The sequence below is a fragment of the Dromiciops gliroides genome, chromosome X (genome assembly GCF_019393635.1).
Source record: "Dromiciops gliroides isolate mDroGli1 chromosome X, mDroGli1.pri, whole genome shotgun sequence".
NCBI classification, from domain to species: Eukaryota; Metazoa; Chordata; class Mammalia; order Microbiotheria; family Microbiotheriidae; genus Dromiciops; species Dromiciops gliroides.
The window spans coordinates 23,406,000-23,656,767 of record NC_057867.1 but is presented as its reverse complement, the minus strand read 5'-3'; the positions used below and the strand labels follow the sequence as shown (position 1 = coordinate 23,656,767).

At 41.9% G+C, this 250,768-nt stretch overlaps 2 protein-coding genes and 1 non-coding gene across 5 annotated transcripts; 2 read left to right on the top strand and 1 right to left on the bottom strand.

Moving 5' to 3' along the window:
* Positions 1 to 73,235: 73,235 nt before the first annotated feature.
* DNAAF6 (dynein axonemal assembly factor 6) lies at positions 73,236 to 160,452 on the bottom strand. Its single transcript, XM_043974740.1, has 7 exons — positions 160,283 to 160,452; positions 136,779 to 136,887; positions 125,270 to 125,342; positions 121,256 to 121,361; positions 110,143 to 110,239; positions 85,887 to 85,972; positions 73,236 to 74,233 (listed from the first exon to the last, which is right to left on the bottom strand). The coding sequence occupies exons 2-7, from the start codon at positions 136,872 to 136,874 to the stop codon at positions 74,104 to 74,106; spliced, it is 588 nt and encodes a 195-aa protein (XP_043830675.1). The 5' UTR covers positions 136,875 to 136,887; positions 160,283 to 160,452; the 3' UTR covers positions 73,236 to 74,103.
* On the top strand, positions 150,953 to 151,057 carry LOC122734237. Its single transcript, XR_006354039.1, has one exon. It is a non-coding gene; the product is annotated as a U6 spliceosomal RNA (small nuclear RNA).
* Positions 159,158 to 227,387, top strand: NUP62 (nucleoporin 62). 3 transcript variants are annotated; one of them, XM_043974738.1, is made up of 14 exons: positions 159,158 to 159,172; positions 159,786 to 159,944; positions 176,480 to 176,774; positions 177,803 to 178,182; positions 179,831 to 179,941; positions 185,442 to 185,540; positions 186,702 to 186,803; positions 194,463 to 194,577; positions 201,073 to 201,217; positions 201,400 to 201,449; positions 201,575 to 201,709; positions 203,379 to 203,490; positions 211,943 to 212,009; positions 226,967 to 227,387. In XM_043974738.1, exons 2-14 carry the CDS (start codon positions 159,824 to 159,826, stop codon positions 227,056 to 227,058), a joined length of 1,824 nt encoding a protein of 607 aa, XP_043830673.1. In that variant the 5' UTR covers positions 159,158 to 159,172; positions 159,786 to 159,823; the 3' UTR covers positions 227,059 to 227,387. The 3 variants fall into 3 exon arrangements, with proteins under 3 accessions (XP_043830673.1, XP_043830672.1, XP_043830674.1); XM_043974737.1 differs by lacking the exon at positions 159,158 to 159,172 and having other exon boundaries at positions 159,559 to 159,944; XM_043974739.1 differs by lacking the exons at positions 159,158 to 159,172; positions 159,786 to 159,944 and adding an exon at positions 160,708 to 160,732.
* Positions 227,388 to 250,768: the final 23,381 nt, after the last annotated feature.

Sequence of the window (250,768 nt, the reverse complement as noted above, 5' to 3'; positions counted from 1 at the left end):
AGGAATGTGGGGAATATTGGGTATATGACCATATTTTCCTATTGAAATATTCCCAAAATAATAATGTCAGGGGGAACATTATATAACAAATGAAGTTGTCTTTATGAAAAAATAATTAATGTCTTATTTATTTCTTCTGTGTATGTGCATGGTGAACTCTAAAATTTATTTCCTTTTTTGTCCAATAACGGGTAGAAAAAGGTTTGCTGAAAATCAAATGGGACCAAAAAAGGTTGGGAATGCTAACACACCAGAAGCCTCATCTCTTCTGATTTCTGCAGTGAGATGGAGATGCCACCCCTCCCCCAATACAGAACCCGGGCTTAAGTGAATCAGGGAATGCTAATCCCTTTCCCAACAGCATGGAGGAAGGGAAAGGAAAGGAGGGGGGGTCAAACAGGATGACCTCTGAGGTGCCTTACAATTCTAACATTCCCTTGAGCAGAGGCAGGCTCCCAGAGACTCTCACAGATCTATTTCTAAGCCTTTTCACCTCTATGAATGTGATGGGCACCTCTGGTCAAACCCAACTCCTCTTTAAATGATAGTACAATGCTAAAATATCTCCACACTGGGTAACACACTGACCCATGAGCATATCAACAAATCAGGTGGTTCCGTGGAAAGAGCAGGAGTCTGGTTCTGCATTCAGAAGGCCTGGGTTCGAATCTTCCCTCTGATACTTAGAATGGGTATGACTTCTGACGAGTCAGATCTTCCTGATTCTAAGTCCAACACTCTCTCCACTAGTTCCAGCTCTTGGTTTCTTCCTCTGTGTTATCTTGGGCAAGTCACCTTAACACCCTCGACCTCAGTTTTTTTCTCTGTAAAATGAAGTGGTGGGGAGTTGGACTCTCTGAGGTCCCTTCCATCTTTTTTGTTTGTTTGGTTGGTTTTTTGCGGGGCAATGGGGGTTAAGTGACTTGCCCAGGGTCACACAGCTAGTAAGTGTTAAGTGTCTGAGGCCAGATTTGAACTCAGGTACTCCTGAATCCAGGGTCGGTGCTTTAACCACTGTGCCATCTAGCTGCCCCAGTCCCTTCCATCTTTAGAGCTATGAAGCAACTTGGTATAGTAGAAGATGCTAGATGTGAGGTTAGGAAGATGTGAGTTTGAATCTTACCTCAGACATATCACATACCCATTTTGTACCTCAGTTTCTTCATCTGTAAAATACACATAAATCATAGCACCTCCTCCACAGGGTTGTAGTGCAGTCTCGAATGAGATGGAATATGCAAAGAAAGAACTTTGCAAGCATTTTATATAAGCAACTATGTGGAGGACAGATTGAAGAGGGGAGAGGCTGAGTCAGGCAAGTGTTGGAGTAGTCCAGGAGAGAAGTGACAAGGCCCTAAACTAAGGTAGTGGCCCCATGAGTGAAGAGAAAGGGACAACTAATTGGGGGGAGGGGGATCAAGGATGACTCAGAGATTACAAACCCCAATGGGAGATTAGTGGCATCTTAACTGGGGGAGGGATGAGGGGGAAATGATGAGTTCCATCTTCACCATGTTGAATTCAACCTGTGATTTCATTGTCGTGGGGAGTTTACCAACGGATTGCTGGTTTTGCAGCTAAGTCTTCAAGAGTTGCTTGGGTCAGGGGACAGCTAGGTGGCGCAGTAGATAGAGCACCAGCCCTGGAGTCAGGAGGACCTGAGTCCAAATCCAGCCTCAGACACTTGATACTTACTAGCTGTGTGACCCTGGGCAAGTCACTTAACCCCAATTGCCTCACCAAAAAAATAAATAAATAAAAGAGTTGCTTGGGTCACTAAGAAGTTGTCTCACAGTCAATATGCTTGAGAGGCAGGGCTAGACCCCAGATCCCATTGACTCCTAAGACAGATCGTAGAGAGCTAGATAGTAGTGAGTAGACTAACCACTACTTCCTCTGGATAAGAGCTCAACACGCTGACGGGAGCTATCCAGCAGGCAACTAGAGAGGGTCCAGAGCTGTTTGCAGATTTCACTAGAGAATCAGGATACATCTACTTAGCTAAAAGTAAAATCAGCTCTATTGGCCTTTTGGCATGCTTTTGTTGCATGCTGGGAGATTACTCAGTTAAAATGGAAAATATATCCTTTGTTATCTGGGATGGCTCTCTGGGAGTAGGGAGGAGGAAGGAAAATGTAGGCGATATCAAAACAAAGGTTAGCAACATCAATTTATTTTTTTAAATAGGAAAAGTAATTTTCCTTAAAGGGGCAATGCATTAAGAGGAAGGTGGGATGGAAAATTGGGAGGCAGAACAAAATTATGGTCTTTGACTGTAATGGAATATTATTGTGTGTTAAGAAGTGGAAAAAAAAATGGTTTCAGATAAGACATCTACAGACCAATATAGAGTACAATGAGCAGAACCAGGAGAACAATTTATACTATAGCATCGACATTGTAAAAAATAACAATTTTGAAGGACTCAAGATCTCTGATCAAAGCAATGACCAACCACGATTGCAGAGGAATGATGCTGACTCATGCTACCCCCTCTTGACGGAGAGATGATAGATATAAGATGCAAAATGAGACACATAATTTGGGAAAATTTGGTTTTTTCAATTATGCTTATTTAATAAAAGGCTTTTGTGGTTTTTTTTTCTTTTTCAGGGGGGAGGGGATGTTGTTGTTCAATTGTTTTTTTCAGTCATGTCCAACTGTTTGTGAGCCTATTTGGAATTTTCTTGGCAAGGATACTGGACTGGTTTGCCATTTCCTTCTCCAGCTCATTTTACAGATGAGAAAACTGAGGCAAACAGGGTGAAATGACTCACCTGGGGTACCCAGCTAGTAAGTGTCTGAGGACGGATTTGAACTCAGGTCTTCCTGATTACAGGCTCAGCACTTTATCCCCTGCAGCACCCCATAGTTACCATTCTAGCATCCCTACAATCAAGATTTATTTAACAAAGAACAAAAGAGAAGAAATCTAGCCCTTTTGTCATTGTGATGACCAGATTTCACTTTGAAGAAACCGAGGCAAACAAGGTTAAGTGACTTGCCCAAGGTCACACAGCTAGTAGGCGTCTGAGGACAAATTTGAACTCAGAAAGATGAATCATCCTGACTCCCATCACTCTATCCACTGAAGTGCCACGTAGCTGCCTAAATCCCACCTCAGATATTTATGACCTGTGTGAACATGAGCACCCTGGCCCTGGTTTTTCCATTTTCTAGGACATTTGCTTATCATTCTCTTGTATAAGAGTTCTAAGTCTTCTTTGTGTCCCAGAAACCTTGGACAGCCTGAGGAAGCCAATGGATTGCTTCTCAGAATCAAATTTGTAAGCATAAAACAAAAACATAGGATTTCAAAGGAGATCTATTATATTAAAATACAGTTCTCAAAATATTTTTAAAACAAGGTCACAGACCCCAAATTAAGTGAACTACTTACTCTAGGGGGGATGTCTCAACCACATACCAAAACTGAGGGGAGTCCTGGACTAGGAGAATGGTGGCTGTCATTCAAACATTGTGTAATGTTGGATAACTTAGAACAAAAAGTGGCTACTATCCAGAATCTATGTAGGAGAATTGCATCTTGGAATATAATTTATCATGTGCAGAGGCTGCTTATGTTAACTTAATCCCTCCAAGCTCTCTATGCCCTGTCCCAGAATGTATCAATAAATCAATAAACATTTAATCAGTGAATGCCATGTGCTAGTTAATGTACTGGATTGGGAATATGCTCCCAATAACCAAGCCATAAAGAGCAACTTTTGCACCTGGGGTATTTACTACAACTGATTCCTTCCACCTCCAGGATTCTATAAAACAGGCCCCAGAGAAGGGGTCACAGGTGGGGAATGCTCACAAAGGTGCCCCTGGCCTGGAGATCAATTGTAGAAGGTCATGAGGACGGAGCCTACTTTCCAGCTTTTCCCCAGTCTCTAAGTCAGCCCAGATGCCTACTGTGGTCAAATAGACCATTCTCTTAGCCCCATATCTCACTTAGCCAAAGTTAAGGCCAAGCCTCCAGCCCTGCCCAAAAGACCAAGACAGAATTCAGTTATCTCTGAAAATATGAGCTGCTTTGGTGAGTAGTGAAACCTTCATCAACAGAAGTATTCAGGCATAGGATGGCCACTTCTCAAAGATGTTGTTGTTGAGTCATTTTTCAGTCATGTCCAACTCTTTGTGACCTCATTTGGGTGGGTTGGGTTTTTTTTTTTTTGCAAAGATACTGGAATGGCTTGCCATTTCCTTCACCAGCTCATTTTACAGATGAGGAAACTGAGGCAAACAGGGTGAAGTGACTTGCCCAGGGTCACACAGCTAATAAAGGTCTGAGGCTGGATTTGAACTCAGGAAGATGAGTCTTCCTGACTTCAGGCCCATCACTATATCCATTGCAGCGCCACCTAGGTGCCCACTTCTCAGAGATACAATACAGTGAGAGGTTGGATTAAGTGACCTCTAAGGTTCCTACCTCTCTGATAACATTTTCTCAAGATTTCTCATTCACTCCCATCATTCCTTTACTTGTGTTTACTTATGCCTAATATATACTTATATGAGTGAATGAATGAAAAAAGTATCAATTGCTTACAACATACTAAGTACTATATTAAATACTGGAGATTCAGATAGAAGAGGGGTTCAGTCCTTGCTCTCAAGGAACTCACATTCTAATTAGGGGGGAAGCGACACAAAGGATCCCCCAAGCATAATGCACGATTCTTGAAGGTAAATTCCGACTATTTTTCATTTTTGTTTTTCTATTACCAAGGCCTAGCACAATACCTATCCAAGGAAGCACGTGACAAATGTTTGCTGAATTGAATTATATGCCTTAACCCAGTGGTTTCCATCTTGTGGGCTGTAAAACTCCCAGAGGGATCCCTGAGTCTATATTCAAATCCATAAAGAAGCAAACATACCTTCTATAGACTGGGAAAATGATATGTCTCCCACGCCTATGTATTACTGATTTTCAAATTGTATGCAGAGACTGTTGTGCTTAACAAAATCTAAGTCAACTTAAAGGTGTTACTGAATTCCTAAGGGTTTTTTGCCATCATATATTTTCTCCACCAGCAGATATTAATTGAAAAGAACATGTCTGGGGACTCCAAGTTCCCATAATATTTGAGGACAAGAGTCTCACTCACTGGGAAAATTTCAGCAGACTCCATATTTCTTTCTTTAAACAAATTATACATAAAACAGTTTTATTTACACAATAAAGGACACAGAAAGGACTCTCATCCAAGTCAGCAGAGAAACAAGGGAATACCCCAACTCTGGAGGGCTAGCTTTCACATAGGGATCTGTCTAGTTCCTCTGACTTATGGGCAGGGGTGTGCTGAAGCCAGCCCGTGCCAGCTCATAAGAGCTGATTATTAAATTTTCAGTGTGGATAGTTGTACCTTAGAAACTGACAAATGCTACAAATGAGGACTTGATTTGTTGTTTTGTAGGGTGTCTGAAATTAAGAACGTGATGGGGAAAATGTCCAGTTTGCAGATTAAACTGAAAAGTCTATTATACAGATACCTTTTTTTGGAGAGCTAGTTGTTAAACATTATCAGCATACCCCTGCTTACAGTAATACCTGGGTGGGGTCACAGCATGGGTAAAATCCAAGGTTCACCCCTCCAAGTAGGTGTTCAGTACCTCTTTGCCCTTTCCCTGGAGATTTTCATTCATTAGGGGTTCCACTGCTACATTTCCCCCCAGTCTCTGCCTGATCCTATTCCATGGTGAGGGAACCCAACATAGATTATGATTACATGAAGGATACTCCCAGTATGGGAAATTTTACAAGGTTAGCAGAGTCTTGTAAGGGAGGCTAGCAAAAATGGCAGAGATGAGCAAAGAATAGGCACTATGGCAGGTGTGGGAACAGCCTCTCTATGAAGTGAAAGGTAATCTATACAGCCTGGACATCCGTGTTCCAGAGCTTCAGCATCCCTGGGCCAAATGTTCTTAAAGATTGAATAACAGTAATTACAGAGAGCAAGAACATGACAGAACTTGTGGAAAGTCTTTGGAGAATAACTGGCCAGGACATATGGGCCTAATTCATGAAGTCTTTTCTGCATTCATGATTGGTTGTTGAGGCAGTTTGACCTTGACACATATTTGAGAGCCTTATCAGCCACAGATGTGGACACCTGCTGTTTGGGGCAGGGGACTCATGGTGGACTGATTTTTTTTTGCAGGGCAATGGGGGTTAAGTGACTTGCCCAGGGTCACACAGCTAGTAAGTGTCAAGTGTCTGAGGCCGGATTTGAACTCAGGTACTCCTGAATCCAGGGCCGGTGCTTTATCCACTGCACCACCTAGCCACCCCTGGACTGATTTTTATAATTAACTTTTTTTTTTCGAGGCAATGAGGATTAAGTGACTTGCCCAGGGTCACACAGCTAGTAACTGTCAAGTGTCTGAATCCGGATTTGAACTCAGGTCCTCCTGACTCCAGGGCCGGTGCTCTATCCACTGTGCCACCTAGCTGCCCCGATTTTTATAATTAACTTAATGATGATATACAGTCAGTGACATCGTCATCTCACATCACTTGCTCATCTTTCTCCAATTTCTCCTCTATCATGCCTGTCTTACATGAAGAGATGCCCCTTCTCCCCACCAAAGCAAACCGTTCTATATACACAAGTGCTCCTGTTTCATCCTGTCTCCTCCAGTAGATTGCCTGCTCTGACATTTGCATTCTCTCACTTTCCCTGAATACTGACTGCTTCCATGTTGTCTACAAATATGCCCAGGTCTCCCCTATCTTAAAAATAATTTGGGGGGCAGCTAGGTGGGGCAGTGGATAAAGCACTGGCCTTGGATTCAGGAGGACCTGAGTTCAAATCTGAGCTCAGACACTTGACACTTACTAGCTGTGGTACCCTGGGCAAGTCACTTAACCCTCATTGCCCTGCCCCCCCCCAACAAAAAAACAAAAAACAAAATAATTTGATCTATCCCCACTAACTACCATCTTATGTCTCTCCTCCCTTTCCTGGCTTAACTCCTTGAGAAGGCCATGAATACTAGGTGCCTTGACTTCCTCGCCTCTCCTCCTCTCCTAAACCTCTGGTGATCTGAGTAGACCACATGATGGATTTGGTATTTGATCCAAGCTTTGAGGGGGAAAATCCCTGGTATTCTAAGAGGTGGAGGTGAGGAAGATTTGTATCCCAGGAAGAACGAGAAAAAGCCAGTGCCAAGGCATAGAAATCAGAGATGAAATGTAGTGTGTCGGTTGGAACTCATTGAATGTGGGAGTAATGTTTGACAGGGCTGGAAAGGTGGGATGGGATCATCTTATGAAGGGCCTAAAAATGATAGAGTTATATGATCCTGGATGTAATAGGGAGCCACTGTAGTTTACTGAGTAGGGGGTAATAGGGACAGGACTATACTTTATTTGTTCTTAGAACTATACTTTAGAAAAATTATTTTGGCAGCTGAGTGGAGTATGGATTAGGATGGAGATCAAATTGAGACAAGGGAACCAACTTACAATAGTGAACAGTCAGGGAAGAAGTTGAATTAAGGTAGTGGTTATGACAACCCAGAGGAGACATACTAGAGATGTTGTAAAGAAACAACGAGACTTGGCAACAGGTGGTTTCTGTGTGGTGAATGCTAATGAGGAGCTGAGGATGAAACCTAGGTGCTCTGAGTGACTGGGAACATGGTGGTTTCCTTGACTGTAACAGGAAAGTTGAGAAGAAGGAAGAATTTAAGGGGAAAGATATCGAGTTCAGTTTTGGATGTGTTGACTTTGAGATGCTTATAGGACATCTCGTTCCACATGTCCAAGATATGGTTGGTGATGTGAAACTGGAGCTCAGTAGGTTAATGCTGGTTATATAGACTTAGGACTCGATAGCATAGAGGTTTTTTTTTTTGGGGGGGGGGGTGTTTTTTGTTTTTGTTTTTTGGTGAGGCAATTGGGGTTAAGTGACTTGCCTAGGGTCACACAGCTAGTAAGTGTAAAGTGTCTGAGGCTGGATTTGAACTCAGGTCCTCCTGACTCCAGGGCCAGTGCTTTATCCACTGTACCACCTAGCTGCCCTGATAGCATAGAGTTTTGTGAAAATTAAACCCATGGGATCTGAGAAATTCACCAAAAGAGAAAGAAGAGAAAGAGGGCCAAGGATCGAGCCTTGAGGGATACCAACTATGGGTGTGACATGGATGAAGATCCAGAAAAGAGGATAAAGAATGAGTGATCTGGGGCAGCTAGGTGGCTCAGTGGATAAAGCACCAGCCCTGGATTCAGGAGGACCTGAGTTCAAATTCGGCATCAGACGCTTGACACTTATTAGCTGTGTGACCCTGGGCAAGTCACTTAACCCCCATTGCCCCGAAAAGAAAAAGAAAAAAAAGGAATGAGTGATCAGACAGGTAGGAGAGTGAGGAGAAAGTATTATTTCCTGAGAGGGGAAGGTTTTAAGGAGGAGAGAGTGCTCAGCATTGTCAAAGGGGGAAGAGAGGTAGAGGAGAATGAGGCTTGAGAACAAGTGATTAGATTGGACAATTAAGAAATCACTGATAACTTTGAAGAGGACTGCTTCAGATCAAAGATAAGACCAAAAGTCAACCTCCAGGGGCTTTAGTTGAGAGACAGAAATGCTTTCTCTAGTTTAGCTGGGAATGGGGAGAGAGATAAAGGATTTTGCCTTGAGGATTTGGTAGGACCCAGCGAAATTTCTTTTAAGTAGGGGGGAGATGGGCCTATTTGTAGATATCAGAAAAAGAACTAACAAAAAGGTGAGGTTGAAGATTAGAGAAGGAGAGAGTTGGGGTGATAGAGAGAAATCGGCTGGATAAGACTCGAGGGGGTGAGATCAAGGACATGAGTAGGAGGGTTAGCTGTGGCAATGAAGAGGGTCATGTCTTCATCACAGAATGAAATAGAAAGAGGCAGCCTGATTGCCTTAGGTACTGAGAATGACCTTGACAGAAGCTACTTTTGTCTTAGATTGGGAGGATTTTTTAAACTTTGGTTAAAGTTAGAAGATAAGAAAGAAAACTGTTGAACTTTTGACATGCATGTCCATGACATTAAAGGGAGGTGGGAAATGGGCAAGCTATGCTTCAAAGAAAATGATTAACCCTTCATGCTATCATAAAAGGTTGTAATAAGTCATCTTTACAACCACAGTGTGTGTGTGTGGGGGGGTGCACTTGCAGTTGCTGCTGCCCCACCACCATCCCACCACCACCACCATCACCACCATCACCATCACTACCATCATCTTGCCACCACCACCATCACCACCATCACCATCACTACCATCATCCTGCCACCACCACCATCAAAATCATGATCATCATGGCCGGATCCATTATTTGGCCTCACTTCTAGAGGTAGAAATTCATCTATCAACCACACTTCAAACTGTGAGCAGTCAAAAGAAAGCATTGATTGGCTAATGAAAAAAACAACAGGCCAGCAAGGACAGATTTATTCATATGATATCATTTGAGCCTCATTTTATCACTGTGACATAAGTGGTCTTGTTACTATCTTCATTTTCTAGATGGAGAAACTGAGACCAAGAGTGGCTAAGTGACTCGCCCAGGGTCATATGGCTAAGCAGTTGACTGAAATCGGATTCCAATGCAGTTTTTTCCAGACTTCAAATGTAGCCATGTTGTTGGTGCAGTGGACAGAGAATTGAATTTGGAGGGAGTGGACCTGAATTTAAATCCAAGTACACTCAGTTATTAGCTGTGTGACCTTGGATAAGTTACTCAATTCTTTCTGCTGTACAATGAAGGGGTTTAAAACATTTTAAAAAATGTATTGGGGTGCGGCTAGGTGTCACAATGGATAGAGCACCAGCCCTGGAGTCAGGAGTACCTGAGTTCAAATCCGGCCTCATACACTTAACACTTACTAGCTGTGTGACCCTGGGCAAGTCACTTAACCCCAATTGCCTCACTAAAAAAAATGTATTTGTCTGTGAGCTCTAGGGTTTTGCACAAATGATAAGGAATCAGTAAGGGGGGCAGAAGGTAGCACCCGTCACCCCAAACCCACCCCTTTCACCTCTGGCTCTTTTACAGAAAGAAGTTTAACTAGGAGAGATTTGAGACCTCTCCCCCAAACCCCATCCCCCTAAAATGTGAATTTTTAAACCCTTTTACAGATTTTGGTCAATTAAAAACTAAACCAATTACAAAGGGGAAAAATCTGGACTGGACTAAATAAATCTCATACAACTCTCAAGCACAATAAGCAGGGCAATGAAGGAATTAAAAAAAGAGAGAAGGGGGCAGCTAGATGGCGCAGTGGATAGAGCACCGGCCCTGGAGTCAGGAGTACCTGAGTTCAAATCCGGCCTCAGACACTTAACACTTACTAGCTGTGTGACCCTGGGCAAGTCACTTAACCCCAATTGCCTCACTTAAAAAAAAAAAAAGAGAAGATACCCGAGGAATTCTAGGACTGTCCCTAAACAACATCCTAAAATCACATGGATAAGGTCAAGGAAATGAAAGGGTGGGATGGAGGACCAACAGCAAAAGTCTTGGAACAAAGAGAAAGGAAAATATAAGAGCCTTGAAAAGTTCCTCATTCTCAGAACTCCTGAATCCCTGTACTGCAAGAGTATAAGTGCACTTGGAAGACTGAGTGATGTGGGCATCCCTAGTCTTGGTTAAAGGATTTCTACCTCCCTTCCATACATTTCTCAGGTGGCCTCTAAGGACTCATCCATCTATAGATCTTTGATCCTATGTGTTTCTTTGGACAAGTCACTTCCCCTCCCTGTTTTCTCCTCTATAAAATAAGCGGTTAGACTAAGTCATCTATGAGGACCTTTCTAGCTCTAGATCTCTGAACTTAGGAACTCAAAGACTAGAAAAGCTTTCAGAAGGACAGTTGGATGCTGCCATGTCACACCATCCAGTCCAAAGCTTCTTAAACTGAATGTGCGGGTTGCAAAAAAAATTGGCAATGGTAAAAGGCTTCTGAATGTGTAAAGACCGAAAATATAGACACCTATATACCCAGGGTCATGTAAAATTTTCTCAGGTGAAAAGGGGTCTCGAGTGGAAAAAGTTTAAGAAGCCCTGAGCTGGTCAACCATCTACCGTGGCAATGTCTAGGGCTGGCCCTGCTCTTAGGAATCAGGTTAAAGAGCTCTGCCAAAAACCACCCCCTCCCAATTTCTCTAATCGCTTCCTTCTATTCCACTTCCCATTTCCTTTCACTGTCATTCACCTAGTGACCAAAAACAAACAAACAAACAAACAACAACCTAAAGAAAAACCCAAAAGGTTTTTCAAGGCAAAGCTGTTTGTTGGGATTTTTTGTGGCTCATTGAGCTACCCAATTTCTCCAGAAAGTTAGGGGCTAGGAATTTGTGGTACCAAACCATCACTGATTTGTGTGATCAGGAGTGTGTTGTTTAACCTCCTTTGACCCCAGTGTTCTTGTCTCTTAAATATGGGTATAATCAGCAGTCTCGTGGCAAGGAGAGGAAGCTAGAGACTGATTAATAAGAGTGAAGAAGCACTTCGCAGACATTCCCAAAATGCTTCCATTCTTTGCCTCAAAAACCATGGCTCTGAGACAGAGACAGGAAGCATTAGTTAAGGTGCTTCAGGCAAAAAGCAATTCTCTGGCACTGCAAGAAGCGCCTAATTAGAGAAGGCTTAATTATAGTGTTTTTCCCTTACATGCCTTTCTTTGTCATTAAAACTAAAAGACATTTAGCACCCAGGGCACCCTCCCCAACTTAGACATGCATTCCCCAAACCTCAGGTTCAAGGTGCTCTGCGAATTTGAATGCTCTTAAAAATTGTTGAGCCCCCACAGATGTGTTTACTTTTATTAGTCAGCCAGAGGACACAATTAATTCAAATTGAAGGCATTTAATGACATTACACGGCAAGGAAAATAACAATACGGTTTGCCCATAAACCCGAGGCACACCCCTTTCCCCCAATATACATCCCATCATTGGGAAGAGTGCATACTGGTAGAGAATAGGAATGGAGAGGCTCAGCTATAGGTAAGATGGGTGACCAGGTCACGTGTGTAGAGGATACCACATAAGAAACCTATGTGGCCAAGGTATGCATATAGAGGAGCACACATACAAAGAACACACATGGCCAATGGATGGACATGGAGGACCATATATGGTCAGGATGGGTATCTAGAAGGACATACGCACAACGGAACACATGTAGCCATTGTCCACATCCATGGAGGCATGTGCAGGGAGCATGTGGCCAGGGTCAGCATGCATGGTGGAACAAATAGAGAGATCTCAGGTGGCATGCAGTGGGGCACCCATATAGGAAGCACATGTGACCAGGGTACTCATGCAGAGGGGCAAGAATAGAAGTATATGTGGCTGGGATATGCAGGCAGAGTGAGCTCGTGTGATCAAGGTATACATGGAATAAGGGAAAAAGAACACCACACGTCTGGCCAGTGTTCCCATATGTGGCTAGAGCATAGTTTCAGAAGATCACACATGGGTAACTCATGTGACTGGGGGGGGCATACAGAAAAGTGTATGTGTGGAGAACATGTGGCCAAGGTACAGGAGCAGAAGAGTGCACACATGTAGGAAGCATGTGTGGCCTCTACATATGGGTGTCATAGGCAGAGGGTCACATATGTATGGAGCACATGTAGCTAAGTAATACAGGCAGAGGGGCATATATAAGTGTGACACACATTTAGCTACATTACACATGGAGGGGGTCAGAGACATAGGGAGCACATGGAGCTGTGTTCCATGTGCAGAGGATCACGCACATAGAGAGCACATGTGGCTGAGTTACACATGCAGGGAGCATACACATATGGAACACGTGTGGTCAGGCTATACATGGTGTAACGATTGGAATGACGCCACCTGCTGGAGACTTACTATAGAAGAGTTCCGCCCATGAAGCGAAGGTCTTTGAGGGCAAGACCAGGAGTCTTTTCTTTGGCATCAGGAAGTGACGTTGGCTAGTGGGAGGAAGAAGGAAGAGACTGGCACTCAGTCTGGGGCTCTTTCCTGAGGACTCCGGTGGAGAAGGGGGCTAGAAATGTGCTCTCCCTTTAATAGATAAGAATCTAGGCCTTTCTCTCTCTCTTTACCAAATTCTTATTCTCCTTAATAAATTCTTAAAAGCCTAACTCTTGCTAAGATTTGTAACTTATTGGTGACTACTCATTAGAGATTTTAGACAGTCTAGCTAGAATTTTAGCCCTTAACAATGGAGAGGGGTACACATATAGGGAGCACATGCAGCTAAGTTACACATGCAGGGAGTGTACGCATATGGAACACATGTGGCCAGGTTACCGTGGAGAGGGGTACACATATAGGGAGCACATTTGGCTAAGTTACACACGGATCAGGTCACACTCATAGGGAGCACATGTAGCTAGTTTACACATAGAGAGGGTCACACATATATGAAGCACATGTAGCATGGGTGTTCATACAGTGGGCACATTCATAGGGAGCACTCATGGCCAAGGTAGACATGCAGAGGGACACCCATATAGGAAGAACATGTGACCATGGTACCCATTCAGAGGGGGGCCACACACAGGAACTACAAGTAGTTGACACCCCTATGTAGAAAAACACATATGGTGAAAACTCATGTTGCCAACGTGCTCATTGTGAACCAGTGAAAACCATTTGGACTGGTATGATCTCTGACCCTGAAGAACATTTGCTAAGGATAACACTGGAGAGACCATGCCCCCAGCCTCTCATTGGGTTGGACAGCCAGTTAGAGGGAAGTTCCCTGTGTCCCTGCCCCTCATTCTTCACTTCTTATTGGACAGTTTCAAAAATGTCTTCATTTCATTGGTCAGGAGCCAGTGCTGTCTGCTATGGATTCCAGGGAAGTTTCCACTTGGTGCCATCAACATCCATGTTGATAACTCTATATGAGGTTGAACCTGAGAAACTGCCTTTCTCCTTCAGTCTTTCCCAACATCAGGGTCTTTTCCAGTGAGTCTCCTCTCCTCATTTTGTGGCCAAATTATTTAAACTTCAGCTTCAGTATTTGACCTAGTGAATAGCCTGAATTAATTTCTTTCAGGATTGACTGATTTGATCTCCTTGCTGTCCAAAGGACTCTCCAAAGTCTTCTCCAGCACCACAATTGGAAAGCATTGATTCTTTAACTTTTCCTTATAGCCCAACTACTTGAAAAAACATACCTTTGACTATATACACCTTTGTCAAGCTAGGTGTCTTTGCTTTTTAGTGTGCTGTCCAGAGTTTCCATAGTTTTCCTTCCAAGGAGAAGCATCTTTTGCTGTTGTTGTTTGCTGAGGCAATTGGAGTTAAGTGACTTGCCCAGGGTCATACAGCTAGTAAGTGTCAAGTGTCTGAGTCCAGATTTGAACTCAGGTCCTCCTGACTCCAGGGTTGGTGCTCTATCCACTGCACCACCTAGCTGCCCCCGAGAAGCATATTTTAATTTCATACCTTCAGTCACCATCTGCAGTGATCTTTGAGCTCAAGATTATAAAATCTGACACTGCTTCCATTTCTTCTCCCTCTATTTGCCAAGAAGGAATGAGACCAGTTGCCATGATCTTAGTTTTTTTTTTTTATGTTAAACTTAAACCAGCTTTTACCCTCTTTTCTTTCACCCTCATCAAGAGGCTTCTTCTTTTTTATTTTTATTTTATTTTATTGTGGTGCAATGAGGGTTAAGTGACTTGCCCAGGGTCACACAGCTAGTAAGTGTCAAGTGTTTGAGGTCAGATTTGAACTCAAGTCCTCCTGAATCCAGGGTTGATACTTTATCCACTGTACCACCTAGCTGTTCCACATCAAGAGGCTTCTTAATTCCTCTTCCCTTTCTGCCATCAGAGTGGTATCATCTACATATCTGATATTGTTGATATTTCTCCCAGCAACCTTAATTTTGGCTTTTGAGTCATCCAGCCTGGCATTTCACATCATGTACTCTGCATATAAGTTAAAATAATAAGGTGACAATGTACAGTCATGTCATATTCCTTTCCCAATCTTAAACCAATCAGTTGTTCCATGTTCAGTTCTAACTGTTGCTTCTTGGTCTGAGTACAGATTCCTCAGGAGACAAGTCAGATAATCTAGTACTCCCATCTCTTTGAGGACTTGCCACATTTTGTTGGGATCCACCCACTTAAAGGCTTTAGTATGGTCAATAAAGCAGAAGTAGATGTTTTTTCTGGAACCCCCTTGCTTTCTCCACAATCCAGTGAGTGTTGTCAATTTGGTCTCTAGTTCCTCTGTCTTTATGAAAACCAGCCTGTTCTGTTAATTCTTGGTTCACATATTGCTGAACCCTAGCTTGCAGAATCTTAAGCATAACCTTGCTTGTGTATGAAATAAGTGCAATTATTTGGCAATGTGAACATTCCTTGGCATTGCCCTTCTTTAGGATTGGGACATAAGCTGATCTTTTCCAATCCAGTGGCCACTGTTGAGTTTTCCAAATTTGTTGGCATACTGAGCACAGCACTTTAACAGCACCATATTTTAGGATTTAAAATAGCTCAGCTGGGGCAGCTAGATGGCGCAGTGGATAGAGCACTGGCCCTGGATTCAGGAGTACCTGAGTTCAAATCCGGTCTCAGACACTTAACACTTACTAGCTGTGTGACCCTGGGCAAGTCACTTACCCCAATTGCCTTACTAAAAAAAAAATAGCTCAGCTGGAATTCCATCACTTCCAGTAGCTTTCTTGTTTTCAATGCTTCCTAAGGCCCACTTGACTTCATTCTCCAGGATGTCTGGCTCTAAATCAGTAACTACACCATTGTGGCTATCGTTGATCTGTCTTGTATAGTTCTTCTGTATATGCTTGCCACCTTGTCTTCTTCTTCTTTTTTTGGGGGGGTGGGGTGGGGTTAAGTGACTTGCCCAGGGTCACACAGCTAGTAAGTGTCAAGTGTCTGAGGCTGGATTTGAACTCAGGTCTTCCTGAATCCAGGACTGGTACTTTATCCACTACACCACCTAGCTTCCCCCCTTGCCACCTCTTCTAAGACTCTTCTTCTATTGAGTCACTACCATTTTTTTCTTTTATCATACCCATTTTTACAGGAAAAAACCCTTGGTATCTCTAATTTCTCTTGAAGAGATTTCTTTTCTTTCCCATTCCATTGTTTTCATCTATTTCTTTACATTCCTCATGTAAAAAAACATTCTTCTCTCTCCTTGCTATTCTCTGGAATTCTGCATTCAGTTGAGGACATCTTTCTCTTTCCTTTAAAATCTCTGTAAAGCCTCATCAGATGGCCATCTCACTTTCTTGCTCATCTTTTCCTTTGGGGTGTTTTTGTTGTTGTTGTTGCTGCTGCCTCCTGTATAGTGTCATGAACCTCTGTCCATAGTTCTTCAGGCACTCTATCTACCAGATGTAATCCTTAATTCATCGTTCACACTTCATATTCATAAGGGATATTACTTAGGCATCCAACACACTCCAAGAGAAGAGCAAAGGACAACTACAAGTAACTCCAGTACTAATGAAGCAGCTGGACCAAAGCCAAAAGGAAGCTCAGCTGTGGACGCATCTGGCAACAAAATGAAAGTCGGATGCTGCAAAGATCAATATTGCACAGGAACCTGGAATGTAAAATCTATGAGCTAAGATAAGCTGGATGTGGTCAAACAGGAGATGGAAAGATTAAACATCGACATATTGGGAGTTAGTGAAATTAAATGGATGGGAATGGGTGAATTTAATTCAGGTGATCATCACATATACATAAGGGCAAGAATTCCTTAGAATGGAGTAGCCCTCATAGTCAATAAAAGGGCGAGAAAAGCAGTAGTGGGGAATAATCTCAAAAATGACAGAATGACATCTGTTCGAATCCAAGGCAACCTTTCAACATAACAGTAATACAAATCAGAGTTCCAAACTCTGATGATGAAAGGGCCAGAGTTGATCAGATATAGATAGAATATAGATAGAAGACCTACAACAGCTTCTAGAAATGACACCAAACAATGGTCACATTCATCATAGGGGATTGTAATGCTAAAGCAGGAGATCAAAAGATAATTGGAATATCAGACAGGTTTGGCCTTTGAGCACAAAATAAAGCAGGGCAGAGGTTTTTTTGTGGGTTTTTTTGTTTGTTTGTTTGTTTTTGGTGAAGCAATTGGGGTTAAGTGGCTTGCCCAGGGTCACCCAGCTAGTAAGACTAATAGAGTTTTGTCCAGATAATTTTCTAGTCATAAAAAGCACTCTTTTTCAACAACTCAAAAGATGACTACACATGGGCATCACCAGATAGTCAATATTGAAATCAGATTGATTCTATCCTTTGCAGCCAAAGGTGGGGAAGCCATATACTGTCAGTTCAAATAAGACCTTGAGCTGATTGTAGCACAGATCATGAGCTTCCTACTGCAAAATTTAGACTTAAATTGGAGAAAGTCACACCACAATTATGCAGAAGGATAATAATAATAACAAAATAACTAATGGGAAGTATATGTGGCTAGGATTCACATTGAGAAGGACACACACACGTGGAGCACATATGGCTAGACTTTGCCTACAGAGCTGTCCATACATAAAGGCCACAGTCAACCTACAAAGGGTCACAAATAGGGAGCACTTCAGTCTGGGATTTGACAGAAATAGGATGTATATGTGGTCAGGGTGCATAGTGAAAAGGGCACGAATACTGGCATACCTTGTTTTATTACTCTTTGCTTTATTTTGCTTCACAGATATTGTGTTTTTTGGGGGGGGGTTGTTTTTTACAAATTGAAGGACTGTGGCAACTCTGCATGTGTAAGTCAGAACCATTTTTCCAACAACATGAGCTCACATAGTGTCTCTGTGTCACATTTCCAGGATTCTTGCAATATTTCAAACTTTTTCATTATTATTATATCTTTTATGGTGATCTGCAATCACTGATTTTTGAAAATGTTACTATTGTAATCGTTTTGGGGTGCCACAAACTGCACCCATGTAAGACAGCAAACTTAATCAATAAATGTTATGTGTGTTCTGAGTGCTCCACTGACCAGCCATTCCCCATCTCTTTCTCTCTCCTCAGGCTGCCTTATTCCCTGAGATACAACAATATTAAAGAATATTACTTAAACTTAGTCAATAAAGTAGCAGCAGGATTTGAGAGGACTGACTCCAATTTTGAAAAAAGTTCTCACTGTGGGTAAAACACCATCAAACAGCATCTTTTGTGAAAGGAAGAGCCAATCAATATGGCAAACTCCATTGTCTTATTTTATGAAATTGCCATGGCTGCCCCAACCTAGCAGCCACCACCCTGATCAATCAGCAGACATCAACATTGAAGCAAGACTCCCCACCAGCAAAAAGATTATGACTTCTTTCCCCAATTGAGAAATGGTCAAAGGATATGAACAGGAAGTTTTCAGATGAAGAAATCAAAGCTATAAAAAGCCATAAGAGAAAATCACTATTGCTTAGAGAAATGCAAATTAAAACAACTCTGAGGTACCACCTCACACCTATCAGATTGGCTAATATGACAAAAAAGGAAAATAATAAATGTTGGAGAAGCTGTGGAAAAATTGGAACACAAATGCGTTGTTGGTGGAGCTATGAACTAATCCAACCATTCTGGAGAGCAATTTTAGAACTATGCCCAAAGGACTATGGGACTGTGCATACCCTCTGACCCAATAAGACCACTACTAGATCTGTATCCCAAAGAGATCTAGAAAAGGGAAAAGGACCCACATGTTCAAAAATATTAATAGCAGCTCTCTTTGTGGGGGCAAAGAATTGGAAATGGAGGGAATGCCCATCAATTGGGAAATGGCTGAACAAGTTGTGGTATATGAATGTAATGGAATACTATTGTGCTGTAAGAAATGATGAGCAGGCAGATCTCAGAAAAACCCAGAAGGACTTAAATGGACCGATGCTGAGTGAAGTGAGCAGAACCAGGAGAACATTGTACAATGATCAACTGTGATACACTTAGCTCTTCTCAGCAATACAATAATCCAAGACAATTCCAAAGGACTCATGATGGAAAATGTTCTCCACATCCAGAAAAAAAGAACTGTGGAATCCGGATGCAAATTGGACCGTACTGTTTCTACTTTTTGTTTTCTCTTTTGAGGTTTTCACTTGTGTTCTGATTCTTCTCTCATAACATGACTAATGCAGAAATATGTTTAATGTTATTGTACATATATAACCTATATTAGATTGCTTTCTGTCTTGGGGAGGGGGAGGGAGAAAAATTTGGAACTAAAAATCTTATGGAGGGGCAGCTAGGTGGTGCAGTGGACAGAGCACCGGCCCTGGAGTCGAGGACCTGAGTTCAAATCCGGCCTCAGACACTTAACACTTACTAGCTGTGTGACCCTGGGCAAGCCACTTAACCCCAATTGTCTCACCAAAAAAAATCTTATGGAAACAAATGTTGAAAACTATCTTTACATGTAACTGGAAAATAATAAAATACTTTTATGATAATAAAAAGATTACAACTTGCTGAAGGCTCTGATGATGGTTAGCACTTTTTAGCCATAAAGTATGTTTAATTAAGGTATAGACATTGTTTTTTTAGACATTATACTATTGCATACTTAATAGACCACATTTTTGGTTTTTTAATATTTTTGTTTTTTTAATAGACTACATTTTATATGCACTAGGAAACAAAAAGAAAAATTCACGTGACTCACTTTGTCGCAATATTCGCTTTATTACAGTGGTCCGCAACCAAACCCGCAAAATCTCCAAGGTATGCCTATATAAAATGCACATGTGAACACAGTTTGTCCACAGAGGCTCACCCGTAGGCCACATGTGTCCAGAATGCACTCCAAAAGAGCCTACAGATAGGAATCATTTCTGTCCAGAGTTCACATATCATTAGCACATGTGACCAGGATTGTATACAGAGGTTTGTACATAGTGTTTTTTGGTTTTGTTTTTGTTTTTGTGAGGTAATTGGGGTTAAGTGACTTGCCCAGGGTCACACAGCTGGTAAGTGTTAAGTGTCTGAGGCTGGATTTGAACTCAGGTCCTCCTGAATCCAGGGCCATTGCTTTATCCACTGTGCCACCTAGCTGCCCCCTGGTTTGTACATAGTGTAAAGAGCTAAAATTCTAGCTATACTGTCTAAAATATCTAATGAGTGGTTGACAATAAATTAGGAGCTTTAGCAAGAGTATTTAAGTATTTATTAAAGAGCATTGGGATCTAATGATCAGAGAGAAAGGTAAAAATCTAACTATTTCTAAGAGACCCCATCGTCCAACCTGCCATGAACCAAAAAGACCAAACGCTTCCTCCTTCCTCACAGAAGCCTCCTGTGAAACTAGGAACATCCCCCATCCATACACGCACACACAGCTCCAAGCTAATTGGCTGGTAGCTTTGATAGACAGTACCCACGAGCAAATGTCACTTCCTGATGCCAAGGAAAAACCATGGCGGAGCTTTCCTACAGTAACTCTCCAGCAGGTGGCGTCACTCCAATCGTTACAGTAGAGAGTATACATGCCCAGAGTATGCATGGGTGGAGCACATAAATAGGAAGTAGATATGTTCAGGGTACACACTAAGATGGGAACGCACATGGCCAGGGTTTGCCTTCTGAGGGGTCACACATGTGGACAATCTATGTGCTTGTGGTACTCAGGATTAATTAAGTCAAGTCATAAATTAATTACATGCCTCCCATGTTCTAGGTCCTATACTAAGCACTGAGGGAGGGGGTACAAAGGAAGACAAAAGACAACCCCTTCCCTCAAAGAGCTGAAAGTCTAATGGGGGAGACAACATGCAAACAACTATGCATAAACAAGTTAGAGACAAGAGAAATAGGAAATAAGGAACTGAGGGAAGGCACTAGTATCAAGGGGGATTGGGAAAGGCTTCCTGTAGGAGATGGGATTTTAGCTAGTACTTGAAGGAAGCTGGTAAGTGGAGATGAGAAGGAAGCATTCGAGGTGTGGGGGACCCAACCAGAGAACATGTCCAGTTAGGAAATGCAGTGCTTTGTGGGAGTAACAGCTGGGAGAATGGGGCCACTGCATCACAGAGCAGAGACTGGAAAGGTAGGAGGAGGCCAGGTTATGAAAAAGCAAACAAAGGATTTTATATTTGATTCTGGAGATACTGGAGTTTATTGAATGAGGAGGGGGGTGACATAGTATCTGCATTTCGGGAAGATTAATTTCACAGCTGAGCAGAGGATGGACTGGAGTGGGGGGAAACAAGGCTGGCAGAGCTACCAGCAGCTACTGCAATAGGCCAGAGGTGAGGCGATGAGGGCCTGTGCCAGGGTAGGGGCAGTGTCAGAGGAGAAGAGGGGGCATATTTGAGAGATGGTATAAAGGTTTTAGCAACAGATTGCATTTAGTGGAGGGTGTGTGTGTGAGAGAGAGAAACGGAGACAGAGACAGAGAGACAGAAACAAAGACAGAGACAGAGAAAAAGACTGAAAGAGACAGAGACAAAGACAGACAGAGACAGGGAGAAAGACAGAGAGAGAGACAGGGAGAAGGACAGAGAGACAGACACAGAAGTTGATGGTGACATCTAGGATGTGAGCGTGGATGACCGGGATAATGGTCAATTGACAATTTTTATTATTTTATTGGGGGTGGGAGGCAATGAGGGTTAAGTGACTTGCCCAGGGTCATACAGCTAGTAAGTGTCAAGTGTCTGAGGCCGGATTTGAACTCAGGTCCTCCTGAATCCAGGGCCAATGCTTTATCCACTGTGTGCCATTGACAATTAATAAGGGAATAAGGAATAAGGGGAGTTTTAAGGGAAAGGTAATGAATTCGGTTTTGTAGTTTAAGTTGTCTAATAGGCTGTGAAGATGCAAGACTGGAAGCCAGCAGAGAGGTTGAGGCAGAATAGGTAGATGTCAGAATCATCAACATAGAGAGGGTAGTTGAAAGGCCAGGAGCTAATGAGATCACCAAGTCAAGTAAAAGAGGGGTGAAGAGACCAGGACCAAGGACAGAGCTCTGTGGGACACTCACAGTTAGCAGGTGTGACCTGGATGAAGATCTAGCAAAGGAGGCTGACAAGGGGCTATTAAATAGGCAGCAGGAGAACCAGGAGAAAAGGCTGCCCAAAAACCTAGAGAGATGAGAGTATCAAGGAGAAGAGTGTGATCAACCATGTCAGAAGCTCACAGAGAGGTCATGAAGGATAGAGGATGAGAAAAAGCCATTAGATTTGGCAACTAAGAGATCCCTAGTGACTTTGGAGAGAGCAGTTTTTGTTGAAGGATGAGATCAGAAGCCAGACTGCAGAGAATTAAGAAGAGAGTAAGAAGAAAGGAAGTAGAGGCTGAGGTTACTTTACTCTGATTTTCTGTGACTCTATATTGCCTTTTTTATTTTACTTCCCAATCACCCTCCCCACCTCCATCCCCAACAAAATCTTCCCTTATAAGAAAGAAAAACATTAAGTAAAACCAACTGGCAAAGTAGCTACATCTGACATCATATGCAACATTAGGAGCCCATAGGCTCCTCTCTCCTGCAAAGAAACATATATATATATATATATGTGTGTGTGTGTGTGTGTGTGTGTGTGTGTATGTATATGTGTGTATATATATAGTATATATATATAGTATATATATATAGTATATATATATATATATATATATAGAGAGAGAGAGAGAGAGAGAGAGAGAGAGCAAGCCCACTAGCCATGGTATGTAAGAAGAACCTAACACATAAGGGAGCACATGTGGCTGGTTGTTCATGCAGAGGTGCACATGTAAGGATTAAATGTGGTTGGCATGTACATAGAGAGGGGTATGTGTAGGAATCACATGTGAATAGTGGATATACATAGAAGGGCATTTATGAAAAGAACACATGCAGCCCAGATATGTGTGCAGTGGGGTACACACTTGGGGAACACATGTGGACTGGGTATGCATGCAGAAGGTCATATAAGGGTATGCTAGAGTCAGCTATTATCAGCTCAGGAGAGTTGATTGTTAAATTTTTGGTGTGAGTATCTGTTCTCAGAAATCAGGAAATGCTATAAATTCATGCTTGACTTATTGTAGCTTTAGTTTCTGGACCTAAGAAAGTGATGGGAAAATGTGAAGAGAGTAGATTAAACTGAAAAGGCATGTCAGCATATATTTTTGAGAACCAGTTGTTAAATGTTTACAACATGTCATGTAGAGAGCACACATGACCAGAGTATTCATGAAGAAAGACACACACATGGGGAGCACATGTGGCCAGGATGCATATCCAGAGAGGCACATGTGCAGAGAGTACATGTGGACAGGGTGCAGATGCTGAGGGGCATCTGTAAAGGAATGACATGAACCTGGGTTACACATGTATATAGAGCAGCCAAAATGGCACACAAAGGAACATATATGACCAGGGTGTGCCTGTAGAGGGACACAGGAAGCACATATATATATATATATATATATATATATATATATATATATATATATATATATATATATAAGAGCCCAAATAGAAGACTCTTGTGACTGGTGTTCACATGAGAGAGACACACATAGGGACTACATGTGGCCAAAGTACACATGCAGACAAGGTGCTTGTGCAGAGAGGCAAAAATGGGGAACACTTATCGTCATGGTGCAAATATGGAAGAGAAAAGATTGGGAACCCCCATTGCAAGGGTATGTAGGCAGAGTGCCACAGATCTAGGGGGTACAAGTGGCCAGTGTGGACACACATATGGGAAGCACATATTGCAGAGGGGCATATATGCAGAGAGCACACATGACTAGGGTACAGATGTTGAGGGGTACTTATAGAGGAGCAGCTAGGTGGCATTGCAATGGATAGAGCACTGGGCCTGGTGTCAAGAAGATGAGTCTTCTTGAGTTCAAATCTGACCTCAGACATGTATTAGATATGTCACCTAGGCACCCTGTTTGCCTCAGTTTCCTCATCTGAAAAATTAACTAGAGAAGGAAATGGCAAACCACTTCAGTATTTCTGCCAAGAAAACTCCACATGGGGTCACGAATGACTGAACAACAAGAAACACAGAGAGGAAGCTCATGTGACCAATATGTGCCTGAAGAGATGCACAAATGTAGCATGACTGTGTGGCCAAGATATGTGAACAGAGGGAAGCACACATAGGGAGCATGCATAACTGGGATGTATCTCCATGGAAGTAAACAGAGGTAGTGTATGGTGAGGGTATGTATGTATGGGTGGACAAATATAGACTGGGGCATGCATTCAGAGGGGCACACAGAGACGAAGCACATGTGCATTCAGAGGGGCATAAATACAGGGTCCCAGTCACCACTCTAGAGACTTTTCCCTAGCAAAAGGAGTCTGTTTGTTTGTTTTGGTTTGCTTATTTTTTATTTTTTTTGGTGAGGCAGTTGGGGGTTAGTGACTTTCCCAGGGCCACACAACTAGTAAGTGTCAAGCATCTGAGTCCGGATTTGAACTCAGGTCCTCCTGAATCCAGGGCTGGTGCTTTATCCACTGCAGCACCACCTAGCTGCCCCAGATTGACATTCTTTGTCCCTAACACCAAGTTCTTCAGAATGTAGAGCAGAGCTGTTCCCCAGGTAGTTACTGCCTTCAAGGCTGAAACTTATTTAATCACTTGGATTTCCTGTTGAAGGAGCAAAGCTGTCAGGAGTCTCTGTCTTAGGGCTAGAAAGTCCATGTAACTTGCTGTTTAATTTCCAACTGCCAAACCACTTCTAGTCAGCATCCCTTTCCATACTACTCTTCCTGTAAAATGCCAAGGGTTCTCAGGGCCCAAGGTCTAAGAGGTTTCTCAATTCCAAAGCTCTTTAGCTCTTCAGTGTAGATGAAGAGAAAGGGGAAAAGACATAGCAGCAAAATGAAGCCCAGGTTCAAGGTCATTCTTTTCCTCTCCCCCCCCACCCCCACCCCAAGCCACATTCTGACTTGTATTATGTATATGTGGCTGGCAACAGATCTACCCTTACATTAGGAAATCAGATCTTGGTTTCAGAAGCTTTCATCTCCTCCCATAAATGTAATTCCCCACCTGCAGTCATCATTTATTTCCAACTGAGTTTGTCTGCGGAGCTCAGCAATGTTCCCTTGGTCTGGAATAAGCCCACTTGCCCAAAGAGCATTGCTGACAGCATCTGGCACTTGTCCCCAGGCTGGGTTGTCTTTCAGGACACTGGACTCATATGCTCAGCCAGGATGCCACCTTTTGCAGGGAAAATTGGTGCCAAGTTCCCTTTTCCAACAAGGCCTCATCAGCTCTAAGAGCTTTGGCAAAAGTCTGTGGCCATTGCATTGAGGACAAAAGCCTCATTCATTCAACTAACATCTATTGCAGTTCAAACTCTGTTTCTGTTGTTCACTACCTCTGTGACCTTGGGCAAGTCCCTTACTCTCCATGGGCCTCAGTTTCCCTCTCTTTAAAATTAAGAGGTTGGACTAGCTCACCTCTGAGACCCCTTCAAGCTCTAGTTCCTATGCCCTGATTAGGTATCTACTGAATAAATGCAAGGATGAGAGGCAGCTTACCATAGTCAGTCCTGAGACTTCTGGGAAAATCTAGGTTCAAGGCCCATCTCTGATACATATTGGCTGTGTGACTCTGGACAAGTCACAACTTCTCAGTGCTCCAGACAACTCCCTAAGACTATAGCAATTGTTCACTGTCATTGGGAGAGGGAGTTTCCTTACTGGGCATTCCTTACACCAATGAAATAAAAAATGGTGGGGATGGAGAATCCCTACCTTCCTCCCACACAGGGTCATTGTCAGGAGCAGAGGATATCATTTTTGTGAATGTCTTCTGTAAACACTCATAAGGTTTTATCATCCATATTATTATTAAGTGTTAAGCTACAGGCTTAATTAACACTTAATGTCTACAAGCTCTTCACCTTTCTGGAGGGTTCTTACCCAGCCTTGGAGAACAGGAACATGCTTTAACATCAGTCTTCCAGAGTTATTCATGCACCCTCCCCTCTGCCACCCTCATGCACCCTCCACTCTGAGATGGTACAAAATTGTGTATTAGGGAGTTGATGTTTGGTGTTCCTCCCCAATTCTTCTATCACGTTTCTCCCCATCCTGGACTTCTGGGCCCCTGGGCTTGCCTTCTCCCTTCAAACTTATGTTGGTGCCTTGCACCTTTCTCTGGACTCCTTCACCCCACAATGAAAACAATCCATACTCCCAACTTGGATCTAAGTCAGAGGAGTTGCTTATTTTCATAGGTAGAAGGCATTACCATAATAGGAGTTCCCCTTTACTGAAGAAATCATGGGTTCAAACCCCCTTCTTGACCAAAAAATATATTGCATCCCAAGCCTTGCTCTCAGTTCCCATCCTTTGGAAATCAGTCTTGTAAACCATTCACACTGAAGTGTTTGTTAAAACCACAGAAAGACTTATAGTCCATACGACTTAACAGTTGCCTAAGGCCCAGGAAGGGGTTAAATGATTTAACCAGGGCTGCTCAGAGAGAATGTGTAAGAGTGGCAGTCCTACACAGGTCTTTTGGACTAACCCTCTCTCCACTATACCACTCCTGTCTCACTAAAGAGTTAATGAAGAATAATCACAGCTTAATATTGTCCTTCCTCCCAGGGGCTAGCATTTTAGTTGAGACTAAAGTCTTAACCAACATTGAGATTCCCAGGGCCCCTCAAATTTCACTACTGAGTCTGCCACTCAGTCCACTCATGTCCACATCCCTCTAAAAATCAGGAGGTGCATTTATCATGATGTAATGTGAGCTGACAGACCACCTTCTGCCCTAGTACCTGTGCCCCATCTACACTGCCTCTTTTATTTATTTATTTTTGGGGGCAGGGTAATGTGGGTTAAATGACTTGCCCAGGGTCACACAGCTAGTAAGCGTCAAGTGTCTGAGGCTGTATTTGAATTCGGGACCTCCTGAATCCAGGGCCAGTGCTTTATCCACTGTACCACCTAGCTGCCCCCCCACACACACACCTTTTTCATACTGTCTCTTTTAAAGCAAGCTTCATTTTCTGATCCCACTCCATGCCCCTCTCTCCAATCCCAAGGATCACTCTTTGTTCTCTCATCCAGCAATAGATACTTGAGAGAGCCTGGAAGCAAGGGAAGACAGTTGCCCTGGAAGGCTAGCAAGGGGCTATAGATCTTTCTAGTATCTCTGTTGTTGTTCAGTTGTGTCTGACTGTGACATCATTTAAGGTTTTCTTGGCAAAGATACTGGAATGGTTTGCCATTTCCTTCTCCAGCTCATTTTTCAGATGAGGAAATTGAGACAAACAGGGTGAAATGACTTGCCCAGGGTCACCCAGCTAGTAAGTGTCTAAGGGCAGATTTGAACTCAGGTCTTCCTGATTCCAGGCTCAGCACTCTATTCCCTGCAGCACCCCCTAGAGACCATTCTAGCTTCTCTACAATCAAGATTCATCTAACAAAGAATAAAAGAGCAGAAATCTGGCACTTTTGTCATTGTAATGGCCAAACTTCACTTTGAAGAAAACAGGAGAAAATATACCTCAGACTCTCTTCTTTGCTGAGGTGGAGGATTATGGGTATGGAACATTGCACACACTGTCAGATGCAGTTATTGTGTTGATTGGTTTTACTGAATTGATTTTTCTCTCTTTTAAAATCTTTGTTGGAAAGAATGACTTGTTGGGGGAGGGGAGTTATAAATTCAGAAATTAATGTGTTTTAACAACAAAAGGTATCAATTAAAGTAAAGAATAAAGGGGGGGGGAAACCCTTACCTATTCTGTATCACATTTCCTTGATGTTGTTGTTGTTGAATCTTTTTCACTCATGTCTGACTCTTTTTGACCCCATTTGGTGTTTTCTTGGCAGAGCTACTGGAGTGGTTTACCATTGTCTTCCCCAACTCATTTTTTTTTGTGGGGCAGTGGGGGTTAAGTGACTTGCCCAGGGTCACACAGCTAGTAAGTGTCAAGTGTCTGAGGCTGGATTTGAACCCAGGTACTCCTGAATCCAGGGCCAGTGCTTAATCCACTATGCCACCTAGCCGCCCCCCTTCCCTAACTCATTTTACGGATGAGGAAAGTGAGGCAAAGAGGGTGAAGCAACTTGCCCAGGGTCACACAACTACTAATATCTGAGACTGGATTTGAACTCAGGGAGAAGAGTCTCTGTGAATCCAGGATGGGTACTTTATCTACTGCATTACTACCTAGCTGCCTCAACCCCTACTCCTCAACAGTAAAGAACAGCACATCTGCTTTTCAGAACAGGGTGTACCATGGTACAGTGGAAAGAACATTGAGCCTTGATTCAGAGGACCAGCATTCAAACCCCCGCTCTGAAGCTTAATACCTGTATGACCTTGGGCTAGTTATTTTTGTGGCTTGCTTGAATCTACTATCAGGGTCATTGAACAGGGCTATTTCTGTCATATTTTCTAGGGAACATTGAATGATTTTATGTTTGGATGGGACACATGGTATTTTCTTCTCTGGAAGCAAATGATTTTGCATAATCAACAAGCATATGTTTTATATTATGTATTTTTATATTCTCTACATTTTCAGTTAATCATAAACTAGTCCCATGATATAGTGAGTAGAGTAAAATAATAGATATAAAATGAATATTGCAGCATTTTTAAAAAGCTTCGGGTCTTCCCTCCGCCTCAGTGCCCTCAATTGTAAAATGAGGGAAATGCATTAGAGGGACTCTGAGGTGTCATCTAACTCTAGATCTATGAGCTAATGTGAATCTTTGGGCAAGTGACCTACCTTCCCTGTGCAGTCTATAAAATGAAGGGATTGGACCTACCTAGAAGTTCACCATGACACATTACCTCTCAAGAAAACCACTCAGTTATATAGTTACAGAAAATCCTACAATAATAATTTATGTTAAAAACCAACAATAGGGGGCAGCTAGGTGGTGCAGTGGATAAAGCGCTGGTCCCAGATTCAGGAGTACCTGAGTTCAAATCTGGCCTCAGACACTTGACACTTACTATCTGTGTGACCCTGGGCAAGTCACTTAACCCTCATTTCCCTGCAAAACAAAACAAAACACACAATAATAATAACTAAAACCCAGGAATGAAAGTTTTCTTAACATGAAAAAAAACTATGAAAAATAATTTGTAACTATTCATACCCTTTGATCCAGCAATAACACTACTGGGCCTGTATCCCAAAGATATCATAGAAAAGGAAAAAGGACCCAAATGTACAAAAATAGTTATAGCACCTTTTTTTTGTGGTGACAACAAATTGGAAATTGAGGGGATGCCCATCGATTGGGGAATGGCTGAACAAGTTGTGGTATATGAATGTAATGGAAAACTATTGTTCTATAAGAAATGATGAGCAGCCAGATTTCAGAAAAACCTGGAAAGACTTAACATGAAGTGATACAAAGTGAAGTGAGCAGAACAGGAGAACATTGCACACAGTAACAGCAATATTGTATGATGATCAACTATGAATGACTTAACTTTCCTCAGCAATACAATGATCCAAGACAATTCCAAAAGACTCATGATGAAAAATGCTATCCACATCCAGAGAAAGAATTTATGGAGTGTGAATGCACATCGAAGCATACTATATAGTTCATAGTTTTTCCCTTTTGTTCTGTTTCTTCTTTCACAATATGACTAATATGGAAATATGTTTTACATAATTGCACATATATAATCTATATCAAATTGCTTATTATCTTAGAGAAAAGGGAGGGAGAAAATTTGGAACTCATAATGTTATTTTAAAAGAATCTTTAAAATCAGATGATTACATGTGTTTGGAAAAAATACTATTTAAAAGAAAAAACACACATACATATATATATATATATATATATATACACATACATATCTATGTGTATGTGTATATATATAAATGGAGAAAGCTTTCCCATCATGATTAAAGTGAGGATGCATACTGTCCCCATCATTTGATATGGTTCTAGAAATATTAGCTATAGCTATTATGTAAGAAAAAAATCACAAGGATAAATATTTGTTAGAGAAGATAAAAATATATCTCTATTTCCAAATGACATAATAGTTTCCTTAGAAAACTGAAGAGGTTTTTAAAAATCAGGATAATAAATAGCTTCAAAAAAAATAACAAGATACAAAACAAGTCCACAAGGTCATCAGCATTGTATGTGTGTGTATACACACACACATATATATATGTATATATGTGTGTGTGTGTGTGTATGTATGTATGTATGTATGTATTACTAACAAAGCCCAGGGAAAAATAGAAAAAATGCTATTTAAAACAACCACAAAATTCATTTAAATAGCAGGGAATTATCCTATTAAACAAATACAACTACAAAATGATGGCTATGGAGGAAAAGGAAAATCTCAATAATTAGAGACATAGTCAACGGTTAGGCCAAGTAATGATGATAATTAAAATCTATTATAATATAATATACAATATATGGTATAATAGATAATAATGACAATAGTAATATGATAATTACTAGCCAAATTAATCTATAAATTTGACACTGTGCCAACTATAATACAAATGGGAGACTCTAGAATTAGACAAAATAAGAACAAAATTCACATAGAAGATCAAATGGCTAAGATTATCAAGGGAAGTAATGAAGAAAGAAGTGGGAAAGAAAGGGGGATGACAGTCAAAGCCTGACCTGTAGGGCAACTAGGTGGCACAATGGTACAATGTACAGAGCACCAGACCTGGAGGCAGGAAGACCTGAGGTCTGAGCAAGTCACTTCACCTGTCTGCCTCAGTTTTCTCATTTGTAAAATGGGGATAATAATAGCACCTACATCCCAGGGTTGCTGTGAGGATCAAATGAGATAATATTTGTATAGTCCTTAGCATGGTGCCAGGCACATAGCAGGTGCTTTATAAATGTTAATTATCATTACTATTGTTTTACAAAATAGGTAGGAATTACTCTGGTATTAGGGTAAAAGTAACAAAATTGTTGGGAGGATTAGATTATCCAAGACCTAGAAGTGAATCCATACTAGTCTAGTTCTTGATAACCTTAAGAACAAACTATTAAGTGTAGGAGGCGAGGAAAGTGTCTATGTGCCCTGCATTGTCCTAAGCACTTATGAATATTATCTCTCTTTTTTCCTTTACCCTCACAATAACCCTGGAAGGTAGGTGCTATTATTATGCCCATTTTACAAATGAGGAAACTGAGGCAGGTGGCAGTGAAGTGACTTGCCCAGATAGTAAGTATCTGAGGCCAAATTTCAATTCAAGTCTTCCTGATTACAGACCTAGGGCTCTATCTAATGTGCCACTTAGCTTCCTAAAGAACTCGAGATTTTTGAGAGAGGGCAGCTAGGTAGCACAGTAGATAAAGCACTGGCCCTGGATTCAAGAGGACCTGAGTTCAAATCTGACCTCAGACACTTGACACTTAGTAGCTGTGTGACCCTGGGCAAGTCACTTAGCCCTCATTGCCCTGCAAAAAAAATAAATAAATTCTTAAAAAAAGATTTTTAAGAAAGTTGGAAAATGAGTTCACAGCAATTCATACCATATTTAAAAAATCAGTTTGTTGTTGTTTAATCATTTTCAGTCATGTCCCACTCTTCATGACACCCTTTTGGGGTTTTCTTGGCAGACATACTGGAGTAGTTTGCCATTTCTTTCTCCAGCTCATTTTATAGATGAAGAAATTGAGGCAGGGTGAAATAACTTGTCCAGGGTTACACAGCTAGTAAGTATCTGAGGCAGGAATTAAATTTATATCTTCCTGACTCCAGACCCAGCACTCTATCCACTGTGCCACCTAGTTGTCCCCCAAAATCAATTACAAATATATAAATATTAACAAATGACATCATTAAAAATAGAAGAGAATGAAGGATTGTGTCCTTTACAATTGTAGACGTGGGAAATTTCTTTCTTTTAATTTAGATTTTTTTTAGTTATTCTGAACTCAACAAACACAAACATTTCTATATGCAAAGAAGGGGGCGAAAGGGGATTATCTATGAAGCCACAAATGTCAGTACATACAGTTCCATTTGTTTTTCTAGGGAAACACTTCATTCAGCACATTCATTCCAAAGCAGTCTCGCTCATTTGTATTCCCTTCTGAACCTCCTTATCTCTTCTGTACATGGTTTTTTTCTGTGTGTGAGCATTTTCTTTAAATGCTTCATTGATTCTCTTTTTTTCTCTTCATTTGTTTGCATCACTATCACTACTCTTCTACCGACTCTTCCCCTTCCCCATCAAAAAAGAAACAAACTCCCTTGTAACAAGTTAGCATAGTCAAGCAAAAAATATACATTCATTGGGCATGTCCAAAAATGGATGTCTCATTCTTCATCCCTAGTCCATCACCTCTCTGCCAGGAGATGGGATGCAAGTTTCATCATAGGTCATTACACTGATCAACTTTCTTCTGTCTTTCCAGTTATTTTCCTTTACAATGTTATTTTTATTGTTAAATCGTCTGCCTGGTTCTGCTAAATTCATTCTATATCAGTTCATACAGGTCCTTGTAGGTTCCTCTAAATCCTTCCCTTTCATAACTTCTTATGGATCAATTATATTCTATTACATACATATACATTCATTAGATTGTAAACACCTTGAGGACAGGGACAGTCTTTTGCCTCTTTTTGTATCCCCAGTGCTTAGCACAGTGCCTGGCACAGAGTAGCACTTAATAAATCTTTATTGATTGATATACCATAATTTGTTCAGACACTTCTCAATTGGGCACCCCCTTTTGTTTCCAGTTTTTTGCTACAACAAAAAAGTACTACCACAAATGTGGGTTCTTTCCTTCTTTGGCGATATATGCCTAGTAGTATCATAGTTTCATGACTTTTGGGGTACTATTGCAAATTGCTTTTTGTGAGGCAAAAATTATACCCTAAAATAATTAAATTAGAATGGAAGGCAATAGCTTGCACAACTATGACTAGAAGGAGAATTATTAAAGAAAGGGATAGAGGTGATTAAAAAATTAAATGGGGGGCAGCTAGATGGTGCAGTGGTTAAAGCACTGGCCCTGGATTCAGGAGTACCTGAGTTCAAATCCGGCCTCAGACACTTAACACTTACTAGCTGTGTGACCCTGGGCAAGTCATTTAACCCCCATTACCCTGCAAAAAAAAAAATTAAATGGACAATTTCAGTCACATACAATTTTAAAAGTTTTGTGTGACTAAAATCAATGCAGTTAGAATAAAGAGAAGCTTTTGATGAGAAAATAAATCTTTATACCAAATATCTCTGACAAAGATGAAATATCTGAGATATATAAGAAATTTATAAGAATATATAAGAACATGTAACAATTGGAGTGACACCACCTGCTGGAGAATTACTGTAGGAAAGCTCCACCACGAAGAGAAGGCCTCTGAGGGCAAGCCATGTGGTTTAGAAGGTCAGTTCCTTGGCATCAGGAAGTGACATTTGCTTGTGGGTACTGTCTATCAAAGCTATCAGCCAATTAGCTTGGAGCTGTGTGTGCATGTGGATAGGATGTTACGGGTTTCACAGGAGGCTTGTGGGATGAGGACCTCAGGGGGGAGTGGAGCAGGAGACACTGGCTCCCCGAGATAGATAGCTGAATCTAGGCCTCTTTCTCTCTTCACCAAATTTTTATTCTCCTTAATAAATGCTTAAAAGTCTAAACTCTTGCTAAAGTTTATAATTTATTGGTGACCACTCATTAGATAATTTTAGACAGTATAGCTAGATAGCAACTTTACAAACAGGAACCACTCCCTACAGTGGTCAAAAGATATGAACAGGGGCAGCTAGGTGGCGCAGTGGATAAAGCACCGGCCCTGGATTCAGGAGGACCTGAGTTCAAATCTGGCCTCAGACACTTGACACTTACTAGCTGTGTGACCCTGGGCAAGTCACTTAATCCCCATTGCCTCACCAAAAAAAAAAAAAAAGATATGAACAGTTTTTACTTTTTGTGTGTGTGTGTGTGTGAGATAATTGGGGTTAAGTGACTTGCCCAGGGTCACACAGCTAGTAAGTGTTAAGTGTCTGAGGCTGGATTTGAACTCAGGTCCTTCTGAATCCAGAGCCGGTGCTCTATCCACTGTGCTACCTAGCTGCCCCTATGAACAGTTTTTGAAAGGAGAAATGCCAACTATCAACAACCACATGAAAAGATGCTCAAGCTCACTCATTTTAAGAGAAATGCAAATTAAGGTGATTCTGAGGTTTCCTCTTATATCCATCAGATAAATATTGGATGGATTATAGAAAGACTGGCACATAGTTGGTGGAACTGAATTGTTCCAACTATTCTGGGAAATGTAATAGAAAAGCCACTAAACTGTACAGACCCTTTGACCCAGTAATATCACTATTAAGGGTGTATGGGGGGGACTAGTACCTCTGATGTGAGAGCTGCTAAGCCCTTTTCAGTTCCACTCTTCCACCTCTGGTGTCCACCTCTCACACAACTCTCACCTGTGGCTCCAAGAAGCTTTAGCATGCATGGCAGCCACACCCTAGTAAAACCATCTTGGCGGATGGGCTTTTTTTTTTTTTTTAGTGAGGCAATTGGGGTTAAGTGACTTGCCCAGGGTCACACAGCTAGTAAGTGTTAAGTGTCTGAGGCTGGATTTGAACTCAGGTACTCCTGAATCCAGGGCTGGTGCTCTATCCACTGCGCCACCTAGCTGCCCCCGGCGGATGGGCTTTTAAACCAGGTAGAGGACAACCGACAGGCCTTAAACCCATTGGTGAGTTACGAGGATGTCTACCCCAAGCATGTAAAAACTTCCCCTGGCAGAATTGGTAAATGAGAACAATTTGTTCCAGTGGCCATGAACACAGCTGAAGCAGGCATTGTAGAGTGCTTAGAGCTTGATCAGACATCAAAGACACCAAGGTCATCCATTACATCCTGAACCATCACCAGTCATCTTGACTTTTGCCTGACTTCAATGACTCTGAAAGAGGCTGACAACTTTGTGCAACTCTGTCTCACTAAAATACAGTTCACTCAAAAGTCAAGACATCACCCTATGATGTCATTGGTCCTCTTCAAAAACAAAGGACAAACAACAACAATCACGGTTAGGCATATTCACCAAGGTCAAGGGCAGAGTGAAACGGAGGTGAGTCATTGGCAAGTGACAGTAATGTAAGAAAGAAAAAAGCATCACTGAAACACTTGTCTAAATAAACAAACAAGAATTCTCAATCGACCTCAATATAGAAGGAATTATAAAAGGCAAAATATATGATTCAAATTATTATTTTAAAAACCTTTCCCCCAAATAAAACAATACAATCAGAATAAGAAGAAAAGCTATGTCTGGGGGAATTTTAAAAAATATTAAATATAGGGGCAGCTAGGTGGCGCAGTGGATAAGAGTACCGGCCCTGGAGTCAGGAGTACCCGAGTTCAAATCCGGCCTCAGACACTTAACACTTACTAGCTGTGTCACCCTGGGCAAATCACTTAACCCCAATTGCCTCACTAAAAAAAAATATTAAATATCTCTGATAAAAGTCTGACAAAAAATCTGTAGGGAAATGACCTAAATCTATAATAGTAAGGACCATTCTCTAGGAAGTGCTCAAAGGATATGAATATACATTTTAAAATAAGAAACACAAACTATCAAAAACCATCTAAAAGTTTAAAAATGGATAATAATCAGAAAAAATTAAATTAAAGCAATACTGCAATATAACTTACACTCACCACATTGGCAAAGATTGGGAAATGATGAAAAAATTCAATGTTAGTGAAACTGGGGGAAAACAGGTATGCTAAGTCATTGCTGGAGTAAAAGTACTCTGTCTTGGAAAGCAATGTGCAAGCATGCAATGAGTTATAGAATGTTGAAAGAAGGAAGGAAGGAAGGAAGGAAGGAAGGAAGGAAGGAAGAAAGAAAGAAAGAAAGAAAGAAAGAAAGAAAGAAAGAAAGAAAGAAAGAAAGAAAGAAAGAAAGAAAGAAAGAAAGAAAGAACCCCACCACAGATTGCTATTGTGGTGATAGAGAAGATCAGAGTCCAAATGCAGAAGAAGACAAAACAGCTTCTGGTAAAGCTTGAAAGAAAAATGTAAAATGGTTACAAGCCCCCCCCCCCCAAAAAAAAGTTCTTGGAAGAGCTTAAAAAGGACTTTAAAAATCAAATAGGAGTGGTTGAGGGAAAAATTGGGAAAAAATAAGAGTAATGCAAAAAATTTATGAAAAGAAATTCAACCAGTTGGAAAAAGAGATCCCAAAACTTACTGAAGAAAATAACTCCTTAAAAATTAGAATTGGGCAAGAAGAAGCTAATAACTTCTTAGATGTCAAGAAATAATAAAACAAAATCAAAAGGATGAAAAAATGGAAGAGAACATGAAACATCTCATTAGAAAAACAACTAATCTGGAAAACAGATCGAGGAGAGACAATATGAGAATTGTTGGACTACCTGAAAGTTATGATTTTAAAAAGTCTAGACACTACATTTCAAGAAATTATTAAGGAAAATTGTCCTGAAGTTCTAGAACTAGAGAGAAAAATAGAAATGAAAAAAATTCACTGATTACCACCATAAAGAGGCCCTAAAATGAAAACTCACAGAACATTATAGCTAAGTTTCAAAGCTCCCAGGTCAAGGAGGTAAAAAATCAACTAGAAAGAAACAATTTAAATATTATGGAGCTACAGGAGCAGCTAGGTGGCACAGTGGATAAAGCACCAGCCCTGGATTCAGGAGGATCTGAGTTCAAATCTGACCTCAGACACTTGACACTTACTAGCTCTGTGACCCTGGGCAAAGTCATATAACCCTCATTGCTCCGCAAAAAATAAAAAAATAAATATTATGGATCTAGAGTCAGGAAAACACAACATTTAACAGTTTCTACATGAAGAGACCAAAGGGCATGGAATATAATATTCCAAAGAGCAAAGAGCTGGGTATGCAACCAAGTATCACCTACCCAGAAAAGCTAAGTATAATCCTGCAAGAGGAAAAAAACCTGATCTTTAATTACCTAAAGGACTTTCAGGTATTCTTGAGGAATAAACCAGAATTGAACAGAAAATTTGACCTACCAGAATCAGGAGAAAGATAAACATGAACAGTTAATTATAAGGGATTTAATGAGGTTTAACTCTTCACTTCTTATATGGGAAAATGATATTTGTAACTCCTAAGAATGTTATTGTTACTGGTGCAGTTTGAAAGAGTATACATAGATAAAAGGCGTGGGGTTGATTTGATTATGATGGGATGATCCTAAAAAGTAAAATTGGTTAGGGAGAGGTAAAATGGAGCAATATATCTCACACAACAAAGGTGTGAAAGGAAGAACTGTTACAGTGGAAGGGAGGATAGGATAGAGGGTGGTTAGCTGTGGGAATTCTCATTGGAACTGTGTTAAAGAGAGAATAATGAGAATAATATATGCATTTGGTAAAGTATAAAAGTCTTCTTAACTTAAAGAGAAATAGGAGTGCAAGGGATAGGATAAGGGAGGGATTCAGAAATACACACACGTGTTTGTGTGTGTGTGTGATAGTTTTTTTTCTTCTCCAGAGATCTAGTTGTTAAATATTTACCAACACATCCCTGAAGTTTGGCATGATTGAGGAAGATGTTCCAAGGTGAGAAGGTCCAAGTGTTGAGGGAATTTCCAAGGTAAAAACACAATGTGTCCTGTCTTATTTAACAGGGAATTGATGGTGAGGGCCAGTGCTAAAAGGTCAACTTTGTAATGAATACAATCACCCCTGACTTTTTCCCCTTACATTTTGCTGTCATGTGATCTATCAATTACCTGTCTGAGGTCAGCATAGTGTATTATTTGGACACCAAATGGCATTTCAGCTACCAATGAGAAGCCCCCAACTACTCACCACACCTGTCTCCCAGACTACTGGTACCACTCATGGTACCCTTACATGGGCATGGTAGGGAAGTCTGGAGAGTTAGAAACATAGCCAGGGAGGGGAATGAGGCATGGCCCCAGGGTCAATGGAACTCTAGTCATATGATCTGTAATATATTCTGAATTCCCCCCAATATAAAATCTCTTCAACTCATTTAGTCTCTATCCCCAAGGGCGGGATTTACCACCCCCCCCAATCCTGACCCCAGAGAACGACAATAACAACAACAAAAAACCTCAGAAGGAAACACAGAAAAGCAATACAGTTTTGAAAGTGGCATCTAGTATTTATTATATAATTAAAAAAAAAGGAATCAGTGTGGAATGGAGATTCATGGATTCACACTGAATCCTCTCTTTGTTTTGTGCTGAGTACATGGAATTTTTTTTTGTCTTTTTGTATTTAAGTTCAAACTGCATTAAAAAAACAACTTTAAAAAATCATGACACCCCCCCCCCCATCCCCAAACTCCCAAGATACAACAACTCACTGGTTTTTTTTTCAGGGCAATGAGGGTTAAGTGACTTGTCCAGGGTCACACAGCTAATGAGTATCAAGTGTCTAAGGTTGGATTTGAACTCAGGTCCTCCTGAATCCAGGGCTGTGCCACCAAGCTGCCCCCAACAATTCACTATTAATAGCCATGCAACTTATTAACAAAATCAAAAAGCATAGAAAATTCAAGCAAACAGTAAAACAAGACTTTCATAACTCAGATTGCAATATCACTACAGTTTGGGTTGATTTCTCGTCAATCCTTCTTTCATCAAGGTGGGCATGGGGAGAGTGAGGTAAGGGTAGACAGAAAAGGATTGAGTGGTTTCGAAGCAGGGGGCAAAAGAAACTAGGGCCTGAAATTGAACCTGCTCTCACCTCCATGTGATATCAGGCAGTGTTCTCAGCTGTGTCCCAGATGGCTGTCATCACTCCATAATCTGGCCTGAAGCATGCATTTGCCCTTTACCTGCTTGGCCTCCACTGCCTCCAAGCGGTTGCACCTCTAACTCCTAAAGGTAGGAATAGCTTCACAAAGAGATCATAATTCTCAAAGGTCTTTGATGCAGAGGAAAACCAATATTCAGTGGAAAGAGAGCAGGTATTATTATAAAAGAAGGAGCCAGACAGCTAGGGGGTGCAGAGGATAAAGCACCAGCCCTGGATTCAGGAGGGTTTGAGTTCAAATCCAACCTCAGACACTTGACACTAGCTGTGTGACCCTGGGCAAGTCACTTAACCCTCATTGCCCCACCAAAAAAACCCAACAAAACAAAAATAAATAAATAAAAGAAGGAGCCAATAGACCCTGAGGGAAGAATTCTGGGCTCCAGGGCTAATGTAGAATCAGAGAATCAGAGATCTCCCTCTCCATGGAAGCTATTCCAAACCTTCTCTTCTGTTCCCAAGCTTCCACACCTTCCCTTGTCCCTCTCTCTCAGCTGGGACATCCCCTCCTAGTTGGCTGAAAAAATCAAGGCCAATACAGATGAGAGCACTCCCCATGTCCACCATGCTCTTCTCCTTCCCCCTAGTCTCTGAGGTGGCTCTTCTCCTGGCCAATGTCAGTTCCTCTACATGTGCCCTTGATTCCATCCCCTCCCAACTTCTCCAACAGATTGCAACCTCAATTATCTCTCCCCACTCTAATCTTCAATCTCTCCTCATCTACTGGTTCCTTCCCCATTGCCTTTACACCATGTCCAAGTGTTCCCCACCCCTAAAAAATGTCACTAGCCTCTACCACCCCCTCAAGCTATCCTCTTATATCCCTCCCTCTCCTCTCACTCCATAACTCTTTGCTATCTGGGTTCCTTCTCAATACTCAACTGGCACTGCTTTCTCAAATGTTATCAATGATGTTTTGGGGGTTTTATGTATGTTTACTTATAAATAATGTTATAATTTTATATAGATTTGCAAATATATGATTATGTATCTCTAAAGTATATGCATATAAATTGTATGGTTCTAAGTTCAGTTTGTTTCGATAATGTTTTTTTTTTCTTTTCTTTCCCAGTGATCGCTTTAACTGCCAGATCTGATGGTCTTTTCTCAGTCCTCATCCTTCTTGACCTACCTGCTGCATTTTACACTGTTGATCACCCTCTTCTCCTGGATATTCTCTCCTCTCTGTGTTTTTTTTTCTTTCTTTTTTTTTTTCAGTGAGGCAATTGGGGTTAAGTGACTTGCCCAGGGTCACACAGCTAGTAAGTGTTAAGTGTCTGAGGCCGGATTTTGAACTCAGGTACTCCTGACTCCAGGGCCGGTGCTCTATCCACTGCGCCACCTAGCTGCCCCTCCTCTCTGTGTTTTTGATGACACTGCTCTCTACTGATTCATTTCCTACCCGTCTAAGCACTCCTTCTCTGGCTTCTTTGCTGGCTCATTATTCATGGCAGGTCCTCTAACCATGGGGGTCCCCCCAAGGCTCCATCCCATTATCCCTCTCTACTTTCTCTCTTGGTAACCTCAGGTACCACCATCTTTCCAATGTCTCAGGTTCATCATCTCAGCACCGTCCTAGACTCCTCACTCGTTTTCACCCCATATATTGAACCAGTTGCAAATTCTTGCTGTTTCTACCTCTGTAACCTCTCTCATATCCAACCTCTTCTTTCCATTCACACAACTACCTTAATTCAAGCCTTTATCACCTCCTGCTTAGATTATTGCAACAGCGTCCTAATTGGTCTCCCCACTTCAAATCTCTCACCGCTCCAATCCATCCTACGCACTGTTCCAAAGTAATTTTCCTTAAGTACAGATCTGACCATGTGACTCCCCTACTCAACCAACTCCAGTGGCTTCCCGTTGGGCCTAGGAAAAAGATAAAATCCTCTGTTTACTTTTAAAAATCCTACTGGACCTGGCCCCAATCATTTTTTAAATCTCATTGGACATATTCCCCTTCCCGCATTCATTCTGTGTCCAGCCAAAATGACCTATCTCTTACTCGTACTGGATACTCCATTTCCTTCCTTTGTACCTTTGTGGGGGCCACCATCCCCCATACCTAGAAGGAACTTCACAGAGTCCCTCTCTTTGTCTAAGATGCAGCCCAGGCACCATCTTCTGCATGAAGCCTCTAGTGTCTTCCAACCTAACTACCTTGTATTTAAGGACTTTGTATATTTTTGTGTTTATTTATTTTCTATTTAAGATGTATCTATTTTTTTTTGGTAAGGCAATTGGGATTAAGTGACTTGCCCAGGGTCACACAGCTAGTAAGTGTTTAGTGTCTGAGGCCGGATTTGAACTCAGGTACTCCTGAATCCAGGGCCGGTGCTTTATCCACTGCGCCACCTAGCTGCCCCAAGATGTATCTATTTTGTGAGAAGGGATCGTCTTATTCTTTGCACTTGTATTCCCAGTGCCTGGTAAATAGTAGGCACTTAATAAGAACGTGTTTGATTAATCAAAGTAGGCAAATTTAGGATTGATTTGGGTGCAAAACTTCCTAACAGTGAGAGCTGCACCAACATCAAATGGCTGCCCTGGGAGATAGTGGACTTCCCTCCATGGGAAGTCTCCAAGCAGAGGTATGATGACTACTGTCAGAGATGTCATAGTAGGGTTCCTTTTTAGGTGTGGGTTGGCCTAGATGTCCTTCTGACTCTAAAGTGCCATGATTCTGTTAAGTATTAGAGTACCCCTAAAGGACTGTTGATACAAAGACAAAACGAAAAGAGTCCCTGCTAACACACCACTGAGGGTCACTACATTTAAACAGATAAATCGATACAACATAATTTGAGGATGGTGACAATACTATATTAGTCACAGCCAATAAGTATTTATTGAGTACCTATTATGTGCCAGGCATTGTGCTAAGCTCCAGGGCTACAAAAAGAGGAAAAAGACAGTCCTGTCCTCAAGGAGTTTATAGTCTAATAGAGGAGACAACATGGAAATAACTTTGTACAGACAAGCCATGAATGGGACATATTGGGGGCGGTAATCAATCGAGGAGAGGCACTAGAATGAAAGGGGATTGGGAAAGGCTTTCCTAAGAGGCATATCTGAATTGAGCCTTGAAGGAAGCTTATGATTTGGAGGTGGAGGCAAAGAAGGGTGTACATTTCAGACCTGTCTTGTGCCAATTTCAAGAAGAAGTAGGTCAATTTGGCTGGAATATAGGGTGTACAAAGGGGAGCAGTGTGAAATAAGTCTGGAATGGTGAGCCAGAGCCAGACTGGGAAAAGCATTCAATGCCAAATTGAGGCAGTTGTATTTTGTCCTAGAGGCATTCGGGAGCCACTGAACATTCTTGAATGGAAGCACATCATCAGATCCATTTTAGGAAGATTATTTGGGCAGATGGTTTGGAAAGGAGAGGAACTGGAATCAGCAAGTCCAATTAGGATGCTACTGCCATAGTCCAGGAGACAGGTGGATTCAAGAGTTCCTAGGAGATTTCTTCACCTCTGTTGCAAGGCAGGGTCGTTTAATGGAAAGAGCACTAAGAGAAGATCGGGGTTCAAATCCTGGCTTCCTCATAAACTAGCTGTGTGACCTTGGGCAATCCACTGAATCTACTCAGGATGGAGTACCCTTATTGAGTACCTGTGCTACTTCTCTTCCAGTTATAAGGATCAAAAGAGATCATACATGTATACATAGACCAGCACTTTTGTGTCGGCCATAAGACTTAAGGAGGCCCAGTGATTTTGTTGCTGGCAGGTCTTCATAACAGTCAGAAATAGAGAATACAGGGGTGGCTGATGGCCCTGTTGGCTTCAACTAGCCCTTTTGATCTATTTGCCTGCCAATCAGGGAGTGTCGTGGGAGTTGAGGGGAGCCCCATTGGCTCCAGGTCCTATACAACTCCTCTGTGGTTTTCTCAAGATTTTGAGGGGATATGGACAATGAGGGATGTAACAGTTCAAAAGAATTGGCTAACCCCAAATTAGATAGCACTGGGATTGATTTTAGGTTGGCATCAGGAAAAGGGTAGTCAAATGAACCTAATTTTAGCCTAAGGCTCCTCTTGGTTTTTACTGAGGTATAGTAGTAAGCCTCTGCTGGATAAGGGGGGGACAGAGTTCTTTTAGTGTACAGCCTAGGGCTTTGTGCCCTCACACCTAGTCAGGCAACCAATAAAATCCAATAGAAGTTCCCTGCATCCTCTCAAAACATTTTGGGGACTCTTCAACAAACTGCATGGGTGATGTTTGGGGGCTGAGGTCATTGGCCTCCCTTTAAGCTCTCATGATGTTCTCTGATTGGCAAGCCCATAAATCCCAAGGCAAAAACAAAAGAGCTAGGTTGAAGGCAGCTGGGCTATTGACTTCCTCTTTGTTCTAGGTTCCTACCTTTTTATGCATACCTGCCAGCAACAAAATCATTGGTCTTTTTTTTTACCATTATAGCTGGCATAAACATGCTGATCTCTCTACATTTTAAGTATAGCAGTTGGTTCAAAGGCTTAATTGCGGTGAAGATTAGGCCCAAATTTCATAATCATTAACAGTAGAACAACATTTTTTATTTCCTCCTGCTCCAACAATTATTTCATTTTGATTCTCAGTCAAAGTGCTTGGATCAGAGGAATTGCATTAGCCTGTGCATGAGGGAATGGGGGATGGTCGAGGTGGGCATGTTGGGAGCACAGCCCTGTTTTTAGCAACAACTGCAGACCCAGTAATGGAGAGGTGGTACCTAGGAATGAAGGTGGGGTAAGAATGCAAAAGCTGGAGCTGAGAAAGAAAGGAAAAGACAGCTCAAATTCCCCATGTATGTGTACATGCACGTACATGTGAAAGCACACGACAGACATGTCTTGGCTAGCAACAGGAATGTAGATGTGGGGAAGGACACAAGTCAGGTCAACACGGCTTTTAGTCAACACAAGGAAGGGGACCAGATCTATCTCACAGTGAGTTAAGCTTGAGATCAGCTTCCCAGATGTTCCAATGTCATGGAACAACCAAGCTGAAAGGATCAACCAGAGAGTACAAAACAAGACTGAGTAAACCCTTCCTTAGGGTTCTGAGCAGTGAGCCCCACTGAGAGACAGAGCTAGTCCTCACTGGGCTAGGCTAGCCACAGCCTGCTTGGAGACCAGAAAAGTTTCTATCTTGGTTGGAGTTAACCTTTACATTACTAGAATGGTCAACAGCCTCCCCTGGGGATGCTTGGGGAACAGGTTAGGTAAACAGACCCTAGGGGATTTTAAATAATAGTACCATCTTAAACTTGCATACGCCATACTTTTCATGAGGTTAGAAAAAATAAAAAGGACCTGGAAGAAATGACAGGAGGCTCTTTAGTTAATTGAAATCTCTAAAGATTACAAAGTGAGATTTCCTGAGCCAAAGAGGGGAAGGAAAGGAAATTATTTTTAAAGCCTAACAGGTTGCCAATTAAAACCAAGGATAATAAATCTCAACGGGGTCTCATAGTAGCGATGGTGATGGTTGTAGAAGTGCGGCCAGGAGCCAGGAATTGGAGAGGAAAGTATTGTCTCCAGTGCCTTCATCAGCTCCCTGTGTTCTGCCTGGGGGTGGTCCCCTTGGGACTCCCAGCTGCCCATCAGTGAAATGAGAAGAAATACTTGGCCAGGCGGTAGTGCTTCTTTCTTCAACATTCCTCCAAGCAGATGCCAAGCCCTTCCCCATCTTTTCAGCTCCCCTTCGAGTGCTGTCTCCCCCCATTAGAATGTAAACTGGAGGGCAGTGACTGGCTTCCTTTTTGCTTCTATTTGCACCCCAGCACTTAACATATAGTAAGCATTCCATGAATGCTTGTTGACCAGTTGACTAGGCAGGAAGGTTTTACATTTTAGAGATATCAGCTTCAATAGAGACATTTTCTCATTTTACCAAGTACCAATAAATGATTGGATGTCTTTCAAGCTGTAAACATAGACTCGGCCACTGACGGATGGCTGGAGGTTTTTGTGAGGGAAAAGATAGAGCCCCCAAATGGGTGAGACCAAATCCAACTTCTCATTGAAATCACTAGTCAGGTAACCTGGGTTCAAATCCTCCCATCACTTATTGCCTGTGTGGCCATAGGCAAGTCACTTCCCTTCTCTGGACCTCAGTTTCCTCCTCTGCAAAAGGAAGGAGTTGGATTACACAGCCTCCGAGATGCCTTCCAACTCTATATCTTTGGCTCTATGATTACCAAACAGAGGACTTGGGGTTGGGAAGAATGATCGATGCGGTCCTCTGCTTGGCCTTCTGACACTACTACAGAAAGAGGAGGGAGACTATCATTCTTCAGTGCTTTCTCCCTAGGGCAGAGGCAGGGAGTGCACCTCACCCCCCTGGGTGGAGTTCCAGGGTCCCTTCTGTATCTGATGGTCAGATGCCAGGGAGGGAGGAAGGAAGGAAGGAAGGAAAGAGAGAAAGAAAGAAAGAGAGGAGGGAGGGGAAATGATGGGAAGAAGGGAGGAAGGGAAGGAGAAATAATGGGAAGGAGATAGGAAGGAAGTGTGGAAGGAAGGAAGGAAAGAAGGGAGGGAGGGAAGGAGGAAGGAAGGAAGGAAAGAGAAAGAAAGAAAGAAAGAAAGAAAGAAAGAAAGAAAGAAAGAAAGAAAGAAAGAAAGAAGGAAGGAAAGAAAGGAGGGGAAATGATGGGAAGAAGGGAGGAAGGGAAGGAGAAATAATGGGAAGGAGAGAGGAAGGAAGGGTGGAAGGAAGAAAGGAAGGAAGAAAGGAAGGAAGGAAGGAAGGAAGGAAGGAAGGAAGGAAGGAAGGAAGGAAGGAAGGAAGGAAGGAAGGAAGGATTGAAAAAGGTAGAATACAGTAAAGCAGCAAATACCCAGGTGGCAAATAAGAAGTGAACAGATACAAAGGTGACTGCTGTCCATGTAAGGATGAAGCAGGAGGGGTGACACTTTCTTTTTTTGGCCAAGGATAATCTCTTAAATTCTGGGTACAAACAATGCAATATAACTCTTATGGTTACCATGCCAACCCAGATCCCACTTCTCTGATGTCAGGCCGCCCTCCCTCTCTCCTTTGGAATTCAGGCTGCCGTTTTTCTCCCCACAATGAATGCCGTGTTCCTCATTGCAAGGACTCATGGCTGGCTTCCTCAGTCAGCAACAAACTCCTCCCTCCCAAGCTGTTTGTTTTGGCCCCCCAAGAGGTCCTCCTCTTTAGGGGAAATAAAGTAGAAGGCTAGGGAATGCTTGGCCAAGGACAGACACACAGGCAGGCAAACAGCCTGGCAGACAGACAGCCCGGCAGACAGACAGACAGATAGTCAAGAGGGGAGGGAGGGAGGTACAGAGGGAGTTGGGCAGAGGACTGATTTCCCCTAGCTTGGAGACCAGTCCTCTCTCACTCCTTCTCCAGCTCACATCCCACTTCCTTCCATCATGGTTAAGCTTTTGAGACTCTGCCATGCTAATCCAGGCAATGGCACAGGCTCAACAGGGAACCTTGAAGATAGCTGGAAAACAGGGCTGGTCTCTCACATATTCAGCTAGTAATCATAAGATCTTAGATCTAGAGATGGAAGCCATCTAGTCCAAGCCCTTCATCTTACAGAGAAAGAAACTGAGGCCTGGGGAGGGGAAATGACTTGCTCAGAGTCACCCATTTGGTCATAGAGTAATAGCTCTAAAGCTGAAAGAGACCTCATAGGCCATCTGGTCCAAGCCCCCTCGTTTTACAGCGGAGGAGGAAACTGAGTCTCAAGTAAATGACTGAGAGGTTGTCCTTCCTCCTGGTCTCAGTGAGTGCCCTAGGGGTGGCATGAAGGCATTAAAGGTCACAAGGTCCAGAAGGAAGGATGTCCACTGTGAAAAGGCAGAGGACACAAACAGCTATGACCCATTCATATATACTATTCCCTTCCTTATCTTTTTTTTTTGCGTGGCAATGAGGGCTAAGTGACTTGCCCAGGGTCACACAGTTAGTAAGTGTCAAGTGTCTGAGGCCAGATTTGAACTCAGGTCCTCCTGAATCCAGGGCGGGTACTCTATCTACTGCGCCACCTAGTTGTCCCCCCCTTGCCTTCTTTATCTTTTTTTCCCCCGGGGCCATGGGGTTTAAGTGACTTGCCCAGGGTCACACAGCTAGTAAGTGTCAAGTGTCTGAGGCCAGATTTGAACTCAGGTCCTCCTGACTCCAGGGCCGGTGCTTTATCCACTGCGCCACCTAGCTGCCCCTGCCTTTCTTATCTTGACAAAGAGGCAACCATAACACATAGAGAGGGAGCCTCAGAGTCAGGAAGATTTCACTTCAAGTCCTGCCCCTGACATATACTGACTGGTTGACACCTGGCATATCACTTAACCCTTCTGTTCTCTCTGTACCACTCGAAAGATTATCAGTTGCAGAGATGTAAGAGGGGGAATTCCCTGTTCTAATAAAATTTTTGCTGTTGTTCCATCATTTCAATCATGTCTAACTCTTCCTGACCCTATTTGGGGTTTTTCTTGGCAAAGATACTGCAGGGGTTTGCTGTTTCTTCTTTAGCTTATTTAACAGATGAGAAAACTGAGGCAAACAGGGTAAAGTGACTTGCCCAGGGCCACCCAGCTAGTAAGTATCTGAGGCTGGATTTGAACTCAGGAAGATAAGTCTTCCTGACTCCAGGGCTGGAGCTCTAAAATTGTAGGTCTAGTCAAAAATACGAATTCTCTACTCTATCCCCTTTCTTGCTCTTAGTGCAACTAAGGAAGAGGTTTGGACTTTCAAGAAGTGATAAACAATCCCAGGTTACTGTAATTTAGGGAAGCAAAGATAAGTGTAAACAAATGTATAAAGAGTAAAGAATTATTAGGTCCCAGCATCTCCTCCAATAAAAAGCCTAGCTATGGCCATTTTTTCTCCTGCAACATTAGATTCAACAAGCATTTACTCTTTCTTTTCTTCATTTCTTTCTTCCTTTCTTCCTTCCTTCCTTCCTTCCTTCCTTCCTTCCTTCCTTCCTTCCTTCCTTCCTTCCTTCCTTTCTTTCTTTCTTTCTTTCTTTCTTTCTTTCTTTCTTCCTTTCTTTCTTTCTTTCTTTCTTTCTTTCTTTTCTGCAGGGCAATGAGGGTTAAATGACTTGCCCAGGGTCACACAGCTAGTAAGTGTCAAGTGTCCAAGGCCAGATTTGAACTCAGGTCCTCCTGAATCTAGGGCCAGTGCTTTATCCACTGCAGTGCCACCTAGCTTCCCCCCTCAACAGGCATTAATTAAGCACCTACTATGTGTCAGTGTGCAAGGTGCTGGAGATATAAAAACATTCCTGCCCTTGAGAGAGCTTACATTTCACTGGGGGGCTGAAGGAGGAGGAGAAAGAGAGAGGGAGAGAGAATGAATGTTCACCATTAAATAAATGCAAGGAAGTTGGAGGATGGAGAATACTAATTAGGTAGGGAGTGGGTAAGAGGGGCTTCCTGTAGGAAATGGCTCCTGAGCTAAGCCTTGAAGGAAACTGGGAGTTCCAATCGGGAGATCTAGGGAACGGAAAAGATTCTAGGCACAGTGGGACAGACAGCCTGTGATCTGGGAGATGGGATGTCAAGTTGGGGAAATCACTCATGATCCAGTTCAATTAGTGCATGAAATGAAAGTTAAGGAAGATGAGATAAAGGGGGAAAGGGAGTCTGAAACCAGACTAAGGAGGGTGTCCCATGTCAGGCTGAGGGCTCTGGATTTTATCCAAGAAATACTGGATAAACACTGAAGATTTGAGCAGGAGAGTGACATTGGCAGCTGTGTGGTTGATGTATTGGACAGGGAAGACTGGAGGCAGGGACACCAATTAGGCAGCTATTGCAGTAGTCCAAGTGAGATGTGACAAGCCTGAACTAGGTAGGGTCTCTGTGAATGGAGAGAAGAGGTAGATGGGGGGGGGGGAGGATGTTCTGGAGGTAGATTCAACAAAACTTGGCAATTGATTGGATATGGGGGTGGGTAGTGACTTTAAATGAGAATGAAGAACAAAGGACGATTCAAAAGGTTATTAATCTCAGTGATGGTGGTGCCCCAACAGAAACAGGGAAGTTTCTCTATGGGGTGGGTTTAAGAGAGGTCCCATTATTCCCATGAGTCTGAGATGCCTCTGGCTCATCCAGGTGGTAATGTCCAGCAGGTAGTGGCATGCTGTAATGCTGCAGAAAGGTCAAGGAGAATGAGGAGAGAGAAAAAAATCAGAGAGGGCAGTTCACCGCCAACCTTTGAGAGGGCAATTTCAGTATGATGGTGAAAGCCAGACTACAAGGGCTTGAGGAGTTGTGGGTGGTGAGGAAAATGAAGGTAGTGAATGGAGACAGGTTTTTGTTCCTTTGTTCGTTTGTTTGTTTTCTGGAAGTTGGGAAGTGAACGGGAATAGAACCAGGAAAATAACTACAGGGGATGGTAACGTCAGGGGAAGGGTGGGGGAAGGGAGATATTGGAACAGGCTGATAGGCAGCAAGGAAGAAAATGGAATAAAGAAGACAGCATAATGAACTTGAACAAAGAGGGAAATTAGTGTTCATTGGGATCGTTGCTGCAGTATAAAATTTTGGTTGAAAAAAAATGATGGGTTCAAAATCTGTCCTTCGTAGCCTGACAGTATCATTGTACTTATGATATTATTGTAGCTGCCTCATCCACAGGCATGTAAGATTGAGAAGGCAGGCTAGGTGGCTCAGTGGATAGAATGTAGGGCTTGGGGACAGGCAGACCTGGGTACCACATCCTATGGATTCTTGCTAGTTGTGTGGCCTGGTCACATTACCTAATTGAACTCAATCTCAGTTTCCATATCGGATGAAATAGCATCTACTTCACAGGGCTGTTGTGAGGCTCAAGTGCCTTGAAGACTGGAAAGTGCTCTCTAAAGGCTAAGAGAGCAGTGCGCATGATGTGGGGCTCTTTCTTTTGTTACCATCCAAGCTAACTCTATCCAAAGGATTAAGTACTGTAATGATCTGTTAGGGTATATATGTTTTAGGATGAATGGAAGTTTCCCCACTGCCAAATTAGACTCCAAAGCAGCTACAAAGGAAACTGTTGAAAGACTTTTGTGACTAAGTTACCAAATGGCTGCCCAAAGCAGTAATACATTTGATAAGATAACTAGGGGGATTGCCCCGGGAGAGGGAGGGGACCAGGGACCAGGAGCAGGAGTGGAAACAGCCAGAAGCTGGGGTAAAAGCAGCCAGGCTGAGCCTAAGAAGCCAACCACAGGAAGCAGTCCCAAAGGGCAGCCCAACCATCCCGCAACAGAGGCTACTCACCAACCTACAGTGAGGTGGTTCCTTAGCACTTTCCAGGAGTCCCTGATTTATCTCCCTCCTGCTCTGCTTGGGAAGACAGAGGGGATCAGAGAGAGTAAGTCTAGTGATACCTGCTAGACACTTGGGTGTTGGGAACTTTAGTAACTGATGCAGTGCCACCCACCTCCATATCCAATCAGTTGCCAAGTCTTGTTAAATCTGCCTCCAGAACATTCCCCCCCCCCCCACCTACCTCTTCTCTCCATTCACAGAGACCCTACCTAGTTCAGGCTTGTCACATCTCACCTGGACTATTGCAATAGCTGCCTAATTGGTGTCCCTGCCTCCAGTCTTCCCTGTCCAATCCATCATCCACACAGCTGCCAATGTCACTCTCCCGCTCAAATCTTCAGTGTTTACCCAGTATTTCTTGGGTAAGATACAGGCCCAGAGGAGTTAAGTGACTTGTCTGTGGTCACACAGAGAGTAAGTGGCAAGATTGGAAGCCAGGGTTCTATCCATTGCGCCACACTGCCTCTAGATATCAATTTTCATTTAGCAAAGGAAGTACCAGTGGGGGCTCATGGGTAGTGGGTTCAAATAGATGATTACCTCAAAAATCCCTGTGTGTATCTTAGAAGGGGACACATTGGGAGGGGATTTTCAGGGCTACATCTGTGATTCAGAGTTGGAATAGGCCTAGGTGAAAGTTCCTTTCCATCACTACTTCTGCGTACATTGTTCTTGTGAGCCAGCCCAACACCCATCCTTCCCAGTCCCTCTCCCCATTCTAACATTGATAAACTCTCCTTCATTCTAGAACTTGAATCTCTCACATGATTTCCACCTTCTGCTGCTAATGACATCTCATCCTTTGGCATACTCTCAAGGACTGGTTGCGCCCCCTCTCTTGTCTGTGTGACCACAGACAAGTCACTTAACTCCTCTGGGCCTCACATTCCTCATGTATGAAATGAGGGGTCAGAGCTGATAGCACCTAAGGTCCCTTCCAGCTCTAATGGATGCTATGATCCTCTAACTAGATGGCCTTCAAGGCTTTTTCTAACTCTGCAGCTAGGATCCTGTATGTGACTTTGGACAAGTGTCACTTCCTTTTCCTAGACCTCAGTTTCCCCCTCTGCAAAATCAGGGGCTTGCACTATAGGACCTCTAAGATGCCTTCAGCTGGAGACCCATGTTCCTATAAGTTTGTGACTAACAAGTTCAAAGCCAAGTTATGTAATGAAATAAAACAGCAGGAAGGTATTGGATGTCAGGCTGAGGGGTCTGTATCTTACCCAAGAAATACTGGGTAAACACTGAAGATTTGAGCGGGAGAGTGACATTGGCAGCTGTGTGGATGATGGATTGGACAGGGAAGACTGGAGGCAGGGACACCAATTAGGCAGCTATTGCAATAGTCCAGGTGAGATGTGACAAGCCTGAACTAGGTAGGGTCTCTGTGAATGGAGAGAAGAGGTAGGTGGGGGGGGATGTTCTGGAGGCAGATTTAACAAGACTTGGCAACTGATTGGATATGGAGGTGGGTGGCACTGCATCAGTTACTAAAGTTCCCAACACCCAAGTGTCTAGCAGGTATCACTAGACTTACTCTCTCTGATCCCCTCTGTCTTCCCAAGCAGAGCAGGAGGGAGATAAATCAGGGACTCCTGGAAAGTGCTAAGGAACCACCTCACTGTAGGTTGGTGAGTAGCCTCTGTTGCGGGATGGTTGGGCTGCCCTTTGGGGCTGCTTCCTGTGGTTGGTTTCTTAGGCTCAGCCTGGCTGCTTTTACCCCAGCTTCTGGCTGTTTCCACTCCTGCTCCTGGTCCCTGGTCCCCTCCCTCTCCCGGGGCAATCCTCCTAGGTAGGATGCATCCATCCTTTTATCAAATGTATTGCAGCCTTTTCTAAACAGCCTGGGAGGTGGGGTGGCCTATGCCTCATGCATAGCCTGTTGGGAGACATAATTCTAAGAAGCCCTCCCGGGCTGGGGGCTTGTGGGAGGTAAAATACTTCCCAGGCTGTTTTCCATCTTATATCCTCTTCTCAGCATAGAATTTTCAAAGCCTTCAAATCACACAAGGTCTGCATATGCCTCTAACTATAGGTCATAAACATTTATCAATTGGCACAAAGCAGACTCCCAAGTAATTATTCACAGCATGGCTACAGGTACACAGTACATCCACTTGGGTACAGTAATAGCACCCACCTCCCAGGCTTGTTGTGAGGATTAAATAAGATCACATGTGCAAGGTACTTTGCAAACTTTAAAGCCCATAAATGCCAGCAATTATGGTAATTATTATTATTAGAACTGCATGCAGCAGAGAAGACACAGAGGTCACAGGCAGAAGGATAACAAAGGCACATCTAACCAATGGGCGGCCGGTTACCCGGATACAGAGGTCACATGCAAGCGATCGCTTCATAAAGGTTGTTCTGCTCACTGACCACAGAGGGCTGGTACATCTCTACCATGTCATTTCCGCACCTTAACTACTGTGTTAGAAAGATTCAAGGGCCAGCTATTTTGTAACCACTTCAGCAGGCCCCATAATGCCCATGGCTGCTATGACTCACCATAGAATGTATGGAAGGATATATTTGTTATTTAAGACTATTGTAACTACTAGTGCTAGCCTTCCTTTGTTCACATGAATAGGTCGTTACTGATTGCTCTCAGAAGAGACACATGTATCCACATCTCCCATATTCTCACCAAGCACTCTCTCAGGCTTTTGTGTGCTGTTAGATAGAGCCTCCTCCCTTACCAGCTTTGCAAATGTTTGACGAAGCTCCTCTAACCCCCCCCCCCCCAATCTTAACTGCACTGATGTGTGAAACCTTAAGGGAGGTTTAATCCTTCTGTTCAAAGACTCCTTATTGTGTCTGCCTGCTCTTCTTCTGAGAACAGGCACTGTTCTCAGTATGTAGCAATTAGATAAAGGAAGCTCGGCTGGGTTAAGGTTAGAATGCTTGAATTTATATCACTTACTTGTTATGTGTCTCCTACTATATGCATGCAAGGCTTTATTGCTGTCCCTCTCTTTTTTCCATCTCATGACTAAATGGCTGAGAGGCCTTCACCTCCAAAAAGTCATGACTCCATAGGTAGTGACCATCTGGCCAAAGGAGGAGCCTTTTATGGCTCCTTGGTTCTTGGGAAAACAGAAAAGGGCTCTCCCTCATAGACCTCAGCTAAAGGTTTTGAGCAAGAATAAAGGTAAGGAGTTTAAATCCAATGTCCTGCCACCCCTTCTTAGCCAATTACTGCTCTAGAGTCCCTGAAAAAGGGGAAACTGACACTTAACACATATCAGAGATGGGACCATGTTTGTATACAAACGTACAGGGGAAATCTGGGAAGCTATTTGTGTATGTGTTGCTATCATCACAGTGGCTGCAGACAATTGATATGAGATGATCTAAAGGATCACACACACACACACACTCAGGAATCTGGGACAATTTCTATCACTTGTGGTTTTCAGCCTTTGAATGTTTATCTGAGATGTGACCAGCTATCAAAAAGATTTCAATAAATCTTGCCAGGTTACATAAATTTGGTGCATGGCCTGTCTTTCATTTCACTGGTTTGACCACAAATTACCACAAAAATCATCCACTTAGAAAGAATTTTCTATTAAATGGTGCAGAAAGTGGACAGGTAAGTCTGTTCACTTCTTCCTCCAAAAAGCTCCCATAAATCCCCAAACTAAAGCAGATATCCTTAGAATCATTGGCCTTCAGTCCTCATTCCCGAGTTCATGGATGATCTTGGTAGACCAGTACTTTCTCTACCCACCTATGGATCAGCCTCTATGGAAAACTCTCGTTTTCTTGGGGTCTCTATAGCTGCAATATCAAGCAGGAAAGAAGTAGCTTCTGGATTCAGCCCTTCCTTTTCTCATATCCCACTTGGGTAGTGGTCCTCTTCAAATACAGGTAATCTCGGGGCAGCTAGATGGCGCAGTGGATAGAGCACCGGCCCTGGAGTCAGGAGTACCTGAGTTCAAATCCAGCCTCAGACACTTAACACTTACTAGCTGTGTGACCCTGGGCAAGTCACTTAACCCCAATTGCCTCACTAAAAAAACAAAACAAATACAGGTAATCTCACTCACTTCCCTAATCTTCAAGAATATAAAAACATGCAATTCCTTCCTCATCTGACTCCAACAATATACCTGCAATTTGTGGACTAACTTTTCTTGGAAACTTCTTGGCTTATTCTCCCTGATCACCAGGGAGATTAATTCTTCCACAGGCAGTAGGTGGTTGCAGTATATCATCTTTGAAGGGCCCCAGATATTTTCCAGGGCTATTTTATTTGTTTTGTTTTGTTTTTGTGGGGTGTTTTTTTGTTTTTTTGTTTTTTTTAGTGAGGCAATTGGGGTTAAGTGACTTGCCCAGGGTCACACAGCTAGTAAGTGTTAAGTGTCTGAGGCCCGATTTGAACTCAGGTACTTCTAACTCCAGGGCCGGTGCTCTATCCACTGCACCACCTAGCTGCCCCCAGGGCTATTTTAAAGACTGGCAAATTGTCCAGTCATTTGAGTACTTGGTCTGAGGGTGACTATCTACTAGTTATCTCTCTTGTGTTTTCCCTGAACACTAAGATTTCTTAGTAAGATCCAGCTCCTTGACTGGTAGGTGAAAATATACATTTTGTCTATGATATAATATGCAGTTGAATGGATAACCAATGGAGCTTATACACATGCACACACACACAACTGGGCTTCTGACAAAATGTAGGATATTTTGTGTGTGAGTATTGTATGCAGAAGGAGATCCAACTCCAGATTAGAGGAGAGAATGCTGAGGGGATGATATGTACCTGTCTAAGGGATGAAGTTGGTACCAGAGGTGTGTGAGAGAGAGACAGAGAGAGAGTTCCAAAGACTCTAGGTTAGAAACACAAGTGAGAAAGCTGCAGGGAAAGCCACTTCCTTAATATGTCTAATGCCTAGCTTGCACTTTAGGGGATGTTAGAATGAATCTCCTTAGGTGAGATAGGGCCCTTTTTCTTGGTCTGAACTAAGATGTCATCTCACCCCCAACTAAAGAGTTCATTAGGGACAGCTAGGTTGCACAGTGGTTAGAGCACTGGCCCTGAATTCAGGAGGACCTGAGTTCAAATTTGGCCTCGGATACTTGACACTTACTAGCTGTGTGACCCTGGGCAAGTCACTTAACCCTCATTGCACTGAAAAATAAAAGAGTTCATTCACTCATATACTCTTTGCATATTCTAATCTATAGAAACTCTTTTATTTCTATTTCTTGGGTAAATGGGTTAATTTGCTATATGTGATTAGTGTTTTGGTAAGAAAAAACTAAGCTAGGGAGTGTAAGTTAAAAGCAACCAGGAAAGTGGCATTCATTCTGGACCAGACTCATACTCCTAGACTAGACCATAGATATTTGAAGGGGAAGATGGGTATAGTTTTATCCTGGTAACTGTCTTAAGGATAGGTGAGGAAAGGAACAAGTGCTCAGTCATGGCCCTTATCCTGTTCCCCTTGAGGTGGAAACCACAGTCTCTTTTGGAGAGGGATTGTATACCATATTCCAGAGATATCTATCCATGTCACCTGAAAGCCATATCTAAGCACCCCAATGGATTGCCATTATATCACACCTATCTAACAAGAATACATATAGATAGATGTATAAATATATAGGGCAGCTAGGTGGTGCAGTGGATAGAGTGCCGAGCCTGAAGTCAGAAAGACTCATCTTCATGGGTTCAAATCTGGCCCCAGACACTTACCAGCTGTGTGACTCTGGGCAAGTCATCACAGCCTGTTTGCTTCAGTTTCCTCCTCTCTCAAATGAGCTGGAGAAGGAAATGGTAAGCCACTGTAGTATCTTTGCCAAGAAAATCCCAAATTGGGTCACAAAGAGTCAAACATGACTGAAATGACTGAATAACAACAATACATATATGCGTGTGTGTGTGTTATATCTTAGACAAATATTGCAAATAGATAATGAATTGGGCCAAGAATTAAACAAGAGTTTAGTAGGCTGGATTTCATTTGGTAAAATTTAAAGTTTTTTAAAGTTATTTTTTATTTATTTCATTAAATATTTCCCAGTTAATTGCATGTAAAACATTTTTTTTGTTTGTTTTTTTTTGTTTTTTGTTTTTTAGTGAGGCAATTGGGGTTAAGTGACTTGCCCAGGGTCACACAGCCAGTAAGTGTTATGTGTCTGAGGCCGGATTTGAACTCAGGTCCTCCTGAATCCAGGGCCGGTGCTTTATCCACTGCAGCGCCACCTAGCTGCCCCTCATGTAAAACATTTTAACAATCATTTTTTAAAAATTTTAGTTCCAAATTCTTTCTGTCCCTCCCATCCCTACCCATTCCTTGAAAAGGCAAGCAATTTGATATCAATTATACACATGAAGTCATGCAAAACATTTCCACATTAGTCATGTTAGAAAAGAAGACAAACAAAATAATAAAAATAAACAAAGGTTTTTTTTTAAGTATGCTTCAATCTGTATTCAGAGTTCATCAGTTTTCACTCTGGAGGTGGATAGTATTTTTTCATCATGGGTCCTTTGGAATTGTCTCGATCAGATTAGCTAAATCTTTCACAGTTGATTAAAGTTCTTTTGTTGACCCCAGGTTCCTCTCTGAAACAAAGACTTGTCATTTTAACATCCAAATTCTACCAATATAACTTTTATGTCTTCAAGTCATGTAACACTAGAATCTAGGAAGATGAAATTGAGGTTCACCTAAAGGGCAATGGAGAGGTACAGGGTGACGGTGAGTAGTCTACAACACATCAAAACAAAGGCAGTTGAAAGGATGTCATCAAAGAAATGCATGACTGAAAAAAAGAAGGAAATGAGCTGGTAATGTGGTAAGAGTGAAGAGTAACATGAATATTGTCTATATGGTCTGTTGTTATACTCACAATGTCAAGAGAAAATGAGAAAACTATACCCAAAGGGCTATAAAGCTGTGCATATATTTTGCTGCAGAAATACCACACTAATCCTATATCTCAAAGAGATCAAATAAAAAGGAAAGGGATCTATGTGTACAAAAAATATTTCCGGTAGCTCTTTTTGTGGTGGTAAAGAATTGGAAATTGAGGAGATGTCCATCAGTTGGGGAATGGCTGAACAAGTTGTGGCATATGATTGTGCTAGAATACTGTTGTGCTATAAGAAATGACGAGCAGGGGCAGCTAGATGGCACAGTGGATAGAGCACCGGCCCTGGAGTCAGGAGTACCTGAGTTCAAGTCTGGCCTCAGACACTTAACACTTACTAGCTGTGTGACCATGGGCAAGTCACTTAACCCCAATTGCCTCACTAAAAACAAAACAAAACAAAAAAAGAAATGACGAGCAGCTTTACATGGTGGCAAAGAATTGGAAGTTGAGGGGGTGCCCATCAATTGAGGAATGGCTGGACAAGTTGTGGTATATGAATACAATGGAATACTATTGTGCTATAAGAAACAATGAGCAGGAGGAGTTCAGAGAAACCTGGAGGGTCTTATGTGAGCTGATGATGAGTGAGATGAGCAGAACCAGAAGAACATTGTACACAGTATCATCAACATTGAGTGTTGATCTACTGTGATGGACTAGATTCTTCTCACCAATGTAATGGCACAGAAGAGTTCCAGGGAACTCATGATAGAAGAGGATCTCCAAATTCAAGAAAAAAAAAAGAACTGTGGAGTATAGATGCTGAATGAACCATACTATTTCTTTTGTTTTTGGTGCTGTTGGTTTTTTTTTTTTCTATTTTGAGGTTTTTCATCATTGCTCTGATTTTTTCTCTTATAACAGGACTAATGCAGAAATAGGATTAATGTTATTATGTGTATATATATATGTATGTGTGTATATGTATATGTATATAGATATATAGATATAACCTATATCAGATTACCTGCTGTCTAGGGGAGGGGGAAGGGAGGAGAGGAAGGGAGAAAAATCTGAAATTGTAAAGCTTGTATAAACAAAAGTTGAGAACTATCTTTACATGTAACAGAAAAAATAAAATACCTTATATGTAAAATTAAATTAAATTAAATTAAAAAAAAAAGAAATGATGAGCAGGATGCTCTCAGAAAAACCCAGGAAGACTTACATGAACTGATGTGAAGTGAACTGAGCAGAACCAGGAGAACATTGTAAGGGAAAAAATTTGGAACTCAAAATTGAAAAAAACAAATGTTAAGAATTTTTGTTTACATATAATTGAGAAAAAATAAAATGAAAAGGAAATTTTTAAAAAGAGAAGATGAGCAAGGCTCTGAGAATGGTGGGTTGACCTGGGAAAATGTGGCAAGCTTGTGGAAGAATGTGGACAAGAAGGCCCCAGGATTGGCAGGCTAGGATGGACTGAGATCTGCATTGTTGTTGGGAATACACATGAGATCATAGAACCATTTGAGTTAGGGCTGGAGCATGATTTATTTTTGGGAAAGACAAATGGGTATGGTCAGTGAGATGATGGTAAACAGGTAGTAAGATTTCACTGGAAAAAGCAGACTCACTCCCTAGACTGACTCAAGTACCTGAGATATTGGGCCGAGGTCGAGCAAGGGATGAGTGGCAGCTAACTCCTCTGAGAGATTGAGGAACAGGGAGCTTAATAGATACCCTAGAATGTCCTCTGGTATGGGGTTGTGGACATCACAGAAATATATCACAGGGATGTTGGACAGAGAGTTTACTCCAACTTTGGCAAAATATTGTATCAAGTCAACCATTGTATTCTTGTGGAAAAGATGGAGAGAGAGATGTTGGCTAGACAATAGTGTAATTAGATGGATTTGGAGCCAGTTGAATATCTGGACCCAAAGTGTAGTTCTTTTATTTATTTATTTTTGGTGAGGCAATTGGGGTTAAGTGACTTGCCCAGGGTCACACAGCCAGTAAGTGTTAAGTGTCTGAGGCCAGATTTGAACTCAGGTACTCCTGACTCCAGGGCCGGTGCTCTATCCACTGCGCCACCTAGCTGCCCCTTAAAAATTTTAACAATGACCTAGGTATAGACATGGATGGCACACTTAGATCAAAATGCTAGATGACATGTTCGTTCATTCAATCAATACAAATATATCATGTCTACCATGTGTGAGGTACTATACCTGACACTGGAGACACAAAAGCAAAAACGAACCACTGCCTTCTCTCAAGAATCTTCAATTCTTTTTTGTGTGTGTGTGAGGCAATTGGGGTTAAGTGACTTGCCCAGGGTCACACAGCTAGTAAGTGTCAAATGTCTGAGGCAAGATTTGAACTCAGGTCCTCCTGAATTTAGGGCCAGTGCTCTATCCACTGCGCCACCTAGCTGCCCCAAGAATCTTCAATTCTGTAAAGCACCGGACCTGAATTCAGGAGGACATGAGTTCAAATCTGGCTTCAGACATTTGACACTTACTAGCTGTGTGACCCTGGGCAAGTCACTTAACCCTCATTGCCCTGCCAAAAAAGAAAAAAAGAATCTTTAATTCCATTGGAGTGAAATGCTGCTGTTCGTAAGTAAGTAAATGCAGAATCTGGGGCAGCTAGGTAGCACAATGGATAGAGCACTGGACCTGAAGTTGGAAGGACCTGAGTTCAAATCTCACCTCAGACACTTACTAGCTGTGTGACCCCGGCAAGTCATTTAACCCACATCTCAGGCAATCTCCAGTCATCCTGAGCTATATCTTGCCACTGGACCCAGATGGCTCTGGAGGAGAAAGGCTGGTGAATTTGTATAGCCCTACCTCACTTAAATCTAATTCAGTGCAAGTCATGACATTACCCGGATGTCATGGTCCTCCTGGAGAATGAAGGACAAACAACAACAAATGCAGAATCTTTGCAAAGTAAGATAATCGGCATGCCATGTAGCAGTCAGCCTTTGAAAGGATCTTGAGAGCTTCGAACCCCAGGCTGAATCTCCCAAGCTCTAATATGAATGACTGGATGAATTAATGAATAAATGAATGAAAAAGCATTTAATAAGTGCTTACCATGTGCCCGGTACTGTGCTGAGTAGGAAAAAGTAGAAAAACAAGATGGTTCCTACTCTTAGGGAGCTCACCTTTACATGGGAGGGTTCAGCAGATAGAAGGGCCCCATTGTTCTTAAGGTGGAGCAGCAGCAAAGCAGATGATAATTATCTTCTTTAAAGCTGTTTCCATTGATGAAATCATACCAGTTTCTGATGTGGAAACACTTGACAGTGCCAAGGACTTTGATGGAGAGACCTTTGTCTTCTGGGTTTTCTGTCAGTGGGGCAACTGAGGCAGGGGAGCTGCAGCCCCCTCAGAGGTACCATCTCTACAAGGTTTGCTTTTCTGAATGATGGCACCAGGGACTGGCCCAGTCTTAGGAATGCTGGAAATCTTGGGCTGTCTTTGGGTGGTGGTTAGTTGGTGGTTGATGGGAGGAGGGGAATGGCTTGACCCCTTGTGAGAGCTAGAATGAAAGTAGGACTAGCGGAGGGTGGGGGAATAAGGTGACAGGGGAAAGCTAATATTTCCAGGTCTCTTGGCTCAGGGTCCTGGACTATTTCAACTAGAGTCTAAGGGGAGGTAGAGATCAAGGTGGTAGCAGTGGTTTGACCTGCCTGGCACATGCTACCTCCTGTCTCTCCTTCACAATGCTTTGCTACTTCAGCTAAGTTGGCTTGCCTGTCTAATATTCCATTAAATCTGTGAGCTCATCAATGTGGGTATTTCCTCCAATGCAGATTGGGAACTGTTCTGCAACTTAGAAGTCTTAGAGATTTGCTGCAAACACTAGGAAGTAATAAAAACTTCTATCTTATTAAAGCCAGATGTAGAAGATTAAGCAAGGTCAGGCAATAGTGGATGAATACGAAAACATGACGCATGTAACTATAGACTCAAAGCTTAATGTAGTACCTTGTACATAGCAAGAGGTAATAAATGCTTCCTTCCTTCATTCAAAAATACTAAAGTTCAGAATAAACTGAGGCTGTCAAAGAAAGCCCAGGGTAATAAAAAGGAGGTTTGGTGCTTTGAGGTGGTGTTTTTTCCCCACTATGTTAAAGAAAAGAAGAGAATTGAAGAAAGAATAGGACTAGAGTTATAGCTGTAGCTATATATAGCTATATATGTGTGTATTTATATGTGTATGTGGGTGCATGTATGTGTGCATGTGTGTACATATGTGTGCATACATATGCGTATGTGTGTATTCATGTATGTGTATATATGTACATGTGTATATGTTTATACATGTATGTGTATGTGTATGGATATGTGTGTGTATTGTGTATGTGTATACATATAGGTATATATGTGTGTATGTGTATGTGTGTGCATGTGTGATTGTATATATGTGCATGCATGTGTGTATGTGTGCGCATGTTGATGTATATGTATAGCTAACATTTACATAGCACTTACTATGTGCCAGGAATTTTATAATTATTATCTCATTTGATCCTCACAACAACCCTGGGAGGGAGGTGCTACTATGATCCCCATTTTACAGGTAAGGAAACTGAGGCACGGGAGGAGTAATCTATCTAACCCTATAGGAAAGTAGGAGGGGAAGAGGATAGGGAGGGAAGGGTGAAAGAAGGGAGGGCAAAGCGGGGGAGGGGGCAGTCAGAAGCAAAACACTTTTGAGGAGTAATAGGGTAAAAGAAGATAAAAAATAGAATAAATATCATGAGAAGGGAATAGGATGGAAGGGAAACAGTTATGATGATTGACTATAATGGCAAAATGTATGGTACCTACTCTGCTGGGCTATTGTGAAGAAAATTCTTTGTCAAGTTTAAGGTACTATAGAAAAGTTATGATGAGCAGGATGCTATCAGAAAAAGCTGGAAAGACCCACATGAACTGAAGCAGAGTGAAATGTACTGTATACAAAAGAACAGCAATAGTGTAAGATGATCTGCTGGGAAGCACGTGTTTATTTTCAGCAATGCAATGATTCAATATAACTCTGAAGGACTTATGAAAATTGCAATCCATCTACAGAGAAAGAACTGATGGTATCTGAAAACAGATTGAAGCATATATTTTTTGGACAGTTCCTTAATCTGAAGTTTTGTTTTTATCTGTTTTTCTCTCACAACCTAGCTAATGTGGAGATGTTTTCCATGACTACTCATGTATAACATATTGAATTGCTTGAGTTCTTGAGGGGTGGGGGTGGGGAGGGAGGGAGGAAGAGAAGTTGGAACACAAAGTTTTAAAAATTGATGTCAAAATTTGTTTTGGAAAATAAAATTCTAAACAGAAAAAAAAATAAGACCCCCCCCCACAAAAAAAGGAAACTGAGGCAGGCAGAGGTGTAATGACTTGCCCAGGCTCACATAGCTAGGATGTATTTGAACTCAGGTCTTCCTGACTCTAGGCCCAGTATTCTCTCTACTGTGCCAAGATTGCCAGTGATGGGGGCAGCTAGGTGGCACAGTGGATAAAGCACCAGCCCTGGATTCAGGAGGATCTGAGTTCAAATCCGGACTCAGACACTTGACAGTTACTAGCTATGTGACCCTGGTCAAGTCACTTAGCCCTCATTGCCCCGCAAAAAAAAAAAAAAAAAAGATTTCCAGTGATACAGAGAAGGCAGAACCCCTCTTTTACTTCCTTTTTCATTGCCAAGGAGAATGGCCTTTGGACTAGAAAGAACGGAAGTAAAATAGGATATAGGGAAGCTGGTACTTGAGATAAGGAGGGCGATATTAAGACAGTATCTGGTGGGCCTTAATGATCTCAAGTCAGCAGGCCTACATGAATTCTATCCCAGGAGACTGAAGGAACAGGTAGGTGCAATTGTCAATCCAATGTCAGGGATTTTTGTGCAACTAGAGACAATTCCCATTGTCGTGATTTTTGAAATTGGGTGGAAAATGGAGTTTGCAAACCATCAGCCAGAGACTTTGATTTCAATTCCTGGCAGTGTTCTCAAATGTCTTATTAGAGGGGTTGTTAGTGAACATCTAGAAAAGAAAGTGGGGATAACAAAGAGGCAGCCTGGCTTCATCAAGAACGGGTCATGCCAGATTGACCTTATGTCATCTTTTGACGGGCTTATTAGATTGGGAGGGTGAGCGAATACTGTGGTCGGCATTGCTTTTTAGGCAAGCCTTTGGAAAAGCCTTCCATGTTGTTCTTATGGAAAACATAGAGAGGCATAGGCTAGACAGCAGTACAATTATATGGGTTCGGCATGGACACAATAGAATGAATGATGTTTGGTGTCAACTGTGGTATGGGGGAAAGAATACTGACTCTGGAGTTAAAGGACCTGGGTTCAAATCCTGCCTCTGATGTATGATCCTGGACAAGTCACTTCACTTTCTTGGGCCTCAGTATGCTCATCTGTGAAATGAAGCCATTAGACTAGATGGCCCCTGAGGTCCCTTCAAGCACCAGAACTATGAGCCTCCACTCCAGTGGAATGCCACAGAGATGTTTGCTTGGCCCTGTGCTATTGAACATTTTCATTTTTTTTAATTTTACCACCAAATCTTTACACCAAGTCTCAGGTTTCATATTCAGCCTTGGCTTATGGACCTCCATTGAGGATAAAGTCCACTCCACATTTAGACAACTCTAAGTTCTTTCTTACCATGATCCTATATAGTCATCCCTTCCACACCTTGACTTACCCCATTGTGGTTTTTGTTTGTTTGTTTGTTTGTTTTGCAGGGCAATGAGGGTTAAGTGACTTGCCCAGGGTCACATAGCTAGTAAGTATCAAGTGTCTGAGGTCAGATTTGAACTCAGGTCCTGAATCCAGGGCTGGTGCGTTATCCACTGCACAAATTTTGCAGAAATCTCAGACGACATATGAAGGCCAGCAGATGACATAGAGCCTATGACCAAATAACTTAACCCAAATTTTACAATGAGGTACTATAAAAGAGAAAGAAAAAGTTCAGGCTTCTCTGGTATGAAGGGAGGGCCAAAAAAAATTTACATGGATTTTCCAGATCTTGGGGGTGCTGTAACCCTAAGCCCCTCAATGTGGAAGGGATAATGGTATTTGCCTCTGAAACTTCTATACATCATCCCTAGGCGTATCCTCTGGGGCTAAGCAGTACAAACCTTTTTTTTTTTTTTTTTGGTGAGGCAATTGGGGTTAAGTGACTTGCCCAGGGTCACACAGCTAGTAAGTGTTAAGTGTCTGAGGCAGGATTTGAACTCAGGTCCTCCTGAATCCAGGGCCAGTGCTCTATCCACTGTGCCACCTAGCTGCCCCCAAGCAGTACAAATCTAATGTATTTCATAGCCCTTCAAATGTTTGGAGATAATTATAATGTTCCCCCAACTCAAGTCTTCTCTTTTCCAAGTTAAACATCTCCAGTGCTAACCAATCCTCATAGGCGATGGCTTTGAGACTAACCTCAAATCATGGCACAGAGTCGTTGGCAGCTCTCCTTGGAGTTGGGATTCTTTGGGGGGTATTGTTGGACTGAAGAGTGGCTAAGTTCCCTTCCAACTATGAAATTCTGTGATCTTGTGAGTATCACAGCTTGAAGGGGTTGGACTAGAGGCCTCTAAAATCTCTTTAAGCTCTAACATTCTATGATCTTATGGCAAAATGGTAGCCCTAGGTATATTACTCACAAGATAATTACCAGTTACAAACAGATCCTGATGAAGGCAGGAGAAAGGTCATTTCCCCAAACAAGCCTCCCTAAAGACAAGTTGTTCTGACTTCTATCCTCATCTCAGCCTGTACAGAGCTTAGGATATCAGGTACAAGCAGCATCTTTGAACCCAAAGTTTTGCCTTTACTTCTATTTTTTCTCCAAAGGACAAAAGTCACAGTCATGCCCAGGAAAGTAGCTTCTTCTCAGATAGGTCAGGGAGACAGAAGAAGCTCTCAATTCCCATCCAAGCCAAATAAATAACTGAATACAGATGGGGCATCTGGGTGTTGCAGTGGATAGAGCGCTGGACTTGGAATGAGGAAGACTCATCTTCTTGAGTTCAAATCTGGTCTCAGACACTTATTATGTGCCCCAGGGCAAATCACTTAACCCTGTTTGCCTCAGTTTCCTCATCTCTCAAATAAGCTGGAGAAGAAAATGGCAGACCACTGTAGTATCTTTGCCAAAAACAAAACAAAACCAACCCCAAATTGTATCACAAAGAGTAGGACAGGACTGAAACAACTGAACAACACAGATGGGAGAGAAGGCATTAATTTCAGGCAGTGGGAGCTGTTAATGGGAGCTTGAATTGACTTTGCATACGCATGATAGTGAGACCACTGAATTATTTTTAAAGTGTTTCACAAACATTAAGTATTGAATCTTGCGGAAAAGTAAAAACTAGCCAATGCCCAGTATGTAAGACAAGAAATTAAGACCCAAAGGAGGAAAGAGATTTGCCTAAAGTCATACCTTCGCCCACCACTCAGACCCTAATATTATCATAGCCTATGCTTATTGTATTTTTCTCTAATTTTTCCTTTCTGGATTTAGATGCTATGCCATTTGGTTCATGGATGTTTAATCTTGATACTATTTCATCGTCTATAGTACCTCTAAACATATTGAAATTTCTGTTAATTTCTCTTTCAGTGTTGGATCAATTTAACTAAAAGATAAAATGGAAAACAGAGCTGAAGGGACTTGGGCAAATTAGATTTGAAAAACTTCTGGTACTTGCTAAACGGCAATATTAGATTAAACATATTTTTAACACTGTACCATAGGGCAGCTAGGTGGCACAGTGGATAGAGCACCAGCCCTGGAGTCAGGAGTACCTAAGTTCAAATCCGACCTCAGACACTTAACACTTACTAGCTGTGTGACCCTGAGCAAGTCACTTAACCCCCATTGCCTCACTAAAAAAAAATAAAGAAAATAAAATTAACACTGTACCATAACTTTACAATTGATCATGGGCTATAAGACACTATTTAAATAACCGGACCCAAAGAGTCCTTGTTAATGTTCTAAATCTACCTAAATGTATTATTATCTCCTAACTGACTGTATCTTATCCACACAAATAGCTTGAGGGACTTTATTTTTATTTATTTTATTTTATTTATTTATTTTTTTAGTGAGGCAATGGGGGTTAAGTGACTTGCCCAGGGTCACACAGCTAGTAAGTGTTAAGTGTCTGAGGCCAGATTTGAACTCAGGTACTCCTGATTCCTATCCACTGTGCCACCTAGCTGCCCCCACTTGAGGGACTTTAAAAAATGCCCAAGATTCACTCATTAGTACAATCTTGGATCTTGCCTATTCTTCCCTTCCTCATCATATTGCTTGTTTAGGTTTGTTGTTGTTGTTATTGAGAAGTCTCAAGGTGATGTCATGACTTACACTGAATTGCATTTAAGTGAGGAAGTGCTGTGCAGGGCCACCAGCCTCACTCTCTCTTCCAGAGCCATCTGGGTCCAGTGAGGAGATATACATCAGCATGACTGGAGATGGCCCTGAATGTTTAAGGCAATTGGAGTTAAATGACTTCTCTAGGGTCACACAGCTAGTAAGTTTCTGAGGTGAGATTTGAACTCAGGTCCTCCCACCTTCAGGGCCAGTGCTTTATCCATTACACCACCTAGCTGCCACTCCCCAATACCTTCATTCATGGAGGAGGCAGTGTGATAAAGTATATGCTCCTGGGGCAGCTAGGTTGCACAGTGGATTGAGCACCGGCCCTGGAGTCAGGAGGACCTGAGTTCAAATCCGGCCTCAGACACTTAACACTTACTAGCTGTGTGACCCTGGGCAAGTCACTTAACCCCAATTGCCTCACCAAAACCAAACAAAAAAAAGTATATGCTCCCTCAGTATCCTGAGTCAAAGAGGCCAGTCATCATTTCCTAGACATCTTCAACCATGCCATCTATACCCAGGCCATCATCTCTACTTCCTCCCCACTGGAAAATTGGACCCTGCCCCCAGAAACCTTCTGGACTTTGATAGGGCAGCTTTGGCTATACCTTCCTGAATTCCATGCCTGCACAGCACCTCCTAGACATCTCCAGCTATTGTGTAACCTCCCCAACTCCTCTCTTTCCAGCTGCCCTTTATTTCTTTCTCTCTCTCTCTCTTTTTTTTTTAGTGAGGCAATTGGGGTCAAGTGACTTGCCCAGGATCACACAGCTAGTAAGTGTTAAGTGTCTGAGGCCAGATTTGAACTCAGGTACTCCTGACTCCAGGGCTGGTGCTCTATCCACTGCGCCACTTAGGTGCCCCTCCAGCTGCCCTTTAAAATGTAAACTCCTTATTTACATGCATTTGTATTTCCATCCCTTAGCACAGCACCTCTCACATAAACATTTAATAAATGCTTGCTAATCTATCTAGGTCTATCTAAGAGAAACCACATGGTACAATGAAAAGAGCAATGAATTTGGAGACATAGGACCTGAGTTCAAATTTTGACTCTACCGCTAACTACCTGTGTGACCTTGGGCAAGTAACTTCCCCTACCTAGACCTTAGTTTTCTTTACTGAAAATAAACCTTCCTCTAGACCCATGTTCCCCCATCCACTGTGACACCAGATGCCCCCAAGAGCTGTATATATCTCTTCTCCTGGTGTGGCATTTGGACTTGGGAAGCATGATCTTTTCTCATAAAGGAGGCTCTCCTGAGGTGCCCACTCCTCCCAAATACAACCCATTATGAGACTCCCACCCACCAAGGCAGTGTGTTCTGGAGCACAACCCACTCCCACCCCCATTCTCCAGAGAGAGATTGTGACCTCCTACTTTGACTTTCCATCCCTCCCATTCTTCCCCTTCCCACCTCCCACAAAACTTTTCTGGAGGGGGCAGCTAGGTGGCACTGCAGTGGATAAAGCACTGGCCCTGGATTCAGGAGGACCTGAGTTCAAATCTAATCTCAGACACTTGGCACTTACTAGCTGGGTGACCCTGGGCAAGTCACTTAACCCTCATTGCCCTGCAAAAAACAAAAAAACAAAACTCTTCTGGAGGCTCCAGGTTGATGGACCAAAGAAACCATTTCCCCCTCTTTTCTCAGACCTAGGCCAAGCAGGAACGTATTTCTAGTTTCCCCATCATTCATCTCTGTTCTCCCTACTTGAGAGCCTTTCTTCTATTACCTTGCCCATAAAAATATTGATTCTATTATGAGGAAATGTGGATTTTAGTTAAAATAATTAATTTTTTAAAACTTCTATTAACTGGATTTTTAATACCCTTAAATCTTTGGACCTTTAGATTCTTTCTCTCTTTTTTGTGTGTGGGGGGCAATGAGGGTTAAGTGACTTGCCCAGGGTCACATAGCTAGTAAGTGTCAAGTGTTTGAGGCTGGATTTGAACTCAGGTCCTCCTGAATCCAGGGCCAGTGCTTTATCCACTGCACCACCTAGCTGCCCCCCCCCTTAGCTCCTTTCTAGCCCAGATGATTTCTCTTTCTTCTCCTGTTTAGCCTTTGAATAGGTGAATATCAGAATGAAAACTGAAAGCAAATGTAGTAGGCACACAGGTAGGCCCCTCCCACCTGTCTTTTCTTTTCTTTTCTTTTTTTTTTTTGGTGGAGCAATGAAGGTTAAGTGACTTGCCCAGGGTCACACAGCTAGTAACCCTCCCACCTTTCTTTCTTTTCTTTTCTTTTGTTTTTTTTTTTTGCAGGGCAATGAGGGTTAAGTGACTTGCCCAGGGTCACACAACTAGTAAGTGTCAAGTTTCTGAGGCCACATTTGAACTCAGGTCCTCCTAAATCCAGGGCCGGTGCTCTATCTACTGCACCACCTAGCTGCCCCCCCACACCTTTCTTAAGGGAATCACAGGGTATATATCCTCATACCTATTCTATATTTTTTGTTAAGTTGCATAAAAGCTAAGTAAAATAAAAGATATCTTGTTAACTTATGTGCTTGTGGGGGAGCTAAGGGCCCTTTGAGGAAGGGGAATAAAGGAAGCCAGATACCGATATTCCCAGGTTTCCTTGAGTAGAGGCATTCACCAGTGAAATTTTGTGAGAGATCCCCTAAAATTGTACTCCTAAATTTATGGGTAGCCAGGTCTGTCTACTTGTCAATGAGGCTCTGGCTCTGACACAATGGGTTACATAAGTAGGAACAATTTTTATATTATCTTACTTTGGTTACCTCCATGAGCATTTACAATTAGAAGGTTGACAGAGTATGATACTACCCTAGAATTTGTTGCTTCATAGTCACTTACAAATGATTAGTTGGTGTTCTAAGAACTTATGGATGGCTCTATTGCAGGGATTAATTGGGAGAATCCATGATGCAATCAAGATGTTCTTAAAATACATTCTCTTGAAATGTTCAAGTTTGGAATTAGGAAGCTAATCAGAGCATATATACAGGCTCTGCAAATGCCTCTGGGGATTATGGGACAGAATAATGGACTGAAATAATTCCCAAGGAAGGAGCAGAGGCTCAAGTTGGGGCCTTAGGAACTGAATCCTCTAAATCAGTGGTTTCAAACTTAAAATAGAAAGGTGGTAGAAGAGAGTCAGGGCATTAATCCATCCATAGGAATTCCCGAAGGCAGCATGCTGACTTAGTTATTTATTTATTTGTTTATTTTTATTTTTGGTGAGGCAATTGGGGTTAAGTGACTTGCCCAGGGTCACACAGCTAGTAAGTGTTAAGTGTCTGAGGCCAGATTTGAACTCAGGTCCTCCTGAATCCAGGGCCGGTGCTCTATCCACTGTGCCACCTAGCTGCCCCCTGACTTAGTTTTAAAATGTAACATGATATATGTTTGATTGCATTTTTATTTATGTTGCTAAATATTTCTTGATTCCATTTCAATCTGATTCAGGCTACATTCATGAGTGTTGTGGTCCACATGGGATCTGCAGGCAGCATGTTTGATACCTCTATTTTCTTTTTTGGGGGGGAAGCGGGGCAATGAGGGTTAAGTGACTTGCCTAGGGTCACACAGCTAGAACATGTCAGGTGTCTGATGCCAGATTTGAACTCAGGTCCTCCTGAATCCAGGGCTGGTGCTTTATCCACTGCAGCACCACCTAGCCACCCCTGACACCTCTATTCTAAACAGTAGGAAAGGTTAACCAAAAAACAGTGACAAGAATTTCTCTTGTGTACTCTCTTTTCTAGATTTCTATGAGTGGAGTTTGGTCTTCTCTGGCAAAGAAGATTGGTCTCTAAGATCACTTTTAGCTTTCCTGGTCCCCCCGGTTGTGAGCAATTCTCTCCTCCCCCCAAAAAATCACCTGGTGTTTATTTTGTATATACTTACACGACAGTGGCCAGATGGAGTGTGAGTAGGGATAGGCCTGAGTCTCGGTCACATCCAAGGACACATGGGCTCAATATGGAAGGAGGTGGGTGTTTTGGGATGATGTAGGAAATCCTGGGTAGTCCTATGATGGATGGAGGAGGGGGATGTTGGGGTAGTGCTTCATTTAAAGCTATATCAAAGAGGATTGGCCACTGAATTAGGAAGAGCTACACACAGTAGACTTTAAAAGGAGAGTCTCAGGGGCAGCTAGGTGGCACTGCAGTGGATAAAGCACTGGCCCCTGGATTCAAGAGGATTTGAATTCAAATCTGGCCTCAGACACTTGACACTTACTAGCTGTGTGACCCTGGGAAAGTCACTTAACCATCATTGCCCCACCCCACCCCCCAAAATAAAAGGAGAGTCTCTTCCCTCTGGTTCTCCCTTCCTCTCTCTAGAGTATGTTGTAAGTCATTATCTTTATGCAACTTCCCATGATTTACTGTGACTCCAAACACCCAAGCCTGAGTTGGGATCTTGGACTTCAGGGTGCCTCTTCTGCTTTGAGCTTCTTTCCCTGAGCATAGTACCACAACAATGGTCCTTCGAGCTGGACTTCTCAAGAGTAATTACTTGGGGAATTCCTGGGTTCCTTAGCTGGCACTGGCCACACTTTAGGAAGAGTCCCTTATAAATACTGCTTCTTCTTGGACAAGATGGCCACTAGTAGGCAGATGGGCCTGGCATGCTAGAATGCATGGAGCTTGAAGAAGATAGCACAGAACCTACTCACAGGTGAAAAGCCAAATCAGTAATCCCATGAAATGCTTCAGGTTGGGATGTTTCATCAATCTATCCCTGACATTTTGTTTTGTTTTGGTTTTTTGCGGTGCAATGGGGGTTAAGTGACTTGCCCAGGATCACACAGCTAGTAAGTAGCAAGTGTCTGAGACCTTATTTGAACTCAGGTACTCCTGAATCCAGGGCCAGTGCTTTATCCACTGCAGCGCCACCTAGCTGCCCCCAAAATTTGGTTTTTGGTTTTTTTGGTTTGGTTTTTTTTTTTTTATCCCTGACATTTAATAGTTATGTGACCCTGGGTAAGTCATTTAACTTCTCTGCCCTCAGTTTCTATTTATCCTATGAACCTTCCAGATGAACATAATAATGGTTGTAAGGTACTGCTTTTATGTGTAAGGGGTTTGCTTTTGTTGGTTTGTTTGGTTTTTTTGGTCAACGCATGCTTGTGTCTTTTTATGGAATGTCAAGAGGGAATCCATTGTGGTGTGGGGGTCCTTACATATTCCTCTTTAAAGAATTACACCCGGGGCAGCTAGGTGGCGCAGTGGATAGAGCACCAGCCCTGGATTCTGGAGGACCTGAGTTCAAATCCGACCTCAGACACTTAACACTTACTAGCTGTGTGACCCTGGGCAAGTCACTTAACCCCAATTGCCTCACTAAAAAAAAAAAGAATTACACCCTCTCACACACAAATCCAATGAAAATAAAATAGTCTTTTATTTAAGTTCTAGAGAAAATGACCGAGAAGAGGAGATGGTTCAGACATGATTCTCTGATATACCTATCTCCTCGAACAGGAGAAAGACAAAATCTTTTATGGATGGTAGATGGGGTGATCACCACTTGACAATAGAAAGTTCCCTCCGGGGGTGGAGGAAAACTTGAATGAAAGGTGGTGGTCCAGACTTCTGGAGTTATCTCTGTCCCCCGGCCCCCCACACCCCCCACCCCTATCAGGCAACAGCCTCGCCTAATAGGCTTCTCTCTCTTACTTCTCAAGGTGTGTTCCTCTCTTAGATAGTAGGCCAGTTTAAACTTTAATAGCCCCAAATTCCTTGAAGTATCCCAACCCCATATCATGGAAGAAACAGAGAACTGTTCTTCACCTTATTTAGATTCTACATCAAGTACCTTTCTCCTTTAGGGGAGACCCTAGACATTAGCCAAACCTAAGTGCTAAGTGATTTTCTCCAGGGCTCTGGGTTAGACAAAAAGAGCCTGACCCTCCCCCCCTTTTTAGAGGACAGGCACCTCAAATATTAAACTTAGTCCAGTGGTCCGAGTGACCCCTTAGTGAGAGAGGGAAAGGGAGGGTGAGTGTTCCAGTTCCTAGCACTGTGTCTGGTACACAGTAGGGGGCTTAAAAGATTCCTGTTGATTACTTGGAAACTACCATTTTGGAAGTCTGAATATTTCTCTTTAAAAGTGGCAAGTCCTCTGAATTGTCCAAAAGGACAACTTCTGACCCCAAGGACAGTGAAGTAAGGTGATTTCTAGATGGCTATAAATCACTGAGCTAAATTACATTGTTCTTGAAGCTCAGTTTCATTACATAATTAAGACCAAACCACATAAGCAATGCCCAATGCAATTTGGCTTGGAAGTGTTGTCTTCTCTTCCAGGGACAAAGTGTACCCAGTCATCCAGCTCACCTTACTTGAGTGATAGTCCTTCTAATTAGTACCAGCACATAACGTAGGGGGTGGGGTAGTACATTTCCCACTGATTCATTGCTAGTCTTTGGAGAAGAGAAATGCTTACCCAGAGCTTAGACTTTGGGGCATAATCCAAATAAACTCTTAAAATACTGTCTCGATAAAAGAAATGCTAAGACCACAAAGCAGGTAGGGTAGGTTACTCTTTTGATCCAAATCACTTCAGGGACTTAAATCACTCCCGCTCTATTTAGCCACTTAATCCTTGCCTTTCCCCTTTTGTCTCCTCACAAGACCGTCGCCAGGGTGATTTCAATTTTAAATTCCGTAGAGCTCTTCCTGCTTAAGCACAGCCAATTGATCAAAGTCCCAGTCCTGCTTGGTTCTACTTGACCTATTCACAGCCTAGATCCTCGCTGGCCCCTCAGCTGAGGGGCTGAACTATCTCCAGGACACAGCTGGTGGAGTCCTGATTTCCCCCGGCACTTGTAGAAGAAGGATGATCATCTCTCAATTGTTCACTTTCCCTTTTCTCGATTCACTCCTGAGATTGAAAGAAAAACACGGAAGAACTGCCCATTTTAGAAGACAAGTTTTCTTTTATTGCTAACTTGTAAATGAAGGATGTGACTAATGGAGGGACATTTTTAATCTATGGGTGTACTATACTCAAACAGTTAACAAGAACAGGGACAAAAGACTAGCACACGTCACCAATTAAGAAGAAAGATTGGAAATGAGGGAGACAGCCAATTTGCTAAGAATGCCACTTGTTTCTCTAAATGCCTTTCAGAATCCAAGGCATTCAGTGGTCACAATATAATGAAGGGTAGGAAAAAAAGGTAAATAATTGGTAGCAATTATAAGGCTGCATGGGAGGGGGGGAAGTTTTTTAAAGATTTTAAAATATGACTAATAACAAACATTTCAAACAGGTCCAAATTTCTCAAAGAGGACAGCATCCCTTCATTTCCTTTTCCACTCAAACATGTCTGATGAAAACGCTAATACCTATAAAGTGTCCCCAAAGTCCTAATGCAGTTTTAAGTTTTTAAGCTTAATGTGCACTAGGACTTTTGGGACAATGGGTAGACCAACAATGGGAACATTTAAACTACTTCATCATAATGCAAGTCTACACAATTGAACCCAAATGAAGCAGATAACAGAGAAATAAGGCCTTTTGGTTTTTGGTTTGGTTTGGTTTTGCCATGCTAATGGCCAGTTGTTGAGGGATGGATTATGTTATTGCATCTTTCACTGGGTTGAGTCCTTAAGACTGCTGACACAAAAGGATTAAACATTCTATGGTCTAAACATTTCCATTGTTCTAACTACTAAATTGATCATACAGACATCCAATCCATTCCTTAGTGATCACCCTGTAAACGGATGATCTTATCAACAGAACCATTCAGCATCCAGGGAGTTTTCCTTGGACTCCGATGAAGCTTCTAGTCTTACGGGACAACATCTTATTTTATTTCCAGAAAAAATTTCAGAAAAAATTAATGAAATCAAACTCTCTTTTCATGGTCAGGATGACTTCAAGGGTCTCCTTTTCTGTGATAAAACTTGCTTTTCCAGTCTTGCTGTCCACAGGATGGGGAAGGTGCAGAAGCAGCTTACTAAAATAAAGGAGTAAATAAATAAATAAACAGATAAAGAAATGAAATAAAAGAAAAGAAATAAATGTGTTAGAAATGGCTCCTTAAAACTGAAACCCCCAAAATGAGACCTCTGGAGCAAGAGGAAAAGAAACTAGGAATAATCAGAGAAAGGTGAAGATTCACAAACGAGGTTTCACTTAACTACCGGATCACTTCTTGTGAAGTTTGGGTAACACAATCAAGCTAAGGTTACAGGTTTGGTGACAGAGCTGTTATGATGCCCTTCCAACTGTAACTTTTGATTAAACCAAATCTTCTCTTCCCTGCTATCTCTCAGTCCTATCCCCCATCCATCTCTATTCTCTACCCCCACCACACCCCATAGATGAACTCTCTGGAACCCCCTTCTATTGTTAAAAAAACTCCCCTTCATGCTAGCTTTCTTTCTCCCATAACCAACTATATCACCCTTCTTTTCATATCACCATATTAATAAGGACAAAGGGGAGACATCGAATTATGTCTTACTGCCCACAGCCCCTTTCAGACCCTCCATCTGCTACTCATCAGCCAGCAAACTGTCCTCTGTTGAGGTTCACGCCATCTAACTATCTCACCCTGTCCAGGTATATGCCTGTTGATGTCCATAGCCACCTAGCTTATTAAATACCAAGACCTCAGCTTCTACTGTACTTCAACCACTCACAGGAGACATACTTTAGAGTTACAGGTATGGCATGGATTATGCAAGGCTGTTCCACCTCCAAGACCTTCAACTCTAAAACTCACCATCCTCTGACCTCCCACCTCTCCCTCACCTCACTCCTCATAAACCTGCTCTTTGTCCTTTGAGAAACATTGTGTGCTGGTGCTCCAGTCAGGAAGATCTGGGAAGTAATCCTCCCCCTTCAATACTTAGCAATTGTGCAACCACAAAAAGACAACCTCTCTGAGCCCTGGTTTCTGCATCTGTAAAGTAAGGATAATAATAGATGGACCCACCTCTCAAGATCATTTCGAGGCTCGAATGAGATAAAGCACTTTGGAAATTTCATACAGTTATCCCTTCCACATTGCAACTTTCCCCAACTCAGTTTTGATACATCTTGGGTCAGCATAAGAAATTAAATGGGAATTTGGGGGGTATTTTGCAGAAGCTGAAGATGACACAGAGACTAACTAAAAAAATACTTAACCCAAATTTTACAATAAGGTACTGTAAGCACCCCGTAAAATAAAAAAAAAATCAGACTTCTTCTCTAGTACAAAGGGAATGCCAAAAAATTTATGTGGATTTTCCAGATCATGGGGGTGCCATGACCCTAACCCCCTGAGATGTGGAATGGATAACTTTAGTACCATCAAAATGTCCATTTTTCTTACTGGCCCTCCAGTCCCTCAATTCTGGGCTTCCTAGTCAATCACCCCTTTTCTGGCTTCACTTTCCTCTCATCATTCCTCTTAATTCTACAACTAACCAGTTCAGAAAGGCCCAATTGTGTATGTTCCACCTTTATTCCTCCCTTGTCCTTCTAATGCCCTGCTAATTTTCTTGGTTTTTTGTTGTTGTTGTTTTTGGTTTTTGTTTTTTTGTTTGTTTGTTTTGTTTTGTTTTTGTGGGGCAATGGGGGTTAAGTGACTTGCTCAGGGTCACACAGCTAGTAGGTGTCAAGTGTCTGAGGCCGGATTTGAACTCAGGTCCTTCTGAATTCTGGGCCGGTGCTTTATACACTGAGCCACCTAGCTGCCCCTGCCCTGCTAATTCTTTTGTTGTTGTTTTTGTTGTTGTTGCTGTTGTTTTTTAAGTGAGGCAATTGGGGTTAAGTGACTTGCCCAGGGTCACACAGCTAGTAAGTGTTAAGTGTCTGAGGCCGGATTTGAACTCAGGTACTCCTGACTCCAGGGCCGGTGCTTTATCCACTGCGCCACCTAGCTGCCCCTGCCCTGCTAATTCTTAACTTTGGTCAACCTACCCCCATTTGTCCTCTCTACTTCTACGCCCAAGTCAATGAATGGTTCTAGAGGAAGTTCCTAAACTTTGCTGAGTGAGATTACTACAAATTCATGTTTTCTAAGCTCAACTGAGTCCTCACTGCTACATACAAATTATTTTGTTCATGCCTGATTGTCCCCCTTTTATCCCACTCCCTGTAATTGCAGTTCTAATCTTCTTAAAAGCCCTCAACTTCAACCTCACCCCACATTCTCTCTGCCAAGGGCCTCATCTACTTTCTTCTTTTTTTTTTTTTTTTGCAGGGCAATGAGGGTTAAGTGACTTGCCCAGAGTCACACAGCTAGTAAGTGTTAAGTGTCTGAGGCCGGATTTGAACTCAGGTCCTCCGGAATCCAAGGCCAGTGCTTTATCCACTGTGCCACCTAGCTGTCCCTCATCTACTTTCATGAAAACATTGGAGTCATTTGCCATAAGCTCCTTTTCTTGCCCTTTCTTCACACCCCAGAACTTCTGGACATCTTCAGCCAACCTCTCCTTCTTTGGCCTTCCATGTGAAGGCCAATCCCTTCCCTTGTGACCTCAATCCCATCTGATCTCCCTTTCAGGAGCTTGTCTACTCATTCTTTCTCTTATCTTCACTCCCTTCCTAGCAACCACTTCTTTCCCTGTTGGCTACAAACATGCTTAAGTCTTTCAAATCCTTTAAAAAAACATTCTTTTGGGGCAAAGAAGTGGAAATTGAAGGGATGCCCATCAATTGGGGAATGGCTGAACAAGTTGTGGTATAGGAATGAAATGGAATACTACTGTGCTGTAAGAAATGATGAACAGGTAGATTTCAGAAAAACCTGGAAACACTTAAGTGGACTGATGCTGAGTGAAGTGAGCAGAACCAGGAAAACACTGTACACAGTATCAACAACATTGTGTGACGATCAACTGTGATAGACGACTCTTCTCAGAAGTGCAATGAATGACCCAAGACAATTCCAAAGAACTCATGATGAAAAATGTTCTCCACATCCAGAAAAAAGAACGGTGGACTCTGAATGCAGATTGAACCATATTGTTTCCACTTTTGTTTTTGTTTTTTCTTTTTTGAGGTTTTTCCCTTTTGTTTTCATTCTTCTTTCACAACATGACTAATGCAGAAATATGTTTAATGTGATTGCACATATATAATTTAGATTGCTTTCTGTCTTGGTGAGGAGGGAAGCAAGGGAGGGAGAAACATTTGGAACTAAAAATCTTATGAAAACAAATGTTGAAAACTATCTTTACATGTAACTGGAAAATAATAAAATACTTTTATGAGAAAAAAAAGAAATGATGAGAAAGCAGATTTCAGAAAAACCTGGAAAGACTTACATGAACTGATGCTGAGTGAAGTGAGCAGAACCAGAAGAATACTATAACAGTAACATTGTTCTATGATCAATTGTGATAGATTTAGCTTTTCTCAGCATTATAATGATCCAAGTCATTAAAAAAGACTCATGATGAAAAATGCTCTCCACATCCAGAAAAAGAACTATGGAGTCTGAATGCAGATTGAAGAATAATATTTTCACTTTTGTTGTTGTTTTGTTCTTGTTTCTATCTTGTGGTTTTTCCCTTTTGTTTTGATTCTTCTTTCACAACATGACTAATATGGAAATATGTTTAATATGATTGTGCGTATATAACCTATATCAGATTGCTTGCCATTTTGGGGAGGGGGAAGGCAAGGGAGGGAGGTAGAAAAATTTGGAACTCAAAATCTTACAAAAAGTAATTATATGGGACAACTAGGTGGCACAGTGGATAAAGCACCTGCCCTGGATTCAGGAGGACCTGAATTCAAATCCAGCCTCAGACACTTCACACTTACTAGCTGTGTGACCCTGGGCAAGCCACTTAACCCTCATGAACCGCCAAAAATCCAAAAAAAAAAACCCAACAACAACAACAAATGAATTATGAAGACTATCTTTACATGTAATTGGAAAAAAATACTATTAAGGAAAAGGGAAAAAAACACCCTTTCCTTTTAGTTGAATGTTGAGAAATTAGAAAGACCAAGATTAGGGCAGCTAGGTGGTGCAGTGAATAAAGCACCAGCCCTGGAGTCAGGAGGACCTGAGTTCAAATCCAGCCCCAGACACTTAACAATTACTAGCTGTGTGACCCTAGGCAAGTCACTTAACCCCAACTGCCTCACCAAAAAAAAAAAAAAAAAGGCCAAGACTGATCGATCCCAAAGCAGAGACAAGAAAAGATAGTTCCCCCTCTGCCTTTACAGAGGTTGGTTTCTGGGTGTGGGACATTGTATGTCAGGTTAGATCTTTTAGTTGTGTTGAATACTCTTCCTGATTTTTTTTCCTCTTCTTCCTTCCTTCCTCCATTCCTTCCTTTGTTGTTATAAGGGGTGTTTTTCTTGAAGGGGTAAGGAGGAGGGATACAGGGGGAAATCTAGGGTATATAAAAACAAATTATAACAAAAAGTCTATTTTAAAAACCTTCCTTTGATCTTGCCACCTCCATAAACTAGCACTGTATCTCTACTCCTTTTCACAGCTAAATTCCTAAAAGGAGGAGTTTGCTCCATTCAATGCCTCCATTTCCTTAACATCTGCTCTCTTGTAATTGGCTTCCAACACAGTTGTGACTGGCTCTTAAAGGTCACTGAAGACCTTGTGCTTGCTAAGTTTGACATCGCTTTCTTAGTTGTCTTTCCCCTGGACTTTTTGGTAGCATTCAGCACCGTCAACCATTCCCTCCTTCTGAACACTCCTCCCCTCTACTGACTCCCTCATGGCTTTCCTTCTATCTCTTTGGCAACTCTTTCTCTGTCTTCTTCATTGTCCCCTAACTGTGGGTTCACCTCAAGGCTCTGTCTTCAGTATCCTTTGCCAGTTCATCATCTCCCTCTACTCTCTAAGTGTGCCCCCCTCCCAAGAACTCTTGTCCTATGTCCTGCTCTCTTTGTAATTTCACCTGCTCCTATAGGTCCAGTTGTCATCATTACTATACAGATGACTTCCAAATTCCAGCTTCAAACATTCCCCAGAATCACCTAAGTAGCACAGTGGATAGAGTGTTGGGTCTAGAGTCAAAAGAACTAAGTTCAAATCCAGCCTCATATACTTACTAGCTGTGTGACCTTGGACAAGTCACTTAACCTCTGCTTGCCTCAGTTTCCTCAACTACAAAATGGGAATAATAACTACTACATGGTTGTAGTAAGGATCAAATGAGATAATATTTGTAAAAGGTGCTTATAACAGGGCCTGGCACTTAATAGACACTTCATAAATGCTTATACTCTCCCTCCAAACCTGCATTTTCAACTGCCTTCTGTATAGCATCACTTGGATATTCCACCCAAGCCTCAAACTCAACATATCCACAGTGGAAAAAGTGCTGGATCTGGACTCAGAGCACCTGGCTCTGAATCCTACTTCTATCTCTTCATGTGTGACCTTAGATAAGATATTTCTCCCTTATGGACTTCAGTTTCTTCAACTATAAAATTATGAGGGTGGACCATGTGACCTCCAAGGTCTCTTCTAGTTCTAAATGTACCAGCTTAGGATCATGGATTGCCCTTCTCTCCAACCAAATCCTAGCACCTGGACCTCTACAGTATCTTTGTTATTTATTCCCTATCCTCCCTTAACATAATAGGCCCTTATCACTTCTCTTCTTGACTATTGTAAAAGCCTCCTAAGCCTCTCCCTGCCTCCACTCTCCTCCCTCTCCAATACTTTTATTTATTTATCCATCCATCCATCCATTCATTCATTCATTTATTTGTTTATTTATTCATTAATTTATTTATTGAAGGGCAGTGAGGATTAAATGACTTGCCTAGGGTCACACAGGTAGTGTCAAGTGTCTGAGGTCAGATTTGAACTCAGGTCTTCCTGAATCCAGGGCCAGTACTTTATCCACTGCGCCACCTAGCTGCTCCCCTTTCCAATACTTCTTACACATAGTTGCCAACATTATTATTATAGGGCATTGTTCTGACCATGGCATTTCCCTACTCAAGTTGTCGTTGAGTTATTTCAGTCATGTGTGACTCTTCATAACCCCATTTGGGGTTTTCTTGGTAAAGATACTGGACTTATTTGCCATTTCCTTCCCCAGCTCATTTTACAGCTGAGGAACTGAAGCAAACAGGGTGACTTGCCCAGGGTCACACAGCAAGTAAGTGTTTGAGGCTGGATTTGAACTCAGGAAGAGGAATCTTCCTGACTCTAGGCCTAGCATTTTGTGCACTGTAGCACTATCTAGCTGCCCCAAGAATCAGTTCTAACTCCCTATTGACTCTAGGATAAAATGCAAATTCCTCAGACTGGCATAAAAGGCCTTCTACAATCTGGTTCCAGCATACTTTTCCACATTTACTCCCTAGCCCACCAGGACTATCAGCCATTTCTCAAACTTGATATGCTATCTCCTACCTCTAGGCATTCCCCATGCCTAGAATGCACTCCCTCCTCATCTTTGCTTCAGAAACCTTCTCTTCCTTCAAGATGAAGCTCAGGTACCATCTCTTCTTAAATGCCTTCCAACCGAAAGAGGTCTCCCTCCCTCCTCAAGGTTTCCTAGAGTATTTTGTCTTGAATCTCTTCTTTGCCCTGACATATTTCCTTATTTTTTATTTCCTTATTTTTTTTTTTACTTTTGCGGGGCAATGGGGGTTAAGTGACTTGCCCAGGGTCACACAGCTAGTAAGTGTTAAGTGTCTGAGGCTGGATTTGAACTCAGGTACTCCTGAATCCAGGGCCAGCGCTTTAACCACTGCGCCATCTAGCTGCCCCATTTGCCCTGACATATTACCTTGCATTCTAGTTATCTGTGTACATGTCGGGGGATATGACGTGAACACACACATTTGTTAGAAGTAAATTCAGGGTCTTGGACATTACAAGTATTTAATATGTACTAGAATAAACTGGTTTGCCCCATTAGTCTTCACAGTAGCATATGAATGGAATGACTCAACTAGTTGGCCTGTGCTGACCAGGGGACCAGGCCTGTTGGGTCAAAGTTGAAGGTCTGAGAGGTTCTGTGTCACTGTAGCCTGAGTCCTCACCAGAGGGCTAACAAATGAGACTCAATTTTGGCTTAATTATAATACCAGACTAATGAAAGTGGTTCTATTTTCTTTCTGCTGGCTCTTCTGACTCAACATTGATCAAAAAAATCTCCTTGATAGATTTCTGGATTTGTTTGCAGTTAATGGCTCGGTTGTCCAGCATCGAGCACTTTAGCTGCAATATGGGTGATGAGACAGCCATCATTCTGTCATAGTGCTATATGTCTGAATTATGCATGGGCCTGGCACATGGGAGACTCTAAAGAAAAGTAAATGCTTGCAGCACTTATTACTCAGTTTTCTCTGATAAAAACGTTGAGTATTTCTCAACAATGTGGATAATCTTTTATAAAAGCTACAAAATTTCAAATCCCTTAAAAGAAAATAGTATTTTTTAAAAGTCTTATTGTTGAATGCTTGAATTGAGTATTACTTTATAAAAACAAAACACTTGAAAATCAATTCCCTCCTCAATCATACACCTAAATCCAGGAGATCTTTCTCATTAGAAATATCAATCATGGGGGCAACTAGGTGGCACAGTGGATAAAGCACCTGCTCTGGATTCAGGAGAACCTGAGTTCAAATCGGACCTCAGACACCAGACACTTACTAGCTGTGTGACCCTGGGAAAGTCATTTAACCCTCATTGCCCCGCAAAAAAAAAAGAAAGAAAGAAGGAAGGAAGGAAGGAAGGAAGGAAGGAAGGAAGGAAGGAAGGAAAGAAAGAAAGAAAGAAAGAAAGAAAGAAAGAAAGAAAGAAAGAAAGAAAGAAAGAAAGAAAGAAAGAAAGAAAGGAAGGAAGGAAGGAAGGAAGGAAGGAAGGAAGAAAGGAAGAAAGAAAGAAAGAAAGAAAGAAAGAAAGAAAGAAAGAAAGAAAGAAAGAAAGAAAGAAAGAAAAAAGAAAATAAATATCAATTGTACATCTCAAGTTCCTAAAGGTGACCATATCTGTGAGAATTCTGCTACTTGCCAAGGTACGGGCTAGGACAAAGAGCTCCCTCTACAGGCAGTGGCCCAACAGCAAACATGTCTACCCTAGGAAAAACATTTATTTGATCTGTGAAATCATGTTGCTTTAAGGATTATGGCTTGGTTTACATATTGGGATGATTCATATAAGTGCATCAAAATAAATCAGTGAGCAGAAATGTATACATATACCTTTCAAATCTATTGCTCATAATACAGGTTCTGCTAAGAGTGGGGCTTATTTTAGCTTTTATTCTATAAATCATATGTTTTGTTTTAAGAAAACCTAAAATTCAATGGTGGAGTAAATTATTCTCCTCAGCCAGAGTCAGTACACGTTCACTATAAGAAATCAGTTGAAGCAGTAATGTCGATGATAACATGGATTTCTTTGTCTACAGAAATCCACTCCAAGGGGTCAGTTCCAGTTAGATTGATGGAGCTCAAATAGTGTTTCTGCTTTGGTGATTTCAACCGACTTAGACTTTTAGGAGAGTACATTTGCCTGTTGTGTTTTACTGGGTAATGACCAGACTAATTTAAATCTGACAAAATTCCATTAGGTCTTTAGCAAGTAAAACTTCCTCTTCCTCCAAGATGAAGTTCAACTAGCAGCCACTCAATCCAATATTAACAGAATGAAGGGAAAAAATGCTCAGTTCACCATAGAATCACATTTGAAAGGATAAATTCCTATACCATAAAATCTACTTGGACATTCACCATCCACTTTGTCTTTATGTGTGGCTGATTGTCTACACACATTTGGAGGGATTCATCACTGAGTTAACCACAGGGTGATACTCTGGAACATAATGTACCATGCTATGGAGGGACTGCAAGTCTGTGATGGTGGAAGAAATCCATTCCCCCCTCCCCCAGCCCAAGTAAATTACAAATTCTGAGTTAAAGTATTGTTCTTTTTTTTGGTGGGGCAATGAGGGTTAAGTGACTTGCCCAGGGTCACACAGCTAGTAAGTGTCAAGTGTCTGAGGCCAGATTTGAACTCAGGTCCTCCTGAATCCAGGGCCACTAGCTGCCCCCTAAAGTATTGTTCTTTAAGAGTTTCTATTCAATTGTACACAGTAACAACACTATTACATGAAGATGAACTGTGAATGACTTAGCTATTTTCAGCAATGCAATGATCCAAGACAATTCTGAAGGACTTATGATCTCCAGAGAAAGACTGGTAGAGTCTGAATGCAGATTGAATAATACTTTTTTCGTTACTTTATTTTTCTTGGGTTTTTTTGGTCTATGTTTTCTTTGCATGATTTATATGGAAATGTGTTTTGCATGACTACACATATGTCACCTATGTAAAATTTCTTGCCTTCTCAGTGAGAGGGGGGAAAGAATTTGGAACTCAAAATTTGAAAAAAAAAAGAATGCAAAATTGTTTTTACATGTATTTGGGGAAAATAAAATATCAAATTTTTAAAAAGAGTTTCTGTTCAGTCATCTAAGGTCAAATATTTGAGTTAATATTTTCTCTATTGAAACTATGTGAATATTAGCAATGATATCCAAATATAAAAATAAAAAAATTGTATACAAAATTTAGAGAGTTGCACGGTTCAGGTTTAGAGACCCTAGTGTCATAGGTTGGCCATATTTCACATCATGTAGGTTTTTTTTTTTTTTTTTTTTAGTGAGGCAATTGGGGTTAAGTGACTTGCCCAGGGTCACACAGCTAGTACGTGTTAAGTGTCTGAGGCTGGATTTGAACTCAGGTACTCCTGACTCCAGAGCCAGTGCTCTATCCACTGCGCCACCTAGCTGCCCCATGTAGGTTTTATTTAATGTATTTAATAGATCAGGAAGGCTAGTTGATTTCTATATCTAGGTGATATACATACGTGTATTTTGCGGACCCTTTAAAGGAACCTTAAACTTCAGACAACCTAGAAATGGCACCTGAGTTTCAACTGCATATTTCAAAGGTTTGTCAAACTACAGGCAGCTCTCCATTATGTGCATTAATGAAGAGCAACAGTGGTGTGGCTCCCCAGCCTGCATGTAGTCCACTTTGATCATTGGGTTTTTACTGATTATGGTCAAATACACAGTAATGTATTTAGACACAAGCAGAGACTGATGTCATCAACCTGAGGCTGCAATGGTTTGCTTTGGGTTTCGAAGAGTTCCCTGCTGAAAACAATTAAGCAGAAGAGGTGTTCAAATCAATGTACATTTTGAACACAAGATCTGAGTCGTGGAGAATCGAAGTTCAGATAATAGAGAGCTGACTATACCAGGACAGTAATGGGTGTGGCATGGGTTAAGAAAACTGATTCAAGTCTTCTTTAGCCTTTCTTCTGTTTCTTCCAATCTTCTTTTTAATTGAGCCTTTTGTTTTTACATTTTCTTCATTTTTATTTTGTTTTGTTTTGTTTTTTAAGCGAGGCAATTGGGGTTAAGTGACTTGCCCAGGGTCACACAGCTAGTAAGTGTTAAGTGTCTGAGGTCGGATTTGAACTCAGGGACTCCTGACTCCAGGGCCGGTGCTCTATCCACTGCGCCACCTAGCTGCCCCTCGCTTCATTTTTAAATCTCTCTATCCCTTGCCTCCCCTATCCAGTCAACTATACCTTATAACAAAGAATTTTAAAAGAGAAGGGAAAAAAGCAGTTGGGCAAAGCTGACCAATACATGGACCCCATCTGACAGTTCATTCACAGAGTCCCCCACTGGTGCAAAGAATGAAGGGAGATGCATTTTCTCTTTTTGAGTCTAATCTCTATCATTATAATTTTATAGCCCTCATGTTCATTTTGTTGTTCTTTCTGTCACTATGCATATGTATGTATGTATATTGTCCTACTCCCTCTTTCTTAAGTCTACATCAATTCATCTCAGTCTTCCCAGGCTCCTTTGAATTATTCACATTAGTCATTTCTGACAATAGGGTAATATTCCATTATGTCCAGTTAGCCATTCCCCAAATCAATGGATATATACTTTGTTTCTAATTCTGTGGATATTTTGGTGAGTATTGCAGAGATGAGGGCCTATGAAGTAAGTATAGGGGGTAGAACATTGTATATACTGTCAGATAAGGCTGGAGGTCAATTTTGCTAGTGTTTTTTTCTTTTTCTTTCTTAATCTTTGTCACAAGAGAAGGCGCACTAGATAGGAGATGAGGGGAGGATACATTTGGAAATGAATGTGATGTAAAAAAAAGGATCATGAAAAATGTTTCAAGCATTTGATGACAGAATTGGATTTGGCTGACACTAATCATATTTAACCATTAATATCTTATACATACAAAATTTAAAACTAGGTTCTCCATTTGTGCTGTTCCAGTATAGAATTTGTAACAATTCACATGCAAGGCTCAATAACTTTGAAGTATCTTCATTTCCTAGCATTTTTCCTGATATGTCAATGAATTGCATTGTAAACTAAAGATCTAATCGAGAAGTAGGATTTCAGAAGGCATATGAATACTTCCACATATACTGCCATTATGTAAACCAAATATCTGAGTAATTAAAATGTTCACTTTCCAGTGGGATGCCTTGGCATAGTATAGGTGTGGCCTCTCTTTAGGTGCTAAAGCAAAATCACTCTACACATTTTAAATAAAAAGATATTGACTGTATATATGATACTGATGGTATACACTGTTTCGACTGCTGTGTTTAACTTACTGCTTGGGGGTACGAAGATCAAGAACCTTTTCATGGATATCCAGAGTGATGTCAGAAGACTTGATACCTGGCAATTTAATTTTAACCTGAAAGAGAAAATAAGGATGTTCCCTTAATTGAAAAGTTTTAGAGCTTCTTCCCTTTAGAGATTGTGGACTATTTATCTAGGTTTGGGCTGAAGCTTAAAGGAAGAAGGAAACTTTGCAGAGAAACTTGAGATTGGTTGTTAAAACTAATTGCAATAACTTGGAATTGGGTGAAAAAAGTGACTAAAATGTCTATATCTTTTGATCCAAAGATTCCACTACTAGGTAGAACCCTAAGGAGTTCAAGGATAGAAAGAAAACTCTCATATACATCAAAATATTTATAGCAGGGGGCGGCTAGGTGGCGCAGTGGATAAAGCACCGGCCCTGGATTCAGGAGTACCTGAGTTCAAATCCGGCCTCAGACACTTGACACTTACTAGCTGTGTGACCCTGGGCAAGTCACTTAACCCCCATTGCCCCGCAAAAAAAATATATATATATATATATATTTATAGCAGCACTTTTTGTGGTGGCAAAGGACTAGAAATAAAGTAGGTACTCATTATTTGTTATTGCTGTTCAATCGTTTCAGTAGTGTCTGATTCTCCATGATCCCATTCGGGGTTTTCTAAGTAAAGATACTGGAGTGGTTTGCCATTTCCTCTTCCAGCTTATTTTATAGCTGAGGAAACTGAGGCAAACAAGGTTAAGTGACTCGCCCAAGGTAACACAGCTAGTAAGTGTCTGAGGCCTGATTTGAATTCAGGAAGATGATTGTTCCTGATTCCAGGCTCAGTACTCTATTTCTGCAGGATAGAGCTGCCATGCTCATTGATTGGGGGATGGCCAAACAAATTGAGGTCCATGAATGTGAAATGATAAATATGAAGACAACAGAGTGAAGTAAGCAGAACCAGAAAAACAATATATACAATAACTACAACCATGTAAATAGAAAAGATGGCAACAATAATTGAAATTGATTGCTGAGAAATTATAATTACCAAGCTTGGCCCCAAAGAAGAGATATGAGAAGACATCTGCCCCCTGCTTTCCCTTCCTCCTTTGCAGAGGTAAAGGATCATGGGTATGGAATACTATATATAATCTCAAACTTTTTCAAAGTGCTGGTTAGTCTTGCTGAACATTTTTTTTTTCTTCTTTTTTCTTTCTAGTTACAAGAGATGGCCCTCTGGGAGGGAGAGGAGGAAGGAATACATTGGAAAATGTAGGTGATATGAAAACAAAAGATATCATTAAAAATTTATTCCACACCAAAAATCCAACTGCAATACTATTGAAAAATGACTGAAAACCAAGAGCTTAGAGCTAACTAATTCTCTCCTCTGGTGTAACTGCAATTAAAAAAGTCTCCCATATGAGGCAATTAAAGTTACAAGTTGAAAATGTGGTTTTAGGGTGGTTGGGGGTGGGGGACAGGGAAGGTGGAGAAGGAAGCAAATTAACTCTGATGGGGCCACATTGTTATCTTACAAGGTAGTTCTTTCCTTAATAGAAGGTCTTAACAAAAACCACCTCTTGAAATATAATGAGGCAGGCTATTAGAGACTTACCCTTAATATATGGAAAGTAGAGAGAGCTGCCAAATGAGCCCTATCTGATTGTACCCAGGATCTGACCAGGCCCATAACCGCAAATAGCTTAATAGGATTGACCAACCAATTTAAGGGATTAAAGTTACTCTCTTTGCATTAAGATGCAAGCTGAATAACTTCTTCTAATGGGAGGCTGGGTGAACCAAGGAGAACAGGCTGAAATATCAGGGGGAAATTTCCAAGCTTTTCATCTCAACTTTCTGAATAGTTAATCCACAAAAGGAAGAATATACTAAGTCTTTGTGCACTGTTTGACCCTGAGTCTCCATTAGCCCTGGGACTCTGTGCTTGCCACAGGCCTAAAGCTGGAAGCCCTAAAGATAGATACTGCTTACTGTGGCCAAAGGGAAAGGGGCCAAGTAAAGTTATGGAAGTGAGAGAAGTGATGGAGCCGGGTCATCACTTGCAGCCTGCAGCAGACCAGAAGTGATCACAGTCAGACAAAGGAGAAAAGGAGAAGGCCAAGATCCAGGTGCAAGGAGTCAATACGCTGGGAGAATCCCAAAGCAAATGAGGCCAAATCCATGATCCTGGTTGCTGAGGGTCAGACAGCTGGGGGAGTCAACCAGGAAAGAACAAGGGCAGAGTCCAAAGCTGGCTTGGGCCCATAGTCTAAAAGTGCTAAATCCTATCATCATACAAGTCCCAGAGCAACAAGAAATTCTAGCACCAGAAATGTCTATAGAGATTATTGGATCTAAACCCTTCATTTTACAGAATAAAAAAAGAACAACAAATGAGACTCAGGGTTTCAACGACTTGTTCAAGGTCACTTTGAATAATGATAATCGATCAGTGTGGGTACTCTCTGTCCCAGTAGAGATCACAGCCTTTCCCTGATGGCTCATCCTAGATGAATCTTGCCCAAATCCGGCCTCAGACACTATATATAAATCCCCTATAGAACAACTGCCCAATACACCAGAGACCTTCTTCTGGGTCTTTTAATATTTGGGGGTTACCGGGGAATCTCATCAAATGTGAGAAAGAACCATAAAATGGACAAGATCCAGTGGTTGTGGCAGTAGATACAGTGGTTTAGGTCAGTCTTTATACTTAAAGGCAAGTTTTTAATGGAGTTGATTTCTACCAGATCAAATGAGAAACTTACCAAATTTTTTTTATTTCTTAATAATATGAAAGAAGTCACATAAGGAAGGGAACAAGCATTTACATAGCACCTGCTATGGTCCAGGTACTGTGCTAAGTGCTTTACATATTATCTCATTTGATCCTCAAATGCCCCAACACTGGTGAGTTAACATACTCAAGATGTAGACGATGATGACTACAACTACTACTACTACTATTACTACTACTACTACTACTACTACTACTACTACTACTACTACTACTACTACTACTACTACTACTAGGATTTATAGAGCACTTTAAAGTTTGCAAAGCCCTTTCCAAATATCACATTTGATCCTCACAACAGCCCTTGGAGGCAGGTGCTATTTTATTTTATTTTATTTTATTGGGGGGGCAGGCAATTGGGGTTAAGTGACTTGCCCAGGGTCACACAGCTAGTAAGTGTGAAGTGTCTGAGGCCGGATTTGAACTCAGGTCCTCCTGAATCCAGGGTCAGTGCTCTACCCAATGTGCCACCTAGCTGCCCCCGCAGGTGCTATTTTTATCCCCATTTTGTAGATGAAGAAATTGAGGCAAACAGAAGTTAAGTGAATTGTCCAGGATCACACAACTAGTAAGTGTCTGAAGTCAAATTTGAATTCAGGTTTTCCTGACTCCAGTCCCAGAGCACTATCCACTAGACCACCTAGCTGCCTGAAATAGGGTTCAGCAAAGGTACTATAACCTGAAAAAGTATAAAACTGGGGCCATCTACAAGCAAAAACATTTGATCCTGACCAAACAAGAGATAGAGAATATTATGAAATGCAAAATGGATGGTTTTGATTACATTAAATTAAAAAGGTTTTGTACAAACAGAAGCAATGCATTCAAAATTAGAAGGGAGGCAGAAAGCTGGGAAACTATTTTTATAGCCAGTACTTCTGATAAAGGCCTCATTTCTTTTTCTTTCTTTCTTTCTTTTTTTTTTTAGTGAGGCAATTGGGGTTAAGTGACTTGCCCAGGGTCACACAGCTAGTAAGTGTTAAGTGTCTGAGGCCGGATTTGAACTCAGGTCCTCCTGACTCCAGGGCCGGTGCTCTATCCACTGTACCACCTAGCTTCCCCATAAAGGCCTCATTTCTAAAATATATCGGGAATTAAATCAGATTTATAAGAGTCCAAGTCATTCCCCAATTGAGAAATAGTCAAAGGATATGAACAGGCAGTTTTCTGATGAAGAAATCAAAGCTACCTCTTGCCATATGAAAAAATGCTCTAAATCACTATTGATTAGAGAAATGCAAATTAAAACAACTCTGAGGTACCACCTAACACCTATCAGATTGGCTACTATGAAAAAAAAGGAAAATAATAAATGTTGGAGAAGCTGTAGAAAAATTGGAACACTAATGCATTGTTGGTGGAGCTGTGAACTGATCCAACCATTCTGGAGAGCAATTTGGAATTAGGCCCAAAGGGCTATAAAGCTGTACATACCCTTTGACCCATCAATACCACTATTAAGTCTTTTTCCCAAGGAGATCATGGAAAAGGGAAAAGGACCCACATGTACAAAAATATTTATAGCTGCTCTTTTTGTGGTGGCAAGGAACTGGAAATTGAGGGGCTTCCCAACAATGGGGGAATGGCTGAACAAGTTGTGGTATATGAATGTAATGGAATTCTATTGTGCTGTAAGAAATGATGAGCAGGAGGATTTCAGAGAAACCTGAAAGGACTTGCATGAACTGATGACAAGTGAGATGAGCAGAACCAGGAGAACATTGTACACAGTATCAACAACATTGTATGTTGATCAACTGTGATAGACTTGATTCTTCTCACCAATACAATGGTACAAGATAGTTCCAAAGGACTCATGATGGAAAAGACTCTCCAAATCCAGAAAAAAAAAGAACTGTGGAATATGGATGCAGATTGAACCATACTATTTCTTTTGTTTTTGGTGCTGGTGCTTTTCTTTTTTGAGGTTTTTCCTTTTTGCTCTGATTCTTCTCTTATAATATGACTAATGCAGAAATATGTTTAATGTTATTGTACACATATAACCTATATCAGATTACTTGCTGTCTTGGGGAGGGGGGGAAGGAGGAGAGGGAGAAAAATTTGAAACTAGAAATCTTATAAAAACAAATGTTGAAAACTATCTGTACATGTAACTGGAAAATAATAAAATACTTTTATAATTTAAAAAACACATTTGATCCTAATCACTCCTCCCTCTACATATATACAAATGGAACCCTAAAATTTGGAGTGTGCCTGAGAACTGATTCCTAAGAGAACAAAAAAGGAATAGAGACTTATGGCCACTAGGTGGCGTCACAGTGCAGAGAACATTAGGTCTGGAGTCAGGAATACCTGAGTTCAAATTCAACCTCAGATACTTAATAGTTGTGTCAGCCTGGGCAAGTTGTAGAACCCCTGTCTGCCTCAGTTTCATCATCTGTAAAATGAGGGTCATAATAGTACCTACCTCCCAGGGTTGTTATGAGGATCAAATGAAATTATATTTGTAAAACTCTTAGCACAATGCCTGGTACATAGTAGGAGCTTAATTAATGCTCATTTCCTTCCTTTAATTAAATAATAAAAATGAATGTTTCACTCCTTTTTTAGATATATTTTTTTAAGTTACTGCAATAGTAAGGTAAAAGGAGAGAACAAACGCTCATTCTCACATGAATAGGTAAGTAGCTCATCCATTTATATTTAACCCAGACAATCTTAGTTCTTTAAGGTAAGCTTCTGATGTTTTATGGTGATGTGGCAGGGACCCTGGCTTTTCAAAGTCTATGCCAGAAGCACACAATATCTAGTGGGTCTGATTTTTGTTATTGCTGTTCAGCCATTTCCAGTTGTTTCCTACTCTCTGTGACCCCATTTGGAATTTTCTTGGCAGAGATACTGGAGTGGTTTGCCATTTCCTTCCCAAGCTCATTTACAGATGAGGAAATTGAAGAAAACAGGGTAGGGCGAGGTGGCCTGCCCAGAGTCACACAGCTACTAAGTGTCTGAGGCCAGATTTGAATTCAGGAAGATGAGTCTTCCAAACTCCAGGCTCAGCACTCAATCCGCTGCAGCGCCACCTAGTGGTGTCCTGTACTAAAGTAGAAAGGCTTCAAGCTGGAGTTAGGCAATACATTATATATTTATTGGACCAAGGGCTACCCTAGCTGGGTGTGTTGGAGGTTCAGCAATCAGTGATGGGTTGGTTTTTCTCTCATAGCCATCCCCCAAACCCACCTGCTACAGCAAAGAGGGCTGCCTCACTCTCCTGCATGCACCCACCATGCACCTACCTACACTAAGGAAATCACAAATCCTGATGGATCCTTTAAAGAGCCAAGAGCCCCACTGCTTCCATAGCTGCTTTATGGTTGGATCCCATGCAACTTGAGGTTAATAAACAACAGGTACAGACTCCTCACTTGACCTCTAAGCACAAATGAAAAAGTAGGCCTTGAGGGGCAGCTAGGTGGTGTAGTGGATAAAGCACCGGCCCTGGAGTCAGGAGTACCTGAGTTCAAATCCGACCTCAGACTTACTAACACTTACTAGCTGTGTTACCCTGGGCAAGTCACTTAACCCCAATTGTCTCACTAAAAAAAAAAAAAGTAGGCCTTGCTTGACAGATTTTCAAGCAGTAGCTCTGGAGTCAGAGGGACTTGGCTTCGTATCCTACCTCTGACACTTAGGACCTTGGGAAAATCACTTAATTTCTCAGACTCAGTTTCTTCCTCTGTAAAATGAGGGGCTTAGACAAGCTGGCCCCTGAGGTCCCTTCTAGACCTAGGTCTGACCTCAGGCAAATCATTTCCCATCCCTGGGCCCCAGTCTCCTCCTCTATAAAATAAGAGGGCTGGATCAGATGGCCTCTGAGGGCCCTGCTAGCTCCTACCAGTACATGAGTCTATGAGCTTTGCAGGCAGAGCAGGGCATTCAAGCATAAGGACTTGTCTACCAGTTTCGAGTGGTACATGCCTAAGCTGAGATGTCAAGCCTAGACCTCCTGCCCCCTTGCTCAATAAGCCCAACTCCAACAAGGACCTCATCTCTTTCAAGTGTCAAGACTGAAAAGCCATTTACTCCTGTCGCTGGCTAGGGCCCTAGCAGGAGCAGCTGCACTCATTGGAGAAAAATTCCTTGCAGTGAGTCTGAAATAGCCCCCACCCAGGTCCTCCTGCATTAAATATGCAAAGCAGAACAGATTTTGTCCCAAACTGGGCCCATCCTGTTGACAATGGGTCGCCAAGTGGCCTTGCTTAAGGTGGGAGTGTGTCAGATGGAGGTGCCCAAGGATACCTCACTGTTCCCCTAGACTATGATTTTTTTCCCCTTAGATTTTTAGAAGCAACTGGGAATAAAATAATCTCATCTCCATGAAAGAAAGGAAGCAGAGGGGAGTGAGTAGTGGAGCATTCAATGCTTTTATGAATTTTTGTATCAAAAGAGCTGATCTTCAATTTTCATTAGTTGTTCCTAACCCTGTCTTATCTAGTCCAAGTCAAGTCTCTGTGCCAACTTCTTTCAGAACTGCCTTCCCCCCTGCTTATTGGACATTTCCAAATTAATGGCCCAGTAGAGGGCTCATTATCTTGTTGCCCAAATTCAACCCCGCCTCTTGCAAAGGGCCCTATTGTCATGGAAGGCATTGCCAGGCTTCAAGTCTACCAGGTTCACTGCCTTGGCATGACCCTCTAGTCTTCAGTTTTTCTTTTTTTCTTTTGTTTGTTTTGGTTTGGTTTTTTGTGGGGCAATGGGGGTTAAGTGACTTGCCCAGGGTCACATAGCTAGTAAGTGTCAAGTGTCTGAGGCCAGATTTGAACTCAGGTCCTCCTGAATCCAGGGCCGGTGCTTTATCCACTGAGCCACCTAGCCGCCCCCCAGTTTTTCTTAACCTACACATCCAATCAGATGCCAGGCTTGGCCACCCCTACAACAGCTCCCTGATCTCCCTCCTTTTTTCTATTTACACAGTCACGACTTCTTTCAGGTCCTCATCATCTCTATCTTAGGCTATTGGAATGGCCTCCAAATTGGTCTCCCCACCTCAAATTCATCCTCCACAGAGCTGCCAAAGTGATTTTCCTTCTGCACCAATCTGACCATGCTACTCACCTATGGTTCCATATTGCCTCTATGCTAATAAACAAATTCTTCTGGCTTTTAAAGCCCTTCCGAACCTGGCTCCAACCTATGTTTCTAGCCTTGTTTTATTATTTAGTTCTTTTCAGTTGTGTCTAATTCTCTGTGACCCCATTTGGGGCTTTCTTGGCAAAGATACTAGAGTGGTTTGCCATTTCCTTCTGGGGCTCATTTTACAGATGAGGAAACTGAGGCAAACAGGATGAAGTGACTTGCCCAGGATCACACAGCTAGTGAGTGTCTGCGGCCAGTCTTCCTGACATCAAGCTTAGCACTCTATCCACTACACCACCCGGATGCCCTTTTTATACATTCCTCCTCTTCTAGTACACTATGATCCAGGCAAACTGGCTTTGTCTCTGTTTCTCACATGACGCTCCATCTCACATGTGAGGTGCCTTTGCCCTGGTCATGTCCCACTCCTGGAATGCTTTCCCTCCTCATCTCTGCCTCACAGAATCTTTTTCTTCCTTCCAAACACAACTCAAACACTGCCTTTTAGTCTTTTCTGACACCACCTGTCAGTGTTCTTCTTCCCTAAATACCTTAGATTAATTTTGTATTTATTCTCTATATATTTCTCATGTTTATACTTATTTCTACACTTGTCTCCCCAGATAGAATTGTAATGATTGGAATGATGCCACCAAAACTGGGGGAACAGATTAGAATCCACATTTAGAATCTTAAATTACACAGAATGTAAGCTCCTTAAGGGTAGGGATTGTTTTATTTTTGTCTTTGTACCCCCAGCACCCAGTACAGTAGTGCCTGGCACCTAGTAGGTGCTTTATAAATGCTTGTTGCTCTTGGCAAAGAATTGGAAATCAAGGAGATGCCCATCAATTGGGGAATGGCTGAACAAGTTGTGGTATATGAATGAAATGGAATACTACTGTGCTGTAAGAAATGATGAGCAGGAGGATTTCAGAGAAACCTGGAAGGACTTACATGAACTGATGATGAGTGAGATAAGCAGAGCCAGGAGTACACAATATCAACAACATTGTGTCAACTGTGATAGGTTTGCTCTTCTCAGAAGTGCAATGATCCAAGACAATCCCAAAGAACTCATGATGTTTTCCACATCCAGAAAAAAGAATGGTAGACTCTGAACACAGATTGAACCATGTTGTTTCCACATTTGTTTTTGTTTTTTCTTTTTTGAGGTTTTTCCCTTCTGTTCTGATTCTTCTTTCACAGCATGACTAATGCAGAAATATGTTTAATGTGATTGTACATATATAACCTCTATCAGATTGCTTTCTGTCTTGGGAAGGGGGGAAGGAAGGGAGGGGGGGAGAAAAATTTGGAACTAAAATTCTTACGAAAACAAATGTTGAAAATTATCTTTACATGTAACTGGAAAATAATAAAATACTTTTATGATTAAAAAACAAACAAACAAATAAATATAATTAAAAAAAATAAATGCTTGTTGCTCAATTGAAAATGTTGGATAGTGGGATAAAAGGGATTGATCAGTGGAATGCAATTTTCTGGCTGCTATAATAACAGAAAGTCACTGACTATAATATACAAAAAATTAAATAACTACTTAAGTTCCTGAAAGTTTGCTACCATTTATTAATGTTCCTCTTCCCTTTTTCCCCCATAAGAAACGCCACGATGAATCAGACCAATGTGCCATCCAGCTCAGTCCTTGGTTACCCAGCAAGGAGCACACCAATAAGCAGGTAAGAGATAAAAAGAATTCGCTTGCCTAACTCAGCTAGGACAACCACCTGGGAAATTTCCATTGAGATATATGCAAACCAGAGAAGCTCATAGCTGCCTGAACAGCCCTTCGGTATGCCAGCAAAACAGCATCAGAAAGTATGATCTCCTTTGAAAGCAGTTGCAGATTTTTCTAGTGGGGCCTTAGAGAAATAGCCGTAGGCAACATTTTAAAAAATGTAAATAACTGTTGGGGCAAGAAAACAGGTAACTTATACCTGGGACTTCACCATCTTCCAAACTGGCCAATCCCCAAGTGTTCTAGTTTATATTCTAAGAAGAATTATAATTTTCATCTGTAACAAGTTTATAAAAGTGGTACTGGAATGGGTATACCATTTAACTCTAGAATCATACTACTCCTTACATTCAGCATAGGGGTAATATTCAGCTTGCCCCCATCTAATACATTTTCTACCCACTGACCAGGTAGGATTTATCAATCAAACAAATCAAAAAATTAAATATATTGATATTTAATCAGACTTGGAATTTTGTTGTTCATTAGTGTTCATTAGTGTCCAACTCTCTGTGACCTTAATAAGGGTTTTCTTGGCAAAGATACTGGAGTGGTTTGCCATTTCCTTCCCTGTCTCATTTTATAGATGAGGAAACAAACTGGGTGAAGTGACTTGCCTAGGGTCACACAGTTAGGAAGTGCCTGGGGCCAGATTTGAACCCATGAAGAGGAGTCTTCCTGACTCCAGGCCTGGTGCTCTATCCTCTATCCACTGTGCCACGAGATGAATAGGATGGTAAAGTAAATAACAGAGGAAAATCAAACAATGAGGTCATTCTCAATCCCCCATATTTAAATCAGGTAAAATTTCCAGTAGAATTTGTATGCCTCTAGGAAAGGGAACGCAGCCCCAAAGCTCCAGTCAAGCACAAATTTCAGCATTTAAGGGGTGCCGGTGCCACCCCTTAAAACTTCTGTATTTATTTTGGGCAGACCTGTATATACTTCTGCATGTACATACCTGCCCCCTTGCTCCTCCTTGCTCCTCGAGGGCAAGGATTGTTTCATCTTTGTCTTTAAAGCCCCAGAGCCTAGTATGGTGCCTGTCACAGCAGGCATCAAGTCAACGCTTGTTGATTCACTGAGCAGTCCCATCTACCTTGCGTCAGGCCTTTGGCCTGGGCCTACATGGCTTCACCTCCCACAGGTGCTTGGCTTGGTCAGAAGCCTCTGCTGTTTCTCAGTTCCACTCCGGCGGCTAAGCACCCCTGCCCCCACCATCATTAGATGAAACAGAGCTTCTGCTGCCTCTCTAGGGTCATCCATTGTTTTTGTGGATTCTTTACTGCCATCCACTGAGGCTCAGTTGCCTTTTGCCTTGCCCTGCTGACTCCTTGGTCCTTACTGCCTCGGTCCTTTCTACTGGCCCTGCTGCAGCCTCAGAGGCCGATTCCCATTCTTTAAGGTGATACGACTTAGATCCCAAGCCTCAGACTGGTCAACACCATCCTTTTCTCCCCACACCCCATACCCCCTTCATTAGACTGTGAGCTCCTGAGAAGCAGGGCATGGCTTCCTTTTTCTCTAAACTGCTTTGCACACTGTAATCCCTTCATTCATTCCTTAATTTAACAGATCCTCAGTTTTGTTAAACATCAGCCTTCTCTGACTGGCTCCTCCAGTCCTTAGTCCTGAGTCAAGCAGGTAAATTCCTTTTACCTCTTCTCTTCCTTAGGCTATAGGCAGGGCATTCCTTCCCCCTCCCACAAGGTCAGGACTTCCCATTGAGTTTGTCAGAAATTGGGGATAAACACTTAAGCCTTTTCATTTGCCCTTTCAAATTCCCTGAGGCCCCCTGGGGAACCAGTGCCTTGCCAGGCAAATGTCCTGGCAGCCCTGAAAAGTCTTGAAAAAGCCTAGAAAAAAATGGAGGAGGAAAGTGGAGGTGGCAGAACCAGAACTTGAGACAAAGTCCCAAGTGACTCTGGGATAAAGGTGATTTGTTATTCTGATGTACGATGTACTGTTGATGTTTTTGTTATTATTATTGCTGCTCTCAGCCATGCTCACTGTTTTGAGTTGGGGAGGGCCCCTCTCCAAGGGGTTCTCAGCTTCCTCTCTGGAGGTAGCTCTAGGCACTGTCATTCCAGGCTTCGATGTGCCTCTTGTTTGCACAGCTTAACAGGCACAGCTGGTTCCAGTGGATAGCTTTGGAAAGAGAAAACTGGGAACCTCAGGGAAACACAGCAGTGTTGCTATAATGATAAATATTTATAACATCAATTAGCTAATTCACTCAACCAGAAATAGAGAAACCACATAATGGTAAAGTAAAGAAAAAAACCTTTTAAATACCAAAAAGTATAGCTCTTAACTTGCCTGTGAGAACCCTGCTTTAGTGCTCTCCCAGACTATTCTTAGCTACTGTGAGCCCTCTGTTTTAGTGTTAAAATAACAGATTAATCATAGAATCCAAATCACAGAATTTCAAAACTGGAAGTAACCTCAGAGGTCCAACCCATGCCCCAAAAAGAATGACTCCACACAACAACCTGGGGAACAAATGGCAGCCCAGCCTTTGCCTGAAGCAAAGTGAAAAGCCTCCCCCTTCCCCACCCTAAACAGCCTATCCCAATTGGGGAGAGCTCTAGTGCTCAGGCCTCAATGTGCTCCTTTGCATCTTCTATCCCTTGCTCCTCATTCAGCTCTCTGTAGCCAAAGGTCAACAAGTATAATCCCTCTTCTCCAAGAGAGTTCTCCAAATACTTCTCATAGGATTTGAGTTGTTCATCCTTCATTTCCCAATAGGATCTAGAGCTGGGAGGGACCTTAGAAGCTACTGAGTGTAACTCCTTCATTTTACAGATAAGGAAACTGAAGCTCAGTGAGATTAGGTGATTTGGTCAGACTAGTAAGTGTCTGAAGCAAGATTTAAAAACCAGAGTCTCACCAACTCCAAGGCCAAGGTATTCTACACACTATACCATACTGCCTCTTGTATGCAGTTATCATGGACCCATGGAGCCTTCTACTCTCTAGGTTGTACATCTCTAGTTCCTTCAGTAAATCCTTCTCACATGGATAGACTTAGGACATTTTATATTTTGTTTGCTCACCTATGGATGATCTGGAGCTTATCCATGTCCTCCCTAAAACATGGTGCCCAGAATTGAACAAATACTCCAGTTATGATCTGATCAAATCAAAATACAGAGGAATTACTGCTTTCTTATTACTAAAAGCTGTGCCTCTCTTAATGTAGTTAAGCTTGTAGTTCATTACAATTCCAAGGTATTTTCAAGACAAACTTCTTAGATAGCATGCCTCTTCCATCTTGTGATACATGAAATAGATTGGTTGAAGCCAAGCATAAGACTGTGCATGAATCCCTAGTTAATTCCATCTGATTAGTTTTATCCTCCTGTTCCAGCCTTTCAAGATCTTGCTGGATCCTTATTGTCATCTAGGGTGTTAGCTACCCCTCCGAGGTCTGTACTTTTGGTGAGCACACCATCTAAGCCTTCAGCCTTCATTGCTAAACGCATCCAAATGGCTAAAACTTAGGCAAACTCTATATACAGCATTCACCTGACCTAGTAGCTTAGTAACTGTAGGAGAAAAAAAAAAGGAAACCACCCCTTTCCTAGATATTCATTAACCATCTCCTTAAATAATCCATTAGAGAAGTTTGCCAGGAATCAGAGTCAAGCTCATTGACCTATAGATTACAGACTCTATTATCTTCTTTATTCTGAAAAGCAAGACAAACTTCTGCAGTCCTGCAGGAGCTCACCCATTCTCCAGAATCTCTCAGCTAGGACAGACTGTGACTCAGCAGTCACATCTGCTAATTCTTTCGGCACCCAAGACATAGTTCATCTGGAGCAGAGAAATCAAATTTCATCCAGGGCCACTAGAGGTTCTCTAACTAGCACCTCCTTTCAGTCATGTGTGAGTTTCCCATCCTCCTGTTTTGTTCTGTTATGTCCAGTCCAGAGGTCACTCTCCTTGGCCAAAGCAGAATGAGAGTTGAACAGCTGGGCCTTCTCTCTACTATCAGTCATCACTGTCCCTTCCACTCTCAGCAGCAATGGGTCCAATCCCTTCTTTAATCTTCCCCATTCCCCCAATATAACTTTAAAAAGCAAACAAACAAAACGTTGTGTTCCTTAGCACTCCTTACCAGCTCATTCTGAGCTTTATCACTTTTGACCCTAGTTTTTTTTTTATTTTCAGTTCCAAAATCTCTCCTTCCCTTCACCCCCTCTCCCACCCATAGAGAAAGGCAAGAAATATGAAGTCCTGAGTCTATTCTTAAAGGACTGTACTGGCCTCAGGCACTTACTAGTTGGGTGATCCTGAGCAAGTCGCTTGACATCTGTTTGCCTCAGGTTCCCCACAAATGTAGAAGGGGGATAATAATAACAGCACCTACCTCACAAGGCTGTTGTGAGGATCAAATTTGTAAAGCACTTAGTACATTGCTTGGCACATAGTGAATATTCCATAAATGCTTGTGTCCTTCCCTCCCCTCCCTTTAGAACTTATCCTGTTACCTTTCCTTGATTCCATTTTAGATATACATGCATGAAGCACACACACATGTAACATATATCACACATACACATATATAAATACACACATACACACACACACACACACACACACACACACACACACACACACATATATATATATAAAATAAACTCTAAGTTGGTTTTTCCCATCAGCCTCTTCACACAACTCCCATTTTTCCTCCTCATCAGAACTGTATCCCTTTGGGGCTTTAAAATTTTATTCTCAAGAGCATCCCATTCCCCTGTAAAATTCTGGTCCATGGGATCCTACTTCTCCTTCCTCTGAACCCTCCTCTCCCAAACTGGGGTGCATGCCAAACTGGGGTGAATGCCTTTCTTCTCTGCTAAAAACTGGAAGAGGTCATGGGGACATCCCCTAAAGGGTCACACCATTTTCACTCTAGCAGCCAGCTCTTCCTGGTTGGTGAGAAACAGATGCAGCTTGGAATTTCTCCTTGTGGGTTCCTCCATCTTCTGAAGGATGAAATGATCATTAAGGCAAGTCAAGAAAGCCTTAGCTGCTGTGTTTTTGGCAGAGAGAGAGCACGCTCCAGTGGATGTGGGCATAATTGAAGCTCCGTGTCTCAGCTCTGTCATGCTTCTGCCTTCAGGATCTGTTTCCTGAACTCCCTGGCTTATTTCCTGCTGCTGCCAAGGGGCTCTGTTATATACTCTGATGGCAAAGTCATTTCTTTTCCTCCCTCTGTTGATCTTTACCTAACTGCTTCTCCCCTCTGGTTCCTCAGTTTCCTCACATGGCTATATCTTCTTCTTCTTCTTTTTTTTTGATGAGGCAATTGGGGTTAAGTGACTTGCCCAGGGTCACACAGCTAGTAAGTGTTAAGTGTCCGAGGCCGGATTTGAACTCAGGTACTCCTGAATCCAGGGCCATCACTCTATCCACTGCGCCACCTAGCTGCCCCTATATCTTCTTAATATACAATGCTATATCACTCCCCCTTTAACCAATCCTGTTTTCTAAAAAGAAGTCATGCCCACACAGAGCCATGTTCCAATCCTATTTCCCTTATGCCAAACCACTGATACCTTTCTTGTAAAATCTGCTTCCTTGCATTGGGGACTCTATTCCATTTTATTTGTTTGCTTACATTGCACATGTGTAGATAGATTTTTGAGGCTATGGGTTTTGCTACTGTTTCCTTTCTTAGATTTTTACTCCTGGGAGCTTCCAGGTATCTCAACTGCTAGTCTTCTTCCTTAATTTCAGTTGATCTCAATGGTGTCTAGCTTGGTGGAGGTAGTTCCTTCTCCCATTCTTTCAGTGTAAAGTTCTTTTGATTAGATTTTCAAAAGAGTTGGCAAATTCATCCATACCAGCCTTTGGTTGGTATGATCTGACCCAGGAGTATGCCAGGAACCTCTCCCCAGGAACCTCTCATTCCTAAATTTTAAGTAGTGGTCACCAAACCCAAATCTCCCTCATAGACACCATCTTCTTAACTGAATTTCACCTCCAAAATCAGCTTTTCTTTTCTTTATTCCTTGCTTTTGATTGGTAACAGTGATGAAAGCATACCATGCCTCTATGGACTTCAGTTTCTTACCTAAGCCCTCATGAACTTTTTTTTGGGGGGGGGGCAATGAGGGTTAAGTGACTTGCCCAGGGTCACACAGCTAGTAAGTGTCAAGTGTCTGAGGCCAGATTTGAACTCAGGTCCTCCTCAATCCAGGGCTGGTTCTCTATCCACTACACCACCTAGCTGCCCCCTGCCCTCATGAACTTTGACAATATATTCTAGGTTCCTTCTGACGATATCGTTTTGCCAATGTGTATCACCGGAAGTGGGTGGCAGTTATCCATTTTTGACAAATCTTGGGAGGTTCTTCATTGTCTTCCATCGGAGTAGTGACAAAACTGTCAAAATGTTAAACTACATCCACAAACATGCATTCCACTTAAGTCTCCTCATCCTGGGACATCATTGGCCATGCCCAAGACTTCATGATGCCATTGGTTCTGTCCAAGGTACCACGGAGAGTGCTCATCCAATTAACCTCTCCTACCTCTCCTACTAATGCAGTCACCCAATGGTCCCCAACCTCCTGAAGCCTATGCTTTCCATACTTTGAAACCAGGGCCCCTGCATGCCTTTGTCTGCCATTGTGAACCTTCCTGTGCCTTCACATCCAGCCTCTCATTGGGCATGTTGTAAATGCTCTCATCCAAGGCCATAGCCTTGATGAAATCCTGGTGCCCAAGTACCAGGCAATCAAGAACCTGTGGGCCAATCAAAGCTTCCCTGGAAGCATCCATTACTGATAGGGGTGATCTTTGTGGCCCCTTATAACAGCTGTAAACTAATAAAACTAAAATAGTAAAATAAGACAATTTCTGGTAACTGGCCTTATACTGCCTCAGGTCACTTCAGCCTGTTTCTAAAACTATGGCAAGGGCCTTGTTCCAAGGCCTGAGTGTCCCAACACTGGACTGTTGCAATACTGCTCCTGTTTTTCTAATGCTACTACTGCTGCATTTGCTCTGAGTGTTTGTGCTATTTGTTGTTGTTTGGTTGTATCTGATTCTTTGTGACCCCCTGAACCATGGCACAGCAATGCTGTCCACAGGGTTTTCTTGGCAAAGACAATGCAATGGTTTGGTATTTCCTTCTCCAGTGGATTAAGGAAGAATGAGGTTAAGCAACTTGCCCAGGGTCACACAGCTAGGAAGTATCTGAGGCAAGATTTGAACTCAGGTATTCCTGACTCTAGACTCTAGTGCTCTATCCACTGAACCACCTAGCTGCCTCCATTTGTTCTATTAAGTACTACCTAAAGTGTAAATAGCAACTGCTTCTGTTTTGGCCCAAAATCCTGAGGGCCTTCCCCTCCCACTCTTTCTCTCTTTATTTCTTTCTTCCTTCCTTGCTTTCCCCATCTCCCCCATTTATTTATTTATTCATTTTTTTTTGCAGGGCAATGAGGGTTAAGTGACTTGCCCAGGGTCACACAGCTAGTAAGTGTCAAGTATCTGAGTCTGGATTTGAACTCAGGTCCTCCTGAATCCAGAGCCAGTAGTTTAGCCACTGTGCCATCTAGCTGCCCCCATTCATTTATTTTTACTATCTAAAGGAGGCCATTCTTTGCCTCATTTCTTACCTAGCCTTAATCACTGAATGGGTGTTGCCTCAAGCAAACTGAGACCTGGGAATGACCTTAGCTTAAAAAGACCATGGTCTCCCACTACATCAGGGCCATATCCAGTCCTGATGTATATCAGACACCTGACACTTACTAGCTGTGTGACCCTGGGCAAGTCACTTAACCCTCATTGCCCTGCAAAAAAAATTACCTGAGTTCAAATTCAACCTCAGATACTTCCTAGCTATGTGACCCTGGGCAAGTCACAACCTCTGCCTGCCTCAATTTCCCCAACTGAAAACTGGGGAAAATAAAAACACCTACCTCCAAGGGTTGTTGTGAAGATCAAAGGAGATAATGTTTATGTCATGGGCCCAGGTACCCCAGAAGTTTACTGGGATAAATCAAAAGAACCCTTTCCTTGAGAAACTAAACCAAAGGACAGACACACCTAAAGAGATAAGTAGCACTGGATCTTGACTGAGTTAGCTCCAGGACCCACACCCTTTCTTCTAGTTTCCCCCAACCCTGGGGAGATAAGATTAGGTATATCTACTGCCTTTGTGGCCTGAGGAGGACAGAAATGGCTTGAGAGATCCAGAGCTGCCCCTCACCCTACTTTCCCCAGTCACCACCAGTGGGGGATGGTCCTCCCCCAATAAGGGAACTTTCCACAGTCAGATGATCATCCCACCGGACCACTACCATCTTTCTTCTATAAACGTATCTGCTGGGGGCAGCTAGATGGCGCAGTGGATAGAGTACCGGCCCTGGAGTCAGGAGTATCTGAGTTCAAATCCAGCCTCAGACACTTAACACTTACTAGCTGTGTGACCCTTAACCCCAATTGCCTCACTAAAAAAAAAAGAAAGAAAGAAAGAAAGAAAGAAAGAAAGAAAGAAAGAAAGAAAGAAAGAAAGAAAGAAAGAAAGAGAGAAAGAAAAGTATCTGCTTGTCTCCTGCTCAGGGAGATAGGTATCTTAGAGCCACGCCTCTGTGCCATGCCTTCTCCCCATGAGAGGTCCAAGGACTTCTCTCTTGGTTTCCTTTCCCTAGGACCTAAATAAACTATTATTTTATTCTAATTGGATTTGTGTGCAAGAGGGTGTAATTCTTTAAAGAGGAATTCCCAAGGACCCCTATCTCGAAACCCCATCTATTTCCCCATAACATTTATAAAGTGCTTGGCACATAGTAGATGCTTAATAAATGTTTATTCCATACTCAACTAGTTGGGAAGTATGGGGGCAAGGCTTGATTGGGAAATAAAGTTCACAAGTTTCCACCTTGTATTGTTCACTAATATACAGCCTGATTTGATAAGTGATGAGTATGAGTACCTTTCTTGGTTCAAACCTGAGCCCTAGGATCCAGCTGGACCAGCACAGTTATAATGTCTTCAATTTATACTCTTCTCTCATCAGTTCCTATGAGTTCAAATGTCATCCATATGCAGATGATTCCCAGACCTCTATATATAAACCTAATTTCTCTCCTGAGCTCTAGACTCACATCATCATCTGTCTTTTAGACACCCTGAATTGGATGTCCCACTGGTATCTAAAAAATAATATCAAAAATAACATGTCTGTGAGCAGCTAGGTGGCACAGTGGATAGAGCACCGGCCCTGGAGTCAGGAGGACCTGAGTTCAAATCCGGCCTCAGACACTTAACACTTATTAGCTGTGTGACCCTGGGCAAGTCACTTAACCCCAATTGCCTCACTAAAAAAAAATAATGATAATAATAATAATAATGACATGTCCAAAACAGAACTTGCTATCTTTCCCCTCAAAACCTCCCTTCTTTTATGAGGGAACTGCCATCCTCCCTCATGCTCAAAACCTTGGTTGTCATCTTTAGCTCCTCCCTCATACTCACCTCATCCGTGCAATCTGTGGCCAAGTTCTGTCATTTCTACCTTCACAACAGCCTTCCTATATGGCCCCTCCTCTCCTCTGAAACTGCCACCATCCTGGAGCAGGCTCTTGGGACCTCATGGCTGGGACTAAAGCCATGGCCTGCTGGTTGGTCTCTCTGCCTCTACTCTCTCCCTACCCCAGTCTGTCTTCCATTCAGCGGCCAAAGTGTCACCCCTTCCCCCACTCAATAAAGTCTGATGGTTCCTTTTTACCTCCAAGATCAAATATAAAACGCTCTGTTTGGCATTTACAGGCCTTCAGAACCTGGACTTTTCCTACCTTCTTACACTTTACTATCCTCCACTAACTCTATGATCCAAGCACATTGGCCTACATTTTCCTCCGATCTTCCTAGAATAAAGCCTTTTGTAGGAATGGCATATGATGTCATTCTGTCTCAATGACCTCAATTAACCATACGGAAGATTGTCTCTAATGAATGATTGAGCAACCTGATTTCTTAAAGGGGGGTCATACTGTTTTAAAGCAATGGGTCAAACACAATTAAGCAGTTTAACTTGCAATTTGATATTTTAAGATACATTAGGGAAAGAGAAAGGGTGGTCCAAGGGGCAAATGCTAGGAGGTGACAGGAGGGGTATCAGAGATGCAAGTAAAAGCGTTATCCCTGGCTCATCCCAGGAGAATGGAGCAAAAGAGAAGAGAATAACAGATGATTTTGGGGAGATCTGAAGTGTGGAATTGGGGAGAAGGAGTTTGCTATGGTTGCTGAATCCAAACTGTGGATCCCTCCTACCATCTTTCTCTTTCCCTCCTACTCACTTGTTGCTGAGTGTTGCTCCTAAACAAAGCTAGAGGAAGTCAACACAACTGATCTTACTGGGTCTCCTATGAATTTGTTTTCTAATTTCAACTTGGGTCCTTACTGCAGTGAGGCAATCCTTTGATTCCTCCCTAATTGATTCTGTATCATACTCCCCTCAGCAACTGTTCCAAACCTCAAGAGTCCCGCAAGCCCCTCTTCCCCCAACCCTCTCAACTGAGGACCAAACTTCAAACTTCACAGAAAGAATAGAGGCCATTCCTTGAGAGTTCCCTCTCCTCTCCTTGTCCACATATTACAATCCCTTGACTAGAGGCGGACGATTCTTCTCTCCAAGGCCGATCCCTCTACAAGTACCCTTGATCTCATCCCCTCCTCTCCTCTCCAGCAGGTTACCCCCAAAAGCATCACCCCGCCCCAATCTTTAATCTCTTTCCCTGTTGCCTATATATACTCCAAGTCTCATCATCCTTTAAAAACCCATTACTAGGGGCAGCTAGGTGGCTCAGTGGATAGAGCACTGGCCCTGGAGTCAGGAGGACCTGAGTTCAAATCCGGCCACAGATACTTAACACTTACTAGCTGTGTGACCCTGGACAAGTCACTTAACCCCAATCGCCTCACCAAGAAAAAAAAAAAAGAAAAAACCCTCACTAGACCCTACCATCTCCTCAAGTCATAGTCCTTCATCTCTCCTCTCTTTCTCAGACAAGCTCCTGGAAAAAGCTGTCTATACTCCTCATTTATACCTTTACTTTTTCTTGCTCACTTCTTAACCTTTTACAATCTTATTTTTGACAACATAGCTTAAAAAATCAAGGGAAACATTTAAGTTGTGGCTCAGTGATTCTGGAAAACAATATGGAGGTAGACCCTAAAAAGTCACTAAATTGTACATACCTTTTGACCCAGCAATACCATTACTAGGCTTATACTCCAAAGAAAGAGGTATAGGACCCATATGGACAAAAAATATTTAAAGTAGCCCTTTTTGTTATAGCAAAGAACAGAAGACTACAAGGATGCTTTTTATGTACGGATAATCTCGGGGAGAAAGCACTAGCATTAACAGGGATTAAGAAAGCCTTCCTGTAGGTGGTATTTTAGCTGAGACTTGAAGGAAATCAAGGAAACCAGAAAGGGAAGATGAGGAAGGAGAGAATTCCAGACATGGGGACAGTCAGAGAAAATTAATAAAGTCAGGAAGTATATATATCTAGACCTAATTTCTCTTCTGAGCTCTAGAATCACATCATCAATTGTCTTTTAGACACCTTGAATTGGGTGTCCCACAGGTATCTCAAAAATAATATCAAAAATAACATATACAAAATTGAACTTACTATCTTTCCCCTCAAAACCTCCCTTCTTTAATTAGGGAACTGCCATCCTCCCTCATGCTCAAAACCTTGATTGTCATCTTCAGCTCCTCCCTCATACTCACCTCATCCATGCAATCTGTGGTCAAGTTCTGTCATTTCTACCTTCACAACAGCCTTCCTATATGGCCCCTCCTCTCCTCTGAAACTGCCACCATTCTGGAGCAGGCACTTGGGACCTCATGGCTGGGACTAAAGCCATGGCCTGCTGGTTAGTGCCTCTGCCTCCTGTGATATGGAGTATATGGGGTGATATGTAAGGATGATATGGAAGGGAGTGATACAGAAGAAGTCAGGTCTTCTGCAAGGGACGGCAAAAAAGGCCAGTATCACTAGATCAAAGAAGTACATGGAGGTGAGGATGGAGTAAAAAGATTGGAAAGGCAAAAAGAGACCAGGTTGTAAAGGCCTTGAAATGCCAAATAGAGGATTACATATTTAATCCTGGAGGGGATAGGGAGCCACTGGACTTTATTGAGTAGGTGGAGTGACATGGTCAGACCTGTGTTTTTAGGAAGATCACTTTGGCAGCTGAGTGAAGGATAGACCGGACTAGGGGAGGGAAATTCCTAACCAATGGGCTACTGCATTAGTCACGGGCATGAGGGGATGAGGGTTAGCTCTAGGATGGTGATAGTGAAAGAAGATAAAAGGGGGAATATGTGAAAGATGTTGCAAGGGTAGAATTTACAGGGTTTGGAAACAGTTTAGATGTGGGGAGAGAGAGAGAGAGAGAGAGAGAGAGAGAGAGAGAGAGAGAGAGAGAGAGAGAGAAGGAGGAATCAAAGATGACACATGGACATCCTGAGAGGATGGTGGTACCCATTACAGTAAAAGGAAAATGAAGAAGGGAGGGTTTGGGAAGAAAGATAATGAGTTTAGTTTTGGACATGTTGAGTTTGAGGTATCTATAGAACATCCATTTGGAGATGTCCAAGTGGCAGTTGGAGATGGAAGACTGGAGGCCAGGGAAGAAGTTAGGGCTAGAAAAATAGATTTGAGAGTCATCTGCATAGAGATGACAATTGAATCCATGGGAACTGATGAGAGCACTGAGAGAAATAATATAGAGAGAGAAAAAAGAAGAGTAGCCAGGACAGAGCCCTGTGGGGCATCCACAGTCAGTGGTTATGACCTAGATGAAGGTTATGACCCTCATATGTATGTAGTAGTCAAGGAGAAGGATATGGGAAATGGGAAGACTGAGGATCAGGGCAAGATTTGGCAATAGGATTAAGGTGCAAGCGACTTGAGAGAAGAGGACAGTGGAGAGTTGAACTAGTTTACTAAGGAGTCAAGATGGTGAAGGGGAGAGAAGGTAGCCAGTGCAGGGGTGACTCAATATTTTATTAGTCTGAGTGCTCAAGTGGGAGCTGAGGGCCTTTTCCCTTTTGTTTTGAAGATCTTTGGAGAAATCTGATGTTCCCAAGGGAAATCTTGAGTAGAAGCAAAATTGCTAAATCCTGATACTCTTCATGAAATTCTGAGTGGAAAAAATGCCATAGAATATGATTTGACCTGATATATGTAAATCCATGGCTCTGGCTCTCATGCACAGGAGACACAAGAAAAGAGCTGTGTACATTGTACGGTACTGTACAAAGATGCTGTATTCTCTATATTACTTGGCCCACAAGGGCAAAAAAAGGAAGATGGGATGGACATGGGCTTCCTGCCTGATCTGCAGTGCTAGTACCACATATCAAAACTTGTAAAGGGATTTGTAATTCCAAACATTCTCCAAGCTTTACCTCAACGTGGGACTTCTTAACTACCGGCATGGTGGTTGGCTCTCCAACTTATTACAAGGGCCCTTCAAAGAAGTGGGTGGAAGGAATCCTCAGCTATCCTCTCAGTATATAAATTGAGAGATCCCACATTAAAAAAAATCTCCAAATGTAGACTGAAATCAAACAAAAAGAAATACACAAAGAAGGGAGAAGAACACAGCCTCAAAAAGAGAATCCCTGGTCCAGACGGCCTGTCATCTAGCAGATGCCATGGGTCAATCAGATAGTATCAGGAAAGAGCCTAACAAGAGAAAATTGTGTCCAATGATGTTATCTGTCTGGATGGGACAGGGGCCACTCATGGAAATGTTTGAGTCTAGATGTATATGTGTAAATCTTGTCTGTATACATTTTGTCTATATGCACAGGTGCATGTTTGGCATAGTGGAAAGAGCACTGAACTCTTCACTCTTTCAACACAAGCAGTAGATGTGTGTTTGAGTCCTGGCTCCAAGATTTTCTATCTCGATGACTATGAGCATGTCACTTTCCCTTTGTGAGTCTCAGTTTTCTTATCTTTAAAATAGGGATAATCACATTTATACTCTTTACCCCCCAGGGTGTTTGAGAAGAAAGTGCTTTGTAACCCTTAAAACTCTATAGAAATCTAACTTCTAACTGTATATGCTATTTCTCCTATAGACTTGTAGTCTTAGATGATAGAGAATTTGCCTCAACATCAGGAAGAACTATGTTTCAGTTCTGCTTCTGACTAACAATGGCTGTGTGACTCTGGGCCAATCACAATTTCCAAACCTCAGGTAAGTTTCTAAGACCATAAATTTCAGCACCAAGAGAGGGGAAAGTTTTTAAGCCACTTGATGGTAGGAATCACTATTTTTAAAAATAAGACGTCTCCAACTGGGGCAACTAGGTGGCACAGTGGATAGAGCATCGGCCCTGGAGTCAAGAGTACCTGAGTTCAAATCCGGCCTCAGACACTTAACACTTACTAGCTGTGTGACCCTGGGCAAGTCACTTAACCCCAAATGCCTCACTAAAAAAAAAAAAAAAAAGAAGTCTCCAACTTCACCTCTAGTGTGATATAGACAAGAGACATCCAAGCCATTTAAATGATTTCTTTTGTGCACATATCTGAAATCAGAATGTAACTCACCAAGAGATCCTCACAGCAGGCTGTAGAAGGGTCCTTTCTGGTCATGCCCAGGAATACATCCTCAGCTCCCACCTGCTGTTTGAATATAATGTCATATCTGAAAGAAACAAACCAGGTGATAATTGGGACCAACGGGCTGACAGCTTTCAGGTACAGAGTAGAAAACCAAGAAGACTGTGCCTGGGTGGGGAAATTATGATCAAAACTAGATGCAGGGGCAGCTAGGTGGAGCAGTAGATAGAGCACCGGCCCTAGATTCAGGAGGACCTGAGCTCAAATCCGGCCTTAGACACTTTACACACTTACTAGCTGTGTGACCCTGGGCAAATCACTTAACCCCAATTGCCTTACAAAAAAAAGAAAAGAAAAACAAACAAACAAACAAAACTAGATGCAGGGGAGGGGGGGTGGGCAGCTAGGTGGCTCAGTGGATAAAACACTGGCCCTGGATTCAGGAGGACATGAGTTCAAATCCAGCCTCAAACACTTGACACTTACTAGCTGTGTAACCCTGGGCAAGTCACTTAACCCCCAGTGCCCTGCAAAAAGAAAAAAGGAAAACACAAAAAAACCAAAAACCTAGATGCGGAGAAAGTGCTGTCGGAAAACTAGGGAACAGTATTCCCCAAACTGTTAACAAATATCAAGTGGTGAGAAGTATAAAATCCTGGCACTTTGGTGGCTAGCACACCTAAGTTCAAATCCCACCTCAAACACTTACTAGCTGCATGACTAAGATGCAAATCATTTCACTTCTGCCTCAATCTCTTTCTTTGTAAAATGAAGGAATTTGGGGCGGCTAGGTGGTGCAGTGGATAGAGCACCGGCCCTGGATTCAGCAGTACCTGAGTTCAAATCCGGCCTCAGTCACTTACTAGCTGTGTGACCCTGGGCAAGTCACTTAACCCCCATTGGCTCACTAAAAAAAAAAAAAAATGAAGGAATTTGATCTCAATGGCCTCTAATATCCCTTCCACCTCTCAATCTATCATTCTGTGACCCTATAGGGAATAACAGACCTTTAACTGGTACATGCTAGATCATTTTGTTTTCCCGTTGAAAGCTGTTGCACATCAATTTCGAGACCTAGCTTGTAGGGGCTGCTTTGATGTTTAATGGGTGGTTGGGAAGTCAGCAAATGCGTCTGGGCCGGGAACTGTTTGGGTCAGGGGCAGGCTGGGGGAGGAGGCCGTGTCCAAAGTACACTGGCTGTTTTAGTTGAACTGTGTGTGAATGTGGCAAAACTGGGAAATATGGGTTTGATGTTATCCTGGAAATTAACGGGCTACCACTAATGCCATCTGGCTAAGAGAAAAGCCTGGGAAGATGGAATCAGGGCCATTTCAAGTTATTTTATCTTTCCATTCCCATATATCAAAATACCATTGAGAAATGTAAAAGATTTTTAACTTCGTTTTCATGATAATCAACTTGGCAAACAGATGGCATTTCCTGTGTTCAAATGGATCTGAAATGAGCAGGCCTGTTTTTAGTCATTTCAAATTGTAAAAGCCCTAATACTACTAAAGCAGCTTTACCAGTGAGCCATTTTTATTGAAGATGTCAGTCACCCTGTGCAAATAGCATCAGGAGTTCATTATCTTTCTATTGCTTAAACAAGATAACACATATGAAAGTGCTTTGCAAACCATGAAAAGTTATGTAAATGTCATCTATTATTATTATTATTGCTTCAGGGCCAAAGAGGGAATGGAATTCAGACTATGTGTATATATCATATCCTGGTTCCCCATTCCTCCACAAGTACCCTATTGGGAGAGGAATTAGAAAACAAAGGATCAGAGAATCAGAGATTTACAGCTGGAAGGTACCTCAGAGGTTATCTAGTATGACTCTTTCATGTTACATAAGGAGAAAATGAGGCAGAGAGAGGTTAAGCTCCTGGCCTAGGGTCACACAGTGAGTAAATGTCTGAAGCAGGATTTGAATCCAGGTATGCTGACAAGGCAAAGAGGCCTCAGAGGCCTAGGGAGACCCTATACTCAACTCAAAGGAATGTTTGTGATGATGGAACTAACAATGACACCCAAGCAACCTTGACACTAAGGACTGTTCACCCACACCAATTATCAGTCTCATTATAATAATCTCCACTTTAGGGAGATACAGGGGAGGGTTTATCCTAATTTGGAGTTCCTGGGGGCTTGAGTTTTTGGGGTTTATGTCATAAGGTGAATCTAGGGACAAACTTGGCCTTTTCTGCGCATGTCACCTTTTAATTCCCACGCTTAGTTTCAAAGTATTTTCATTTATCAGTTAGAATTTCTATGCCCTGTCAGTGTATCATTGTTATAGTTAAGGTCTCTACGACCTGCCTCTTTATGTTCTTGTTATAAGTGCTGATTAATGTGGGTAACAAGTGCCGAGGCCCTGACTTGTTTCCTAAGTTTTAAGTTATCCCTCTTGGAGCTCAGATCTTAAATTAGAGCTTTTTGCCTCCTGCATCAAACTGATCAATCAATATGAATTTATTAAGAGTACATTATGATCTCTAATGATTAGAGAGATGCAAATTAAAACAACTCTGAGGTACCACCTGACACCTATCAGATTGGCTAAAATGACAAAAAAGGAAAATAATCAATGTTGGAGAAGCTGTGGGAAAATTGGAACACTAATGCATTGTTGGTGGAGCTGTGAACTGATCCAGCCATTCTGGAGAGCAATTTGGAATTATGCCCAAAGGGCAATAAAGCTGTCCATACCCTTTGACCCAGCAATACCACTTTTGGGTCTTTTTCCCAAAGAAATCATGGAAAGGGGAAAGGGACCCACATGTACAAAAATATTTATAGCTGCTCTTTATGTGGTAGCAAGGAATTGGAAGTTGAGGGGATGCCCATCAATTGGGGAATGGCTGGACAAGTTGTGGTATATGAATACAATGGAATACTATTGTGCTGTAAGAAACGATGAGCAGGAGTTCAGAGAAACCTGGAGGGTCTTACGTGAGCTGATGATGAGTGAGATGAGCAGAACCAGAAGAACACTGTACACAGTATCATCAACATTGAGTGTTGACCTACTGTGATGGACCATTCTTCTCACCAATGCAATGGTACAGAAGAGTTCCAGGGAACTCATGATAGAAGAGGATCTCCAAATCCAAGAAAAAAAAAAGGAACTGTGGAGTATAGATGCTGAATGAACCATACTATTTCTTTTGTTTTGGGTGCTGTTGTTTTTTCTATTTTGAGGTTTTTCATCATTGCTCTGATTTTTCTCTTATAACATAACTAATGCAGAAATAGGATTAATGTTATTATGTGCATATATATATATAAAACCTATATCAGATTACCTGCTGTCTAGGGGAGGGGGGGAGGGAGGGGAGGGAGGGAGAAAAATCTGAAATTGGAAAGCTTGTATAAACAAAAGTTGAAAATTATCTTTACATGTAACAGGAAAAAAATAAAATACTTTATTAATAAAAAAAGAGTACATTATGAAATTCAGTCATTTGGAGGTAAATTCTCACAATTCCATATACATTGACCACAATAAGAGCAAGGTTTTTTTTGTTTTTTGTTTTTTTGCAGGGCAGTGAGGGTTAAGTGACTCTCCCAGGGTCACACAGCTAGTGTCAAGTGTCTGAGGCCAGATTTGAACTCATGTCCTCCTGAATCTAGGGCCAGTGCTTTATCCACTTCACCCCCTAGCTGCCCCCAAGAACAAGTATTAACTTACATTTAATTAGCATTTGGTTTTTTAAAAAAAATCTATTTGTTTTATTTTTAATTTATGGAATAAAACAAATATTTCCATAACATAATAAAGAAAATGATTGCACATGAAACTGCAAGTCTTTTATGTACAACCTGCTATTCCTTTTAAATATATGATATATAATAAAGTTATCATGTAAAAAAAGAGTTCATTATGTATCAGGCACTGTATTGGGCACTAGTGAGACACTGGTATCATCAGGGAGCACAAAGAGACAACATACATGGAAATTGTTACATACAGGATACTTAAAGAGTAGATCAAATGGTAGGTTTAGAAGAGAAGGTGCTAGCATCTGGGAAAACCAGCATAGGTCTTATTCAAGAGGAAACACTTGAACCGAGCCTTTTTTAAAAAATTAACTAATCAACTAGCTAATTTATTTATTTATTTATTTATTTATTTATTTATTCATTCATTCATTCATTTAGAATTTTCCCCAAGTTACATGTATAAAGACATTTTTACATCAGTTTTTTTGGGGGGGGGGCAGGGCAAAGAGTGTTAAGTGACTTGCCCAGGGTCACACAACTAGTAAGTGTCAAGTGTTTGAAGCCAGATTTGAACTCAGGTCCTCCTGAATCCAGGGCCGGTGCTTTATCCATTGTGCCACTTAACTGCCCCCCACATCAATTTTTTCTTTTTTCTTTTTTTTTTTTTTAAGTGAGGCAATTGGGGTTAAGTGACTTGCCCAGGGTCACACAGCTAGTAAGTGTTAAGTGTCTGAGGCCGGATTTGAACTCAGGTACTCATGACTCCAGAGCCGGTGCTCTATCCACTGCTCCACCTAGCTGCCCCCCACATCAATTTTTAAAACTTTGTATTCCAAATTCTCTTTCTTCCTCCCTCTCCCCCCCTCAAGAACTCAAGCAATTCAATATAAGTTATAAATGTGCAGTCATGCAAAACATTTCCACATTAGTCAAGTTGTGAAAGAAAACAAACTTTAGAAAGAGGAACTAACAAAAAATTATACTTCAATCTGTATTCAGTTACCATCAGTTCCTTCTCTATAGATGGATTGCATTTTTCATAAATCCTTCTGATAGCATCCTGCTCATCATTTCTCACAGCACTTGAATTGAGTCTTAAAGGAATTCAGAGACCCTAAGAGACCAGGGTTAGGAGGGAGACCATTACTGGAATGAGGGAGAGCCAGTGGGAGATGGAGATGTGCCGCACAGGCAGTCTCGGTATTAGGAGGAACATGTAGGCCAGTCTGGTTGGACCATAGAGTAGGGAGTAATATGAAGGGAGTGATATGGAAGAAGACTGGAAAGTGAGGAAAGGCCCAGGTTGGGAAGAGGAACATGAAATGCCAAACAGAACAGTCCAGGTAAGAGGGAGATGATGGGAGTTTGAACTGACTAAAGTGAATCAACTGGTTACATTAAGCCCCCACACTGCCCAAGGGAACTTTACCCTGGCATAGTATTCCCCATCATGTCTGGCTTTTTCAGCTTGGACCTCCCCCCCCCTTTCATCTGCTCCCTTGTACCATAAGGCCAGTGCAAATCATGACATCACCCCAATGTCATGGTCCTCTTCAAGAATGAAGGACAAGCAACAGCAACAACAACAACCGTACCATAACTTTCCTCTGTTTTTGGCTTTGACTGGTCTGACATGGCCTTGATCCTGGCCCTTACTTTCATTCACCCATCCACACTGTTCATCTCTCATTCTCTCCATTTCTAGGCCCTACCTTCATGTCTAAGGATGCAAATAAGGCTCTCCCCTTTTAGGTCTCTTTCTGACACAGTACCACAAAAAAGTGCGTGACTGTTGTTGCTTCTTTTCCAGTAGTTAGTTAGTCCTAACAGGATGCTTTTTATTTCAATGCATCAAGGATTCATGATTTCATTGGTGTGGGTATTCCCTCTGCCTACTGAGATCACAACTCCTTTATAACTTGGCATATGGGAGATGCTTCGGCTGAAGGAAAAAATTTATCACTATGAGGCCAACCTGGTGAGATGAGTCTCTCCAATTGAGACTGGTCTCCAAACCATAGAAACCCAGTACATTAACAGGCCAGTATCCAAAGTCTTTGGAGCTTGGAAGAGCCTGTCAGAGCTTGTATTCTGAGGCTGACTACACCCTGCTCTGGGATACTATCTCCTTCCTTGCTTTTGGTGACATTACTCTTGTTTTTCCTCTTACTTGTCTGGCCAGTCTTTCTCAGACTCATTTGCTGGATCATCATCCAGCTCCCTAACTGTGAATGCTGTCCTTGGTCCTCATCTCTTTTACACTTTCTTAGTGACTTCCTTGGTATCCATGGGTTCAACTAGCATCTCTATGCATATGACTCTCAGATGCATATATCCAGTCCCATATCACCACCTGTCTATTGGACATTTGCAACTAGATAGGTACCTCAAATTCAACATGTTGAAAACAGAATGCATTATCTTTCCCTCCAAACTCCCTCTTCTACTGAACTTCTCTATTTCTGTTGCAGTCACCACCATCCTTGGGTTTGCAATCTTAGAGTCATCACTGACTCTTCCTTGTCCTTCATCCCCCAGAACTAATTACTTGTCAGATCTTGTTTATTCTACCTCGACTTCTCTCCTTCCTCCACTCACATGGCTACCGCTCTAGTTCAGGTTTCATTACCCCCTAGCAGTAGCCTCCTAACTGGTCTCTCTGGCTCCTCCTTCCAATTCATCTTCCATACAGCTGCCAGAGTGCTATTTCTTTCTTTCTTTCTTTCTTTCTTTCTTTCTTTCTTTCTTTCTTTCTTTCTTTCTTTCTTTCTTTCTTTCTTTCTTTCTTTCTTTCTTTCTTCCTTCCTTCCTTTCTTTTTTGGTGAGGCAATTGGGGTTAAGTGACTTACCAAGGGTCACACAGCTAGTAAGTGTCAAGTGTCTGAGGCCGGATTTGAACTCAAGTCCTCCTGACTCCAGAGCCGGTGCTCTATCCACTGTGCTACCTAGCTGCCCCCAGAGTGCTATTTCTAAAGCACAGGTCTGACCATGTCACTCCCCTTCTCAAGAAGTTCCAATTGCTTGTGGATGTTTATTAAGTTTGTTGTGAAAAAGAAAATTTTAATGTTTTCAAAGGAATGGACTAACTACATAGCAAAGGGAAAATGAGTGGGAAGCACACATTCCACTGGTATTGGTCAGCAATGTCAAGAAATCTGGAAGAAAGTCTCCATAAAGCTTTTTGTTTTAGTCCCCATAAATCTTGGAGAACTCTCTGTGGAGGACTGATAGAAAGTGGAGAACATGGGCCACCATCACATAGACTGAGAACAGCAGAATGTTCTGTACTCCAGGAGGGAGTCTTCACATCAGCAAGACCCTAAATCCATCAGAATATTTTATGGCCAATTTACATGGAGTTGGTGTTCTGCTCACACTCCCAAATTTCTTCTGGATAAGCTGCTAAGAATCACATCTCCCTATCTTGTATCCACAAAGTTCTGACTTCTTGAAACCAAGTGTAAAACTTTATATTTATTCCTATTCAATTTCATCTTATTAGATTTGGGTTGGCAGTCTAGTCTAGTCTAGTCTGCAGAGATATTTTTGGATCCTGACTCTGTTACCCAATAAGCTAGCTTTGTATCAACTGTGAATTTGATAAGCATACCATCTTTGCCTTTATCCAAATCACTGATATCATTAGGAAAGAGCACAGGGCCAAGCCCAGAGAGCAGAAGCACTTTACTGGAGTCCTCCTTTCAAGCTGACATCAAACCATTTGTGACTGTAGTGCTCTTTGGGTCTGGCCATTCAGCCAATTCTGAAGCCCCATGACTATGGGCTAGCCCACACCTCTCCATTGGATTCAGAAATAGGAAATGAGAGATTTGGCCAAATGCTTGCTAAAATCTAGGCAAACAATATCCACAATATTCTTCTGTTGGTTTTTGTGGTTGTTGTTCTAGATGTTTGATTTCTTTGTTGTAGGGAACTCCCACTGTGAAAACTTCCTCCACCAATGCAGATCAGTACCTTGTCTATGACTTAAAATCTTAGAGGGGGCAGCTAGGTGGCGCAGTGGATAGAGCACTGGCCTGGAGTCAGGAGTACCTGAGTTCAAATCTGGCCTCAGACACTTAACACTTACTAGCCTGGGCAAGTCACTTAACCCCAATTGCCTCACTTAAAAAAAAAAATCTTAGAGAGTTTGCTGGGGATACCGAGAGGTTAAGTGATTTGCCTGTACGGATTTCAGAAAAACCTTGAAAGGCTTGTATGAACTGATGCTAAGTAAAGTGAGCAGAACCCAGAGAACACTGTACACTGATCAACTGCAATAAACTTAGGTCTTCTGAGCAATACAATTATAAAAGACAATTCCAAGACTTGTGATGGACAATGCTCTCCACATACAGAGAAAAGAACTATGGAATCTGAATGCAGATCAAAGTATACATACTACTTTCACTTCTGTTGGTTTTTTCTTCTTTCCTGTGTTTTTTCCCTTTTGTTCTGATTTTTCTCTCAGAACATGACTAATATGGAAATATGTTTAACATGACTGTAATATATAACCAATATCAGATTCCTTGCTGGCCTCAGGAGAGGGGAGGGAAAGGAAGAAGACAAATTTGGAACTCAGAATCTGACAAAAATGAATGTTGAAAACTATCTTTACATGTAATTAGAAAAAATACTATCGGGGCAGCTAGATGGCACAGTGGATAGAGCACCGGCCCTGGAGTCAGGAGTACCTGAGTTCAAATCCGGCCTCAGACACTTAACACTTACTAGCTGTGTGACCCTAGGCAAGTCACTTAACCCCAATTGCCTCACTAAAAAAAAAAAAAAAAAGAAAAAAAAAAAAGAAAAAATACTATCTAAAAAAACCAAAACAAAAAAGTGATTTTCCTATAGTCACAGTCAGTATGTGTCAAAATCAGGATTTGAATCCAGGTCTTCACTCCAAGTTTTGGAACCATTATACCACATTGTCTCTTCTACTAGCCTAATCACCTTGCCAAAACAGGAAATGAGGTTAGTTTTGAGGAAGCCAGGCTCTTTCTGATCAGCACTTCATTAGACAAAAGGATGTTCACTAGATATCCCTTTAATATGTTCTAGAATTTTGCAAGAAATCAAAGTCAGATTCACTGGCCTGTACTTTGGAAATTCTACTCTTCCTTTCTTTAGAAAACTGTAACACTTGCTCTTCTCCAACCCCATGGTACCTCAGGAGGGGAAGTTAAAATGATAATAAGTATGTTTCACATCATGTTAGATAAAACATTAGATGCCCAGTTTTTATCTGGGTGCTGAAAGTCGTGTAGATTGGGGCTTCTTAAACTTTTTCCATTCATGACCCCTTTTCACCCAAGAAATTTGTACATGACCCTGAGTATATAGACATATAAAATAGGTATATATAACCTTTTACTGTTGCCAAGTTTTTTGCAACTTCCCACATTCAGTTACGCAACCCCACATGGGTCACAACCCACAATTTAAGAAGCTTTGGTATAGGTAGAAAATTTTTAAAAGTTATTTTGTTTAACCATTTTTAAGTTAACCAACTTGTTTTTATGTTTTAATACATAAAAACTATTTCAATTAAGTATTAACTGTTAATTGAGTAGCAACTACTCAGTGTGGCATCTTATAATAGTGTAGATTTTCCTCTATCCAAGATAGCACAGTGTACTTTATCTAAAAGTCAAAGTAGTCCGTGCTACTGGGGAGGCCAAGGCCAAGAAAAGAAGGAAATAATACTTTTTAAGCACCTACTATGTGCCAAGCACTTTATAAATATTATCTCATTTAATCCTCACAACAACCATAGGAGGTAGATGCTACTATCATCCCTATTGAGGAAACTGAGGAAACAGAGGTTAAATGACTTGCCCAGGGTTACCCAGCTATTGTGTTTGAGGCCAAATTGGAACTCAGGTCTTCCCGACTATCTTTTGCCTCTTTCTGTATCCCCAGTGCTTAGCACAGTACCTGGCATATAGTAGATACTTCATAAATGTTGATATATTGATTGATTGACTCCAGGCCCAGTGCTCTATCCACTGTGCCACCTAGTCTCTTCACTTGAGTCTAGAACTTCTGAACTGATTGAATATCCATGCTACCTCTAGCACTAATATGACAAGCCCCTGGGAGCAGAGGCCACCAGGCTACCTAAGGAGGGGCAAACCAATCCACGTCAGAAAAAGGGAGCATGTTAAAGCTTTCATATGGATCGGAACTGGAATGGGAACCATAAGCGGGTGCTCTATTTCTCACCAGGGTGAGAAAGACCCAGTTTCAAAAATGGATAGATGGGTGGGTGGGTGGATAGATAGATGGATGGATGGATAGATAGATAGACAGATATACAGACAAAGAGATAATGAGAGATATAGGGATAGCTTATGCATAAAGAGATAGGTGGTAGATGGATGGAGGGAGAGAGAGAAAGAGAGAAAGAGAGAGAGAAGCAATGGATGGCTTGGCTCAAACTGTCAGGGTCCTACAGTCTCTGATTTTCAGGGTTCTTCAATCTTTGCATCACGTATGAGAGACAAAGAGCCTGGAATCCAGAAAACTTAGATTTAAAGCCCACTTCTGATATTAGTCATGTAAACATTAGTAAGTCCAGGAGCCTAAGGCAACTTTTTAAGACTCTAAGTCATAGATTGGCTGCAATCTGTTGGGTTCCCACTCACACAAAATCACAGGTCCTTGATCTAGGAACAATAGTTCCAAATTACATTTTTTAAATCTTGTGGCATTGAAAGTAATACTAAGCGAGAGTTTAATTATGCTTATAAAGGATATGAAATACTGCATTTGTTCCTACAGATCTCTAAGAAATAAGTTCGTGTAATGATTAATAATTAGAGGGAGAACATAGCCTCCCACCCATTGTGGAACACTGAACAATTAAAAGCAGCCCTTTGATACATAAACATGGTATTATAAAACAGTTTGTAGGAATGCTGGTAATTTAAGGGGCTGGTTTTCTCCCACTCTGAATCCCACAATACACAAATAACTGACATTACAGAAAACTTTATAATGGGATTGCAGTGTGGTATAGTAGAAAGCCAACTCTGTCACTTACTACCACTGTGATCTTAGGCAACTTGTTTAGCCACTCTGGGCCTCAGTTTCTTCATCTGTAAAATGAAGGAAATGGACGAGATGCCGTCCAAGGCCCTTTCCAGCTTGAAATTTATGATCTTGCGATGCTGCTTTTTGCTAGAGTGTTTCTAAAGTAAAAGGTTGAATCTTTTCTTATTTCATCCAGCAGCACATTGCTTTCTACCCCCTGCCTTTCCATTTTCTTGGGAATTGTGCTCATACATCTTGTGGGAAAGAGAGTGCCATCACATCACTCGCCTACCTTGTAGCCGCAGACCCATTTCTGGCTTCACTTGACTTACTCTGGCTGTTCCCGGGGGTCCCACATGTCATCAAACTCCGATCCTTCTGGCACCTCCTCCGGATCCCAGATGTCCTTTCTATTTTCAGTCTTATTTGGAGGGTTGACTAGGAAGAGAAAAAAGATAAGACTGATGCTACTACCCTTTCAAAAGTGATTGCTGTCCTTTTTCCATAGTCAGTTTTGGACAGCAAGAATCAAGTTGTTTCTATTTGTAGCTATCAGATGAATTGCCTTTTTGTCAAATTTGGTACTAACCAATTTCTACACAATAGCTCAGGTCAACCATGCAGTCAGTAAGCCCATCTCACCATACAGTGGCTGGCACAGACTGGGCAGTTAATAAATGCTTATTGACTGAGTACATTAATCTGATGTGGGCGTTATGACGACAGACTGTTTTATCCTACAAGCTGCCTCCAATACTTGGGGAAGTAGGTAGGGCTATACACATTTTAAAGGGCTCTATCAAAGTGAGTCGTTATCAGTATTAATATTAATGATGATGATGAGAACCCTGACTAGAGCAGGTAGGTGATCCATTTCGCTATAAAAGTCTATGCAGTCTATGCTTGGGGGCAGCTAGGTGGTGCTGCAGTGGATAAAGCACGGGCCCTGGATTCAGGAGGACTTGAGTTCAAAGCCGGCCTCAGACACTTGACACTTACTGGCTGTGTCACCCTGGGTAAGTCACTTAACCCTCATTGCCCCACCAAAAAAAGAAACCCCAAAACAAAAAAAGGCTATGCTTGTTTGAGCAGGGTTATACCACAGTGTTACACAGTCCCATCCTCCTACAGACACCAGGCTGGCAGTAGAACCAAGAGACACACCAGGCCTCCAGTGTATATAAGCACCAAGGCCCCAGGAGAAAGGCAGAGCTCAGCTTAAAGGGCAGCACCCTGGGCCCCCAAGTCAAGTGCAGGCAGGGCATCATCCTCTGTACCTCCTTCCGCAGGCATGAGAATGATTTTGTAATTATTAGAAAAAGATCTGCTTTTACATAGAATAGCCTTTACACATCAAAACCACATGCTCTATGATTTCTATATTATTCAAGGCCTAGAACTTAGAGCCGATCAGAGCCACATAAATATATTTTACAGAAGTTTATATAGTGGATCTTTCTTGACTAAGACAAATAAAGAGACAATTTTTCATTATTCATGTTAATGAGGGAAAGAAATAGCATGAATAATTGAAATCTACAGATACCCCATGAGTTTATCTTGGCCATCATTTTCAACCTCCCAACCAAATCTTTTACTGGAAAGTCTAAGAATTAGTGAAAATGATAGATGAACTTCACCTACTTGCCCTGCCCACAATGTAGAGAAAGTAATAATGAGCAATGGAGTTAGAAAGTCCCCTAGTTTGAAAGGTATGTGAGATGCTTTGCACAAAAGTGTTAGAAACACACACACAAAGCATCATATTTTAGTTAAGGACAACTTTAATATACACAATTCTGTGGACTTTCTCTTATGACTCTTAAAATTAGACACCTGAAGGGGCGGCTAGGTGGTGCAGTGGATAAAGCACCGGCCCTGGATTCAGGAGGACCTGAGTTCAAGTCCGGCCTCAGACACTTAACACTTACTAGCTGTGTGACCCTGGGCAGGTCACTTAACCCCAATTGCCTCACTTAAAAAAAAACAAAAACAAAAACAAAATTAGGCACCTGAACGCTGAAATGCCTGGAAGGCAGGAAGGCAAAGGGTAGAGAAGCCAAAAGGTGGATAGCCCATAAGGTAGACAAGTAGGATCTTGAAGCAGCCAAAGCTTTCCGGCTCCACAACACGTCTGTCCCTGTTCAGACGTCTCACTGTCAGTGTGTACCAATGTGTGCTAATGAATGCCAACATATACCTGTGTATACCAGTGTGTGCCAGGGGATGTCTCTGTGTACCACTGATTAGAAAGAAAACCTATGACAAGCATGTATGACCAAGGGCCGACGTGTCCCTCTAGTGCATGGGTTGAGTACAATCTCCAGAGGAGTGATCATGGCTGCTGTGGCTCCTCCTCTTCCTCCTTTTAGATAAATTTGGTTGGGACCAGGCCTGGGTGGTCATTAGTGTAGGGAGTTCCTAATGAAGAAACTCCCTCTACCAATTAAGACTAACAGCTCTCTTCTTTCTGTTCAGTGTCTCCATCTCTACTGGCTCCCTTCCCAATTGCCTACAAGCATACCCAGGTCTCATCGCCATCCCTGCCATTCCTTAACCCTATTACTCTTCACTGTCAAACTCATGGAAGGAGTAGTATATACTTGGGGCCTTCATTTCTTTTTAAGCTCCTGAAGACTGACTTCTGACCCCAGTAACTCAATGGAAACAGCTCTCTCTGAGGTGACTGGTGAGCTCAGAATTGCTTAATGGGATAGCTTTTGCTTCTCACCTCATTCATTTCTTTGCAGCTTCTCACACCTTTACTTGTTCTCTCTTCTCAGATACTCTCTTGTTCTTGGCTTCCATGACACTGCTCTCTCCCGGTGCCTCTCCTTCTGGTTTCCCTCACTGGATCACCATTCATCTGCTGCTCCTTAAGCAAAAGTGTCCTCCCTAGACTCTGTTTGGGAGTCTCCTCTTATGTCTCTATGTCTTCTCCCTTGGTGATTTCATCAGCTTCCATGGATTTAAGTATAATATCTACAAAAAGTATTCCTAAATCTAGATACACAATCTGAATCTTTCTTCTAAACTTTAGTCGTGCATTACCAACAATCTACTGGATGTCTCATTGGCATCAAAACTCACCATCTTCCTCTCCTATCTCAGCCTCCACTTCAATCTATTCACCCCTGCTTGAAACTTTCCTAGTTCTGTTGAGGGCACCACCAACCTCTCTGTCATCCAAGTTTGCAAACTCAGTCATCCTGGACTCTCCCCTCTCCTATTCCCCATGTATAATCAGTTTTCCAGTCTTGCCAATTCTACCTCCATAACAGCTCTCATTTGTCCATCTGCATGGCCACCATATGAGGCCTCATCCACCCTCTCCTGGACTACTGCGATAGCTTCCTAATTGGTCTTGCTGTCCCCAGTCTCTCCCTTCTCTAATCCATTCTCCACATAGCTATAAAAATAACCTTCCAAAAGTATAGATCTAATGACCGGGTTACTCCTCTGCTCAAAATCTTTCAGTGGCTCCCTAGTGCTTCTAGGAGAAAATACAGATTCCTTAGGCTGGCATTCAAGGTCCTTAACAATGTAATTCCAACATATCTTACCAGCCTTATTTCACATTCTCCTGCACACACTCTGCATTCCAGCCAAACTGTACTACTGGCTGATCCCCAGCCTCACCCTCCACCTCTCTGTATTCACACAAACCGTCTCCTGTGTCTGGGATGCTCTTCTTTTTTTTTTTTTAATTTTTAGTGAGGCAATTGGGGCTAAGTGACTTGCCCAGGGTCACACAGCTAGTAAGTGTCAAGTGTCTGAGGCCGGATTTGAACTCAGGTACTCCTGACTCCAGGGCCGGTGCTCTATCCACTGCGCCACCTAGCTGCCCCTGGGATGCTCTTCTTTATCACTCCTTTCCAGAATGCTTATCTTCCTTCAAAAGTCCACTCAGGTACCATCACCTAAATTTCATGATTCAGCTCCCTGGGTAGAACTCTCTTGCTTCAAATGACTGTGGCTTATGCTTATCTGGGTCTATCCCAGTAGAACAAAAGCTCCTTGAGGGCAGGGGCTGTATCCTTCTTGCCTTTATATTTCTTTCTTTCTATTTTTTTTTTTTTTTTTGGTGAGGCAATTGGGGTTAAGTGACTTGCCCAGGGTCACACAGCTAGTAAGTGTGTCTGAGTGTCTGAGGCCGGATTTGAACTCAGGTACTCCTGACTCCAAGGGCCAGTGCTCTATCTACTGCAGTGCCACCTAGCTGCCTTTGTATTTCTAATTAGCACAATGTCTTGCCCAAATAGGGACTAAATTGAACCCAAGAGCTATTATTAAGGAAGCTTTCAACAACACATTGATGATATTTCATGTTTTATTGAACAACATACCTTTGGATTCTTCTTTCTTGGCTGGTCCAATATTTCCAGGACTCAGGGCTCCAACAGCAGATGATGGGTATGACTGAAAGAATCCACAATTGTATAAGTAATATTTACATAGCTCCCCTGGTCATCAATGATTTTCAACTCTAGATCTCCTAGCAGTCTGTCAAATTAAATTTATTACCCATCCTTAATACAATAATAATATCTTACCTTGGCACAGTGATTTTATGTTTACAAAAGCACTTTCATATTGTGAGAAAATGGTGGGTTTTGGGACGCCCAGAGGCCCCTGCTCAAGGGGATAATATTGAGATTGATTGGATTGACTTTGCTGATTAACTCACTTGAAGTTGATTTGGTTGAAACCATGCCTACCTGAAGGCCTGGCCCTCAGAGGGTGTGTTCTCTGAGCTCAGCCGTTCCGCCCATGGACCACCCTCAAGTCCAGTGAACCAATGGATTTAGGTGATGCTGGCCAATTAGCTTGGAGCAGTATGTAGGGACCCAGAGGAAGCTTCTGCTCAAGAAAGACATAGAGACTTCCCTTTTTGGCCTGAGACTGGTAGGTGGCGGCACCTTTTTAATCTCTCCTCCTTTATCCTAGCTAGGCCATGTGCTATCTCTCTTTACTAATATTTAATATATTTTAATAAATGCTTAGTACCCCCCAAACTGGTACTAAAGCCTCTGATTTATAAGTAGCACTATATTAGGAACCCCAGCTAAGTTTCCCTAAAACTTGGGACAGAAATAAGACAACCACATATAGTTTTACTCGTCACAGTTCCTATTATCTAATTAAACCTTCATAACAACCTTCTGTGATTTTTAAAAAATAATTTACAAAGTGGGAAGACTGAGACTCAGAATGGAAGCAACTTGACCAAACTGGCACATGACAAACTTAAACCTATGGCTTATGACTCCTGGTCTGGTATTCTTTCCACCACAGTAAATTGCTACTATTTTCCCAAGAGGAAAAATGCCAAACTATCCTTTTCAGTATCTGGCTTCCCTGTCCTCGTAAAGATGATTGGCTCTGGACGACAGACTTCAAGCTAGGTCAAAGGAGGTACAGTTTAGTGCCTCTTGGGGCAAGGTTTTGTGTTGCTTTTCCAGAATGGCTGAACGAATTCATAGCTATGCCAATTGTACATTACTGCGCCTGCTCCCTCACAGTGCCTCCAACAATTGTCATAACATACATGTGTATTGTTGTTTTTTTTAAGACTAGGTTTGGTTTCACATGCCGTGTCCTTTATGGACTGAAATGTTTATAAAAAAGAGGGAAATTCTTAAAAGGGGTGGCTGGCATGACAATATCAGAGACTGGAAGGGGGCCAAGAAAGAGGAGGACTATATAAAGTTCTCATTGTTGTAATGGAATTTGTCACCTTCACAATATCTCTCCAATACATCCCCTTCTCTCTACTCACAATGCTCCCAGCCCAGTGTAGGTCCTCTTCACCTCACACTTGGACTAGTGCTCATGGGCTGGCCTGCCTCAACCCTCTCTCCACTCCAATGCTGCTCAGCTGCTAAAGTGATCTTGCTAAACTGCAGGTCTGACCACGTCTGTCAAAAAACTCCAATGGCTCCCTAGTACCGCTAGGAAACCCCTCTTCTTGGCACTGAGAGCCCTTCATGGCTCCTACCTTCCTTTCCATTCTTATGCTTTACTCCCCTCCATATTCTTTGTGATCCAATGACACCAGACTCCCTCAATCCCAAGCCTTTGCACTCATACCCCATGACTGGAATGTTGTCTCTGCTCACCTCTGCCTATTGGCTTCCTTCAAGGCTTAATTAAAATCGGGGCAGCTAGGTGGTACAGTGGATAAAGCACTAGCCCTGGATTCAGGAGGACCTGAATTCAAATCTGGCCTCAGACACTTGACACGTATTAGCTGTGTGACCCTGGGCAAGTCACGTAACTCTCATTGCTCAGTCCAAAAAAAAAAAAAAAAAAGACAATTAAAATCTCACTTTCTTTAAGGGGTCTTTTCCCACAGGGTTCTAGCCCTCACCCAAACCACTAGTGCCTCCCCTCTGGAATTCTCTTGAGTGTGTATACTTGTTTGCATGTTGTCTCCCCGCTTTAGAATGTCAGTCCTGGAGGGCAGGGCCTATTTTTGCCTTTGAATCTTCAGCACTTAGGGCAGTGACTGGTACATAGTAAGTGTTTAATAAAAGCTTGTTTATTGAGTGATTGGACCAAAGGTAGTCTAAGAATTGACCTCATGTTCCAGGTGTCCTCCACACTAGAAACAACTGAACTAGTCTAGATTCATTCAAGCAATAAGCATTTATGGAACACCTGCTCTGTGTCAGGCACTGTGCTGGTTACTTAGGGATACAAAACCAAAAACAGTGGTGTCAAACTCCAATAGAAACAGGGTCACTAAACCCTATATGCTGTGGGCTGCATATTGACTTAGAAAACCACAAAGGAGAGGTACCACCTGACACCTGTCAGATTGGCTAATATGACAAAAAAGGAAAATAATAAATGTTGGAGAAGCTGTGGAAAAATTGGAACACTAATGCATTGTTGGTGGAGCTGTGAGCTGATCCAACCATTCTGGAGAGTGATTTGGAATTAGGCCCAAAGGGCTATAAAGTTGTATATACCCTTTGACCCAGCAATACCACTATTAGGTCTTTTTCCCAAAGAGATCATAAAAAAGGGAAAAGGACCCACACATACAAAAATATTTATAGCTGCTCTTTTTGTGGTGGCAAGAAATTGAGGGGTTGCCCATTAACTGGGGAATGGCTGAACAAGTTGTGGTATATGAATGTAATGGAATACTACTGTGCTGTAAGAAATGATGAGTAAGAGGATTTCAGAGAAACCTGGAAGGACTTGCATGAACTGATGACGAGTGAGATGAGCAGAACCAGGAGAACATTGTACACAGTATCAACAACATTGTATGTTGATCAACTGTGATAGACTTGATTCTTCTCAGCAATAGAATGGTCCAAGATAGTCCCAAAGGACTCATGATGGAAAATTCTCTCCAAATCCAGAAAAAAAAGAACTGTGGAATATGGATGCAGATTGAACCATACTATTTCTTTTGTTTTTGGTGCTGTTGTTTTTCTTTTTTGAGGTTTTTCCTTTTTGCTCTGATTCTTCTTTCTCAGCAAGACTAATGCAGAAATTTGTTTAATGTGATTGTACATATATAACCTATATCAGATTACCTGCTGTCTTGGGGATGGGGGGGACGGAGAGAGGGAGAAAAATTTGAAACTAGAAATCTTATAAAAACAAATGTTGAGGGGCAGCTAGGTGGCTCAGTAGATAGAGCACAGGCCCTGGATTCAGAAGGACCTGAGTGCAAATCTGTCTCAGGCACTTAACATTTGCTAGTTGTGTGACCCTGGGCAAGTCACTAAACCCCAACTGCCTGACCAAAAAAAGAAAGAAAGAAATGTTGAAAACTATCTCTACATGTAACTGGAAAATAATAAAATACTTTTATAATTAAAAAAAAAAGAAAACCACAAAGGAACATTCTCTCTGTTCTATTGCATTTTTATTCATTTTTTAAAATATTTCCCAATGACATTTTGGTTTGGCTCTCAAGGCACTAGGGAGCTTTGCTGGTTGCAATGGGCATGTTTGACATCTCTGCTATAGACTGTTTAAACTCGCAGTTAGCTATTAAAGTCACTAGATAACAGTCTTTTATTTATTTTCCCAGAAGGTATACCTATCTGGAAAACAAACCTGTAGATTTAGATAGCAATTACCTTCAACATAGTGCCCCCAAAAGTACTATGCCATACATTCATTCTTTTCTTTTTTTTTTTTTGCAGGGCAATGAGAGTTAAGTGACTTGCCCGGGTCACAGCTAGTAAGTGTTTGAGGCCGAATTTGAACTCAGGTCCTTCTGAATCCAGGGCCGGTGCTTTATCCACTGCACCACCTAGCTGCCCCTACATTCATTATTAAAATCCAACTTCAATGCAGCTTTTATTTTTACATCACCTAGATTTCTTGTCCCAGAGAGCCACCCCTTATAATAAACAATTTTTAAAAAGAAAAACCAAGAGGAAGAGGAGCAAAAATATTCAGTGAAACTGATCGATATATCATAAAAATCAGACATTATCTGCAACGTTCCATACCCATGGAGCCCCTACCTCTGCAAAGGAATGGGGAGGCATTTTCTCCTATCTCTTCTTTGGGTTTAAGTTTGTTCTTTGTAATTTAGCAATATTCATTTTTTCGTTGGTGCTTTGGAGTTGGTGTTCTTTCTATTGACATTGTTGTAGTCATTGTGTATTTTGTTTTCCTGGCTCTGCTTACCCCACTCTGCACCAGTTCATATACGTCTTTCCACACTTCCCTGCATTCATCATATTCATCATTTCTTAGAGCGGTCATAGTCCATTACATCTGTGGACCACAGTTTGTTTAGCCATTCCCCAGTCAATGGACATCTACTTTTGTTTTTAATTCTTTGCTACCACCAAAAGGGCTGCTATGAATACTTTGATGTCTACGGGGACTTTCTTTTTGTCATGGACCCCTCCCACCTTGGGACACACATATTGCATACATTTTTATGTGACAATTGCAATTCTGGAATAACTGCTGGGTCTTTTTATCAGTAACTTTCAGGCCTTTTGATAAATTAGCAATTGCTAAAATGCTTCTTGTTGTTATTTGTCCTCTATTCTTGAAGAGGACCACATCCTGACTTGCAGCCAACTGGATTTAAGTGAGTGAGGGCTGTGCAATATCAGCAGCCTCGTTCTCTCCTGGGGAGCCATCTGCATCCAGATAAGGACAACTGGAGGTGGGCCCCTGCTTGAGGTACTAGTAGCCAGTAGAAAGTCTGTTTTTGGTGCCTCCTTCTACAGAACATTAAAATCAGTGGAAATAAAGCCTTGAAAGTTCTTGATAAAATTAATGTGCTCTCCATGGGCTTTCCTGATTGGATCAGTCTATTGGAACAGAGAGGGGAGTTTCAGCTTACCAATTTAATGAAGACAAATGATTAAAAACTGATTTTTCAAATGAAAATATCAAACTGGGTTGTAACAGCATTCAGAACCTTCTGGTAATTGTTGTCTATGATTTGAGCCTATACCAAGGATCCACAGCCAATAATTTGAGCAATTTGTCCTTGTCATTCCCAGCACTTTGTGAAAAGAGAAGAGAGACTTGAACTGTTCTTGCTATAAAATTGTTGATGTAAAAACAGAAATAAATTTTTTAATAAATCAAAAAAAAATAAATAAATTCATTAATTAATTTTAAAAAAATCATTGATGTGCTGTAGAATCGATCTCGAAGAAACTTGAAGTTCTGTCCCTGATATCTAGTGGCTGGCTGGGTGACCCTGGTGTAACGATTGGAATAACGCCACCTGCTGGATACTAACTGTAGAAGAGTTCTGCCCATGAAGCGAAGGTCTTTGAGGGCAAGACCAGGAGTCTTTGGTATCAGGAAGTGACGCGGACTAGTGGGAGGAGGAAGGAAGAGACGGGCGATCGGTCTCACGCTCTTTCCTGAGGACTCTGGCGGAGAAGGGAGCTAGAAATGTGCTCTCCCTTTAATAGATAGGAATTTAGGCCTTTTTCTCTCTCTTTACCAAATTCTTATTCTCCTTAATAAATGCTTAAAAGTCTAACTCTTGCTAAAGCTTATAATTTATTGGCGACCACTCACTAGATATTCTAGACAGACTAGCTAGAATTTTAACCCCTTAACACTGGACAAGTTGCTTAATGTCTCAATGTTCTGGGCAGCTCTCATAATCTGAGGGTATACATTGTAGAGAAGCTAGCCATCTGCATGGTTAAAAAGGAGTTCTTGCACCAGGAGTCCCCATGCCAATGAGGTCCCAGGTCCCATCCCACTCCCTACAGACTTTCAGGCCCCTTATGAGTTAAAATAAAAAGTATGTACTTTCTTTCTAATCTCAGGAATTCTTGACAGTTCTCAGTGAGGTTGGCACAAACAAACCAATGTGCAGGCAAGAAGTCTCTTGCTGTGACAAAGAGCAGGTTTTAAAAAATCATTCTGGTGATATTTCTTTAGTTCCCAAATAAATACATGCTAAAAAAAAAGAGAGACAGCAGCTTTTCTACTGCAAAATGTAATGGCTTATTAACAATAACATCAATACCATATATTTGTATTGCACTTTGCAATTTATAAAGTGCTTTTACATCCATTATTTCAAAATATTAACATTATCCTCTCCAATGCATCAGTGTAGTAGTATCTGAATGACCGATTATCTCCAGCCTGCTTATAACCCAGACATACAGAATCATTACATTATGACAATAATTTCTCACTCGGTTATGCTACTCATTGAGATCAATCACTTCACTCAAAAAGGATTTATTAAGGGCCTACTATGTGCTGGGCCCTATGCTAAGTGCTAGGAATATAAAGTAAGGCAAAAGGCAGTCTAATGGGGGAGACAGCATGCAGACAACCGTGACATACTGATATAATACATGAGAGATGACAAGAAATATAAAGAGCAATTGGGGGGGGGTGCAGCTAGGTGGCACAGTGGATAAAGTACTGGCCCTGGATTCAGGAGGACTTGAGTTCAAATCTAGCCTCAGACACTTGACATTTACTAGCTGTGTGACCCTGGGCAAGTCACTTAACCCTCATTGCCCTGCCAAAAAAAACCCAAAAAGAGTAAATGGAAAGTAACCTCAGACAGGAGAGGACTAGCAACATGGGGGACTAAGCAAGGCCTCCTGCAGAAGATGAGATTGGAGCTGAGTCTTGAAGGAGCCCACGTATTCCCTCTAAGAAACAGAGGGAGACAGGGAGAGGATTTCAGGTAAGGTGACCAGCCCATGCAAAGACACAGAGATAAATGATGGATTGAGGCCCAAGAGGAACAGTGAAAAGGCTAGTATGGATGGACCACAGAGTATGTGGGGGGGAGTAATGTGTATCCTCTCTGTGTTCTCGCGGCTCCTTGTCTTTTCTCTCAAACAGAGTTAGATGTAAATAACTAGCCCTGTGTTTAAATGTTCCTGGTGATAACATTTTGCAGTGGGGTAAATCCTCCTCTCTGGCTCTGCTCCAGTTCAAATTGTCACTTGCTTTCATTCACAATCTCCGTGGGGCAGCAGACTTGATTTTCATCGATGTCTTTAATGACACAGCCCTGGACCATTTTCAGGAGGGGGTCTCCAGACAATTATTTTCCTGCTGTTTCAACTAAATAAGCACAGAGGAGCCCATGTACCTAATTTTCTTCTGGTTCCCTCCTATTTCTTTCTCCCGTGTCTTTCTTTTATAGATCCTAAGCACTTATTCATTTTCAGCTTTCTGACTTTGTTTTATTCTTCCTACACTTTTTCCTGACTAAAACTTTCTGGTTTCTGAACCTGACCTCTTCTTCCTAGCTCTGGAATGATTATAGTCTCCTCCTGTGCAAATTCCATTTCCATTTTACAACTAATTTAAAGTCTACCCTTCTCTACCAAATCTACCCTAGAGGGTGGAACCCAAGCACTCAGTGATTATCTCTACAGTCTAATGGTTATGAACTTGCCACTCATCCAGATTGTATGTCTTCCCAAATTTGGGAAATGAATGCTTTGGAAGGAATATGTTGGTGAGGATGATGGGGGGATCTTACTATTTCCTGGTAAAATCAATTTCCAGATTCCCATCATGAAATGCTTCATTAAAAAATACAACAGTTGGGGGCAGCTAGATGGCGCAGTGGATAGAGCACCGGCCCTGGATTCAGGAGTACCTGAGTTCAAATCCGGCCTCAGACACTTAACACTTACTAGCTGTGTGACCCTGGGCAAGTCACTTAACCCCAATTGCCTCACCAAAAAAAAAAAAAAGAAAAAAAAATACAACAGTTACGGGCAGCTAGGTGGCACAGTGGATAGAGCACTGGCCCTGGAGTCAGGAGGACCTGAGTTCAAATCCAGTCTCAGACACCTTAACAATTACTAGCTGTGTGACCCTAGGCAAGTCACTTAACCCCAATTGCCTTACTACAAAAAAACAACAACAACAACAATAAAATAAATTTCTTTTGGATCCATGTATTCTGTTGTATTCAGTAAATTTCTGGTAAACATATTTATTTGCCCTCAAGTAGACTGTTTGCTAGGCAGGGTTCACTATCATCCCAAATGGAGGGAATGGCATGAGAATGCTCCTGTCATCTTGGGAGCATTGGGATGGACAAAAAAAAGCTGTCAGAGGTGCCCCCTAGCAGAACTGTAGGCAGTCTGGGATCTGCTCCCTGATTCAACTACCCTAGACTCACAGTTCTATTCAGAAAAATACTGGAGAACCATTTTTAGGTTCAAACTAGGCTTAAAAATACTGTCATTTGGCTCCCAATGTTTCTTGTACCTGTATCCACTTTACAGGTAAGTTAGATCAGGGGAGTAGGGAGAGGAAAGTTTGGGGCCTAAGGAATGTAATATAAATGAAAATGTTATTTCATGTAAACATAGCCCATGGGTTCAACAATACTATTCGCAGCAATAATAGTTGTCAAGAACTATTTGACAATAAATGTAAGTGATAAACGTTTTGAAATGTGGTTAATTTTATTTTTTTCCATAAAAGTATTTTATTATTTTCCAGTTACATGTAGATAGTTTTCAACATTTGTTTTTATAAGATTTCTAGTTTCAAATTTTTCTTCCTCCCTCCTCTCCCTCCCCTCTCCCCAAGACAGCAAGTAATCTGATATAGGTTATATATGTATAATCACATTAAACAAATTTCTGCATTAGTAATTAGTGCAAGAAGAATCAGAGCAAAAAGGAAAAACCTCAAAAAAGAAAAACAACAACACCAAAAACAAAAGAAATAGTATGGTTCAATCTGCATCCATATTCCACAGTTCTTTTTTTTTCTGGATTTGGAGAGCCTTTTTGTTCATGAATCCTTTGGAACTATCTTGGACCATTCTATTGCTGAGAAGAATCAAGTCTATCACAGTTGATCATCACACAATGTTGTTGATACTGTGTACAATGTTCTCCTGGTTCTGCTCATCTCACTTGTCATCAGTTCATGCAAGTCCTTCCAGGTTTCTCTGAAATCCTCCTGCTCATCATTTCTTATAGCACAATAGTATTCCATTACATTCATATACCACAACTTGTTCAGCCATTCCCCAGTTGATGGGCAACCCCTCAATTTCCAATTCTTTGCCACCACAAAGAGAGTAGCTATAAATATTTTTGTATGTGTGGGTCCTTTTCCCTTTTTTATGATCTCTTTGGGAAAAAAGACCTAATAGTGGTATTGCTGAGTCAAAGGTGTGGAAATTTATTTTGATTTGGGGACCCTACCTTTAGGCTGAGATTAGAAAGCCTTAGGCCCTCAGGGTCTCTCCCCCTCCTCCTCAGCTGAGTGAAAAAGCCCCGTGGGCTATACAAGACGCCAGGTCAGACAGCTGGGGAAAAAAAAAAGCCCCCAGCTCCCTCCAACCTGAGCGGAGCTATCTGAAGGATCCCGGATGGCCTGTGCTGAGGCATAAGGCTCGAGAGCACCCCCCCACCAGCTGCAGCTCTGGCTGGTGGATTAGCTTGGTCTGTGGGGGCGAAGGAAGCCCCGAGATTTGAGTGGAGAGAAGAAAAGGTATATACAGACCTGGGAGTTAGATAGACTCAGGAGTAGGAAGGAGACGGACTAAAAAAGGAGGGGGACGGACTAGGAGAGAAGCTGACTAGAGGGGAGCCCGGACAAGGACGGAGGAGAGTTCGGTTCAGAAAAGGAGAGCCGGGTCTGACAAGGTTACAGGCCTTAATACAAACCAGGAAAAGTGTAACGTGCCCTGAGGCCGGAGGCGGCTAAGGCCCTTATTGTATTCAAGAAGTTCAAAGAGCAGCAGGTGCGGAAAGAGACGAAAGAGACCACAGGAAAGCAGTCAGGTTGTACACTTTATTTCCCTGTATTCCTAATTTTAAATGGTATCTCATAAATAAACTCTGCTTTGATTATTTGGTTAAGAGGCTTCTTAATCTTTAGTCTATCAGTTTGGGAGCAGTGTGGTGGTAGAACTTTATAAACGGCCCACATTAAATTAACGAAGTCAGCCAAATAGTCACAAGTCCCAGATTAGTCCTCCAGTCAGCTTTAGTCCCCCCCAAATTAAGTTAGTCATTTAAAATATTCTAACAAAGGGTATATACAACTTTATAGCCCTTTGGGCCTAATTCCAAATCGCTCTCCAGAATGGTTGAATCAGTTCACAGCTCCACCAACAATGCATTAGTGTTACAATTTTCCACAGCTTCTCCAACATTTATTATTTTCCTTTTTTGTCATATTAGCCAATCTGATAGGTGTGAAGTGATACCTCAGAGTTGTTTTAATTTGCATGAAATGTGATTAATTTTAAATAAAATGCGATATGTGAATGTACTGGGCTATAAGAAGTGATGAATATTAGGAATACAGAGAAGCATGAAAATATATAGTAACGATGCAAAGTGAAGTAAGCAGGATGAGGAAAACAATATATAGTCATTCCACAAGCATTTTACTAAATGCTCATTCATTTAATCAATCAATCAATAGTTATTAAGCACCCTTCTGTGCCAGGTACTGTGCTAAATGCTGGGGATGCAAAAAAGGGCAAAAAATGTAGACCTTATTATTCAAGGAACTCACAGTCTAATGAGGAGGAAAATATACAAACAACTCTGCCCATAAAAGATATGAACAAAATAGATGAATGGTACTCTTATAGGAAAGACAATTAGCAGCTGAAAGGATTGGGAAATGCCTCCTGCAGAAAAGAGGATTTGAGCTGAGGACTAGAAGAAGGAGACCGGGGTTAGACTGGAAAGGGAAGAAGAGACTACAATGGGAAGAGCTTTGAATGTCAGAGGGCTTTCTAAGTTGTCCTGGAGGTAATAGGGAGCAACAGTGACTCCAATAAAGGAAATAGAAAGGAACAATAACAACAAAAGAAACTGCATGCTATGTAATCCTGATCAAGATTCATCCAAGAGGAGAAAAGAGGAGAGAAGAGGAGAGAGAATGCATCTGCCTTCCTTCTCTGCAGAGGTTAGGGACTGTGGGTATGGAGCACTGCAAACCTCTCAGACTTGTTTGATGGGGTGGCTACTGCTTTGGGACTTATTGTCCCTTTCTTTTGTTATAAGGGGTGGCTCCTGGGAAAAGGGGGAGAGTAGGGAGGGATATATTTGAAAATGAAGGTGATCTAAATCAAATGATAGCAATAAAATGGGAAAAGTAATTCAAGTTATCCCTTCCCAACAGAGGGAGAGAGGGGCAGAGGGAGAGAGGGGCAGAGGCGCAGAGGCGGTTGTTGCTACCATTGTTATAATCCTGCTTTCCTATACACTGTTTAGGAAGATTTGTTTTGAATGTTTACCGTAATTGTTCTTGAGGTTGTGCTTCGTCTATGCTCAACAATAACTTCCAAGCCGGCCTCCAGTTCAAGCAATCTGACACAGTAGCAATGGCGGCCTAACCCTCGAGCCCTGTATAGACACTTACCACCTGCTCCAACTCTTCCTCCTCCTCCTCTGGAGAGCTGAGAAGCTTGGAGAGAGCCTGTAGAGCCGAAGCTGAACACATATTCTCCAGATCCATGTCTCTTGATTTCCTACAGTTAAGGGGAAACAACCAAGAGACGTTTTTTTCCCTATTTTGTCCAAATACGCTCTTTGCCAGGTAACAAATAGGTGAAGAAATATATTTGTTCTCCCACCCCCCCACCCCCGCCCAGGAATATTCTTCCCTGCAATTATTTCACTGTCTTTTGCTCCTCTTAGAGACATTTTGGTGCCTCTCAAACAAGGGCTGAGCAGCAAGTTCAGGCCTTTGCCCTGACCCCCCAGCTTCTATACTTTCACCTCAGTTCAGCAATCATCGAACATTTATTGTAGGCATAGAATGGTGTTAGGCAATCCAGGGTACATTAAGAAAATACCCTGGGGCAGCTAGGTGGCACAGTGGATAGAGCACCAGCCCTGGAGTCAGGAGGACCTGAGTTCAAATCCTGCCTCAGACACTTAATAGTTGTGTGACCCTGGGCAAGTCACTTAACCCCAATTGTCACAAAAAAGAAAAGAAAATACCTTTCAAGAACTTATAATTTACTTGGAAATAGAAAGCATATGCACAAAACAACTAAAGACCCGTTCCTAGGCAATATGGTAAAATATGCATGAGAATATAGTACAGATTATACCCCAATATTTGGGAGTGTCCTTCCATAACCATAGACTGTCAGAGTAAGTAGGGACCTTAAAGATCACCTATAGACAATGTTACTGTTGAATTCAACATTGTGTGCTCCATAGCTGAGACCCACAGAAGAACATGGGAATCACAGAGTTCTCACTTATAGCATTGTTTCTACCCCTTCCTATGTGAGTGAGTGTGGCTCCCTTGGAACTCCCTCATTTGGGTTTGAATCTAGAAGGTCATGTCCTGTCCATCTGTTCCTGGGGAAAAAATAGGTAGCCTTCCAAATGGAAAAAGCAACCGAACTGATCCATGGAGGCAGAAAAGGAACAGGCTGGGAGTAATGCAATCTCTCCACTCCCACAGGCCTTCCAGGTAGCCTGGTATTTAAGCAGTTCTGGCATATTTTTTTAGACTAGTTCCCACCTTTTGGAAATGCAAAGTGATCAAATGAGAGAGAAGAGAAAGAATCAACAGGTCATACTCAAGATGAGTCAACAGTGGAGCCATTATCTTTGTACTCCATCATCACAGTATGAGTAAGTAACAATGGTTGTTGTTATTGTTTGTCCTTCCTTCTCCAGAATTGGACTTAAGTAAGGGAGGGCTGTGCAAGGTCACCAAGCTCACTCTCTCCTCCAGAGCCATCTGGGTTCCAGTGGCAAGATATAATATCAGGACAACCGGAGATTGCCCCGGATGTTTAAGACAGTTGGGGTTAAGTGACTTGCCCAGGGTCACATAGCTAGTAAGTGTCTGAGATGAGATTTGAACTCGGGTCCTCTTGACTCCAGGGCCAGTGCTCTATCCACTGCAATGCCACCTAGCTGCCCCACCAATAATAGGAAGAGTAGTTCATATAAAAACAAAAAAATAGAAGTTGTTAATAACTCTTTTAAAGGTCCAATATGGACCTTTAATGTTTAATAGCATAGCCTTCTAGGCTGTTGAATGTGGTGCCTTATGACACTAAAGGGGCTGGCAAAAGAATTAGGACAATTGGTGGGGTGGTACTTATGAACTTTTGGCCCATTAGTTAATATATGGCACTAGTTTCTGATGCTCCATCCCAGCAGGGCTCAGTCATGTCTATAACATTTTCACTGCAACTTTGTTGGGCTGTGACATTATGAAAGTCTGGGTCAGAATATGCCCATTAGAGGTCATTTGTCAAATGCTCACTTTCAACCAGGGCCAAGTGTAAGGTTAGCAATCGTTCTAATGCAGAAGTAATTCTTGGCTGTTTGGAACAAGACATAGAACCACAGCCCCAAGCATCGCTTCTTCTACAGAGACTTCAGACCCTGAGACCACTATTGGCTCTAGAATCATTGTGGGCCACTGGAGCAATGAGGACAGAAAGGATCATTGTGTGTCTTCAAAGATTCATAGAATTATAGATCGAGAGCTAGAAAGGACAGCGTGGCCATCTAATCCAACTGTCTCATTTTACAGATGAAGAAATTGAGCCCCAGAAAGGAAAGTGATTTATTCAGGGTCACACAGATAGTAAGTAGTATAGGGTACCATGGCTTTAGCTGTATATCCAGGTCTCACAAGGGAAAATCTGACCTCCCATTCACCCCATTACCTAAGGGGAGGTATGTGTGCATGAGCATCTTTCAGGCACATTGTCATATCATTAGGCTGTCCTTGACAATCTTAGAGACTTTCTTATCAATAGTTTCCCAGGGAAGTATAGTTGGAGTGTGGGATCCAAGATATGCAGAACAAAACATCCAAATAAGGGAGGGTTCTTCTCCCTTCCCCCTTCCCCCTTCCCCCTTCCCCCTTCCCCCTTCTCCCCTGTACTTAAGTGCTAGGGAAGCATGGGAAACCTTTTGACCAATCAACCTCCTGCACATGTGCCCCTATGACTCTGATTCACGACTGCATAGACAAAGAAGGCTTTCTGCCAGATATGCTTATATGTATCAATAGCTTGTCCTAGGAGGATGCCCATATAGAAAATACACTACCTTCAAAAACTGAAAAGGCCTACCAGGCTTTGGGTTTCCTTTTCACTGGTATTGGGCTAGGTACAGGAGCATGATCCTTTTGGGCCAGGGCTATATCAGATAAATCCTTCCCGTTGTTTTCTCAGGAAGTTTATAGATCGTGAAGGTCCCTATATTTTTTTCTGCTGTCCTCAAGCTGCTTGATCAAGGATTGAAGCACAGGTTTTATGGGAGGCCTTTTTTGGAGGCCAGTGCCCTAGGTGACAGCGGCAACCCACCTCATGATTTGAGGTGTTATGAATTTCTGTTTGGAGAAATAAGACTGAGACATCATGATGGAAAATGATGGGGGCAGCTACGTGGTGCAGTGGATAGAGCACCGGCCCTGGAGTCAGGAGTACCTGAGTTCAAATCTGGCCTCAGACACTTAACACTTACTAGCTGTGTGACCCTGGGCAAGTCACTTAAGCCCAATTGCCTCACTAAAAAAAAAAAGAAGAAAATTATGGTATTATTTGTGAGAAAATAATGGGTTTTGGGACGCCCAGAGGCCCCCACTAGAGGGGATTATATTAAGATTGATTGGATCGAATTCATTGTTTGACTCACTTGGAGTTAACTTGATTGGAACCACATCTACCTGAAGGCCTGGCCCTCAGGGAGTGTGTTCTCTGAACCCTGACCTCAGCTCTTTCTGCTCATGGACCACCCTCGGGTCCAGTGGGCCAATGGATTTGAGTGATGCTAGCCAATTAGCTTTGAACAGTGTGGAAGGGTCGCCTCTCCTCTGGACCCAGAGGAAGTTTCCACTCTCAGTTTGGCTCTGGGACAGGCTCATGGTAGAGGACTTGGAGGAAAAAGCAGGCCAGGATGAGCTCTGGGTTAGATAGGCCTTTTCTTAACTTTCTGAGCCAAATGTTCTCTCTTTACTAATATTTGGTATGCTTTAATAAATGCTTAATGCCCCAAACTGGTACTAAAGCTTCTAATTTATAAGTAACAAATATATTAGAAACCCCAAGGGGGTGGAGCCAAGAGGGGGACAGAGCCAAGATGGCGGAGAGGAAGCTGCAAGCTGCCTGAGCTCTCCTTCTGTTCCCTCAAAAAGAACATTAAATCAAGCCTCTGGACGGATTCTGAAACTACAGAACCTGCAAAGAGACAGAGAGACACAGTCCTCCAACCAGAGATAATTTAGAAGACTTCAGGAAAAGGTCGGTCTGACTCGGGCAAAAGGGAGGCCCAGCGCAGAGCAGCAACCCAGCGTGGAGGGGGTCGGGGCAAGTCAGCAGGAGCTGCGGGCCACAGCCAAACAACTGAGGCCCCTGGAACCTGGCTAAAAAATCTGGTGGCCAAGAAGGACAGTGGAAAAACCTATCCGCACCAGCCAAGAGGGCAAGTTGCCAGCTGTAGGGCCACGAACAGGACAGGCACAACCAGGCACACTGACCTAGCGCACTTAGGAAGTGCAGGGGGGCAAACTGCACACACTATAAAGGCCTCAGAGTAAAAAGCCGGTCACACAGCACCTATACCCCTGCACAAGAAGCCCAAAACGGGGACCCTGGTGCCCCCAGAGCAGACCTCAACTTACAAAATAAATAAGCTGCAATAATGAGTAAGAAGCAAAAAAGAGCCCTCTCCATTGAGAGCTTCTGTATCAATAGGGAAGAAGCCAACACAAATTCATATGAGGACAATACCCTCAAATTGCCTACATGTGAAGCCTCACGAGGGCAGGTGAATTGGTCTCAAGAACAAAAAGCCTTCCTGGAAGAGCTCAAAAAGGATTTAAAAAATCAATTGAGAGAGGTAGAAGAAAAAATGGGGAGAGAAATGAAAGCAAAACAAGAAAACTATGAAAAAAGAATCAGCAGCTTGGAAAAGGAAGCACAAAGACTGACTGCAGAAAACAATTCCTTAAAAAATTCATCTGGCCAAATGGAAAAAAAAGTGCATAATTTCACTGAAGAAAACAATGCCTTAAAAAATTCATTTGGGGGGCAGCTAGGTGGTGCAGTGGATAAAGCACTGGCCTTGGACTCAGGAGTACCTGAGTTCAAATCCAGCCTCAGACACTTGACGCTAGCTGTGTGACCCTGGGCAAGTCACTTAACCCTCATTGCAAAAAAAAAAAAATTCATTTGGCCAAATGGAAAAAAAGGTACATAATCTCACTGAAGAAAACAATGCCTTAAAAAGTAAAATTGGACAGTTGGAAGATAAGGAATCCATGAGACACCAGGAATCAGTCAAGCAGAATCAAAAGAATGAAAAAAGTAGAAGAAAATGTGAAATACCTCATTGGAAAGACAACTGATTGGGAAAACAGATCCAGGAGAGACAATTTGAGAATCACTGGACTGCCTGAAAGCCATGACCAGAAAAAGAATCTAGACACCATGTTCCAGGAAATTATTAAGGAGAACTGCCCTGATATCATAGAATCAGAGGATAAAATCATCATTGAAAGAATCCACTGATCACCTCCTGAAAGAGACCCCAAAAGGAAAACTCCAAGGAATATTGTAGCCAAATTCCAGAATTATCAGGTGAAGGAGAAAATACTCCAAGCAGCCAGAAAGAAGCAATTTAAATAACATGGAGCCACAGTCAGGATTGCTCAGGACCTGGCACCTTCAATGCTAAAGGACTGCAAGGCTTGCAATATGATATTCTGGAAGGCAAAGGAGCTTGGATTGAAGCAAAGAATCTATTACCCAGCAAAAATGTGCATTCTCTTTCAGGGGAAAAGATGGACATTTAATGACGTTGGGGACTTTCAATCTTTCCTGATGAAAAGATCAGAATTGAATAGAAAATTCAATCCTAAGATACAAGACTCAAGTTTAAAAAGGTAAATAGAGGGGGAGGAAAAAAAAAGGTTACCCTATTAGGTTAAACTGTTTATATCCCTACACGGGAAGATAATACTCATAACTCCTAAGAACTGTAAATGTATTTGGGCAGAGAGAAGAACTTTACACAGAGGGTATAAATAGAAATTGTCTTTGATGTGATGATACAAAGAAAATTAAGGGGTTAAAAAGGGAGTTTATGGGGAGGAGAGGAAAGGGGAGGTGGAATGGGGTGAATTATATCATATGAAGAGGTGAAAAAAACCCTATTACAATAGAGGGAAAGAAAGGAGGGGTGAACATTGTTTCAACCCTACTCTCATTAGATATGATTCAAAGAGGGAATAACATATACATTCATTGGGATAAAGAAACTTGGCTCATTCTTTAGGGAAGCAAAAGGGAAGGGGGGGACTGATAGAAGGGAGGACAAAAGCAAGGGAGAAAAGCATAAAGAAAAGAGAGGGGGGTGATAAAAAGGGAAGGCAGATTGGGGGAGGCAGGGGTAAGAAGTAAAACATCGGTAAGGAGGAATAGGGTGAAAGAAGGGGGGAAAGTACAAAGGGGGTAAATAGAATGGAGGGGAATAGACAGTAATAATAACTGTGAATGTGAATGAGATGAACTCTGCTATAAAATGGAAGTGAATTGCAGAGTGGATTAAAAACCAGAATCCCACAATATGCTGTTTACAAGAAACACATTTGAAGCAGAGAGATACACACAGAGTAAAGGTAAAAGGCTGGAGCAGAATATATTATGCTTCAGCTAAAGTAAAAAAAGCAGGGGTAGCAATCCTTATCTCAGACAAAAATAGATCTCATTAAAAGAGATAAGGAAGGCAATTACATCTTGCTAAAAGGTACTATAGATAATGAAGTAATATCAATATTAAATATGTATGTGCCAAGTGGTATAGAATCCAAATTCTTAGAGGAGAAGTTAAATGAGTTACAAGAGGAATTAGACAGTAATACTATACTAGTGGGGGATCTGAATCTCCCCCTCTCACAATTAGATAAATCTAGCCAAAAAATAAATAAGAAAGAAGTGAAAGAGGTGAATAGATTACTAGAAAAGTTAGACATGATAGATGTCTGGAGAAAATTGAATGGGGATAGAAAGGAATATACCTTTTTCTCAGCAGTACATGGCACATTTTCAAAAATTGACCACGTATTAGAGCACAAAAACATCATAGTCAAATGTAGAAAGGCAGAAATAGTAAATGCATCCTTCTCAGATCATGATGCAATAAAAATTACATGTAAGAAAGAGCCAGGGAAAAGTAGAAGGAAAATCAATTGGAAACTAAATAATTTCATTCTAAAGAATGAATGGGCCAAACAATAAATCATAGAAACAATCAATAACTATATCCAAAAGAAGGACAATAATGAAACAACATACCAAAATCTATGGGATGCAGCCAAAGCAGTGCTTAGGGGAAAATTTATAGCTCTAAATGCTTACATGAATAAAAAAGAGAAAGAGGAGATTAATGAATTGGGCATGCAACTTAAAAAGCTAGAAAAAGAACAAATTAGAAATCCCCAATTAGATACTAAACTAGAGATCCTGAAAATTAAAGGAGAAATTAATAAGATTGAAAGCAAAAAAACTATAGAATTAATCAATAAAACTACGAGCTGGTTTTATGAGAAAACCAATAAAATAGATAAAATATTGGTTAATTTGATTAAAAAAAGAAAGAAGAAAACCAAATTACCAGTATCAAAAATGAAAAGGGTGATGTTACCACCAATGAAATGGAAATTAAATCAATAATTAGGAATTATTTTGCCCAACTGTATGCCAATGAATTTGACAATCTAAATGAAATGGATGAATATTTACAAAAATACAAACTGTCCAGGTTAACTGAAGAGGAAATAAAATCCTTAAACCCATATTAGAAAAAGAATTTGAACAAGCCATTAATGAACTCCCTAAGAAAAAATCCCCAGGGCCAGATGGGTTTATGGGTGAATTTTACCAAACATTTAAAGAACAATTAGTTCCAATATTATACAAATTATTTGGAAAAATAGGTGAAGAAGGAGTTCTACCAAATTTATTCTATGACACAAATATGGTGGTGATACCAAAACCAGGCAAAGCAAAAACAGAGAAAGAAAATTATAGACCAATTTCCCTAATGAATATTGATGCTAAAATCTTAAGATATTAGCAAGGAGATTACAGCAAGTGATCACCAGGATAATACACTATGACCAGGTGGGATTTATACCAGGAATGCAGGGCTGGTTCAACATTAGGAAAACTATTAACATAATCAACCACATCAATAAGAAAACTAACCAAAATCATATGATTATCTCAATAGATGCAGAGAAAGCTTTTGACAAAATACAGCACCCATTCCTAATAAAAGCCCTAGAGATTTTAGGAATAGGTGGAGCTTTCCTTAAAATAACAAACAGTATCTACCTAAAACCATCAGCAAGTATTATATGCAATGGAGATAAATTAGAGGCCTTCCCAATAAGATCAGGGGTGAAACAGGGATGTCCATTATCACCCCTATTATTTAATATTGTCCTAGAAATATTAGTTTTAGCAATCAGAGAAGAGAAAGGAATTAAAGGAATTAAAGGAATTAGAATAGGCAAGGAGGAAACAAAACTATCACTCTTTGCAGATGATATGATGGTATACTTAAGGAATCCTCGAGAATCAACTCAAAAATTACTTGAAAAAATTAACAACTTTAGCAAAGTAGCAGGATATAAAATAAATCCACATAAATCATCAGCATTTCTATACATGACCAACAAAGTCCAGCAGCAAGAGACAGAAAGAGAAATTCCATTTAAAGTAACGGTAGATAATATAAAATACTTGGGAGTCTACTTGCCAAGGCAAACCCAGGAACTCTATGAACACAACTACCAAACACTCTTCACACAAATCAAATCAGATCTAAATAATTGGAAAGATATCAATTGCTCATGGATAGGCAGAGCTAATAGAGTAAAAATGACAATACTACCTAAATTAATTTACTTATTCAGTGCCATACCAATCAGACTACCTAAAAATTGTTTTATAGAGCTAGAAAAAAATAATAACAAAATTCATCTGGAAAAACAAAAAAATCAAGAATATCCAGGGAAATAATGAAAAAAAATGCACAGGAAGGTGGGTTAGCGGTACCAAACCTGGAGCTTTACTATAAAGTGGCAGTCATCAAAACTATCTGGTATTGGCTAAGAAATAGAGTGGAGGATCAATGGAATAGGCTAGGCACAGGAAATGCAGTAGTAAATGACACTAGTAATGTAGTGTTTGATAAACCCAAAGACTCCAGCTTCTGGGATAGGAACTCAGTATTTGACAAAAACTGCTGGGAAAACTGGAAGATAGTATGGCAGAAATTAGGCACAGACCAACATCTTACACCTTATGCTAAAATAAGGTCAAAATGGATACATGACTTAGACATAAGAGGTAATACCATAGGTAAATTAGGAGAGAAAGGAATAGTCTACCTTTCAGATCTTTGGAAAGGAAAACAGTTTATGACCAAACAAGAGATAGAGTATATTATAAAATGCAAAATGGATGATTTTGATTACATTAAATTAAAAAATTTTTGTACAAACAGAAGCAATGCATCCCAAATTAGAAGGGAGGCAGAAAGCTGGGAAACAATTTTATGGCCAGTACTTCTGATAAAGGCCTCATTTCTAAAATATATAGGGAACTAAATCAAATTTATAAGAATCCAAGTCATTCCCCAATTGAGAAATGGTCAAAGGATATGAACAGGTAGTTTTCTGATGAAGAAACCAAAGCTATCTATTCCCATATGAAAAAATGCTCTAAATCTCTAATGATTAGAGAGATGCAAATTAAAACAACTCTGAGGTACCACCTGACACCTATCAGATTGGCTAAAATGACAAAAAAGGAAAATAATAAATGTTGGAGAAGCTGTGGGAAAATTGGAACACTAATGCATTGTTGGTGGAGCTGTGAACTGATCCAACCATTCTGGAGAGCAATTTGGAATTATGCCCAAAGGGCGATAAAGCTGTCCATACCCTTTGACCCAGCAATACCATTTTTGGGTCTTTTCCCCAAAGAAATCATGGAAAGGGGAAAGGGACCCACATGTACAAAAATATTTATAGCTGCTCTTTATGTGGTGGCAAGGAATTGGAAGTTGAGGGGATGCCCATCAATTGAGGAATGGCTGGACAAGTTGTGGTATATGAATACAATGGAATACTATTGTTCTGTAAGAAACGATGAGCAGGAGGAGTTCAGAGAAACCTGGAGGGTCTTGCATGGGCTGATGATGAGTGAGATGAGCAGAACCAGAAGAACACTGTACACTGTACGCAGTATCATCAACATTGAGTGTTGATCTACTGTGATGGACTAGATTCTTCTCACCAATGCAATGGTACAGAAGAGTTCCAGGGAACTCATGATAGAAGAGGATCTCCAAATCCAGGAAAAAAAAAAAGAACTGTGGAGTATAGATGCTGAATGAACCATACTATTTCTTTTGGTTTTGGTGCTGTTGTTTTTTCTATTTTAAGGTTTTTCATCATTGCTCTGATTTTTCTCTTATTACATGACTAATACAGAAATAGGATTAATGTTATTAGTGTGAGTGTGTGTGTATATATATATATATATATATATATATAAATAAAACCTATATCAGATTACCTGCTGTCTAGGGGAGGGGGGAGGGAGGGAGAAAAATCTGAAATTGGAAAGCTTGTATAAACAAAAGTTGAGAACTATCTTTACATGTAACAGGGAAAAAATAAATTACTTTATTAATTAAAAAAAAAGAAACCCCAGCTAATTTTCCCTAAACTTGGGACAGAAATAAGGTGGCCACATATAGTTTTATTTGCCACATGTTGTTCATTCTTCTTTCTCAAAGAGGACCAATAACATCGGGAGAGAGATGATTTGTGAATGAACTGGATTTAAGCGAGGCAGGGTTGTGCACAATCATCAGCCTCGATCCCTCCTCCAGGATCTTGGGAGACGTCATGGTAGAAAATGATGGTATGGCCATTCGGCAGATGCTCAATTTCAACCTGAGTCAGGTTAACAATTGCTTTTCTAAAGCAGATTAATTCTTACATTGAGTATGGGGTATTGTGTTCAGTTTGGGGCCCTACAGTTTAAGGAGGATATTTGATGAGCTGAAATGTTCTGAAAAGGGCAACCAAGTAAAGGGCCTTGAGTCCAAGGATCAGGTGAAAGTATTGGAGATGTCTCAGCTTGGAGAAGAGAGACTAAGGGGGACAGAATAAGGGGGACGGCTGTATGCAAGTATTGGAAAGGTTCTCATGTGCAAGAGAGATTAGGTTTCTTCTGTTCGGCAGCTGAGGGAAGAAGCAGGAGCTGGGGGAGGGGGGGAAGAGGTACAGAGGCCGACTTTGTGCTCATAGTAGGAAAAATGGCCTAGGAATTAGAATGGGAGGTACTGCTTGCCTTTCCTTTCCTAGGAAGTCCTCAAGCACTGACTAGGTGACCACGTGTTAGGTACTTCAGATGAGGGATTCCCTTTCATGTAAATTGAATTAGATGTGTTGAGGTTCCTTCCAACTAAAAGTTCTGGTTTTGTGATGGACTCAAGTCCTCTGTGGGACTGGATCCATTTATTATTCAGTATACTGACACCACAATGCATCTCCAATTTGAGGAGAATCTTTTCCTAAGGAGAAAAACTTGAATTAAGCACAGTATATTTTAACACTTTTTGCTCACGTGTTCAAGTTATTTTTCTTCAAAAATTTTCCATTCAGTCTTAGTAAGTCTGATCTTTCTTTGCCTGTTAAAAGTTCAGAAGGTTTTTTTTTCTATTTCTTTTTGTAATTTCTGTGAGAAGTCTTACTAGGCAGTGTCCAATAGCCTCCCACCCCAAAGAGAATATCTTCTTCCCGAGGAAGGTCATCCTTAGCCAGATGAGAAGCTGCACAGTACAGACCTTTCATCAAGACAATTGATGGATCAATGAAGCCCAAAGCATTTATTCATTATCTATGTCTGAAGTACTGTGCCAGGTGCTAGGAATACAAATACAAAAGTGAAAGTCTTCAAGAAGTTGACATTCTCAGAAATTGAGGGGATGCCCATCAATTGGGGAATGACTGAACAAGTTGTGGTATATAAATGTAATGGAATACTATTGTGCTATAAGAAATGATGAGCAGGAGGATTTCAGAGAAGCCTGGAAGGACTTGCATAAATTGATTCTGAGTGAAATGAGCAGAACCAGGAGAACATTGTACACAGTATCAACAACATTGTGTGTTGATCAGCTGTGGTAGACTTGACTCTTCTCAGCAATAAAATGGTCCAAGATAGTTCCAAAGGACTCATGATAGAAAATGCTCCCCAAATCCAGAAAAAAGAACTGTGGCATCTAGAAGCAGATTGAACCATACTATTTCTATTTTTTTGTTTTTCTTTTTTATTGTTGTTTCTTTTTGCTTTGATTCTTTCACTAATTACTAATACAGAAATTTGTTTAATGTGATTGTACATATATAACCTATATCAGATCGCTTGCTATCTTGGGGAGGGGGGGGAGGAAGGGAGAAAAATTTGAAACTAGAAATCTTATAAAAACAAATGTTGAAAACTATCTCTACATGTAACTGGAAAATAATAAAATACTTTTATGAAAAAAAAGAAGTTGACATTCTACTGAGACTGGAAACAAGACAGGTGATCATTAACCCACGGGGGAAATACTCCCATCCAGAACTAATTGTGTTCCCCATTAAAGTCACTCATGGTTTTATATTTTCAGCTGGCAAGCCAAATAAGCCTCATTTTCCTAATTTAAGGAGTTCCATTGAACAGACTGTACTTTAATTTCTTCAGTCTTAGCTTTGAAAGTTGCATGCTGAATTTATTACCTATTTGAAAAGCAAACTGCACATAACAGGTTTTCTCTTATATGTATACAAAAGTACTCGCTTTGTTTGGTGTTAGGTTCAGAATAAAATTTTTAAAAAATTTCTTTAGTCTTCTTTCCCTCCTTTTTTTCTTTCCCTCCTCCTCTACCTCAACCTCAGGTTGACTTATCATATTACTGAAATAAAATAATTTGTAAACAGATTTGTTTTCAAAACACATACGGGGCAGCTTGGTGGCACAGTGGATAAAGCACTGGCCCTGGATTCAGGAGGACCTGAGTTCAAATCTAGACTCAGACAATTGACACTTACTAGCTGTGTGACCCTGAGCAAGTCACTCATTGCCCCACAAACAAAACAAAAAACCAAAACACATACAGAATTTGGTTGATCTAATGACCCATCATCTCAAGCTGCTGGGGCTGGAGGATGGTAGACTCCTTTTAAAGGCACAAGAAAGGAATCCTTCTATGGACTTGCAAACAACCAATACAGAGAGACATTCCATTAGTTTGGGATAAGTGAAAGAAACTCATGCCTGTCTGTCAATGATCACAAACCTGGGCATAGAAATGAATGTTCCTCCATCCTCCAGTTCACACCCCCTCCTTCCAAACAACTGGCTCCTGGGTAAAGCCCCACCAACACACTAGCTAGTCAGTCAGTCAGTCAATAAGCAGTTATTAAGCATTGACCATGTGCCAGACATTGTGCTAAGGCCTCTGCAACTAGAAAGACAAAAACAAGGTCCCTGCCCTCAAGGAGCACACATTCTAATGTAGGAGAAATTTAGAAAACTAGGCACATATAAGATGTATAGAGTAATTTGGAGGGAAGGGAACTGGGGTCGGGGGGTAAGGAAAGACCTCCTGTAGAAGGTGAGATTTCAACTGAATCTTTTTTCTCTTTCTTTCTTCCTTCCTTCCTTCCTTCTTTCTTTCTTTCTTGCTGGACAATGGGGGTTAAATGACTTGCCCAGGGTCACACAGCTAGTAAATGCCAAGTGTCTGAGGCCAGATTTGAATTCAGGTGGTCCTGAATCCAGGGCCAGTACTTTATCCACTGTGTCACCTAGCTGCCCTGATTTCAACTGAAACTTGAAGGAAGCTGGAGATGCTAAGAGTAGGAAGTGGGGGGGAGGGCATTCCAGATTTGAGGGACAGTCAGTGTAAAAGGCCAGTGTAGCTTTCATGAAAGGTAGTTAAGTATAAAAAGACTGGAAAGGTAGGGAGGAATTAGGGTATAAAGGGCTTTAAATGGCAAACAGAACTGCATATTAGGAAGATCACTGGCACTTGAGTGGAAGATGGCCTTGTGGAAAGCAGACCCAGCAGTAGCTACTGGAATAGTTTGGGTGTGGGGTGATGAGGTCCTGGACCAGGATGGGGGCAGTGTCAGAGGAAGGAAGGGGGCATATTCTAGAGAGGTTACAAAGGTGAAATCAACAGATCCTGGTAACAGATTGTACATAAGCCCATGGGAGGGGTGTGAGAAAAAGTGAAGATTTGACCATGACACCAGGTTTCAAGCCTGGGTGACAGAAGAGGATGGTGGTATCCTCAATAGTAATAGGTAAGTGCTTATTTCAGCAGCACTTATGCTAAAATTAGAACAATACAGAGGGGGCAGCTAGGAGGCACAGTGGATAAAGCACCAGCCCTGGATTCAGGAGAACCTGAATTCAAATAGGGCCTCAGACTCTTGACACTTACTAGCTGTGTGACCCTGGGCAAGTCACTTAACCCTCATTGCCCCAAAAGAAAAGAAAAAAACAAAAATCAATACAGAGAAGATTAGCATGGTCTCTATACAACGATGACATGCAAATTTGTGAAGCCTTCCCTATTAAAAATAGCAATAGGGAAGTTTCAAAGAGGAAAGCTAGGGTTTGAAGGGAAAGATAATGAGGTCAGTTTTGGACGTGTTGAGTTGGAGATGCCTACTGGATGTCTAATTCAAGATGTCCAAAAGACAGTTAATGATAGAAAACTGAAGCTTGGAAGAGAAACTAGATGTGGATATATAGATGTAGGAATCCTCAATGAATTCACGGAAGCTGATGAGATGACCATGAGCAACTATAGAAAGAGAATGGATTTTACTGTCATGAAAACCTAGAGAGGAGAGACTATCAAAAAGAAGATGATCAACAGTGTCAGAGGTTTTAGAGAAGTCAAGAAGGATAAGAATTGAGAAAATACCACTAAATCTAGCAATGAAGAGGTCACTGATAACTTCAGAGAGGGTAGTTTTAGTTGAATGATGAGATCGAAAGCACAGAGGATTTATGAGTGAGAAGAAAGGGAGGGGGGCAGCTAGGTGGTGCAGTGGATAAAGCACCGGCCCTGGATTCAGGAGGACCTGAGTTCAAACCCCACCTCAGACACTTGCTAGCTGTGTGACCCTGGGCAAGTCAATTAACCCTCATTGCCCCACAAAACAACAACAACAAGAGTGAGAAGAAAGGAAGTGGAGGTAGTAAACATATAGATTTTTTAAAAGGAGTTTAGCTGAGAAGAGGTTCGCCATCAACTGGCAAGCTGGTAAAATTTAGAACCAAAGTTCACTGGAATCAGAGACATGCTTTTTGGCCACTCACAGCTGGTCTACCAGTTAAGGCCATATCCCAAACCAAAGATGAGTCTACAATTCTGTCGCTCCAAACCATCAGAGTTTCTCAGCTGGCTGATAGTGGCAGATTCCAATAGTAGTCTATTGTTACTCAGACCCAAACTCTGCTTAGGAACTTGCAGAATTCAGACCAAGAGTACAGCAATCAGATTTTGCCCTGGATAAGACCATTTTGTGAGCATTGAAAGCTTGCAGGTCCCAAGCCTGAGCTGTCCCTGAGATCATAGAACAACATAATACTTAATACCTCCAAGAAAGCAGCAACAGGACCAGCCCAGACCTTTACTACAGAAATACAAAGAGCCCAGTCCTAACATCAAGTCTGAAGTTAGGAAGTAGGCTGGACAAATAGGCAAACAAAAAAAGAATCTCACTATAAAAAATATTATGGTGACAGGAACACTCAAAACACAAATCCAGAAGAAGAAAATAACTCCAAAATATTAACAAGCAAAACCTCAAATTAAAACAGCTTGGGCACAAATTCAATAGAATTCCTGGAAGATATGAACCAAGAGGTTTTTTTTAAAAGAGTGAAAAATGTCATTGTCAATAAAATGAGAGTGCTAGAAGAAAAAATTGGAAAATAAATGAGAGCTATGGAAGAAAGAATTGGAAAAGGAATTAATATCTTGGCACAAAACCTTGACCAACCCACAAACTCCCTGAAAATTAAAATGGACAAAATAGAAGCCAATGGCTCTGTGAGAAAACAAGAAAAAAATATATATGTATATATATACATATATACCTATACCTATACCTATACCTATACCTATACATACATACATATATATGTGTGTGTGTATATATATATATTTAGGCACCTTGAGGTAGATCTAGGAGTGGGGAACCACATGCCACTTTCACTCAATCTGTGCCAAAGAACACAGAGGGAGACCCACCTCCAAGGAAGTCCACACAAAATCAATGTCTGTCTGTCTGTCTCTCTCTCCCTCCCTCCCTCCCTCCCTCCCTCTCTCTCCCTCTCTCTCTCTCTCTCTCTCTCTCTCTCTCTCTCTCTCTCTCTCTCTCTCTCTCTCTCTCTCTCACACACACACACACACACACACACACACACACACACACACACACACACAGAGTAAGAGGAATGGACAGCCTTCAGCCATGGGCTGTTCCTGTAACCCTAGGGCTTGGAGTTCAACAATGAAGAAGCCCCTGAGGGCTCTGAACTTCTGGTCTTGGTCTGTGTAGAACTAGGATATTTGATAGGGAAATTGACAAGGCAGAACAAGGGAATGATCTGTCCGGAATCTCCTCAGGTATAAAAACCAAGGAATAGGAGCAGCTAGGTGGCACAGTGGATAAAGCACTGGCCCTGGATTCAGGAGGACCTGAGTTCAAAATATATATATACACACACACATATTTATATATAATCAAAAGATTAAAAACATAGAAGAAAACATTAAGGTATCTCATACCAAAAGCAACTGACCTGGAAAACAGATCAAAGGGAAAAAAAATTAAGAATCAACAGACTACTTGAGTGCCTGACCAAAACAAGAGCCTAGATTTCAAGAAATCTTAAAAGAAAACTGCCCAGATCTCTTAGAACCAGAGAGAATTCACTGGTCACCCCTCCTTGAAAGAAATTCCACAATGAAAACCCCCAGAAACATTAAGGCCAAAATCTAGAGTTTCTAGTTCTAAGAAAAAATATTGAAAGCAGCCAAGGAGCTAAGTACCAACAAGCCCCAGTAAGAATCACACACAATTTTTCAGTAATCATTATAAAGGAATGGAGATCTTGGAATGCTATTTTCCAGAAGGCAAAGGATATAGGCTTATGGCCAAGAATCACTAACCCAGAAAAACTCAGTATGATTCTACAGAGGAAAGAATAATGGGGAGGGGGGGAAATGAACCTTTAATGAAACATTCCTTATTAAAAGACCAGAGCTGTGTTGCAATTTCGAAGTTCAAACAAAGGAGTTAAGAGAAATATTTAAAAGGTAAACACAAAGGAACAATGATAAAGGACTAGATGAGGATAAACTGCATACATTCTAATATGGGGGAGATGATATATGTGTCCCCTACAAACCTTATCATTATCTGGGGTCAGAGAATCTAATTAGACAGAAGGCTTTGGAGTAGTTCTGTTACGTCTTGATGATCTTAATAGAAGATCAGAAAGGGAGAGGAAGAGGAATACACTTGGGGAAAAGAAAAGAAATGCCAGGGAAATTTTTCTCACATAATCTGAGTGTGCAAGTAGATATCTATACAAACAAGGAGGAGGGGGTGGGAGAGCTGGCTGACACTTGAACTCTACAGTGTTAAGATAATGGATTTAGCAGATACTCAGGGACCCACCAGGAGATTTAAACTGATTGAATTAGATAAGGGGATTTACTGTTGACCACTTACTAGATTGTAAGCACATCTGGCTGGTACTTAAGAGTACTTAAGAAAGCGTGGTTCTCAGAAGCTGAGGGCTTTGAACTTTGACCGCCTTCTGACCCAGTCAACCAATCGGCTTGAGGAGCCTCCCATTTCTGGGAGGGGACAGGAAGGAGGAAGCTTACCCTGTGCAGGGAGCTTGCTCTCTTTGGACTGTGAGACATCGAGGTGGCGGCAGAGGACATCACAGGGGAGTTAGGAAATCCAGATTATAGGAATTCTGTTCTCAATCTTTCTCTTTCTTTTACTATCTTTCAATAAACTCTTAAAAACCTAAACTTGTTTATCAGTGATTTCAGTCAGTTTCCCCCCAAAACTGGGGGAACAGATTAGAACCTACATTTAGAAATTTAAGTTACACACTACTCTCATCTGAACTGGGTAAGGGAAAGAAGAACACACAGATTGGGTACAAAAATACATTTCACTCAACAGGGAAATAGAAGGGGAGAAGGGAAAGGTGGGAAAGGAAGGATTAGTCCTAGGCAAAACCAAGCCTAAGGATGTACAAAAATATTTATGGCTCTTTTTGTTTTGTTTTGGCAGGGCAATGAGGGTTAAGTGAATTGCCCAGGGTCACACAGCAATAAGTGTCAAGTATTTGAGACCAGATTTGAACTCAGGTCCTCCTGAATCCAGGGCTAGTGTTTTATCCACTGTGCCACCTAGCTGCCCCTATGGCTCTTTTAGAGATAGTAAAGTATGGGAATCTGAGGAGGTGCCTATTAATTAGGGTATAGCTGAACAAGTTATAGTATATAGATGTGATCGAATGCTATTGTGCTGTAAGAAATGATGAAGGGGATGGTTTCAGAGAAACCTGGGAAGACTTCTATGAACTGATACAAAGTAAAGTGAACAGAACTAGAAGAATAATGTGTACAAAGACATGTGGTGGGGCAGCTAAGTGGCGCAGTGGATAGAGCACCGGCCCTGGATTCAGGAGGACCTGAGTTCAAATCCGGCCTCAGACACTTAACACTTACTAGCTGTGTGACCCTGGGCAAGTCGCTTAACCCCAATTGCCTCACTAAAAAAACAAAAAAAAACAAAAAAAAACAAAGACGTGGTAAAGACAACTGACTTTGAAAGAATTAGAACTCTGATCAGTGTAATGACCAGAAGACAGATAATGAAACATGCTACCCACTTCCTGATAAAAGAATTAAAGGACTGTGGGAGGGGGGCAGCTAGGTGGCACAGTGGATAAAGCACCAGCCCTAGATTCAGGAGGACCTGAATTCAAATCCCACCTCAGATACTTAATAGCTGTGTGACCCTGAGCAAGTCACTTAACCCTCATTTCCCTGCCCCCCCCCCAAGAAGTAAAGGACTCAAGAGTCAGAATGAAACGAATTTTTTTTTTTGCACATGGCCAGTGTGGAAATATGTTTTGCTTGACAACATGTAATTTGTAACAAGACTTTTGTTTTTCTTTCATTCTTGGTGGGGGCAGGAAGCAAAAAAGGTAGATTTATGATGATTGAAAAAATATATTAAAAATTATGCATCACCAGAGAAAATGTATTTTACCTAATGTCTGAGTCTAATGTATCCCCAGAGGCATTTCCTATAAAGTCTATGCCCATATAGCTGGTTTGAGCTGAGCACCTGTTTTCTTTTTTAAGCTTGTCACCAGAGCAAAACAGCTAGGTTAAGGTTAGAAAACGACTCCTGATCATTTGCATTTACTAGCAGCAACCTGGCCAGTTGAGGCAGCTAGGTTATGCTGCAGGGGATAGAGCACCCTGCCTGGGGTAAGGAAGACCTGAGCTCAAATCCAATCTCAGACACCTACTAGATTTGGACCCTAGGCAAGTCACTTAACCCAATTTGCCTCAGTTTCCTCATCTGTACAGTGGGGGTAGCCATAAACAATCTACTTCACAGGGTTGTAAGGGCAATGTCAATAATTATGTATGGCAATAGGTCACCAGAAAAAAAGACTTCCCTTAAAGCTTCTAAAGTCTGTTTCATATGCCCCTTTGGGATGGAGATAGCTTAAGTAAAAGGCAAAACCGATTTCTATCCATAGACTATCCACTTCTGGTGCTGGTATGGGAAGATCCATCCTCATTAAGGTCTTTCCCCCCTTGACCCACAAAGTACTCATAGCTCATTGGAGAAGACTATAATCACTTCTTCTGTGACTAGGAGTAAGGAATCTCCCTGATTTATTAGATTGCACTAGATTTCCATTCTCTCCCTACCCAAGGAGTCTGGTGATGTACCTCTCAAATCTAGCCTCAGTGTCACCTCCAGGAATTAGGGTGATGTCTAGTGCTACTTCTCCCCTCAGAGGTCCTCAGCTTACTCCTCTCTTGCATCCCCTTAGCACTTTCCTAACCTAAGTCTACCAGGGTTCCTATTGCTGAGGGTCACAATCCCTCCCAGATCCCTTTTAGGCTGAGTGATAGGGCAGCTGTAGGAGAAGCCCCTAGCTTTTGGTTTCTTGGGATTGATTCCTCTTGGCCAGCCCTGGAAATCAAGACAAAACCATTGTTCGGCCCTTGCAAATGACTAATGACTTCTACTGGGAGTTAGATCCCACAGTCTCCGTCAATCAGGCTTAACTCAGCTTATCCTCCAGTTAACCATTCTCAGCCAGTACTATCCTGCTTTCCTTCTCTTTCACCCACAAGAACAATTCGCAGGACACTCATGAGCTAATGGAGGAAGTCGCTAGTATACAGAGCCAGTTCTGGTACTATTTGTCTTGGGAGTGTGCTGAGGGCAGCACGCAAACCCGGAGGATCTCCCCACTCCCAGATGAATTCTTTTGAGGAGACAAACTAGTCCATCTAGACAAACTGAGACCATAGCTTAAAAAGGCCAAGGTCTCCGACTGTATCAAGACCATCTCCAGTCATCCTGACATCTATCTTGCCACTGGACCCAGTTGGCTCCGGAGGAGAGAGTGAGGCTCATGACTTTGTATAGCTCTGCCTCACTTAAATCCAATTCACTAGCCAATCAAGACATCACCCTCCAGATGTCGATGTCGTGGGTCCTCTTTGAGAAGGAACAACAACAACACCCGAGTGGGCAAGGTCCTCTCACCTCAGTGAAATACTGGGCTCTCCAAAGCGTGGGAATACCCATACCCATTCTGATTCAGCCTACATACCAAGATATCCATTCCAACCACTAGCCAGTCATGGTAAAGTCCAGACTCATGTTTGGTCAAGTTAATAGTCACAGGGCAGCCCCCAGCAATGCACAGCATGAACTGAGCCGGGTAGGCTGAGCAGTGCAGTCACCATTCCTCTACCCCCAAAGGGTGCCGCTGCTGTAACTAGTTACTTCATTCTCTTGTACTTTGACATCACAACTGTGTGATGGGATGAGGGGGTGGGGTAAAAAGAGGGCATGTCCAGGCCTGTATTTATTGTACATTGTACAAATGTGGAGGTCCAAGCCTCCATGGCTTTTCAGGGCCTCTTCATTTTGAACAGATATACAGACTATAGGGTGGAGTCTTGGTTGGAAAACCTTTAAAAGTCTGGGAACATAAAGTAAGATGTTTATATATGCATATACTTTTATATACACAGTTTCACATTTATTATAGATAAGAACAATTTAGCAAAACTAACCAATATATCTAGGGCTGACAGCTTATACAATGTTTCACATTCCAAACCCACCACCACTGCAAAGGGATTTAGGTATTTTCTCATCTCTTTTTCTGAACTAAGCTTGGTCATTGTAAAGTAATGCTCTTCCTATTCTCTCAAGTCCACAAACTTGTAGGCCGTTGGGTAAAGCAGGTCCTAGTGGCCTAAAAATGCCAGAGATGTTTTTAATCTGAGGTCTGTGAACTTGGTTTTTGTTTGTTTGTTTTTATTTTTATAACAGATTTTGATATAATTGGTCTCCTTTGTGATTCTGTTTCTTTAAGCCTTAAAAAAAACCACCTCATTCTGAGAAAGGGTCCAGCTGACTTCACCAGACTTACAAAGGAGTCTGGGATGATACACAAAAAGCTAAGAATCTCTGTTCTGTATTGTTACCAGTAACAGTTCGTCTAGTTGTGTTTCTAGAGTTTGACAACTGGAGGGTCAACCTGGAGTCATGTGAGGAAGAATCCTTTAATCGTGGATTTGAGAACCCAGGAACGTGAATTTCTAAGTCCAAATATGTGATAACTGGGGGCAGCTAGGTGGCGCAGTGGATAGAGCACCCCCCCTGGATTCAGGAGGACCTGAGTTCAAATGCGGCCTCAGACACTTAACACTTACTAGCTGTGTGACTCTGGGCAAGTCACTTAACCCTCATTGCCCTGCCATTTAAAAAAAAAAACAAATATGTGATAACTAATAAGAGGGTATGTTTGTTGAGTACTTGCTAGAGGCAACTATAATAGCGAGCACTATACAAGTGCTTTAAGGTTCACAAAGCTCTTTACATATGTTAACTCGTTTTATCTTCCTAAGATTGTCACCATTTTTCAGGGGAGGAAACTGAGGCCGGAAAAAGTTAAGTGACTTGCCCAGGGTGACACAGTTATTGAGTGTCAGGGGCTGAATTCGGATAATTCAGTTTCCTGACTTTGAGTCTAGAACTCCAGTTCCTGAGATGTATAGCTGCCTACTATCTGCAGCTCTGGCTTCCTCCCAAGATCGGGGGGCGGGGGGGGGGGGCGACTGCCACAGGGGAGTGCTAGAGACAACCTCACTCTCTGCCCCAACCCACGGATCCACCAGGACCGCCTCCATCTTTACGTAGCCCCCTACCGGGCAATTGGGTTCGCCCTGACTTACTTTGCCCCTCCTACCCAAGAGGCTGCTGGGACCGCCCACCATGCCCCGCCCCTACAGGTTAATTGGTTCTTCCCTCATTGTGCTCTGCCTACGTGAGGCGCCCCCATTGTATTGCCTCCCTAAAGGACGGTTCGGGACACCCAGGTATGTCTCCTCACAGGTCTAAGCGGAATTGCCCCCCGTTGTGTCCCTGCAGAGCTCTCCATCATGTCCCGCCCCCACAGGACTATTGGGGCCGCCCCCATTCTGCTCCGCCCACAGATGACCGATACCGCCCCCAACGTAGCCCTTCCCCAAAGGGTTGTTGGAAGGCCTCATCTTATTCCCGCACTGGCCTAGCCGTTAACGGTCCCCGTCATGCCCTACCCCCACGAGGCTGCCGGGATCAGAGGTTAAATATTACAGCCTTCGTTGCGCCCCGCCCCCACAAGGCTATTGGGACGGCTCCTATCGTGCCACACCCACACAAGGTTATTGGGGCCACCCCCACCTTGCTCCGCCCCCCAGAATAATTAGGACCGCCCCTATCGTGTCTCCCCGCTCCCGCGGGGTGATTGGGACCACTTCCATCGCACCCTTTCCCCCAGAGGCGATTGGGATACCCCCATTCGTTATACCCCCTCATTGTGGATGAGACCGCCTCCATTTTCCCCTCCCCGAGGCAGGGGGGCCCATTCCCTTCCCCATTTTGACCCCGCCCCCACAGGGCTTCTGGGACCGCCTCTTTCCCGGCCCCACCCCAGAAAAATCTCCTCAGCATCTCAGCGCCACAGCACCTGGGCAGACACCTCCAAGATGTTCCGCTGGCCTTTTGCCAAAGGCCCAAACTCCCCGCCATCCCCCGCGCCAGGCCCCGGGGACCCCCAGCAGGCTCCATTCCAGTCTGACAAGACGGATCAGAGGACGAATCAGTTCGGTAAGTCAGGCGGCACCCGGCTCCCTTCATCACATTTGTCTCGAGCACAGAATCGGGAGGTGGGAGGGAGGGATGGCTTTTTTCCCCCTTTTCCCTTTCCCCCTTTCTTTCTTTCTTTCTTTCCTTCTCTCTTTCCTTTTTTCTTTCTCCCCCCCCCTTTAAAAAAAAATCTCGACCTCGGTGGTTTTCGCGGGGGCGGCCTCGGCCGGTCCGGCTAATTCTCGTCGTCGCGATGCCCCTTCAACCATTTCCCAGACTGCTAGCCGGCGCCTAGCCCAATGGCCCTGACCGTTGCCAGTTGTCAGGCCATAAGAAATAGGGGGACGGATCTCCATTACCTGCCGCCTGCGGTCTATGTGAGTGCCTGTGCCTTCCTCGGCTTTTTCCGGAGGTTCCCTCCTTTATTAGTCGGTTCGTGAGATGCGGTATGGGGAATCCAAGCCCTTTTAGGGCCTTCGAATCTGTCCTCAAGCAAAAAAGAAGTCCGAGGGCTCAGCTTCTGCCCGTTGTCATGGCAACTCCTGGCCTCTTTTCTCCCGAGTACCCGCTAACTTTTTTCACCAATTAGAGAAGCCTTCCCTCTAGAGCGATGGAAGAAGCAGCCAATAGGACGTCCGGACCAATCGGAAACCTTCCCCCCCCTCCACCCCTCCACTTAGCGGCTTCGGCTACAGGCTCTGCTGCTTCCCTCCTGCCGGACGTAGGACTCTGGCACGCTGTTGCGCAGGCGCATCTGGCTTGCAACTTCACTTCCGGGCCGGGAGCGGGAGCGGCAGCCATTGTGGTGAGTTCGTATCGGCATGGGGGTCTTTTTATCTTTACTTTTCCGTTATTTTCCAACAGGAGTTGACAGACCTCCTCTCCCTGTACCCGGGTGCTTCCGTCCACGCCCGAAGGCTGGACTGAGGGCGAGCAAAGCACTGTTGTTGTGAGCCGAAAGGCCGGGCGCGGGGACCCGAGTGGAGCAGGTGGGGGCTGCTTTTGTAGCCACCCGGCTTCCGTTTCTCCACGTGTCTGAGTCCCCCTCCTCTGGACAAGGAGTGGCCGGGGCGGGGGTTCCCTCTTAGGAGGTGTCCTCTCTGACCTCTTCTTGTGCCTCTGGAGGAAAAGAACAGCTCCCGGAGGTAGAGAGCGGAGCCCTGCAGCACTCTGTCACTAAAGCAGAGTCGCACGAGCCTGAGTTCCAAGTTTCCCGCCTTTTTATCCTTCACTATGGCAGCTCTGTCCTTTCGCCTCTGAAATGCCTCTGCTTGTCCTGTGCTTTTGGTACTCGGGGACTCTCTTTCTCAGGGATACGTAGAGGAGTAGCCTTGGCTTGCCGTTCTCCTGCGGGCCGGCGATTGTGTTTGGCAGGGACTTAGCCGTAACAGCTGCGATTTCGAATTTGCCCAAGTTCTGAATGGGAACCACTTAGCCCACGGGGCAGCACTTAGTGGCTTTGACGAGTGTTTACGGGAAGACCGAGACGCGTCTTTTGTGTGTAGATCAGCCGAGTTTCCAGCCCTGGCGGCCCGTTGTTGCTCGTTGTAGAGTAGTGCCTCCTTTTCTCCTTTAACTGGGGAAAGAAGAAAGTCCTGTCCACCTGCGTTAGTGCTGAAGAACCGTAACAAAAAGTTTGGTGCGACTGGAGTACATTGAAACGACTGGGGGAAAATAGACATTTTGTTTTCTCTGCAGTTCTTTTGTGACGGTTTCCGCTAGAGAAATTTTGTTTTCTCTGCGGTTCTTTTGTAACAACTTAGGCTAGAGAGGAAGGAAGTTTGCTGTAGCAGATAGAAAGGGGAGAGCCGAGTTCAAATGTTTCTTCTGACACCTACTGGATGTACGATGACCTAACTCCTCTCAGTACTCCAAGCCCCCGACTCTCAAAGTGAGTTCTAATGGAAGCGTGGGAATCCCCGGCTCCAAACTCTTTTCATAATAATAGTAAGGTGTCTTAATTTCATTTCTTTCTTTTTTCTTTTTTTCTTTTTTCTTTAGAATTTTCCCCAAGTGACATGTAAAACACTTTTTACATTGATTTTTTTTCTAAACTTCGTGTTTCAAATTGACTTTGTGTTCCAAATTTCTGAATTTCTAAATAATAATAATGATAATAGATGTACCCCACGTAAATAAAAGTTCTTTGGGGGAGTCCAGTCATTTTTAGGAGTTGTAAAGGGGTGGGACCAAAATAAGTTTGAAACCCACTTCTCCAAACAACCTCTTTAAGTTACAAAGAATGTGCCCATGAGCACAGGTAGAGGGAGTTTTACTCACCCTGAGGTCCCCAATAATAGTGAAATTTCAGGTCATAACCCTGTCCCTACCTATTAGCTTGCATAATCAGTAGCTGTCCGTCCACCCTACCCTTTGTTTCTGTAGATCAGTGAAGCTTGCAGAGAATAATATATAAATAAAATCTGAATTAGCACTCTGCAGCTCTTCTATTTTTCTAGCTATCCAAAAAATATAGCACCTGGGTTAGTGAACTCACTATTCTGTGTAGTGCCATCCCATGTGTGTTGATAGCACCTGTTGAACACACTGAAGGATAACTCACATGTACATAGTACTTCAAGATATACAAGACATTGCCCTTGCAGCCCTGTGAGGTAGGTTGTTTATAGCTACCCCCATTTTACAGAAGAGGAAGCCGAGGCTCTGAGGGGTTAAGACACTTTTCTATAGTCACACCAACTAGTAAGTGTGAGATCCAGGGATTGGAACTCAGGTGTTTTGACTCCCAGTCTTATACCCTTTCCACTATGCCTGCCTCTTATGATATTTGTAGATTCAAAATACTGGATTTGATTTTGTGATTGCCTCTGTGTGTGTGTATGTATCAGAAGTCCAGCAACCTGGCCAGTTTGTTCTGCTGACAGACTTAAAAGAAGAAAACAGGTGCCCCGGCTCAAACCAAGCTACAGGATGGTACAGACCTTATGGGAAACCCATCTGTGGATGCATTAGACTCAGATGTAAAACTCATTCTCTCTGGTGGCATATCATGTGACACATGGCCTCAGACCAGGTGTGAATGGCCAAAAAGTATGTTTCTGATTTCAGTGAACTTGAGTTCTACATGCTAGACCAGCAGGTAGTTGCTGTGTGGCTGAGAGCGGACATTAATGTCAGTTGCCTGGAGAATCTAGGAATGTGTCTTTTCCCTGGGTTATGATACTTGATAAGCTGGTAATGTGCCGAGTTCTCCCAAGCTGAGGTTTAGTTTGGAATCTCCGGGGTGTAATGTAATTTGCATGCCCTTAGGAGGATTCCTTTCTTATACATTTAAAAGTTGGCTGTTCTTCAGCTTCAGCAGTTTGTAATTCTGGGTAGCTAGCTCCACAAAATCGTGACAATTTCTGTTCCTTTGTTTTATCTCAGTACATTTCAGTGAATCCTAAAGCAGCCTGGCTTTTTTGGGGGGTGGGATTGGTTGTCCTGGAAGGTAGGAAAGAGGACTTAGTGATTAAAGCACTAAGAGGAATATAAGAAAGCTTCTGTGAAAGAAGGGATGTGTTTCCCCTCCTTCTGAAATTAGGTGGCTTTAGGGGGAAGTGAGTCTTTGGCCAGGCCTCTGTAAATGTACCTGGGAAGCTACTGTAAGAATGGCTTTAATGGAAGACACAAATGATCAGTCGGGAATGGGAATTTCAGGCTAATTTAAATTGCCAGTAGAATATCAGCTGGAGGGCAAAGACCCTTTCAAGACTTTGGTATTCATATAGTGTTTCTAGCCTTAATAATGCTAGAACTGAGTAGGTGTTTGTTAATTGCTAGAATTAATAAATAGGATTCCATATGAGTATTTAAAACCCACTAAACTTGACTGCCTATTATTTGCTTGAATATCCAACTTCCTGTCCTGGGGAGATGACAGGGGAGATTTCTGGGACCTTAAGGAGTTGCTTGAGAAATGCAGAAGTTAGGGCCTTCCCAGAGGTCACAAGCCATTAAAGGTTGGACATGGAAGCTGAACCCAGGTCTTTAAGCCCAGCTGTCTGCCCACTATGCCATGCAGCCTCTCTGTTCACTCTGGAAAGCTTCTAGTTTTAAATTAGGTGACCCTTGGAAAAATTACCCTGAGCAAGTGAATGAATGGCTAGCTTTAAAGACTTCCAACTCGGTCAGAGCTTTGTGTTGTGAAAAAACAAGTGTTAACGTGACCTTTACTTATTTAATTCTCTGGGTGTGGAGACCCCAGTGAGGAAAGTGCCTGGTCTCTGACACTTGTGGAAAGTTGCCCGGTGGGCCGAGTGGTTACATGAGCTGCCCTTGGGTACATTTTGTTTTTGGTTTTTTTTGGTTTTTTTGTTGTTGTTGTTTTGCTGGGCAATGGGGGTTAAGTGACTTGCCCAGGGTCACACAGCTAGTAAGTCAAGTGTCTGAGGCCAGATTTGAACTCAGGTACTCCTGAATCCAAGGCCGGTTCTTTATATCCACTGCGTCACCTAGCCGCCCCTTGGGTACATTTTGGATGTCTGAGACAGGGCTTGCTGCCAGGTCTTCAGTCTCCCATCCCTCCTGGCTGCTATGTCTTAGCGATAGGGACTGGACTTTTGCTATTATTGCTGTGGGGAGCCCTGCTTCTAGTGTCAGGCAGAACCTTTCCTGCAACTTGTATCTTCAAGAGTTACCTAGATCACTGAAAGGTTAAGTGACTTGCCCAAGGTCATTCAATCATGATGTGTGAGAGGCCCGACTTGAATCCAGGTACTCCTGGCTTTAAGCTTGGTTCTCTATCCGTGACAGTACTCTGTCCCTCTTAGGAGATCTTAGGCTTTATTAATAGAAACATAATATACAGAATATTACACCTCTGGTCATTACCACATCTGGGGACAACTGAGTGGTCCAGTGGATGAGTTCCAGGCCTGGAATAAGGAAGGCCCGAGTTCAAATGTGGCCTCTGACACTTACTAGCTGGGTAACCCTGGGCAAGTCACATAACCCTGTTTGCCTCAGTTTCCTCATCTGAAAAATGGAGATAGTATCACTTACCTCGAAGGGCTGTTGTGAGGATCAAATGAGATCATTTGTGCTTGGCACATAGTAAGCACTATATAAATGTTAATATCATCCTCATTATCTGTATTATCATGCTGAGCCAGAGCTTGTCTAGAGGAGTGAGCCAGGATGGTGAGGGGACTTGCTATTTAAGAATTGATTTGAAGAGGGGCAGCTAGGTGGCGCAGTGGATAGAGCACTGGCCTGGAGTCAGGAGTACCTGAGTTCAAATCTGGCCTCAGACACTTAATACTTACTAGCTGTGTGACCCTGGGCAAGTCACTTAACCCCAATTGCCTCACCAAAAAAAAAAAAAAAAGAATTGATTTGAAGAGCTTGGGAAGGTTAGTCTGGGGAGAGAAAATTGTAGTGGGAAGAAGGTCTTAAATTAGCAACACAACTTGGAGTGTTGGATGGAAGTTGCAGCCTTCTTGGCTGATGTAGGCTTTCTTTTTTTTAAAGAGTTACTTCCCTGGTGTTGGCCTAAGGGTGGCACAGACCACCATTCAGGAAGCAGGAAGTGAGTTCCGCCTTAGAGACTAAACAGTTGTCAGGGACATTGTGTGCGCTGGACTTGATGGACTTGTAAGGTTCCTTACAGCTCTAAGAGTTCATGTTTATAAGTTTGCCTATTGGGAGAGGAAAAGGGACTCAGAGCCTGTGAAGCCAGGACAGCGAGATCACCTCGACTTGGATGGGCTTGTTCTGGTTGATGAGTCTGAAGTAGCCTGCAGGATGACAGCACCTGTTCATGTGAAGTAGATCCCAGACCTCTAAAGCTGGCAATATCTTGGGTGATTGAAGCTTTACCTCTTAGAGGGCCTAGTTAAGTGTTTTATTGTTACCTACAAAAGGGCTAGGGGGGCCCATTCTAGAACTTTTTGCTTAGGTCCCAGAATTAGTAAGCTAGGATGTTTGAGGAGTGCTTGAGTTTTGTATAGTCAGTAATGATACCTCCTCTCCCTCTTTTTAGCTGAGAGATCATTTGTGAAAGGTTTGTTATCCCTATGGTTACTAGGCGTGGCTACTCTGGAGAAAGAGATTTAGAACTCTAGTTATCCCTAAGGGGCCTAGCACATGAGTTTGAGGTCCAGCCTTGAACCATTATTTGATACGGAGTTCTGGGATATTGTTTCCAAGGTCCATCTTTGCTTCTTTCTCTTCTTTTTTCTTAGAACCTTTTTCTTCTGTCTCTGCATTGCATGAGGGAATTAGACTAGGTGACTTATCTGTTCTAGGAGTTGTCTTGCTTTTTTGTTCTTTCTCCATTATCTAAGGCAAGCATATAATGCCCAGAGGTCTACCGTCTTCTACCTCTGCACAATTTTTCAAACGAATTTGAGGAATTTCCTCTGGCATTTAATGCACTTTGCCCTGTGGCACCAGCTTCTCTTTCCACCAGGCCGATTGCACTTTACTCTAACATTCTAACTCAACTGGCCTACTCTCTGTTCCTTGCATAGGACATATCGTTTCCCACCTGTGTCTTTTCAGGGACTCCTGTGTGGAATGCTTTCCCTCCTTATGTCTCCCTCTTGGAACCTCTGGCTCCCTTCAAGGCTCAGTGAAAGTAAAACCTCCTAGAAGAGGCCTTTCTTGTCCACCCTACCCCCTACTCCCTTCCCCCCTTCCCCTTTCCCCTTCAATTGTTAGGCAGCCCCTCCCCAATTATTTTGTATTTGCTTTGTATATTTCTTATACTTACTTATTTATGAACATGTCATTGCCCATCCTATTTTATTCCCCAATCCCCAGTAAAATGTAAGCTCCTTGAGGGCAGGACCTGCCTCACATTTGTATGTGTAATCTCAGTACCTGGCACAATAGGCACTTATTAGTGCTTGCTGATTGATTGTTCTCAATAAATAAGCCTGCAACATGTCATGGAATATCCAGGTCCCTGGAAGTATTCCACAGAATGAAAAGATTTGTCTCCCCACTAATTATTTGACACATTTCTAGAAATTCTAGCTATAGGATGAAGATGAGCAGAATGAAAGGTATAAGCATCAGTGGAGAGAAGATCAAATTATCCTATTTGCAGATGGCATGGTGGTATACTTCAAAAACCCCAGAAATTCAATAAAGAAACTAATTGAACCAATGTAGCCAAAATTAGAAGAAAAAACAGGAAACCAGGGGGAAAATCTTCACAGCAAGTTTCTCTGATAAAAGTCTCACTTCTCAAATATATAAAGAACTGGGTCAGATTTATAAAATATGAACCATTCTCCAATTGATAAATGGTCAAGGGATATGAACAGGCAGTTTTCGGAAGAAGAAATCAAAGCTATCAATATTCATATGACAAAATGCTTTAAATCACTAATAATTAGAGAAATGCATATTAAAACAACTCTGAGGTACCACCGCACACCCATCAGAACGACTAAGATGACAGAAAAGGAAAATAAATGCTGGAGAAGATATGAGAAAATAGGTACACTACTGACCTATTGGTGTGACTATGAACTAGTTCAACTTTTTTTTTTTTTTTTTTGGTGGGGCAATGAGGGTTAAGTGATTTACCCAGGGTCACACAGTTAGTAAATGTCAAGTGTCTGAGGCCTCAGGTCCTCCTGAATCCAGGGCTGATGCTTTTATCCACTGTGCCACCTAGCTGCCCCATGTCCAACTATTTTTAAAAGCATTTTGGAACTGTTCCCATAAACCTATAAAACTGCGTTCTTTGACAGCAATACCACTACTAGGTCTATTCACCAAGGAGATGAAAGAAAAAGGAAAAAGACCCAAATGTGCAAAAATATTTGTAGCAGCTCTTTTTGTGGTGGCAAAGGATTGGAAATTGAGGGGATGTCCATCACTTGGAAAACAAGTAATGGTTTGTGAATTGTGCTGTAAGAAATGATGAAAGGGATGGTTTCAGAAAAATCTGGGAAGACTTAGATGAACTGATACAAAGTGAAGTGAGCAGAACCAGGAAAATGATGTACACAGTAACAGCAACATTGTAAAGATAATCAACTGTTAAAGACCTAGTAAACTCCTCAATACAGTGATCCACCACAGCTCCAAAGGACTCATCATGAAAAATGCTATCCATCTCCAGATAGAGAATTATGGGCTCAGAGTACAGATTGAAGCATCCCTCCATCTTTCTCTCTTCTCTCTCTTTCTCTCTCTCTCTTTCTCTCTCTCTCTCTCTCTCTCTCTCTCTCTCTCTCTCTCTCTCGGAACATGGCTAATGGGGAGATGTTTTATATGACTTCATATGTGTAATGAGTATTCCATTTCTTGCTTTGTCAATGGGGAGGGAGTAAAGGGAGGGAGAGAATTTGGAATGAAATTTTTTTTAAAAAAGCAAGTGAGGTGATTAATAGCTTTAGCAAGGTAGAAAATAAATCTTAAATCAGCATTTCTGTACAGTTTTCAAAGTCTAGTCTGGGTAGGTTGGGATCCCACAACGCCCTTTCAGAGGAAGGAAAGAAGGAAACAAGCATTTATTAAGTCCTACTATGTGCCAGGTATTATTCTAAGCACTTTACAAATACTCTCATTTGATCCTCACACTAACACTAACTGCAAGGTTGGTGCTATTATTATCCCTGTTTTACATTTGAGGAAACAGGCCAACGGGTTAATTGACTTGCCCACAAAGTAGGATTTGAACTCATCTTTCTGACTCCAGGCCCTGCGCTTTATTTATTTATTTATTTATTTTTATTTCTTTTTTATTTTTGCAGGGCAGTGAGAGTTAAGTGACTTGCCCAGGGTCACACAGCTAGTAAGTGTCAAGTGTCTGAGGCCACATTTGAACTCAGGTCCTCCTGAATCCAGGAACAGTGCTTTATCCACTGCGCTACCCAGCTGCCCTGCACTTTAACTGTGCATTGTGCCATTTAGAGGCCTAAGGGTGTTGCAAATCCTTGGGTCCATGAGAGTCTATTTTCACCTTCTTTCTAAGACATTTTAATTTTTAATATGGTAAATGTCGATAGATGCAACTTACATAAACAAAAGCTTTTGGACCATCCTCAGTCATTTTTAAGAATACAGAGGGGTCCTGAGGCCACAAAGTTTGAGAATTACTATTGTATAGTACTGAGAAAGACCTGGGAGAATCTATACTAGGAGACATTCCATTCAAAAGAACTACAAAGTACATAAATAGTTCCCAGTTAAACTACCACATTATACATGTTATATATGAATACAACCACAAAACACCCTCTAGAAATAGAGGCTTCCATAATCTCCAGTTACTTCTTGCGAGTCTTTGCCTGTTTCTTTGAATTCCTCCTGCCTCCTTTGATGTGCTGCAGTGACATCCCACTGTCTGACCAGGTCCCAGTCACTGAGCACCCTCTTGGTGCTCAGCCTTTTTCTACCACAAAACGGGGTTGCTACTAATCCTGCTATATGTTGACTTCTCCCTCACCCCTTTGACTTATATGCCCGCTGCTGAGAGTACAGGATCAAAGACTCTGAACAATCGAGTAACTTCTCTTTTTTTTTTCTTTTGAGTAACTTTTCTTATGCCATTGCAGATTGTCTCAGTGTACCCGTCTTCCTCTAATCCTTCCAACACTATAGGTATGTTTTATCATCTTTGCCAGCTGGATGAGTATGAGGTGAAACCTTCAAGTTGGTTTCATTTACCTTCTATTGGCCAATGAAAATGACTTGAAAGATTTCACTCTTGTAAGTTGCTTTACATCCCCATTGGCTGGAAGACTTCTCTTCTACTAAGGGGTTGCTAGTTGTAGAAGTATTGAAACAAGTAGAAAAAAGGAGGTGTAGCACAAGACTCACCCTTTCAATGGGCAAAATATGCTTGAGCCAGTGAGATTACAGCTTTACTCTGGTTCTCTTAACGTCTTAGGGTACCAGTTTGCAGCCTCTTATTCCCATATTGGGTTTTTTTTTTGTTTTTTGTTTGGTTTTGTTTTTGTTTTGTTTTGTTTTGCAGGGCAATGAGGGTTAAGTGACTTGCCCAGGGTCACACAGCTAGTGAGTGTCAAGTGTCTGAGGTCGGATTTGAACTCAGGTTCTCCTGAATCCAGGGCCGGTGCTTTCTCCACTGCGCCACCCAGCTGCCCCCTCCCATATTGTTAATGGTCTCTCTTTCACTGTCTTTCTCTCTCAGAAGTCATTGTAATGTGTTGCACCCAGCCTAAACTTGGCCCTGTGATGTATCTTTACATTCCCCCTTTGAGTTCATTGTCATTTTGTTTTGAGAACATTGTGGTCCATGATTTGTAACCATATAGCTTCAGCAGCAGAATATTGATGTTAGATGGACTTTTGCAGCAATGACCAATGTAAGATCATTGAAAACACTCCATGACTTCCTCCTGCTGTGAAGTCCTAGGCCTCCCTCATTGTCCATCTGAAACTCCTTTCCAGAATATGCACAAAACCTCTTAGTCCTTTTTTTCTTTTACTTCTTTGCAGCTTTGGGCTTTCTTGTCCTTCCCCTGGTCCCTTCTATGACTCCCTTCTTCTGTGACTCAGCTCTCCTATTTCTCCTGCTTTTGTTTGTTTTTAAGTCACTGGTTTTCCATAAACAGCATTCTCCTCTTTACTAAGTGTGGCTACTCCCCCCCCCCCATCCTTGTCCCACTCTCCTTCTCTTGCTATACCCTGTCCCTTGAAGATCTCAGTTTAGCTTCTCTCTGTTTAATCATCATCTCTATGTAGATGACTTCTTTCCCCCCAGCCCTGATCTCTCTCCTGAATTTCTGCAGTACAAACAGCCTTTGGTTATCTCCATTTGGATGTATATCAAACATAACATGTCCAAATTAGTCCAAAACCCCACACCATCCCTCTCGACTTAGCCATTCCTAGTCACCCAGATTCCCAAACTCAGTTATCCATGGAGTACTTGTCCCATAGAGAAAGGATCACTCCTCACCTCCCTCATTTCAACTGCCAGGAGAACATTGGCTCCACTTTAGTCTTTGTATCCCTAGCACCCAACATGCAGCCTGGCACAGGAAAAAAGGCTTGTTGATTCATTATCCATCCCCCACGTTAGTTGCCAAGTCTTATCAATTCTGTCCCTACTTACACAGCCTTTGTCCTTCAGGCCCTTATTGCCCCTTGCTTAGACTATTGTCCTTTTTTGATGTTTTTGTTAATGTTTTTTACTATTGTCCTTTTAAACTATTTTTAAATTAACTCCTAAGTAGTCTTTCTGCTTCCATTCTTTTATTCTCCAATCCACCTTCCAGGTGTGGCCAAATTGATGTTTCTATGCCACAGACCTAACCAAGTAAGTCTCTTACTTGGAGTCTTCTCTGGCTCCCTAGTCCCTTTAGGGTAAAAACAAAAGCATCAGCTTGGCATTCAGAGTCATCCACAGAAGGGCTTCCAGAAACCTCATATTACCTCCCTTTGTGCACTCTCCAAATTGGCCTCTTTTCCTAATACATTTCATTCCATTTCCCATCTCTTTGTCTTGTCTGAGTCATTGTTCCCCCACCCCCATCCCCACCCCTTAAGTCTGGCGGCCATTCCTTCCTCATCTCTTAGAAGCCCTGGCTTCCTTCAAAGCCCAGTTTAGGTGTCACCTGAGGGCCCCCCCCCATGGTCTCTTAGAACTTTTTGATATGACTGTGATGGATTATCTGTGTTTACTTTGTATTTAGCTCCTTAGGGCAAGACCAGTTGCTTCCTTTCTATCTTCCTGGCTCCAAGTATATAACACTGTGATTTGCCCATAATAGGTTTGGTTTTTTCTTAATAGGTTCTTAATAAATGCTTATCCAATTGTCTTGTTTACTGTTGTGTATTGTAGGATGGGCAAGATGCTTTTTTTCCCCAGTTAATTTTGGTTTTTGACTGTGAAAGGTGAAAACTATCTTTCCTCCCACACCATAGTAAAGTTTGGCTTGGATTTGGTTTCGACCCAGGCTTTCATTTTATGTAGGGAAGTAAAGTCAAACTCTAGTAGAAACCGATCTCTTTAACATTATCTACATTGTATTGTGTTTTTATTTACTTTGTTAAACATTTCCCAATTGTATTTTAATAGTTTCCCAATTGTATCTTAATCGGATTTGGGCACTCTTGAGTATCCGGGAGTTTGACACTTCTGGTAGAGAGAGCTCCTTTGAGAAAACTCCCCCTAGGAATGCAGGTGTGCATCTAATTTGCATTTTCTAGTCTTAACCTGGTGACTTATCCAGAGTCCCCCATCCAGTGTGTATCTGAAGCGAGGTCTGACTCCAAGGTACACTCTTTAACGAGCCTGTGCCAGGCTGCATACACTACCTCTCAGTAAGGCATGAGGCTAAAAAGCTCAGGAAAATGAAATCCAAAGACAGGGAGAGGTGAGATTCATCTTAGCGGGTAGCAGTCTGGTGGTGCTGAATAATTTACTTATCGTCCCTGAGATCTTTGAAATAAGAAACTGCCCACAATAAAATATTTTCATACTATACTTAGGGCAATCATTCACATAACTGAAGGAAACACATGAGCAATCAACATTGGACATTACCTTTTCAATAACTATATATACTTAAAATGTTCCACATAAATGCAAGATGTCTCAAACATTTTAGTGCAGTTTTAAACTTTAATAAAGCTTAAATAACAAGAGCCTGTTTATCCCAGGGTTATTATTTTTTTTAATTTTCATTCATTCATTTATTTATTGTATTAAACTTTAATGCCTTAAAACTGTACTCAGACTTTTGGGACCACCTGTATAAGGAATTAATAAGAGCCAACATTTCTATAGCACCTTAAGGTTTGCAAAACAGTTTGCTTATAGATATTATCTTATTGAATCCTTAGAGCAGCCATGGGATCTCAGGTCTTCTGGATTTCAAGTCTAGCACTCTGCCTCTGGCCTTGTGAATCCTGGTGACTTCATTAGAATGCTAGTCTCATTTTTGTGTGACTACACACAGAAGTAAAGCATTTACATCCCAAATCCCGGCTTTAAGTACAATATGTGTTTAGAGATGGGAATACTCCTTTCTCTCCATTGCCACTTCAGTTTCTGCCCCTACCACCATCATCCCGTAACCTCTTTTCCTTTGAAGTCCATACAGTCCATATCTTCCATGCAATCAGAATCCTGGTCAAGGTTGTCTACAGGCCTCCGAGTCACTTCCCTTCCTTCCTCAATGAGTTCGGTACCTGGCTTACATTCTTTCTCTCCTCAGCTCCTCCCCTCATACTAGGGGACTTCAGCATACATATTGACTCTTCTTTAGACACCCACACTACCCAGTTCCTCAACATATTCCGTTGCCATGACCTACTCTTCTACGCTACCTGAGCCACACATAACAATAGTTATACCTTTGATCTTGCCATCAACCATAATTGCAGATTTCCGTATCTGGTCACAGTCAATAGACTTTCCTCCTCTTCCTCAGCCTGCTTATGCCAAACCCTATTCTTTTTTACCTGACTTTTTTTTTTTCTGGGGCAATGGGAGTGAAGTGACTTGCCCAGGGTCACACAGCTAGTAAGTGTCAAGTGTCTGAGGCCAGATTTGAACTCAGGTCCTCCTGAATCCATGGCCAGTGCTCTATCCACTGCGCCACCTAGATGCCCCCCAAACCCTATTGTTTATCCACACAGCGACCCTGCAACTCCTCAGTTCTGTCCCAGGCCACCATGTCTGTGCAAGCTGCTCTCTTCTCTTTTTCCCCATTTTGATCACCTGGCGAACCAGTTCAGCTCGACACTGTTCTCTTGTGTTGTGCTTAGCCTCAGCCTTGGATCATTGCCACCATTTGCTGCCTTTGTTCCTATACACATGCTGTTAAATTAAGGTGGGGAACAATCCCAAGCATACTCTGATTGGGTCTGCTACAAATTTATGGCCCTTGCTGCTGCTAAGCAATCCTGGTCTACCTCCCTTATCAACTTCCCAACTTTCCCACTCTCCACAGCAGCTCCCTTACAGATAAAATTGAGGCCATTTGCCATGGGTTCCCTTTTCTCTCCTCTTCTTCATCTGCTACCTCTGATTCCTTCTGCTCTTCTCTCTTCCTTCACCTCCCATTTTCACATGAAGAGGTGACCTTCCTTCTCTGGCTGCTAAAGTGAGCCCATTGCATCCTCTCTTCTCCAAAATGCCACCCCCTCTGTCATCCCCACTCTTTCACTTATCTTCAGGCTTTCCCTCTCTACTGGCTCCTTCTTTATTGCCTGCAAACGTGCCTGTCTCTCCCATTCTGAAAAAAAAAAAAGTCTTTTGATCTTTCCATCTCTACTTTTGTCCTATATCTCTTCTGCTTTTTGTGGTTAAATTACTTGAGAAGGCTATCAGTGATAGGTACCTCAACTTTTCTCCTGTCATTCTTAACTCCCTACAACCTATTAGCAATGATTTCCTGGTTATCATATCCATGGCTTTTTCTCAATTTTCATTCTTTTTACCTTTTCTTCAGTCTTTGCCACTGTTGATCAGCCCCTTCTCCTTGATACTCTAGGTTTTCTAGACATTACTCTCTCCTGGTTCTCCTTTTACCTATCAGATTGTTCCTTCTCGGTCTCCTTGGCTGGATCACACCCTCTAACCATTGGTGTCCCATAGGATTCTGTCCTGGACCCTCTTGTCTCCCTTTATACTATTTCACTTGGTAATCTTATCAGCTTCTGTGGATTTAATTGTCAACTCTATGCTGATGATTTTCAAATCTGCCTTAATTTCTCTGCTGACCTCCAGTCTCCCATCTCCAACTGCCTTCCAGACATCCTCAGCTAGATGTCCACTACACATCTTTAAAGTAAACATGTCCAAACCGGAATTCATTATCTCCCCCTCCCTCACATACTTCCCCAGTACCGTCAAGGATGCCACTATCTTCCCAGCCCCTGGATTCCCAGCCTAGGTGTCTTCCTTACTCCTTGCCATCTGTCATCCCCCCATATCCAGCTTGTTGATTTCACCTCTGTGACATTTCTCCAATATGCCTGTTCTCTCCTCTGATAATATCACCTCCCTGGAGCAAGTCCTTACTACCTTCTGCCTGGACTATTGCAGCAGTGGTCAGCTGGATGGTCAGCCTGCCTCAAGTGTCTCTCCTTTCCCCACTAGGTCAATCCATCCTCCGTTCGGCCACCAAAGTGTTTTCCCCAGATGGCAGGTCTGACCATGTCGCTCACACATATACATATACACACCGTAAAATCTGTTGTCATCCTCTATTTTTCCCTCAAAGCCCTTCAGAACCTCTTCTGCCCCAGCATTTCCAGTCTTCCTACAGCTTCCTCCCTATTGTGTACGCTTTGATTCAGTGATGTAACGATTGGAATGACGCCACCTGCTGGATACTTACTGTAGAAGAGTTCTGCCCATGAAGCGAAGGTCTTTGAGGGCAAGACCAGGCATCAGGAAGTGACGCGGACGAGTGGGAGGAGGAAGGAAGAGACTGGCGCTCGGTCTCGGGCTCTTTCCTGAGGACGCTGGCGGAGAAGGGAGCTAGAAATGTGCTCTCCCTTTAATAGATAGGAATCTAGGCCTTTCTCTCTCTCTTTACCAAATTCTTATTCTCCTTAATAAATGCTTAAAAGTCTAACTCTTGCTAAAGCTTATAATTTATTGGCGACCACTCATTAGATATTTTAGACAGTTTAGCTAGAATTTTAGCCCTTAACAGAGACACTGGCCTCCTTGCTGTTCCCTGAACAAGATACTCCATCTTTTGGCTCTGGGCCTGTTCTCTGGCTGTTCCCCATGCCTGGAATGTATTTCCTCCTCATCTTTCCCTCCTGCGTTCCTTTGGGTCCCCACTAAGATTCTGTCTTCTATAGGAATCTTTTCCCACCCCTTCTTAATTCTAGTGCCTTTTTCCTTTAAATGATTTCCAGTGGATCCCATTTGTACATAGCTGTTTGCATGTTGTTTCTCCCCCATTAGCCTGTGGGCTCTTTGAGATCAGGGGCTGTCTTTGCCTTTCTTTGTACAGTGCCTAGACATAGTGGGCACTTAATAAATGCTTATTGGCCAATTTACTAATTGACTTCTGAGGCCTCATCCTATTTCAAGGTTTCGATGAACTCAAAATCCTGGGCTGTAGGAAGAAATTATGCTGAGAACTATCCCGATACTTTGGCTCAGGTGTACTGCCCTATTATAGCTTATGTTTGTAGGAGAAGATCTTGGTGGCGCTATGAAAAGCTGACAGGTGTTTTCAGTTGGAGCCATAGCTAGTGTTATCAGTGCCCTGCTATAACATTGTCATTTAGAGGACCACTTGAAAATCATTTGATGCCCAGTGCAATTTTCAGGATTTTCCAATATCCATTAATGAAGCATCACGTAACTTGCATGCACGACTACTGGCATCTTATCTGACTCACTGGCTTCCCATTGTATCTGAAGTGAGTTATCTAAGGATCTTCCTGTCAGTGTGCATCACAGATTTCAAATTGTTCTCAAGAAGGTTAGGAATATAGGAACTAGGTGGGAATGTTTTTCCGTCAAAGGTGGTTTTGATTTTGGGGGGGACTGAGAATTCCAATTGCTGTAGTACGGTAGGTTTTTTTTTTCCTTCATCCCATTTAGATTTCTAAAATGACCTGATTTCCCCTCCCCCTCCCCCCCAAACCAGGGTTTGGAGTCATGAGTCAATTTAATTTTGGAGGATCTTCTGCCACTGGAGGTGGTTTCACCTTTGGCCCAGCAAAGACAACTGCCACCACACCAGGACCAGGCTTTTCTTTCTCCACACCTGGCACTGGAGGAGGGTTTAATTTTGGGACTCCCTCCCAGCCTGCCGCAAGCACGCCTGCTACTAGTTTGTTCTCCCTGACCACCCCTGCCTCAACTACACAGACTCCAGGCTTCAGCTTTGGATCACAGGCCACACCAACTCCAGGTTCCACCACTACGGGGTTTTCCTTAGGGTAAGAGCTATACCGTTTCTGGCTCTCTAAGCGGCTGTGGATATAATCACTTCTCAAGGACAAGCTTTTAGTTTGGAGCAGGGATAAAGGGTCAATCAATTTTATAGGAAGGCATTTATACAACTACTATTTGGAATTGTGCCACTCAGTCCCTGAGCACTCTCTGAAATTAAATGTGTCTCTGGATTGAAGCAAATTGAAGGCTGATCTGCAGCCAGAATTCTTTGTGACCCACCCAAGGATAGGAGGAGTGCTCTGAGAGTTGGGGGACGAGTCCTTATTGTGACTCTCTGGAGCTGTCTTTATCATTGCAATGACCCCAGACTCTTCCTTCCTGTGCCTCAATATTAGAAGGACGAGCTTTGTAAATCCAGTCTGACCTGAGCACTCCTTTTAGTGACTAAGAGAACCATTTGCTTCCTTTCAATGGCACCTGTGAGATAACTGGGCAATTACCTTCCTGAATTTTTCTTTCCCCTTCATTTCAATTCTCTAATGGTTTGTGGTGAAAGAGTGCCAGGCTAGCACTTCTTTGGGAAGGCAAGTTAACTGAGCAGCAGAACATTGATTATCTAGGGTCATGAAATGCATTAATACAGTTTTTGGACCTATACCCAAGAAAAATGAATGGGATGCCTGTCATTTGGCATTGCCACTCACTTTCTAAAATACCAACTTAGCCTATTAGAATAGTCTGTCAGAAGAAATGGTATTTCTACCCACCCTAAAGAAAATCCTAGGAGCCACTCCTCCCCCGAATCCTCACTTAGAGTGATCTTTTCCCTTTATGCAGAGCAGGCCAGGATCTTGCACACCTGTGAATGAGCAGCTAGCCCATTACAGTCCTAAAATATATGGAGATCTGGCTCTGTTTCTGTCTATTGAGATGAAAAAAAAAATCCTAGTGAAATTATCCCTAGTTCTAACTTAATTTGGTGTGGGCTCTAAGAAGTGCCCTTTAGTAGCTGACAGGACTTCTGTGTTGATTTGTTAGTCATAGTTCTGACGCATTTCCTTTCTCCGTTTAGGTTAAGTACACCAAAGTTAAATTTGGGCAGCAGTGGCACCCCATTCTCTTCAGGTATCACAGGGGGCTTTGGGCTTGGCAACAGCACACTTACTAATTCCATAGCAAGCAATGTGTCAAGCCAGGCATCAACACCTACTGGCTTTGTTTTTGGCCCTCCTACTACCACTGCCACCCAACCTACAACATCTATAGGATTCTCCTTCCCCAGTGGAAATGCTTCCCAGGCGGGGACCACTGGTTTTAACCTCGGCTCAATGGGGAATGCAAGTCAACCTACAGCACTTACAGGGTTAACCTTTGCTGCTGCCACTCCAGCTTCCACTGCAGCAACTTCCACACAACCAAATACTGCCTTCAGCCTTGGAGGACAGCCTACAGGTAAGCTTTCGAGCGCTCGCTCTCTCCTGGAGAACACTCCTATCCAAGGTTCCGTGTGAGAGTCTGAGCTTTATTTTCACAGTGATTTAGCTTGTTATGGGGGGATGGTGTTTCATCGTGGAAATTTCTGAGACTAATAAAACTGGTGATTGAATAAGTTGAGACAGAATTCCAGGATCACTTGGTAGAATAGTCCTTTTGACACCCGTGTGCTTATATTCCTACTCACCGTGGTATGTTCTTTGCTACTTTTTAAAACAAAACTTCTGTAATGAAGTTTCAAAAACAGAGACCAAACAATGCCATACAGCAGTAGTAAGTACCGTAGGATTTTAGTGCAAATTAAAAGTAGTCATACTAACCCTTGATGCCTGGCATGGTTGGGGAATGTGATGTTTTGTGTAAAACATTCTGCTTAATAGTTTATATATAGTAGGTAGCTAGTGTATACTATACTTAGATTACCAGTTTGCAGATAATTATAAGAAGATACGTATAACACTAAAACCATACTGAACATGATCCATTATCTTTCTTTTTCTCTCGTGAACGAAGGACGCTTGTAGTATGACCCTAGAGTTGTCTGTCATTAGGAAAATAGACAATTGTATTGTAGATGTATAGAAGTGTTGATTAATAAGAGTTCTTATGATAAGATCCCAAATGAGCCAGCTTTTATTTTAGATAGATGTTAATAGCGTTGGAAAACTGCTGGGGGAGCCTCTTAATGAATGTATATAATGACTTGATTTTGTAATGGGTTTTAATAAACCATAGATTCAGCAGTTATTTTAGAGGTTTTTGGCCAAGAAAAAATGAGAGCTAATGAGATAAGGTATCACAAGAAACGTAAAGAATGAGCCATTTGTAATACCTTTAGAATGTCATGGGGGGTGGGGGGGGGACAGACAGATTGATGTCAGAATGTTTGTCACTACCAAAAAATCCATTTAAGCCTAATGAAATGAGGCCTATTTTCTTGATTCTTGCCAGAAACTAAAGGAATAAAGTTATAGACCATTAACTTGGCTTTGCTTGACTATAATTATATCATTTATTTAGTGTTGGGTGGGGAAAATTTCTTCATACTGGGTTCAGTCACCAGGGGAAAGCCCTGTTTCTAGGAAAAGAAAACTCTTTGTCTCTGAAACCCTTGACTCTGAAGGAGTAAGGCTACTTTCAGTTAAAAGTAAGTGACCTTAAGTGATCTGTTTAAAAGTCAGCCGACTGTGGGTGCAGGTTAGGCGACTGAAAATATGCCAGTTCTGAGGACAAGTGATTAGGATAATAGGTGTAGGCACAATACTTCAGCTAAATGCAGCAGCCTTTGGCACTAGGTTGTGATTGTGTTTCATTGGACTGAAAAAGTATGTATTGCCACTAGCATAACTGGTGCACTATTGAGCACCATTTCCTCGGTGTGTGCTTTAGGAAGAGCTGATGATACCCTGGTGCTTTTACTGACACCTACCTCCTGGTGTAGAAAACAGCAGTTTAGGGATCACTAAGCTGTGTGCGGTGTCGGATGGAAGACACGGCTGCCAAATAGCTCCCCACTCTAAAGTGCGGATAATGACGTTGATCGTTTTTCTTTCAGATACATGGTTACCTGCTCTGTGTCATTAATTGTTCCTTTATTTCTCTCCAGGTTTAGGATTTGGATTACTGGCCTCTACAGGGTCTACTGCTATAACCACTGGATCACTGACCTCAAGCTTCAGTCAGGGACCTGCCTTGTCTTTTGCCTCTAAACTTTCAGGTAGATGATTGGGGATGCTTGCATGCTCACTTGCCTGCAGTCTGATAGAAGGTCCTAGAATCAGTGAGAGCTTGGAGGTATGGAAAGTGGGGGTGGTGAGCTCCGGGTATCCAGAGGCCATTTCCTAGTGCCTTCTATTCCTTCTCCCCAGCAGAATTGAGTGTATTTAGGACCTCAGGAAATTAGCTCATGTTGTTTAGCACTGGGGAATGGGCAGCTCTAGATAGAAGTTTAATTATTTCAAAATATATTCGGGAAGTTCAAATCAGGCCTCAGATACTTACTATAACAGTGTGCCCCTGGGCAAGTCACTTAACGCTGATTGCCTCAAATAAAATAGCATTTCTTCTGTGTCTCCCTTGTGTCTGACACTGTGATAAGCACTTTACCAGTAGCTCATTAGGTCCTCACATCGACCCTGTGAGGTAGGTGCCTCTGTGACTTCCATTTTACAGAGGAGGAAAGTGAGACTGACAGGCAAGTGACTTGCCCAGGGTCACACAACTAGTAAATTTCAGAGGCCAGATTGAACCCCAAGGCTTCCTGACTGCTGGCTCAGTCCTCTACCCACTGAGCTACCTCGCTGTCCATCAGTAATAGGCCTCCACCAGTCGCGGATGACCATGGATCAGCGCCTTGAAAAGCCACAGGCCACAGTGTGGCTGTGCAGTCCGATATGGGAACCACAGCTCCTGAGTCTTATAACCAGTAACTGCTGCATCCTGTGTTGTATCTACCCCGTGAGGAGTAGCTGGAGTGTCCTCTCCAGGGCGCTGGCCTGGGCGGATCAATATGGAAAACAAGCTGTTGCCCATGCAGCAGGTTTTCCCTCTCTGCGACATTGGTGGATCCAAAGGAGAGGCAGAGCCAATCCAGTTTGGCACCAGTGCCACCGCAGGAGTTGTCAGAGGGATGTGATGTCCAACATCCAACTGCCTAAGGGACTCCGACTCCTGATTTTTCCTCGGGGTTAACTCCCAAAGCCTTTCCCATATATGGGTATAGCCGCAAGGCAGCGGTCGTTTAAAATCAGGGTTCCTTCCCCTAGGCAGGTTGCCTGCCAAGGCCAACGGGCCCCACCTGCCCGAAGCAACTGGTTTTAAGGCACCAGTGACTCGCCTTCGCCCCTTCTCCTGTTAGTGGAAACAGTTCCGCCACGAGAAGGCCAGGAGTTGGGCTTCGCTTGTCGGAGGCTATTTGAGATGCACACCATTGGAGCATTTTATAGAGAGTGGGAGCTTATCCCCACTCCCACCCCGGCATGACAAACCTTTGGAACCTGTCCATCAGTATTGAGTGAGAATTCACTTCCTTCTGAGATAGCCCATTACACTTTGCACAGCACTAATTGTTGGGAGGCTTTTCCTTATATTAAACTGAATCCTTTTCTTTCCTCTTCTACATGCTAGCTTTTCAAATACTTGAAGACTGCTATCATGTCTTTTTTTCAGGCTAGACAGCCCTAGTTCCTTCAACAATTCATCGTATGGTATATAGTTTTAAGCATTTTTCCTCAACACCTTCCAACTGGGGGCTTTTCTAAAATGAGACCCCCAAAACTGAGGACAGTGGGACCCTGCCCTCCCCCATTTAGTTGCCAGGCTGCATTGGATGAGCCCATATCAGAAGTCTCCTGTACCTAATGTAATCACAGATGTGGGTGGACAAAACAAACAAACCCAGAGTTTTTGTTTGTTTGGGATATCCATCCCCCGCCCCCCATGTTTGTTGTCCTATCACTGAGTAGTTAGGATTTGGGGAGGGGGACAGGAGGGAGTGTTGGGTTTTGGTTTTTTTTTTACTGATAAAGGATTTTATTTTTATCCCTGTTAAGTTTCATCTCATTCAATTTGGCCTGTTCTAAGCCTGATGACACCCTGATGTCCGGTGTGTTATCCTTCCCAGCTTCATGTATCCACACATTTGACAGGCGTGCCATCAATGCTTTTATCCAAGACACTGATGAAAACGTTCAATAAGACAGCTCTATTACAGACCTACATCAGGATTAATAGCACTCCATTGACTCTAGGTCCAGTCGACCAGTTCCAAATCCATCTAACCCATGGCTTTCCATCTTGTCCACAAGGACGAGAGACTTTGTTAATGGCTTGCGGAAATCCGAGTGTTCTGTGTAGATGGCTTTCTTCTCATCTACCATTTTAATTAAAAAGGGAAATGAGAGCTAATCCCAAAAGTTAGCCCTGCCAAAGAAAAGAGGAAATGTAGTTAGACTGGCACAAGCTGGTCTTAATGAGCCCGCGCTGGCTCTTTAGGGGTCACTGCCTCCATTTCAGAGTTCTCAGAAGCCATTACTGGGAATAATGCTTTCTAGAATTTTGCTGGGGATCAGAGTCAAACTTACAAGCTGGTAGTTTACCCTTTGCTCACAGTCAGTACAGCTTTTGCCCCTATCTAGTTAGTCCTCTCTTTTTGGCACAGTTTTTTTACAGTTTTTCAAAGATCACTGGCATTGATTTAGCAGTCAGTGTTGCATGTTCTTTGAGTGTCCTGCGATATCGTTCGTCCCAGCAATTTAATTCGATGACAGTTTGAACGTTGAGGACAAGGTAGGTGCTCTCTTGCCATATCAAGTTGCTTAGCTAAAATGAGGCCTGGTTTAGTTTGAAGCAGCATTTATGAAGTCTTTAAAGATCATGATGGGCCTTACTTGGCCAGGCTTAGGAATTTGTAATTCGATTCATAGGCTCTGAGAGCCATTGCATGGTTCTGAACAGATGAGGAGAATGGTGTTTAGAAATGATTGGCTTGGCAACTGGCTGAATGCTAGAGTAGAAAGATGGATTAGAGTCAAGGAGGCCAGCTAGGTCTTTGGCTGTGACTTGGGCAGGAATCACATTGTCCAATATCAGGTGGTAGGTCCGGCCTAGAATGAGGAATGGAAAGAGAGGAATGAATGAGACATTTCAAAAGAAGAATTGATGCGAATTGTCTGACTATAGACTATTGTATGGAACTGGTTGGCCATAGAAGAGTATGGAGAGTGAAGAACTGGCCCATGAGATACTGCAAATGGTGACCTAATTAACAGAGAGAGGGAGGTTGGGGGAGCTTTGGGGGAGGGGAAGGTGATAAGTTTAAATTTGAGGTGACGGGATATCCTAAGTGGAAATGAACCCTTTCTGTCTAATAACTTCCCATTTAGCCTGAACCCCATAGCCAGCGGTTTCTGTGATGTTTTTGCTACAACCTCAAGATCTTTCCCATCTTGACTTTTCACCTCCTTGATAGTACCAACCCTGGATAATACACCAGCTCTTATCTTTCTCTGCTTCCACTTCCAGTCTGCTGGTTGTGGTTAGAGAAAGGTAAGAAACGATGCTGATTTAGTCTGCCGCAAATCTATGCTGTTTAACCTCAGCAGGACCTCTTCCTGCTCCTTAGCATTCCTTTCAGGCCTATCTTATCTTCTCCTTATTTATTCTTTTTTCCATGGAGACTATTCTGAGCCTTTTTCTAGGTCCCCAATTCTACCTCCATGTCCTTGGTTCCAGTAGATAATCTGGCCGTCCCATGTGAACTTGTTTGGCCTCTTTCTATACCTCCAAGCTAGAGCACCTTCTACCATGCTTTATTCCTATCTCAGATGAAAAGCTGTTCCCTCCATCTTTATAATGCTCATCTCTTATCTACATGGTTTTGCTTAGACCTTCGTGTCTAGTATGATGTATACAACTGTGTTTTGTTCTTTTAAGTTCAATTGCTTTTTTCTTTCTTTCTTTTTTTTTTTTTTTGGTGAGGCAGTTGGGGTTAAGTGACTCTCCCAGAGTCACACAGCTAGTAAGTGTCAAGTGTCTGAGGTCGGATTTGAACTCAGGTCTTCCTGAATCCAAGGCTGGTGCTTTATCCACTGTGCCACCTAGCTGCCCCCAATTGCTTTTAAAAAAATTAACAATGTGTAGAACAGAATCTCACATGTGGCAGTCAGATTGTGACTATCCTGTTGATGGGGACATTCTCTACTCCTAATTTGAGCCTAAGAACATTCCAAAGCTTCTTTTGTGAAAGTCACAGTATTGTCAGAGAGGTTCCTCGAATCATTGTAAAATATAAAGACAGGGGGCAGCTAGGTTGTGCAGTGGATAAAACACTAGCCCTGGATTCAGGAGGACCTGAGTTCGAATATGGCCTCAGACACTCGACACTTATTAGCTGTGTGACCCTGGGCAAGTCAATTAACCCCAACAGCCTCACCAAAAAAATAATAATAATAATAATAATATAAAGGCAAAGATGATGAACTTATATTAGTTATGTAGCTGGATGAACAGAGCGTTGAGTTGGGCCCCCAGTATTTATGGGTTGGATAGAAACTACAGATAGACCTGAGTTGAATTGAGAAAAGATTTGGCTGGATTGCATTTGGAAAACTATACCTTTCAATGATCCCAAACTGCTTTGTGCCACAAAATACCTATCGCTTTAACTGTCTTTCCCCTCTTCCCTCAGCCTGCCCCCACCTCCACCCCACCCCCAATCCTTCCAGTGGCACTTGGGTTATAAATCTATGGTCTCCTTTTTAAATCACCAGAATGGGAGCATGGGAAAATAAAGATTACAAGTAGACCAGTGGCCAGTGGAAAGATACATGATGGGCAGAAGTAGATCATATCTTCTGTATGATGCATACTATAAGACAGTGGCTTCAAACTTGAATAGACGTGGATCCCTGCTAGCCTCACATTGACTTAAAAAAACACAAATGAACATCATTTATATCTTACTGTGTAATTTCTGTTGTTGAACATTTCCCACTGACATTTCAATCAGAGTCACCCTGTACTTGGGACTTTTGTGGCTGCAAGTTTGATACCTCTGGTGTAAGGGACATCATTGAGTTTGTTACTGGAAAAGGCTAGCAAGAATGAGACGCAGGATTTATGGTGCAAGTGGTCTGTTGTTCTGAGATACTTAAAAGAATGAAAGGAGAGGAGAGCCTCTCACAGATTGTGTAGATCTTCTGGAGAGAGTTTGTGGAAAGATGTGGCTAAGAGTCAAGCCTGAGTTGTGATCCTCCTCTGCTTTCCAGGCCTATTACCAGCAAGTGGTTAGTTTTGTGCGCCAGGATGTCTCTTAACCTGAGATTCAGTTTTCTCATCTGTATGATGGGGTTTCCTGTGAACAAAATAATGAAATAATGGGTAAAAAAACTGCTTTGTAAAATAATTGTCTAAAAGGTTATGTCCTGAGGGCAGCTAGATGGCGCAGTGGTAAAACACCAGCCTTGGATTCAGGAGTACCTGAGTTCAAATCTGGCCTCAGACACTTGACACTTACTAGCTGTGTGACCCTGGGCAAGTCACTTAACCCTCATCGCCCTGCAAAAAAACCAAAAAAAAAAAAAAAAGGTTATGTCCTCCCTTTGTATTATCATTTTCTTCTATGAGCCTTTTGCTCTATCTATGTAGCTCATAGATTTCAGGGGATGTGATTGAGCCTGTTTTTTATTTGAATCTCTGTGATGCCAATTCTTTTCCAGCGGCAACAACTTCTGCTCCCAGCAGCACTTCTGGGCCCACACTGTTTGCTTCCATAGCAAGTACTTCCCTTCCAGTCTCTTCTGCCCCAACCCTCTCAGGTAAGTCACCAGTCTTAAAGACGATCTCATCCATTAAATGTGGGTTCTTAACTGGGAACTTGTTAGTAAAACTGAAGTTCTCTTCTGCCCCCAAATTCATCATTATGCTTGATCAGGCCAGCATCTGCTATTGTTCTCATTAGAGGGTTGACCATCAGACCTACTGATGGAGCTTTTGGTTCTGAATTTGGCATAGGAGTACTTATTAAAGCCCATACAGTGTCTCAGTGATCTGGCAAAATCATTGGGTATTTTCCCAGGTTTGTCAAAAGGAAGAGGAAGTCTCGCTGCCCCAGTGAATATGGTGAAGGAGGAAGAGACAGGGATGAGATACAAATTTCTGAATCCATTGAACCTTGCTGTATATGATGTGCAAGTGCTCAGAGTGATTTTGTTCCTCTGTATGCAGTTAAAAAAATTGGGATCCAGATTGTCAGTGAAGGTTTCAGAACCTTCTCTTCTCAAAGGAGTCATCGTATTCTGGAGGCTGATATCAGTTCCTTCACTTTGCCAACCCCCTCATCTTGTAAAAGGAGCTGCCAAGGGGCAGGTGTCAAATGGTCTTTTTGACCATGGGTCTGCATTGCTGGGACAGTTCTGTGATGTCTCCCCAAAACCTTGTTCTAGGACTATCTTGGTTCTGTTAGAATGCTGTAAGGTGTATGTCTCCCTCCCCAAGTTCCCATTGTCAGCTGGTGGGGTACTGAGAAGTGACACTCTTCTTGAAGCCAGAATCAGAATGGGACCTTTGGCCTCCCCACTCCAGTGCAGTGGGCATAGGTCATGGCATTTGAAAATGGCTATTAGCACTTGGCTGCAGCAAGAGACTCTAGTTTTATAACATGACTGTGATCTAGAAAAATTCTCTTGATTCACATAGACTTCCTAGGACACGTCTTGTGAAGGTGTAGTATATTTTCAAGATCACAGGTAAAAATTTAGAACTCTTGGCCCGTGACTTGGTATATGACATTTGGCAATTCACTTTCCCTCTCTAGGCTTTACTTTATCTTTATAAAATGAAATAATAATGCTAGAAAAAAAAGCTTGACCGGGATGATCAAAGCATCAACAAAAGGGTTTTCAAATGTTCTTTAGTAACTAAATAAGTCCTATTTTCTATTCCATATTAAAGGGGTGATGTGTAATTGTTCCCAACAGGTGGGACCCCATCCACTTCAGCTGGAGCTTCTGGTCTTGGAGTGTTGGGATTTGGATTAAAGCTTCCTGGCTCAACAAGTGCAGCCACTTCTACTACCACTAGTAAGTTCGGGATACTGGGCTGCATGGGGGAGTCATTGGGAGGCCGCTGAGGCTGCCATCACAGCAAGAGAAATCAGACCCAAAGCTGGAAAAGAGTGCCAGGGTATTGGTGAAGAGTTAGTATTCACAGCACCATGGAGAGCGCTACCACAGCCCAGGGATTCCGGTTGTAGAGTTAGTATGTATCAGAGGCTGGATTGGAGCTGGCACCTCCCTTCAGATTCCAAGATAGATGCTTGCAAAAGAGTTGCTTGGGGGGGGGGGGAGTGCAATGAGGGTTAAGTGACTTGCCCAGGGTCACACAGCTAGTAAGTGTCAAGTCTCTGAGGCCGGACTTGAACTCAGGTCCTCCTGACTCCAGGGCCAGTGCCTTATCCATTGCCCCACCTGGCTGCTCTGGAGTTGCTGCTTTTTGAGAGGTGGCCAGGACTATGATACAGAGCAGGAGTTAGGAGGCCTGGCTTTTTAGTCTTGGCTCTTCTCTTTATTAGCTTACGTGACCATGAGCAAAACCACTTAACCTTTCGGAGAAATCTGTGAAATTGTTGAGGACCAGGTGAGATTGTGTCTATTAAAGGGTCTGTGTGAGGGGCAGGTGTTTCTCCATGGCAGGGCACCTGTAGAATACCACTGAGACAACCACATACAAGGAATGAAGCTCAGAGCTAAGACTGCCATCTTTAATTTCCTAGTTTTCTTTTTCTCTTGTATTAATTTTTATTTTTCCAACTAGACTATAATCAGTGCTATCCTTGTCCTGACCAAAACTTTCTTTCAGATTCTTCTCTTCTCAATTATTCCATTGGCCTATCTATCATATGATACAGGGTATAAGTTGACCTACTGTAGCATATATGTTAATTTGAGTTTTTTCTCTCTGGAAGACTGGGCCTTTTAAAACAAAGTGATTGCCTACAATGCATAGAGGCATTAACCCATGAATACTTCCTGACCCCAGGGCTGATCAGCATCACTCATAAAAGAACCCTGCTTTGTTATTGGATGATCCTTGGCTGAGGTCAGAGAGACCATAGAATGCATTCCCAGTGCAAAGGCAAGCCCAGGGTGCCTGGGAAGGAGAGCAGGACAGTGTGGCTTTTACATATTTTGTTCGGATTGTGAGATTCCAGAACATCTGAGGACAGCAGAACATCTGGCTGTTTAAATGTCACTTCAAAGATATGTTGCAAGGGGCAGCTACGTGGCACAGTGGATAGAGCACCAGCCCTAAGTCAGGAGGACCTGAGTTCAAGTCCATCCTCAGACACTTACCCTTACTAGCTGTGTGACCCTGGGCGTGTCATGTAACCCCAGTTGCCTCACACACACACAAAAATGTTTCAAAGCCAGACAACAAGGGTAGTTTTGGTTCTCTGCTATTTGGGATTGTGTAGCCCACCACCTTTTGCCGTTAGGGATAATCAAATCTAGCAAATGTCTGAGACTTGGGTACTTGCACCTTGGTGTAATCTAAGGTTCATCCAGCCTTCCTTTTCAGTTTTCCAGTCAGTCAAAACAGCCTTGATATTTAAATATTATTTCCTGTGTCAAGGTAGAAGAGACAAAGGTAATCAATTATCAGTGCTATAGAAACTATATGTAGAATGGTTGAGAATTTAAAAGGCAAGCTTTGTTTTATACCGAGGCTGATGGGAATTAGGAGTATCACGAAGGTGATGCTCCTAGGATTGATTAAGGACTAGATCAGTCTTTCCTGTTCTCAGAGTTGAATTTTTCAGAAGAAAGTGAGGGATCATAAAACTTGTGACATAGAAGGGACCTTAGAGATTGTCAAGTCCCACCTCCTCAGGTGGGGGACTATCAGGGAGGAAGCTAAGGTCCCCAAAAGTTAGGGCTTCTCCCAAAGTGGTAGACAGCTAAATAATGGTGGAGTCTGGGTTAGGAGTGGTTAGATCTCCCACATTGTTGTCCAGTACAGTGTTCTCTCCACTACACCATGCTACCCTTTCTCCTCAGATCAGGGACGTAATGGAACAGATGAGGTCTCAAAGTAATGCTATGGTGGGGCAGACCTGTGATCTATTGAGCCAGGTATCTCCAAAAGTGCATTAATGCTTTGTAAACTGTGAGTTGTGACCCCACGTGGGGATACATAACTGAATGTGGGGGTCATGAAAAATTTGGCAACAATAAAAGGTTATGCATACCTATTGTATATACCTTTATACCCGGTGTCGCATCGAAATTTTCTCAGGAGAAAAGGGGTCATGAGTGGAAAAAGTTTAAGAAGCCCTGCACTTAGGGACACTTTGTGGGATGCTAGGTTGTCTTTTGTGATATTGGCTTGAAAAGGTGACGGATAAACCTGAGGACCCTCTTTAGAAACTCTTGACGCCTCATAATGGATTTGTCACCTGTGAATTTATCTAAACTCTTCTTTAAAATTCCTGAGCATTTTGCATTTTGAGCTTGCTACTTCTCAGGGGAAACCGTTTTCTCAGTTTCCTACCCACTGTGCTACATTGTAATCGGGGCCCACCCAGGCCTTGAATTCTGGAATGTAGTGAGCACAGCCTTACTCATTTTCTTTTTTTTTTTTTTCTTCCATGCTCTTCAAAAATTATTTTGTTTTTAATCAATTTTACAATTCACTCAAGATTAGTAGATGCTCCCATGTTGGATGACAAATGGTTGGGATCCCAAGAGATCCAGATTCCAGTATGCCATTAACAAAATAAAAACAAACAGAGACAAATGTCAAGGGCTGAATTCAGGTTCACATGTGTTATGAGGAAAGACCATGAGGTTTGAGTTAGGTCGACAATTGTGAGGGTATGCTGCAAAGATTCCCAAAGTCTAACATCCAGAGGATTCTACATTGGTCTGATCTTGTTAGGGAGAGAGGCTGAAGAAAGTATAATGGCTGGATGCCCAGTGAAGTCTTCTAATACATGGAGGGCAGCCATGAGAAAGAGACTCATCTGGAGGCATATTATGCAGCACTTTGGGGCTCAATCTAAGGAGAAAGTTCCCTATTGGATGTTTCCCCAGACAGAAGCAGCTGCCTCAGGGTCAGTGTTCCCCACCGCTGGAGCCTTAGCCCCTGTCTTAGATCAGAAGGTCTGTTTATTCATCATTTTCAATCATGTCTCCTACACCTGTTGCCTTTGGTGTGGTGCAGTTGTTTGAAGAAGCAAGAAAGCACAACGGAGCCTAATTTTGAGCCCATGAGCTTTTTTTCTGTGGCTCTCAAGTATGTATTATTGCTTTGAGGTCAGTCTCCACCTTCATGGAAATAGAAGACCCAAAGTGGATTTCTGGGTCCATTGTTCAGATGTGTTGAAAATGTACCCATGGCGCCTTCTTTTAAAACACAGACCTGAAGCTGACCGTTCCCTCCACCCCAGCTCTTCCCTCCTTAGTGCCTTAGGAGAGGAAAGTAGGAGGTTAGCCATTTGGGCAGCTGGCTCACTCACTGTATTTTGTTTTCAGTCAGGTATTTACAGAGAACCTGCGGTGTGCCAAGTGTCTTTGCTAGGTACTATGAAGGATGCAGCAAAAGTATACCATGTGGTCCATGTCCATAAAGCGCAATTCTCATGCCAGGAACCACTTCCTTCCTGTCTTTTCCTGATCTTGGCCCAAGGCGGTAATAACCATCCCCTTCAAGCCTCAGCTACCTCTTGGGTTTCCACTTCTCTAGCATGCTTACCCACTGTGTCTTAGGAGATAGCTGTTTGTGCACTATTCCCCCTTCCATGAAAGTTGGGGCCTTTTCTTTTTAACATTTTTTAAATTCTCCCATTGAATTTTATTTTATTTTCCCAAATTACATGTAAATACAAATTTTGACATCAATTTTTTTAACACTTTTTGTTCCAAATTCCACCTCCCCCACCCCCGCCAAGAACTCAAGCAATTCAGTATAAGCCCTATGTGAGCATTCATGCAAAATATTTCCACATTAGCCAGGTTGTGAAGGAAAACAGACAAAAACAAAACTTCAGATAAAGGACCTAACAAACAAACAAAAAATGATGCTTCAATCTATATTCAGACATCATCAGTTCTCTCTCTGTAGATGGACTGCATTTTTCATAGGACCTTCAGCGTTGTCTTGAATCATTGCATTGCTGAAAATAAGCAAGTAATTCACAGCAAAGCATCTTATAGTATTGCTGTTATTTTGTATACAGTACATTTCACCTTGTATCAGCTCATGTAGGTCTTTCTGGGCTTTTCTGACAGCATCCTGCTCATCATTTTTTTTTATAGTAAACTACATTTATATGGTACTTTAAAGAGAAATTTCCTTACAATAAACCCATGAGGTTGATTCTTGTACCGACAGTAATAGATAACATTTATATAGTACCTTATACCTGACAAAGGATTTTCTTCACAATAGCCCAGCAAAGTAGCATACGTTTTATCATCATCATAAATCCATCCTCAGTGTCATCAATCAATCCCCATTTTCATCCAATCATCATCACCCATCAATCAATCATCATCTTACATTACTCTTGCCTCTGTTTCAAATTGTTTTTCACAGTTACTATTGTTAAATGTTTCCCTCCATCCTATTCCCTTCCCCATATTTACTCTATTTTCTCTTCTTTCACCCCTCCCTCCTTTATCCCCTTCCCCTCCTACTTTCCTGCCAGGTTAAATAGATTATTCCACCCATTTGAGTGTGTATGTTATTCCCTCCTTGAGCCAACTCCGATGAGATTAAGGTCTTTGAGCCAATTCTGATGAGGGTAAGCCTCATTCACTGCCCCACTCCTCCCCTATCTCTCCCCCCACTCCATAAGCTCTTTCATGTGGGATTTCACCCCATTCTACCTCCCCCAGTGCATTCCTCTCACCTCTCAATTTTACCCTAAAGATGTCATCATGGGACAGCTAGGTGACACAATGGACAAAGCACCCACCCTGGACCCAGGAGGACCCGAACCCAAATCTGGCCTCAGACACAAGGCACTCACCCACTGCACAACCCCAAGCATGTCACCCAGTTCCAAGTTGGGGCCTTTTCTTATCCAGGCTTTGGTATCTCACCCATACCACGTCGAAAGAAGAACCTCAAAGACAAGGCAGAGAAGTTTAGGCACAATATGGTTCATATGTAGTCCTGCTAGTTCACAGAGTTCTCTGGTGAGTCAAATGAGACCCTTTGCCTTTCCCTGCAGCCCTGAAAAAATATAGGAAACACTTCCATTTGTGTATAAAGGGAGGGAGGGAGAGGAGAGTGCATTCGTAGCCATTATGAACTCTGGCTGAATCTGGTTGCCTTGGGGCTGCTTGTTCTCTCTCCATCTCCCTTTCCCCCTCTCCTACTGGAAGTATAAGGGCTCCTCACAGGCCAATCATGTGCTAATTGGCATGGGAGCTGAGCTAGGCTGGTGGAGGCCTCCTTTAGGTACCCTCTTGGCCCCTTGGCTCCTGGGGGCTCACCACCTTGCTGTAGTCTTCCCCAGGATCCCCTCAGACACTGAGTACTGGCTACCATTAGCCTAATTCCATGAGAGTGGGGTGCTGGTAGAGGAAATGTACCATTGAAAGACAGACATGGGGACAAAGCCCCCAGCCCTGAAGGACATACCTGGCCTTGCATTTTGGAAGGTCTGAGAAGAGGCAGCTGTTCTTAAGCACCCCCTGGGTGAGAGGGGGCAGAGAGGGGGAGCTAACTGACCTTTGGGCACTGAGATGAGCAGAGTTGAATGACTTGTTCTTTGCTTTTGTAGTACTCCTAGAATGAGATAAAAGTCTCCTTATCCATTGGCCCAGGTTATGTATAGGGATAGATCTGTGGCTCAGCTGTTGAGTATTATGTTCCTGAGCATCCCCCTCCCCCCAAACCCCTGCTCTGGTTCTGTTTAGTTCAGTAGAGCCTTTCTCCGATTGTAACGTAGCCTTTAGTTACCGTTTTTGTAGGTTTTGATGAAAGGGACTTTGGGCTATGCCCTCCTTCTGGATCAGCCCACCCATTGCCACTTAGAGGGAGCCCATTATCAGTTCCTGAGGTAGAACACATTGCCATCCCCTGCCCCTGTGGGGGAAGAAACGGAAGTAGGTAGGCTACACCCAATGTAGCCATTCCAGCCCTGGAGCTAAGGTTACCCTTGTGTGGGACATTATCCTTCCCTACCCTTCCTAGAGAAGAAAGCTAAAACAGCAGCAGCCTGTGACTCTTGCTTCCTGGATTGGGGATGACCAGTGTAATCTCTTAGGGACTGATTAGCCAGCAGACCTAGATTTGTGGGAAATTGGGGGTCTGGCCAGACAATAGAATAGGCATTTGACTAAGAGGGAAGGAGGTCAACGTCACAACCCCTTTTCCGCCCAAGAAATTTTTATGAGACCCCAGGCATCTAGGTATATAAGATAGGCATACATAACCTTTTAGTGTTGCCAAATATTTCATCACCCCTGTATTTTGTTATACGATCCCATATGGGGTCCCTGACCCACAGTTTCAAAAGCTTGGAATTAGGTTATATGTGAGGCTGAAGATGGAGCCTGATGACTGGAAATGTGTGAAGGGGGCTGAATTTCTGGAATTTCCTAAGCAGATTTAGCGGGCACAGGCTTTTTTAGGCCTCCTGACTTTGCAAGGCTGTGGAACAGGATAGGTGAATGACAGGAGCTTGATATTATCAAGGACATGTTCCAAAGTCTCATTCATCCAAACCCACAAAAATATCAAGCAATATTAGCCCTTGATAAAGGAGTTGCTTCTCCTTCTCTTCTATTGATAGTCTTATTTGGGGGTACTTTTGCCTTTTTACTGTCGTATTCCATTAATTTGTCTTTTATGTATTAGAAGAAAGACTATCACTGAACAGTAATGTGGTCAAAAGGCAGGCAGAATGGCTAAAAATCAGTTCTTTGAATATAAAGATGAAGAAGAATAGTGGAGGATTACCGTAATTTGCCATCTTTCTGATACATGACCTTCCATTTCCCACCTCTACACCTTTGCACAAGCTTTCCCCCCCTCCCATGCTTAGAATACCCTATCCTACCTCTACTTATTGAAACCCTCAGCTCCCTTCAAGTGCCATCTCCTTCTGGAGGGAACCCTTTCCTGATTCGCCCATTTGTCAGTGTGCTTCCTTCCCCCATCACTGTTTATTTTATATATTTTTATATATATATATATGTGCTGTGTTTACTTACCTGTGAGTACTTTGTATCTCCTCAGAAGAATATAAGCTGTCTGACAACAGAAACTATATTACTTTGGTTATCTAGGTGTATCCCTAGTCACATAGTAGGCTCTTAAATTCTTGTGCATTGATTGATTTCAGTGTCAGAATGTGTTAAACCCACTCCGAGGTCAAGGGGCACTAATTTTGAATATTTCCAATAGATACTTCTTAACAAATTCATCATATAGTTTAATAGGTGTCTGACTAAACTTCTTCAGGTGAGAACGGTGATGGGCACAGTCAAAACCTGAAGTTCTGCCCACAGTGCTAAGACCAATGGTAGAAACCCCAGGGATCATTTGATCTTTAGTGTGGCGCACCAGCACCAAGAAGGGAACGAATGCTATGTGGCTCTGGAGGTCCCCCGTTGGCCCTCTCCTCTCTTTCTATCAGAACCATATTAACATCCAAGCCTCAGCCTCCCCTGCTTTTGACATTTCTAAGTGATTCTCCCCTTTAACCTCATATGCTTTTATTTCAGCAACGACTTCAACTACCACCTCAGGCTTTGCCTTGAATCTAAAGCCACTGACAACACCTGGCATTGGCATCACTTCTGCCAGTGCCACTTTGCCTTCAACTGCCACAACTTCAAGGTAAGGCCTGATTTCCAAGTTCTCCTGAATTTTAATTCATTGATGAGGCATACGCAGTCAGGTGACCTCTTGGGTGCTCACTTGGGTATCTTCCAAAGACATTTCAAATACAGAGAAACTGCTTTTGAACCCAGAACCATTTAGAGGCTAGATTTCTGTAAGCCAGTGAAAGGAACATTCATTTTGGGATTTTTTTTTTTTTTTGGTTTTTTGAGGCAATTGGGGTTAAGTGACTTGCACAGGGTCACACAGCTAGTAAGTGTTAAGTGTCTGAGGCCGGATTTGAACTCAGGTCCTCCTGACTCCAGGGCCGGTGCTCTATCCACTGCGCCACCTGGCCGCCCCTTAGGAACATTCATTTATTTGCTTTTGTTAAATACTGGGAGAAAAGAGTTCCCAACACTCCTAAACTGGTAGGCACCTTAGTGACTATCTAGTCTCACCCCATGATTTTACGAAGGAGGGAACCGAGTCCTGGAGAATGGTTTGTCTAAGGTCACATTAGCTTGTTAGTATCAGAGCTAGAACTTGAGCCCAGGGTTTTGATTCCCAAGGCCAAGCTTTCTTTCTGGTGGAGTTTGCTTCTAATGTATCCCATTGTTGTAAAAAAAAAAAAAACCCAGTGCTTAGAGTAACCTTTTAATGAGTGCCAAAATATGGAAAGTAAATCTACTTTTTAAAGTTTTTTCATCATTTGAATCCTTTCTAAGCCCATAAGTGTTACTTGGAAGGTGGTTCTGTCCAATGAAGCTAAAGATTGCAGTGCTTTGCTTAGCTATCCAGTGTCTTCTGGGACTCATGGTTTCCTATTAAAAATCAGTGAAATATAGGGGGCAGCTAGGTGGCGCAGTGGATAAAGCATGGGCCCTGGATTCAGGAGGACCTGAGTTCAAATCCGGCCTCAGACACTTGACACTTACTAGCCGTGTGACCCTGGGCAAGTCACTTCACCCCAATTGCCTCACCCCCCCCCCAAAAAAAATCAGCAAAATAAGTGTTCAGTTTCTAGCTTAGTTGGTTTGTTTGTTTGGTTGGTTGGTTGGTTTTGGTTTTGGTTTAGTTGTTTATTAATGTAACTGATGTCCAAATTACAAGCTGTTAGGTTAACAAAGCACAGTATTTGGTTTAGCCATTATCTGCCTGAGGTAAAATTAAGCAAAGAATGACAGGGACTGAGATCAAATTGCCATGGGATCAGAAACATGGACTTCAGGATCAGCGGCAAATTTAGGAATAAAAGGGAGCCATGTTTGTTTAAGGTCAGGAGTACCAGAATTCAGCTGAGATGGGGGGGAGGGGGCACTGATTCCAGGTTCAGCAGCTGGAAAAGGGCAGTACCAGAAATATTATCAGTGAAAAGGAAAGTGTTTGAAGAACTGAAATTCATGGCCATGCCAATGGTATTTCCTTCTCCACCTAACCCTAACCCACAGGTTTAGCCCCAGTGTGTCCTGTCCAATGAAGTTTTCTTTATGTTTTTCTGATAGTCCCAGCACAAATTAGTAATAATAGCAGATGCAGGTTGGTCCTCCAATAAGCATTAAACTATGTGGCAGGCCCTGGGAATACAAAGGAAAAGACTGTCCCTTCTCTCAAAGAGCTCACAGGGGGAGACAATGTGAGAATAACTGTCCAAACAAAAGATATACAGACTAAATTAGAGATAATGTTTGTAGTTTGTAAAGACCACTAGAGGGCACAGTGGAGAGAGCACTGGGCCTGGAGACAGGAAGACTAGAGTTCAAATCCAGCTTCAGACACTTGTGACCTGTGTGACCTTGGGCAAATCATTTCACTTCTGTTTGCCTTAGTTTCCTTAGCTCAAAAATGGGACTAATAACAGCATCCAACAGGGTTGTTGTGAGGATCAAAAGATATGTCTGTAAAAGCACAGTATCTGTCACTTCTTAGGCACTACATAAATGCTTGTCATTCCCCCCTCCCCCTTAGTGTTGTCCATATGTTATCTTATTTTCTCTTTACACTAACACTCTTCTCATTCATTTGTGCTCACCCAAGTAGAATCTGAGAACTTCACTATCTGTTACTCCCCTACGTTACCCCTTTGTAAGCTCTCCCTTACAAGCACTCAGGTTCATGAAGCATCAAAGAAAAACCAAAAATGTTTCTATTTGCAGGCCCACAATGGATCAAGAGAGTCCCCCATCCCAAAGCTGGTAGGCTCCATTTCGTCCAACCCCAGTGAAGACCTGTGTGATTTTTATGATTTCCAATACTGCCTTGGGTGGTGCTCCAGCAAGGAGCAAGGCCAAGGCTAACTAATCCTCTGGGCAGTAGGGATTCTTCCTAGTCACATCATTCCAGTGAACCTCTGTCTTCTCTTCTGAAATGGTTCCTATCAAGTGAGAAGCCATAGTGCTCCTTCTTCCTCCTGCACCTGGTTGCCCATCATCCATGTAGGTGCCTCCTGGTTCACGGGGACACTTGAGCTCTCTACCCATTTGTTTTTGCTCATTCATCTTGGAACCAGAGACTATTTGGCAATGGAAAGAGGAAGGGCAACTAAAGGAATCGAGTTAGGGATCTCTGGTCTCTTCCAATTCTGAATCTTTTAATCCCATGATACCCATTTTACCCACGTGGAAACTGAAGCCCGGATGGGTTAAGTGACTTGCCAATGACATAGCTATGAAGTGTCAGAGGCCAAATAGAATGGAAAGCTGCCAGGGCAGCAACGTGGACAGAAAGGCAACAGACCCTTCTCAAAAGTATATTTTGCTAATGTCAGTTTGTCTTTAAATCAGTCATTTTGCACCCACCCTCTCAGATTGAACTTTCTCTTATGACAAAGAAAAATGATTAAGTAAAAATGCTCAATACACAGACCATTTCTAACAACATATACAGTAGTCTGTCCTAATGTTCTCATACCTCTCTGTCATAAGTAAGGAAGCATATTTCATTCTCTCTCTTTCATGGCCTTCATTGACTTTTTTTTCCTATTCAAAGGTTAGCTTCATTTTAGTGATCTGTTCATTTAACTTGTTTTAGCCATTTTGCTTATTTTGCTCTTCATCAATTTGTGCACATCTTCCCACTTTTCTCTGAATTCCTTCTCATTATCATTAAATTACATTAAAAAAAATGCACTTGGCTTCCTTGGGAGACACTTGCTAGCTGTGTGACCCTGGGCAAGTCACTTAACCTCAATTGCCTCACTCCCTCCCCCCCAAAAAAAATTACATCTCATCATTTTTTCAGTCATTCTTCAAATCATGAGCACTCTTTGTTTCTAGTTCTTTGCTACCACAAAGAGTGCTATGATGAATGTTTTGGTGTATATTAGATCTTTGTTTCTTTCTTTGACTTCCTTGGGTATATATGCCTAGTAATGTCATTGCTGGATCAAAGGGCATAGACTCTAGGCATAGTTGCACATATCTGTGATCCTGTTACGAGGAAGGCTGAATCACTTAAGCTCACAAGTTTTGAGCTGCAATAGGCTAGAGCCAATCTAGCTGTCCACACTAAATCTGGGGTTGGGTGTGACCTGGGGAATTTGGTGCTTGGAAAATAGTCATCCTTCCTGGAAATGGGGAAGCACTTGCAACTCCTGGGAGCAGCTGGCATGTGGAGGAGTGGGAGAACATGGACCCAGGAAGGACATTTTGAAGCAAATGGGGAAAGAAAGATAATCAACAGAAGGTATAGATCAGTAGTGTGCTACATCATCAGGGACTTGGTGGAGGAAGAGCCCAAGTATTGGCCAGTGTCCTCTCTGACACCTAAAGTAATTGGCATCATTCTGGGAGTGAGGCACCATAGAGAAAGGGAATCCATGGGGCAAGCCCTAAAAAGCAGTACCAGAAACCACCTAGAGAAGAGCCTAGAATGGATATCTGGGAAGCTTTGATTACATGAGGAATACAGAATAAAAAGAGAGACCAGATAATTATAGGGGTCATGAATTAAAGAATGAGTCTAGAGTAGACAGAAAGTGAGGATGGATAATGAAGAGAGTGAGAGAAATCTTTTTTTGGAAAGGGACACAAAAAAATGAAATTTTAAAAACTAATGAACAGGACTAGTTGAAGGGGAGGAAAGGAAAAGAGAAATCTGCTAACATAAGAGGAAAAAGGGGGATAATAATTATATATAATCAGTTAAAAGCAAGAGAAAAAGGGACTAATGAACAAAACCCTAAAGGGAAAATGGTAACAAACAAGAGGAGGGGAATCAGGGTGAGGCAAAGAGAGCCAGTGGGAACAGGACCACCTTTTAAAAAAAAAATTTTAAATAAAGTATCTGAAGGAACATAATACTGTGTTTATAACAGAAGGGGGGTAATCATAACTTTAAAAAATATTACAAGGCAGCCGAAGGGAAATATAAACTTAGCTCTTATAACTTTAAATATGAATGCATTAAACAATCCAGTAAAATGAAAAGGAGTAACAGATTGAGTAAGAAAACAAAACCCTTTAATCTGTTGCTTACAAGAAACATTTAAAAAGCAAAGACATAAAATAAAGCTGAGGGGATAGAAGAAAAATTTACTATATATGAGGTGAATCAAAAAAAAGCAGGAGGGGCAGCTAGGTGGCGCAGTGGATAGAGCACCGACCCTGGAGTCAGGAGTACCTGAGTTCAAATCCGACCTCAGACACTTAACACTTACTAGCTGTGTGACCCTGGGCAAGTCACTTAACCCCAATTGCCTCACTAAAAAAAAAAAAAAAAAGCAGGAGTTGCTATCATGCCATCAGACAAAGTAAAAACAAACATTCAAAAATTAAAAGGGGATAAAAAGGAAACTAGTCTGCTGAAAGGAACCATAATCAACAAACCAATGTCAGTAATAAATTTATATATTCCAAATGCCTTCGCATACAAATTCCTAAAGGAAACATCTGAGCTATGAGAAGACATAGTAATAGCAATAGTGACAGGAGACTTCAATGTCTCAGTTTTGGATAAACCTTAATGGAAAGATAAACAAAATGGAACATGGGAACTGAACAGATTTCTGAAGAAACTAATGTTAAAAGACTTAGTCTATCTTCAGCTGAACTCTCAACATTTCCCTCCACCTAACACCTTGAATCAAGCATTAATGCTTGCAGCTGCAGGGAAATGGGTAAAATAGAAATTGAAAGAATCCACTGATCACTTCCTGAAAGAGATCCCAAAATGAAAACTCCCAGGAATATGATAGCTAAATTCCAGAGCTCCCAGGTCAAGGAGAAAATATTAGAAGCAGCCAGAAAGAAATAATTCAGATATTGTGAAACCACAGTTAGGACACACACAAGATTTAACAGCTTCTACATTAAAGGATCTGAGGACTTGGAATATGATATTCCAGAGGGCAAAGGAGTTAGGTTTACAACCAAGAATCTTCTACCCAGCAAAACTAGTATAATCCTCTGGGGAGGGTGGGGGGGATTCAATTAAATGGAGGACTTTTGGACATTCCTGATGCAAAGACCAGAGCTGAATAGAAAATTTGACTTTCTAAATCTAAGACAACTGAAAAAGGTAAACAGGAAAGAGAAACCATAAGAGATTCAATAAGGTTAAACTGTTTATATTCCTACATGGGAAGATGATACTTGTAACTCTTAAAAACTTTCTTATTATTAGGGCAGTTAGGAGTGTGGAATGTACATAGAGGGTGCAGGTGTGAGTTGACTTGATGACATGATGTTTTAAAAAACGGAAGGGTGAGAAAGAGGGCAGCATTAGGAGAAGGAGGAAGGTAGAGGAAGGGTGGGCAAAATTTCCATATTAGCCTTGTTGTAAAAGAAAACACATGAAAAAACAAAAAGTAGAAAAGTATACTTCAGTTCACATTCAGTTCACCAATTCTCTCTGGAGAGGGATAGCATTTTTCATCATAGGCCCTTTAGAGTTGTCTTGGATTGTTGTCTTGGTCAGAGTAGCTGAGTCTTTCCCACTTACCCAGTTGATCATCCTTCTAATATTGCTGTTAGTGCCTCTTGTTCCCTGACTGAATCTCTCATCTCTACTTACTCATATCTAGTCCCTCCCTCCGCACCCTCACGTTTGGCTTTGAGAAAGCCAGGGAAATGGCTATAAAAGAGAACCACTTGGTATAGCTCTTTCCCTGAAGGCCAGCACTAGTATTGGTTCTGATCCAATAGGTTCCACTTTCTCTAGCCATTTTCTACCATACACTTACACCCTTTTCCTTCAAATGGGATTTTAGCCTCCCCCTTTCTTTTTGTCTCTTTCTGGCAACAGTACTTGCCACTGTTTGGGCTTTTTGATTTATGGTACTATATTAGCTTTCTCAGAATTTTTTGAGAGAGGTATAGACAGCCTTATCTGGAAAGCTGGAAGTGATGGGGTGGTAGGTAAAACAAAAAAGATTCGTTCTGGACCCACAAACAACAGGAATGATTGGAATGAATGGTACCTTGGGCATTTCCCATCTCTTATTGATATTGATTCTTTAGGTTTGTATTCTAAGAATCATTACACCTATCATGGAGCTGTACCCTTCTTTTTCAGTGTAACCCCTGTGATGACTTACGCTCAGCTGGAAAGTTTGATTAATAAATGGAGTCTCGAACTGGAGGATCAAGAGAAACACTTCCTTCACCAGGCCACCCAGGTGAATGCTTGGGACCGGACATTAATTGAGAATGGTGAGAAGGTAAGGCTGTCGTCTTCATCTACTCTGATGAACCAAAGAAAGAATTTTCCTCCTTTGATGCCTATTACAGATAACTTAGTCTGCCTGTCACGAGTGAACTGACTCTTAAAGGGATTGTGCTTCTTGTTTGGTTTGGGAGCAAGCATTGTTTTCATTGTTGCACATTCTTATTTGTTTCTTAGATTACTTCTTTACACAGAGAAGTAGAGAAAGTGAAGCTGGATCAGAAAAGGTAGGAATTTTGGCCAATTCCCCAGGTTAGGAGATCAGGGAATTTGTTTTCTTGAGGCACTCTGCTCTCTTTGGTCACTTCTCACTGCTTTTCAGTTCCTCAGCTTACCGGAGTTATTTCTTTAGGTTGGATCAAGAATTAGACTTCATCCTGTCACAGCAGAAAGAACTAGAGGACCTGCTGACCCCTCTGGAGGAGGCTGTGAAGGAGCAGAGTGGGACTATCTATCTGCAGCACGCGGACGAGGAGCGAGAGAAAACGTAAGTGCTTGGGTCAGGCCCGCAAGAACTGGGCCAACTGGGGCTTGTGGCAACCGTGGAAAAGCCTCATAAAAGAGGAAGATGGAGATTTGGCTGATAGGGCCAAAGGACTGGAAGAAAGAGGCAAGCTCTATTCTGGACATTTGCTTGCTCTCTCTTAATGACTGGTTTTTCCAGAATACTGGGAAGCCAAGTCAACTTTCTGACAATTGTTATCCATGATAGAGATGATATCATACATAACAGTTGCATCGCTAAAAACATTCAGACTTGTCCAATATAAATGCTAAAGCAGTTTCATTTGCTAAGTATCATGATGGGGGCTCTTTCTGGACCCAGTCTTCATACAGTTTGCTTCTTTGATAAATCAGTCGCTATTTCAAAGCACTTTATTAATTTGAAGGAAAACTATCTGAGTCCCCAATGTAAAATGGCAGACACATTTTAGGAGTGCTTTGGAATGAGCTGTTCCTAACTCTTACCAGTATTTTCCCAGGGCAGATCTCCTACTTTGTTTCTCTGCAGAATGATGGAATGTTTGAAGAATACGTGAATGTGCCTGGGAACTAGATTATAAGTAAATTAAATCATGTTGTTAGTGATTTATACTTATGAAAAGATGGACTTACCAGTTAATCCATGGAACAACTTAAGAATATGATAAAAGCACAGTTCTGATTCTGGTTTTATGTTTTAATCTTAATCTTTGTGAATCTTTGTATTCTAGGAATTTATTTTTGTCTTGTGCAGAATCCAGAGAACAGACAGCTTTGGCCATGAGTTCTTAACAAGGGCATGAAGAAATCTTTGAGGAGATAATGTTCCCTGAATTGTTCTGTGCAATCAAATTTATTATATGTTAAACCAGTACCACAAATTTTTGTTGACCTACACAAGTGATCTCTATACCTAGGCAGAGAAAAGCAGCAAATGAGCTATTAATAGATCTAATTGAATCACTGGAAACATTTAAATCTGAAAAGGCTTCCATTTCCATTAGTTCTTAACATTTCTACACCCACTGATTATTTATTTATTTGGGGGGGGGCTGGTTAGTAAGCTTAAGAAATTTATCAGGTTACCTGTATTTGGCAGCAATGTGTAAGTAGAAAGAATGTTGAAATGAGTGGGCTCTAAATTCCATCTCAGGTACTTGCTTACTGTGTGACCACGAGTAAGGCAGTGCCCCTCTCTGAGCCTTGATTTCCCCATCTATAAAAAGGAAATGATCATTCCTGAACTCCCCTGCTTTATCAGGGTTGTTGTTGGGGAAGTGCCTTATTACCCTTTACTGATTCATCACAGACTTGGGGAACAGATTTGTTCATTTTTTGCACACTCTAGAATGTGGTGATAACTTTAGCCTTCTAGAGGTCTTTATTATTGAAGTAGCTTAGAATATCATCAGGGTCGTTGACCAAGAAAATGGTAGGACTCCATAGGCTGTGAAGCAGGGTGTTACACTCAAAAGGCCAATTGGTCTTGGTATGTTTCACACCTCTGGGATTCCCTGAACACCTCACCCAGGAGGCGCTCTGCTTTAAATGGGTGTCAGTAGTCACATGGGGAGCACATTGGCAGTGTAGGGCTCTTAGTACTCAGCAGAAAAACCCGCATGCTTATATCCTACTATATGAAACTAACTTGAAACATTGTCGGTTTTTTCCAGTTATAAACTAGCAGAGAATATAGATGCTCAACTGAAGCGCATGGCCCAAGACCTCAAGGACATTATTGAACACCTGAATATGTCTGGAGGGCCTTCTGACACCAATGACCCAGTGAGTATGCCCCTCCACGTGTCTGAGCACCAGTGTCCTTCCTTGGTTCCATTTAACAATTGCCTTCTTTCTTTCCTTCTTTCCTTCAAGTCTTTGTGCCAGCAAACTTCAGAGGAGGTTTTCCTTAAAAGGAAAAAAAAGGCCTTTTTCTGACCCACTTCAGTTTTTCAGGATTTCTTTTTTTTTTTTTATGTATAAGGTATTTTATTTTTTCCGTTACATGTAAAGATAGTTCTCAACTTTTGTTTATACAAGCTTTACAATTGCAGATTTTTCTCCCTCCCCCCTCCCCTAGACAGCAGGTAATCTGATATAGGTTATATCTATATATCTCTATACATATACATATAGATATACATATATACACACACACATATATATACACATAATAACATTAATCCTATTTCTGCATTAATCCTGTTACAAGAGAAAGAATCAGAGCAGTGATGCAAAACCTCAAAATAGAAAAAAAAACAAAACAACAGCACCCAAAACAAAAGAAATAGTATGGTTCAATCAGCATCTATACTCCACAGTTCTTTCTTTCTTTTTTTTCTTGGATTTGGAGATCCTCTTCTATCATGAGTTCCCTGGAACTCTTCTGTACCATTGCATTGGTGAGAAGAATGGTCCATCACAGTAGGTCAACACTCAATGTTGATGATACTGTGTACAATGTTCTTCTGGTTCTGCTCATCTCACTCATCATCAGCTCACGTAAGACCCTCCAGGTTTCTCTGAACTCCTCCTGCTCATCATTTCTTACAGCACAATAGTATTCCATTGTATTCATATACCACAACTTGTCCAACCATTCCCCAATTGATGGGCACCCCCTCAACTTCCAATTCCTTGCTACCACGTAAAGAGCAGCTATAAATATTTTTGTACATGTGGGTCCCTTTCCCCCTTCCATGATTTCTTTGGGCAAAAGACCTAAAAGTGGAATTGCTGGGTCAAAGGGTATGCACAGCTTTATCGCCCTTTGGGTATAATTCCAAATTGCTCTCCAGAATGGTTGGATCAGCTCACAGCTCCACCAACAATGCATTAGTGTTCCAATTTTCCCACAGCCTCCCCAACATTTATTATCTTCCTTTTTTGTCATTTTAGCCAATCTGATAGGTGTCAGGTGGTACCTCAGAGTTGTTTTAATTTGCATCTCTCTAATCATTAGAGATTTAGAGCATTTTTTCATATGGTTTTCAGGATTTCTTAAACTTTGACATCTGTAACTTCTCCCTAGCCATCCTCTATGGCCAAGCCCCTTTCTTCTCCTCTACCTGGTTTTTCTTCCCTCCTTCTATGTACCCTTTTGTCTTTGTATATCTACCCTTTTTCATATTGCCCACATGCCCTTTTGGTTACATGTATATCTGTATGTTGTTCTCTATTTGCCTGGGCAAATAGGTTGTAATGTGCCAAAAGTGGTTTGTTTTGTTTATTGGGTAAGTGTTGGAATTCAGAACACACTATCATAGAAAAATGCATTTGAAATGGTGGTTGGGTTCTAAAACTGTTCCACAGAAACTTTACTTAAATCTATGAAGAAATTATGTACTCTTATCTGAGAATTAAGTATACAGGAATACATCTTGCCCTGGCTATAGAAGTGAATGCCCTTCCCACCCTGGAACGATAGCTACTCAGATGTAAAAGTTGTTCCTGAGTATGGTCCTGTATCAGGGACTGATGATATGAATGCATGTGATTCTCATTTTGTATTTCTTTTCTCCAATTGATGATTATGGTTTACAGTGGTTTTGAGGTTTAGATGGGTCACTTGGTTAACTTCTGTACTCCTTATTCATTAACTGCAAAGAAACTGGGCATCAGCTCTACTTCATATTCAGATCTGGAGACTGGGGCAGCAGATTTCCATCAGTTCATTTATTATAATAAAATTTCATTGCAACAAAACTCCAAAGTAATTTTTATTTAAATAATTTTTTTGCATATAATCAGTACTTAGCTATTCATGCTAATTCAGTGGAACCATTTTTTATGTGCCTCAGGCAGCCCCCTGCCCAATTATGAAGCAAAGAGTAGCATGGTGTAGTGGAGACCTTATTGACTTGGGAGCCAGGAGACATTTACCTTTAGCTAGCTGTGATACTTTGGGTAAGTCACTTGAAAGTTGACTTCTTATATTTACAAGGCACTTTTCATATACCCTCACTTGATCCTAAAAACCCTGTGAAGTAGTATAGAAATCAGTACAGTCATTTTGCATAGGAGGAAACGAAAGGCCCAAGAGGGGTAATGATTTGTCCTGGGCCACACCAGGATCTGGGACTGCAGCCTAGCTTTCTGATCTGATGTTCACTTCTACTACTGAGCACTTATTAATCCTTCAAGACTCTTTTAGGACTCAACATTAATATCACAGAATCCAAATAACATTGGTTTTAGATTGTCCTTGTTACAGAGAGGTAGCATGGCATAGTGGGTAGAGAGCTAGCCATGCAGTCAGGAGGGCCTGGGTTCAGGTCTCAACTCTGTCATATCCTGGCTGGACAACCCTGGACAACTCAAGTCCCTCCACCTCCCATTGCTCTAGATGAGTTGTAAAACTAAATTGCAGAGCAGTTGGCAGCTAGGTGGCGCTGCAGTGGATAGAGCACCAGCCCTGGAGTCAGGAGGACCTGAGTTCAAATCCGGCCTCAGACATTTGACAGCTGTGTGACCTTTGGCAAGTCACTTAACCCCAATTGCCTCACCAAAAACAAAAACAAAAATTGCAGAGCAGTTGGAGACCTGCACTGGGAGAATAAATTCCTTATCTCAAGCTCCTGACACAGATGAAATCCCAGGTCCACTTAACTGAACAATGGCTTCCCTGATTCTGCCTAAATGGTCAAGAGTTTCTTATAAGCAGGCATTTCTTTTTGATAAAAATAACTCCAAAATTTTTTTGTAATTTTGTCGTAATGAATGGACTAATGGAAACCTGTCTGCTAGCAGTCCTGACCATGAAATGGAGCTGATTGATGCCCAGTTTCTCAATAGTAAAGTACAAGGAAGAGCACAGGAGGCCCATGTGCCAGCCAGTGGCTTCTGCCATGTCACCTGTAGCTTTTTTTAAGAGAAGGTAGAAGGTAAAGTTGAGTCAGATAGTGGTCTTTGTTTTTGTTTTTGGCAGGAAGGGCTGTGCTGTTGGAGGTGGGGTTGTTGACAAGTGCGGGCATTGCCCACCTCACATTACTCTACCTGGCCCTTCCTGTGTGACTGAGAATCAAGGTCCACACAGCCAGCTCAGCCCAGTTCTCAACTTTATATACTCATACATACCTTGTGTAGCCTGCTGCTTGCTGTGTCTCCTCACTCCATAAGGGTGCTCCTTCCTGCCCTCCAAAACACACCCCGAAATATCCTGATAGAACAGGACAAAATTGACAGCTTACTGATTAGGAACAGCCCTGTAGGGGCAGCTAAGGGGCGCAGTGGATAGAGCACCGGCCCTGGAGTCAGGAGGACCTGAGTCAGCCTCAGACACATAACACTGTGTCACTGTGTGACCCTGGGCAAGTCACTTAACCCCAATTGCCTCACTAAAGAAAAAAAAAAAAAGGAACAGCCCTGTAAAGGACAAAAAGACATCAGGTTTGTGCTCCAATTAACTATTTGTGCAAGAATACAAGAGAGAAGGGAGAAATCTTGGGGGTCAGGGTCAAATTTTGAGTCCAGGTTTTATGTTCCTGAATCACTGTGTTTCACTTGACTTTGAAAGGTCGAAGTGGATTTTCTCCAGTATCTCACAAGGGTGGTGGGGATTTAGCTCCTTAGCCCCTTCATTTCCTGTTCCTCAGCCAACCATGATGATTTCTTCCCTTTCCTCTTCAGACACTGGAGTAATAAGGGATGATGGCAAAGGGTTTTAGGATGTGTAGAGTAGAGAAAAGGGAGCTTTTGGTGATTGGCTTCTACTTTCTCAGAAACCACAAACACACCTGAAGATGGAGTATTGTAGGGAGCAAATCTCCCTTTCAGAATTCATATTTGATATTTTAGATAACTAATCTAGACTTGAAACCCCTAGGGTAACACCCTTAGGGCATGTTTTCCATTGCTCTCTCCTGGGGAGATAGATTATACCTTCTCATCTATAGCTAGATGTTATGAAGTCGGGGTTCCTAAACAGGAAAAATCCTTCTTCCCCCCCCCTCAATCTCCCTTTCAAGATGTCACAGGATTCTTTAATCTCCCCTCCTCCATCTCAACAGATACCTTGTCTATCTTCCAAAGACATCCCACTCATGTAAGCTTATCCTTCCGGCCCTATTGTCCACCAGCCTGAAGCCTCAATTGTCTCTCCAGTTTGAAGTATCAGGTCTCCTGATCCCTATAAGCAACCGAGGCTTGTCCTGTAAACCCCTTCCCCATGATTCTCTATCATGGGTTAAGTACAAGATCTCCTGTTGAACCTCGTTGCCATGGAGCTGAATGCCCTCTACAGCTCAGTGGGGTATGCCTATAATTGCTAATTGTGGTGGTGGGACAAAAGAAGCGTGAAGAGCTCAGCTCTGTGTTCAGCCAGGACAAATCAATGGACAAGAACCAGAGGAAACATTTGTCATACGATACTCTCCTTGTAATGGATTTATTCTAACCCGAGCAAGAAAACACTCTTTCTATGAGGCGTCTGCCAGAGCCTAGAAATAGCTTTGGTATACAAGGTTCTTTCTTGCTCTTACTTGTCAGAAAAAAATCTGCGAAAATCATGAAAATCTTCCTTCTCTCAGATTGGTGCTTATCATGTTATAGTCTTTTTTTTTTGAGGGGGGGGATTGCAAAAGCTATTTTGGCTTGGCTCTTGCTAAAACATAATTTCTTTTCATTTGTTGGTGGCACTTCCAGCAATAGCGCTCTTCTAGCATACTGCTTTGGTGCAGGTCCTTCAAAATTCTTTAGAAATATCTGAGATTTTAGATAGAATCATTGAAATATAGTAACTTCAGTAATTGTTTGATTGAAACTCAAAGGTAATTGGAGATAAAGCACTGGCCTTGAATTCAGGAGGACATGAGTTCAAATCCGGCCTCAGACACTTGACACTTACTAGCTGTGTGACCCTGGGCAAGTCACTTAACCCCAATTGCCCCACCAAAAACCAAAGGTAATTGGAAAGGCTAGTTCATATCTAACTAATTCTTATGATGGTTTTATTTTTTTCCAAAATACAATCCAATCTGTTACCTTAGGGGTTTCAAGTATAGATTAGTTATCTGAAATTTTCAGTTGTACCCGACTTTTCATGACCCCATTTGGGGTTTTCTTGGCAGAGATACTGGAGTGGTTTGCCATTTCCTTCTCAAGCTCATTTGATAGATGAGGAAACTGAGGCATACAGGGTCACACAGCTAGTAAGTGTCTGAGGTCAAATTTGAACTCAAGTCTTCCTGACTCCAGGCCTGGTGCTCTATCCACTGCAGTGCTACCTACCTGCCCAGTTATCTAAAAAATGAAATTTGAAAGGGAGATTTGCTCCCTACAGTATTGTATCTTCAGTTATGTTTATGGTTACTGAGAAAATAGAAGCCAAGCAGCAAATGCTCCCCTTTCCCTACTCATAAAACCTCTTGCCATCATCCCCTCCCTGTTACTCCAGTGCCTGAAGAGGTGACCCTTTTCTCTAAGGCTGGTCCTTCTGTGTGTATACCTCTCTCCCTTCCCATCATCTTCCTTTTCTCTCTAATCTTCTATATCTCTGTCGCTAGCTCTTCTATATCATACCCTGACCCTTTCACAGTCAAACTCCTAAAAAAAGCTATCTGCATCCATGGCCTCCACTTCTCTCTTTTTACCCTTTCAGTCTGGCTTCTATGTTTCTCTCCAAAGTTACCAGTGATCTCCTGATTGCCATATTCAATGACCTTTTCTCAATTCTCATTCTTCTAGACTTCCCAGTAGCATTTTACACAGCTGACCACTCTCCTCTCGAGTTTTTGTGATGCTGCTCAGTCTTGGCTTTCTTGTCTGACTGTTCTTTCTCAGTCTTCTTTGCTGGATCAGAGTCCATATCCTGTATCCTGACTCTTCTCTTCTCCACCCTTCTCTCTCTACACCAGGGGTTCTGAGCATGGGCTCCTGGCAGTCTGGTGAAACCTGAGACCCCTTCTTAGAGTTCTGTTTTTAAATGCATAAAATGTAATACATAAGATTACAAAGGAAATCAAAGTTTAGTTCAAATAAAGATGTAATTTTTTCCCCTCATCCAACTTCATAATCCCCTTGAAATTTAGGTTAAAAACCCACATTCTGCATGGTCTCTTAGTGACCTTATCAGGTCCCATGGGTTCAGTTATCCTCGTTCCTTGGATGGCTTCTTCTAGATCTATCGCTACAAGTTTAGTCTTTCTCCTGGCAAAAAATGAAATAGTCTGTGCCCTTAAAGGTCTTAGGTGCAAAAGAAAACTCTTTCCCTCAAAATTCCCCCCCTTTCCAAACTTCCCTGCTTCTCTAGAAGTCTCCTTTTGGTCCCCAAGGTTCACATCCTTAAAGTCACCCTCATCTCCACACTCTTCCTTCCCCCATATGTTGCACCAGTTGCCAAGTCTTGTTGATTCTCCCTTCACAGCCTCTTTCCCTTCTGCCTCGAGTTGTCCATTTCCACAGCTACCACCCTCCTCTCCTCTTAGCTAGACTTTGGCAGTGGTCTCCCAGTTTAGTCTCTCTGCCTCTATTCTCTTCCCTCTCCATTCTAGCCACACATCTGCTAAAGCAATCTCCCGAAATCCCATGTTTGACCATATGAGTCCCCTGCTTAAGATGCATGTGGTTTCACCCCTTCCTGCCTGTGACCAAATATAGATTTGTCTCTTTGGCATTGACAACTCTTTTTGTAAGATAGCCAGCTCCAGGCCATCTTCTAAAAGTCATTGTCTGTTCTTACTCCCCTTCACCAGCTTTTATGTTTGGGCTCCCCCTAGCTGTCCTGGCCTCCCTCACTCACCCATGATGTTTTCTCTCTCCTCTCTGTACCTTTTCACAGACTGTGCCCCATCCCTTCAAGATTCAGCTCAAACGCCAGCCATCTTTCATATGAGGCCTTTCCTCATTCCTCATTCTGTTCTTCTCTCAAATTCCATCGTACACACTTTGTATATATTTGTGAGTAAAACCTGCTGTCCTCGATGGCTGGCACTGGTTTGTATTCCCAGTATCCCTCCACACCTCTCTCACAGTGTACTCCCACTTGATTCCATTTCTAGATTACCCCGTTTTTAGATTTTCCACCTACGCATTTTGAGGACTGTGCTCACTTGGCACAGTTTATGTTAGGACACTGGCACCATGTATTACCGCCACCCTCAGTGTTATACCATGTTGATCTCTCTCATATGGGGGCATGAATTGAAATGCTCCCCACTTTTACTTCTTGTGGATAGAAGAGCCATCTAGGTTGCTTGAGGCAGTAGGTCTGGAGTTAGAGTATCTCAGATTCAAGAGGGGAAGCAGCCAGTATCCCAGTAGTACCCCCACAATTGACCAAATAATAAATTTATTGGGGCTACACGCTACCCCTGCTCCCTCCCGACATGATCTTGTTTATTTCTAATGCTTAATGTTTATCCCTCCAGTGGTATTAGGTAACTACGGTGGTATAGATAGCTCTGGCTCTTTGTCCAGCCCTGTTAAATGCGCAGCTAAGTGGTGCAGTGGATAAAGCACTGGGCCTGGACGACTCATTTCTGAGTTCAAATCCAGCCTCTCATACTAGTTGTGTGACTGTGGGCAAGTCACTTAACCTGTTTGCCTCAGTTTCCTCATCTGTAAAAAGAGCCAGAGAAGGAAATGGCAAACCACTCTAGTATCTCTGCTTAAAAAAACACCACCAACAACCCAAATGGGGTCAGGAAGAGTTGCCCACAACTGAACTCTTCAACTAAAACTTTTCATGAGGTGAAGCATCTGAGGCCCTTCGGTGTGTTTTGTGTTCTTGTGGGGAGAAGGGAGGGGGGGTTCTTTCCAGCATTCCAGCAGATCCTCAAGCACTTTGGATTGAGCATCTTCTAACTGGATTTCTGTTTCTCTCTCTGTATCTCCCCCACTGATTGACACTGCCTTGAGTCCTGTCTGTAGTATTCTCAGACAAATTCCCTCATTGTTCCTGGCCTCTGTTAGTTGGAAAATCCCTTTTGGACAGAACATTCCAGAATACTTTGTTTGTCATGCATGGCAGCTCCTAGACAGTTGTTTCAAAGAACTGATTTCGTTTTACAAATATAAAGCAGGAGAAAGCAACACATAACGGAAAGTTCTCACCCAGGCAAGTGCATCTCAATTCTACAATTACCAAGCAGACAAGGAACATTCAATCAGGGGTTGGGTTTTTTTGTTTGGTTGGGTTTTTTTACCACCATCCTTGGGTCATTTTATTCCCTCTTGTTTCTCTTTCAGTTAAGACCATCAGAACCTAACCTGTCTTTTTTGTCTTTTTTTTTTTTTTTAGCTCCAACAGATCTGTAAAATTTTGAATGCGCATATGGATTCGCTTCAGTGGATTGATCAAAATTCAGGTAGGATTTAGTAGGTATGCCTAGCTAACAATATAGAGGGAAAGGTCAAGATTGGTGAAAAGAGCACCGAGCTCTTGGATCATCACCTCTGCTCTGCCACTTACTACCTGTGTGACTTTGAGCAAGTCACTTAGCCTCTTTGGGCCTCAGCTTTGTATTCTGGAACAGGAGGTGGTCAGACTAGCTGATCTCTAAGGATACTTCCAGCTCTAGACCTGGGAGCCTGTGATGGTCTCCACTGAGATGCTCCAAGTCCTTTTGTCTTAACCTGGGTGCCTTGGACACAGCGGGTTTATCTGACTTATGGGATCCTGTATTCTAAAAGGAGTGTCTTCAGATGTTAGGAACTGTAACTAATCTGTATCCTATCTAAATCCCACAGGCTCTTAGAGTAGAGAGGTGTTTCTTTCTGTAGATTCCCCTCCCAGTAATTAAAATCTCCTCTGTGACACAAAGTGTTCAAGAGTTTCTGTGGCTAAAAAAAAAATCACCACCAGTGATTTCATCCCCTGGTGATGAACCTCTCCACATTTACTAAGTGGGTCCTTGACAACAGGACACCAGCCTCAGGATGCTTAACAAGTACTAATTGGTCATTGTGACAATTATTTACAAGAAGTCAAAATCTTCCTAATAATTTCACACTTCAATGTTTGTTATTTTTGGTCTCTCTCACAATTGCCAATGAATTACTTGCTAATTACATAGATAGAAGGCTCAAAAAAAAAAAATGCCCAAGGACCTACATATGGAGAAACCCCACCAGAAGGGAATACAGTTTTAATTCTTTGGGATAGTGGGTATTTTCACTTCACTAAAATCTGGTTCATTGATTTCATCTTGCTTTTCTTTGTCCCAGCTTTGATCATATGAACCTGATAGAATTCAGGTATATTCTTCTACCTCATGATTCTTGAGCAAAAGCCTTTTTTTCCTTTGTCTTAGCCTTGTTTTTATCTCCAACCCCGGGGAGGTTTGCACATAGAATCCACTCAATAAATATTTCATTTCGCTTTAAAACTTAAGCAAAAATCCTTTAATTCAGAGCTTTAGTTATGTGGTACAAATTAGCTCTCTGCTTTCAATTCTATAAATTAAACATCCTTCACATAGAAAGATGAGAAAGCCAATGAAATCTTGGGAGTAGTGTCGGTCTGAATTACAGAACTGTTGATGTTTGGAAGTAGAAGTACCTCTTAGAGACAACTCTTCTCTGGCATCCTGCTAGCTCCAATCCTCTCTTAACTGGCACTTCCATGTGGGCATGGCACTTGGTATAATTGATTTTCATAATTAAGGCCAGGTATGGTGGGAAGATCATGAATTCAGAGGCAAGAATGTCTGGGTTCAAATCCCACCTTACACTTCCTAGCGTTGATATCCTGGGCAAATCATTTCAAACTTGCACCTCTGTCTCCTCATCTCTGAAAATGAGATAATAATACTTCAAGACTGTACTTCCCAGGTTTGTGAGGTGACAGAGGGTGTTTTATATGTTTCAAACATTATAGTAATTCCAGCTGCTGTTCCTCCCCCAGAGGCCATGTTCCACTCCTGATTAAATTCAACTCTGTGTAGATTGTGTTTTGTCAGTAAAAATTTATGAGCACCTACTGTGTTCCAGGAACTGTACTAAAAGCTGTATTCTATCATGCTTTAAATTCTTGAAAAACGAGTGTTCTGAGTCATGTCCCACTTTCCTCCACCTGTTGGAGCACAGCACACCATTACTGTTCATAGGGTTTTCTTTCTTTTCTTTTTTCTTTCTTTCTTTTTTTTTGGGGGGGGGGCAGTGCAATGAGGGTTAAGTGACTTGCCCAGGGTCACACAGCTAGTAAGTGTCAAGTGTCTGAGACCATATTTGAACTTAGGTCCTCCTGAATCCAGGCCCAGTGCTTTATCCACTGCACCACCTAGCTGCCTCTAACCGTCTATGGTTACTATTTGCCAAACCAGAGTGCCCCATTTCCCAGCCCTACAGGATTAGAGTTTCTGTCAAGAGCAGGGCTTCTGAACAGTTTTTGTGTATTGGAGAAGTCTAATAAAGCATGGGGGAAACGGATGAAGGGGTCCCTTTTTAGAATAAATGTTTTGTTTTTTCTAAATTTTTTTAATTTTACATATAAGGTATTTTATTTTTTCCGTTACATGTAAAGATAGGTCTCAACTTTTGTTTATACAAGCTTCCCAATTTTAGATTTTTCTCCCTCCCTTCCCTCCCTTCCCCCTCCCCTAGACAGCAGGTAATCTGATACAGGTTATATCTATATATCTATATCTATATATAGATATAGATATGGATATACACACATAATAACATTAATCCTATTTCTGCATTAGTCCTGTTATAAGAGAAAAAATCAGAGCAATGATGAAAAACCTCAAAATAGAAAAAAAAAACAACAGCACCAAAAACAAAAGAAATAGTATGGTTCATTAAGCATCTATACTCCACAGTTCTTTTTTTTTTTTCCTTGTATTTGGAGATCCTCTTCTATCATGAATTCCCTGGAACTCTTCTGTACCATTGCATTGGTGAGAAGAATCTAGTCCATCACAGTAGATCAACACTCAATGTTGATGATACTGTGTACAATGTTCTTCTGGTTCTGCTCATCTCACTCATCATCAGCTCACGTAAGACCCTCCAGGTTTCTCTGAACTCCTCCTGCTCATCATAGAATAAATGTTTTTTAATAAAATAAAATACATGGGGTTACAAAGGAAGGCAAAAAGATAGTGAAAATAAAGATGCTTTTTTCCCAAATTCATGGACCCCAGGTTAAAAACCTCTGGTCTGTATCAAGGCAAATGTAGTTCAAGAGAGAATTACAAGTGAGAAGAGTGATGGGAACCCCTGCCCCGAATAAAAAAGCATTGTCATTGTTGCCTGGCAGGAGTGGCTGTGAGAAGAAGCACAGCAGCCACACTCCTGCAGTGGCTGGCATGACTCCCCACTCCAGAGCTGCACTGGAGCCTGGGGCAGGCAGCTCCCCACTACCCAGCAGGGCTGAGGCCTGGGTGAGATTGGAGAAGGAGCTCTGGAAGCTCCCCAAGCCTCCCTGCCTGGGGCTTTTCAAGGGCAGGGGGGTGGGCCTCAGCACCAGGAGAGATGAAAGAAGAGGCCAGCCCCAAACGGAGGAGGAGGGGGAGACAGACTCCAGCTATTATCTCAGGTTCCAAGTGGAGAGAATTGGAATCAGTGGGGATTGTTTTCATTCCTACTCAAGTAACCCTGAATTTGTTGAACAGTAAATTATAGGAAAGATTCTCTGGTGTTCTAGTTAGGAGATAAATCATCCTCCTTTTATTGGGGTGTTTCTGAATGGTGTTGGCCTTGAATGATTGGCTTTTCCTGAGGCCAGGGCAGCAGATTCTGAGCCTTCATAGGCTAGGCAGCTCCACTCTGCTCCAAGACCACACACTGCAATGCAGGCTGTCATCATGATTGGTAAACAAGTTGCCACAGCCCTTGGCCTAGTCTCAGTGGGTCAGCAGGGCTCTCTTGTCTTTGTGTTCTGTAGGAGAGCATCCATTGTCTTTTCACCTGGAATCCCCAGGTTTATTGCATAGGAAGAGCAGGATTTCGGTCAGTTTGTCCTTTCCTTTAAATATTTGCTAATGGAGCACCAGTGACTAATGATGGTTTCTTCCATGCAAGACTAAAAATTGATTTTCACCCCCCAGGGCAGGTCTTCTGATATCCCCATGTGGAACAGAGCAGTATGTGGATGAGGTTCTTAGCTTGTGGGGGGGGACCTCAACTGTTTACTTTTGGAGTGACTGTTTCTGAAAACCCACCTGACAGTGTGTGAACAGATTTCTGAGCAGAAAATGCTTCTGTATGGAGGCCACCTGAAACAGAGGCATCAGAAGCCTTAATAAAGATCACATCTGACCCAGAGAATCTTTCCTATAATTTACTGTTCAACAAATTCAGGGTTACTTGAGTAGGAATGAAAACAATCCCCACTGATTCCAATTCTCTCCACTTGGAACCTGAGATAATAGCTGGAGTCTGTCTCCCCCTCCTCCTCCGTTTGGGGCTGGCCTCTTCTTTCTTTCCCCTCTATTCCTCACTCCAGCCCCAGGTGCCTCTTTCTTTTCCCTCTGCATCAGGAAATAACAAATACAAGGCGATATAGATCAAGAGACACTTCTTCCAGGGGGAGGGTTCGGCTTTTGGTGGCAAATGAAAACATATAGGTGACTTTGCCCCAGAAAAGTGATAACAACCAAGTTAATCCAGTTACTCATAAATTACCAGTTATTAAGCAGAAACAAAATTCAGATGTAGAACCCTGATTCCCACGTATCATTTTAGCACTAAGAAATTATAAAATGTAGCATTGTGGAAATGATATTAGACTCATGGGAGAAAAGGCCAAAGGAGTCAGCATTTGCATTGGGAAATGAAGGGAATAAACATTAAGCACCTACTATGTGCTAGGCACTGTGCTCAGCACTTTATAAATATTCTTTCTTTCTTTCTTTTTTTTTTTTTTTTGGTGAGGCAATTGAGGTTAAGTGACTTGCCCAGGATCACACAGCTAGTAAGTGTTAAGTGTCTGAGGCTGGATTTGAACTCAGGTCCTCCTGACTCCGGGGCCAGTGCTCTATCCACTGCACCACCTAGCTGCCCCCTGAGCGTTCATTCACATTGGTTGAGTTGTATGTTGCTCTGATTATGCTTTCCTCTGTATAAGGTCACATAAGTCTTCAAATCTTTCTCTGAATTTATCATATTTGCTTTTTACAGCACAAAGATGTTTCATTATACTCATATACAGCAGTTTGTTCAGTCTTTCCCTGGTTGATGAGCAGCTACTTTGTTTCAAGGTTTCTGCTACCACAAAAGTGCTACAGTAAATATTTTTTTTATATGTTGGTTAAAAATTGTTTTTGGAAGTCATTACTTTTCTATTTTAAAAGGTCTCGGAAATATTCTTAATGATTTTTATAATCTTTAATGTGAGTACAAATTTATTTTCTCGTAAAGCACAGCAGCTGTTTAAATTAATCAATTCACAAATTTAGTGTGAAAGAGCTAAGCTTCCTTTAAAGGTGGCTTACAAAATTAACCTGATTTTTTTTTAAGTACTTTTGTCTAAATCATTCATCAGTATCCTGCCCAAAGTTGAATCCTCCACAAGCCAGTTGACTCTGGTGCTCTAGTAGTTCTTCTCTTGGTTAGCCAGGAGGAAGGAGTCAGAGCTGAGGTACTACTGGGACATGTGGATGGTTCTAAGACTAACATAGTGGTATTCCCTCATGTTTCTTCTCCTTTCATTATCATAAATAATTGAGAGTTGACTCTAACTACAGGTAGAGATCAGGAGCCCAGAGCAGCCCAACTTCCTGGTGACACTGGGGCATTGTCAGTTCTCCATTTGCAGCTATCTGTCTCAGCGACCACTGGCACTGCAGTACTCACATCTCCACTTGTTTGGGGCCAGCTGGTACAGTTAGGCCACAGTTCTATTGTTGCCATCTTTTTTAGAGAGATTTTTTTTTAGTATTGCTGGCAGGTTAGTTCATCCTGTAATAAGATCTTCCATTAGCATTAATGGAGCACCAATAAGTCCTGCAGATAGTATAAGAGCTCTCTCTACTGGACCATTGAATTATATTTTGTTTTATACTTATGGAAAGTGACGAGTTTTTATGGGTATCATTCTTCCTTCAGAGTGGGAGGAATGTGATCTGTGACTGCCCCTGCCATGGAAGACCTGAATCTTGTTAAAATAAACCGGGGGGAGGGGGGGCAGCTAGGTGGCACAGTGGATAAAGTACCAGCCCTGGATTCAGAAGGACCTGAGTTCAAATCCAGCCTCAGCCGCTTGACATTTAACTAGCTGTGTGACCCTGGGCATGTCACTTAACCCTCATTGCCCCACCAAAAAAAAAGAAAAAAGAAAAGATACTTAATAGCTTCAATAAGGTAGCAAGATACAAAATAAATCCATGAAAAAAATTAACTGTGTTGGAATGGCGGGGGGGGGGGGGGGGGAGGGGACTTAGGTTATAAAGAACTGAATGCCAAACAGGATTTTTATATTTGTTCCTAAGGTGATGGGAAGCCACTGGAGCTTATTGAATTGGGGGGAGGAAGGGACAGGACATGATTGAACCTGTGCTTTAGGAAGATCATTTTGGCACTCAAATGAAAGATGGATGAGAGAGTGGAGAGAGACTTGAGACAGAAGACCAGCCAGAGGCCTACAGTAGTCATCCAGGCATGAGAAGATGAGGGCCTGTACCAGGGTGGGGGCAATGTCAGTCAGAGAGAAGGGGGCGTATGTGAGATGCTGTGAAGGGAGGATATGCAGGACATGGTAGCTGCTTCAATATGAGGGATGAGAGATAGTGGGGAGCTAAGGATGACACCTAAGTTGCAAGCCTGATTGACTGGGAGAATGGTAGTGCCCTTGAGAGTAATAGAGAAGTTAGGAAGAGAACAGGTTTTTTGATAGGTTGTTTTGTTTTGCAAGGCAGTGAGGGTTAAGTGACTTGCCCAGGGTCACACAGCTAGTGTCAATTGTCTGAGGCCAGATTGGAACTCAGGTCCTCCTGAATCCAGGACCGGTGCTTTATCCACTGTGCCACCTAGCTGCCCCAAGGACAGGTTTTTGAGAGAAAGGTGCATTCCGTTTTGGACATGTCTATGAGCCATCCAATTTGAGATGTTTAATAGCTGAAGATGGGAGACTAGAGGTCAGGAGAGAGCTTAGGGCTGGATAAATCAAAGAATCATCTTCATAGGGATGATCATTGAAACTATGAGAGCTTATGAGATCACAAAAGGAAATAGCATAGAGGGAAAAGAGGGTCCAGGAGGTTACCTACCATGGGGAATACCTACCATGAGCAGGAGTGATTTGAATGAAGATCACACAGAAGGAGCAGTCAGACACAAAGGAAAAGAACCAGGAAAAAACAATGTCACAGAAATCTACATCAAAAAGAAAGGACAAGAGAGTGATTGCCAATGTCAGAGGCTGCAGAGAGGTCAAGGATGAGCACTGAGAAAAAAAGAGATCATTGGTAACTTTGGAGCAAGGGAAACTGAGGTTGTTGGCTTGTGCTTGAAGGGAGTTGGCTTTCTCAAGAAGGGCTGCCTGGGGGGGGGGGGCAGCTAGATGGCACAGTGGTAAAGCACCGGCCCTGGATTCAGGAGTACCTGAGTTCAAATCCGGCCTCAGACACTTGACACTAGCTGTGTGACCCTGGGCAAGTCACTTAACCCTCATTGCTCTGCCAAAAAAAAAAAAAGGGCTGCCTGGGGTTGGAGCTGGGGCAAAGGAGGGGATAGAGGTAGGAGACCTCCAAGCGCCGTCAATTGTAGCATTATATGTCTACAAGGCAACAGAAACTGCTATGGTTAACGGTCAAAAGTCAAGAATTTTTTGTGTAGCTGAAAATTCCCCAAGGGATTTAGTGAGTGAACAAATACAAGTAAATGACTCTTGCTTAAAACAGTAGGCTGACTATCCCTGAGCAATTTCGGGTTTTACAAATGTAAAAGATTTTCAGTTGTTTATCCTAATATCCCCACTACCTCTAGGGTTGTTTTTGGAGAAGCAATTTTGTTCCCTCCAGCTGTTCGGGAGTCCTGAGTTTTTTTAATGAGATGTCCTTTGTGGGTTTGTTTTTCTTTTGTGACAGACTGTGCCGGCAGGGCAGATTCAAAATGACATTCAAATAAAAATGAGATCTTTTCAAATCTTTATTAATTACTTTCTGTTTTCATCTCTCCGAGGAGAAGCTGAAGGATGTCCAAAGATACCTTTGATTTCTAGTTAAAATGCTATCTCTTCTGTAATAGAACCTGATTTATTGAGTAAGGCTGCTTTATTTCCCTTTCTTCCTCTTTAATAAATTCTCTGGGAAACCTTGCTGTCATTTGGCTTATAGGGCCATCTCCTGGCCTTGAGAAGCATAACCTTCTACTTTAAGCATTTGGGGGAAAAAATTCTCTTACTCTGCCAAGAGATGGAATAGTGACACAAAGATTTCGAGTCTCCTAAGAATTCGTCTCCTCCCATTTCAGTTCATCGGAAGGTGTTTTATGTCTTTCAGTTGACTGATATATTTCCATAATTTCCTCCCCTTGTAAATAGATCTGTGGTCTCACTTTTTGTCTCAGGAAATTCTGTAGATAAAGGTTAGATTAGGTTATCAAAACCAAAAAATTGAGTGAGTCTTTAGCTCCTATTAGGACAGGTTATCATTATGATGACAATGATTCTTACTATTTGGGGGGGGGGGTTGTTTTTGTTGATGATTGTCACTATTAGGGCAAGTCCAGCTTTGGGAAAAAATAGGCTTTCACACGTGTGCAGCGTTAGATCCCTCACTAATCCATTTTTTTGTACATACCTAAGTGAAGTTCCTCATTTGGACAGCCCCTTCAGATGCATTAGATAGAACAAGTTTTGAAACCGTTCACATACAGTAGGACTTAACATTAAGGGGAGAAACAGATTTTTCCCCCAAGCAGTTTTCTTAGTATTTGTGAGTAAGAAGCATAACTCACAGGTGCCTTGCTATGATGCAGGCCTCAGGGGGTGTCCCCTGTGCGCATGGAGCACTTTATAAGCAAGGCTGTTGTTTGGGCTTCTTCCTGAATCAGCCTCATGCTGCTTTATAAAGGCCAAGGTTTCAGCAGAACAACTCGAGGTTTCTTTTTGGTCCAGATCTGGGATTTCATTGTTCTGGGCACTCCCCACACTGATGCAGAGAAAGAATTCACCTGCAACTTAGAGAGTTACCCAGTGGCATTGAGAGCTTAGATGATTTGCCCATGGTCACATAGGTGACTGGATAGTCCTTTTTTTTTTTTTTTTTTTTTAGTGAGGCAATTGGGGTTAAGTGACTTGCCCAGGGTCACACAGCTAGTAAGTGTTAAGTGTCTGAGGCCAGATTTGAACTCAGGTACTCCTGTGGATAGTACTTTTTAATTCAAGAATGTCCAGGCCTTTGATCAGCTAGAATGGTACCATAGAAAAGACCCTGGGCCCCGAGGCAAAAGACCTTATATTCTAGTCCTGGCTCAGCTACTCACTCTTTTGACTTTGGATGGGCAGCTTTTTACCTCTGAACCCCAGTTTACTCATCTGTAAAACAGGAATAATAATTAATAATAGCTGCTCTCCCTACCTAACAGAGTAGATAAGAGGCCCAAATGAGATGATGTGTGAAAATACTTTTGGAGGCCATAAAGCTCTTTGGTATTTCCAGAATGTATCGTTTTGTCAGTATGAGCATGCCTCCAGGGACTGATTGCCCAGTCCACACTGAGCCCATTGGCAAAGCTTGGTCGGGAAGATCAGACCTTGGATTCTTATGACCTGGCCTTGGGGACCCCAGGCTCACTTCTGCCTTTCAGTGAGGCATCTGAGTTAGACTTGAATGGCGAGTAGAGCGACACGTAAGTGTCAAATCACCTTAGTAGTGAGGAATTGAAAGCACAGCGCCCTTGAGGTCTCATTCAGAAAAGGGATTGATGATCTCCAGGGCTTCTCCTGAAAACTCAGTGCCTTTGGATCTTTGTTCTCATCAGTGCTGCCCGCCACAAGCAGCCTGTGAGGCAGAGGCATTTCCAGACAGAGTGTGTGCTTGGGTCCTCACACTGAGTTGCTGCCTGCCTGTGCTTGGTCTTTTTGCCAGCTACTTCGATAAATCCAGGTGTCATCTAAGAGCTGGGGTGCGTCCAGGACTGTGTTAACTTGTTCTTTTGCTCACTCACCTAATCAACCCAGCTTCTCCTGTTTAGACTTTGAGTGCACACATAGGGACATAGATACATAGATACATAGATACACATGTATCTCGTCAGCAGGATGGCATTCTTGTTTGTGTCTGGAAGAAAGCAAATTCCTTCCTTTTCCACAGCTCTTGAGTGGGAAGGGGTTGGGAGGATTCTGAACTTAGCTTTGCTTCTCTTTCTGCACACATAGCTCATACCAAATTTAGAGGTAAAAACGAGTACTCGTTTGAAAACCTCATTTCTATTTTCGGACTCTGGTGAAAGGCATTTAGTGCTATGGAAAGAGGGTAGATTTGGACTCCAGGGAGCAGGTTCTGGTCTTGGTTCTGCTACTTACTAGCTCAGTGGCTTTGGGCAAGTTACTTCTCTATGGGCCTCAGTTTGTCATCTGTAAAAATGAAAGGCTATGGGGCAGCTAGGTGGCGCAGTGGATAGAGCACCAGCCCTGGAGTCAGGAGTACCTGAGTTCAAATCTGGCCTCAGACACTTAATACTTACTAGCTGTGTGACCCTGGGCAAGTCACTTAACCCTCATTGCCTCACTAAAAAAATGAAAGGCTTTAGGGGCAGCTAGGTGGCGCAGTGGATAGAGCACCAGCCCTGGATTCAGGAGGACCTTAGTTCAAATCCGGCCTCAGACACTTAACACTTACTAGCTGTGTGACCCTGGGCAAGTCACTTAACCCCAGTTGCCCAAAAAAAAAAAGAAAGAAAGAAAGAAAAAGAAAGGCTTCGACTTCCAGCTCAGTGATCTGAATTTTTATTGACTTCCTATGAGAATCTGAGCCAACAGGGATTTGAGAGGCCATCTCGTTCAGCGCATACCTGAATGAGAGAATCTGTTTGACAACATAGCTGACAAAGCCCTCCAGCTTTCTCTTGACTTCTTCCAGTCCCAAAGGTAGCCCATTGCATTTTTGACTAGCTTGGAATCAAGTGTACTTTGTAAAACTTGAGGCAGAGTTAAAGGAAAGAACTTCATTTCCAAATCAGAATGAGAGTCAACTGTCACCGGGGTTTCTTCTTCCAGTTCTAACATGCAGGCTTGCCACAGCATACACAAAGCGATAGCCGGACAAAACCCAAGTTCTTGCTCTCATCCTGGGCTTTTCCAGAGCCTGGATAAGATGGGGGAAGGAAGGCTTTTTTTTTTCCTCTCTCTCCTTTGAAGGAAGACATCCCAAGAGATTTACATTTGAAGCTTTATTCTGAAAGAGTCTTGAAAATTCATTGTAAAGACTGGACCTAATGTTAGTGTAATGGTAAGCTTCTGGTAACATGGAGTCCTTTCTTGGCTTTCCTTTTTTTTGTTTTGTTGTTTTGTTTTTGTGGGGCAATGAAGGTTAAGTGACTTGCCCAGGGTCACACAGCTAGTAAGTGTCAAGTGTCTGGGGCTGGATTCGAACTCAGGTCCTCCTGAATCCAAAGCCAGTGCTTTATCCACTGCGCCACCTAGCTGGCCCACCTCCCTCCCCTTTCCTTTTGATTTTAGAATTTTTAAGTGGTAGACTTCTTTACTGGTAATTTAATAAGGGTCATCAACAAATGAATAGACTGTGCCTTTAGGATGCTTTTGTTTCCAATCTAAAGGTTTATCTGTCCTCCCTGTGGGAGCTCCTGGCATATCAGAAGGGTTGGGGGTGGGGCAGGGAAGAACATAGCTGACAAATTAGCTTTGGGGATTTTGCCTAGCTTGGTTCCATTTTGATGGCCCCCCAGTCAGAACAGCAGCCAGAAGGGCAGCTAGGTGGAGCAGTGGATAAATCACCAGCCCTGGAGTCAGGAGTACCTGAGTTCAAATCTGGCTTCAGATACTTAACACCTACTAGCTGTGTGACCCTGGGCAGGTCACTTAACCCCAATTGCCTCACTAAAAAAAAAAAAAAAAAGAACAGCAGCCAGATGTTTAATCCATAGGCTAGGATCAAAAATGTTGACTATAAGTACAATTTCCTAATTTGCTGATTAGTAGCTGAGGCCTACGGTAACACAAACCCATCGCTACAATGAATGACTTTCTGGTGCAGCACTGGTAGGCTTTAATGAATACATATATCTGTGTGAGTCTGTAACTAAAAGCTGAGAATTTTTCTAAGGATGCTTACATATGAAGTGGACGTTCATGTAGCTGAAAGCCAAAAGTGGCAGTTGGGGAGGGGCTGTTTGCCCATTATTTCTCTAAGTTCCAGAAGGATAAATGAAATGAATTTACATCCATTTTGCACCCTGCAAATGGTGCAATGAATGAACGAATGGCTTAACAACGTTTTGCAAAGAGGGAACTTGTTCAAGTCTCTCCTGCTGTCCCTGTGGACAAGCTGGAGGGAGGTCGACTAGACAATAATAACGGTTATTTAGATTTGGAACTAGTTGAAAGGAAAGGCTGGACTCAAAAGAGTAGTATATACTCAGTCGCATTTTGGAAAAACATCTTCAATGTGTAAGTTGGCCTTGAGCTATTTTTTATTTTTGTCAATAACTTGGATGGTGTGCAGAGATTTGCAGGTTGATAGGAGCACATTTGCTGGGAGGGATCACCACCGACACATGAAAAGATCTGGAATGTCTAGAATTCTAGATTGGGCCAAATCCAAGAAGATGAAATCTGATATAGGGCTAAATGAAAAGTATAGAGCAAAACTAGACAATAGTTTTTTCTGAAAAGAATCTGAGGGTTTTGGTGTATTCTAAATCACGTAGTATCATATGACAGCTTGACTGTGATTCTTGGATATTGATTGGTGAGCAGCCAGAAAAGGAAGCAGTGACAGAGAACCAGCATGGCTTCTTCAAGAACAGGTCATTGCAGTCTTGCTTCCTTGTTTGATCAAACTATAGGCCCAGGATGCTGTACATATTGATAAGGTAGATTTTAGTCAAGCTTTTGATCCAGTCTCACTTGAAATTTTTAAAAATTTAACATTTTAAATTCTGAACTGTCTCCCCACTAGAGAAGGCCACCATTTGACACAGATGTGTATGTGTATATGTACATGTATGTGTGTTCTTTCTCTGGATGTGGATAGCTTCTTCCTTCATAGGACCTTTGTAGCTGATCTGAGTATTTATAATACTCAGAATAGTTTGGTTAGTCACAGTTATTTTTTGAACAATTTTGCTATTACTGTATACCACGTTCTCTTGGTTTTGGCTCATTACACTCTTCATTATTTCATGCAAGTCTTTCCATGTTTTTCTTTTCTTTTCTTTTTTTTTTGGTGAGGCAATTGGAGTTAAGTGCCCAGGGTCACACAGCTAGTAAGTGTTAAGTGTCTGAGGTCGGATTTGAACTCAGGTCTTCCTGAATCCAGGGCCAGTGCTCTATCCACTGTGCCACCTAGCCGCCCCTCCCCATGTTTTTCTAAAATCAACCTGCTCATCATTTCTTACAGTAGTATTGCATCATGATCATATACCACAACTTGTTCAGCCACTCCCCAATTGATGGGCATTCCCTCAATAGGGGGGGTATAATTACTGCCTTTGTGGTTCTTTGCCACCACAAAGAAAATTGCTAGAAATATTTGAGAACATATAAGTTCTTTTCCTTTTTTCCCTGATCACCTTAGAAAATAGAACCAACAGTGGTATTGCTGAGTCAAAGGGTAGACAGTTTTTATAACTCTTTGGGCATAATTCCAGATTGCTATCCAAAATGACACAATTCCACCAGCAGTGTATGTGTCCCAATTTTTCCACATCCCCTCCAACATTTGTCATTTCCCCCTTCTATCATTATAGCTAATCTAATAAGTATGAGAAGATATCTCAAAGTTGCTTTAATTTTCATTTTACTAATCAGTGGAGATTTAGAGCATTTTTTCATATGACTATGTATAACTTTTATTTCTTCATTGAAAAACTGCCTTTTCTTTTCCTTTGACCATTTATCAATTGGGGAATGCTCATATTCGTATAAATGTGACAAAAGTTTTCTATATTTGAGATGTGAGCCTTTATCCAAGAAACTGTATAAAAATGTTTTCCCATTTTTTCTGCTTTTCTTCTAATCATGGCTACGCTGGTTTTACTTGTACAAAACCTTTTTAATTTAATGTAATCAAAATTATCCATTTTATATCTCAATGCTATATCTCTTGTTTATTCATAAATACTTCTGTCCTTAAATCTAATAGATAATATATTCCGTGTTCTTCTAATTTACTCATATCTCCCTTTATATTTAGGTCATGTATCCATTTTGACCTTATCTTAGGAAATGTTGTAAGATATTGTTCTATACCTAATTTCTGCCGGACTGCTTTCCAGTTTTCCCAATAATTTTTACTAAATAGTGAATTTTTATCCCCAAAGCTTAAATCTTTACATGTGTCAAACACAAGATTACTATAATCATTTACTATTGTACATTGTATGTCTACTCTGTTCCACTGATCTACCTTTCTATTTCTTAACCCATACCAGATAGGTTTTATAATTACTGCCTTATAATACAGTTTAAGATCTGGTATTGCTAATCCTCCTTCCTTTACTTTTTTTAAAATTAATTTCTTTGAAATTCTTGACCATGCGTTCTTCCAAATGAATTTTGTTATTTTTTTTTTTTTGTAATTTAATTGGGACAGCATTGAATAAGTAGCTTCGTTTAGGTAGAATTTTCATTTTTATTATATTGGCTCTGCCCACCCACAAACAATATTTCTTCAGTTATTTAAATCTGACTTTATTTGTATAAAAAGTTTTATAATTATATTCCTGCAGTTCCTGTGGTTTTGTTAGCAGGTATACTCCCAAGTATTTTATGCTGTCTGTGGTTATTTTGAATGGGCTCTCTCTTACTATCTCTTCTTGCAGAAATGCTGATGATTTTTGTGGGTTTATTTTATATCCTGCTACTTCGCTAAAAGTATTGTTTCGATTAGTTTTTTAGTTGAATCTCTAGGATTTTCCTATAAAAAGAGATATTTTTATTCCCTCGTCGCCCATTCTGAATTCCTTGAATTTCTTTTTTTTTTCTCTTGCTATTGCTAGCATTTCTTTTCTTTCTTTCTTTTTGTTTTTGTGAGGCAATGCGGGCTAAGTGACTGTGGCCCCTTGCTGAGTATTTGGTAGAGGGGGCTCTTTTTAAAGTACGGGTTAGACAAGCTGACCACTAAGGTTCCTTCCAACTCTGAAGTTCTGTAACTCTTGCCCTAGAAAAATGATTGAATCATGTGTTTCCCCACAGCCCTGTTGCAGCGGAAGGTGGAAGAGGTATCAAAAGTTTGCGAGAGTCGCCGCAAGGAGCAGGAGCGCAGCTACCGGATTGTGTTTGATTAAATGGCCCAAGATCTCTTGGATAGTGTTGTTGTGTTGTTCATTTTCTGTCCATTATATAAAAGGTCCTAAGGTTTAAACTCGAGTTAAACATACAGTTACCTATTGCAGTTATTTTTTGTTACAGTAAAGTTCGTCTGGGTATTTTTCTTCCATTCTAAACCTTAAGTAAAATATGCAGTTACCTATTGCAGTTAATTTTTGTTTACAGTAAAGTTTGTGGGACTTGTTCTCCATTCTAAATCTTTATGGTGGTAAGAGGAAAACTGTGCTGGAATTTGTCAGTTTCTGTATGCCCATTAAATTGTTCGATACTTTGTGAAGTCTTCCAACATGTGTAAATTGTATCACTTTTTTCCATTAATTCTTCCTCCCAATTTCGTCCAAAGATAAAAATGTAGGGGGAATGATGCTGATATCCTACTTAATAGTATATGCTGGTCACTGTGCTGGGCTCCAAGGGCCACAGACACAGTCCATTTCTTAGTAGGAGAGAGATCACTGCAAGCTGGGTTAATCAAGAAAGGCATGAGACTTGAGCCAGACCTTGAGGGAAGAGTAATATTCAGACAGCCCTCCATGTGGTTTTGCTAAGTACCTATGCTAAATCATTTCTTTTATTCAACCTAAAATGTCAGCTCCTCAAAATAGATGGGTTGTTTTTATTTTGTTTTGGTTTTTAAAAGGCCTAATTCCCAAACCTGACCTACATAATCTCTTCTAATTTGTTTAATTTAAATTTCTCTTAAAGGGTATCATCAAAGAACATAGGGATAGCTAGGTAGTACAGTGAATAGAGCATTGGGCTTAAAGTCAGAAAGATCCGACTTCAAATCCTGCTTCAGATACTTACTTTTAGGATTTGTGACCCTGAACAAATCACCTAGTCTCATTTTTTCTCATCTGTGAAATGGGCATAATTATAGCACCTATCTCACAGGGTCATTGTACCGATCAAATGAGGTAACATGTAGAGTGCTTTACAAACCTTAAAACAGCATATAAATGTTAGCTATTATTAAAGGCAAGAACAAAATGAGCTTCTTAAATAAGTTTCTCAGAAGTTACCACAACCTGTTAATCATCTGTAATTCCTCTGCTGGGCTGCATTTGACAACCCTTTATGGAATGCCTAGGATCCCTAGATTTAGAGCTGGTAGGGGCTTTAGAGGACAATTTAATCCAGCTTCCTCATTTGATAGGTGAAGAAACTGAGGCCCAGAGGTGACGTAGGTGCCTTGCCAAAGGCCACATGGCCCACAAAGCTCCGATTTGAATTTGTTCCCGCACTCGCCCATCCGGGCCTCTTTCCACCATACCACAACACTGAAGGAGGAAATGAGTTTTAAAGTGGATAACTAGGGATCTCCGTTAGCTACTGAACAGAAAGTATCAAATCACTTTTTTCCCCTACTCAAATTTTTCAGAGGGAGCTATTTCTCAAAGGACCAGACTTTTTTTTTTTTTTTGGAAGGAAAACTTTTAAAATGTTTTTTCAATCATAAAAGGATTTCATTATTTTCCAGTTACTTGTAAAGATAGTTTTCAACATTTGTGTTCATAAGATTTTTAGTTCCAAATTTTCTCCCTCCCCTCTCCCCAAGACAGAAAGCAATCTGATAAAGGTTATATATGTACAATCACATTAAACATATTTCTGCCTTAGTCGTGTTGTGAAAGAAGAATCAGAACAAAAGGAAAAAACCTAAAGAAAAGTAGAAACAGCATGGTTCAATCTGCATTCAGAATCCACAATTCTTTTTTCTGGATGTGGAGAGCATTTTCCATCATGTGTTCTTTGGCATTGTCTTGGATCATTGTATTGCTGAAAGGAGCTAAGTCTATCACAGTTGATCATCACACAGTGTTGCTGTTACTGTGTACAATGTTCTCCTGGTTCTGCTCACTTCACTCAGCATCAATCCACTTAAGTCCAGGTTTTTCTGAAATGTGCCTGCTCATCATTTCTTACAGAACAGTAGTATTCCATTAAAATTACATACCACGGGGGCAGCTAGGTGGCACTGCAGTGGATAAAGCACTGGCCCTGGATTCAAGAGGACCTGAGTTCAAATCTAGCCTCAAGACACTTGACACCAACTAGCTGTGTGACCCTGGGCAAGTCACTTAACCTTCATTGCCCCACCTAAATAAATAAAGTTATATACCACGACTTGTTCAGCCATTCCCCAATTGATAGGACCAAACTTTTAACGACAAAAATACTAGAATATACGTCATGGGATGCCTAATTCCATTAGTGAGTAGCCCAGGTACAACCCTTTTGAGAGAAAGCTTGGCTATTCTTTATGTTTACAGGAGTAGTATTTCTTGTTTTTGACTCTTTGCCATGGGTAGTTTTTCTTTCTGGTGTTTGTAGAATCCAAGTTTGTCAGTAAAAACTTGTGTGGTATACACCATAAAGAAAGAAATCAGAAGACAAAATAGAGAAAAAGAATAGAATGTAGAAGAAAGCCCTAAACTAGAAAGAAGTGTGACTTTTTAAAAGTTCTGAGAGTCATAGTTTCTGGGTAATTAATCATTTTATTAATAATGCCAACATTTTATTAATAAAAGGGTCAGTGACACTCTTGAATGCCAAATGGCAGTGGGCTCACACTTGGAATAGTGGTTGTTCTTGAGGGTGGCAAACAACTCTGATTGGTTAACAAATAATTAGAGAGAATGAATATTACAATGAGAGATGGACCTATCATTTACTTTTGGGGGGGGAGGCAATGAGGATTAAGGGTCACACAGCTAGTAAGTGTGAAGTGTCTGAGGCTGGATTTGAACTCAGGTCCTCCTGAATCCAGGGCTGGTGGTTTATCCACTGCATCACCTGGCTGCCTCACTATCATTTACTTCTAAATTACCCCCAGCCTCAGGGAAATCTAGACAAAAAATCTCTGTCCCTTACCCAAGCCTGAGCAGTAGACAATGGGCTGGGAGTTTCACCTTAGATTAAATTCCTTGTAAGCTTGGTTTGGGTAGCAATAACTAGATTGAAGAGAGTATTAACCCTATCTGCTGTCATCAGTCCTGTCCTGCTAAGCCTTGAAATTCGGACTTTAGGAAAAGGAGAACTCTAATCTCCCCAAATCATTGATTATTACTCACTTCTCTCAGAAGTCAAGGCATTAACTTTCATATCAATGCTGCCTTCCACTAGCTGGCCAACCCTGGATGTATCGACTTCATCACGTTGGGTTTCAGTTTCCACTGCTAAGGAAATTGAACTTGATTCCTTGAAATTTGTCCAACTCCCATTTCTCATGATTCAAGGGGGGAGAATCACTGATACCTCTAGAAGAAAACTACCTATAAAGCAGTGCTTTTGGACACACAAGAAGTTTTGTGTGTCCTAGACCCCCTCAGAATGTTTGAAAAGGCATAAAGTAAAATAAATAGAATTACAAAGGAAAGCAATTAAATTGAAGTACTTATCAAAATATATTTTTAAATTCATATCTAAGGGCAGCTAGGTGGCACAGTGGATAAAGCACTGGCCTTGGATTCAGGAGGACCTGAGTTAAAATCCGGACTTAGACACTTGATACTTACTAGCTGGGTGACCCTGGGCAAGTCACTTAACCCCCATTGCCCCACCAAAAAAAAAGGAAAGTAAGTTCATATCTAAATCACTATTGATTAAAGAAATACAAATTAAAACAATCAAAAATGACATGCTGGGGCAGCTAGGTGGCGCAGTGGATAGAGCACCGGCCCTGGAGTCAGGAGGACCTGAGTTCAGATGCGGCCTTAGACACTTAACACTTACTAGCTATGTGACCCTGGGCAAGTCGCTTGACCCCAATTGCCCCACTTAAAAAAAAAAAATGACATGCTGGAAGGGATAGGGGGAAAATAGATAATTTGGAAGTAGGCTCAAAGGGCTATAAAATTGTATCACCTTTGACCCAGTAATACTACTACTAGGTGTATATCCCAACAAGATCAAAGGAAAAGGACCTATATGTACAAAAATATTTATAGCAGCTCTTTTTGAGGTGGCAAAGAATTGAAAATTGAGGGGATACTCATCAGCTGGGGAACGACTGACTAAGTCGTGGTATGTGATAGTGATGGAGTACTATGATGGTGGAGGTAGTTTTCGAAAAACCTGACAAGACCTATATGAACTGATACAAAATGAAGTAAGAGCTGGGAGATCACTGTGCAGTCACAGCAATGTTATCACGATGATCAACTTACGATCAATACAGTGAACCAAGACAATTCCAAAGGACTCATGATGAAAAAGTGCTATCCATCTCCAGAGAGAAAACTGAATGAACTCTTGAGTGCAAATGGAAGTATCATTTTCTTGCTTTAAAAAAAAAAAAGAATATGGCCAACATAGAAATATGTTTTGCACAAGCTCACCTGTGTATTGATAGATTGCTTCTTTTCTCAGTGGGTAGCAAAGGGCTAGGAGGAAGGGAGAGAATTTGTTACTCAAAATTTAACAAGAAAAGAATGTTTAAATAGTAATACATTTGTTAGAAGGAATTCAGAGACTGGCATCACAGGGCTATAGATCTAAATCCTTTAGGGTAGAGGTTTGCAGTGCTTTAAGTTGAAGGTGGGCATTTCAGGAGCCAGTTAGCTATGGGAAGTAAACAGCTCCTCTTGCCCAAACTTTTGCAGTTGCCTGCAGGTTCATCTGCCTACCACCAGCCTCTCCATGCTTCAATCCATTCTCAAGTCCACCATCAAAATGCTTTTCCTAAAGCTCCAGTCTGTCGTCTCCTGTACTCAAACTAACGCTGCTCCCTATCACCTCCAGGATCAAATATAGAAAAGCCTCCATTTGATGTTCAAAGCTCTTCACAATAACATAGCCCCATTCCTACTTTTCTGGTGTTCTTCTACCTTACACCCCACTGTGACTCTGCCATCTAGTGGCCTCTTTGCTGTTCTCACAAGACGCTCCTGCCCAGCTTTGGGCATTTTCAGTGGCTGTCCCTCATGCATGGAATAGGGGAGGATAGATGGAGCTGCAGTGTATAGAGTACTGAGCTTGAAATCAGGAAGACTCCTCTTCCTGAATTCACAACTAGCCTCAGACACTAGCTGTGTGACCCTGGGCAAGTCACTTAACCCTGTCTGCCTCAGTTTCCTCATCTATCAAATGAACTGGAGAATGAAATGGCAAACCATTCCAGTATCTCTGTCAAGAAAACCCTAAGGGGGGTAGCTAGGTGGCACAGTGCATAAAGCACCAGCCCCTGGAGTCAGGAGGACCTGAGTTCAAATCCGGCCTCAGAAGCTTGACATTTAACTAGCTGTGTGACCCTGGGCAAGTCACTTAACCCTCATTGCCCAGCAAAAAAAACCAAACAAACAAAAAACCCCAACCCTAAATGGGGTCATGGAGAGTTGGACACAACTGAAACAACCAAACAACAAAACATGCATGAGATGTTCTCCCTCTTCATCTCTTGCCTCTTGGCATTCTTCAAATCCCAGTTTCTAAAGAAAATCTTTCCTAGTCCTTCTTTAAGTTTACTGTCTTCCCCCTGTTGATTATTTCCTATTTATCCTGTCTATAGCTTGTTCATACATAGTTGTTTGCATATCGTCTCTCCCTTAAGTTCCTTAAGGGCAGAGACTGGCTTTTGCCTTACTTTGTATCCCAAGTGCTTAGTATACAGTAGTCCCTGGCACATAGTAGGTGCCTGATAAATGCTAAATACCTAATAGCTGTTTTAAGAAGGTGGCATCAATGAATGGGATGCAGATTTTTTGACTAATGCTTCAGGTAGCGGAATGACATGGCAAAATGTGACTTCTGACTGGAATGTGGGAACAGAAAGGTATATACCTTATAAAGGAACAGATTAGATTAGGAAGGTAGTGAGACCACTTACTTCAAGATTTATGCCCTTGAAGAAATCCATGAATGGGAGAAAGGGAAGCTGTGGTGGAGAAGAGAGAGGCAAACAAGCTGTATTGAAATAGGAAAATGCTATGGATTACCTGATAGAATGCCAAGGAACCTATAGTTAGGATCACATATGCTTGAGCAACTCGAAGGGGGTAAATGATTAAATGCTTATATCCTAATAGGGAAAGAAGAGACTGTTTTCTTCAGAATCCCATTTTCTTCCAGGTCAAAGAGAGAACAAAGACAAATTCAGGGCCTGAATAAGATAGAAAGGCAGGAGAAAATGATACATCAGAGAAGAAATGAGAAGAAAGAGGGAGGAACTTTGTATTTCTCACAACTGGAATAGGTTAGAAGAATATTCGAGGGCAGCTAGGTGGCGCAGTGGATAGAGCACTGGCCCTGGAGTCAGGAGTACCTGAGTTCAAATCCGGCCTCAGACACTTAACACTTACTAGCTGTGTGACCTTGGGCAAGTCACTTAACCCCAATTGCCTCACTAAAAAAAAAAAAAAGAAGAAGAATATTCGAACATGAAGGTGGGGAGAAAAGTAGGCATTTCTCTACCGTTTTTATCGGGAACTTGACAAAGGAAGATTGGATACATGCACACAGAGTTTAGTGTAGAAATTTGTTCAACAGAGAAACAGGGAGAGGGAATAGAGGGGAGTGGAGGGAGAAATTAATCAAAAGCAGAATAATTATTTGTTTTGTTTTTGGTTTTTTGTGGGGCAATGGGGGTTAAGTGACTTGCCCAGGGTCACACAGCTAGTAAGTGGCAAGTGTCCGAGGCCGGGATTCGAACTCAGGTACTCCCGAATCAAGGGCTGGTGCTTTATCCACCGCGCCACCTAGCTGCCCCCAAAAGCAGAATAATTATGAAGTATTATAAAGGGGGAATTAAAAAGAAAGCGTAAAACAGTAATTTGGGTCTGGACTCGGGGAAAAGAAAGGTAGAATAGGATCAGATTACTCCAATTATAAATTAGTGGTGGTTATCTCATTTCCTTCCCCCTTTTTTCTTGGGGGAGGAGAAAAAATAGGATATAGGGGGCAATTTTTATTGATTGATTAAAGACGTACTCTTATGTAGTAGGGGCTAAAGATACAAATACAAACACTTAATAATCAGCCTTAAATATGAATGGGAGGACCACTTCAGGCCTGGCCCAGCTACCTCTGTAGTACCCCTTGGAGTCTGAATTTCACTATTCACCAGTCTCCTGTGAAACTGAAAATTGGTCCCTCATTTTATTTTGTATTATTTTAAGGCTTATGTCATTTATTATGTTCTATTGACCAATCCACTATGTGCTGGTTGACCCCCTCATTGTGAGTTTGAGCTGCCCCTAGCCTCTCATTTCAGTTGGCTATTGTGAAATTGGGGGGGGAAGGGCAATGAGGGTTAAGTGACTGGCCCAGGGTCACACAGCTAGTAAATGTCAAGTGTCTGAGACTAGATTTGAACTTAGGTCCTCCTGAATCCAGGTGTTAAGGGCTAAAATTCTAGCTAAACTATCTAAAATATCTAATGAGTGGTCGCCAATAAATTATAAGCTTTAGCAAGAGTTACGCTTTTAAGCATTTATTAAGGAGAATAAGAATTTGGTAAAGAGAGAAGAAAGGCCTAGATTCCTATCTATTAAAGGGAGAGCGCATTTCTAGCTCCCTTCTCTGCCGGAGTCCTCAGGAAAGAGCGCAAGACAGAGCGCTAGTCTCTGCCTTCTTCCTCCCACTAGTCCCCGTCACTTCCTGATGCCAAAGAAAAGACTCCTGATCTTGCCCTCAAAGACCTTCGCTTCATGGGCGGAACTCTTCTACAGTAAGTCTCCAGCAGGTGGCGTCATTCCAATCGTTCCACAGGGCTGGTGTTTTATCTACCGCACCACCTAGCTGCCCTATCTGTTGTGAAATTTGAAAAGATATTCCATAATTACTTATTTATTGAGAATTGTATCTAATTGGTGTATTTAATCAGAGTCAATATTTATGAATCAAATTCAGACTGGATTGCATAGGCTCTAGTAGTCAAATTTGTAAGAGTTTAACTTTTGGGGCAGCTAGATGGTGCAGTGGAGAGAGCACCGGCCCTGGAGTCAGGAGGACCTGAGTTCAAATCCGGCCTCAGACACTTAACACTTACCAGCTGTGTGACCCTGGGCAAGTCATTTAACCCCAATGGCCTCACTAAAAAAAAAAAAAAAAAAGAGTTTAACTTTCCTCCTACTATGGGCTAAAGTCCAATCACAAAAGTTCTAATCTGTGTGCTTTTGCTGATCATGGGGGAAGATGAGTCAGTCTGGTGATAGGATGTTTGCCCACCACGAGACTTTCCGGAGGATGTTAGTCATGGGATGTTTGATCCACCTGGTGAGGAACTGATAGAAGCAGCACCAACCAATCAGGAGTGAAATACATCTGTATAGTCACTATGGAAATGCTATGAGTTGCTCTGCTTGTAGGTTTTATCCTTGACTACGGAGGAGTCTTACATTCAATTTATTGTTATTTGCCAGCCATACTTATATATTAATCATGCTCCAGACTTTGTGCCTCAGTTTCTCTTTATCACAGGTTTTTATTGCAACACACCTACTATTACATCTTTGGGGAGGGGGCGGGGCAATGAGGGTTAAGTGACTTGCCCAGGGTCACACAGCTATTAAGTGTCAAATGTCTGAGGCTGGATTTGAACTCAGGTCCTCCTGAATCCAGGGCCGGTGCTTTATCCACTGTGCTACCTAGCTGCCCCTTACTATTACATCCCTGTGCTTTCTCTTGTTTCTCCTCTTAACCATGTAATAATCACCAGCCATTTAAAAGAAAACCCCCTAATTCTCTCAACCCTAACCTACCCATATCCCATCCAACCATACTCATCCCTTCCACTGTGCCCTCTGGAATTCCCATTCCATAGTTAAACTCCCCTTTTTCCTGGACCTCTTTCTCCCACATTCCTTTCATCTTTTAGCCCTAACTCAAACCTTGCTCCTTCCCTAATGAGAGCATGGCACTGTTGATACCTTCTCTCAAACTACCTCCCTCTCCCCACCCCCTCACCCCCATAACACTGGTCCTGGGAGAGTGACCTGGAACACTCCTTGGTTCCTGCTGTCACCTTCTGCCAACGTCCGCCCTTATACCGGGGAACCTTAATATCTCTGCAGATGCTTCCTCAAACTTCCTAAACTCCCATTTTCTCAGCCTTCTTAAGACCCACTTACTCCTACTTCTCCACCTCAGCTACACATAGGCACGGCCAGACTATGAGTTTTATTCCCTCGATGTTTCACTTCCCTAATTAGAAACTCTGACATCCCCCTATCTTACCATAACTTTCTATCTTTCCACCTCTCCCTATGCCTCAGCCCTCCTAAAACCTGTTCTTTTTTCTGCTTTGGACCTCCAATCCTTCCATGTCTTGGTACTTTTTTTTAAACTTTTCAAAACTATAAGCCAGTGATAAGAGTTGTACTAGATACAGGATTTTTTTGTGTGTGTGTAGAAGAGGTAGAAGGGATGGGGAAGGGGGAAATGATACACGTGTGTGCACATAGATACACAGGATGAAGGGAAGAGACAGTGGGCAGCCATGGCTCCCGGCTAGTCATGTTTCATGATCTGTATTTCCAGTAGGTACTTGTGTAATGGGTAAAGCTAAATATGTGTGGTCACCTTACCTGTCCCCGGTGTGGGGAAAGCTAGCTAGGATTTACTTATAAATTAGAAGCTTCAGCAACAGTTTAGGCATTAAGCATTTATTAAAGTATATTAGAGGTTAGCAAAGCGAGAATACGTGTCTCTGAAAGAATAGGAGAGCCTAGCTAAGATCTACATGGGAGAGAAAAAAAACTACCTCCACCTAGCAGATCACGCTACCGAGAGAGATCCTGAGTCTCCTCGAGTGGAAGCTCCCTGCGGGACAGGAAGAGGGGCCGTCCCCACACACAGCTCCAAGCTAATTGGCTGGTAGCATTCAAGTCCATTGATTGACATGACTTGAAGGTGGTCCATGAACTGTGAGGTAACTTCCTGACGCTGGCTTGATCTTAGAAAGGTCACCCCATGATTTCTCAGAGGTGGGGGGGGGCTGGTAATAATAGTCTCACACTTGTAATCTGTGGGATTGGGGGGGACAGCTAGGTGGCACAGTGGATAAAGCAGTGTTCCTGGATTTAGGAGCACCTGAGTTCAAATCTAGTCTCAGACACTTGACTAACTTCGTGACCCTGGGCAAGTCACTTAACCCTCATTGCCCCGCATAAAACCAAAACAAGTCTGTGGGATTTATCCAGAGCTCAGCAGTATGGGTTATCAATGTTGGGTTCTCCTAGTGGGATCTGGCTAGACAGTACGATGGTACTGACATCATCCAGAGCTGACCACTTAATCTTGAGAATGCCCAAGCAGATATTGTCTACAATGGGATAATAACAGGGTTTGACAGATTTCACACTGGAAGCATTATAGGGCTGCTTGCTAGGAAACTCTAGGGATAGCTTGTACCTCAGGTCTTTATATATTGTCCCTGCTGCCCCATGCATTGTCCCAACCTATTTGAAGAGATTCTGACTCGGCAGAAATTTATCTGGGCAATATTAGGGTTATCAATTCCTGCTGTAAACTTTTTTTAAAAAAACAATTAATTTAATTTAGCGGTTTTTTGTGGGGCAATGAGGGTTAAGTGACTTGCCCAGGGTCACACAGATAGTGTCAAGTGTCTGAGTCTGGAACTGCTGTAAACTCTTGCCCAGGGACCTGCCCACTACCAGTGACTGTGTCAAGATTCTGGGAGACCACTGGGGATGGCAGCTAAAAGATGAGAAATATGAGGGTAGCAGTTTCCCCTCAATACTTTCTCAAGCCATTCCCCTTGTTCAGACTTCACTTTCCTGTCTTCAACCTCAAGCCAATAGTCAGCCATTTAACTCTACATTGTCATCTGCTCTTGAATCCCTTGCCCAATCATTTCTCTTCCGCCAAGCCTCAACCCTATATAACTCCCTTCATTTCTCACTCCTGCTCCCAGGCGCCAATTGCTGAACACAGCTGGATTAAGTTTCACTAGCTCTTGGCTTGGTTTTATCCTCTTTCCTCTAGCAGATTGCCTCCTTAGTCATCACCCTCCCCCAGATCTTCAACCTCATCCTATCAACTGATTCCTTCCCTACTGCTTTTTTTTTTTTTCAGGGCAGTGAGGGTTAAGTGACTTGCCCAGGGTCACACGGCTAGTAAGTGTCAAGTGTCTGAGGCTGGATTTGAACTCAGGTCCTCCTGAATCCAAGGCCGGTGCTTTATCCACTGTGCCACGTAGCTGCCCCCTCCCCTACTGCTTTCAAACATGCCCAAGCCTCCCCTAGCCTTAAAGAAAACTTTCACTAGATCCTACCATCTATTCAAGCTGTCATCCTATATCCTCCTCATCTTTTCTCAGAAAACCTTAAAAAAGCTATCCAGAATCTCCACATCATTTCCTCTCAATCACCCTTTGCAGTCTTCTGACTTCATCCCCTGACTGAAACTGCACTCTTTGATTGCTGGCTGGTTACCAATGATCTCTCGCTCTCGCTCGCTCTCTTTTTTAAGTGAGGCAATTGGGGTTAAGTGACTTGCCCAGGGTCACACAGCCAGTAAGTGTTAAGTGTCTGAGGCCAGATTTGAACTCAGGTCCTCCTGACTCCAGAGCCGGTGCTTTATCCACTGCGCTACCTAGCTGCCCCCTACCAGTGGTCTCTTAACTGCCAAATCTCTTGGGCCTTCTAGGTCTTAATCCTTCTAGACTTATCTGTTGTATTTGACATTGTTGACCACCCTCTCCTCGTGGATGCTCTGTCCTCTCTGAGTTTTCATGAAACAATTCTCTCCCACTTTGGGGCCATCACCAGTCATCTTGACATGTCTTGCCACTGGACTCTGATGAGTCTGGAGGAGAGAGTGAGACTGATGATTTTGCACAGCCCTGCCTCCCTTAAATCCACTTCACTTGTAAGTCAGGACATCATCCTGCTGAGGTCATTGGTCCTCTTTAAGAACAAAGGACTAACAACAAGGGCTCTCCTGCTTTAACTCCTAATTGTCTGACTGCTCCCCAGTCTCTGATTGCTCACTCATTATTTATATCATAGCCCCGTAACTATGGGTGTTTCCCAAGCTTCTGTCCTAGGTCCTCTTCACTCTCTCACTTTGGAACCTCATCAAATCCCATGAGTTGATCATCTCTGTGAAGATGATTCCTGGATCTATACAGGGTATCCCACAATCTTAGTGCAGTTTAAAAAGCTTAAAACTTTTTTTTTTTTTTAGTGAGGCAATTGGGGTTAAGTGACTTGCCCAGGGTCACACAGCTAGTAAGTGTTAAGTGTCTGAGGCTGGATTTGAACTCAGGTCTTCCTGACTCCAGGGCTGGTGCTCTATCCACTGCACCACCTAGCTGCCCCAAAAAGCTTAAAACTTAAAAACTAAAAACTGCTGGGAAAACTGGAAGATAGTATGGCAGAAATTAGGCATAGACCAACATCTTACACCTTATACTAAAATAAGGTCAAAATGGATACATGATTTACACATAAGAGGTGATACCATAGGTAAATTAGGAGAGAAAGGAATAGTGTACCTATCAGATCTTTGGAAAGGAAAACAGTTTTTGACCAAACAAGAGATAGAGTATATTATAAAATGCAAAATGGATGATTTTGATTATATTAAATTTAAAAATTTTTGTACAAACAGAAGCAATGCATCCAAAATTGGAAGGGAGGCAGAAAACTGGGAAACAATTTTTGAGGCCAGTGCTTCTGATAAAGGCCTCATCTCTAAAATATATAGGGAATTAAATCAAATTTATAAGAATCCAAGTCATTCCCCAATTGAGAAATGGTCAAAGGATATGAACAGGCAGTTTTCTGATGAAGAAACCAAAGCTATCTATTCCCATATGAAAAAATGCTCTAAATCTCTAATGATTAGAGAGATGCAAATTAAAACAACTCTGAGATACCACCTGACACCTATCAGATTGGCCAAAATGACAAAAAAGGAAGATAATAAATGTTGGAGAGGCTGTGGGAAAATTGGAACACTAATGCATTGTTGGTGGAGCTGTGAGCTGATCCAACCATTCTGGAGAGCAATTTGGAATTATGCCCAAAGGGCGATAAAGCTGTGCATACCCTTTGACCCAGCAATTCCACTTTTAGGTCTTTTTCCCAAAGAAATCATGGAAGGGGGAAAGGGACCCACATGTTCAAAAATATTTATAGCTGCTCTTTACATGGTAGCAAGGAATTGGAAGTTGAGGGGGTGCCCATCCATTGGGGAATGGCTGGACAAGTTGTGGTATATGAATACAATGGAATACTATTGTGCTGTAAGAAATGATGAGCAGGAGGAGTTCAGAGAAACCTGGAGGGTCTTACGTGAGCTGATGATGAGTGAGATGAGCAGAACCAGAAGAACATTGTCCACAGTATCATCAACATTGAGTGTTGACCTACTGTGATGGACTATATTCTTCTCACCAATGCAATGGTACAGAAGAGTTCCAGGGAACTCATGATAGAAGAGGATCTCCAAATCCAAGAAAAAAAAAAAAAGAACTGTGGAGTATAGATGCTGATTGAACCATACTATTTCTTTTGTTTTGGGTGCTGTTGTTTTGGGTTTTTTTCTATTTTGAGGTTTTGCATCACTGCTCTGATTTTTTCTCTTGTAACAGGATTAATGCAGAAATAGGATTAATGTTATTATGTGTGTGTATATATATATATGTATATGTATATAGATATATAGATATAACCTATATCAGAATACCTGGTGTCTAGGGGAGGGGGGAGGGAGAAAAATCTGAAATTGTAAAGCTTGTATAAACAAAAGTTGAGAACTATCTTTACACGTAACGGAAAAAATAAAATACCTTATATGTTAAAAAAAAAGAAATAAAGAACAACTTAAATTAAAAAAAAAGAAAAACTTAAAAACTAACAGTCTTAGTTCATTTGAAGCTTTGCAAACTTCACTAAGACTGTGGGGATGTCTTGAAAAACCTCAGAGACAGTTTCTGGGTGATCAATAATCAATTTATTCATTAGGCTAGCTAATAATAAATTGATGGTCAGTCGTTTCTCTCAGAAAACCAAAGACAAAAGACATGGAGAACCCGAAAGCCTTAAATATTTTGTTGAAAGGAGATGCTCCTGACAAGTGAAAATCAACCCTGATTGGTAGAGGGTTTTTTTGTTTGTTTGTTTTGTTTTTTTGCGCGGGGCAATGGGGGTTAAGTGACTTGCCCAGGGTCACACAGCTAGTAAGTGTCAAGTGTCTGAGGCTGGATTTGAACTCAGGTCCTCCTGACTCCAGGGCCGGTGCTTTATCCACTGCGCCACCTAGCCACCTAGCCACCCCCCTTGGTAGAGGTTTAATGAGGAGGAAAGCTAAAAGTCTTCAGTTCCTCTTGCTGAGAACTTGGCTTGGTCATGAGATTCAGCTGGCTCCAGCAATCTGAACACAGAAATCCATCTCTACCCAGATCACTCTGGTTGGCTTTCTCCTTTATGAGCTGCATAACCCTAAATTCCAGTGGAGGGGTACAAGGACAACAGCTCATTTCCTCCAGGCAAAAACTCACCTAGACTGGATTCTGTTTATAATCTAAACAGAAAGAAGGTCTCCTACTTGGATGGGGTACGGCCCAAAATCAAGGACCATGTTCCCGGAGGGTTAGGGACACCTCATCTATAAGTCATATCTTTGCGATACTGACTGATTTCTTCAGGGGCTGGGCCCTAAATGAGGAAATAAAAGAGACAAGGCCTGGATCCTAAATTAATAATTGGTTATTAATATATTAATATAATGATAAAATAATAACTTCTCTCAATATCCAGTCCCTAGTGTCTCTCCTGAGTTGTAGTCCCACATCACTAATTGCCCATAGAGCATTTCAAATGAGATGTCCTGGAAGCATCTTAATTATGTTCAAAATTGAACTCATTATATTTCCACCCAAACCTTTCTATCTCCCTAACTTCCCTATTGCTGTCAAGGGTACTGTTACCTTTCTTTCTTTCTTTTGTTTTTTGTTTTGGTGAGGCAATTGGGGTTAAGTTCTTGCCCAGGGTCACACAGCTAGTAAGTGTTAAGTGTCTGAGGCCAGATTTGAGCTCAGGTCCTCCTGATTCCAGGGCCAGTGCTCTATCCACTGTACCACCTAGCTGCCCCTTGCTACCTTTCTAATCTCCCAGGTTCATAACCTCTGCATTATACTAGACTTCTTATACTCACTCCTTCACCCCACATATATCAATGACCAAATCTTGACTTTTCTTCCTTCACAATTCTTCAAAGTAATTTTCCTTAAACACAGATCTAACTATGTCACTTTACTGTCCAACCAACTCCAGTGGCTTCCTTTGGCCTCTGGGATCAAATATAAATTCCTCTATTTAGCCTTCTGACCCCAACCTACCTTTCTAGCCTCCTCAGACGTTACTCTTCAACCTAGCCAAACTGGCCTTCTCTCTTCCTCATACTTCATTTCCCATCCTCCTCTTGTAAGCTGCAGCTCAAGCGTCATCTTCCACATGAAACCTTTCCAAACCCCACAGATTGCTAGTGCCCTCCCTCTCCCAAGCTACCCTGGATATGCTTGTATTCATTAACTTTATATTTATTTATTTATTCATTTATTCATTCATCCATGTATTTATTTATTTATTTTGGTGGGGGGGCAATAAGGGTTAAGTGACTTGCCCAGGGTCACACAGCTAGTAAGTGTCAAGTGTCTGAGGCTAGATTTGAACTCAGGTCCTCCTTAATCCAGGGCCAGTGCTTTATCCACTTCTCTACCTAGCTGTCCCCTCCTTTATTTATTTTTGGGGGGGGGGGAACCTTTATTTTTGCTGTTAACAAAGCACTTTATTTTAAATACATTATCTTATTATTTTGTTCTATTATATCTTTATATTTTATCTATATCATATATTATGGTATATCATATCTTTGACATTGTGGAGGTTTCCTCATATATCCCTCCCACTGCCCCCTCCGGGAAGGCCATCCTTTATAACAAAAGCTGTATATATTTTAACACGTGCTTATCGTCTCCCTCCTTAGAATATATGCTCCTACTGAGCAGAGAGTTTCATTCCTTTTATTTGTATCCCCAGTTCTTGGTACACAATAGGCATCTAATAAATACTCATTGATTGATTGGTGAGCTCATCCATAAAACAGAGGAGGGTGGCAAAATGGATTAGAAAAACCAAATCAACAATATGTTGTTTACAAGAAGCATACTTTAAAAAAGATTACACAAAATTAAAATTTGGAGACAGAATAAAATTTATTACATCTTCTATTATGTCTCAGAATAGTCTATTATGTCTTTAGGTGGATCCAAAAAAAGCAGGGATGGCAATCACGATCTCAGACAAAGCAGTAGTAAAAATATTCATGGTTAAAAGAGATAAGCAGGGGGCAGCTAGGTGGCGCAGTGGATAGAGCCCCGGCCCTGGAGTCAGAAGTACCTGAGTTCAAATCCGGCCTCAGACACTTAACACTTACTAGCTGTGTGACCCTGGGCAAGTCACTTAACCCCAATTGCCTTACCAAAAAAACACACACACACACACACACAAAGAGATAAGCAGGGGCAGCTAGGTGGTGCAGTGGATAGAGCACTGGCCCTGGATTCAGGAGGACCTGAGTTCAAATCCAGCCTCAGACACTTGACAACTAGCTGTGTGACCCTGGGTAAGTCATTTAACTCTCATTGCCCTGCCCCCCCCCAAAAAAAATAGATAAGCAAGGAAATTGCATTATGGTTAAAGATAATGAAACTGAACATATATCACTGAACTACATGGCATCTAAGAAGTAAATGGAAAAGCTAATTGAACTACAGGGAGACATAGACAGTAAAACAATACTTATTGGGGATTTTTCAGTGTGCCCCTTTTCAGACCAAGGCAAACCTAAGAAAAATAAATAAATAAATAAACAAGAAATAAGCTTTAAAGAAAAAATGGAATAGAATTTTAAAAACACTTGAAGTGGGTCAGCTATGTGGCGCAGTGGATAGAGCCCCGGCCCTGGAGTCAGGAGTACCTGAGTTCAGATCCGGCCTCAGACATTTAACACTTACTAGCTGTGTGACTTTGGGCAAGTCACTTAACCCCAATTGCCTCACTAAAAAAAAAAAAAAGAAAAAAGAAAAACACTTGAAGTGGTAGAGCTGCTGATTCCTGAATAGGAATCATAAGAAATTTCTCAGCTTTGCATGGCACCTTTACAAAAACTAACCATGTGCACAAAGAAATGCAGAAAAGTAGAAATAATAAACACATGCTATACTAACCACAATGCAATAAAATTATAATTAATAAAAAGAATTACAAAAAAATATTCTGACTTAAATACAGATTAAAATAATCCTTTAAAAACAGTAAGTTAAAGAAAAAATCAGAAACAAAATTTTGTCAAAGAAAAGGATATGCACAAGACAACATACCATATTTTGGGATATATCTAAACACTGTCACTCACAAAAAAGAAACGCGAAATCAGTGCATTGAGCAGGAACTTAAAAACTAATAGAAAACAACAGATAACAAAACAAACACGAAAGTATAAATCCTGAGTATCAAAAAGGAGACCAACATTATTGAAAACCAAATGCCATTGAAAGGATCATAAAAATGAGGAGCTATTTTTATTTCTTAGAAAATTAGAGAAGAAACTCAAGTTACCAAAAATCAATAATGAAAAAAGAAAACTGACAACAGATGAAGAAGAAATAAAGTAAAAGTTGAAAAACTTTTATGCTGAGTTTTATGTCAAAAAAACCCTGATAAATAAAATGGATGCATAGCTACAAAAATATAAAATACCATGATAAAAAACAAAACAAAACAAAAAGTAAGGAAACAAGCATTTACGTGCCTACTATGTACACTGTGCTAAGTGCTTCACAATGATCACATTTGATCCTGACAACAGCCTTGAGAGATAGGTGCTATTATTATCCCCATTATACGTTTGAGGAAACTGAGTCAGACTTGCCCAAGGTCACACAGCTAATAAGTATCTGAGGTCAGATTTGAAGTCAGGTCAACCTGATCCCAGAAAAAGAAATTGAATAAGCCATAAATAAACTCCCAAAGGAAAGAAAAAACCCAGGTCCAAATGCATTTACAAATGAATTCTTGCAAAGAAAAATTAACTCCAATATTACATAAATTGTTTGCAGAAACAATAGAGAAAAAAGGCCTTTTACCAAACTACTTCTAAAAAGACAAAAATGATGCATATAATCAAACAAAGGAGAGATGGTTTCATGAAAGAAAACTATAAATCAATATATTTAGTAAATATTGATGCAAAATATTGAATAAAATATTATCAAAGAAGGAACAGCAATAAATCCTAATGATTATTCACTATGACCACATTGTATTTACATCAGAAATTCCAGGTTGCTTCAACATTAGGAAAATTATAAGCATAATAACAAAAATTAAAAACCACATGATTATATCAATACATGTAGAAAAAGCTTTTGACAAAATAACAAAACATTTAAAAAATAAAAAGTAAATAATTTTCCTTAATATGGCATAAAATAAAAATCATCAATTCTTATAATGTACTCTGGAATTTTGCCTCTAGTCTGCCAGAAACAATTTTATATAATTCCCTTTTCTCTAAAGCTAAGCCATATCTGAATTGGACAGAAAGATGTCCATACCCTTCAAATGACTCTTCCTCCAGAAGATTTCAGGTAACATTTACAGGAATCTTGAACAAAGGGAATTTTCTATACAATTATATTTGCAATACAATGAATATAGAGAAAAAAGGGAAATACTTTGGAATTCCAATAAAAAAAAGAAAAGAAAAGAAAAATGAAAAATGCCACTCACCTCTCCTGTCAGGGACGTAATACATTTAAAATGTAGTAAGATACATATGGTTTTGGACATGGCCAATGTGGGAATTTATTTTGCCACCTATATATTAAAAGCTTTGTTTTTCAAGTTTTATTTTAAAATTTGCTTAATGTGGAGGGTGGAGAGGGATGGTAATGAAAGGGAAAGAATAATAAAAGAAAAATTTTAAATAAAGGGTGGCTCTCTGGGAGGAGGAAGGGGAAGGGAAAATTTGGGTAATGTAAAAACAGAACATATCAATACACATTCATTTTTAAAAACATTTTTTTAAAAGAAAACTGCCTATTTATATCCTTTTGACCATTTATCCATTGGGGAATAGCTCTTAGTTTTATAAATCAATTATAAAATCAATTCCTTATATATCTTGGATATAATACTTTTATTAGAAAAACTTGCTGCAAATAGTTTTTCCCAATTCATTATTTGCCATCTAAATTAACTACATTAGATTTGTTGGTACAAAAAATTTGAAATCTTATGTAATTGAAATTGCCCATTTTATGTTTTTTGTTCCTTTCTATGACTTGCTTAGACAGAAACTATTCTCCTATCCATAGGTCTGAAAGGTAATTTCTTCCTTGCTCCTTTGTGTATTTTCTCCCACCTCTTAGATACAAGTGATTTAATAGTAGTACTAATTGGTTTATAGACTACAAATTTTGATTTAAAATATTTAGATATTCCTTACTGGCTTAAGAGTAAACACTTACTAGCTGTGTGACCCTGGTCAAGTCACTTAACCCTCATTGCCCCCACAAAATAAACAAATAATTAAATAAATGAATGAATGAATGAATAAATAAATAAATATTTAAAGAGAGAGTAAGTAAGATAGATGTTGAAAGGAGTTAAGGTAAATGCTAACTTGTCTACTCTACAACCTTAACCAAAGATCCAAATATTTTACTTCCAATTGTGGTTAGGTATAGCCACCAATCAGCTTAAAGGTCAGACACCTAAAATAATAATTTCTGAGCTATAAGGGACCAATCAGAGTGGGAGAGAAGTTGGAAAGCCAAGCTTAACCAATATGGTGGAAAGTCATGATAGCTGAGAAACAACTCAGAGAAAGATAGGCCAGAGAGGCTGCATCCGAGATGGCAAAGATGCAATCCAGTAGATGGCTTCTTATGAGCCTGTTACCTAGTAACAGGTCTATTTTAAGTAGGATATATAGAATGGCAAATGACTGTGCTAGTATCTGACGATGGTTTCTTTTTTTTCCTGTTCCATACTTATTGTATGGAATAACCCCTTGGATTATGTTAAATTGTGGGAGAGTCATTGTGTATAAATATCCATGGATCCTGAGGCTCAGGGTCTTTGGGTCCTAGACCTGAGACTGGTTTTATTGTGAGACAGGATCCCTCTCTCAATAAACCTATTTTCTTTGTCTTGGAGACTGGTTTTTTCTAACACTGCAACTTAGAAATTTTTGTAACAGTATGATGTGATCTATATCTAGATCATGTATCCTCTTGGAGCTTGTCTTGGTGTGTGGTGTGAGGTGTTGATCTAACTCTAATTTCTACCAGATTTCTATCCAGTTTTCCTCACAATTTTGGGGGGTAGGGTTTGTTTTGTTTTGTTAAATGACTCATCCTTCCCCTCAGTAACTAGAATCTTTGGGTTTATTAAACTCAAATTGCTACCATATTTGTTCATTTCTATCATATCTCTAATTAGCTCTTCTTATTCACCTCTTTATTTTTTAACTAGTATCAAATTGTTTTAATGATTATTGCCTTCTGTACAGTGTGAGAACTGGTACTAATATCCCCCTTCCTTCACATTTTTTCTGATTATCACCATGGAGATTCTTAGCCTTTTCATTCCTTTATATGAATTTCATTACTATTTTTTTCTAGCTGTATAAAATAGGCCTTCGGTAGTATTGTATTGGCTCAATCTACCCTAAGTTCATTTTTGACATGAAATGAGATGCTCATAAGTCATTGAATATGTAACAAAATGGTAGCCCTGTCGCAGCCAGGATATGTAACAAGTATACAGTAGCACAAATGCATCTGTTCGAACTGGCAGGGTATGGTGATTTGCCTGGTATTCAGACATTGGCTGAGTTGGGAGTGGGGGTAAATCCACATGTGACTCAGAACTCACCTTTTTAAGCCCTTAAATGACCAAGAAACTGTCCTCTTTTAGGGAAAATTAATCCCTGGTGAAGGTAGAACCCTGCTATATATTAGTTCAATCACATACAATTCCCATAGTGGCAAGGTCCTAGGGATCTCTTGGAACACCTTCCACTATGTAAATGCTTTCAGGGATCTTACTAGACAATTGTCTTATCACAGACAGAAAAAAAAGAAAAATGTTTTGCATTCCAAATTCTATCTCTTCCTCTTGCTCCTCCCCACTCCCTAAGATGGTAAGCATGCATATACATGTGCAGTCTGTGTAATTTAAGATTCTAAATGTGGATTCTAATCTGTTCCCCCAGTTTTGGGGGAAACTGATTAAAATCACTGATAAAACGAGTTTAGGTTTTTAAGGGTTTATTGGAAAATAGAAAGAAAAAGATTGAGAACAGAATTCCAACAGCCTGGCATTCCTATCTTTCCTCAAATTTCCTGTGAAGTCCTCTGCCGCCACCACCATCAAGTCAGGAACCCAAAAAGCCCCAGAGCTCTCCGAGCAGGCTCCCTTTCTTCCTTCCTGTCTCCTCCCAGACCATAGGAGGCTCCTCAAGTTGATTGGCTGGTAGACTTGATAGACAGCCCCCATGAGCAAACATCATTTCTTGACGCCAAGGAAAAGCCACAATGCCTCTGAGGCATTTTCCTCATGGTGGAGCTTTCCCACAGCAAGTCTCCAGTAGGTGGCATCATTCCAATCATTACAAGTCATTTTAAACATTTCCATATTAGTCATTTTTGTGTAAGAAGGAAGGAATGAGGGGTAGCTAGGTGGCACAGTGGACAAAGCACCAGCTCTGGATTCAGGAGGACCTGAGTTCGAATTTGACCCCAGAGAGTCAACACTTACTAGCTGTGTGACCCTGAGCAAATCACTTAACCCCAATTGCCCCACCAAAAAAAAAAAAAAAAGGAAGAAACTCCCACCTTCTCAGCACCCTCTGCCCCTGGGACCCTCCTCCCTCCCTCCCTCCCTTCCTCTAGTTGGAAGAGGGGGTGTACATCTGGGAGCTTTTCCCATATTCTTAGTTTGAAGAGGGCATCCTAGGAATTCAGCTCATCATTTCCCACCCAGTTGCTTTCCTCGACTTCATGCTTTCCAGAAACCTGTTGTTCTACAAAATGAAATCAACACTGAAACCTTCATTCCCTTAGATCATTTCCCACCCTGACTATTGGGCTTCATCATGTCCTCATAGGGTAACTTATTTACACACACACACACACACACACACACACACACACACACACACACTTTTTTCAGCTTTTTCTGTGATGTCTTCCTTCTTTAGATTGTGAGCTCCTTGAGGGAAGAGATTGTCTTATGTTATTTTTTGTATACCCAGCACTTAACACAGTGCCTGGCACGTGGTACACACTTAAATGTTTATTAACTCTGACTCTGAAATTCACCATAGTTATATACCAACAGTTTCACCTCCTCTGTACTATTAGAAAGCAAGGTGTCTTCCATTAATACCCTTTCTGGGAAGGAGTTGTCTGAACCATCCCAGGGGAAAGGAAGTCTGCTAATCTCTAGGATATACAGAGCCCTAAAAGGGTGGGGGTGGGGGGGGGCAAGACCTTGAGGCCAAGGCAGCTGTTCTGGAGAAGGAATAAGGAATAGCTGGAGAGGGCCAGTTGGAATTATGTCCAAAAACAATCCATTCTTTTCAAGTGTGGTAAAAAGTTTTAACAGTCGGTTAGCGATAATGGAGAGATGCCAGTTTTTTTAAGGACCACCCTTTCAGGGAGGAGACCAATGGCATGAGCTACGCACGCCAGTCTGCCTGCTGAGCACTCCACTTCCGGGGTGCGAGCTTAAAAGGCAAGGAGAGAATGGAAGTGGGATCACTCTTTCCTGCTCTCCTGGTCCCCTGGCTGTGCCGCACAGACAGGTGCTGACTGGAGTTCCACTCGGCCCAGCTCACGGTTAGCAGCCCGCGCTTGACTCGGTCTCTCTCTCTCTCTCTCCCCAAAGGTGGCGCTTCGGCTTTTGGTGAGTTTTATACAGAATATAGACTAAGCTTAGACTTAAGACTATTTGTTTTGTATTTCTACTTTCCTATCCCTCTAATCAACATCACCTGGTAACTACCACACAATAAAGCTCTAACTAGAAAACCAGAAGCTTCTTCCATTTACTAGTCTGGGAAATAAATTAAGAGAAAGGTTAAAGAGGAGAGATTTATGATCTAATATCCAATTTTAAATCTCACACAAGTAAGCCTTCTTGGAGACTGGATCCCAGAAACCATTGGACCAAAGAGCCCTTTCCTCCATAGGGTGGCATTGATTTGTCACAGACATGGCTTCTGAAAGGTTGGACACCTGACCTGGGCAGTCAGGTACATTACAGTGCAGCTTTTGATTATCAGAAGCAAACCTCTTGCCCTGAGATGAGAGAATAACATTTTGCCATTTGGAGATAAGTTGAGAGCCATTTGAGCTAGGTACCACTCCAACTGCCACAAGGAGCCCAATTGGGTAGGAATAGCTGCCTTATCCTTGGGGAGATCATATTGTCTCAAGCCCCACACAATATGGTATCACCACATCGATGTCAATGTTTACAATGAACACCGTCCCCAATTTCTTTTGTTGTATTTTTTTAATAGCCCCAACCTGGTCGATGTCTCATGATGGTAACATGCCCCATAAGCAACTGAATCCAGTAGAAAGTGTCAGCCAGATTCCCCCATTGATCCTGACCCCAAAGG

Coding starts and splice junctions, on each gene's coding strand:
- NUP62 (XM_043974737.1), top strand. CDS start 159,659: ATGAGACCGCCTCCATTTTCCCCTCCCCGAGGCAGGGGGGCCCATTCC. Junction 178,183..179,830: donor CCTTGGAGGACAGCCTACAG/GTAAGCTTTCGA, acceptor ATTTCTCTCCAG/GTTTAGGATTTGGATTACTG. Junction 201,450..201,574: donor GTGAAGCTGGATCAGAAAAG/GTAGGAATTTTG, acceptor TTATTTCTTTAG/GTTGGATCAAGAATTAGACT.
- DNAAF6 (XM_043974740.1), bottom strand. CDS start 136,874: ATGGATCTGGAGAATATGTGTTCAGCTTCGGCTCTACAGGCTCTCTCC. Junction 110,240..121,255: donor GACCCCCGGGAACAGCCAGA/GTAAGTCAAGTG, acceptor TGTTTCTTTCAG/ATATGACATTATATTCAAAC. Junction 85,973..110,142: donor CCTGCTGTGAGGATCTCTTG/GTGAGTTACATT, acceptor TTTCTCTTTCAG/GTTAAAATTAAATTGCCAGG.